The sequence below is a fragment of the Scyliorhinus torazame genome, chromosome 14 (genome assembly GCF_047496885.1).
Source record: "Scyliorhinus torazame isolate Kashiwa2021f chromosome 14, sScyTor2.1, whole genome shotgun sequence".
In the NCBI taxonomy this organism is placed as follows: Eukaryota; Metazoa; Chordata; class Chondrichthyes; order Carcharhiniformes; family Scyliorhinidae; genus Scyliorhinus; species Scyliorhinus torazame.
The window spans coordinates 169,409,025-169,690,275 of record NC_092720.1 but is presented as its reverse complement, the minus strand read 5'-3'; the positions used below and the strand labels follow the sequence as shown (position 1 = coordinate 169,690,275).

At 44.7% G+C, this 281,251-nt stretch overlaps 1 protein-coding gene across 1 annotated transcript; it reads right to left on the bottom strand.

Moving 5' to 3' along the window:
* Positions 1 to 41,041: 41,041 nt before the first annotated feature.
* On the bottom strand, positions 41,042 to 279,708 carry LOC140390208 (uncharacterized). Its single transcript, XM_072475174.1, has 5 exons — positions 279,551 to 279,708; positions 278,235 to 278,335; positions 253,919 to 254,027; positions 237,118 to 237,233; positions 41,042 to 47,577 (listed from the first exon to the last, which is right to left on the bottom strand). The coding sequence occupies exons 4-5, from the start codon at positions 237,215 to 237,217 to the stop codon at positions 43,799 to 43,801; spliced, it is 3,879 nt and encodes a 1,292-aa protein (XP_072331275.1). The 5' UTR covers positions 237,218 to 237,233; positions 253,919 to 254,027; positions 278,235 to 278,335; positions 279,551 to 279,708; the 3' UTR covers positions 41,042 to 43,798.
* Between the last annotated feature and the right edge of the window lie 1,543 nt (positions 279,709 to 281,251).

The following is a 281,251-nucleotide window of genomic DNA, read 5'->3' as shown; positions in this document are numbered from 1 at the left end:
AGTTGATGTAACAGGTCTGGAAGCAGTCTTGCCGTCGAAGTCTGAGCATGTGTTGTTTTTATCTTTTCTTAGATTCTACCTAATTTTAGCTAAGTTACTTCAGTAATTACCTGGTACCATGTGATGTTCCTTGTATCGTTCTTCAAGATAGCTAAAAGTTGTAGTGTTTACAACGAACATCAAGCAATGTATTTCAAACAAAGCTAGTTTATCTGACACTACTTTAAATGGTTTGCACACTCTACTAATTACAGCTAACAAAATTATAGTATTGAATCTATTTTACAGTAATCTATTGTGTCTCTCTAATACAATCAACACTCTATCTCAACCTCTCATAATCCTTCTCCTTAACCTTCTCCCAGAATGCTCAGAGACGCAGCCTTTTATAAGACTACTCAGTAATGCCATCTAGTGTTGAGGAACATCATCTTGTTAACCCTTTACACTCCTTAGATTATACATATCATTACAATGTGTACCACGACTACTGGCTGTTCACTCTCCTCCTCCAGAATGTCCTGTAACCGCTCCAAGACAGCCTTGACCCGAGCACAAGGGAAGCAACATATCATCTTGGAGTCTCGTTTATGGCCACAGAAACGCATATCTAGTTCCTTTACAATTGAATACCCTTTATCTATTGTATTCCCAAACTTTTAACTCCTCCCCTCTGCAGCAGAACCAAGTACAGTGCAATGAATTTGGCAGTTGCTGCTTTCCTGTGACAGGCCATTCCCCTCAGCAGTATCCAAAGCAGTATATCTGTTCTGAAGGGGAATGGCCACAGCAGATTAGAGCGCTGCCTGCCTTTCCCTCTTACTCTGCCTGGTGGTCACCCATTTCCTTCCTGCCTATGGAATCTGAGCCTGAGCTGTGACCACCTCTCTATATGTGCTATCCACAACACTTTCCAGCTCGTGGATGCTCCACAGTGTCCACAGCCACCACTCCAGCTGCAAAACCCAGGCTTCTAGGAGCTCAATCTGGAGGCACTTCCTGCACACATTGGAAATATTCTCGGCTTCCCACATGCAGCACACAGAGCAAACCACGACAGCTTTGAACTCTCCTGCCATGACTTAGCACTTTAAATTAAATTTTTTAAAAATGCTTGATATCAGATTATATCCAATTCTCTTGGGCCCTTCTTTCCTGGTCTTCATTGCTACCGAATATGGCCCTTACAAACTAAAAACCACAGAAAGACTTCTCAAACTACTAGTAATAAAAATAGTCAATACTTACCCAATCTTACCCACTACTTACCTTGTAGCCTCTATTGCTGCAGCAGGGTAAGACCATTCTCTGAAGATTTAAGAAGTTATAAAACGAGGAGAAAAAGCAAAAAGCACCTCTTTCCCCTCTGCACCAAATTCCCATTCAGCTCCAAATTCCCAATACCTACACTCATTCTGGCTGTGTCTCACTCCAGATGTGTTTTCTCCCACTGCTCAGAAGTCAGGGAGGTTCAGGATTCCTCAGAAAGGACAGATCAGTACACGACCATGAAGGTCAGGAAGAAAGCCCAAAGGTTTACTGGCAGAGATCTACCTACCTGTAATTGAGTGAGACAGAGCAGGAGAAGCCTCAGGCTTGCAGTTGACGCTGTGATATTGCTCTGTTAGATGCTCTCAAGGGGGATCATCCTGATCCCCCCTGGAATCAATTGGGGGTCACCTGATGCTTGTCACTTTGAAAGTCACTGTTACACTAAACCTCTTTACAGCAGGCTCATTTCAGGGAGCCTGTGGAGACCTCCGTGGGAGAACACAACCTGCTGTACACATTTGCATCAAGGTGTTCACAGATGTTCCCTCATTCTGATAGCACAGACGTCTATGCATGGAAATATGTAATAAATGTAGTCTACATGGTCTTCAGTAAGACCTTTGGCACGGTCTCATATGGGAGACTGATCAAGTAGGTAAGAGCCCATGGGATCCAGGGCAATTTGGCAAATTGGATCCAAAATTGGCTTAGTAGCAGGAGGCAGAGGTCAAAGATTGTTTTTTTGACTGAAATTCTGTGTCCAGTGGTGTTCCGCAGTGATCGGTGCTCAGTTTCTTGCTGTTTGTAGTGTACATTAATGATCTAATGAGAGTGTGGGAGGAATTTGCAGATTACACAAAAATTAGTGGTGTAAATAGTGTGGAGGAAAGCCTTAAGTTACAGGACAATATAGACGGCTGTTTAGCTGGTCAGAACAATGACAAATGGAATTTAACCCTGGAAAGTATGAAGCAATGCATTTTGGGAGTACTAACAAGCCCTCCAGGTGCAGCAAAACAGAGAACAACACATGGTACCAGGATTGGTTCCTGAAGAAGACTAATAAGATTTAGGGAGAAAAAAAAAACCTGGGTTGGAAGAAAGAAGAAAAAGCTTGTGAAAAAAGAAATCTCCACCAGTCTCCGATTGCAACAGCCAGTAGCGTTGAAAGAAAAAAGAAATGCCCAGTCAAAACTTTATGCAGGGTCTGCAGACTCCAAAGGCATTCAGGATAACGGGTAAAGTAGATGTGAACTGGAAAATTTTCAAACAACAGTTTGAACTTTACCTCCCAGCCTCAGACCTCGAAGCGGCCAGTGATCAACGAAACCTATGCCCTCTAGTTTTAGACTCCCCTACCTTTGGGAAAAGATGTTGACTATCTACCTTATCTATGCCCCTCATTATTTTATAGGCCTCTATAAAATCACCCCTAAGCCTCCTACGCTCCAAGGAAAAAAGTCCCAGTCTATCCAGCCTCTCCTTATAACTCAAACCATCAAGTCCCGGCAACATCCTAGTAAATCTTTTCTGCACTCTTTCCAGTTTAATAATATCCTTCCTATAATAGGGTGACCAGAACTGCACACAGTATTCCAAGTGTGGCCGTACCAATGTCTTGTACAACTTCAACAAGACGTCCCAACTCCTGTATTCAATGTTCTGACCAATGAAACCAAGCATGCCGAATGCCTTCTTCACCACCCTGTCCACCTGCGACTCCACCTTCAAGGAGCTATGAACCTGTACTCCTAGATCTCTTTGTTCTATAACTCTCCCCAACGCCATACCATTAACTGAGTAGGTCCTGGCCTGATTCGATCTGCCAAAATGCATCACCTCACATTTATCTAAATTAAACTCCATCTGCCATTCGTCGGCCCACTGGCCTAATTGATCAAGATCCCGTTGCAATCCTAGATAACCTTCTTCACTATCCACTGTGCCACCAATCTTGGTGTCATCTGCAAACTTACTAATCATGCCTCCTAAATTCTCATCCAAATCATTAATATAAATCACAAATAACAGTGGACCCAGCACCGATCCCTGAGGCACACCACTGGTCACAGGCCTCCAGTTTGAAAAACAACCCTCTACAACCACCCTCTGCCTTCTGTCGTCCAGCCAATTTTGAATCCAATTGGCAACCTCACCCTGGATCCCGTGAGCTTTAACCTTCTGCAACAACCTACCATGCGGTACCTTGTCAAAGGCTTTGCTAAAGTCCATGTAGACAACATCTACTGCACTGCCCTCATCTACCTTCTTGGTCACCCCCTCAAAAACAATGGCTGGACCACTGGCTATAGAATTGTATAACTCATTCCACTTTGAGAATGGTATTGAGAAAAAGGTACATGACAAAGTCATAGAAAAGTTTGATAGCCATTGTTAGCTTAAAAGAAATGAAAAGTTGCATGAATGCTTGCAAACTAAATCTAAAAGATGCTATTAATAGATGCCGTGCAAGCGAACTCGCTAAAAACCGATATTCCAAGATATTGTATCAGAAATATGGCGAGGAAGTGATTGTATCGGGAATATGATGCCATTGAAGCTGTGGCGCAGCTAAAAAAAAATCAAAGCGCTATGCAAGGCGGCTGTTTTGCTCAGGCGCGCTTGAAATATAGCACGAACCACATGTCGACCGTTCTACGAATGCGCATAACACGTTTGCACATGACGTCACAAGCATCATGACATGCTCGTGTTGTGGCCACGCCCACCCAAGAAGAAAATGCCCAGCCTTCGGAAAAAAATGTGTGAAGTGCAGCAAGTGAGATCATTTTACCTCACAGTGCAGAACAGGGATGAAATCTCAACAAAGAGCTGTAGAGAAAAGTTAATTTAACCAAATCTAAAAATAAAGCGGATAAACCTACATTGTAGAAGATTAAATAGATTTGGAAGATATATTCGGATTAGATCATTCATTCTGAATTGACACAATTGAAAGTGTAGACAAAGGTGCACAGGAAATTTCCAAAGCTAAAAAAATAAAACCAATCACAATTGTTCGAAATCAGAATGGCACAATTCCAAAAGCGATTGGCAGAACTGATAAGCAGATGGAATTGCATACTGGTGCAACATCATATATCAGTGAAGAACCAGATGATGAGCCAGAACAGGAAGATTATGAAGGTCTATTTGCTTTATTTGACAGTAGTGACAAGGTGATCACATGTAGCATACAAGCTTTGCAGGACGACGGCGAGACTGACAGTTCTCAGCTAGACTGTGCAGAGGCTGACAATGTGAGTGCAACGGTGAACAAATCAGTTGAGAGCATATCAATTGTGAACAACCAACAGGAAACTGAAGACATCTTGGAGAAGTTGACTCCAGATGAGAAGCACAAAGAGTTCAAAGATACGTCAGATAATCCAAAGAGAACTGATATTTTAAAAACTCAAAGATACATCCAATCATCCAAAGGGAACTGATATTAAAAACCTCAAAGAGGAATCAGATAAGCCAAAGGGAACTGATCTTAAGAACACAAAGAATAACTACAGAGCAACAGAATTTGCATATAGGTACGACTTTGAAACTGAAGAACAACTAACCAACGCATTGCAATTCAATGACGACACAGTGTTGGGACTTGCAGAAACCATGCAGTATGGAAAGCAATCCAGATAGCAAACACGCAAGGGACTGCAGGACATTGCGTGAAGAAACTCTACCATTCGTAATAGCACAGTGTGTGTAAACTAGGCATTTTCAAAGTGGGGATTGTGATCCGCGGGTGGGTCACGGAGCCAGCCATCGCGGCGTTCCTGATCGCGGGAATCATGCGCAGCAGCCGGCTTTTAACAATGCCGGGCGCACTGCACATGAGTGTCCGCTCATCAGTGCACATGCGGCCCAGGAGTGTTGGGACCTGAACCTGGGGTCAAAGTACGATCGCGGCATGGCGGTGGCTGACTTTGTGGTGATCACCGATGATGAACAAGGCTATGACCTTGATCTGTTTTGCATCCCTAAACATTACTGTAATGATCTGGAGAGAGTATATATTCCTCATGGTTTAATCATGGACCAAACTGAATGTTTGGCAAAGGATATAGTGAAAGCCATGGGAAATCATCACATTGTCACCCTCTGTGTACTGAAGGGTGGCTATAAGGTTATTCCTGCTGACCTTTTAGACTACATTAAAGCGCTGAATCGAAACAGTGACCAGTCAATCCCAATGACAGTGGACTTTATTCACTTGAAGAGTTAATGTAATGATCAGTCGACAGGGGAGCTACTCAGAGTTTATTAACTGAGGTACGAAATCCACGCTTTCCAGCTCAAGAAATTGTCCTCTCTGGCTGATTTGTTTGCTGATGAAACTTGCATGCTAACTATGTCTTACCTTGCAGACAGCTTTTCAATTCTACGTGCACTGAACCTCAAATTGCAAGGGAAGGATGATGATTGCTTTTGGCACTATGATGCAATCACAGCTTTCCAAAATTAATTGAAAGTTTGTCAATTGTGAGTGCAAAGCCAAAATTACTACATGTTCCCCACACTGCTACGACACATCGAAGAAAACAGCACTAGTAAGAACATTTTTAATGGACTGGCAAGCCTGATTCCAAATGAAGCAGAATGAACTTCTGTGCCTCAGCTTTGACAGCACATTAAAAACACGGCACAAGTCAATGAAATTGTCAGCATTCTGGAGTAGTGTCTCTGAGGAGTATCCGGAGCTGAGTAAAACAAGCATTTTGTTGCTTTTGTCCTTCACAATGACCTACATGTGTGAGATTGGATTTTCCATCCTCACAAAGATTAAGACAGCACAAAGGAACCGGCTGAATCCTGAACCCGATATGTGCATAGCCCTGTCCTCCTGTGAACCTGATTGGAGTGCGATCATGAGGACCAAGCAGGCTCACCTCTCGAATTAATCATAAGAGAAAATTGTGAGTCGTGAATGTCGGCTGGTGTAGGTCACGAAGTTCGGCTGGTGTAGGTGACAAAGGTCGACCGGCATTGGTCCCGAAGGTTATCTGGTGGGTAAAAACGGGTCTCTGGAAAAAAAGTTTGAAAAACACTGATGCAAACCATACCAAGTTCACGCTAATGCCAGAAAGAAAAGGAGGGAGAAAAAGCATCATTCCAACATATTGGAAAAGTTGGTACTTGCTCAAGGACCAGAAACCAAACCGGATTTTCGGGCAAAGGAGTCAAGAAATCAACACTACAATCACAATTTAAAAAATCACGTCAAGCAACAAAGGTGGTTCAAGAGCGGCATCAATCAAAAACCTGATCGATTGAACTGATGACTTATTGGGTATGTACCACGTTACCACAGTGAATACTGAGTTCAGACTCAATCTATGAACTGTAAAAAGTTAAAACATTTGTTCACATATAACAATATGCATTTACATGTACAGAACATATATTGCTTACCATGTATAAATGTTTGTAATGATGTACAAACATCCTCGATAAAAAAGGAGATGTAACAACATGCATATTGTAAGGAATACAAAGGGTTAACAATATGATGTTAATACTTCTCACCACCAGATGGAGATAAGGAGCAGTTATATAAATATCATGTGATGCCTGGGATTCTGGGAGAAGGTGTTCAGGTGTGAGATATATTATTTGTATAGTGTAGAGTTCTGCATTTAGAGATAACATAGTTTAAATTAGTAGTCGTATACTTTAGGAATATGTCCAAATCTTATTTAGTAGTGTTAGTAAATAAGTTTTGTTGGTTAACATAGCTTGTTGGTCTTCATTCAACACTACACATCCAAGCCATCCAGGTAAAGCAATGCAGAGAACACATACCTTTTTGTATACTGTTGGGGGAATGACCTGTCAGGGGATAACAGCAACAGCAGCCAGAGAAGTGGCACCATAGTTGGTTCTGTTGTTAAGCAGAGAGGGGCAAAGAGCACGAGAGCAATAATTATAGGGGACTCTATAGTTAGGGATGCAGATAGGCCCTTCTGTAAACGTGAAAGAGACTCCAGGATTGTATGTTGCCCTCCTGGTGCCAGGGTCTACGATGTCTCTGAATTGGCAGAAAGCATTCTGAAGGAGGAGGGTGGGCAGTCAGAGGTTGTGGTGTATACTGGTACTTAGGACATAGTTAGGAAGAGTGACGAGGTTCTTCAGCAGGAGTTCAGGGAGTTAGGCAGAAAGTTAAAAAGCAGGACTTCTAGGGTTGTAATCTCAGAATTACTCCCTATGCCATTTGCCAGTGAGGCCATAAATAGGAAGATAGTACAGCTCAACAGCTGGTGTAGGAGGGAGGGTTTCAGATATCTGAACCATTGGGATCTCTTTCGGGGCAGGTGGGACCTGTACAAGAAGGATGGATTGCATCTAAACTGGAGGGGCATAGATATTCTGGCCGGGAGGTTTGCCAGTGTCATACGGGTGGATTTAAACTAGTTTGGCAGGGGGGTGGGAACCAAAGCAAAGGTGAATTAACTGAAGGGGAACAAGAGAGTAGGACCAGCAAGACTCAGAGGAAGACCAAGCAGGTTGTGGTTGCTGATCAAAGAGGGTCTGGTGGACTGAAGTGCATTTATTTCAATGTAAGAAGTGTAACAGGTAAGGCAGATTAATTTAGAGCTTGGATTAGTACTTAGAATATGATGTTGTTGCCATTTCAGAGAATTGTTTAAGGGAAGGACAGGATTGGCAGCTAAACGTTCCAGGATACAGATGTTTCAGATGGGATAGAGGGAGATGTAAAAGGAGCGGGGGAGCTACACTACAGGTTAAGGAGAATATCACAGCTGTCACAGGGAGGACACCTCGGAGGGCTCATACAGCGAGGCAATATGAATAGAGCTCAGGAATAGGAAGGGTGTAGTCACAATGTTGGGGGTTAACTATAGGCCTCCCAACAGCCAGTGGGAGATAGAGGAGCAGATAGGTAGACAGATTTTGGCAAGGTGTAAAAGTAACAGGGTTGTTTTTAACTTCCCCTATATTGACTGGGACTGACTTAGTGCTAGGGACGTGGATGGAGCAGAGTTTGTCAGGGGCATCCAGGAGGGCTTCTTGAAACAGTATGTAGATAGTTCACTAGGGAAGGGGCGTATTGGATCTGGTATTGGGGAATGTACCCGACCAGGTGGTCGACGTTTCAGTAGGGGAACAGCTCGTGAACAGTGAGCACAATTCAGTAAGCTTTAATGTCCTGATGGATAAAGATCAGGAAAGCAGACAGCATTGTCAGAGACACCTCACACCCAGGCTTTGCCCTCTTCCAGACCCTTTCATCAGGCAGAAGATACAGAAGTCTGAACACCCGCAAATCCAGACATAGGAACAGCTTCTTCCCCATAGCTACTGGACTCCTCAACGACTCTCCCTCGGACTGATCTGTTCCCTGTAAGAACATTATATATGACTCCCTATGCTGCTCTTGTTTGGCCCTTGTTCCGCACTGTAACTAATCACTATTTGTTGATGTATCATTTGTCAATGTACTCTGTTGATTATTCTTTTGTCTACTATGTACGTACTGTGTACGTTACCTTGGCCGCAGAAAAATACTTTTCACTGTACTTCGGTACATGTGACAATAAATGTCAATCAATCAATCAAATTGGGGGAAGGTTAATTACAACAATATTTGGCAAGAACTGAAGAATGTAGATTGGGCCAGATGTTTGAGGGAAAATCAACATGTGAGAGGCTTTCATGTGTAAGTTGATAGGAATTCAGGACCAGCATGTTGCTGTAAGGATAAAGGATAGGTATGGCACATTTTGGGAGCGTTGAATAACGAGAGATTTTGTGAGCCTAGTCAAAAAGAAAAAGGAAGTAGGAAGTATTTGTCAAGGCTCTGAAGCTGGGAACATGGGAAGCAAGTGTGGAATACAAGAAAAATAGAAAGAAACTTAAGGAAGGAGTCAAGAGGGCTAAAAGGGTAGGGCAGCACGGTCGCACAGTGGTTAGCATTGCTGCCTCACATCGCCGAGGTCCAAGGTTCGATCCCGGCTCTGGGTCACTGATGTGGAGTTTGCACATTCTCCGCGTGCTTGTGTAGGTTTCACCCCCACAGGGAAGGTCAATTGATCATGCTAAATTGCGCCTTAATTGGAAAAAATTAATTGGGTACTCTAAATTTATTTTTAAAAAGGAGGGCTAAAAGGGGTCATACAAAGCCAGCAGGATGATCTCCCAAGGCTTTTTATACATATATAAAGTGTAAGAGGGTAACCAGGGGGAGGGATGGCCCAAGAATAGGGGAGGGAATCTATACTTGGAGCTAGAAGCAATGGGTGAGGTATTAAATGAATACTTTGCGTCAGTATTCACCAAAGAGGAGCACTTGGTGGGTGATGATTCTGGGGAAGGGTGTGTAGATAGTAGGGTCATGTTGAGGTCAAAAAGGAGTTTTTGAAGGTCTTGAAAAACATTAAGGTAAACAAGTCCCCATGGCCTGATGGGATATACCCCAGAATGCTGAGCGAGGCAAGGGAGGAAATTGTTGGGGCCTTGGCTACAGGGGAGATCCCAGAGGATTGGAGAATAGACAATGTTGTTCCTTTGTTTAAGAAGGGTCGGAAGGATAATCCAGGTATTTACAGGCTGGTGAGCCTTACATCAGTGGTATGGAGTGTAGCGCACAAAGACTCCGAGAGACGAATAGAGTGATGTCGATGAGGCTTTATTAAGCGTGTCTGTTCCCCCGCAGCTCGATAGTAGAATGGCCTGCGGGGGAGGACTCCGGCTTCTTATACTCCGCCTTCAGGGCGGAGCTAGAGGTCAATGGCCAACCAGTACCCGGGATCTGTCAGCCAATGACATTAGGGCTTCCAGTCCCACATGACCCCTAATACATACTACCACATTCACCCCTTGTCAAAAATGAACCCGGCGGGGTGATGCTTCGCATGGTGGTAAGGGTTTACAGGGCTGGGCCCGGGAGGAAAACATTCATATGGCAATACAGTATGAACAATTTTGTCCTGTTTCAACTATTTACAGAAGGTATCGGGAGAAAAGCAAAATGTTCTTGTGAAAAGTCCATATATTGATTTAGATCGACGCCACGAGTCAGTCGGGCGGTCTGGTCGTCCGTGTCGATCGCCTCGGCCCCGGTGGTGGTGGTGGTGCTTGTTCCGGTGTTGTCGTCTCCGGGAGCCTTACGGTTTCAGCTCGGGCTTGATTCTTGGTCGGGCCTGAGGGGAGGGGAACCGATCCTCCTGGGAAGGGGGCGGTCGCGGGGTGCAGCGGTGGCAGGAAGGGTGAATGGTGTCGGGGGGGTGTGTGTGTTGCCGGCGGGCGCCAGAACCCGCAGGGAGACCGTGTCCTGTCGGCCGTCGGGGTACTCCACGTAAGCGTACTGCGGGTTCGCGTGGAGGAGGTGAACCCTTTCGACCAACAGGTCTGCCTTGTGTGCCCGCACATGCTTTCGGAGCAAGATGGGTCCTGGGGCCGCCAGCCAGGTCGGCAGCGACGTTCCAGAGGAGGACTTCCTAGGGAAGACAAGGAGACGCTCATGAGGCGTTTGATTAGTGCTCGTACATAATAGCGGCCGGATGGAGTGGAGAGCGTCCGGGAGGACCTCCTGCCACCGTGAAACTGGGAGGTCCCTGGACCGTAGGGCCAGTAGGACGGTCTTCCAGACCGTGCCGTTCTCCCTCTCTACTTGCCCGTTCCCCCGGGGGTTGAAGCTGGTCGTCCTGCTTGAGGCTATGCCCTTGCTGAGCAGGAACTGGTGCAGCTCGTCACTCATGAAAGAGGACCCCCTGTCGCTGTGGACGTATGCGGGGCAACCAAACAGTGTGAAGATGGTGTTCAGGGCTTTAATGACTGTGGCCGCGGTCATGTCAGAGCAGGGGATGGCGAATGGGAAGCGGGAGTACTCGTCCACCACATTAAGGAAGTATGTGTTGCGGTCGGTGGAGGGGAGGGGCCCTTTGAAATCCAGACTAAGGCGTTCAAAGGGGCGGGAAGCCTTAATCAGGTGCGCACCATCCGGCCTGAAAAAATGCGGTTTGCATTCTGCGCAGATGTGGCAGTCCCTTGTGACTGTACGGACCTCCTCTAAAGAGTATGGGAGGTTGCGGGACTTGATAAAGTGGAAAAACCGAGTGACCCCCGGGTGGCAGAGATCCTCGTGGAGGGTTTGGAGGCGGTTAATTTGTGCGTTGGCACATGTGCCGCGGGATAGGGCATCGGACGGCTCGTTCAGCTTTCCGGGACGAGACAAGATCTCGTAGTTGAAGGTGGAGAGCTCGATCCTCCACCTTAAGATCTTGTCGTTTTTGATTTTGCCCCGCAGTGCATTATCGAACATGAAGGCTACCGACCGTTGGTCGGTGAGGTGCGTGAATCTCCTGCCGGCCAGGTAATGCCTCCAATGTCGCACAGCTTCCACTATGGCTTGGGCTTCCTTTTCCACTCAGGAGTGGCGGATTTCTGAAGCGTGGAGGGTTCGGGAGAAAAAGGCCACAGGTCTGCCCGCTTGGTTAAGGGTGGCCGCTAGAGCTACGTCGGAGGCGTCGCTCTCGACCTGGAAGGGGAGGGACTCATCGATGGCGCGCATCGTGGCCTTTGCGATATCTGCTTTGATGCGGCTGAAGGCCTGGCAAGCCTCTGTCGACAGAGGGAAGGTCGTGGTCTGTATTAGGGGGCGGGCCTTGTCTGCGTACTGGGGGACCCACTGGGCGTAGTATGAAAAAAAACCCAGGCAGCGTTTCAGGGCTTTTGAGCAGTGCGGGAGGGGAAATTCCATGAGGGCGCGCATACGTTCGGGGTCGGGGCCTATTATCCCATTGCGCACTACGTAGCCCAGAATGGCTAGCCGGTTGGTGCTAAAAACGCACTTGTCCTCGTTGTACGTGAGGTTCAAGGCTTTGGCGGTCTGGAGGAATTTTTGGAGGTTGGCGTCGTGGTCCTGCTGGTCGTGGCCGCAGATGGTTACATTGTCGAGATACGGGAACGTGGCCCGCAACCCATGTTGATCAACCATTCGGTCCATCTCCCGTTGGAAGACCGAGACCCCGTTTGTGACGCCAAATGGGACCCTTAGGAAATGGTATAATCGCCCGTCTGCCTCGAAGGCTGTGTACTTGCGGTCACTTGGGCGGATGGGGAGCTGATGGTAGGCGGACTTGAGGTCCACGGTGGAGAAGACTTTGTATTGGGCAATCCGATTGACCATTTCGGATATGCGGGGGAGAGGGTACGCGTCTAGTTGTGTGTACCTGTTGATGGTCTGGCTATAGTCTATGACCATCCTTTGTTTCTCCCCTGTCTTCACTACTACCACCTGTGCTCTCCAGGGACTATTGCTGGCCTGGATTATGCCTTCCTTTAGTAGCCGCTGGACTTCGGACCGAATGAAGGTCCGGTTCTGGGCGCTGTACCGTCTGCTCCTAGTGGCGACGGGTTTGCAATCCGGGGTGAGGTTCGCAAACAAGGACGGGGGTTGCACCTTGAGGGTTGCGAGGCCGCAGATAGTGAGTGGGGGTATTGGGCCGCCGAATTTGAACGTAAGGCTCTGTAGATTGCACTGGAAATCTAATCCCAGTAATGTGGGGGCGTAGAGTTGGGGAAGGACTTGTAGTTTGTAGTTTTTGAACTCCCTACCCTGCACCGTTAGGGTAACTATGCAGAAACCTTTGATCTGTACGGAGTGGGATCCTGCAGCTAGGGAAATCTTTTGTGCGCTGGGATAGGTGGTCAAGGAACAGCGTCTTACCGTGTCGGGGTGGATAAAGCTCTCCGTGCTCCCGGAGTCGACTAGGCATGGTGTCTCGTGCCCGTTTATTAGCACCGTTGTCGTCGTCGTCTGGAGTGTCCGGGGCCGAGCTTGATCGAGCGTTATTGAAGCGAGACGTGGTTGTAGTAGAGGAGCGTCTTCCTCGAACCCCGTGGAGCCGTCGACACTGTGGTCCGTTGTTGCCGTCCAAGATGGCGTCGGGGATGAACAAAATGGCTGCCCCCATACATCGCACATGGCTGGGGGGTCACAAGATGGCGGCGGGGGTGGCAAAATGGCCACCCCCATGCGTCGTACAGATCTGGGGTGGTCCAAGATGGCGGCGCCCTTCCTCCCCTCGTGGTGGCCGGGACCCAAAATGGCGGCGTCTGCGGATCGCACATGGGGCGCTGGGGGGGTTGGGGAGCGTTAGGACCGCGCGGGGCTCCCTCATCTCTGGGGACAGCGGTGGTCGGGACCTAAATTGGTAGCGCCGGCGGGTCATACGTGCGGATGGGGGGGCGGGGTTGGGGAGCGTAAGCGGCGTGCAGGGCTCCCTGTTCCCCCGGGACAGCGGCGACCTCGCGGGACCGGCACACAACCGCGAAATAGCCCTTTTTCCCGCAGCTCTTGCAGATTGCTGCGCGGGCCGGGCAGCGCTGCCGGGGGTGTTTCGCCTGGCCGCAGAAATAGCAGCGGGCGCCCCCGGTGCGACTTGGCGTTTGGACCGCGCAAGCCTGTGGGGTGTCCGGGGGGGGGTGGGTTTGTCGCGACGGGTACGTACGGAGCCCAATGGGCTGCCGCGCGGTCGGGGCCGTAGGCGCCGGTATTCCGCGCGGCCACGTCTAGGGAGGCTGCTAGGGCCCGTGCCTCTGAGAGTCCTAGCGACTCTTTTTCTAGAAGTCTTTGGCGGATTTGGAAGGAATTCATACCTGCCACAAAAGCATCGCGCATTAACATGTCCGTGCGTTCATTTGCGTTCACCGAAGGGCAGCTGCAGGCTCGTCCCAAAATCAGCAGCGCGTCGTAGAATTCGTCAATCGATTCTCCGGGGCTTTGCCGTCTCGTCGCGAGCTGGTAGCGAGCGTAGATTTGGTTAACTGGGCGGACATAGAGACTTTTCAGTGCTGCGAACGCCGTCTGGAAATCCTCCGCGTCTTCGATGAGGGAGAAAATCTCCGTGCTTAACCTTGAGTGCAGGACCTGTAGTTTTTGGTCTTCTGTGACCCGGCCGGTGGCCGTTCTGAGGTAGGCCTCGAAACAAGTCTGCCAGTGCTTGAAGGCTGCTGCCGCGTTCACTGCGTGGGGGCTGATCCTCAGGCATTCCGGGATGATCCTGAGCTCCATAGTACTTTTTAGGCACGCTTAATAAATTGTAGCGCACAAAGACTCCGAGAGACGAATAGAGTGAAGTCGATGAGGCTTTATTAAGCGTGTCTGTTCCCCCGCAGCTCGATAGTAGAATGGCCTGCGGGGGAGGACTCCGGCTTCTTATACTCCGCCTTCAGGGCTGAGCTAGAGGTCAATGGCCAACCAGGACCCGGGATCTGTCAGCCAATGACATTAGGGCTTCCAGTCCCACATGACCCCTAATACATACTACCACATGCAGATTATTGGAGAAGATTCTTCGAGACAGGATTTACTTCCACTTGGAAATAAGTGGATGTATTAGCTAGAGACAACATGGTTTTGTGAAGGGGTGGTCGTGTCTCACTAACTTGATTGAGTTTTTCGAGGAAGTGGTGAAGATGATTGATGAAGGTAGTGCAGTGGATGTTGTCTGCATGGATTTCAGTCAGGCCTTTGACAAGGTCCCTCATGGCAGACTGGTACAAAAGGTGAAGTTGTAAGGAATCAGAGGTGAGCTGGGGTGTCCGGGGGGGGGGGGATGGGTTTGTCGCGATGGGTACGTACGGAGCCCAATGGGCTGCCGCGCGGTCGGGGCCGTAGGCGCGGGTATTCCGCGCGGCCACGTCTAGGGAGGCTGCTAGGGCCTCTGAGAGTCCTAGCGACTCTTTTTCTAGAAGTCTTTGGCGGATTTGGGAGGAATTCATACCTGCCACAAAAGCATCGCGCATTAACATGTCCGTGCGTTCATTTGCGTTCACCGAAGGGCAGCTGCAGGCTCGTCCCAAAATCAGCAGCGCGGCGTAGAATTCGTCAATCGATTCTCCGGGACTTTGCCGTCTCGTCGCGAGCTGGTAGCGAGCGTAGATTTGGTTAACTGGGCGGACATAGAGACTTTTCAGTGCTGCGAACGCCGTCTGGAAATCCTCCGCGTCTTCGATGAGGGAGAAAATCTCCGTGCTTAACCACGAGTGCAGGACCTGTAGTTTTTGGTCTTCTGTGACCCGGCCGGTGGCCGTTCTGAGGTAGGCCTCGAAACAAGTCTGCCAGTGCTTGAAGGCTGCTGCCGCGTTCACTGCGTGGGGGCTGATCCTCAGGCATTCCGGGATGATCCTGAGCTCCATAGTACTTTTTAGGCACGCTTAATAAATTGTAGCGCACAAAGACTCCGAGAGACGAATAGAGTGAAGTCGATGAGGCTTTATTAAGCGTGTCTGTTCCCCCGCAGCTCGATAGTAGAATGGCCTGCGGGGGAGGACTCCGGCTTCTTATACTCCGCCTTCAGGGCTGAGCTAGAGGTCAATGGCCAACCAGGACCCGGGATCTGTCAGCCAATGACATTAGGGCTTCCAGTCCCACATGACCCCTAATACATACTACCACATGCAGATTATTGGAGAAGATTCTTCGAGACAGGATTTACTTCCACTTGGAAATAAGTGGATGTATTAGCTAGAGACAACATGGTTTTGTGAAGGGGTGGTCGTGTCTCACTAACTTGATCGAGTTTTTCGAGGAAGTGGTGAAGATGATTGATGAAGGTAGTGCAGTGGATGTTGTCTGCATGGATTTCAGTAAGGCCTTTGACAAGGTCCCTCATGGCAGACTGGTACAAAAGGTGAAGTTGTAAGGAATCAGAGGTGAGCTGGCAAAATGGATACAGAACTGGCTAGGTCATCGAAGACAGAGGATAGTAGTGGAAGGGTGCTTTTCAGAAGGGCGGCTGTGACGAGTGGTGTTGCTCAGGGATCAGTGCTGAGACCTTTGCTAATTGTAATATATATAAATGGTTTGGAGGTAAGTGTAACCGGTTTGATTTGTATGTTTGCGGACAACATAAACCTTGGTGCAATTGTGGATAGCAGTGAGGATCGTCAGAGGATACAGCAGGACATAGATCAGTTGGAGACTTGGGCGGAGAGATGGCAGATGGAGTTTAATCTGGACAAACGTGAGGTAATGCATTTTGGAAGGTCTAATACAGATGGGAAATATACAGTAAATGGCAGAACCTTTAAGAGCATTGATAGGCAGAGGGATCTGGGTGTACATATACACAGGTCATTGAAAGTGGCAACGCAGGTAGAGAAGGTAGTTAATAAGAAATATGACATGCTTGCCTTCATCAGCCAGGCATTGAGTTTAAAATTGGCAAGTCATGTTGAATGTCATAGAACCTTAGTTGGGCCGCACTTTGAATGTAGTATTCAATTCTGGTCACCACACTACCAAAAGGATGTGGAGGCTTTGGAGAGGGTATAGAAAAGATTTACCAGGATGTTGCCTGGTATGGAATGCATTAGCTATGAGGAGCGGTTAGAGAAAATTGGTTTGTTCTCACTGGAATAACAGAGGTTGAGGGGCAACCGGAAAGAAGTCTACAAAATTATGAGGGGCATGGACAGAGTGAATAGTCAGAAGCTTTTTCCCAGGCTAGAAGAGTCAATTTCTAGGGGACATAGGTTTAAGGTGCAAGGGGCAAGGTTTAAAGGAGAAGTATGAGTTAAGTGTTTTGCACAGAGGGTGGTGGGAGCCTGGAATTTGCTGCTGGGGGAGATAGTGAAGGCAGATCCGGTGGGGACTTTTAAGGTGCATCTTGACAAATAGATGAATAGGATGGGAATAGAGGGATATGGTCCCCGGAAGGGTAGAGGGTTTTGGTTCAGACGGGAAGCATGGTTGGCACAGGCTTTGAAGGACGAAGGGCATATTCATGTGCTGAAATTCTCTTTGTTCTTTGGAGAGAGTGCACAGGAGATTTACCAGGATGTTGCCTGGGCTGGAGCATTTCAGCTATCAAGAGAGACTGGTTAGACAGTGGTTGCTTTCCTTGGTGCAGAGAAGGCTGAGGGGGGGGCCTGATTTGGGTCTATAAAATTACAAGTGGCATAGAAAGGGTGGATAGGAAGGAGCTTTTCCCTCAGTCATGGAGTCACTCCATGATTCCATGAGTCAATGACTCTGTGAGTGTATGATTCCGTGAGTCAATAATCAGTGGACATAGATTTAAGGAGATGGGCAAAAGGTTTAAAGGAGATGTGAGGAAAAGCTTTGTTCACCCAAAGGGTGGTGGGAATTTGGAACTCGCTCCCTGAAAGGGCGGTGGAGGCGGGAAGCCTCACAATATATAAGAATAATTTAAATGAGCACTTGAAATGCCAGAGCAGACAAGGCTATGGACCAAATGCTAGAAAATGGGATGAGAGTCGATAGGTGCTTGATGGCCGGTGCGGACACGAGGGGCCAAAGGGACTCTTTCCGCATTTTAAAGCTCTATGAATCTATGACATATCTGAGGGACCACACAGGATCATGGTTGTAATCTCAGGATTACTCCCTGTGCCAAGTGCCAGTGAGGTTAGAAATAGGAGGATAGTGCAGCTAAATACGCGGCTAAACTGGTGGGAGGGTTTCAGATTTCTGCATCATTGGGATCTCTTCCAGAGCAGGTGGGCCCTGTACAAGAAGGGTGGGTTGCATTTAAACTGGAGGAGCACCAATATCCTGGCGGGGAGATTTTCTACAGTCACTTGGGAGATTTAAACTAGTATGGCAGGGGAGGGGAACCAGAGCTTTAGCTTAGAAGGTGTAATAATTGAAGGGGAAATAGAGAACAATAATAAGAGAACATCACCCTCAGGCAGAGCAAAAAAAGGTGACAAGTCTGAGAAGGGAGATGATCAATGCAGGACTGAAGTGTTGTACCTAAATGCGTGCAGTATACAGAACAAGGTAAGTTAGCTTGGCCTGCACGATGTTGTGGGCATCACAGAGACGTGGCTGCAAGGGGATCAGGGCCGGGATCAAAATATCCAAGGATATATGTCCTATCGAAAGGACAGGCAAAGGGGGTGGGGTTAATTGTTCATAAGGAAAGAAGTTAAATCGATAGATGGAGCGATCTGAATGTGGCGACTAGGGACTTTTCACAGTAACTTCATTGAAGCCTACTTGTGACAATAATTTTAGTCTCCTTATTGATGGAAGGATATATTTGCCACAGGAGGAGTGCAATGGAGCTTCACCAGACTAATCCCTGGGATGATCCAATTGTCTCATGAGGAGAGATTGAGCAAACTGGGCCTGTGTTCACTAGTTGTAGTTTTGAAGAATAAGGGGTGAACATATTGAAACTTGAAATTTCTTACAGGACGTGACAGGGTGGATGTGGATAGGCTGTCTCCCCTGGCTGGTGAGTCTAGAACCAGGGGGTAGTAATAGTAATAATCTTTATTGTCACAAGTAGGCTTATATTAACACTGCAATGACGTTAGTGTGAAAAGCCCTTAGTCGCCACACTCCAGCACCTGTTCGGATACACAGAGGGAGAATTCAGAATTCCAAATGACCTAACAGCACGTCTTTCGGGACATGTGGGAGGAAATCGGAGCACCCGGAGGAAACCCACGCAGACACAGAGAGAACGTGCAGACTCCACACAAACAGTGACCCAAGGGAATCGAACCTGGGACCCTGTAGCTGTGAAGCAACAGTAATAACCACTGTGCTACGTGCCGCTGTAAGGTTTTCGGGCAATTCGGCCCTTTTTGGACTGCCCAAGCATAAAACCCAGAGACTGTAAACTGGACACTTTTCAGCCAAGGGAACGTAACCAAATTTCCCAGCAGGCTTGGTCCGCTGAGCTGAGTAGGGGCATAGGTATTTACAAACCCCCCCAGGAGCTACAAGGAAGAAGGAGCCAGACAACTAGATGAGATTAAAACACAGACAAAGGGGCATGGTAATGCTGTAAGGGGCCTGCCTGCAAGCAGGACAATGGGATGGTCATAGCCCCATGCAGATGTAAATGACTTGGCCTCCACCAGAGCAGAATCCAATTAACACCCCATCAACATAGCAAGGTGAGAATAGCAGCCATCTCCGGAGCAGCTGGAAGACTTTGAAAATCTTCACAAGAGAGCTTAACCTTGTTATCCCAAAAAGCAGACTGTCTGGGCTCAGTATATTGCGCTGGAAAAGCCCCTTGAAGATAAACGGTAGAAAAAACCAAGTTGGAGGCGGACCTGGGGGAGGTACTCCAATCCTGACAGAAGCCACCGGCAGGAACTCACTGGGTGGAGGGGGCGGAGTGGGCGCCAAATTCAAATCGCGGCAGGTCTGCCTGGCTGGAAGGAGCGGACCTGCGAGGAGAACCCGGAAGCGAACAGCTCTGACCGGCTCAAAGGGGGCGGGACCAGCGGGAACTTTAAACTTGGACCGATACAACGCAAAGGGGGAGGAAAACCCGGAAGTCGACAGCTCTGACCGGCTCAAAGGGGGTGGGACCAGCGGGAACTTTAAACCTTATGGATACAATGCAAAAGGGGCTGGCCGAACACAGGAAAAGGCCAGGTAAAACGGATATAAAAGGGGCTGTGTTTCGATTGAGGGTCTCTTGGCTTGACCTCTCCACCTTTGACTTGACCTCCTGCAGCCTGTGACTGTAAGTACCCTGCAGCAGCTTGCGAAACTCCCTTGACCTTGATAGTGGTTGAGGCTTTGGGGAAGGGGACTTGATTTGTGTTCTGTGTCATTGCTAAAACTGTGTAACAATAAGATTTTACGTTGTGTCCGTTATAGTACTTTCTGAATAGACTTAGTTTGTGTTAGAGTTTAAGATTTTATTATAATTTCTTCTGTTTGATGATTTTGACCTGGGTTTTGCAATAAACCTTGATTTGCTGATAATTGGAGTCGTTTCAATTCTTCAATCTCTCACCAGCGATCTCTGACCAAGTCATTGTTAAGATATTCCTCACCTTAATTCCGGGTTCGAGAATCTAGGGTCATCTTGAACAATTCACTCAGGACAGGCTGCTGGTTAGGTAATAAACAGCAGTGTCCTATTCTCTCTCTTGGGAAAGCTACTCCAGCGAAGTAGGAACCGGGTGGGTGTTGCACCACCGGCAAGAGAGAGAATCACCTGGGCATTGGTGGGGGTCTGGATATCTGTGTGATATAAGCCTCAGGCTTCCGGTTAGGGATAAACGGCAGGCTTGATTCAGTGCTCTCTCCCGCGGAGCTGTCCCAGTGCGGCATCCCCTGGCCTCTGAAGTTTCAGTGCCAGCTGGAGAGAGACACACACAGATACTCAAACCCCAGATATCGGCCCAGTAGTGGAGTAGCAGAGATGGCACCCTCTACAATGGCGACCGGGGCAGGAGCCCGGTGGTTTGGAGTATGTGACTTGGCAGAGGGGGTGAGGGAACGAAGTAAAATGGAGGAGAGAATCTCCTCGTATATGTGGCAAAAGGTCAACCTCCCCAAACCTTGGGTCTCAGAACTAATCAATGCGGAGCGACCCGTAATGGCGGCGGCCGCATGGACAGAAAGTAAGGCACACAAAAGGCACTTGGAGAAGGCAGTTTGGCTGGTCTGCTTGTCCCAGCAGGTAGCCAAAACAGAGCGAAGGGTCGAAGAATTAGAGCAGGAGTTGGGAGAAGTTAGGGCCAGCGCAGGGGACAGCGCTAGCGCAGCGGAACGACTGCGGGAGGAATTGGCAGAAATGAAACAGGACAGCCTACAGGAAAGCGAGTCTAACCGGTGCGAGAAGGAATATCTCCACTGCCAGATAGTGGAGGGTAAGACAAAGGAATGGAGGCTCCAGGAACTCTATGTTCGGAGTACAGAGCAGTGTAGGAAGCTGGAGGGGAAGTTCCGGGACATCCAGGCAGCGTACCGAGTGGCTCGCGAGGAAGTAGGGGACTGTGCTCACGGGCCGTGCCAGGCACGGATAACAGAGTTGGAGGAGACCTTGTCCAAGGTCAGGGGACAGGTACACCTGGTAGGTCCAGGGGGGTTCCCAAGGGGCAAGGGGCTCCTCGCAGCGGATGATTCCCCAAAGGCTAAGGGGAATAGACCGCCTCCTGAGGCGCCGGGATTGTGTCCGGGTCGGCAGGGGGGGATCGGACTGCACGTTCAGGGGCAAGTCCAAGGGGGGTCGGCAGGGTACCCCCAGCTGGCGGCGTGTCCGCCTGGTTTCGTATGTGGGTCCCCATGGGATGGGGACAGACCGCTGCCTGGGATGCCGGTGATGGGGCCGGGTCAGCAGGTAGGGTTCGGACAGCCCGGTCAGGGGCAGGTCCAAGGGGGGTCAGTGGTGTATCCCCAGATAGCGGCGTCTCCTATATGGGTAGTTAGCCCGGGGACAGGGGGGCTACCCAACGGGGCAGGAGAGCTGGACGCCGGGGAGGCGGAGGAGCAGGAACCCCAGGTAGGGCAGATGTGCCCTGTCAGGCAGAGAAGGTATGGTCCCCCGGCGGGGCTGGCGAATAGGGGACCGGTTGAGGGCGACATTATCATTCCTCATGGGGCATCCGCGCTCAGGGGGATGGTGGCCCACGTTCCCAGGCTAACTCCAAAAGGGGATCCGTCGCTTCATTTTATGGAGGTGGAGCAGGCAGCCAGCATTAATGACTGCGACGAGGGGGAGCAAGTAAGGATGCTCCTGATGACCCTAGATGCACAGCTATGCAGGGCAGTGACCTCCGGGAATGGGGGACAACCTGACACATGGGCGGCAGCACAGACTGCTGTGCTGGAGGCAATGGGTTTGAATCTGGGGAGCCCTTTCATGAGGGTGGGGGAAACCAAGCAGCAACCAGGGGAATCCCCCACTATGTTCGCAGACAGGCTGTGGATTGTCTATGTGGAGGCGTGCGGGGTCCCCGCGGATAGACAGAATTTAGGGGAGAGAACAGCCCACTGGCTAAAGACCCTAGTAGCCAACTGTCTCCCTAACGTTAGGGCAAAAGCCGAACACTGGTTCGACCCGCAGACCCCGGCCCTTAATGAGGCAGAGGTCCTGAGGAAACTCACCCTCGCATATCGCAATGGGGAGAGGAGTGAGGAAAAGCCCCTTAAGGGTAAGGTGCATGAAATCGCGCCAGCACCCCCTAAGAGAGAGTGGAAGCATGAGGGCACCCGGACCTCCGACAAGAGACCGGTATGCTACGGGTGTGGTAAGGCCGGGCATTTCAAGAGGGAGTGTGAGAACCCTAGCAAGGAGGAGAGGGCTCCCGCAGTAGAGAGTCAGACCCCGGCGGCAGGAGCAGCTGCCCCGGAAACCATCGAATTAAAAAAACTTTTAGCCTTTTTGCAGAGCCTAGCAGCTGGGTCGGGACATGTGGCAATGGCAACGGGCCAGGGCCTGCCCGCACCCACACCACAAGAACTCGTATGACTACCCAGGGAGCAGCCTCAGGAAAAAGGGAGCGCAGGGGTAGTTCTAGCCCCAGACCCTGGTCCGGTCCAGGTGCAGGGTTCCATTCTGGAGGCTGCCTCAGCGGCTATTTGCAGTTTAAATCCCTTAAGGTGGGACCCATGCGAACGCCACATCAGTCAATTTAAATTGTTCCACCCCATAAGGGCAAGAAAGAGCAAGGTGGGGGGAAGACTGGGGGTGGTAGTGGAGAAACCCCCCGTAGAATTAACGACGGTGGGGGAGGTCCCTGACTCCACGGTCACACAACCGGTGACAAGGTGCTGTCCCGAAGGGGCAGTCCCAAAGAAACCGACAGTGCTGCAAGCACCCAGCCCAGGGACAGTAACAATTCCCAAGCCCTTACCTGTGGGTCAGGTGGCCTGCCTTAGTGTAGAGGCTAGGGAGGCGGAGGAAGTGGAGGTATCACCTTGGGCTTGGGAACCATTCAGGGGACGAAGGAGCAATCGGGTCTCCAAGCCCCCAGTAAGATGGTCCCCATCACACCTCCCTAGAACCCGGTCCCGCAGTAAGGGGGCCCGAGTAGAAGGGAGCGCTGAGGGATCCCCGAACCCTGTTGGGGAAGGAGAGGCAAGGGGCAGCCCGAACTCCCGGGAGGGGACGGTCTGGCCCGAGCCGTTGGTCCAAACAGATGAACAGCCCCAGTTTAGCGGGGTCCAGTTTTAATTTGGCCACCCGGAGACGGGTGGCATTGTATATAGCATTCCCCCCCTGTTAGTTCTAATTAGTGTTTAGTAGTGTGTGGGTTATTTAGGATCGTGGGATCACAGAAGCGCATAGTGCAGTGATATGATGATTGAGCAGCAGGCACTAGGACCCTGATGGAGCTGGGCTGTGGACACAGAACCACAGACAGGCTGCGGCAATTTCATGTCAATTTCCCAACTTAAAAGCGGGAGCTGCTGCTGCCGCTGGATAGAAGCCATGCACTTTAAGGTAGGTAGTTCTGTAGAGGCAAGGATGTGTTTTGTCTGTTACAGATGGGGCACCCGACGATGTGGAGCTTGCTGATGATCCTGGCGATGGTGGGACCGGGAGAACTCCGCAGAGGCGATACAGAAGAGTCCTTCGTCTACGGGTGCTCTGGCGGCAGAGCCCCTCTTGTCACTACCGGACAGGGAGACCAGGTGGCCACAGAGCAGACCCGCTACTCCCACCTGGGGAGGTGGCCTGGGTGGCTGGGGTCGAACTCGACCAGGTACTCCAGCCACCAGAGCTTCACCTATGGAGAGGCCTCTGTACTCTGCGAGGAGATACAGGTGGCGACTGACCGGGTTAGGGTGACTGAGGGCAGGCGGGTGTGTTTAACCTGTAAGGGGGACGTTCCTTTGGGGAGATGGTGGTGGCTCAGGAAGCTGAGCCTGGACATGAGGGATCGGTCCTCGGACTGGGAACGCCTGGACAACAACACCTACCGGACCATCACGGGGTCACCGGGTAGGATCACCGTTTGCTGGGATAAGTGGTGGGCTTCTGACCAGGGCATTTATTTGTGTTTATGGGGGTCTACCAAGGCATGTCCACAAGGGGCATCGATCACTTTTGTAAGGTGATGGCAGAACCCAGGGAACGGGATGAATTGACCGCACTGGGGAGGGATGTGTAACGCCCAGGGAAGGGATGACTGTAAAAGCTACCGAACTGCTGGTTCAGGTAAAGCGACCCCTGCCCACAGCCCAACCAATCGACCCTCACAACTGTCCGATCACCACCAGGGGGGCCTGAGAATGGTTTAGTGTTTGTCCCCACAAAGAAAATGTTGTACCAGGGGGTACATTATGCTGTCGCCTCAGTTGTACTGAACCTCTCAGCTGCAGGTATCGACGACGGAGGAAAAATGAAGAGCCTTCAACGGGAAGAAGCGAAGTGCAGCCCAGAAAAGAGGATCCTTAGTGAAATAAAGAGATTCAAATGTAAATAGTTGTATGGATTCGCGGGTTTCAGTTACTTGATTGTGATATATGTACAGGGACCCTTACGTTTGGGGTTCCGGTGAAATGTGTGTATGTTACTGTGTGTTTGAATTAAGTATGGTCTTGTCTTTCCCTTTCAATGAAATCAGGGGTAGCCTAGATTAAGGGAACTGTCTTGGGACTTGTAGTTTCGCATGTTGTTGAGGGGGGGCCTACGGTCCACACAAAAGGAAATGATTGCCCTTCACCTGTGTCGATACGGTCCAAGCAGGTAGGGACGTATCGAAGGGGCATCTGTAAGGTTTTCGGGCAATTCGGCCCTTTTTGGACTGCCCAAGGATAAAACCCAGAGACTGTAAACTGGACACTTTTCAGCCAAGGGAACGTAACCAAATTTCCCAGCAGGCTTGGTCCGCTGAGCTGAGTAGGGGCATAGGTATTTACAAACCCCCCCAGGAGCTACAAGGAAGAAGGAGCCAGACAACTAGATGAGATTAAAACACAGACAAAGGGGCATGGTAATGCTGTAAGGGGCCTGCCTGCAAGCAGGACAATGGGATGGTCATAGCCCCATGCAGATGTAAATGACTTGGCCTCCACCAGAGCAGAATCCAATTAACACCCCATCAACATAGCAAGGTGAGAATAGCAGCCATCTCCGGAGCAGCTGGAAGACTTTGAAAATCTTCACAAGAGAGCTTAACCTTGTTATCCCAAAAAGCAGACTGTCTGGGCTCAGTATATTGCGCTGGAAAAGCCCCTTGAAGATAAACGGTAGAAAAAACCAAGTTGGAGGCGGACCTGGGGGAGGTACTCCAATCCTGACAGAAGCCACCGGCAGGAACTCACTGGGTGGAGGGGGCGGAGTGGGCGCCAAATTCAAATCGCGGCAGGTCTGCCTGGCTGGAAGGAGCGGACCTGCGAGGAGAACCCGGAAGCGAACAGCTCTGACCGGCTCAAAGGGGGCGGGACCAGCGGGAACTTTAAACCTTATGGATTCAATGCAAAAGGGGCTGGCCGAACACAGGAAAAAGCCAGGTAAAACGGATATAAAAGGGGCTGTGTTTCGATTGAGGGTCTCTTGGCTTGACCTCTCCACCTTTGACTTGACCTCCTGCAGCCTGTGACCGTAAGTACCCTGCAGCAGCTTGCGAAACTCCCTTGACCTTGATAGTGGTTGAGGCTTTGGGGAAGGGGACTTGATTTGTGTTCTGTGTCATTGCTAAAACTGTGTAACAATAAGATTTTACGTTGTGTCCGTTATAGTACTTTCTGAATAGACTTAGTTTGTGTTAGAGTTTAAGATTTTATTATAATTTCTTCTGTTTGATGATTTTGACCTGGGTTTTGCAATAAACCTTGATTTGCTGATAATTGGAGTCGTTTCAATTCTTCAATCTCTCACCAGCGATCTCTGACCAAGTCATTGTTAAGATATTCCTCACCTTAATTCCGGGGTCGAGAATCTAGGGTCATCTTGAACGATTCACTCAGGACAGGCTGCTGGTTAGGTAATAAACAGCAGTGTCCTATTCTCTCTCTTGGGAAAGCTACTCCAGCGAAGTAGGAACCGGGTGGGTGTTGCACCACCGGCAAGAGAGAGAATCACCTGGGCATTGGTGGGGGTCTGGATATCTGTGTGATATAAGCCTCAGGCTTCCGGTTAGGGATAAACGGCAGGCTTGATTCAGTGCTCTCTCCCGTGGAGGTGTCCCAGTGCGGCATCCCCTGGCCTCTGAAGTTTCAGTGCCAGCTGGAGAGAGACACACACAGATACTCAAACCCCAGATATCGGCCCAGTAGTGGAGTAGCAGAGATGGAACCCTCTACACCGCCCATGGAATCTCAGAATAAAGGGGTCAGCATTAAGACTAAGATCAGAAGAAATTTCTTTGCTCAGTGGGTGGTGAATCTTTGGAATTTTCCTCCCCCAGAGAGATGTGGAAGCTCAATCATTGAGCATGTTCAAGACAGAAATTAATAGATTTCCCATTGAAGCCACTCCACGCCGCCAGGAAACCCACGGGTGACGTGGGGTGCCAATAGGGACAGTGGATCTAAAGGGCCGGATTTTTTCTGAAGGATATGTATTATTTTTATTTTCCTCTACATTTCAGGAAATAACATCATCACTAAAGACACCAAGGGATATGGAGATTGCGCAGGAAAGTGGCATTGAGGTAGATGATCAGATATGTTCTAATTGAATGGTCAAACCAGCTCGATGGATAGAATAATCTACTGGTCAACCTGATTCTAAAGGAATATTATAGCGCTCACAGCATATTATGACAGTCAAAACAGTCATTAGTGACCTTAAATACACTATAAATTGACAATTTCTATCCCCCGTGTGGTTCCAATGTTAAGGCCATTTACCTGTTATTGTACAACACTGACATGATGACATCAGGAATGTCGCTGGACATGAACATATTTTATAATACGTTACCAGATGCAGGAAATTTTGCTCAATGACAGGATTAAACTGGATGCTGTAAGGGGTCAGTTTCAGTTCAAAGCCCAGTGGTCTTCATGATGCTGTTGGTTGATAGGTCAGTGTACTACACAACAGTTCACTTATCCAATTAAAGAACACATTTACATGTGAACCACAATTGTAGGTGGCAACATGCAGTGTGTGTCCAAACAATTTCGAGTTGTCAGGGAGAGGAGTCCCAGAGACTCCAGTATTTGATTCAATTCACTATATATGTAAGTATGCCTGGGCAGCTTTATATAGAAATCTGGCTTCATTCAGTTACAAAGTCAATGGCCTGAATGGGCTGGATTCTTTGGGCCCCCAGCCATGTGTTTCACGGCGACACGCTATTTGTTGGCGGCGCGATTCCATGCTCCCACCGGTTGTCAATGGGAATTCCCATTGAAGCCACTCCACGCCGCCAGGAAACCCACGGGTGACGTGGGGTGCCAATAGGGACAGTGGATCTAAAGGGCCTGATTTTTTCTGAAGGATATGTATTATTTTTATTTTCCCCGACATTTCAGGAAATAACATCATTACCATGTGTAGCCTTGAGTGGGGTCAAACACAGAGACTGATACTAAAAGTATGAAGCATTTTTATTCAATTATCAAACAACAATAAGCAATAAACTCTAAAATCTGTTCACAACAGTGGAATATTGTTCAAAATGTGATTGACCCAATCATCTTGTTCTGAAGGTGAGAAGGTCTTCGACCATCTGCCTAAATGATCCACCTTGTCTTCATCTCCTGCTCCTCTTCATTGTCACGCCTCGTTTCCTGGTGTATTCCATTGATTCTCCTGTGAATAATCAGTTCATTCTCCTTTGTACACACTTATGACATAATCTTCTTTTTCATCGCCTTTTAACCTCTGAATATTATAAAAATTGAGTCATCTTCTCCTGTCACCTTACTGAGGTGCTGCTCAAATTTGTCTATTTCTGTTTGTTGGGTTTTTATTCACAGACAGAAGTCTGTGGCTTGCAGCTGCCTGAAGAGCTGCTGCTCAATAATTTCCAAGCTGTCTTTAACTTTCCACTAATAACATCTCAACATTTAGAAGTGATCAAGTTAACAATTGCCACATTAACCCAACCGTCCCTCCTCTTGTAGCTATGAATCTAAAGATGTTCCTGCAGATGATCGGTAGAGGTTTACAGCATGGAAACAGGCTCTTCGGCCCAATTTGTCCATGCCTCCCAGTTTTTACCATTAAGCTCGTCCTAATTGCCCACATTTGGTCCATACCCCTCTATATCCATCTTACCCATATAACTGTCTAAATGCTTTATAAAGGCAAAATTTTAACCGCCTCTACGACTGCCTCTGGCAGCTCGCTCCAGTCAAAACAGCAAACTCAAATACATTGGATTGGATTAGATTTGTTTATTGTCATGTGTACCGAGGTACAGTGAAAAGTATTTCCTGCGAGCAACTCAACAGATCATTAAGTACATGGGAAGAAAAGGGAAGAAAAGAAAATACATAATAGGGCAACACACGGTATACAATGTAACTACATAAGCACCGGCATCGGATGAAGCATACAGGGGTGTAGTGTTAATGAGGTCAATCCATAAGAGGGTCATTTAGGAGTCTGGTAACAGCGGGGAAGAAGCTGTTTTTGAGTCTGTTTGTGCATGTTCTCAGACTTCTGTATCTCCTGTCCGATGGAAGAAGTTGGAAGAATGAGTAAGCCGGGTGGGAGGGATCTTTGATTATGCTGCTCGCTTTCCCTAGGCAGCGGGAGGTGTAGATGGAGTCAATGGATGGGAGGCAGGTTCGTGTGATGGACTGGGCGGTGTTCATGACTCTCTGAAGTTTCTTGCGGTCCTGAACCGAGCAGTTGCCATACCAGGCTGTGATGCAGCCAGATAGGATGCTTTCTATGGTGCATCTGTAAAAGTTGGTAAGAGTTAATGTGGACATGCCAAATCTCCTTAGTTTCCTGAGGAAGTATAGGCGCTGTTGTGCTTTCTTGGTGGTAGCGTCGACGTGGGTGGACCAGGACAGAATTTTGGAGATGTGCACCCCTAGGAATTTGAAACTGCTAACCATCTCCATCTCGGCCTCGTTGATGCTGACAGAAGTGTGGACAGTACTTTGCTTCCTGAAGTTAATGACCAGCTCTTTAGTTTTGCTGGCATTGAGGGAGGGATTGTTGTCGCTACACCACTCCACTAGGTTCTCTATCTCCCTGACTCGTCGTTATTCGAGATCCGGCCCACTATGGTCGTATAGTCAGCAAACTTGTAGATGGAGTTGGAACCAAATTTTGCCATGCCGCCGTGTGTGTACAGGGAGTAGAGTAGGGGGCTAAGTATGCAGCCTTGCGGGGCCCTGGTGTTGAGGACTATTGTGGAGGAGGTGTTGTTCATTCTTACTGATTGTGGTCTGTTGGTCAGAAAATCGAGGATCCAGTTGCAGAGTGGGGAGCCAAGTACTAGGTTTTGGAGCATTGATATGAGCTTGGCTGGGATTATGGTGTTGAAGGCGGAGCTGTAGTCAATAAATAGGAATCTAAAGATGTTCCTGCAGATGATCGGTAGAGGTTTACAGCATGGAAACAGGCTCTTCGGCCCAATTTGTCCATGCCTCCCAGTTTTTACCATTAAGCTCGTCCTAATTGCCCACATTTGGTCCATACCCCTCTATATCCATCTTACCCATATAACTGTCTAAATGCTTTATAAAGGCAAAATTTTAACCGCCTCTACGACTGCCTCTGGCAGCTCGCTCCAGTCAAAACAGCAAACTCAAATACATTGGATTGGATTAGATTTGTTTATTGTCATGTGTACCGAGGTACAGTGAAAAGTATTTCCTGCGAGCAACTCAACAGATCATTAAGTACATGGGAAGAAAAGGGAAGAAAAGAAAATACATAATAGGGCAACACACGGTATACAATGTAACTACATAAGCACCGGCATCGGATGAAGCATACAGGGGTGTAGTGTTAATGAGGTCAATCCATAAGAGGGTCATTTAGGAGTCTGGTAACAGCGGGGAAGAAGCTGTTTTTGAGTCTGTTTGTGCATGTTCTCAGACTTCTGTATCTCCTGTCCGATGGAAGAAGTTGGAAGAATGAGTAAGCCGGGTGGGAGGGATCTTTGATTATGCTGCTCGCTTTCCCTAGGCAGCAGGAGGTGTAGATGGAGTCAATGGATGGGAGGCAGGTTCGTGTGATGGACTGGGCGGTGTTCATGACTCTCTGAAGTTTCTTGCGGTCCTGAACCGAGCAGTTGCCATACCAGGCTGTGATGCAGCCAGATAGGATGCTTTCTATGGTGCATCTGTAAAAGTTGGTAAGAGTTAATGTGGACATGCCAAATCTCCTTAGTTTCCTGAGGAAGTATAGGCGCTGTTGTGCTTTCTTGGTGGTAGCGTCGACGTGGGTGGACCAGGACAGAATTTTGGAGATGTGCACCCCTAGGAATTTGAAACTGCTAACCATCTCCATCTCGGCCTCGTTGATGCTGACAGAAGTGTGGACAGTACTTTGCTTCCTGAAGTTAATGACCAGCTCTTTAGTTTTGCTGGCATTGAGGGAGGGATTGTTGTCGCTACACCACTCCACTAGGTTCTCTATCTCCCTGACTCGTCGTTATTCGAGATCCGGCCCACTATGGTCGTATAGTCAGCAAACTTGTAGATGGAGTTGGAACCAAATTTTGCCATGCCGCCGTGTGTGTACAGGGAGTAGAGTAGGGGGCTAAGTATGCAGCCTTGCGGGGCCCTGGTGTTGAGGACTATTGTGGAGGAGGTGTTGTTCATTCTTACTGATTGTGGTCTGTTGGTCAGAAAATCGAGGATCCAGTTGCAGAGTGGGGAGCCAAGTACTAGGTTTTGGAGCATTGATATGAGCTTGGCTGGGATTATGGTGTTGAAGGCGGAGCTGTAGTCAATAAATAGGAATCTAAAGATGTTCCTGCAGATGATCGGTAGAGGTTTACAGCATGGAAACAGGCTCTTCGGCCCAATTTGTCCATGCCTCCCAGTTTTTACCATTAAGCTCGTCCTAATTGCCCACATTTGGTCCATACCCCTCTATATCCATCTTACCCATATAACTGTCTAAATGCTTTATAAAGGCAAAATTTTAACCGCCTCTACGACTGCCTCTGGCAGCTCGCTCCAGTCAAAACAGCAAACTCAAATACATTGGATTGGATTAGATTTGTTTATTGTCATGTGTACCGAGGTACAGTGAAAAGTATTTCCTGCGAGCAACTCAACAGATCATTAAGTACATGGGAAGAAAAGGGAAGAAAAGAAAATACATAATAGGGCAACACACGGTATACAATGTAACTACATAAGCACCGGCATCGGATGAAGCATACAGGGGTGTAGTGTTAATGAGGTCAATCCATAAGAGGGTCATTTAGGAGTCTGGTAACAGCGGGGAAGAAGCTGTTTTTGAGTCTGTTTGTGCATGTTCTCAGACTTCTGTATCTCCTGTCCGATGGAAGAAGTTGGAAGAATGAGTAAGCCGGGTGGGAGGGATCTTTGATTATGCTGCTCGCTTTCCCTAGGCAGCAGGAGGTGTAGATGGAGTCAATGGATGGGAGGCAGGTTCGTGTGATGGACTGGGCGGTGTTCATGACTCTCTGAAGTTTCTTGCGGTCCTGAACCGAGCAGTTGCCATACCAGGCTGTGATGCAGCCAGATAGGATGCTTTCTATGGTGCATCTGTAAAAGTTGGTAAGAGTTAATGTGGACATGCCAAATCTCCTTAGTTTCCTGAGGAAGTATAGGCGCTGTTGTGCTTTCTTGGTGGTAGCGTCGACGTGGGTGGACCAGGACAGAATTTTGGAGATGTGCACCCCTAGGAATTTGAAACTGCTAACCATCTCCATCTCGGCCTCGTTGATGCTGACAGAAGTGTGGACAGTACTTTGCTTCCTGAAGTTAATGACCAGCTCTTTAGTTTTGCTGGCATTGAGGGAGGGATTGTTGTCGCTACACCACTCCACTAGGTTCTCTATCTCCCTGACTCATCGTTATTCGAGATCCGGCCCACTATGGTCGTATAGTCAGCAAACTTGTAGATGGAGTTGGAACCAAATTTTGCCATGCCGCCGTGTGTGTACAGGGAGTAGAGTAGGGGGCTAAGTATGCAGCCTTGCGGGGCCCTGGTGTTGAGGACTATTGTGGAGGAGGTGTTGTTCATTCTTACTGATTGTGGTCTGTTGGTCAGAAAATCGAGGATCCAGTTGCAGAGTGGGGAGCCAAGTACTAGGTTTTGGAGCATTGATATGAGCTTGGCTGGGATTATGGTGTTGAAAGCGGAGCTGTAGTCAATAAATAGGAGTCTGATGTAGGAGTCCTTGTTGTCGAGATGCTCTTGTGATGAGTGTAGGGCCAGGGAAATGGCATCTGCTGTGGACCGGTTGCGACGGTATGCGAATTGCAGTGGATCAAGGCGTTCTGGGAGTATGGAGGTGATGAGCTTCATGACCAACCTCTCGAAGCAGTTCATTATGACTGAAGTCAGGGCCACCTGACGGTAGTCATTGAGGCACGTTGCTTGGTTCTTCTTTGGCACCGGTATAATGGTGGTCTTCTTGAAGCAGGTGGGGACCTTGGAGTGGAGTAGGGACAGGTTAAAGATGTCCGCGAACACATCTGCCAGCTGGTCCGCGCAGGCTCTGAGTGCACGACTAGGGATCCCGTCTAGGCCCGTCGCCTTCCGAGGGTTCACTTTCAGGAAGGCTGATCTAACTTCGGAAGCTGTGATGGTGGGTATGGGTGAGTTATGGGCTGCTGGGGCACTCGACAGTGGATTGTTGGTTACCTGCTCGAACCGAGCATAGAATGCATTGAGTTCATCGGGGAGGGGTGCGCTGCTTGGCTTTGCTTTGTAGCCCGTTATGTTGTTTAGTCCTTGCCACAACCGCCGAGAGTCTGTCTGTGACTCTGGCTTGGTTTGATATTCTCTCTTGGCATCTCGGAAGGCTTTGCGGAGGTCGTACCTGGATTTCTTGTATAGGTCAGGGTCGTTTGACTTGAACGCCTCAGATCTGTCCTTCAGTAGGGAGTCAATCTCGTGATTGAGCCATGGTTTCCGGTTGGGGAACGTACGTACTGCTTTCTTTGGCACGCAGTCGTCCACACATTTGCTGATGAAGTCTGTGACGGTGGTGGCATACTCATTTAAGTTGGTCGCTGAGTTCTTAAATATGGACCAGTCCACTGTCTCTAAGCAGTCACGTAAGAGTTCTTCTGTTTCCTCGGACCAGCACTGCACGACCTTCTTAGCATGGATCTTTACAACAATCTTGATGGCATCATTGTCAGCATTACTGAGACTTGCTTTCAGTTCTAGATTTATTTACTGAATGTAAATTCCACCAGTTGACATGGTGGGTTCCGAACGTATGTCCCCCAGAGAGTTAACCGGGGTCTATGGATTACTAGTCCAGTGACATGACCACTACACCAACCATCTCCCCATACAAAGTTCCCCACTGGGAATTGAACCCCGGTCTCTCACATAACAGGCAGGGGTACTAACCATTATACTAAAGAGGAACTTTCTTCCTGGTAGACAGACACACTCCCAGCACAAGATTCCATTCTTGGAAAATAAATGTGTGAACCTGCTTACATATTTATTCAAACAATCGTCTACAAGCATTTGATTACCAAATGATCTTCTGATATGAATTAAGACAAACATGCATAATGATATTCCATTATATATTGAATCTACCAAATTTCTGATTTAAATGTTTAACTGATAACAGCAAATAGCAAAATATAATCAAAACAATAATAACAATGATCCCTTGAACTATCACCAAATATTGAAGAAATGCTTAATAATTAGCGGTTAATAACCACCACTCCCAAACATACTGTTTGCTTTTTTACTTCTCCCCAATAATATCCCACAATAAATGGTTCTGACAATATTGGAAATATTGTGATGTAATTTCCCTGGTGGGTAAGGGTAGAGTAAATAGCAGATATAATTTGTTTTGTAAAGAACAAGTTTTATTCTTATGCTGAACTTGACCCATTAGATGAAAAACAGTGAGCCCCGGATTGTGATTTACTGATACTGGTGGAACTTTGATCTTTATATTTATTCCACCACTTTCTTTAGCATATGTCACATAAGGCCAAAGTCACTTCCTATATCTGGGATTTTCTCTTCTATCAAAAACCAAGTGTGGAATTTTATCTTTCTTATACAAGGTGTGGCAGCAGGTGGGAAAAACAGTGTAGCAGCCATCTCTGCCAGACTGTGAGGAGCTTGAAGAAAAGAACATGAACGGTGGGCCCCACAACATTACGCATGCGGGACAGACTCTGAATGAACCTACTCCACCAACAAATTAGTTTTTTAAAGATAAGGGCACCCTTTTTAAAGGTTGCCCCAGTTCTCAAAAGTTAAAATGGGATCCACACTCTCCGCACTGCACACTGGCATTGCCAGAGTACTGCCCCCATGCATGACCCTCCCCCAACCTTGCAAGTAATGCAGTCACCTGACCTCCTCAGGTGAACCGTAGAATCCAGCCCAATGTCTAAATATGATGACTGTGATTCTCTGGCTGTGTTGCGCTCAAGCAAGAACACAACACGGGCGGAGAATCGCGGGAGAATCCCACGGGCCTCCCAGCAGCCTCCACGACTCATGGGATTCGCCCGCCCAAAAGGGGCAGGACCAAACTCACGGAAGTAGGTCTGAAAACCTACTTTCCCGGGATACACTGGTCTCCCTCGATTCTCTGGCCTCCCCAGGGAGGCTGCAGCCAGGAGCCGATCAGTGCTGGTCCACACAAATGTGGGCCAGGCGGAGCGGCACCTGTGGGGATCGGAACCGGAGGCCATCTCCCGGGCCATCGGAAACCCCTGGGTGATCAGGGTCAGTGCAGGGTGGCCCCCTGGCCCTCCCTCAGAACGCAGGCACCTTGGCACTGCCCAGTTGGCACTTTGACACTGCCACTCTAGCGTGCCAAGGTGCCCGGGTAGCATTGCCAAGCTGGCTGGAACACTGCCAGGGTGCTAGTGGATTGGTATGGAGGAGCAGGACCTTCTCGATGAAGGGGTCTGATTTATGGCTCCTCGCATGCTTCCGGAGGGGGACGGGTCCTGGGACTGTCAGCCAGGACGGGAGTGAGACCCCGGAGGTGGACTTCCTGGGGAAGGCAAACATACGCTCGTGAGGAGTCTCGTTGTTGGCAGTGCACAGAGCGACCGGATGGAGTGGAGCGCATCGGAGAGGACCTCCCGCCAGCGGGAGACTGGGAGACTTCTACGCCGTAGGGCCAGGAGGACGGCCTTCCAGACCGTCGCGTTCTCCCTCTCCACCTGTCCGTTTCGCCGGGGGTTATAGCTGGTCGTCCTGCTGGAGGCGATGCCCTTGCTGAGGAGGAACTGACGCAACTCATCGCTCATGAAGGAGGAACCCCGATCGTTATGGATATAGGTGGGAAACACGAACAAGGTGAAAAGACTGTGCAGGGCCTTGATGATGGTGGCAGAGGTCATGTCAGGGCATGGGATGGCAAAGGGGAATCTTGAGTACTCGTCAACAATGTTGAGGAAGTACACGTTACGGACTGTGGAGGGGAGGGGCCCTTAGAAATTGATGCTGAGGCGCTCAAAGGGGCGGGAGGCCTTTACCAGGTGCGCCCTCTCTGGCTGATAGAAGTGCGGTTTACACTCCACGCAGACCTGGCAGTCCCTGGTCACGGTCCTGACCTCCTCGATGGTATAAGGCAGGTTGCGAGCCTTGATAAAGTGAAAGAAACGGGGGCCCCCCAGGTGACAGAGGTTATTGTGGAGGGTCCGGAGTCGGTCTACTTGTGCGCTGGCACATGTAGCGCTGGATAGGGCATCTGGGGGCTCATTGAGCTTCCCAGGTCGATACAAGATATCGTAGTTGTAGGTGGAGAGCTCAATCCTCCACCTCAGAATCTCGTCGTTCCTGATTTTGCCCCGCTGTGTATTATTAAACATGAAGGGAACCGACCATTGGTCAGTGAGGAGAGTGAATCGCCTGCCGGCCAGGTAATGCCTCCAATGTCGCACAGCTTCCACAATGGCTTGGACTGCATCGCGGCTTTGGCAATATCTGCCTTGATGCGGTTGAAGGCCTGGCGGGCCTCAGCCGTCAGGGGAAAAACGGTGGATTTAATAAGTGGACGGGCCTTGTCCGCATAATTGGGGACCCACTGGGCATAATAAGGGAAGAACCCCAGGCATCTCTTCAGGGCCTTGGGGCAGTGGGGGAGGGGAAGTTCCAGGAGGTGGCACATGCAGTCGGGGTCGGGCCCTAGGACTCCGTGTTCCATGACGTAGCTGAGGATGGCTAGGCGGGTTGTGCGGAACACGCATTTTTCCTTATTATAATGTGGAGATGCCGGCGTTGGACTGGGGTGAGCACAGTATGAAGTCTTACAACACCAGGTTAAAGTCCAACAGGTTTGTTTCGATGTCACTAGCTTTCGGAGCGCTGCTCCTTCCTCAGGTGAATGCAGAGGTCTGTTCCAGAAACAAATATATAGACAAATTCAAAGATGCCAAACAATGCTTGGAATGCGACCATTAGCAGGTGATTAAATCTTTACAGATCCAGAGATGGGGAGATCATCTTCCTTATTATAGGTGAGGTTCAGGATTTTAGCGGTGTGGAGGAAGTGCTGGAGGTTTTCGTCATGGTCCTGCTGGTCATGGCCGCAGATGGTGACATTGTCCAATTACGGGAACGTGGCCCGCAGCCTGTACTGGTCAACCATTCGGTCTAGTTCTCTTTGGAAGACCGAGACCCCATTGGTGACGCTGAAGGGGACCCTGAGGAAGTGGTAGAGGCGGCCATCTGCCTCGAAGGCGGTGTATTGGCGGTCCTCCGGGCGGATAGGGAGCTGGTTGTACGCAGACGTCAAGTCAACTGTGGAGAAGACTTGATACTGTGCAATCTGGTTGACCATGTCAGATATGTGGGGGAGGGGTTATGCATCGAGCTGCGTGCACCGGTTGATGGTCTGACTGTAATCGATGACCATCCGGTGCTTCTCCCCAGTCTTGACGACCACCACTTGGGCTCTCCAGGGGCTGGTACTAGCCTCAATGATTCTCTCTCGCAGGAGTCGCTGGACCTCCGACCTGATAAAGACCCTGTCCCGGGCACTGTATCGTCTGCTCCTAGTAGCAACGGGCTTACAGTCTGAGATTTGCGAAGAGCGAGGGTGGGGGCTACTTTAAGGGTCGCGAGGCTACAGATGGTGAGGGGGGGCAGGGGTCCACCGAACTTTAAAGTAAGGCTTTGGAGGTGGCACTGGAAGTCGAGCCCCAGTAATAGGGCAACGCAGAGGTGGGAAAGGACATAGAGTTTGAAGTTAACGTACTCTACGCCTTGTACAGTAAGGGTTGCGACATAGTACCCGCGGGTTTCTACTGCATGGGATCCGGAAGCCAGGGACATTTTCTGGGTTGCGGGTAAAATTGGGAGGGAGCAGTGCCTTCCTGTATCTGGGTGTATGAAGCAGTCTGTGCTCCCGGAGTCGAAAAGGCAGGCCGTCTCATGCTCGTTGATCCGGATGGTCATCGGAGACTTCGTGAGGTGATGGGGCCGGGACTGATCGAGTGTGATGGAGGTGAGCTTCAGAAGGCGGTTGGTAGGCCGGTCGGAGGTAGCGGCGGCCTGTGTACGGTCGGGTGAGTCGGGCTCCTGATAGGCTGCGGAGTGGTCCCAAGATGGCGACCCCCATGGGTCGTGCGTGGCGGTTGGAGAACAAAATTGCGTTAAAGATGGCGGCCCCCATGGGTCGCATGTGGCGGCCAGAATTGAAGATGGCGGCGAAGATGGCGGTGCCCACGGGTTGCACATGGCAGGTGGCGCGGCAGCTGGGTGCGGCCCCGACAGGCAGCAGGCAGCGCTGCTGGGCCAAGAAATTTTAGGGAGAGATCGGGCCTAGCAGGCTTTTGCAAAGTGGCCCTTCTTCCCACACCCATTGCAAGTCGCGTTCCGTGCAGGGCAGCGTTGTCTGGGGTGATTACCCTGACCGAATAAGTAGCACCTCGAGCTTCCGGTGTTGGCGGACCGCTGCGCGGCACGGGCTTGCCTCGCACCCGGGTCAGATGATGGCGGCGCCCACGAGGTCCACGAGGGTGCCGCGCGGTCGGAGATGTAGGCCTCTATGTTCTGGGAGGCCACCTCCAGCGAGTTTGAGAGCTGTACTGTCTCTGGGAGGCCGAGTGTACCCCCTTCCAGCAATCGCTGGTGGATATAGTTTGATTTCATGCCTGCGACATAAGCATCCCTGATCAGCAGATCCGCGTGCTGGGTAGCTGATATCGCCTGCCAATCACAGTTCCGGCAGAGTACCCGCAAAGCACGCAGGAATTCTGCAAGTGATTCCCCAGGGCGTTGTCGCCTCGTGGCAAGGAGGTGCCTAGCATACACCTCGTTAATGGACTTCACATATTGTCCCTTCAGCAGCATTATCACCTCCGCGTACGAGGGGGCGTCCCTGATGAGAAGAAAGACTTGTGGGCTCACCCGTGCGTGAAGGATCTGCTTCTTTTGGAGGTCTGTGAAGTCTTTGGTGAAGGATCCGAGGTACACCTCGAAGCAGCTTAGCCAGTGCTCGAATGTTGCTGTGGCATTGGCTGCTTGTGGGTCCAGCTCCAGGCGATCAGGTTTGAGTGATGAGTTCATTTTAGGAGTTTAGTGTATTAAATCTTATGCCAACAATAAACACACGAGTGATGAACGTAACTGAGGCTTTAATACACTAAACAGCAAGCCTCCTGGCCCCTGATCCCGAACTGGATCAGAGGCAGAGACTAGCCGCCTTTATACATAAGGGGAGGAGTCACAGGCGGAGCCAGCCGGGACAAGCCCAGGCATGTAACAATACAATACAATGCAATACAGTGGTTTACCACAGTATCCGAGGTGAGTAGCCATCTTTGCTCACAGGCAAAGAACCCGGAGGCACTGGGCTTGCCGCCCCAGTGCTTGGCGGAGTAGGTGGGGGACCCTCGACTGGAGGTCGGGGACACTCCGCAGGGGTGGGACGCCATGGGAAGATGGGGGGGAAGGCACTGGGAGGGGGGGGGTGGCAACTGCTCGCGGCACCACCCTGCCAATCCCTAATCATGTGTACCCGTTCCAGGGGCAACCCTAGCCCCTGCCCGTCTGCCCCATCGACCACCCATAACTGCCGAAGCCTCTGACTGTGCGGCTGAAGGTTGTTGCTAATAAGGAAGTGGCAATCGTGGTTAAGTGTGCACTTTTATTAACACAACCCAAGTGGGCCATGTAGTATGTGGGAGTCATTGCCTCGCATCCCAATCAAACCGTGATGCCTGGACACTGCGAGAGGCAACACCACGAACGCAGCAGGGAATGGGACACAGCTCTGGGGACATGTCCAAGGCTGGAGGGTGGGGCAGTGGCACAGGGAGGGGACCAGCACCCGGTCCAGGTGACTTTATGAGCGGGTGTTCGGGATACAGGGTCTGGGGTCCAGTGAGGGGAGTACTCTGGCCGGTGGTGAATGGGCAGGGCATTTCTGGTGAGGGGGAGGATCAATGAGGGATTGGAGGGTCACGGGATGTCTGTCTAACACCATCTCCCAATGCCTTCCAGATATTTTGGACCCAGAACTTGCCCTAGTGGTGCTGCTGGTTGCCCGGGGAGCCAGATGCCAGAGACAGCAGCAGCAACATCAGCAGATACTCAAGGCGAGGAACCATGTGCCGGACCTGCCCCATACCATGAGGACCCAGCAGCCCATCAGGCAAGGGAGGGACCCAGAGGGGGAGTCCCACGATGGCCCAGTGTATACAGGCTTCACTGGTCACTAACAGACTCACGGACTTGGCACCACATGGAGGAGGAGACACCTGCTCCCGGTGGCCATCAAGGTCACGGCAACCCTGAACCTTTACGCCTCGGGATCATTCCAGTGCTCTCGCGGGGGCCTGTGTGGTATCTTACAGGCCACAGCCCACATGTGCGTCCGACAGGTCACAGATATCCTCTATGCCCAGGCGGCAAACTACTTTGACATGGACCAAGGCCAATAGGATGCACGGGGTGGAGTTTTCTCCGCCATCGCAGTGCCCACAACAGATACATCCTGGGGCAGTCGGCCATCCCCGGCCTCTTTGAGGAGCACCCCAGGATGGACGGCTGGCTCTTGGGGATAAGGGGTACCCAGTGGGGACATGGCTAGTGACGCTAGTAAAAAGGCCGTAGATGGAAGTGGAGACCCGATACAACAAGGCCCATGTGGCCACCCGGGCTGTGATTGAACTGTGACTCAGACTCCTCGAGATGCGGTTCCGATGCCTTGACCACTCCAGTGGTGCCCTACAGTACACCACCAGGAGGACTGCCCGCTTTGTGGCAGTCTGCTGTGCCCTCCACAATATCGCACAGCACTGGGGCGACGGGCTGGAGGTTGGTAATGAAGAACATGTGGCCACCTCCGAGGAGGAGAAGGAGGAGGAGATCAAGGATGAGGACGAGGACGATGAGGCGGCATCGGGCCAGCAGGGGCTGGAGAACGAGGTCAGGGAGCAACCGGAGGACCAGCCGGAAGCTGCAGGACAGGGGAAGCAGCGAAAGTCTGGCAAGCCCAGAGATCCAGGGTGGCCCTCATACTAACCTACTTTACATAGGACATGGCCTTATCCGTCACCACCCCCCCCCCCCCCCCCCCCACTCCCATTTCCCATTCTCCCAGGGTCTGTGTAACTCCACTCCAGGGTGCTGGGACTGCGTCGGCACCATCAGCAGGTCACTGTCGAGGACATGGGGGTGATGATAACCCACAGGGAGCTGAGCACTGGTGCTCCTCAATCTATGCCATAGTTAAACCCCTGCCTGTCTGCTGAGTGCTCGCTCACACCCATCACCTGCACTTGGTGTGCCCGGGAACGGGGAGGGGAATGCCGAAAGAGATGGGCGATAGGTTCAGAGGTCTGCCCGTGTTGTGGACGAAAGTGACAGAGGTGGCATACTTGTCGTGCTCAAGGGTCTTTATTGTGTTTTACAATTCCCAATTTTCCCCCCCCCACCCTCCTCCTTACCCCCTACCTACCCCCCTCCCCATCCCCCTTCTCCCAGTGCCCTCAATGATCCTTGATGTGCTTAACCTACCTAGCTCTACCATTACATCGAAGTGTGTCCCCAGGACGCAGTCTGAGGTGAAGGAAGCCAGCTGCTTACCATGTCCCATGGCCTTTGATGCCCCTGGCGGGCATCATGGGGGGACCTGAGGCCAGAGGGCCCCGGATCACTTGTCAGCGGTACATGCACAGCCGCGCCGCCCTGTCCCGTATGCTGACTGTGAGACGCGGCCTCATCAGAGGGGTGGAACTCCATGGGATGGCTCCGGGTTGGCACCTGGCGCTCCCTCCTCCTGCTCTGTGCCCAAAGGGCCCTGGGGTTCACCTTAGGACGGAGTGGCAGCCGGTTCGAGCCCCGACTGTCCCTGCATCATCTGGCTATGCCAGGCCTGGCGGCTCCCCAATGTCTGAACCATCGTTTTGACACCCTTGGCAAATGCTCCTCAGTGACTGGGCCATGCTCTGCAGCGCTTTGGCAAAGCCCACCTGCGACTGGGCAAACGCCGCCGTGTCTCATCCATGCCCATATGGGAGCTGTACATGTCCCGCAGAACCTCATCAAGGTCAGCTCGGTATTGCGTTACATCCCCCAGCGAGGCAGACATTCTGTCGAGACCCTCCGCCATCACCGACTGCTTGTCGCCTTGGACACCTTCACTAATGGAGCCAAAATCGTGCACCAGACTCTCCACTGTGGTCACCACCCTAGCAGTGTTGGCCTCTGGGAGTCTTCCAAGTGGCAATGGACCTGCTGGAGTGTTGCTGGCATCACCCTCTGAAAGTCATGGCCATCTCCATCAGGTCTGAGATGACCTCTTCCACAGGCTCAGCATCAGGCTGGGACCCAGCTGGGTCCTGGGATCCAGCAGCCCTCCTCGGGAGCCATCTCCACGGCACGCTCCTCGAAGGAGGCGAGGATTCTTAAGTCCGGCACACCACCGCCAGTCTGGGCCCTCTCCTGGCGATTGTGGGAAAGCTTTTCCTGAGGAAACACAGAGAGGGTATCATTAGCCACACGCATGGTGCACAGTGGTGGGGAGATGGGGGGATGTGATGGAAGGGCTGCGGGAGGGTTGAAGGAAGGGGGTGGTGGGGGGACGGTTGGGGGTTCGCATGGAGAGTTGGGAGTGGATGCTCATGAGGGGGTGGAGATGTCTCAGAAGACCGGGGGTGGTGTCTACTCACTCATGCTGCCCGGTGTAGGTCATTGAGCTTTCGAGGCCAGTCCTCATGGTCAACACATGGAGCTCGTAGTTGCCTCTACCTCGTCCCAGGCAGCACTGGCTGCCCTGGGCTGACCCTCCGAGACCCTCAGGGGAACAGGACATCCCTCCTGGCCTCCACTGCCCAGATCTGCATCTCCAAATCTTGGGCCAGTCTCCTGGTGCGAGCTGGCTGGGGTTGGCTGAGGAAGTGCAGCTTAAGTGCTGTTCGACCTTCTTGGCAACGGGATAGCGATCACGGTGCTGGCGAATTGGCTAGCGGGCCTTCATTTGCAGCGAGAAGCCCTTGGGGCTTCATTAAGTGGACCAGTTAACGTTGAATAGCGTTGTCGGCCTCACCAGGTCAAGTGCCGGAAAGCTCACAGCAGGTCCCACTTGCTGCCACACTTAGAAATCTTTGTGGGAGAATCGCACCCTAAGTGTGGGCTAACCAAGTGAGAAGCTCCCAGGGTCCAAAAAAAGTGACGGTGTCATTGAATAGCGGGGGGAACTCCCTGAAAAACCCGCCACAAATGAATTTTTTTGGGAGAATCGCGCCCGATGTAACTGATGATTGCTGTTTGTTTAGAATATCATTGAATAAGTCAAAATTCAGCAGTTTGTAAACATCCTTACATAATGGTTGCTTGATGGAACCAGGGATATTGGGCCTTTCCTTTGGGATAAAACTACACGTAGACTGGAACAGATGGACATCGCTGAAGCAAGTAGATTGAAGAGGAGATTGGTCAAACTTGGGACCTTCCTATGATGTTGGGCAGGAGGGGGGTGAAAATAAGCCAATCGTGGACTGTTGTCATCAGAAAGGAGCCATCAAAGGTCTGTGGTATGAGATCACCTGAAGACAAACATCTATTTGACAATTTACAAGGTGGGTTTATCAATTTAACCAACAAATCCAAAGAATAATTTTATTTTGTGAATAAAAAGCTTTGAGGAATAGGAAATTGTAAAGTAGTCAAACTAAAATTCAATCGTTACAGGGCCTTGTAATGTTAATGATAAATCATAAACATAAACATGACTACTTGCTGACCCATTCAAACTCTTAATTTTCAGCTCCCTTCCCCTGCATTAAGTTCAAAATGATTATCGCAGCATCATGAAGAGAGGCAAGAATTATCATTCCTTCAAATTAGCCACCCTAAAGTTCACCAAAATTCAGAATTAAACTATCAACTTGGAAACCTCTTGATAGAGTTAGTTCAATCAGTGAAATAGAATGAGGCATTAGTTTATCAGTGGAGAGAAGCGTGTTTCTCCATATAGGAAACAGCTGGATAGAGATCGCCAAAACCGTAAAGTAAAAGCTTAAATGATCAACCAAGATCAGATTTCTAATCAGTAAATGAATCAAGGGTTATGGGGATAAGGCAGGAAAATGGAGTTGAGGATTATATCAGATCAGCCATGATCTCAATTGATGGTGCAGCAGACTCGATGGGCCAAGTGGCCTACTTCTGTTCTACATCTTTAGGTCTTATAAATAGGTGGAACAGCTGCTTCACATATTTAAAACTGCTGGATGATATTACTTTGGATAAACATTGCCTTGACGATTGCCTTGACGATTGATCCAATGGAGTGCTTTACACATCTTTCCTTTAACGCCTGTTCTGCCCTTTTTCCTTTTCTTTCCAGCTTGATATTCCTTCAATTCATCTGGTAACAGCTCCTCTTTCCCAGCTACTTTTGCCATTATCTCAGCCTGTTTCTTGACTTGATTCAGCAACTGGACTCTCTCCATGAACCCAGGTTTAGCCTTCTCTTCCTCAGTTTGAATCAGCAGCTCGATGCAAGCTGGGGTTGATAATGGGTTTGGTCGGAGAGCAATTTCGTCAAGTCTTGCAAAGCTCTGCGATGCTTGTTCAATCAGCTCAAGGACTTCATCCTGAACATCATCCAATTCCTGCTGAAGTTCCCCCATTATTTTCAGCTGGTTCATCTTTTCACCAGACATCTTTTCATACTTTTCCTTCAGCTCAATATATGATCTCTTCACCTTTCTGATTTCATATTCAAATTTGTACTTTTGGTGACAGTGATCGGCAGATTTACATTTATTGGGACAGACTGTGCAGTATCCACTCCAGGTCATTACATCACAAAGTCTTTTAACATATTGAGCAAACCTACAGGGATAGTGACAGGTGAAGTGACATTTCTGACAGTTGTTTGCGTAGTTACTGCTCCCACTGATATCTATCTCTTTCGCAATTATGACATCAACTTCATATTCAAAATCTTTATTTGCATCCAGATCATCCTCACATTGGTTCAAAGCTTGTTCTGTCTTCCTGATCTCCTGAAGTTTTGTCAGACCTGCTGTGATCTGAGGCTGTAATCCCGCGATCGCAGCCTCCAGCTGCTGACGCTCCCTCAGGACCTCCTTTGTTAAGAGTAAACTCTTTGTTTCCATATTTCTCAGACCAGCAAATAACTTATTCATGCTTTTTGATCCCATCTCCCAGAACATTTCAGCAAAGTTATCATCATAATTCTCCTCTTCCTCCTCATCGCTACCATCAGGACTCCTCTTGTTGGCAGAGTTTCCAGAAGCTGAACTTTGAGCAAATACGGCTGAATTGTTGAATTTGAAGTGAACTGGAAAACCTTTCTTATCTTTGGGACACGGTACCTCAGCAACATTGATGGCCTCCAGAACAGGGGGAACGTTCCCATCTGCAAATGTCACCAGGATTTGGATATTCTCAGCAATATCTTTACCAAAAATGGAAAGAATTGAATCAAAGACATATTTCTGAGTATGAGTCAGACGAGCCAATGAGGCTTGAGCAACAAAACACACGGCATCGATCTGATCAACACCTTCTGGGGAAGTAAAGAACTCTCGGATCTGGTCAGTGATCAGTTTATCTCGGGTTATCCCCCTGGTATCTCCGAATCCCGGTGTGTCAATGATAGTGAGAGAGTAATCAATCTGGAATCCTTCTCGATGGTGGAGTTCATAGGCAGTGATTGAGGATGTCTGACTTTCAGCCTGGGATCTTCCTGTCCCTTCATCTATTAATTTATATCTGAAATTGTCCTCCCATTTCACACCCAGGATGTAGTTGATCATTCTGTTGATGAGGGTTGTTTTTCCTGCTCCTGTTGCTCCAAGAACCAGAATTGTCCTGACACTGTTGGTTGTGATCGGTTTTCCGAAGGAGCATTTTACACGGTGTCCATCCTTGTCAAGTATCTTCTTCTCTAAGGGGAGGGTGTAAATGGAAGGGTTCCCATTGGCTGTTAATGTACTTTCTCTGCAAAGTTTCTCATCCAGTCTCTTTGGTTTATTTTCTGTTTCTATTAAAACCTCATCACTTGGTTCACTAGAACCTCTTTCTCCACAGACAGCAGACACTCGAACTCTGTAGGATGTCTTGGGTTTCAATCTCTCTGAAGTATAACGACATTCGCTGTCTATTGTCTTTAATTCATCCCTTATTTCATTCATTTTGCTGAATTTTTCTTCTCCAAATGACTTCCTGTTCTGAACACCAGCTCCAATCTCAATTTGTTTGGACGTGTTGGGTGTTGCAGCAAACATGTTTATGTCATCCTTTATACCAGCAGATGGACTTGTAGGAAATGTGGTGACACTGTAACTCTCACTGACCGTGCTGACCCCGGCCTTGGTCACTGCTCTGTGTTTGAACTGATACTCCCGGTGTGGCTGTAACCCGAATATTGTGAAGGATTTATTGGATGTACCAACAGCTGTCCATTCCTCCTGTTGAGTAGCTCGGTACTCCACCCTGTACCCAACAATCTCACCGGCACCGTATCTCGGTGGCTGGAATTGGAGGGTCACACTGTCATGTGTTGTTCCACTAACCACAGGTCTCTCCGGCTGTGACGGGGGTTCGAAGCAGTGACTGACCACAATCCCTCTCTCATACAGGTAAATCGATGCTCCCACATTACTGTCATCCTGCACAGAAGCAACAATGAACTTTGTTTTCCCTCGTGTTCTGTTGGCTGTGGAAAAATCCAGGAATAAGCGGGAGCGCTCCCACATCTTCTGGGATACAGACACTGAGTTAAACCACTGCTGGGTGTGATGTTCTGCACTAACCCGGTTAGCAGGATTTGGTATCTGCATTTTCTCAGCTGTGTGAGATTGTAGGTAACTGTCTGCTTCTGACAGATAGAAATCCTCTTGATGCAGTGATGTGAATGAGAAGCAGACCACATACTCTGTCTGTGAATCCAACACTTCTCTATCCAACTCACTCCTTGATTTCACGACGTGTATATCTGTCAATATCGAGAGATAAGATCTCACCACATTCATTTCCTGCTCCTGGTCATCCAGCCATTTGATCAGTGACTGGTGTTTGAATGGTGACTGTTCCTTGTTCTTCAGAATATCCACCAGTGACCCCTCCTCCTCCCCACCTCCACGGATAGATGGTAACAATCTGGCTAAAGTCTTCTGGAAAACCAGTTTGTACTCCAGACACAGCTCTCGGAATTTCATTATCCTGTTCCCAATCTCTGGAAATTGAGCAGTGACACTGTCTCTCATCATATCATTGCATCTCATCACTGCCTCATTGAGCTGCTCCAGCACAGACTGGCAGCGATTGACCAGTCCGACACTGATGTCTCGTACCAGCTGAGCAGCTTTGGAGTCCAGTTTGTTGAGTGGGTAGAGCCAGACTCTCATGGGCACTGCGTGCTCTCCATCCCGTCCCAGTAACTTTGGGAGGGCTCGGTAGATGTTAATGGCATCTTGGAATGTGGTGGGATTGTTTTCCAGGGAGAAATCCCCATAAAAGGTGCAGCTAAATTTATGGGCAATTGGTTTCCCTTTATCTGTCATTTTTAGGGAGGCCTGACCCTCGATTGCAATCTTAGGAATTTCTTCAATCATCTCTTCCAGGTTATCCTGAATATCCTGCAGGTTCTGTGTTGCAGAGACCTCTTGATCAAACACAAAGAAAGCCTGAGCTCCGTACAGCACTGCTGTCACCACGTGAGTTGCTGTTCCCTGATCAAACACATCTGGGTGGGTTACATTCTGCCTCCCTAAGTGGCTCATTGTCAGCTGCTCAAACCTGGTTGTTGTTCGGTATTGAAGGGTCACTCGGGCCTGTCGCTTCGATCTCTTTGTGTCATTGAGATATTTCGCTGATCCTTTCACCTCTACTAATCCACACAAGAAACTTGCTTTCAGTGATGCATTCAAATTGAGTGCAAAGGTTTTCATCTCAATAGAGTCAGATGCAATGATGTGAGTCTCAGTATTAGGCTGAAATTGTCCCTGGGATTGTTGTCTCTCTACATCATACAACGTAACTCCTGCAGCAGAAAAATAACAATAAAAGCTTAATATTGATAGTAGAGAATTAAACATAACCATTCAACTGCAGGACTTAATGGAGAAACTGATAGTCAGGATCAGATGGCTGTTACAGATACTAGCAGTTGGCTGGTACTCCAGGCCACCAACTGTGTTTTGCTCAAAGACGTGCCGTTCGCGGGTAGCAGGACTCCTTACTCCTGGCGTTCTTTAAAACAATTTCCCATTAAAGCCACCCCATGCATTAGGGGAATCCAAGGGTGGGTGTGTGCCACTGGGGGAGAATCAGAAGCACAAAAGCCAGAGAATTCCAGCCATTAATATAGAATCTACGGAGAGGATCACACGGCTTTTACAGAAATTAATATAGAATCTGACAGAGATGATCACACGGCTCTGACTGAGATTAATATAGAATCTGACAGAGAGGATCACACGGCTCTGACTGAGATTAATATAGAATCTGACAGAGAGGATCACACGGCTCTTACTGAGATTAATATAGAATCTGACAGAGAGGATCACACGGCTCTTACTGAGATTAATATAGAATCTGACAGAGAGGATCACACGGCTCTTACTGAGATTAATATAGAATCTGACAGTGAGGATCACACGGTTCTTACAGAGATTAATATAGAATCTGAAAGAGAGGATCACACGGCTCTTACTGAGAATAATATAGAATCTGACAGAGAGGATCACACGGCTCTTACTGAGATTAATATAGAATCTGACAGAGAGGATCACACGGCTCTTACTGACATTAATATAGAATCTGACAGAGAGGATCACACGGCTCTTACTGAGACTAATATAGAATCTGACAGAGAGGATCACACGGCTCTTACTGAGATTAATATAGAATCTGACAGAGAGGATCACACGGCTCTCACTGAGATTAATATAGAATCTGACAGAGAGGATCGTACGGCTCTCACTGACATTTATATAGAATCTGACAGAGAGGATCACACGGCTCTTACTGAGATTAGTATAGAATCTGACAGAGAGGATCACACGGCTCTTACTGAGATTAATATAGAATCTGACAGAGAGGATCACACGGCTCTCACTGAGATTTATATGGAATCTGACAGAGGGGGTCACACGGCTCTGACTGAGATTAATATAGAATCTGACAGAGAGGATCACACGGCTCTTACTGAGATTAAGATAGAATCTGACAGAGAGGATCACACGGCTCTTACTGAGATTAATATAGAATCTGACAGAGAGGTTCACACGGCTCTGACTGAGATTAATATAGAATCTGACAGAGAGGATCACACGGCTCTTAATGAGATTAATATAGAATCTGACAGAGTGGATCACACGGCTCTCACTGAGATTTATATAGAATCTGACAGAGAGGAACACACGGCTCTTAATGAGACTAATATAGAATCTGACATAGTGGACCACACGGCTCTCACTGAGGTTTATATAGAATCTGACAGAGGGGGTCACACGGCTCTTACTGACATTAATATAGAATCTGACAGAGAGGATCACAGGGCTCTTACTGAGATTAATATAGAATCTGACAGAGAGGATCACACGGCTCTTACTGAGATTAATATAGAATCTGACAGAGAGGTTCACACGGCTCTTACTGAGATTAATATAGAATCTGACAGAGAGGATCACAGGGCTCTTACTGAGATTAATATAGAATCTGACAGAGAGGATCACACGGCTCTTACTGAGATTAATATAGAATCTGACAGAGAGGATCACACGGCTCTTACTGAGATTAATATAGAATCTGACAGAGAGGATCACACGGCTCTTACTGAGATTAATATAGAATCTGACAGAGAGGTTCACACGGCTCTTACTGAGATTAATATAGAATCAAACAGAGAGGATCACACGGCTCTTATTGAGATTAATATAGAATCTGACAGAGCGAATCACAGGGCTCTTACAGAGATTAATATAGAATCTGACTGTGAGGATCACACGGCTCTTACTGAGATTAATATAGAATCTGACAGTGAGGATCACACGGCTCTCACTGAGATTTATATAGAATCTGACAGAGTGGATCACACGGCTCTCACTGAGGTTTATATAGAATCTGACAGAGGGGGTCACACGGCTCTTACTGACATTAATATAGAATCTGACAGAGAGGATCACACGGCTCTTACTGAGATTAATATAGAATCTGACAGAGAGGATCACACGGCTCTTACTGAGATTAATATAGAATCTGACAGAGAGGATCACAGGGCTCTTACTGAGATTAATATAGAATCTGACAGAGAGGATCACACGGCTCTTACTGAGATTAATATAGAATCTGACAGAGAGGATCACACGGCTCTTACTGAGATTAATATAGAATCTGACAGAGAGGATCACACGGCTCTTACTGAGATTAATATAGAATCTGACAGAGAGGATCACACGGCTCTTACTGAGATTAATATAGAATCAAACAGAGAGGATCACACGGCTCTTATTGAGATTAATATAGAATCTGACAGAGCGAATCACAGGGCTCTTACAGAGATTAATATAGAATCTGACTGTGAGGATCACACGGCTCTTACTGAGATTAATATAGAATCTGACAGTGAGGATCACACGGCTCTCACTGAGATTTATATAGAATCTGACAGAGTGGATCACACGGCTCTCACTGAGGTTTATATAGAATCTGACAGAGGGGGTCACACGGCTCTTACTGACATTAATATAGAATCAGACAGAGAGGATCACACGGCTCTTACTGAGATTAATATAGAATCTGACAGAGAGGATCACACGGCTCTTACTGAGATTAATATAGAATCTGACAGAGAGGTTCACACGGCTCTTACTGAGATTGATATAGAATCTGACAGAGAGGATCACACGGCTCTTACTGAGATTAATATAGAATCTGACAGAGAGGATCACACGGCTCTTACTGAGATTAATATAGAATCAAACAGAGAGGATCACACGGCTCTTATTGAGATTAATATAGAATCTGACAGAGCGAATCACAGGGCTCTTACAGAGATTAATATAGAATCTGACTGTGAGGATCACACGGCTCTTACTGAGATTAATATACAATCTGACAGTGAGGATCACACGGCTCTTACTGAGATTAATATAGAATCTGACAGAGAGGATCACACGGCTCTCACGGAGATTAATATAGAATCTGACAGAGAGGATCACACTGCTCTTACTGTGATTAATATAGAATCTGACAGAGAGGATCACACGGCTCTTACTGAGATTAATATAGAACCTGACAGAGAGGATCACATGGCTCTTAATGAGATTAATATAGAATCTGACAGAGAGGATCACACGGCTCTTACTGAGATTAATATAGAATCCAACAGAGATGATCACACGGCTCTTAATGAGATTAATATAGAATCTGACAGAGAGGATCACACGGCTCTTACTGAGGTTAATATAGAATCCGACAGAGAGGAACACACGGATCTTAATGACATTAATATAGAATCTGAAAGAGAGAATCACAGGGCTCTTACAGAGATTAATATAGAATCTGACAGTGAGGGTCACACGGCTCTTACTGAGATTAATATAGAATCTGACAGTGAGGAACACACGGCTCTTACTGAGATTAATATAGAATCTGACAGAGATGATCACACGGCTCTTACTGAGATTAATATAGAACCCGACAGAGAGGATCACACGGCTCTTACTGTGATTAATATAGAATATGACAGAGTGGATCACACGGCTCTTACAGAGATTAATATAGAATCTGGCAGACAGGATCACACGGCTCTTACTGAGATTATGATAGAATCTGACAGAGAGGATCACACGGCTCTCACGGAGATTAATATAGAATCTGACAGAGAGGATCACACGGCTCTTACTGTGATTAATATAGAATCTGACAGAGAGGATCACACGGCTCTTACTGAGATTAATATAGAATCTGACAGAGAGGATCACACGGCTCTTAATGAGATTAATATAGAATCTGACAGAGAGGATCACACGGCTCTTACTGAGATTAATATAGAATCAGACAGAGTGGATCACACGGCTCTTAATGAGATTAATATAGAATCTGACAGAGAGGATCACACGGCTCTTCGTGAGATTAATGTAGAATCTGACAGAGAGGATCACACAGCTCTTACTGAGATTAATATAGAATCTGACAGAGAGGATCACACGGCTCTTACTGAGATTAGTATAGAATCTGACAGAGAGGATCACACGGCTCTTACTGAGATTAATATAGAATCTGACAGAGAGGATCACACGGCTCTTACTGAAATTACTATAGAATCTGAGAGAGAGGAACACACGGCTCTGACTAAGATTAATATAGAATCTGACAGAGAGGATGACACGGCTCTTAATGAGATTAATATAGAATCTGACAGAGTGGATCACACGGTTCTCACTGAGATTTATATAGAATCTGACAGAGAGGAACACACGGCTCTTAATGAGATTAATATAGAATCTGACAGAGTGGATCACACGGCTCTCACTGAGGTTTATATAGAATCTGACAGAGGGGGTCACACGGCTCTTACTGAGATTAATATAGAATCTGACAGAGAGGATCACACGGCTCTTACTGAGATTAAGATAGAATCTGACAGAGAGGATCACACAGCTCTTACTGAGATTAATATAGAATCTGACAGAGAGGTTCACACGGCTCTGACTGAGATTAATATAGAATCTGACAGAGAGGATCACACGGCTCTTAATGAGATTAATATAGAATCTGACAGAGTGGATCACACGGCTCTCACTGAGATTTATATAGAATCTGACAGAGAGGAACACACGGCTCTGAATGAGATTAATATAGAATCTGACAGAGTGGATCACACGGCTCTCACTGAGGTTTATATAGAATCTGACAGAGGGGGTCACACGGCTCTTACTGAGATTAATATAGAATCTGACAGAGAGGATCACACGGCTCTTACCTAGATTAATATAGAATCTAACAGAGAGGATCACACGGCTCTTACTGAGATTAATATAGAATCTGACAGAGAGTTTAACACGGCTCTTACTGAGATTAATATAGAATCTGACAGAGAGGATCACACGGCTCTTACTGAGATTAATATAGAATCTGACAGAGAGGATCACACGGCTCTTCCTGAGATTAATATAGAATCTGACAGAGAGGATCACACGGATCTTATTGAGATTAATATAGAATCTGACAGAGAGAATCACAGGGCTCTTACAGAGATTAATATAGAATCTGACAGTGAGGATCACACGGCTCTTACTGAGATTAATATAGAATCTGACAGTGAGGATCACACGGCTCTTACTGAGATTAATATAGAATCTGACAGAGAGGATCACACGGCTCTCACGGAGATTAATATAGAATCTGACAGAGAGGATCACACTGCTCTTACTGTGATTAATATAGAATCTCACAGAGAGGATCACACGGCTCTTACTGAGATTAAAAGAGAATCTGACAGAGAGGATCACACGGCTCTTAATGAGATTAATATAGAATCTGACAGAGAGGATCACACGGCTCTTACTGAGATTAATATAGAATCCGACAGAGATGATCACACGGCTCTTAATGAGATTAATATAGAATCTGACAGAGAGGATCACACGGCTCTTACTGAGGTTAATATAGAATCCGACAGAGCGGAACACACGGCTCTTAATGAGATTAATATAGAACCTGACAGAGAGAATCACACGGCTCTTACTGAGATTAATATAGAATCTGACAGAGAGGATCACACGGCTCTTACTGAGATTAATATAGAATCTGACGGAGAGGATCACACGGCTCTTACTGTGATTAATATAGAATCTGACAGAGAGGATCACACGGCTCTTACAGAGATTAATATAGAATCTGACAGAGAGGATCACACGGCTCTTACTGAGATTAATATAGAATCTGACGGAGAGGATCACACGGCTCTTACTGAGATTAATATAGAATCTGACAGAGAGGATCACACGGCTCTTACTGAGATTAATATAGAATCTGACGGAGAGGATCACACGGCTCTTACTGTGATTAATATAGAATCTGACAGAGAGGATCACACGGCTCTTACTGAGATTAATATAGAATCTGACAGAGAGGATCACACGGCTCTCACTGAGATTAATATAGAATCTGACAGAGAGGATCACACGGCTCTTACAGAGATTAATATAGAATTTGACAGAGAGGATCACATGGCTCTTACTGAGATTAATATAGAATCTGACAGAGAGGATCACACGGCTCTTACAGAGATTAATATAGAATCTGACAGAGAGGATCACACGGCTCTTACTGAGATTAATATAGAATCTGACAGAGAGGATCACACGGCTCTTACTGAGATTAATATAGAATATGACAGAGAGGATCACACGGCTCTTACTGAGTTTAATATAGAATCTGACAGTGAGGATCACACGGCTGTTACTGAGATTAATATAGAATCTGACAGAGAGGATCACACGGCTCTTCCTGGGATTAATATAGAATCTGACAGAGAGGATCACACGGCTCTTACTGAGATTAATATAGAATCTGACAGAGAGAATCACAGGGCTCTTACTGAGATTAATATAGAATCTGACATAGAGGATCACACGGCTCTTACAGAGATTAATATATAATCTGACAGTGAGGATCACACGGCTCTTACTGAGATTAATATAGAATCTGACAGTGAGGATCACACGGCTCTTCCTGGGATTAATATAGAATCTGACAGAGAGGATCACACGGCTCTTACTGAGATTAATATAGAATCTGACAGAGAGGATCACACGGCTCTTCCTGGGATTAATATAGAATCTGACAGAGAGGATCACACGGCTCTTACTGAGATTAATATAGAATCTGACAGAGGATCACACGGCTCTTACTGAGATTAATATAGAATCTGACATAGAGGATCACACGGCTCTTACAGAGATTAATATAGAATCTGACAGTGAGGATCACACGGCTCTTACTGAGATTAATATAGAATCTGACAGAGAGGATGACACGGCTCTTACTGAGATTAATATTGAATCTGACAGAGAGGATCACACGGCTCTTCCTGGGATTAATATAGAATCTGACAGAGAGGATCACACGGCTCTTACTGAGATTAATATAGAATCTGACAGAGAGAATCACACGGCTCTTACTGAGATTAATATAGAATCTGACAGAGGATCACACGGCTCTTACTGAGATTAATATAGAATCTGACATAGAGGATCACACGGCTCTTACAGAGATTAATATAGAATCTGACAGTGAGGATCACACGGCTCTTACTGAGATTAATATAGAATCTGACAGAGGATCACACGGCTCTTACTGAGATTAATATAGAATCTGACATAGAGGATCACAGGGCTCTTACTGAGATTAATATAGAATCTGACATAGAGGATCACACGACTCTTACAGAGATTAATATAGAATCTGACAGTGAGGATCACACGGCTCTTACTGAGATTAATATTGAATCTGACAGAGAGGATCACACGGCTCTTCCTGGGATTAATATAGAATCTGACAGAGAGGATCACACGGCTCTTACTGAGATTAATATAGAATCTGACATAGAGGATCACACGGCTCTTACAGAGATTAATATAGAATCTGACAGTGAGGATCACACGGCTCTTAATGAGATTAATATAGACTCTGACAGAGAGGATCACACGGCTCTTAATGAGATTAATATAGAATCTGACAGTGAGGATCACACGGCTCTTACTGAGATTAATATAGAATCTGACAGAGAGGATCACACGGCTCTTACTGAGATTAATATAGACTCTGACAGAGAGGATCACACGGCTCTTAATGAGATTAATATAGAATCTGACAGTGAGGATCACACGGCTCTTACTGAGATTAATATAGAATCTGACAGAGAGGATCACACGGCTCTTACTGAGATTAATATAGAATCTGACAGAGAGGATCACACGGCTCTAACTGAGATTAATATAGAATCTGACAGAGAGGATCACACGGCTCTTACTGAGATTAATATAGAATCTGACAGAGAGAATCACACTGCTCTTACTGAGATTAATATAGAATCTGACAGAGAGGATCACACGGCTCTCACTGAGATTAATATAGAATCTGACAGAGAGGATCACACGGCTGTTACTGAGATTAATATAGAATCTGACAGAGAGGATCACACGGCTCTTACTGAGATTAATATAGAATCTGACAGAGAGGATCACACGGCTCTTACTGTGATTAATATAAAATCTGACAGAGTGGATCACACGGCTCTTACTGAGATTAATATAGAATCTGACAGAGAGAATCACACGGCTCTTACTGAGATTAATATAGAATCTGACAGAGAGGATCACACGGCTCTCACTGAGATTAATATAGAATCTGACAGAGAGGATCACACGGCTCTTACTGAGATTAATATAGAATCTGACAGAGAGGATCACACGGCTCTTAATGAGATTAATATAGAATCTGACAGAGAGGATCACACGGCTCTTACTGAGATTAATATAGAATCTGACAGAGAGGATCACACGGCTCTCACTGAGATTAATATAGAATCTGACAGAGAGGATCACACGGCTCTTACTGAGATTAATATAGAATCTGACAGAGAGGATCACACGGCTCTTACTGAGATTAATATAGAATCTGACAGAGAGGATCACACGGCTCTCAGTGAAATTATTATAGAATCTGACAGAGAGGATCACACGGCTCTTACTGAGATTAATATAGAATCTGACAGAGAGGATCACACGGCTCTAACTGAGATTAATATAGAATCTGACAGAGAGGATCACACGGCTCTTACTGAGATTAATATAGAATCTGACAGAGAGGATCACACGGCTCTTACAGAGATTAATATAGAATCTGACAGTGAGGATCACACGGCTCTTACTGAGATTAATATAGAATCTGACAGAGTGGATCACACGGCTCTGACTGAGATTAATATAGAATCTGACAGAGAGGATCACACGGCTCTTACTGAGATTAATATAGAATTTGACAGAGAGGATCACACGGCTCTTACTGAGATTAATATAGAATCTGACAGAGAGGATCACACGGCTCTTACTGAGATTAATATAGAATCTGACAGAGAGGATCACACGGCTCTTACTGAGATTAATATAGAATCTGACAGAGAGGATCACACGGCTCTCACTGAGATTAATATAGAATCTGACAGAGAGGATCACACGGCTCTCACTGAGATTAATATAGAATCTGACAGAGAGGATCACACGGCTCTAACTGAGATTAATATAGAATCTGACAGAGAGGATCACACGGCTCTCACTGAGATTAATATAGAATCTAACAGAGAGGATCACACGGCTCTTACTGAGATTAATATAGAATCTGACAGAGAGGATCACACGGCTCTCACTGAGATTAATATAGAATCTAACAGAGAGGATCACACGGCTCTTACAGAGATTAATATAGAATCTGACAGAGAGAATCACACGGCTCTTACTGAGATTAATATAGAATCTGACAGAGAGGATCACACGGCTCTCACTGAGATTAATATAGAATCTGACAGAGAGGATCACACGGCTCTTACTGAGATTAATATAGAATCTGACAGAGAGGATCACACGGCTCTTACTGAGATTAATATAGAATCTGACAGAGAGGATCACACGGCTCTTACTGAGATTAATATAGAATCTGACAGAGAGGATCACACGGCTCTAACTGAGATTAATATAGAATCTGACAGAGAGGATCACACGGCTCTTACTGAGATTAATATAGAATCTGACAGAGAGGATCACACGGCTCTTACTGAGATTAATATAGAATCTGACAGAGAGGATCACACGGCTCTTACTGAGATTAATATAGAATCTGACAGAGAGGATCACACGGCTCTTACTGAGATTAATATAGAATCTGACAGAGAGGATCACACGGCTCTTACTGAGATTAATATAGAATCTGACAGAGAGGATCACACGGCTCTAACTGAGATTAATATAGAATCTGACAGAGAGGAACACACGGCTCTTACTGAGATTAATATAGAATCTGACAGAGAGAATCACACGGCTCTTACTGAGATTAATATAGAATCTGACAGAGAGAATCACACGGCTCTTACTGAGATTAATATAGAATCTGACAGAGAGGAACACACGGCTCTTACTGAGATTAATATAGAATCTGACAGAGAGGATCCCACGGCTCTTACTGAGATTAATATAGAATCTGACAGAGAGGATCACACGGCTCTTACTGAGATTAATATAGAATCTGACAGAGAGGATCACACGGCTCTTACAGAGATTAATATAGAATCTGACAGAGAGGATCACAATGCTCTTACTGAGATTAATATAGAATCTGACAGAGAGGATCACACGGCTCTTACTGAGATTAATATAGAATCTGACAGAGAGGAACACACGGCTCTTACTGAGATTAATATAGAATCTGACAGAGAGGATCACACGGCTCTTACTGAGATTAATATAGAATCTGACAGAGTGGATCACACGGCTCTCACTGAAATTTATATAGAATCTGACAGAGAGGAACACACGGCTCTTACTGAGATTAATATAGAATCTGACAGAGAGGATCACACGGCTCTTACTGAGATTAATATAGAATCTGACAGAGAGGATCACACGGCTCTTACTGAGATTAATATAGAATCTGACAGAGAGGACCACACGACTCTTACTGAGATTAATATAGATTCTGACAGAGAGGATCACACGGCTCTTACTGAGATTAATATAGAATCTGACAGAGAGGATCACACGACTCTTACTGAGATTAATATAGAATCTGACAGAGAGGATCACACGGCTCTTACTGAGATTAATATAGAATCTGACAGAGAGGATCACACGGCTCTTATTGAGATTAATATAGATTCTGACAGAGAGGATCACACGGCTCTTACTGAGATTAATATAGAATCTGACAGAGAGGATCACACGGCTCTTATTGAGATTAATATAGAGTCTGACAGAGAGGATCACACGGCTCTCACTGAGATTAATATAGAATCTGACAGAGAGGATCACACGGCTCTTACTGAGATTAATATAGAATCTGACAGAGAGGATCACACGGCTCTTATTGAGATTAATATAGAATCTGACAGAGAGGATCACACGGCTCTTACTGAGATTAATATAGAATCTGACAGAGAGGATCACACGGCTCTCACTGAGATTAATATAGAATCTGACAGAGAGGATCACACGGCTCTTACTGAGATTAATATAGAATCTGACAGAGAGGATCACACGGCTCTCACTGAGATTAATATAGAATCTGACAGAGAGGATCACACGGCTCTTATTGAGATTAATATAGAATCTGACAGAGAGGATCACACGGCTCTCACGGAGATTAATATAGAATCTGACAGAGAGGATCACACGGCTCTCACTGAGATTAATATAGAATCTGACAGAGAGGATCACACGGCTCTTACTGAGATTAATATAGAATCTGACAGAGAGGATCACACGGCTCTTACTGAGATTAATATAGAATCTGACAGAGAGGATCACACGGCTCTTATTGAGATTAATATAGAATCTGACAGAGAGGATCACACGGCTCTTACTGAGATTAATATAGAATCTGACAGAGAGGATCACACGGCTCTTACTGAGATTAATATAGAATCTGACAGAGAGGATCACACGGCTCTTACTGAGATTAATATAGAATCTGACAGAGAGGATCACACGGCTCTCACTGAGATTAATATAGAATCTGACAGTGAGGATCACACGGCTCTTATTGAGATTAATATAGAATCTGACAGAGAGAATCACATGGCTCTTTTTGAGATTAAAATAAATCTTACAGAGAGGATCACACGGCTCTCACTGAGATTAATATAGAATCTGACAGAGAGGATCACACGGCTCTTACAGAGATTAATATAGAATCTGACAGAGAGGATCACACGGCTCTTACTGAGATTAATATAGAATCTGACAGAGGATCACACGGCTCTTACAGAGATTAATATAGAATCTGACAGAGAGGATCACACGGCTCTTATTGAGATTAATATAGAATCTGACAGAGAGGATCACACGGCTCTCACGGAGATTAATATAGAATCTGACAGAGAGGATCACACGGCTCTTACTGAGATTAATATAGAATCTGACAGAGAGGATCACACGGCTCTTATTGAGATTAATATAGAATCTGACAGAGAGGATCACACGGCTCTTACTGAGATTAATATAGAATCTGACAGAGAGGATCACACGGCTCTTACTGAGTTTAATATAGAATCTGACAGAGAGGATCACACGGCTCTTACTGAGATTAATATAGAATCTGACAGAGAGGATCACACGGCTCTTACTGAGATTAATATAGAATCTGACAGAGAGAATCACACGGCTCTTACTGAGATTAATATAGAATCTGACAGAGAGGATCACACGGCTCTTATTGAGATTGATATAGAATCTGACAGAGAGGATCACACGGCTCTTACTGAGATTAATATAGAATCTGACAGAGAGGATCACACGGCTCTCACTGAGATTAATATAGAATCTGACAGAGAGGATCACACGGCTCTTACTGAGATTAATATAGAATCTGACAGAGAGGATCACACGGCTCTTATTGAGATTAATATAGAATCTGACAGAGAGAATCACATGGCTCTTTTTGAGATTAAAATAAATCTTACAGAGAGGATCACACGGCTCTTAATTAGATTAATGTAGAATCTGACAGAGAGGATCACACGGCTCTTACAGAGATTAATATAGAATCTGACAGAGAGGATCACACGGCTCTTACTGAGATTAATATAGAATCTGACAGAGGATCACACGGCTCTTACTGAGATTAACATAGAATCTGACAGAGAGGATCACACGGCTCTTACTGAGATTAATATAGAATCTGACAGAGAGGATCACACGGCTCTTTCTGAGATTAACATAGAATCTGACAGAGAGGATCACATGGCTCTTACAGAGATTAATATAGAATCTGACAGTGAGGATCACACGGCTCTTACAGAGATTAATATAGAATCTGACAGAGAGGATCACACGGCTCTTAAAGAGATTAATATAGAATCTGACAGAGGGGATCACACGGCTCTTACAGAGATTAATATAGAATCTGACAGAGAGGATCACAAGGCTCTTACGGAGATTAATATAGAATCTGACAGAGACGATCACACGGCTCTTACTGAGATTAATATAGAATCTGACAGAGAGGATCACACGGCTCTTACTGAGATTAATATAGAATCTGACAGAGAGGATCACACGGCTCTTACAGAGAATAATATTGAATCTGACAGAGAGGATGACACGGCTCTTACTGAGATTAATATAGAATCTGACAGAGAGGATCACACGGCTCTTACTGAGATTAATATAGAATCTGACAGAGTGGATCACACGGCTCTTACCGAGATTAATATAGAATCTGACAGAGAGGGTCACACGGCTCTTACTGAGATTAATATAGAATCTGACAGAGAGGGTCACACGGCTCTTAATGAGGTTAATATAGAATCTGACAGAGAGGATCACATGGCTCTCACAGAGATTAATATAGAATCTGACAGAGAGGATCACACTGCTCTTACTGTGATTAATATAGAATCTGACAGAGAGGATCACACGGCTCTTACTGAGATTAATATAGAACCTGACAGAGAGGATCACACAGCTCTTACTGAGATAAATATAGAATCTGACAGAGAGGATCACACGGCTCTTACTGAGATTAATATAGAATCTGACAGAGAGGATCACACGGCTCTCACTGAGATTAATATAGAATCTGACAGAGAGGATCACATGGCTCTTAATGAGATTAATATAGAATCTGACAGAGAGGATCACACGGCTCTTACTGAGATTAATATAGAATCCGACAGAGATGATTACACGGCTCTTAATGAGATTAATATAGAATCTGACAGAGAGGATCACACGGCTCTTACTGAGGTTAATATAGAATCCGACAGAGAGGAACACACGGATCTTAATGACATTAATATAGAATCTGAAAGAGAGAATCACAGGGCTCTTCCAGAGATTAATATAGAATCTGACAGTGAGGGTCACACGGCTCTTACTGAGATTAATATAGAATCTGACAGTGAGGAACACACGGCTCTTACTGAGATTAATATAGAATCTGACAGAGATGATCACACGGCTCTTACTGAGATTAATATAGAACCCGACAGAGAGGATCACACGGCTCTTACTGTGATTAATATAGAATATGACAGAGTGGATCACACGGCTCTTACAGAGATTAATATAGAATCTGGCAGACAGGATCACACGGCTCTTACTGAGATTATGATAGAATCTGACAGAGAGGCTCACACGGCTCTTACTGAGATTAATATAGAATCTGACAGAGAGGATCACACGGCTCTTACTGAGTGTAATATAGAATCTGACAGAGAGGATCACACGGCTCTTAATGAGATTAATATAGAATCTGACAGAGAGGATCACACGGCTCTCACTGAGATTAATATAGAATCAGACAGAGTGGATCACACGGCTCTTAATGAGATTAATATAGAATCTGACAGAGAGGATCACACGGCTCTTACTGAGATTAATATAGAATCTGACAGAGAGGATCACACGGCTCTTAATGAGATTAATATAGAATCTGACAGAGAGGATCACACGGCTCTTACTGAGATTAATATAGAATCTGACTGAGAGGATCACACGGCTCTTACTGTGATTAATATAGAATCTGACAGAGAGGATCACACGGCTCTTACTGAGTTTAATATAGAATCTGACAGAGAGGATCACACGGCTCTTAATGAGATTAATATAGAATCTGACAGAGTGGATCACACGGTTCTCACTGAGATTTACATAGAATCTGACAGAGAGGAACACACGGCTCTTAATGAGATTAATATAGAATCTGACAGAGTGGATCACACGACTCTCACTGAGGTTTATATAGAATCTGACAGAGGGGGTCACACGGCTCTTACTGAGATTAATATAGAATCTGACAGAGAGGATCACACGGCTCTTACTGAGATTAAGATAGAATCTGTCAGAGAGGATCACACGGCTCTTACTGAGATTAATATAGAATCTGACAGAGAGGTTCACACGGCTCTGACAGAGATTAATATAGAATCTGACAGAGAGGATCACACGGCTCTTAATGAGATTAATATAGAATCTGACAGAGAGGAACACACGGCTCTGAATGAGATTAATACAGAATCTGACAGAGTGGATCACACGGCTCTCACTGAGGTTTATAGAGAATCTGACAGAGGGGGTCACACGGCTCTTACTGAGATTAATATAGAATCTGACAGAGAGGATCACACGGCTCTTACCTAGATTAATATAGAATCTGACAGAGAGGATCACACGGCTCTTACTGAGATTAATATAGAATCTGACAGAGAGTTTAACACGGCTCTTACTGAGATTAATATAGAATCTGACAGAGAGGATCACACGGCTCTTACTGAGATTAATATAGAATCTGACAGAGAGGATCACACGGCTCTTCCTGAGATTAATATAGAATCTGACAGAGAGGATCACACGGCTCTTATTGAGATTAATATAGAATCTGACAGAGAGAATCACAGGGCTCTTACAGAGATTAATATAGAATCTGACAGTGAGGATCACACGGCTCTTACTGAGATTAATATAGAATCTGACAGTGAGGATCACACGGCTCTTACTGAGATTAATATAGAATCTGACAGAGAGGATCACACGGCTCTCACGGAGATTAATATAGAATCTGACAGAGAGGATCACACTGCTCTTACTGTGATTAATATAGAATCTCACAGAGAGGATCACACGGCTCTTACTGAGATTAATATAGAATCTGACAGAGAGGATCACACGGCTCTTACTGAGATTAATATAGAATCTGACAGAGAGGATCACACGGCTCTTACTGAGGTTAATATAGAATCCGACAGAGCGGAACACACGGCTCTTAATGAGATTAATATAGAATCTGACAGAGAGAATCACAGGGCTCTTACAGAGATTAATATAGAATCTGACAGAGAGGATCACACGGCTCTTACTGAGATTAATATAGAATCTGACAGAGATGATCACACGGCTCTTACTGAGATTAATATAGAATCTGACAGAGATGATCACACGGCTCTTACTGAGATTAATATAGAATCTGACAGAGAGGATCACACGGCTCTTACTGAGATTAATATAGAATCTGACAGAGAGGATCACACGGCTCTTACTGAGATTAATATAGAATCTGACTGAGAGGATCACACGGCTCTTACTGAGATTAATATAGAACCCGACAGAGAGGATCACACGGCTCTTACTGTGATTAATATAGAATATGACAGAGTGGATCACACGGCTCTTACAGAGATTAATATAGAATCTGGCAGACAGGATCACACGGCTCTTACTGAGATTATGATAGAATCTGACAGAGAGGCTCACACGGCTCTTACTGAGATTAATATAGAATCTGACAGAGAGGATCACACGGCTCTTACTGAGTGTAATATAGAATCTGACAGAGAGGATCACACGGCTCTTAATGAGATTAATATAGAATCTGACAGAGAGGATCACACGGCTCTTACTGAGATTAATATAGAATCAGACAGAGTGGATCACACGGCTCTTAATGAGATTAATATAGAATCTGACAGAGAGGATCACACGGCTCTTACTGAGATTAATATAGAATCTGACAGAGAGGATCACACGGCTCTTAATGAGATTAATATAGAATCTGACAGAGAGGATCACACGGCTCTTACTGAGATTAATATAGAATCTGACTGAGAGGATCACACGGCTCTTACTGTGATTAATATAGAATCTGACAGAGAGGATCACACGGCTCTTACTGAGTTTAATATAGAATCTGACAGAGAGGATCACACGGCTCTTAATGAGATTAATATAGAATCTGACAGAGAGGATCACACGGCTCTTACTGAGATTAATATAGAATCAGACAGAGTGGATCACACGGCTCTTAATGAGATTAATATAGAATCTGACAGAGAGGATCACACGGCTCTTACTGAGATTAATATAGAATCTAACAGAGAGGATCACACAGCTCTTACTGAGATTAATATAGAATCTGACAGAGAGGATCACACGGCTCTGACTGAGATTAATATAGAATCTGACAGAGAGGATGACACGGCTCTTAATGAGATTAATATAGAATCTGACAGAGTGGATCACACGGTTCTCACTGAGATTTACATAGAATCTGACAGAGAGGAACACACGGCTCTTAATGAGATTAATATAGAATCTGACAGAGTGGATCACACGGCTCTCACTGAGGTTTATATAGAATCTGACAGAGGGGGTCACACGGCTCTTACTGAGATTAATATAGAATCTGACAGAGAGGATCACACGGCTCTTACTGAGATTAAGATAGAATCTGTCAGAGAGGATCACACGGCTCTTACTGAGATTAATATAGAATCTGACAGAGAGGTTCACACGGCTCTGACAGAGATTAATATAGAATCTGACAGAGTGGATCACACGGCTCTCACTGAGGTTTATAGAGAATCTGACAGAGGGGGTCACACGGCTCTTACTGAGATTAATATAGAATCTGACAGAGAGGATCACACGGCTCTTACCTAGATTAATATAGAATCTGACAGAGAGGATCACACGGCTCTTACTGAGATTAATATAGAATCTGACAGAGAGTTTAACACGGCTCTTACTGAGATTAATATAGAATCTGACAGAGAGGATCACACGGCTCTTACTGAGATTAATATAGAATCTGACAGAGAGGATCACACGGCTCTTCCTGAGATTAATATAGAATCTGACAGAGAGGATCACACGGCTCTTATTGAGATTAATATAGAATCTGACAGAGAGAATCACAGGGCTCTTACAGAGATTAATATAGAATCTGACAGTGAGGATCACACGGCTCTTACTGAGATTAATATAGAATCTGACAGTGAGGATCACACGGCTCTTACTGAGATTAATATAGAATCTGACAGAGAGGATCACACGGCTCTCACGGAGATTAATATAGAATCTGACAGAGAGGATCACACTGCTCTTACTGTGATTAATATAGAATCTCACAGAGAGGATCACACGGCTCTTACTGAGATTAATATAGAATCTGACAGAGAGGATCACACGGCTCTTACTGAGATTAATATAGAATCTGACAGAGAGGATCACACGGCTCTTACTGAGGTTAATATAGAATCCGACGGAGCGGAACACACGGCTCTTAATGAGATTAATATAGAATCTGACAGAGAGAATCACAGGGCTCTTACAGAGATTAATATAGAATCTGACAGAGAGGATCACACGGCTCTTACTGAGGTTAATATAGAATCCGACGGAGCGGAACACACGGCTCTTAATGAGATTAATATAGAATCTGACAGAGAGAATCACACGGCTCTTACAGAGATTAATATAGAATCTGACAGAGGATCACACGGCTCTTACTGAGATTAATATAGAATCTGACAGAGGATCACACGGCTCTTACTGAGATTAATATAGAATCTGACAGAGAGGATCACACGGCTCTTACAGAGATTAATATAGAATCTGACAGAGAGGATCACACGTCTCTTACTGAGATTAATATAGAGTCTGACAGAGAGGATCACACGTCTCTTACTGAGATTAATATAGAATCTGACAGAGGATCACACGGCTCTTACTGAGATTAATATAGAATCTGACAGAGAGGATCACACGGCTCTTACAGAGATTAATATAGAATCTGACAGAGGATCACACGGCTCTTACTGAGATTAATATAGAATCTGACAGAGAGGATCACACGTCTCTTACTGAGATTAATATAGAATCTGACAGAGGATCACACGGCTCTTACTGAGATTAATATAGAATCTGACAGAGAGAATCACACGGCTCTTACAGAGATTAATATAGAATCTGACAGAGGATCACACGGCTCTTACTGAGATTAATATAGAATCTGACAGAGAGGATCACACGGCTCTTACTGAGATTAATATAGAATCTGATAGAGAGGATCACATGGTTCTTACTGAGATTAATATAGAATCTGACAGAGAGAATCACAGGGCTCTTACTGAGATTAATATAGAATCTGACAGAGAGAATCACACGGCTCTTACTGAGACTAATATAGAATCTGACAGTGAGGATCACACGGCTCTTACTGAGATTAATATAGAATCTGACAGACAGGATCACACGGCTCTTACTGAGGTTAATATAGAATCTGACAGAGAGGATCACACGGCTCTTAATGAGGTTAATATAGAATCTGACAGAGAGGATCACACGGCTCTTAATGAGATTAATATAGACTCTGACAGAGAGGATCACACGGCTCTTAATGAGGTTAATATAGAATCTGACAGAGAGGATCACACGGCTCTTAAAGAGATTAATATAGAATCTGACAGAGAGGATCACACGGCTCTTACTGAGATTAATATAGAATCTGACAGAGAGGATCACACGGCTCTTAATGAGATTAATATAGAATCTAACAGAGAGAATCACACGGCTCTTAATGAGGTTAATATAGAATCTGACAGTGAGGATCACACGGCTCTTACAGAGATTAATATATAATCTGACAGAGAGGATCACACGGCTCTTAATGAGATTAATCTCGAATCTGACAGAGAGGATCACACGGCTCTTACAGAGATTAATATAGAATCTGGCAGACAGGATCACACGGCTCTTACTGAGATTATGATAGAATCTGACAGAGAGGATCACACGGCTCTCACGGAGATTAATATAGAATCTGACAGAGAGGATCACACGGCTCTTACTGTGATTAATATAGAATCTGACAGAGAGGATCACACGGCTCTTAATGAGGTTAATATAGAATCTAACAGAGAGAATCACACGGCTCTTAATGAGGTTAATATAGAATCTGACAGTGAGGATCACACGGCTCTTACAGAGATTAATATATAATCTGACAGAGAGGATCACACGGCTCTTAATGAGATTAATATAGAATCTGACAGAGAGGATCACACGGCTCTTACAGAGATTAATATAGAATCTGGCAGACAGGATCACAAGACTCTTACTGAGATTATGATAGAATCTGACAGAGAGGATCACACGGCTCTCACGGAGATTAATATAGAATCTGACAGAGAGGATCACACGGCTCTTACTGTGATTAATATAGAATCTGACAGAGAGGATCACACGGCTCTTACTGAGATTAATATAGAATCTGACAGAGAGGATCACACGGCTCTTAATGAGATTAATATAGAATCTGACAGAGAGGATCACACGGCTGTTACTGAGATTAATATAGAATCAGACAGAGTGGATCACACGGCTCTTAATGAGATTAATATAGAATCTGACAGAGAGGATCACACGGCGCTTACTGAGATTAATATAGAATCTGACAGAGAGGATCACACAGCTCTTACTGAGATTAATATAGAATCTGACAGAGAGGATCACACGGCTCTCACTGAGATTAGTATAGAATCTGACAGAGAGGATCACACGGCTCTTACTGAGATTAATATAGAATCTGACAGAGAGGATCACACGGCTCTTACTGAAATTAATATAGAATCTGACAGAGAGGAACACACGGCTCTGACTCAGATTAATATAGAATCTGACAGAGAGGATGACACGGCTCTTAATGAGATTAATATAGAATCTGACAGAGTGGATCACACGGTTCTCACTGAGATTTATATAGAATCTGACAGAGAGGAACACACGGCTCTTAATGAGATTAATATAGAATCTGACAGAGTGGATCACACGGCTCTCACTGAGGTTTATATAGAATCTGACAGAGGGGGTCACACGGCTCTTACTGAGATTAATATAGAATCTGACAGAGAGGATCACACGGCTCTTACTGAGATTAAGATAGAATCTGACAGAGAGGATCACACGGCTCTTACTGAGATTAATATAGAATCTGACAGAGAGGTTCACACGGCTCTGACTGAGATTAATATAGAATCTGACAGAGAGGATCACACGGCTCTTAATGAGATTAATATAGAATCTGACAGAGTGGATCACACGGCTCTCACTGAGATTTATATAGAATCTGACAGAGAGGAACACGCGGCTCTGAATGAGATTAATATAGAATCTGACAGAGTGGATGACACGGCTCTCACTGAGGTTTATATAGAATCTGACAGAGGGGGTCACACGGCTCTTACTGAGATTAATATAGAATCTGACAGAGAGGATCACACGGCTCTTACCTAGATTAATATAGAATCTGACAGAGAGGATCACACGGCTCTTACTGAGATTAATATAGAATCTGACAGAGAGTTTAACACGGCTCTTACTGAGATTAATATAGAATCTGACAGAGAGGATCACACGGCTCTTACTGAGATTAATATAGAATCTGACAGAGAGGATCACACGGCTCTTCCTGAGATTAATATAGAATCTGACAGAGAGGATCACACGGCTCTTATTGAGATTAATATAGAATCTGACAGAGAGAATCACAGGGCTCTTACAGAGATTAATATAGAATCTGACAGTGAGGATCACACGGCTCTTACTGAGATTAATATAGAATCTGACAGTGAGGATCACACGGCTCTTACTGAGATTAATATAGAATCTGACAGAGAGGATCACACGGCTCTCACGGAGATTAATATAGAATCTGACAGAGAGGATCACACTGCTCTTACTGTGATTAATATAGAATCTCACAGAGAGGATCACACGGCTCTTACTGAGATTAATATAGAATCTGACAGAGAGGATCACACGGCTCTTAATGAGAATAATATAGAATCTGACAGAGAGGATCACACGGCTCTTACTGAGATTAATATAGAATCCGACAGAGATGATCACACGGCTCTTAATGAGATTAATATAGAATCTGACAGAGAGGATCACACGGCTCTTACTGAGGTTAATATAGAATCCGACAGAGCGGAACACACGGCTCTTAATGAGATTAATATAGAATGTGACAGAGAGGATCACACGGCTCTTACAGAGATTAATATAGAATCTGACAGTGAGGATCACACGGCTGTTACTGAGATTAATATAGAATCTGACAGAGAGGATCACACGGCTCTTCCTGGGATTAATATAGAATCTGACAGAGAGGATCACAATGCTCTTACTGAGATTAATATAGAATCTGACAGAGAGGATCACACGGCTCTTACTGAGATTAATATAGAATCTGACAGAGAGGATCACACGGCTCTCACTGAGATTAATTTAGAATCTGACAGAGAGGATCACACGGCTCTTAAAGAGATTAATATAGAATCTGACAGAGAGGATCACACGGCTCTTAATGAGATTAATATAGACTCTGACAGAGAGGATCACGCGGCTCTTAATGAGATTAATATAGAATCTAACAGAGAGAATCACACGGCTCTTAATGAGGTTAATATAGAATCTGACAGAGAGGATCACACGGCTCTTACTGAGATTAATATAGAATCTGACAGAGAGGATCACACGGCTCTTTCTGAGATTAACATAGAATCTGACAGAGAGGATCACACGGCTCTTACTGAGATTAATATAGAATCTGACAGAGAGGATCATGCGGCCCTTAATGAGATTAATATCGAATCTGACAGCGAGAATCACACGGCTCTTACAGAGATTAATTTAGAATCTGACAGAGAGGATCACACGGCTCTTAAAGAGATTATTATAGAATCTGACAGAGAGGATCACACGGCTCTTAATGAGATTAATATAGAATCTGACAGAGAGGATCACACGGCTCTTACAGAGATTAATATAGAATCTGACAGAGAGGATCACAAGGCTCTTACGGAGATTAATATAGAATCTGACAGAGACGATCACACGGCTCTTACTGAGATTAATATAGAATCTGACAGAGAGGATCACACGGCTCTTACTGAGATTAATATAGAATCTGACAGAGAGGATCACACGGCTCTTACAGAGATTAATATTGAATCTGACAGAGAGGATGACACGGCTCTGACAGAGATTAATGTAGAATCTGACAGAGAGGATCACACGGCTCTGACAGAGATTAATATAGAATCTGACAGAGAGGATCACAAGGCTCTTACTGAGATTAATATAGAATCTGACAGAGTGGATCACACGGCTCTTACCGAGATTAATATAGAATCTGACAGAGAGGATCACACGGCTCTTAATGAGGTTAATATAGAATCTGACAGAGAGGATCACAAGGCTCTTACTGAGATTAATGTAGAATCTGACAGAGAGGATCACACGGCTCTGACAGAGATTAATATAGAATCTGACAGAGAGGATCACAAGGCTCTTACTGAGATTAATATAGAATCTGACAGAGTGGATCACACGGCTCTTACCGAGATTAATATAGAATCTGACAGAGTGGATCACACGGCTCTTACCGAGATTAATATAGAATCTGACAGAGAGGGTCACACGGCTCTTAATGAGGTTAATATAGAATCTGACAGAGAGGATCACATGGCTCTCACAGAGATTAATATAGAATCTGACAGAGAGGATCACACGGCTCTCACGGAGATTAATATAGAATCTGACAGAGAGGAGCACACTGCTCTTACTGTGATTAATATAGAATCTGACAGAGAGGATCACACGGCTCTTACTGAGATTAATATAGAACCTGACAGAGAGGATCACATGGCTCTTAATGAGATTAATATAGAATCTGACAGAGAGGATCACACGGCTCTTACTGAGATTAATATAGAATCCGACAGAGATGATCACACGGCTCTTAATGAGATTAATATAGAATCTGACAGAGAGGATCACACGGCTCTTACTGAGGTTAATATAGAATCCGACAGAGAGGAACACACGGATCTTAATGACATTAATATAGAATCTGAAAGAGAGAATCACAGGGCTCTTACAGAGATTAATATAGAATCTGACAGAGAGGATCACACGGCTCTTACTGAGATTAATATAGAATCTGACAGTGAGGGTCACACGGCTCTTACTGAGATTAATATAGAATCTGACAGTGAGGAACACACGGCTCTTACTGAGATTAATATAGAATCTGACAGAGATGATCACACGGCTCTTACTGAGATTAATATAGAACCCGACAGAGAGGATCACACGGCTCTTACTGTGATTAATATAGAATATGACAGAGTGGATCACACGGCTCTTACAGAGATTAATATAGAATCTGGCAGACAGGATCACACGGCTCTTACTGAGATTATGATAGAATCTGACAGAGAGGATCACACGGCTCTCACGGAGATTAATATACAATCTGACAGAGAGGATCACACGGCTCTTACTGAGATTAATATAGAATCTGACAGAGAGGATCACACGGCTCTTAATGAGATTAATATAGAATCTGACAGAGAGGATCACACGGCTCTTACTGAGATTAATATAGAACCCGACAGAGAGGATCACACGGCTCTTACTGTGATTAATATAGAATCTGACAGAGAGGATCACACGGCTCTTACTGAGATTAATATAGAATCTGACAGTGAGGATCACACGGCTCTTAATGAGATTAATATAGAATCTGACAGAGAGGATCACACGGCTCTTACTGAGATTAATATAGAACCCGACAGAGAGGATCACACGGCTCTTACTGTGATTAATATAGAATATGACAGAGTGGATCACACGGCTCTTACTGTGATTAATATAGAATCTGACAGAGAGGATCACACGGCTCTTAATGAGATTAATATAGAATCTGACAGAGAGGATCACACGGCTCTTAATGAGATTAATATAGAATCTGACAGAGAGGATCACACGGCTCTTACTGAGATTAATATAGAACCCGACAGAGAGGATCACACGGCTCTTACTGTGATTAATATAGAATATGACAGAGTGGATCACACGGCTCTTACAGAGATTAATATAGAATCTGGCAGACAGGATCACACGGCTCTTACTGAGATTATGATAGAATCTGACAGAGAGGATCACACGGCTCTCACGGAGATTAATATAGAATCTGACAGAGAGGATCACACGGCTCTTACTGAGATTAATATAGAATCTGACAGTGAGGATCACACGGCTCTTACTGAGATTAATATAGAATCTGACAGAGAGGATCACACGGCTCTTACTGAGATTAATATAGAATCTGACAGAGAGGATCACACGGCTCTTATTGAGATTAATATAGAATCTGACAGAGAGGATCACACGGCTCTTACTGAGATTAATATAGAATCTGACAGAGAGGACCACACGGCTCTTACAGAGATTAATATAGAATCTGACAGTGAGGATCACACGGCTCTTACTGAGATTAATATAGAATCTGACAGTGAGGATCACACGGCTCTTACTGAGATTAATATAGAATCTGACAGGGAGGATCACACGGCTCTCACGGAGATTAATATAGAATCTGACAGAGAGGATCACACTGCTCTTACTGTGATTAATATAGAATCTCACAGAGAGGATCACACGGCTCTTACTGAGATTAATATAGAATCTGACAGAGAGGATCACACGGCTCTTAATGAGATTAATATAGAATCTGACAGAGAGGAACACACGGATCTTAATGACATTAATATAGAATCTGAAAGAGAGAATCACAGGGCTCTTACAGAGATTAATATAGAATCTGACAGTGAGGGTCACACGGCTCTTACTGAGATTAATATAGAATCTGACAGTGAGGAACACACGGCTCTTACTGAGATTAATATAGAATCTGACAGAGATGATCACACGGCTCTTACTGAGATTAATATAGAACCCGACAGAGAGGATCACACGGCTCTTACTGTGATTAATATAGAATATGACAGAGTGGATCACACGGCTCTTACAGAGATTAATATAGAATCTGGCAGACAGGATCAAATGGCTCTTACTGAGATTATGATAGAATCTGACAGAGAGGATCACACGGCTCTTACTGTGATTAATATAGAATCTGACAGAGTGGATCACACGGCTCTTACTGAGATTAATATAGAATCTGACAGAGAGGATCACACGGCTCTTACAGAGATTAATATAGAATCTGACAGAGAGGATCACACGGCTCTTACTGAGATTAATATACAATCTGACAGAGAGGATCACACGGCTCTTATTGAGATTAATATAGAATCTGACAGAGAGGATCACACGGCTCTTACTGAGATTAATATAGAATCTGACAGAGAGGACCACACGGCTCTTACAGAGATTAATATAGAATCTGACAGTGAGGATCACACGGCTCTTACTGAGATTAATATAGAATCTGACAGTGAGGATCACACGGCTCTTACTGAGATTAATATAGAATCTGACAGGGAGGATCACACGGCTCTCACGGAGATTAATATAGAATCTGACAGAGAGGATCACACTGCTCTTACTGTGATTAATATAGAATCTCACAGAGAGGATCACACGGCTCTTACTGAGATTAATATAGAATCTGACAGAGAGGATCACACGGCTCTTAATGAGATTAATATAGAATCTGACAGAGAGGATCACACGGCTCTTACTGAGATTAATATAGAATCCGACAGAGATGATCACACGGCTCTTAATGAGATTAATATAGAATCTGACAGAGAGGATCACACGGCTCTTACTGAGGTTAATATAGAATCCGACAGAGCGGAACACACGGCTCTTAATGAGATTAATATAGAATCTGACAGAGAGGATCACACGGCTCTTACAGAGATTAATATAGAATCTGACAGTGAGGATCACACGGCTGTTACTGAGATTAATATAGAATCTGACAGAGAGGATCACACGGCTCTTCCTGGGATTAATATAGAATCTGACAGAGAGGATCACACGGCTCTTACTGAGATTAATATAGAATCTGACAGAGAGGATCACACGGCTCTTACTGAGATTAATATAGAATCTGACAGAGAGGATCACACGGCTCTTACTGAGATTAATATAGAATCTGACAGAGAGGATCACACGGCTCTTACTGAGATTAATATAGAATCTGACAGAGAGGATCACACGGCTCTCACTGAGATTAATTTAGAATCTGACAGAGAGGATCACACGGCTCTTAAAGAGATTAATATAGAATCTGACAGAGAGGATCACACGGCTCTTAATGAGGTTAATATCGAATCTGACAGAGAGGATCACACGGCTCTTACTGAGATTAATATAGAATCTGACAGAGAGAATCACACGGCTCTTACTGAGATTAATATAGAATCTGACGGAGAGGATCACACGGCTCTTACTGAGATTAACATAGAATCTGACAGAGAGGATCACACGGCTCTTACTGAGATTAATATAGAATCTAACAGAGAGAATCACACGGCTCTTAATGAGGTTAATATAGAATCTGACAGAGAGGATCACACGGCTCTTTCTGAGATTAACATAGAATCTGACAGAGAGGATCACACGGCTCTTACTGAGATTAATATAGAATCTGACAGAGAGGATCATGCGGCCCTTAATGAGATTAATATCGAATCTGACAGCGAGAATCACACGGCTCTTACAGAGATTAATATAGAATCTGACAGAGAGGATCACACGGCTCTTACAGAGATTAATATAGAATCTGACAGAGAGGATCACAAGGCTCTTACGGAGATTAATATAGAATCTGACAGAGACGATCACACGGCTCTTACTGAGATTAATATAGAATCTGACAGAGAGGATCACACGGCTCTTACTGAGATTAATATAGAATCTGACAGAGAGGATCACACGGCTCTTACTGAGATTAATATAGAATCTGACAGAGAGGATCACACGGCTCTTACTGAGATTAATATAGAATCTGACAGAGAGGATCACACGGCTCTTACAGAGATTAATATTGAATCTGACAGAGAGGATCACACGGCTCTTACTGAGAATAATATTGAAGCTGACAGAGAGGATGACACGGCTCTGACAGAGATTAATATAGAATCTGACAGAGAGGATCACACGGCTCTGACAGAGATTAATATAGAATCTGACAGAGAGGATCACACGGCTCTTACTGAGATTAATATAGAATCTGACAGAGTGGATCACACGGCTCTTACCGAGATTAATATAGAATCTGACAGAGAGGGTCACACGGCTCTTAATGAGGTTAATATAGAATCTGACAGAGAGGATCACATGGCTCTCACAGAGATTATAATAGAATCTGACAGAGAGGATCACACGGCTCTCACGGAGATTAATATAGAATCTGACAGAGAGGATAACACGGCTCTTACTGAGATTAATATAGAATCTGACAGTGAGGATCACACGGCTCTTACTGAGATTAATATAGAACCTGACAGAGAGGATCACACGGCTCTTACTGTGATTAATATAGAATCTGACAGAGAGGATCACACGGCTCTTACTGAGATTAATATAGAACCTGACAGAGAGGATCACATGGCTCTTAATGAGATTAATATAGAATCTGACAGAGAGGATCACACGGCTCTTACTGAGATTAATATAGAATCCGACAGAGATGATCACACGGCTCTTAATGAGATTAATATAGAATCTGACAGAGAGGATCACACGGCTCTTACTGAGGTTAATATAGAATCCGACAGAGAGGAACACACGGATCTTAATGACATTAATATAGAATCTGAAAGAGAGAATCACAGGGCTCTTACAGAGATTAATATAGAATCTGACAGTGAGGGTCACACGGCTCTTACTGAGATTAATATAGAATCTGACAGTGAGGAACACACGGCTCTTACTGAGATTAATATAGAATCTGACAGAGATGATCACACGGCTCTTACTGAGATTAATATAGAACCCGACAGAGAGGATCACACGGCTCTTACTGTGATTAATATAGAATATGACAGAGTGGATCACACGGCTCTTACAGAGATTAATATAGAATCTGGCAGACAGGATCACACGGCTCTTACTGAGATTATGATAGAATCTGACAGAGAGGATCACAGGGCTCTCACGGAGATTAATATAGAATCTGACAGAGAGGATCACACGGCTCTTACTGTGATTAATATAGAATCTGACAGAGAGGATCACACGGCTCTTACTGAGATTAATATAGAATCTGACAGAGAGGATCACACGGCTCTTAATGAGATTAATATAGAATCTGACAGAGAGGATCACACGGCTCTTACTGAGATTAATATAGAATCAGACAGAGTGGATCACACGGCTCTTAATGAGATTAATATAGAATCTGACAGAGAGGATCACACGGCTCTTACAGAGATTAATATTGAATCTGACAGAGAGGATCACACGGCTCTCACTGAGATTCATATAGAATCTGACAGAGTGGATCACACGGCTCTTACTGAGATTAATATAGAATCTGACAGAGAGGATCACACGGCTCTCACTGAGATTCATATAGACTCTGACAGAGTGGATCACACGGCTCTTACTGAGATTAATATAGAATCTGACAGAGAGGATCACACGGCTCTTACTGAGATTTATATAGAATCTGACAGAAAGGAACACACGGCTCTTACTGTGATTTATATAGAATCTGACAGAGAGGAACACACGGCTCTTAAAGAGATTAATATAGAATCTGACAGAGACGATCACACGGCTCTTACTGAGATTAATATAGAATCTGACAGAGAGGATCACACGGCTCTTACTGAGATTAATATAGAATCTGACAGAGAGGATCACACGGCTCTTACAGAGATTAATATTGAATCTGACAGAGAGGATCACACGGCTCTTACTGAGAATAATATTGAATCTGACAGAGAGGATGACACGGCTCTGACAGAGATTAATATAGAATCTGACAGAGAGGATCACACGGCTCTGACAGAGATTAATATAGAATCTGACAGAGAGGATCACAAGGCTCTTACTGAGATTAATATAGAATCTGACAGAGAGGATCACAAGGCTCTTACTGAGATTAATATAGAATCTGACAGAGTGGATCACACGGCTCTTACCGAGATTAATATAGAATGTGACAGAGAGGGTCACACGGCTCTTAAGGAGGTTAATATAGAATCTGACAGAGAGGATCACATGGCTCTCACAGAGATTAATATAGAATCTGACAGAGAGGATCAGACGGCTCTTTCTGAGATTAATATAGAATCTGACAGAGAGGATCACACGGCTCTTACTGAGATTAATATAGAATCTGACAGAGAGGATCACACGGCTCTCACTGAGATTCATATAGACTCTGACAGAGTGGATCACACGGCTCTTACTGAGATTAATATAGAATCTGACAGAGAGGATCACACGGCTCTTACTGAGATTTATATAGAATCTGACAGAAAGGAACACACGGCTCTTACTGTGATTTATATAGAATCTGACAGAGAGGAACACACGGCTCTTACTGAGATTAATATAGAATCTGACAGAGTGGATCACACGGCTCTTACTGAGATTAACATAGAATCTGACAGAGAGGATCACACGGCTCTTACTGAGATTAATGTAGAATCTGACAGAGAGGATCACACGGCTCTTAGTGAGATTAACATAGAATCTGACAGAGAGGACACACGGCTCTTACTGAGATTAATATAGAATCTGACAGAGAGGATCACACGGCTCTTACTGAGATTAATATAGAATCTGACAGAGAGGATCACACGGCTTTTACAGAGATTAATATTGAATCTGACAGAGAGGATCACACGGCTCGTACTGAGATTAATATAGAATCTGACAGAGAGGATCACACGCCTCTTACTGAAATTAATATAGAATCTGACAGAGAGGATCACACGGCTCTTACAGAGATTAATATTGAATCTGGCAGAGAGGATCACACGGCTCTTACTGTGAATAATATGGAATCTGACAGAGACGATCACACGGCTCTTACAGAGATTAATATTGAATCTAACAGAGAGGATCACACGCCTCTTACTGAGAATAATATTGAATCTGACAGAGAGGATGACACGGCTCTGACAGAGATTAATATAGAATCTGACAGAGAGGATCACAAGGCTCTTACTGAGATTAATATAGAATCTGACAGAGTGGATCACACGGCTCTTACCGAGATTAATATAGAATCTGACAGAGAGGGTCACACGGCTCTTAATGAGGTTAATATAGAATCTGACAGAGAGAATCACACGGCTCTTACTGAGATTTATATAGAATCTGACAGAGAGGAACACACGGCTCTTACTGTGATTTATATAGAATCTGACAGAGAGGAACACACGGCTCTTACTGAGATTAATATAGAATCTGACAGAGTGGATCACACGGCTCTCACTGAGATTCATATAGACTCTGACAGAGTGGATCACACGGCTCTTACTGAGATTAATATAGAATCTGACAGAGAGGATCACACGGCTCTTACTGAGATTGATATAGAATCTGACAGAGAGGAACACACGGCTCTTACTGTGATTTATATAGAATCTGACAGAGAGGAACACACGGCTCTTACCGAGATTAATATAGAATCTGACAGAGAGGGTCACACGGCTCTGAATGAGGTTAATATAGAATCTGACAGAGAGGATCACATGGCTCTTACAGAAATTAATATAGAATCTGACAGAGAGGATCACACGGCTCTTTCTGAGATTAATATAGAATCTGACAGAGAGGATCACACGGCTCTTACTGAGATTAATATAGAATCTGACAGAGAGGATCACAAGGCTCTCACTGAGATTCATATAGACTCTGACAGAGTGGATCACACGGCTCTTACTGAGATTAATATAGAATCTGACAGAGAGGATCACACGGCTCTTACTGAGATTTATATAGAATCTGACAGAGAGGAACACACGGCTCTTACTGTGATTTATATAGAATCTGACAGAGAGGAACACACGGCTCTTACTGAGATTAATATAGAATCTGACAGAGTGGATCACACGGCTCTTACTGAGATTAATATAGAATCTGACAGAGAGGATCACACGGCTCTTACTGAGATTAATGTAGAATCTGACAGAGAGGATCACACGGCTCTTAGTGAGATTAACATAGAATCTGACAGAGAGGACACACGGCTCTTACTGAGATTAATATAGAATCTGACAGAGATGATCACACGGCTCTTACTGAGATTAATATAGAATCTGACAGAGAGGATCACACGGCTCTTACAGAGATTAATATTGAATCTGACAGAGAGGATCACACGGCTCGTACTGAGATTAATATAGAATCTGACAGAGAGGATCACACGGCTCTTACTGAAATTAATATAGAATCTGACAGAGAGGATCACACGGCTCTTACAGAGATTAATATTGAATCTGGCAGAGAGGATCACACGGCTCTTACTGTGAATAATATGGAATCTGACAGAGACGATCACACGGCTCTTACAGAGATTAATATTGAATCTAACAGAGAGGATCACACGCCTCTTCCTGAGAATAATATTGAATCTGACAGAGAGGATGACACGGCTCTGACAGAGATTAATATAGAATCTGACAGAGAGGATCACACGGCTCTTACTGAAATTAATATAGAATCTGACAGAGAGGATCACACGGCTCTTACATAGATTAATATTGAATCTGGCAGAGAGGATCACACGGCTCTTACTGTGAATAATATAGAATCTGACAGAGACGATCACACGGCTCTTACAGAGATTAATATAGAATCTGACAGAGAGGATCACACGGCTCTTACTGAGAATAATATTGAATCTGACAGACAGGATCACACGGCTCTGACAGAGATTAATATAGAATCTGACAGAGAGGATCACAAGGCTCTTACTGAGATTAATATAGAATCTGACAGAGTGGATCACACGGCTCTTACCGAGATTAATATAGAATCTGACAGAGAGGATCACACGGCTCTTACTGTGATTAATATAGAATCTGACAGAGAGGGTCACACGGCTCTTAATGAGGTTAATATAGAATCTGACAGAGAGGATCACATGGCTCTCACAGAGATTAATATAGAATCTGACAGAGAGGATCACACGGCTCTCACTGAGATTCATATAGACTCTGACAGAGTGGATCACACGGCTCTTACTGAGATTAATATAGAATCTGACAGAGAGGATCACACGGCTCTTACTGAGATTTATATAGAATCTGACAGAAAGGAACACACGGCTCTTACTGTGATTTATATAGAATCTGACAGAGAGGAACACACGGCTCTTAAAGAGATTAATATAGAATCTGACAGAGAGGATCACACGGCTCTTACTGAGATTAATATAGAATCTGACAGAGAGGATCACACGGCTCTTACAGAGATTAATATTGAATCTGACAGAGAGGATCACACGGCTCTTACTGAGATTAATATAGAATCTGACAGAGAGGATCACAAGGCTCTGACAGAGATTAATATAGAATCTGACAGAGAGGATCACAAGGCTCTTACTGAGATTAATATAGAATCTGACAGAGTGGATCACACGGCTCTGACAGAGATTAATATAGAATCTGACAGAGAGGATCACACGGCTCTGACAGAGATTAATATAGAATCTGACAGAGAGGATCACAAGGCTCTTACTGAGATTAATATAGAATCTGACAGAGTGGATCACACGGCTCTTACCGAGATTAATATAGAATCTGACAGAGAGGGTCACACGGCTCTTAATGAGGTTAATATAGAATCTGACAGAGAGGATCACATGGCTCTCACAGAGATTAATATAGAATCTGACAGAGAGGATCACACGGCTCTTTCTGAGATTAATATAGAATCTGACAGAGAGGATCACACGGCTCTTACTGAGATTAATATAGAATCTGACAGAGAGGATCACACGGCTCTCACTGAGATTCATATAGACTCTGACAGAGTGGATCACACGGCTCTTACTGAGATTAATATAGAATCTGACAGAGAGGATCACACGGCTCTTACTGTGATTTATATAGAATCTGACAGAGAGGAACACACGGCTCTTACTGAGATTAATATAGAATCTGACAGAGTGGATCACACGGCTCTTACTGAGATTAACATAGAATCTGACAGAGAGGATCACACGGCTCTTACTGAGATTAATGTAGAATCTGACAGAGAGGATCACACGGCTCTTACTGAGATTAATATAGAATCTGACAGAGAGGATCATACGGCTCTTACTGAGATTAATATAGAATCTGACAGAGAGGATCACACGGCTCTTACAGAGATTAATATTGAATCTGACAGAGAGGATCACACGGCTCGTACTGAGATTAATATAGAATCTGACAGAGAGGATCACACGCCTCTTACTGAAATTAATATAGAATCTGACAGAGAGGATCACACGGCTCTTACTGAGATTAATATAGAATCTGACAGAGAGGATCACACGGCTCTGACAGAGATTAATATAGAATCTGACAGAGAGGATCACAAGGCTCTTACTGAGATTAATATAGAATCTGACAGAGTGGATCACACGGCTCTTACCGAGATTAATATAGAATCTGACAGAGAGGGTCACACGGATCTTACTGAGATTAATATAGAATCTGACAGAGTGGATCACACGGCTCTGACAGAGATTAATATAGAATCTGACGGAGAGAATCACACGGCTCTTAATGAGGTTAATATAGAATCTGACAGAGAGGATCACATGGCTCTTACAGAGATTAATAGAGAATCTGACAGAGAGGATCACACGGCTCTTACTGAGATTAATATAGAATCTGACAGAGAGGATCACACGGTTCTTAGTGAGATTAACATAGAATCTGACAGAGAGGACACACGGCTCTTACTGAGATTAATATAGAATCTGACAGAGAGGATCACACGGCTCTTACTGAGATTAATATAGAATCTGACAGAGAGGATCACACGGCTCTCACTGAGATTAATATAGAATCCGACAGAGAGGATCACACGGCTCTTACTGAGATTAATATAGAATCTGACAGAGAGGATCACACGGCTCTTACTGAGATTAATATAGAATCTGACAGAGAGGATCACACGGCTCTTACTGAGATTAATATAGAATCTGACAGAGAGGATCACACGGCTCTTACAGAGATTAATATAGAATCTGACAGAGAGGATCACACGGCTCTTACAGAGATTAATATAGAATCTGACAGAGAGGATCACACGGCTCTTACAGAGATTAATATTGAATCTGACAGAGAGGATCACACGGCTCTTACTGAGATTAATATAGAATCTGACAGAGAGGATCACACGGCTCTTACTGAGATTAATATTGAATCTGACAGAGAGGATCACACGGCTCTCACTGTGATTAATATAGAATCTGACAGAGAGGATCACACGGCTCTTTCTGAGATTAATATAGAATCTGACAGAGAGCATCACACGGCTCTTACAGAGATTAATATTGAATCTGACAGTGAGGATCACACGGCTCTTACTGAGATTAATATAGAATCTGACAGAGAGGATCACACGGCTCGTACTGAGATTAATATAGAATCTGACAGAGAGGATCACACGCCTCTTACTGAAATTAATATAGAATCTGACAGAGAGGATCACACGGCTCTTACAGAGATTAATATTGAATCTGGCAGAGAGGATCACACGGCTCTTACTGTGAATAATATGGAATCTGACAGAGACGATCACACGGCTCTTACAGAGATTAATATAGAATCTGACAGAGAGGATCACACGACTCTTACTGAGATTAATATAGAATCTGACAGTGAGGATCACACGGCTCTTACTGAGATTAATATAGAATCTGACAGAGAGGATCACACGGCTCGTACTGAGATTAATATAGAATCTGACAGAGAGGATCACACGCCTCTTACTGAAATTAATATAGAATCTGACAGAGAGGATCACACGGCTCTTACAGAGATTAATATTGAATCTGGCAGAGAGGATCACACGGCTCTTACTGTGAATAATATGGAATCTGACAGAGACGATCACACGGCTCTTACAGAGATTAATATTGAATCTAACAGAGAGGATCACACGCCTCTTACTGAGAATAATATTGAATCTGACAGAGAGGATGACACGGCTCTGACAGAGATTAATATAGAATCTGACAGAGAGGATCACACGGCTCTTACAGAGATTAATATAGAATCTGACAGAGAGGATCACAAGGCTCTTACTGAGATTAATATAGAATCTGACAGAGTGGATCACACGGCTCTTACCGAGATTAATATAGAATCTGACAGAGAGGGTCACACGGCTCTTACTGAGATTAATATAGAATCTGACAGGGAGGATCACATGGCTCTTACTGAGATTAATATAGAATCTGACAGAGAGGGTCACACGGCTCTTACTGAGATTAATATAGAATCTGACAGAGTGGATCACACGGCTCTTACCGAGATTAATATAGAATCTGACAGAGATGATCACACGGCTCTTACTGAGATTAATATAGAATCTGACAGAGAGGGTCACACGGCTCTTACTGAGATTAATATAGAATCTGACAGAGAGGATCACACGGCTCTTACTGAGATTAATATAGAATCTGACAGAGAGGATCACACGGCTCTTACTGAGATTAATATAGAATCTGACAGAGAGGGTCACACGGCTCTTACCGAGATTAATATAGAATCTGACAGAGAGGGTCACACGGCTCTTACTGAGATTAATATAGAATCTGACAGAGTGGATCACACGGCTCTTACCGAGATTAATATAGAATCTGACAGAGATGATCACATGGCTCTTACTGAGATTAATATAGAATCTGACAGAGAGGGTCACACGGCTCTTACTGAGATTAATATAGAATCTGACAGAGAGGATCACACGGCTCTTACTGAGATTAATATAGAATCTGACAGAGAGGATCACACTGCTCTTACTGAGATTAATATAGAATCTGACAGAGAGGATCACACGGCTCTTACAGAGATTTATATAGAATCTGACAGAGTGGATCACACGGCTCTTACTGAGATTAATATAGAATCTGACAGAGAGGATCACACGGCTCTTACTGAGATTAATATAGAATCTGACAGAGAGGAACACACGGCTCTTACTGTGATTTATATAGAATCTGACAGAGAGGAACACACGGCTCTTACTGAGATTAATATAGAATCTGACAGAGTGGATCACACGGCTCTCACTGAGATTCATATAGACTCTGACAGAGTGGATCACACGGCTCTTACTGAGATTAATATAGAATCTGACAGAGAGGATCACACGGCTCTTACTGAGATTGATATAGAATCTGACAGAGAGGAACACACGGCTCTTACTGTGATTTATATAGAATCTGACAGAGAGGAACACACGGCTCTTACCGAGATTAATATAGAATCTGACAGAGAGGGTCACACGGCTCTGAATGAGGTTAATATAGAATCTGACAGAGAGGATCACATGGCTCTTACAGAAATTAATATAGAATCTGACAGAGAGGATCACACGGCTCTTTCTGAGATTAATATAGAATCTGACAGAGAGGATCACACGGCTCTTACTGAGATTAATATAGAATCTGACAGAGAGGATCACAAGGCTCTCACTGAGATTCATATAGACTCTGACAGAGTGGATCACACGGCTCTTACTGAGATTAATATAGAATCTGACAGAGAGGATCACACGGCTCTTACTGAGATTTATATAGAATCTGACAGAGAGGAACACACGGCTCTTACTGTGATTTATATAGAATCTGACAGAGAGGAACACACGGCTCTTACTGAGATTAATATAGAATCTGACAGAGTGGATCACACGGCTCTTACTGAGATTAATATAGAATCTGACAGAGAGGATCACACGGCTCTTACTGAGATTAATGTAGAATCTGACAGAGAGGATCACACGGCTCTTAGTGAGATTAACATAGAATCTGACAGAGAGGACACACGGCTCTTACTGAGATTAATATAGAATCTGACAGAGATGATCACACGGCTCTTACTGAGATTAATATAGAATCTGACAGAGAGGATCACACGGCTCTTACAGAGATTAATATTGAATCTGACAGAGAGGATCACACGGCTCGTACTGAGATTAATATAGAATCTGACAGAGAGGATCACACGGCTCTTACTGAAATTAATATAGAATCTGACAGAGAGGATCACACGGCTCTTACAGAGATTAATATTGAATCTGGCAGAGAGGATCACACGGCTCTTACTGTGAATAATATGGAATCTGACAGAGACGATCACACGGCTCTTACAGAGATTAATATTGAATCTAACAGAGAGGATCACACGCCTCTTCCTGAGAATAATATTGAACCTGACAGAGAGGATGACACGGCTCTGACAGAGATTAATATAGAATCTGACAGAGAGGATCACACGGCTCTTACTGAAATTAATATAGAATCTGACAGAGAGGATCACACGGCTCTTACATAGATTAATATTGAATCTGGCAGAGAGGATCACACGGCTCTTACTGTGAATAATATGGAATCTGACAGAGACGATCACACGGCTCTTACTGAGATTAATATAGAATCTGACAGAGAGGATCACACGGCTCTTACTGAGATTAATATAGAATCTGACAGAAGGATCACACGGCTCTTACTGAGAATAATATTGAATCTGACAGAGAGGATGACACGGCTCTTACTGAGATTAATATAGAATCTGACAGAGAGGATCACACGGCTCTTACTGAGATTAATATAGAATCTGACAGAGAGGATCACAAGGCTCTCACTGAGATTCATATAGACTCTGACAGAGTGGATCACACGGCTCTTACTGAGATTAATATAGAATCTGACAGAGAGGATCACACGGCTCTTACTGAGATTTATATAGAATCTGACAGAGAGGAACACACGGCTCTTACTGTGATTTATATAGAATCTGACAGAGAGGAACACACGGCTCTCACTGAGATTAATATAGAATCTGACAGAGTGGATCACACGGCTCTGACTGAGATTAATATAGAATCTGACAGAGTGGATCACACGGCTCTGACAGAGATTAATATAGAATCTGACAGAGAGGATCACACGGCTCTGACAGAGATTAATATAGAATCTGACAGAGAGGATCACAAGGCTCTTACTGAGATTAATATAGAATCTGACAGAGTGGATCACACGGCTCTTACCGAGATTAATATAGAATCTGACAGAGAGGGTCACACGGCTCTTAATGAGGTTAATATAGAATCTGACAGAGAGGATCACATGGCTCTTACAGAGATTAATATAGAATCTGACAGAGAGTATCACACGGCTCTTACTGAGATTAATATAGAATCTGACAGAGAGGATCACACGGCTCTTACTGTGAATTATATAGAATCTGACAGAGAGGAACACACGGCTCTTACTGAGATTAATATAGAATCTGACAGAGAGTATCACACGGCTCTTACTGAGATTAATATAGAATCTGACAGAGAGGATCACACGGCTCTTACTGTGATTTATATAGAATCTGACAGAGAGGAACACACGGCTCTTACTGAGATTAATATAGAATCTGACAGAGTGGATCACACGGCTCTTACTGAGATTAATATAGAATCTGACAGAGAGGAACACACGGCTCTTACTGTGATTTATATAGAATCTGACAGAGAGGAACACACGGCTCTTACTGAGATTAATATAGAATCTGACAGAGTGGATCACACGGCTCTTACTGAGATTAATATAGAATCTGACAGAGACGATCACACGGCTCTTACTGAGATTAATGTAGAATCTGACAGAGAGGATCACACGGCTCTTAGTGAGATTAACATAGAATCTGACAGAGAGGACACACGGCTCTTACTGAGATTAATATAGAATCTGACAGAGAGGATCACACGGCTCTTACTGAGATTAATATAGAATCTGACAGAGAGGATCACACGGCTCTTACAGTGATTAATATTGAATCTGACAGAGAGGATCACACGGCTCGTACTGAGATTCATATAGAATCTGACAGAGAGGATCACACGGCTCTTACTGAAATTAATATAGAATCTGACAGAGAGGATCACACGGCTCTTACAGAGATTAATATTGAATCTGGCAGAGAGGATCACACGGCTCTTACTGTGAATAATATGGAATCTGACAGAGACGATCACACGGCTCTTACAGAGATTAATATTGAATCTAACAGAGAGGATCACACGCCTCTTCCTGAGAATAATATTGAATCTGACAGAGAGGATGACACGGCTCTGACAGAGATTAATATAGAATCTGACAGAGAGGATCACACGGCTCTTACAGAGATTAATATAGAATCTGACAGAGACGATCACAAGGCTCTTACGGAGATTAATATAGAATCTGACAGAGACGATCACACGGCTCTTACTGAGATTAATATAGAATCTGACAGAGAGGATCACACGGCTCTTACTGAGATTTATATAGAATCTGACAGAGAGGAACACACGGCTCTTACTGTGATTTATGTAGAATCTGACAGAGAGGAACACACGGCTCTGACAGAGATTAATATAGAATCTGACAGAGAGGATCACACGGCTCTTACTGAAATTAATATAGAATCTGACAGAGAGGATCACACGGCTCTTACAGAGATTAATATTGAATCTGGCAGAGAGGATCACACGGCTCTTACTGTGAATAATATGGAATCTGACAGAGACGATCACACGGCTCTTACAGAGATTAATATTGAATCTAACAGAGAGGATCACACGGCTCTTACTGAGATTAATATAGAATCTGACAGAGACGATCACACGGCTCTTACTGAGATTAATATAGAATCTGACAGAGAGGATCACACGGCTCTTACTGAGATTTATATAGAATCTGACAGAGAGGAACACACGGCTCTTACTGTGATTTATGTAGAATCTGACAGAGAGGAACACACGGCTCTTACAGAGATTAATATTGAATCTGGCAGAGAGGATCACACGGCTCTCACTGAGATTCATATAGACTCTGACAGAGTGGATCACACGGCTCTTACTGAGATTAATATAGAATCTGACAGAGAGGATCACACGGTTCTTACTGAGATTAATATAGAATCTGACAGAGAGGATCACACGGCTCTTACTGAGATTTATATAGAATCTGACAGAGAGGAACACACGGCTCTTACTGAGATTTATATAGAATCTGACAGAGAGGAACACACGGCTCTTACTGTGATTTATATAGAATCTGCCAGAGAGGATCACACGGCTCTTACTGAGATTAATATAGAACCTGACAGAGAGGATCACACGGCTCTCACTGAAATTAATATAGAATCTGACAGAGAGGATCACACGGCTCTTACTGAGATTAATATAGAATCTGACAGAGAGGATCACACGGCTCTTAGTGAGATTAATATAGAATCTGACAGAGAGGATCACACGGCTCTTACTGAGATTAATATAGAATCTGACAGAGAGGATCACACGGCTCTTACTGAGATTAATATAGAATCTGACAGAGAGGATCACACGGCTCGAACAGAGATTAATATTGAATCTGACAGAGAGGATCACACGGCTCTTACTGAGAATAATATTGAATCTGATAGAGTGGATCACACGGCTCTTACCGAGATTAATATAGAATCTGACAGAGAGGGTCACACGACTCTGAATGAGGTTAATATAGAATCTGACAGAGAGGATCACATGGCTCTTACAGAAATTAATATAGAATTTGACAGAGAGGATCACACGGCTCTTTCTGAGATTAATATAGAATCTGACAGAGAGGATCACACGGCTCTTACTGAGATTAATATAGAATCTGACAGAGAGGATCACAAGGCTCTCACTGAGATTCATATAGACTCTGACAGAGTGGATCACATGGCTCTTACTGAGATTAATATAGAATCTGACAGAGAGGATCACACGGTTCTTACTGAGATTTATATAGAATCTGACAGAGAGGAACACACGGCTCTTACTGTGATTTATATAGAATCTGACAGAGAGGAACACACGGCTCTTACTGAGATTAACATAGAATCTGACAGAATGGATCACACGGCTCTTACTGAGATTAATATAGAATCTGACAGAGAGGATCACACGGCTCTTACTGAGATTGATATAGAATCTGACAGAGAGGAACACACGGCTCTTACTGTGATTTATATAGAATCTGACAGAGAGGAACACACGGCTCTTACCGAGATTAATATAGAATCTGACAGAGAGGGTCACACGGCTCTGAATGAGGTTAATATAGAATCTGACAGAGAGGATCACATGGCTCTTACAGAAATTAATATAGAATCTGACAGAGAGGATCACACGGCTCTTTCTGAGATTAATATAGAATCTGACAGAGAGGATCACACGGCTCTTACTGAGATTAATATAGAATCTGACAGAGAGGATCACACGGCTCTGACAGAGATTAATATAGAATCTGACAGAGAGGATCACAAGGCTCTTACTGAGATTAATATAGAATCTGACAGAGTGGATCACACGGCTCTTACCGAGATTAATATAGAATCTGACAGAGAGGGTCACACGGCTCTTAATGAGGTTAATATAGAATCTGACAGAGAGGATCACATGGCTCTTACAGAGATTAATATAGAATCTGACAGAGAGGATCACACGGCTCTTAGTGAGATTAACATAGAATCTGACAGAGAGGACACACGGCTCTTACTGAGATTAATATAGAATCTGACAGAGAGGATCACACGGCTCTTACTGAGATTAATATAGAATCTGACAGAGAGGATCACACGGCTCTTACAGAGATTAACATTGAATCTGACAGAGAGGATCACACGGCTCGCACTGAGATTAATATAGAATCTGACAGAGAGGAACACACGGCTCTTACTGTGATTTATATAGAATCTGACAGAGAGGAACACACGGCTCTTACTGAGATTAATATAGAATCTGACAGAGTGGATCACACGGCTCTTACTGAGATTAATATAGAATCTGACAGAGACGATCACACGGCTCTTACTGAGATTAATGTAGAATCTGACAGAGAGGATCACACGGCTCTTAGTGAGATTAACATAGAATCTGACAGAGAGGACACACGGCTCTTACTGAGATTAATATAGAATCTGACAGAGAGGATCACACGGCTCTTACTGAGATTAATATAGAATCTGACAGAGAGGATCACACGGCTCTTACAGAGATTAATATTGAATCTGACAGAGAGGATCACACGGCTCTTACTGAGATTAATATAGAATCTGACAGAGAGGATCACACGGCTCTCACTGAGATTAATATTGAATCTGACAGAGAGGATCACACAGCTCTTACTGATATTAATATAGAATCTGACAGAGAGGATCACACGGCTCGTACTGAGATTCATATAGAATCTGACAGAGAGGATCACACGGCTCTTACTGAAATTAATATAGAATCTGACAGAGAGGATCACACGGCTCTTACAGAGATTAATATTGAATCTGGCAGAGAGGATCACACGGCTCTTACTGTGAATAATATGGAATCTGACAGAGACGATCACACGGCTCTTACAGAGATTAATATTGAATCTAACAGAGAGGATCACACGCCTCTTCCTGAGAATAATATTGAATCTGACAGAGAGGATGACACGGCTCTGACAGAGATTAATATAGAATCTGACAGAGAGGATCACACGGCTCTTACAGAGATTAATATAGAATCTGACAGAGACGATCACAAGGCTCTTACGGAGATTAATATAGAATCTGACAGAGACGATCACACGGCTCTTACTGAGATTAATATAGAATCTGACAGAGAGGATCACACGGCTCTTACTGAGATTTATATAGAATCTGACAGAGAGGAACACACGGCTCTTACTGTGATTTATGTAGAATCTGACAGAGAGGAACACACGGCTCTGACAGAGATTAATATAGAATCTGACAGAGAGGATCACACGGCTCTTACTGAAATTAATATAGAATCTGACAGAGAGGAACACACGGCTCTTACTGAGATTAATATAGAATCTGACAGAGAGGATCACACGGCTCTTACAGAGATTAATATTGAATCTGGCAGAGAGGATCACACGGCTCTTACTGTGAATAATATGGAATCTGACAGAGACGATCACACGGCTCTTACAGAGATTAATATATAATCTAACAGAGAGGATCACACGCCTCTTCCTGAGAATAATATTGAATCTGACAGAGAGGATGACACGGCTCTGACAGAGATTAATATAGAATCTGACAGAGAGGATCACACGGCTCTTACAGAGATTAATATAGAATCTGACAGAGACGATCACAAGGCTCTTACGGAGATTAATATAGAATCTGACAGAGACGATCACACGGCTCTTACTGAGATTAATATAGAATCTGACAGAGAGGATCACACGGCTCTTACTGAGATTTATATAGAATCTGACAGAGAGGAACACACGGCTCTTACTGTGATTTATGTAGAATCTGACAGAGAGGAACACACGGCTCTTACAGAGATTAATATTGAATCTGGCAGAGAGGATCACACGGCTCTCACTGAGATTCATATAGACTCTGACAGAGTGGATCACACGGCTCTTACTGAGATTAATATAGAATCTGACAGAGAGGATCACACGGCTCTTACTGAGATTTATATAGAATCTGACAGAGAGGAACACACGGCTCTTACTGTGATTTATATAGAATCTGCCAGAGAGGATCACACGGCTCTTACTGAGATTAATATAGAATCTGACAGAGAGGATCACACGGCTCTCACTGAGATTAATATAGAATCCGACAGAGAGGTTCACACGGCTCTTACTGAGATTAATATAGAATCTGACAGAGAGGATCACACGGCTCTTACTGAGATTTATATAGAATCTGACAGAGAGGAACACACGGCTCTTACTGAGATTTATATAGAATCTGACAGAGAGGAACACACGGCTCTTACTGTGATTTATATAGAATCTGCCAGAGAGGATCACACGGCTCTTACTGAGATTAATATAGAACCTGACAGAGAGGATCACACGGCTCTCACTGAAATTAATATAGAATCTGACAGAGAGGATCACACGGCTCTTACTGAGATTAATATAGAATCTGACAGAGAGGATCACACGGCTCTTAGTGAGATTAATATAGAATCTGACAGAGAGGATCACACGGCTCTTACTGAGATTAATATAGAATCTGACAGAGAGGATCACACGGCTCTTACTGAGATTAATATAGAATCTGACAGAGAGGATCACACGGCTCGAACAGAGATTAATATTGAATCTGACAGAGAGGATCACACGGCTCTTACTGAGAATAATATTGAATCTGATAGAGTGGATCACACGGCTCTTACCGAGATTAATATAGAATCTGACAGAGAGGGTCACACGACTCTGAATGAGGTTAATATAGAATCTGACAGAGAGGATCACATGGCTCTCACTGAGATTCATATAGACTCTGACAGAGTGGATCACAAGGCTCTTACTGAGATTAATATAGAATCTGACAGAGAGGATCACAAGGCTCTCACTGAGATTCATATAGACTCTGACAGAGTGGATCACACGGCTCTTACTGAGATTAATATAGAATCTGACAGAGAGGATCACACGGCTCTTACTGTGATTTATATAGAATCTGACAGAGAGGAACACACGGCTCTTACTGAGATTAACATAGAATCTGACAGAGTGGATCACACGGCTCTTACTGAGATTAATATAGAATCTGACAGAGAGGATCACACGGCTCTTACTGAGATTGATATAGAATCTGACAGAGAGGAACACACGGCTCTTACCGAGATTAATATAGAATCTGACAGAGAGGGTCACACGGCTCTGAATGAGGTTAATATAGAATCTGACAGAGAGGATCACATGGCTCTTACAGAAATTAATATAGAATCTGACAGAGAGGATCACACGGCTCTTTCTGAGATTAATATAGAATCTGACAGAGAGGATCACACGGCTCTTACTGAGATTAATATAGAATCTGACAGAGAGGATCACAAGGCTCTCACTGAGATTCATATAGACTCTGACAGAGTGGATCACACGGCTCTTACTGAGATTAATATAGAATCTGACAGAGAGGATCACACGGTGTAAGGTTTCGGGCAATTCGGCCCTTTTGGAGAAACTCAGAGACTGTAAACCGACTTTCCAGCCAAGGGAACAGAACCAGTTTTCCCAGCAGGCTTGGCCCGCTGAGCTGAGTAGGGACATAAATACATAAATATTTCCAAACCACCCCCCTAGGAGCTACAAGGAAGAAGGAGCCAGACAACATGATAACATCAAAACACAGACAAAGGGGCACGGGAATACACAGGAGGCTTGCATGCAAGCAGGACAATGGGATGGTCATAGCCCCATGCAAATGTAAATGACCTGGCCTCCACCAGAGCAGAATCCAATTAACACCCCATCAACATAGCGAGGTGAGAATAGCAGCCATCTCCGGAGCAACTGGAAGACACTGAAATTCTCCACAGAAGAGCCTAACCTCATTAAAACTAGAAATCAGACTGTCTGAGTCCAGCATATTGCGCTGGAAAAGCCCCTGTAAAATCAGCGGTAGAGAAAAGCCAAGTTGGAGGCGGACCTGGGGGAGGTACTCCAATCTTGACAGGAGCTACCGGCAGAAACTCACTGGGAGAAGGGGGGCGGAGCCAGCGCCAAATTCAAATCGCGCAGGTCTGAAAAAAACCAAGTTGGAGGCGGACCTGGGGGAGGTACTCCAAGCTTGACAGAAGCTGCCGGCAGGAAACTCACTGAAAGAAGGGGGCGGAGCCAGCGCCAAATTCAAATCGCGCAGGTCTGCCTAGCTGGAAGAAGCGGACCTGCAAGGAATACCCCAGAAACATACAGCTCTGACCGGCTCAAAGGGGGCGGGACCAGCGGGAACTTTGAAAACCTACCTTTTCAATGCAAAAGGGGCTGGCCGATCACAGAACAAAGCCAGGTATAACTATATAAAAGGGGCTGTGTTTTCGAGTAGGGGTCTCTTCGTTCTTGGCTCGACCTCTGCACCCCTGACTTGACCTCTGCAGCCTGTGACCGTAAGTAACCCGCAGCAGCTTGCGAAACTCCCTTGATTTTAATAGTGGTTGAGGCTTTGGGGAAGGGAACTTGTTTTGTGCCTTGTGATTTTGCTAAAACCTGTGTAACTGTAAGAATTTTCGTTGTGTCCGCTATATTACCTTTTGAATAGACTTAGTTGTATTAGAGCATAAGATTTTACTGTGTTTCTTCTGTTGATGATTTTGACCTGGGTTTTACAATAAATCTTGATTTGATGCTAATTGGAGTCGTTTAAATTCTTCAATCCTTCACCAGCGATCTCTGACCAAGTCATTGTTAAAATACTCCTCACCTTAATTCCGGGTTCAGGAATCGAGGGTCATCTTGAGCGATTCACTCAGGACAGACTGCTGGTTAGGAAATAAACAGCAGTGTCCTATTCTCTCTCTTGGGAAAGCTACTCTAGTGGAGTAGGAACCGGGTGGCTGTTGCACCACCGGCAAGAGAGAGAATCACCTGGGTATTGGTAGGGGTCTGGAGATCTGTGTGATATAAGTCTCAGGCTGTCGGTTAGGAATAAACGGCAGGCTTGAATCAGTGCTCTCTTCAGTGGAAGTGTCCCAGTGCGACATCCCCTGGCCTCTGAAGTTTCAGTGCCAGCTGGAGAGAGACACACACAGATATTCGAACCCCAGATATCGGCCCAGTAGTGGAGTAGCGGAGATGGCACCCTCTACAATGGCGACCGCGGCAGGAGCCCGGTGGTTTGGAGTATGTGACTTGGCAGAGGGGGTGAGGGAACGAAGCAAAATGGAGGAGAGAATATCCTCATATTTGTGGCAAAAGGTCAACCTCACCAAACCTTGGGTCTCAGAATTGATCAATGCAGAGCAACCGGTAATGGCAGCGGCTGCATGGACAGAAAGCAAGGCGCACAAAAGGCACTTGGAGAAGGCAGTTTGGCTGGTTTGCCTGTCTCAGCAGGTAGTCAACGCAGAGCAAAGGATCGAAGAGTTAGAGCAGGAGGCTAGCGCAGCGGAACGACTGCGGGGGGAAGTGGCAGAAATGAAACAGGAAAGCGAGTCTAACAGATGTGAGAAGGACTATCTCCACTGCCAGATAGTGGAGGGTAAAGAAAAGGAACGGAGGCTCCAGGGACTCTATGCTCGGAGTACAGAGCAGTGTAGGAAGCTGGAGGGGAAGTTCCGGGACATCCAGGCAGCATACCGAGTGGCTCGCGAGGAAGTAGGGGACTGTGCCCATGGGCCGTGCCAGGCACGAATAACAGAGTTGGAGGAGGCCTTGTCCAGGTTCAGGGGACAGATACACCTGGTAGGTCCAGGGGGGTTCCCTAGGGGCAAGGTGCTCCTCGCAGCGGATGATTCCCCAAAGGCCAAGGGGAATAGACCGCCTCCTGAGGCACCGGGATTGTGTCCGGGCCGGCAGGGGGGGATCGGACTGCACGTTCAGGGGCAAGTCCAAGGGGGGTCGGCAGGGTACCCCCAGCTGGCGGCGTGTCCGCCTGGTTTCGTATGTGGGTCCCCATGGGATGGGGACAGACCGCTGCCTGGGATGCCGGTGATGGGGCCGGGTCAGCAGGTAGGGTTTGGACCGCCCGGTCAGGGGCAGGTCCAAGGGGGGCCAGTGGTGTATCCCCAGATAGCGGCGTCTCCTATATGGGTAGTTAGCCCGGGGACAGGGGGGCTACCCAACGAGGCAGGAGAGCTGGACAGTGGGGAAGAGGAGCAGGAACCCCAGGTAGGGCAGATGTGCCCTGTCAGGCAAAGAAGGTATGGTCCCCCGGCGGGGATGGCAAACAGGGGACCGGTTGAGGGCGACATTATCGTTCCTCATGGGGCATCCGCGCTCAGGGGGATGGTGGCCCACGTTCCCAGACTAACTCCAAAGGGGGATCCGTCGCTGCATTTTATGGAGGTGGAACAGGCTGCCAACATCAATGACTGCGACGAAGGGGAGCAAATAAAGATGCTCCTGATAACCCTAGATGCCCAGCTATGCAGGACAGTGACCTCTGGGAATGGGGGAAGACCTGACACCTGGGCGGCAGCACAGACTGCTGTTCTGGAGGCAATGGGCTTGAATCTGGGGAGCCCTTTCATGAGGGTGGGGGAAACCAAGCAGCAACCAGGGGAATCTCCCACCATGTTCGCAGACAGACTGTGGACTGTCTATGTGGAGGCGTGCGGGGTTCCCGCGGATAGACGGAATTTAGATGAGAGAACAGCCCACTGGCTGAAGACCCTCGTAGCTAACTGTCTCCCCCACGTTAAGGCAAAGGCCGAACACTGGTTCGACCCGCAGAGTCCGGACCTTAATGAGGCAGAGGTCCTTAGGAAACTTACCCTCGCATATCGTAACGGGGAGAGGGGTGAGGACAAGCCCCTTAAGGGTAGGGTGCATGAAATCGCGCCAGCAGCCCCTAAGAGAGAGTGGAAGCATGAGAGCACCCGGACCTCCGACGAGAAACCGGTATGCTACGGGTGTGGGAAGGCCGGGCATTTCAAGAGGGAATGTAGAAACCCTAGCAAGCAGGAGAGGGCTCCCGCAGTAGAGAGTCAGACCCCGGCGGTAGGAGCAGCTGCCCCGGGAACAATCGAGATAAGTAAAATTTTAGCCCTTTTGCAAGGCTCAGGACAGGTGGCAATGGCAACGGGCCAGGGCCTGCCCGCACCCACACCACAAGAACCCGTATGACTACCCAGGGAGCAGCCTCAGGAAAAAGGGAGCGCAGGGGTAGTTCTAACCCCAGACCCTGGTCCGGTCCAGGTGCAGGGTCCCATTCTGGAGGCTGCCTCAGGGGCTATTTGCAGTTTAAATCCCTTAAGGTGGGACCCATGCGAACGCCACATCAGTCAATTTAAATTGTTCCACCCCATAAGGACAAAAAAGAGCAAGGTGGGGGGAAAACGGGGGGTGGTAGTGGAGAAACCCCCCGTAGAATTAACGACGGTGGGGGAGGTCCCTGACTCCACGGTCACACAACCGGTGACAAGGTGCTGTCCCGAAGGGGCAGTCCCAAAGAGACCGACAGTGCTGCAAGCACCCAGCCCAGGGACAGGAACGATTCCCAAGCCCTTACCTGTGGGTCAGGTGGCCTGCCTTAGTATAGAGGCTAAGGAGGCGGAGGAAGTGGAGGTATCACCTTGGGTTTGGGAACCAGTCAGGGGACGAAGGAGCAATCGGGTCTCCAAGCCCCCGGTAAGATGGTCCCCATCACACCTCCCTGTCACCCGGTCCCGCAGTAAGGGGGCCCGAGTAGAAGGGAGCGATGAGGGATCACCGAACCCTGTTGGGAAAGGAGAGGCAAGGGGCAGCCCGAACCCCCGGGAGGGGACGGTCTGGCCCGAGCCGTTCGACCAAACAGGTGGACTGCCCCAGTTTAGCGGGGCACAGTTTTAATTTGGCCACCCGGAGACGGGTGGCATTGTATATATCATATTCCTTTTTCTTTCCCCCTGTTAGTTCTAATTAGTGTGTAGTTGTGTGTGAAGTATTTAGGATCGTGGGAACACAGAAGCGCCTGGTGCAAGAGTAAAATGATGAAGCACCAGGCACTAGGACCCTGGGGAGCCGGGCTGTGGACACAGAACCACAGACAGGCTGCGGCAACTTCAAAGCGGGAGCTGCTGCTGCCGCTGGATAGAACCCATGCACTTTAAGGTAGGTAGGGCTGTAGAGGCAAGAATGTGTTTTGTTTTTTACAGATGGGGCACCCGACGATGTGGAGTTTGAGGATCTTGGCGATGGTGGGACCGGGAGAACTCCGCAGAGGCGAGACAGAAGAGTCCTTCGACTGACCGGGTTAGGGTGACTGAGGGCAGGCGGGTGTGTTCAACCTGTGAGGGGGACGTTCCTTTGGGGAGATGGTGGTGGCCCAGGAAGCTGAGGCTGGACATGAGGGATCGGTCCTCGGACTGGGAACGGACTGGACAACACCTAACGGACCATCACGGGGTCACCGGGTAGGATCACCGTTTGCGGGGATAAGGGGTGGGCTTCTGACCAGGGCATTTATTTGTGTTCATGGGGATCTACCGAGGCATGTCCACAAGGGGCACTAATCACTTTTTGTAAGGTGGGGGCAGAACCCAGGGAACGGGATAAATTGACCGCAGTGGGGAGGGATGTGTAACGCCCTGGGAAGGGATGACTGTAGAAGATACCGAACTGCTGGTTCAGGTAAAGCGACCCCTGCCCACAGCCCAACCGATCGACCCTCACAACTGTCCGATCACCACCAGGGGGGAGCCCAAGAATGGTTTAGTGTTTGCCCCACAAAGGAAATGTTGTACAAGGGGTACATTGTGCTGTCGCCTCAGTTGGACTAAACCTCTCAGCTGCAGGTATCGACGGTGGAGAGTAAATGAAGAGCCCTCATCGGGAAGAAGCGAAGTGCAGCCAAGAAAGGAGGATCCTTGGTGAAACAAACAGATGCAATTGTAAATAGTTGTATAGATTCGCGGGTTACAGGGACCCTTACGTTTGGGGTTCCGGTGAAATGTGTACTTGGAGTGTGATATATGTACAGGGACCCTTACGTTTTGGGTTCCGGTGAAATGTGTATATGTTACTGTCTGCTTGAATTAAGTATGGTCTTGTCTTTCCCTTTTATTGAAATCAGGGGTAGCCTAGATTAAGGGAACTGTCTTGGGACTTGTAGTTTCGCATGTTGTTGAGGGGGGGCCTACGGTCCACACAAAAGGAAATAATTGCCCTTCACCTGTGTCGATACGGTCCAAGCATGTAGGGACGTATCGAAGGGGCATCTGTAAGGTTTCGGGCAATTCGGCCCTTTTGGAGAAACTCAGAGACTGTAAACCGACTTTCCAGCCAAGGGAACAGAACCAGTTTTCCCAGCAGGCTTGGCCCGCTGAGCTGAGTAGGGACATAAATACATAAATATTTCCAAACCACCCCCCTAGGAGCTACAAGGAAGAAGGAGCCAGACAACATGATAACATCAAAACACAGACAAAGGGGCACGGGAATACACAGGAGGCTTGCATGCAAGCAGGACAATGGGATGGTCATAGCCCCATGCAAATGTAAATGACCTGGCCTCCACCAGAGCAGAATCCAATTAACACCCCATCAACATAGCGAGGTGAGAATAGCAGCCATCTCCGGAGCAACTGGAAGACACTGAAATTCTCCACAGAAGAGCCTAACCTCATTAAAACTAGAAATCAGACTGTCTGAGTCCAGCATATTGCGCTGGAAAAGCCCCTGTAAAATCAGCGGTAGAGAAAAGCCAAGTTGGAGGCGGACCTGGGGGAGGTACTCCAATCTTGACAGGAGCTACCGGCAGAAACTCACTGGGAGAAGGGGGGCGGAGCCAGCGCCAAATTCAAATCGCGCAGGTCTGAAAAAAACCAAGTTGGAGGCGGACCTGGGGGAGGTACTCCAAGCTTGACAGAAGCTGCCGGCAGGAAACTCACTGAAAGAAGGGGGCGGAGCCAGCGCCAAATTCAAATCGCGCAGGTCTGCCGAGCTGGAAGAAGCGGACCTGCAAGGAATACCCCAGAAACATACAGCTCTGACCGGCTCAAAGGGGGCGGGACCAGCGGGAACTTTGAAAACCTACCTTTTCAATGCAAAAGGGGCTGGCCGATCACAGAACAAAGCCAGGTATAACTATATAAAAGGGGCTGTGTTTTCGAGTAGGGGTCTCTTCGTTCTTGGCTCGACCTCTGCACCCCTGACTTGACCTCTGCAGCCTGTGACCGTAAGTAACCCGCAGCAGCTTGCGAAACTCCCTTGATTTTAATAGTGGTTGAGGCTTTGGGGAAGGGAACTTGTTTTGTGCCTTGTGATTTTGCTAAAACCTGTGTAACTGTAAGAATTTTCGTTGTGTCCGCTATATTACCTTTTGAATAGACTTAGTTGTATTAGAGCATAAGATTTTACTGTGTTTCTTCTGTTGATGATTTTGACCTGGGTTTTACAATAAATCTTGATTTGATGCTAATTGGAGTCGTTTAAATTCTTCAATCCTTCACCAGCGATCTCTGACCAAGTCATTGTTAAAATACTCCTCACCTTAATTCCGGGTTCAGGAATCGAGGGTCATCTTGAGCGATTCACTCAGGACAGACTGCTGGTTAGGGAATAAACAGCAGTGTCCTATTCTCTCTCTTGGGAAAGCTACTCTAGTGGAGTAGGAACCGGGTGGCTGTTGCACCACCGGCAAGAGAGAGAATCACCTGGGTATTGGTAGGGGTCTGGAGATCTGTGTGATATAAGTCTCAGGCTGTCGGTTAGGAATAAACGGCAGGCTTGAATCAGTGCTCTCTTCAGTGGAAGTGTCCCAGTGCGACATCCCCTGGCCTCTGAAGTTTCAGTGCCAGCTGGAGAGAGACACACACAGATATTCGAACCCCAGATATCGGCCCAGTAGTGGAGTAGCGGAGATGGCACCCTCTACAACGGCTCTTACTGAGATTTATATAGAATCTGACAGAGAGGAACACACGGCTCTTACTGTGATTTATATAGAATCTGACAGAGAGGAACACACGGCTCTTACTGAGATTAATATAGAATCTGACAGAGTGGATCACACGGCTCTTACTGAGATTAATATAGAATCTGACAGAGAGTATCACACGGCTCTTACTGAGATTAATGTAGAATCTGACAGAGAGGATCACACGGCTCTTAGTGAGATTAACATAGAATCTGACAGAGAGGACACACGGCTCTTACTGAGATTAATATAGAATCTGACAGAGATGATCACACGGCTCTTACTGAGATTAATATAGAATCTGACAGAGAGGATCACACGGCTCTTACAGAGATTAATATTGAATCTGACAGAGAGGATCACACGGCTCGTACTGAGATTAATATAGAATCTGACAGAGAGGATCACACGGCTCTTACTGAAATTAATATAGAATCTGACAGAGAGGATCACACGGCTCTTACAGAGATTAATATTGAATCTGGCAGAGAGGATCACACGGCTCTTACTGTGAATAATATGGAATCTGACAGAGAGGATCACACGGCTCTGACAGAGATTAATATAGAATCTGACAGAGAGGATGACACGGCTCTGACAGAGATTAATATAGAATCTGACAGAGAGGATCACACGGCTCTGACAGAGATTAATATAGAATCTGACAGAGAGGATCACACGGCTCTTACTGAGATTAATATAGAATCTGACAGAGAGGATCACACGGCTCTTACTGAGATTAATATAGAATCTGACAGAGTGGATCACACGGCTCTTACCGAGATTAATATAGAATCTGACAGAGAGGGTCACACGGCTCTTAATGAGGTTAATATAGAATCTGACAGAGAGGATCACATGGCTCTTACAGAGATTAATATAGAATCTGACAGAGAGGATCACACGGCTCTTACTGAGATTAATATAGAATCTGACAGAGAGGATCACACGGCTCTTAGTGAGATTAACATAGAATCTGACAGAGAGGACACACGGCTCTTACTGAGATTAATATAGAATCTGACAGAGAGGATCACACGGCTCTTACTGAGATTAATATAGAATCTGACAGAGAGGATCACACGGCTCTTACAGAGATTAATATAGAATCTGACAGAGAGGATCACACGGCTCTTACAGAGATTTATATAGAATCTGACAGAGAGGATCACACGGCTCGCACTGAGATTAATATAGAATCTGACAGAGAGGAACACACGGCTCTTACTGTGATTTATATAGAATCTGACAGAGAGGAACACACGGCTCTTACTGAGATTAATATAGAATCTGACAGAGTGGATCACACGGCTCTTACTGAGATTAATATAGAATCTGACAGAGAGGATCACACGGCTCTTACTGAGATTAATGTAGAATCTGACAGAGAGGATCACACGGCTCTTAGTGAGATTAACATAGAATCTGACAGAGAGGACACACGGCTCGTACTGAGATTCATATAGAATCTGACAGAGAGGAACACACGGCTCTGACAGAGATTAATATAGAATCTGACAGAGAGGATCACACGGCTCTTACTGAAATTAATATAGAATCTGACAGAGAGGATCACACGGCTCTTACAGAGATTAATATTGAATCTGGCAGAGAGGATCACACGGCTCTTACTGTGAATAATATGGAATCTGACAGAGACGATCACACGGCTCTTACAGAGATTAATATTGAATCTGACAGAGAGGATGACACGGCTCTGACAGAGATTAATATAGAATCTGACAGAGAGGATCACACGCCTCTTCCTGAGAATAATATTGAATCTGACAGAGAGGATGACACGGCTCTGACAGAGATTAATATAGAATCTGACAGAGAGGATCACACGGCTCTTACAGAGATTAATATAGAATCTGACAGAGACGATCACAAGGCTCTTACGGAGATTAATATAGAATCTGACAGAGACGATCACACGGCTCTTAATGAGATTAATATAGAATCTGACAGAGAGGATCACACGGCTCTTACTGAGATTTATATAGAATCTGACAGAGAGGAACACACGGCTCTTACTGTGATTTATGTAGAATCTGACAGAGAGGAACACACGGCTCTTACTGAGATTAATATAGAATCTGACAGAGAGGATCACACGGCTCTTACAGAGATTAATATTGAATCTGGCAGAGAGGATCACACGGCTCTTACTGTGAATAATATGGAATCTGACAGAGACGATCACACGGCTCTTACAGAGATTAATATTGAATCTAACAGAGGATCACACGCCTCTTACTGAGAATAATATTGAATCTGACAGAGAGGATGACACGGCTCTGACAAAGATTAATATAGAATCTGACAGAGAGGATCACACGGCTCTTACAGAGATTAATATAGAATCTGACAGAGAGGATCGCAAGGCTCTTACTGAGATTAATATAGAATCTGACAGAGTGGATCACACGCCTCTTACTGAGAATAATATTGAATCTGACAGAGAGGATGACACGGCTCTGACAAAGATTAATATAGAATCTGACAGAGAGGATGACACGGCTCTGACAAAGATTAATATAGAATCTGACAGAGTGGATCACACGGCTCTTACAGAGATTAATATAGAATCTGACAGAGATGATCGCAAGGCTCTTACCGAGATTAATATAGAATCTGACAGAGTGGATCACACGGCTCTTACCGAGATTAATATAGAATCTGACAGTGAGGATCACACGGCTCTTAATGAGGTTAATATAGAATCTGACAGAGAGAATCACACGGCTCTTACTGAGATTTATATAGAATCTGACAGAGAGGAACACACGGCTCTTACTGTGATTTATATAGAATCTGACAGAGAGGAACACACGGCTCTTACTGAGATTAATATAGAATCTGACAGAGTGGATCACACGGCTCTCACTGAGATTCATATAGACTCTGACAGAGTGGATCACACGGCTATTACTGAGATTAATATAGAATCTGACAGAGAGGATCACACGGCTCTTACTGAGATTTATATAGAATCTGACAGAGAGGAACACACGGCTCTTACTGTGATTTATATAGAATCTGACAGAGAGGATCACACGGCTCTTACTGAGATTAATATAGAACCTGACAGAGAGGATCACACGGCTCTCACTGAAATTAATATAGAATCTGACAGAGAGGATCACACGGCTCTTACTGAGATTAATATAGAATCTGACAGAGAGGATCACACGGCTCTTAGTGAGATTAATATAGAATCTGACAGAGAGGATCACACGGCTCTTACTGAGATTAATATAGAATCTGACAGAGAGGATCCCACGTCTCTTACTGAGATTAATATAGAATCTGACAGAGAGGATCACACGGCTCTTACTGAGATTAATATAGAATCTGACAGAGAGGATCACACGGCTCTTACTGAGATTAATATAGAATCTGACAGAGAGGATCACACGGCTCTTACTGAGATTAATATAGAATCTGACAGAGAGGATCACACGGCTCGAACAGAGATTAATATAGAATCTGACAGAGAGGATCACACGGCTCTTACTGAGAATAATATTGAATCTGATAGAGTGGATCACACGGCTCTTACCGAGATTAATATAGAATCTGACAGAGAGGGTCACACGACTCTGAATGAGGTTAATATAGAATCTGACAGAGAGGATCACACGGCTCTTACTGTGATTTATATAGAATCTGACAGAGAGGAACACACGGCTCTTACTGAGATTTATATAGAATCTGACAGAGAGGAACACACGGCTCTTACTGTGATTTATATAGAATCTGACAGAGAGGAACACACGGCTCTTACTGAGATTAACATAGAATCTGACAGAGTGGATCACACGGCTCTTACTGAGATTAATATAGAATCTGACAGAGAGGATCACACGGCTCTTACTGAGATTAATATAGAATCTGACAGAGAGGACCACACGGCTCTTACTGAGATTAATGTAGAATCTGACAGAGATGACACACGGCTCTTACAGAGATTAATATAGAATCTGACAGAGAGGATCACACGGCTCTTACTGAGATTAATGTAGAATCTGACAGAGAGGATCACACGGCTCTTAGTGAGATTAACATAGAATCTGACAGAGATGACACACGGCTCTTACTGAGATTAATATAGAATCTGACAGAGATGATCACACGGCTCTTACTGAGATTAATATAGAATCTGACAGAGAGGATCACACGGCTCTTACAGAGATTAATATTGAATCTGACAGAGAGGATCACATGGCTCGTACTGAGATTAATATAGAATCTGACAGAGAGGATCACACGGCTCTTACTGAGATTAATATAGAATCTGACAGAGAGGATCACACGGCTCTTACAGAGATTAATATTGAATCTGGCAGAGAGGATCACACGGCTCTTACTGTGAATAATATGGAATCTGACAGAGACGATCACACGGCTCTTACAGAGATTAATATTGAATCTAACAGAGAGGATCACACGGCTCTTCCTGAGAATAAGATTGAATCTGACAGAGAGGATGACACGGCTCTTACAGAGATTAATATAGAATCTGACAGAGAGGATCACACGGCTCTGACAGAGATTAATATAGAATCTGACAGAGAGGATCACAAGGCTCTTACTGAGATTAATATAGAATCTGACAGAGTGGATCACACGGCTCTTACCGAGATTAATATAGAATCTGACAGAGAGGGTCACACGGCTCTTAATGAGGTTAATATAGAATCTGACAGAGAGGATCACATGGCTCTTACAGAGATTAATATAGATTCTGACAGAGAGGATCACACGGCTCTTACTGAGATTAATATAGAATCTGACAGAGAGGATCACACGGCTCTTAGTGAGATTAACATAGAATCTGACAGAGAGGTCACACGGCTCTTACTGAGATTAATATAGAATCTGACAGAGAGGATCACACGGCTCTTACTGAGATTAATATAGAATCTGACAGAGAGGATCACACGGCTCTTACTGAGATTAATATAGAATCTGACAGAGTGGATCACACGGCTCTTACTGAGATTAATATAGAATCTGACAGAGAGGATCACACGGCTCTTACAGAAATTAATATTGAATCTGGCAGAGAGGATCACACGGCTCTTACTGTGAATAATATGGAATCTGACAGAGACGATCACACGGCTCTTACAGAGATTAATATTGAATCTAACAGAGAGGATCACACGCCTCTTCCTGAGAATAATATTGAATCTGACAGAGAGGATGACACGGCTCTGACAGAGATTAATATAGAATCTGACAGAGAGGATCACACGGCTCTTACTGAAATTAATATAGAATCTGACAGAGAGGATCACACGGCTCTTACAGAGATTAATATAGAATCTGACAGAGAGGATCACACGGCTCTTACTGAGATTAATATAGAATCTGACAGAGAGGATCACACGGCTCTTACTGAGATTAATATTGAATCTGGCAGAGAGGATCACACGGCTCTTACTGTGAATAATATGGAATCTGACAGAGACGATCACACGGCTCTTACTGAGATTAATATTGAATCTAACAGAGAGGATCACACGGCTCTTACTGAGATTAATATAGAATCTGACAGAGAGGATCACACGGCTCTTACAGAGATTAATATAGAATCTGACAGAGAGGATCACACGGCTCTTACAGAGATTAATATAGAATCTGACAGAGAGGATCACACGGCTCTTACTGAAATTAATATAGAATCTGACAGAGAGGATCACACGGCTCTTACAGAGATTAATATTGAATCTGGCAGAGAGGATCACACGGCTCTTACTGTGAATAATATGGAATCTGACAGAGACGATCACACGGCTCTTACTGAGATTAATATTGAATCTAACAGAGAGGATCACACGGCTCTTACTGAGATTAATATAGAATCTGACAGAGAGGATCACACGGCTCTTACAGAGATTAATATAGAATCTGACAGAGAGGATCACACGGCTCTTACAGAGATTAATATAGAATCTGACAGAGAGGATCACACGCCTCTTCCTGAGAATAATATTGAATCTGACAGAGAGGATGACACGGCTCTTACAGAGATTAATATAGAATCTGACAGAGAGGATCACACGGCTCTTACAGAGATTAATATAGAATCTGACAGAGACGATCACAAGGCTCTTACGGAGATTAATATAGAATCTGACAGAGACGATCACACGGCTCTTACTGAGATTAATATAGAATCTGACAGAGAGGATCACACGGCTCTTACTGAGATTTAGATAGAATCTGACAGAGAGGAACACACGGCTCTTACTGTGATTTATGTAGAATCTGACAGAGAGGAACACACGGCTCTTACAGAGATTAATATTGAATCTGGCAGAGAGGATCACACGGCTCTTACTGTGAATAATATGGAATCTGACAGAGACGATCACACGGCTCTTACAGAGATTAATATTGAATCTAACAGAGAGGATCACACGCCTCTTACTGAGAATAATATTGAATCTGACAGAGAGGATGACACGGCTCTGACAGAGATTAATATAGAATCTGACAGAGAGGATCACACGGCTCTTACAGAGATTAATATAGAATCTGACAGAGTGGATCACACGGCTCTTACCGAGATTAATATAGAATCTGACAGAGAGGGTCACACGGCTCTTAATGAGGTTAATATAGAATCTGACAGAGAGGAACACACGACTCTTACTGTGATTTATATAGAATCTGACAGAGAGGAACACACGGCTCTTACTGAGATTAATATAGAATCTGACAGAGTGGATCACACGGCTCTCACTGAGATTCATATAGACTCTGACAGAGTGGATCACACGGCTATTACTGAGATTAATATAGAATCTGACAGAGAGGATCACACGGCTCTTACTGAGATTTACATAGAATCTGACAGAGAGGAACACACGGCTCTTACTGTGATTTATATAGAATCTGACAGAGAGGAACACACGGCTCTTACTGAGATTAATATAGAATCTGACAGAGAGGATCACACGGCTCTCACTGAAATTATTATAGAATCTGACAGAGAGGATCACACGGCTCTTACAGAGATTAATATAGAATCTGACAGAGAGGATCACACGGCTCTTAGTGAGATTAATATAGAATCTGACAGAGAGGATCACACGGCTCTTACTGAGATTAATATAGAATCTGACAGAGAGGATCACACGGCTCTTACAGAGATTAATATAGAATCTGACAGAGAGGATCACACGGCTCGAACAGAGATTAATATTGAATCTGACAGAGAGGATCACACGGCTCTTACTGAGAATAATATTGAATCTGATAGAGTGGATCACACGGCTCTTACGGAGATTAATATAGAATCTGACAGAGAGGGTCACACGGCTCTGAATGAGGTTAATATAGAATCTGACAGAGAGGATCACACGGCTCTTACTGAGAATAATATTGAATCTGACAGAGAGGATGACACGGCTCTGACAGAGATTAATATAGAATCTGACAGAGAGGATCACACGGCTCTGACAGAGATTAATATAGAATCTGACAGAGAGGATCACAAGGCTCTTACTGAGATTAATATAGAATCTGACAGAGTGGATCACACGGCTCTTACCGAGATTAATATAGAATCTGACAGAGAGGGTCACACGGCTCTTAATGAGGTTAATATAGAATCTGACAGAGAGGATCACATGGCTCTTACAGAGATTAATATAGAATCTGACAGAGAGGAACACACGGCTCTTACTGTGATTTATGTAGAATCTGACAGAGAGGAACACACGGCTCTTACAGAGATTAATATTGAATCTGGCAGAGAGGATCACACGGCTCTTACTGTGAATAATATGGAATCTGACAGAGACGATCACACGGCTCTTACAGAGATTAATATTGAATCTAACAGAGAGGATCACACGCCTCTTACTGAGAATAATATTGAATCTGACAGAGAGGATGACACGGCTCTGACAGAGATTAATATAGAATCTGACAGAGAGGATCACACGCCTCTTACTGAGAATAATATTGAATCTGACAGAGAGGATGACACGGCTCTGACAGAGATTAATATAGAATCTGACAGAGAGGATCACACGGCTCTGACAGAGATTAATATAGAATCTGACAGAGAGGATCACACGGCTCTTACAGAGATTAATATAGAATCTGACAGAGAGGATCACAAGGCTCTTACTGAGATTAATATAGAATCTGACAGAGTGGATCACACGGCTCTTACCGAGATTAATATAGAATCTGACAGAGAGGGTCACACGGCTCTTAATGAGGTTAATATAGAATCTGACAGAGAGGATCACACGGCTCTTACTGAGATTTATATAGAATCTGACAGAGAGGAACACACGGCTCTTACTGAGATTAATATAGAATCTGACAGAGTGGATCACACGGCTCTCACTGAGATTCATATAGACTCTGACAGAGTGGATCACACGGCTATTACTGAGATTAATATAGAATCTGACAGAGAGGATCACACGGCTCTTACTGTGATTAATATAGAATCTGACAGAGAGGATCACACGGCTCTCACTGAAATTAATATAGAATCTGACAGAGAGGATCACACGGCTCTTACTGACATTAATATAGAATCTGACAGAGAGGATCACACGGCTCTTACTGAGATTAATATAGAATCTGACAGAGAGGATCACACGGCTCTTACAGAGATTAATATAGAATCTGACAGAGAGGATCACACGGCTCTTAGTGAGATTAATATAGAATCTGACAGAGAGGAACACACGGCTCTTTCTGAGATTAATATAGAATCTGACAGAGAGGATCACACGGCTCTTACTGAGATTAATATAGAATCTGACAGAGAGGAACACACGGCTCTTACTGAGATTAATATAGAATCTGACAGAGAGGATCACACGGCTCTCACTGAAATTAATATAGAATCTGACAGTGAGGATCACACGGCTCTTACTGAGATTAATATAGAATCTGACAGAGAGGATCACACGGCTCTTACTGAGATTAATATAGAATCTGACAGAGAGGATCACACGGCTAGAACAGAGATTAATATTGAATCTGACAGAGAGGATCACACGGCTCTTACTGAGAATAATATTGAATCTGATAGAGTGGATCACACGGCTCTTACGGAGATTAATATAGAATCTGACAGAGAGGGTCACACGGCTCTGAATGAGGTTAATATAGAATCTGACAGAGAGGATCACATGGCTCTTACAGAGATTAATATAGAATCTGACAGAGAGGATCACACGGCTCTTACTGAGATTAATATAGAATCTGACATAGAGGATCACACGGCTCTCACTGAGATTCATATAGACTCTGACAGAGTGGATCACACGGCTCTTACTGAGATTAATATAGAATCTGACAGAGAGGATCACACGGCTCTTACTGAGATTTATATAGAATCTGACAGAGAGGAACACACGGCTCTTACTGAGATTAATATAGAATCTGACAGAGTGGATCACACGGCTCTTACTGAGATTAATATAGAATCTGACAGAGTGGATCACACGGCTCTTACTGAGATTAATGTAGAATCTGACAGAGAGGATCACACGGCTCTTAGTGAGATTAACATAGAATCTGACAGAGAGGACACACGGCTCTTACTGAGATTAATATAGAATCTGACAGAGAGGATCACACGGCTCTTACTGAGATTAATATAGAATCTGACAGAGAGGATCACACGGCTCTTACAGAGATTAATATTGAATCTGACAGAGAGGATCACACGGCTCGTACTGAGATTAATATAGAATCTGACAGAGAGGATCACACGGCTCTTACTGAAATTAATATAGAATCTGACAGAGAGGATCACACGGCTCTTACTGAAATTAATATAGAATGTGACAGAGAGGATCACACGGCTCTTACAGAGATTAATATTGAATCTGGCAGAGAGGATCACACGGCTCTTACTGTGAATAATATGGAATCTGACAGAGAGGATCACACGGCTCTTACAGAGATTAATATTGAATCTAACAGAGAGGATCACACGCCTCTTCCTGAGAATAATATTGAATCTGGCAGAGAGGATTTCACGGCTCTTACTGTGAATAATATGGAATCTGACAGAGACGATCACACGGCTCTTACAGAGATTAATATTGAATCTAACAGAGAGGATCACACGCCTCTTCCTGAGAATAATATTGAATCTGACAGAGAGGATGACACGGCTCTGACAGAGATTAATATAGAATCTGACAGAGAGGATCACACGGCTCTTACTGAAATTAATATAGAATGTGACAGAGAGGATCACACGGCTCTTACAGAGATTAATATTGAATCTGGCAGAGAGGATCACACGGCTCTTACTGTGAATAATATGGAATCTGACAGAGACGATCACACGGCTCTTACAGAGATTAATATTGAATCTAACAGAGAGGATCACACGCCTCTTCCTGAGAATAATATTGAATCTGACAGAGAGGATGACACGGCTCTGACAGAGATTAATATAGAATCTGACAGAGAGGATCACACGGCTCTTACAGAGATTAATATAGAATCTGACAGAGAGGATCACACGGCTCTTACGGAGATTAATATAGAATCTGACAGAGACGATCACACGGCTCTTACTGAGATTATAATAGAATCTGACAGAGAGGATTACACGGCTCTTACTGAGATTAATATAGAATCTGACAGTTAGGATCACACGGCTCTTACTGAGATTAATATTGAATCTGACAGAGACGATCACACGGCTCTTACTGAGATTATAATAGAATCTGACAGAGAGGATCACAAGGCTCTTACTGAGAATAATATTGAATCTGACAGAGAGGATGACACGGCTCTGACAGAGATTAATATAGAATCTGACAGAGAGGATCACACGGCTCTGACAGAGATTAATATAGAATCTGACAGAGAGGATCACAAGGCTCTTACTGAGATTAATATAGAATCTGACAGAGTGGATCACACGGCTCTTACTGAGATTAATATAGAATCTGACAGAGAGGGTCACACGGCTCTTAATGAGGTTAATATAGAATCTGACAGAGAGGATCACATGGCTCTTACAGAGATTAATATAGAATCTGACAGAGAGGATCACACGGCTCTTTCTGAGATTAATATAGAATCTGACAGAGAGGATCACACGGCTCTTACTGAGATTAATATAGAATCTGACAGAGAGGATCACACGGCTCTCACTGAGATTCATATAGACTCTGACAGAGTGGATCACACGGCTCTTACTGAGATTAATATAGAATCTGACTGAGAGGATCACACGGCTCTTACTGAGATTAATATAGAATCTGACAGAGAGGATCACACGGCTCTCACTGAGATTCATATAGACTCTGACAGAGAGGATCACACGGCTCTTACTGAGATTAATATAGAATCTGACAGAGAGGATCACACGGCTCTTACAGAGATTAATATTGAATCTGACAGAGAGGATCACACGGCTCTTACTGAGATTAATATAGAATCTGACAGAGAGGATCACACGGCTCTTACTGAAATTAATATAGAATCTGACAGAGAGGATCACACGGCTCTTACTGAGATTAATATTGAATCTGACAGAGAGGATCACACGGCTCTTACAGAGATTAATATTGAATCTGGCAGAGAGGATCACACGGCTCTTACTGTGAATAATATGGAATCTGACAGAGACGATCACACGGCTCTTACAGAGATTAATATTGAATCTAACAGAGAGGATCACACGCCTCTTCCTGAGAATAATATTGAATCTGACAGAGAGGATGACACGGCTCTTACTGAGATTAATATAGAATCTGACAGAGAGGATCACAAGGCTCTTACGGAGATTAATATAGAATCTGACAGAGACGATCACACGGCTCTTACTGAGATTAATATAGAATCTGACAGAGAGGATCACACGGCTCTTACAGAGATTAATATAGAATCTGACAGAGAGGATCACAAGGCTCTTACGGAGATTAATATAGAATCTGACAGAGACGATCACACGGCTCTTACTGAGATTAATATAGAATCTGACAGAGAGGATCACACGGCTCTTACTGAGATTAATATAGAATCTGACAGAGAGGATCACACGGCTCTTACAGAGATTAATATTGAATCTGACAGAGAGGATCACACGGCTCTTACTGAGAATAATATTGAATCTGACAGAGAGGATGACACGGCTCTGACAGAGATTAATATAGAATCTGACAGAGAGGATCACACGGCTCTTACTGAGATTAATATAGAATCTGACAGAGTGGATCACACGGCTCTTACCGAGATTAATATAGAATCTGACAGAGAGGGTCACACGGCTCTTAATGAGGTTAATATAGAATCTGACAGAGAGGATCACATGGCTCTTACAGAGATTAATATAGAATCTGACAGAGAGGATCACACGGCTCTTACTGATATTAATATAGAATCTGACAGAGTGGATCACACGGCTCTTACCGAGATTAATATAGAATCTGACAGAGAGGGTCACACGGCTCTTAATGAGGTTAATATAGAATCTGACAGAGAGGATCACATGGCTCTTACAGAGATTAATATAGAATCTGACAGTGAGGATCACACGGCTCTTACTGAGATTAATATAGAATCTGACAGACAGGATCACACGGCTCTTTCTGAGATTAATATAGAATCTGACAGAGAGGATCACACGGCTCTTACTGAGATTAATATAGAATCTGACAGAGAGGATCACACGGCTCTCACTGAGATTCATATAGACTCTGACAGAGTGGATCACACGGCTCTTACTGAGATTAATATAGAATCTGACAGAGAGGATCACACGGCTCTTACTGAGATTTATATAGAATCTGACAGAGAGGAACACACGGCTCTTACTGTGATTTATATAGAATCTGACAGAGAGGAACACACGGCTCTTACTGAGATTAATATAGAATCTGACAGAGTGGATCACATGGCTCTTACTGAGATTAATATAGAATCTGACAGAGAGGATCACACGGCTCTTACTGAGATTAATGTAGAATCTGACAGAGAGGATCACACGGCTCTTAGTGAGATTAACATAGAATCTGACAGAGAGGACACACGGCTCTTACTGAGATTAATATAGGATCTGACAGAGAGGATCACACGGCTCTTACTGAGATTAATATAGAATCTGACAGAGAGGATCACACGGCTCTTACAGAGATTAATATTGAATCTGACAGAGAGGATCACACGGCTCGTACTGAGATTAATATAGAATCTGACAGAGAGGATCACACGGCTCTTACTGAAATTAATATAGAATCTGACAGAGAGGATCACACGGCTCTTACAGAGATTAATATAGAATCTGACAGAGAGGATCACACGGCTCTTACAGAGATTAATATTGAATCTGACAGAGAGGATCACACGGCTCGTACTGAGATTAATATAGAATCTGACAGAGAGGATCACACGGCTCTTACTGAGATTAATATAGAATCTGACTGAGAGGATCACACGGCTCTTACTGTGAATAATATGGAATCTGACAGAGACGATCACACGGCTCTTACAGAGATTAATATTGAATCTAACAGAGAGGATCACACGCCTCTGTGGTGTTGGGTGCTCTGGTGCACAGATGAGCCAACACAGTTGTATGTGGTACAACTCTATTTTATTATAACTCTTATATTACAGTTCGTTCTGGATACTCTGCACGTGCTGTCTCCCTGAGTGTCCCCGGCTATAGCTGTGTCCTGGTTCTCCTCTGCCGCTCTTCCTGACCACCAGGGGTTGTGTCTGTGCTTTTATATCTTTCTGTCATTGGTTGTGGTGTTGTGTGTTCTGATTTGTCTGTTGGTGTGTCTAGCATGATGTGTGTGTTTGAATATCATGACATCCCCCTTTTTTACAAAGACAAGTGCCTACGTGGTTATAAATACAATTGTGTCGTGAGTGCATCTAAGAGTGTGCGTTTGTGTTGTGTACAGCGTGTGTTTATGACGTAACTATTTACATGGGGCGATGTCGGGTGCGTCACACTAACAAGGTTGTACCATAACAAAACTTGGATGCGAGAGAAAAAAAAACTTGAACATTGGTCCGGTCAGACGATATCTGGAACAATAAACAACAACAGGTTATAATACAGAAGTGTTTGACTTTTTGAACGTATGAACAGCGTTATAAGTCCAGTCTAATGGGTGACCGCCTCAAGAATGGGCTGGTCCTCAAGCCGGTTCAGCTGTGGAGATTTGTGGTCACACTGGTTCACCTTGGACTGTTGGAGGTGATGCTGTTGCCGAAGTCTCTACTTTACCATTTGTTGTACTTCCTGCAGTGCTTGGTCTTTTTCATTCTTGCAAATATGACATTCAACATCTTTGTTAGTGGTGCCCTGGCTGTGGTTTGGTTCTGGTGGCGATGGAAGGGGCATGATCCGTGGCATCTCCACGAAGTCATCCTTGGGAACCAGTGGAGGATCCGGCGTGTGCGTACGGTGCAGTTGCGAGCGTGGAAGGCGGCACAGAGCCCGCTGATTGCGCCTACGCACCAATCCATCCGCCCTGCATGCCAGGAACAAGGTGGAGTCTGTTTTCTTTTTATGTTTGTGGTGGACGGCATCTTGTAGCCGATGGGTCGTTGCCATCGAAGTAGCACCATCACTAATATCATGCAAGGCGATGACTGTGCCAGATGTGGAAGTTGGCCAAGACCGTGTACGCTGGTTCCGGCCACCTGCTGTGCCGGAAGGGCGACTCCGCAGAGAAACGTCGAAGCATGTCGCCTTGGATAGAGAATTGTTGCTCGCATCAACGTCTGGCGATGGCGCGAGTTGGTGTGTCCATCTTGGACCGCCGGTGCTGGTTGCCACTGCCGACCCAGTGGGACTGCCACGCGATCCATTCCCTGTCGCCGTGGCATCTGCCGTCACCCTGAGCGTGCCATCACCGAGGCCGCGACACCGCCCGTCCGGAGCAAGGTCTGGCGTGCGCAGATCAGAGTCGGCGCTTGGCTGCTCCCCATCTGGAGTCCGGTCTACCTTCCGTCGATGCCCCCCGTCCGGAGTCCCAACAGGTTCACTGGAGGCAGCCGAGATTCCCTGAAGCTGCACTTCTGGAGTCGGAACATGCAGGAATGCACCAACCAGTGGAGAGGCTCGAGCCATCGAGGGTGGAAGCGGTGCGCCGCCACCGCAGTCGTCAGTGGTCCCACCGTGATCGTTGAGTGCCTTGGTACGCACTAGGCGAGGTCTGTCACCTTGCACCTTTTGCATGGGAAGTGGGATGCTGTCGTCACTCGTCTCACATCCCGTGGATAGATCGTCATTAGCAGCTTGCTGTTCACTAGGGTTGGGTAAATTGTCAGAGTTTTCATCTGGTGGTGCACACCATGTCGGTGGACTGTCATTGTCTTGCCATTGTCCTTCATTTGGGCTTTTCTTCTTTGGAACTTTAAATCTTCCCCCAGACATTGCAGAACCTTGTTTATTACCCCCAAATTCTCCCATATGTATGGTCTCGAATATAGTATCCACTGTTTCTATCGACATTGTACCATTTTCCAAAGAACATTCCGTTTCACTTTTCTTCTCAGGTACCTCATATGTAACTTTGTTTGATGTACATGCCTTCATGGTCTCTGGGTCTGATTTTGCTGGGACTGGCATGGTCACAGTCTCTTTTTTACTGTTCTCAATTGCCCACATTATACTCCCCATACATAACTGCTTGAGCACTGGGGTTAGTGTGGTACAATGGATAATCGGTTCGACCTTATCTGCATCTTCATCATTAGTGGAAAGCACACTTGGTTCACTTGAAACTGCTGTGGGTGTTAAATTCGTTATCTGGCTACTCGATGTCGGTGTCCTCAGGATTCTTGCTCCAATGTTCTGCTCAATAATCAGTGGAGTGTGTATAGGTTCAATGCAATTAATGTTCCCTTCCAGGTTTGAAGAGTCATTACTGACTAACTGCTGGTCTCCGAAGTTGGGATTTTGCGGCATTGTGTTGAAGGGAGACATTTGTCCCTGCTGTGGATATGAGTCAGGTTGTGTTATTTCCATTACCTGAGGATCAATGTCTTGTCCATTTTTTCGATCCGTACTAAAACATTGGCAATTCTCAGTCTGCTCCTTGCAAGTTAAACATACAATTAATTTCGTTAGGAAATCCTCAGCATCCTTCTGTGGCCGTGCTGCATTATTAATCTCTGTTCGGCTACAATGATCCTGAAGGTCAGCGCATAAACCTTTTTTCTTCGGGCTTGGACGAGGCGATTCCTTTGGCTTGTCTTCAGTTGGGCTTGAACAGTCTTCAGCGCTGTGCCCTTTATTGTAGCATGAGAGACCGTCATGGTCATGCTGCTGTGTAGTGGAGCATGGTAGGCTGTTATAGCCTTCTTGCTGTTCACGGGAGCATGGCAGACTTGCATCGTCTGCCACCGGTTGGTCAGGAGAGGTTGCTAGACCCTCATGGTCTTGTTCCTGCAAGGACTGCGCTCTGGAGTCTTGCGTTCCTTCCATCGTGGAGTCCGTCCACGAGCTCTCTGTGGAGGCTTGTGACACTGGAGTCACTTCTTGTTCGTGCAAGGACTGCGCTCTGGAGTCTTGCGTTGCTTCTATCGTGGAGGCTGTCCACGAGCTCTCTGTGGAGACTTGTGACACTGGAGTCACTTCTTGTTCGTGCAAGGACTGCGCTCTGGAGTCTTGCGTTACTTCTATCGTGGAGGCTGTCCACGAGCTTGCTGTGGAAGCTTGTGACACTGGAGTCACTTCTGGTTCATGCGAGGACTGCACTCTGGAGTCTTGCATGTCTTCTTTCATAGAGTCGGGAACGTTGAGCGGGACGTGGACCACGCTCTGTGTGGCAGCAGGGCACTCTCCGTGTGCTTGCACCGCTCCCTGTCTGGTAATGTCAGGCTGCAGCATCATCCGGTACTGATAAGTTGGAACGTCATATCTGCTGGGTTGAAGATCCTCAAATCCGAAAAATGAATCCGCATCTGCGTCGGATTCAGTATGGGGGCCGCCAATGTGCAACACGAAAGGTTCGTCCGAGTCATAGTCATATAGGACCACGGAGCTATCATTGGGCTCGCGAGGTCCGGAAACACTGTAAAAATCGTCATCGAAGTATTCAAGGTCGGAATCATCGGCTTGTGCGTAGGTAACTGCTTGTCGGAGGGTTCTTCGGAGGTAAAATTCATCTCCTGGGTCAATTTGCGGCACTGCGCTGTCATTCCAGGTGAGGGAAGGTTGTTTTACAGCTTTAACAGATTTTTGTTTTTTTGATTTGGGACGTTTCCCTTTTAAATTGGATTTGGGACATTTCCCTTTTAAATTGGTGCAGTCTGGGGCCTCTGACATCCTGACGCTCGGTATGTAGCACGTAGGAAGCGACTGCGCATGCTCAGATCGCTGTTCCTTTACCGATGGCCATTTTCTTAACTGCGGATGCGCACCATATTGCACATGCGCATACGAAACTTCCGGTTCTGCGCACTTCTCGCGCAACTGTGCTAGCGTTATACCTTTAGCAAGATGGCCGTCGACCTCGACCCAGCCTTTTCTCAGGCCCGGGATTTCGGGCTCCGGGATCCCAGCCACGAGGTGAGTACTGCAGCTTTTCTTACCTTTAAGTCCCCATTGGATTGCGTATTCTTCACAGTACTTGGCGAATTTGCCCATGACTGCCTGGTAATCGTGCCTTTGCTGCCTCCTGAAGAACCTGAACCTTCTGAACATTGCTCTTGCTCTTGCACCGGCGACGATGAGGAGAAATTCAATTTTTTCCTTATCATCCAGGTCTTGGAGTTGAGCTGCCGCCAGGAACATCTCGAACATTTGCCGGAATCGCCGCCGGGTTTCGTGGAGGTCGCCGTCGCACTGGAGCGCCTGCGGAACCGGGAGCTCGTACATCATGTCTGGGCACTGCTGGTTGTCTCTGTACACTGGATGTATGCCGGCAGGTATCGATCCACTCCTGTACCATGTGGTGTTGGGTGCTCTGGTGCACAGATGAGCCAACACAGTTGTATGTGGTACAACTCTATTTTATTATAACTCTTATATTACAGTTCGTTCTGGATACTCTGCACGTGCTGTCTCCCTGAGTGTCCCCGGCTATAGCTGTGTCCTGGTTCTCCTCTGCCGCTCTTCCTGACCACCAGGGGTTGTGTCTGTGCTTTTATATCTTTCTGTCATTGGTTGTGGTGTTGTGTGTTCTGATTTGTCTGTTGGTGTGTCTATCATGATGTGTGTGTTTGAATATCATGACAGCCTCTTCCTGAGAATAATATTGAATCTGACAGAGAGGATCACACGGCTCTTACTGAGAATAATATTGAATCTGATAGAGTGGATCACACGGCTCTTACGGAGATTAATATAGAATCTGACAGAGAGGGTCACACGGCTCTGAATGAGGTTAATATAGAATCTGACAGAGAGGATCACATGGCTCTTACAGAGATTAATATAGAATCTGACAGAGAGGATCACACGGCTCTTTCTGAGAATAATATAGAATCTGACAGAGAGGATCACACGGCTCTTACTGAGATTAATATAGAATCTGACAGAGAGGATCACACGGCTCTTACTGAGATTAATATAGAATCTGACAGAGAGGATCACACGGCTCTCACTGAGATTCATATAGACTCTGACAGAGTGGATCACACGGCTCTTACTGAGATTAATATAGAATCTGACAGAGGATCACACGGCTCTTAGTGAGATTAATATAGAATCTGACAGAGAGGATCACACGGCTCTTACTGAGATTAATATAGAATCTGACAGAGAGGAACTGACGGCTCTTACTGTGATTTATATAGAATCTGACAGAGAGGATCACACGGCTCTTACTGAGATTAATATAGAATCTGACAGAGTGGATCACACGGCTCTTACTGAGATTAATATAGAATCTGACAGAGAGGATCACACGGCTCTTACTGAGATTAATATAGAATCTGACAGAGAGGATCACACGGCTCTTACTGAGATTAATATAGAATCTGACAGAGAGGATCACACGGCTCTTACTGAGATTAATATAGAATCTGACAGAGAGGGTCACACGGCTCTTACTGAGATTAATATGGAATCTGACAGAGAGAATCACACGGCTCTTACTGAGATTAATATAGAATCTGACAGAGTGGATCACACGGCTCTTACTGAGATTAATATGGAATCTGACAGAGAGAATCACACGGCTCTTACTGAGATTAATATAGAATCTGACAGAGAGGATCACACGGCTCTTACTGAGATTAATGTAGAATCTGACAGAGAGGATCACACGGCTCTTAGTGAGATTAACATAGAATCTGACAGAGAGGACACACGGCTCTTACTGAGATTAATATAGAATCTGACAGAGAGGATCACACGGCTCTTACTGAGATTAATATAGAATCTGACAGAGAGGATCACACGGCTCTTACTCAGATTAATGTAGAATCTGACAGAGAGGATCACACGGCTCTTAGTGAGATTAACATAGAATCTGACAGAGAGGACACACGGCTCTTACTGCGATTAATATAGAATCTGACAGAGAGGATCACACGGCTCTTCCTGGGATTAATATAGAATCTGACAGAGAGGATCACATGGCTCTTACTGATATTAATATAGAATCTGACAGAGAGGATCACACGGCTCTTACTGAGATTAATATAGAATCTGACAGAGACGATCACACGGCTCTTACTGAGATTAATATAGAATCTGACAGAGTGGATCACACGCCTCTTCCTGAGAATAATATTGAATCTGACAGAGAGGATGACACGGCTCTGACAGAGATTAATATAGAATCTGACAGAGAGGATCACACGGCTCTTACAGAGATTAATATAGAATCTGACAGAGAGGATCACAAGGCTCTTACTGAGATTAATATTGAATCTGACAGAGAGGATCACACGGCTCTTACTGAGAATAATATTGAATCTGACAGAGAGGATCACACGGCTCTTACTGAGATTAATATAGAATCTGACAGAGAGGATCACACGGCCCTTACTGAGATTAATATAGAATCTGACAGAGAGGATCACACGGCTCTTACTGAGATTAATATAGAATCTGACAGAGAGGATGACACGGCTCTGACAGAGATTAATATAGAATCTGACAGAGAGGATCACAAGGCTCTTACTGAGATTAATATAGAATCTGACAGAGTGGATCACACGGCTCTTACCGAGATTAATATAGAATCTGACAGAGAGGATCACACGGCTCTTACTGAGATTAATATAGAATCTGACAGAGAGGATCACATGGCTCTCACAGAGATTAATATAGAATCTGACAGAGTGGATCACACGGCTCTTAATGAGATTAATATAGAATCTAACAGAGAGGATCACACGGCTTTTACAGAGATTAATATAGAATCTGACAGAGAGGATCACACGGCTCTTTCTGAGATTAATATAGAATCTGACAGAGAGGATCACACGGCTCTTACTGAGATTAATATAGAATCTGACAGAGAGGATCACACGGCTCTCACTGAGATTCATATAGACTCTGACAGAGTGGATCACACGGCTCTTACTGAGATTAATATAGAATCTGACAGAGAGGATCACACGGCTCTTACTGAGATTTATATAGAATCTGACAGAGAGGAACACACGGCTCTTACAGAGATTAATATAGAATCTGACAGAGTGGATCACATGGCTCTTACAGAGATTAATATAGAATCTGACAGAGAGGATCACACGGCTCTTACTGAGATTAATATAGAATCTGACAGAGTGGATCACATGGCTCTTACTGAGATTAATATAGAGTCTGACAGTGGGGATCACACGGCTCTTACTGAGATTAATATAGAATCTGACAGAGAGGATCACACGGCTCTTACTGAGATTAATGTAGAATCTGACAGAGAGGATCACACGGCTCTTAGTGAGATTAACATAGAATCTGACAGAGAGGACACACGGCTCTTACTGAGATTAATATAGGATCTGACAGAGAGGATCACACGGCTCTTAGTGAGATTAATATTGAATCTGACAGAGAGGATCACACGGCTCTTACTGAGATTAATGTAGAATCTGACAGAGAGGATCACACGGCTCTTAGTGAGATTAACATAGAATCTGACAGAGAGGACACACGGCTCTTACTGAGATTAATATAGGATCTGACAGAGAGGATCACACGGCTCTTAGTGAGATTAATATTGAATCTGACAGAGAGGATCACACGGCTCTTACAGAGATTAATATAGAATCTGACAGAGAATCACACGGCTCTTAGTGAGATTAATATAGAATCTGACAGAGAGGACACACGGCTCTTACTGAGATTAATATAGGATCTGACAGAGAGGATCACACGGCTCTTACTGAGATTAATATAGAATCTGACAGAGAGGATCACACGGCGCTTACAGAGATTAATATTGAATCTGACAGAGAGGATCACACGGCTCGTACTGAGATTAATATAGAATCTGGCAGAGAGGATCACACGGCTCTTACTGTGAATAATATGGAATCTGACAGAGAGGATCACACGGCTCTTACTGAGATTAATATAGAATCTGACAGAGAGGATCACACGCCTCTTCCTGAGAATAATATTGAATCTGACAGAGAGGATGACACGGCTCTGACAGAGATTAATATAGAATCTGACAGAGAGGATCACACGGCTCTTACAGAGATTAATATTGAATCTGACAGAGAGGATCACAAGGCTCTAACAGAGATTAATATAGAATCTGACAGAGAGGATCACACGGCTCTTACGGAGATTAATATAGAATCTGACAGAGAGGATCACACGGCTCTTACAGAGATTAATATAGAATCTGACAGAGTGGATCACACGGCTCTTACTGAGATTAATATAGAATCTGACAGAGAGGATCACACGGCTCTTACAGAGATTAATATTGAATCTGACAGAGAGGATCACACGGCTCTGACAGAGATTAATATAGAATCTGACAGAGAGGATCACACGGCTCTTACGGAGATTAATATAGAATCTGACAGAGAGGATCACACGGCTCTTACTGAGATTAATATAGAATCTGACAGAGAGGATCACACGGCTCTTACTGAGATTAATATAGAATCTGACAGAGAGGATCACACGGCTCTTACTGAGATTAATATAGAATCTGACAGAGAGGATCACACGGCTCTTACTGAGATTAATATAGAATCTGACAGAGAGGGTCACACGGCTCTTACTGAGATTAATATGGAATCTGACAGAGAGAATCACACGGCTCTTACTGAGATTAATATAGAATCTGACAGAGTGGATCACACGGCTCTTACTGAGATTAATATGGAATCTGACAGAGAGAATCACACGGCTCTTACTGAGATTAATATAGAATCTGACAGAGAGGATCACACGGCTCTTACTGAGATTAATGTAGAATCTGACAGAGAGGATCACACGGCTCTTAGTGAGATTAACATAGAATCTGACAGAGAGGACACACGGCTCTTACTGAGATTAATATAGAATCTGACAGAGAGGATCACACGGCTCTTACTGAGATTAATATAGAATCTGACAGAGAGGATCACACGGCTCTTACTCAGATTAATGTAGAATCTGACAGAGAGGATCACACGGCTCTTAGTGAGATTAACATAGAATCTGACAGAGAGGACACACGGCTCTTACTGCGATTAATATAGAATCTGACAGAGAGGATCACACGGCTCTTCCTGGGATTAATATAGAATCTGACAGAGAGGATCACATGGCTCTTACTGATATTAATATAGAATCTGACAGAGAGGATCACACGGCTCTTACTGAGATTAATATAGAATCTGACAGAGACGATCACACGGCTCTTACTGAGATTAATATAGAATCTGACAGAGTGGATCACACGCCTCTTCCTGAGAATAATATTGAATCTGACAGAGAGGATGACACGGCTCTGACAGAGATTAATATAGAATCTGACAGAGAGGATCACACGGCTCTTACAGAGATTAATATAGAATCTGACAGAGAGGATCACAAGGCTCTTACTGAGATTAATATTGAATCTGACAGAGAGGATCACACGGCTCTTACTGAGAATAATATTGAATCTGACAGAGAGGATCACACGGCTCTTACTGAGATTAATATAGAATCTGACAGAGAGGATCACACGGCCCTTACTGAGATTAATATAGAATCTGACAGAGAGGATCACACGGCTCTTACTGAGATTAATATAGAATCTGACAGAGAGGATGACACGGCTCTGACAGAGATTAATATAGAATCTGACAGAGAGGATCACAAGGCTCTTACTGAGATTAATATAGAATCTGACAGAGTGGATCACACGGCTCTTACCGAGATTAATATAGAATCTGACAGAGAGGATCACACGGCTCTTACTGAGATTAATATAGAATCTGACAGAGAGGATCACATGGCTCTCACAGAGATTAATATAGAATCTGACAGAGTGGATCACACGGCTCTTAATGAGATTAATATAGAATCTAACAGAGAGGATCACACGGCTTTTACAGAGATTAATATAGAATCTGACAGAGAGGATCACACGGCTCTTTCTGAGATTAATATAGAATCTGACAGAGAGGATCACACGGCTCTTACTGAGATTAATATAGAATCTGACAGAGAGGATCACACGGCTCTCACTGAGATTCATATAGACTCTGACAGAGTGGATCACACGGCTCTTACTGAGATTAATATAGAATCTGACAGAGAGGATCACACGGCTCTTACTGAGATTTATATAGAATCTGACAGAGAGGAACACACGGCTCTTACAGAGATTAATATAGAATCTGACAGAGTGGATCACATGGCTCTTACAGAGATTAATATAGAATCTGACAGAGAGGATCACACGGCTCTTACTGAGATTAATATAGAATCTGACAGAGTGGATCACATGGCTCTTACTGAGATTAATATAGAGTCTGACAGTGGGGATCACACGGCTCTTACTGAGATTAATATAGAATCTGACAGAGAGGATCACACGGCTCTTACTGAGATTAATGTAGAATCTGACAGAGAGGATCACACGGCTCTTAGTGAGATTAACATAGAATCTGACAGAGAGGACACACGGCTCTTACTGAGATTAATATAGGATCTGACAGAGAGGATCACACGGCTCTTAGTGAGATTAATATTGAATCTGACAGAGAGGATCACACGGCTCTTACTGAGATTAATGTAGAATCTGACAGAGAGGATCACACGGCTCTTAGTGAGATTAACATAGAATCTGACAGAGAGGACACACGGCTCTTACTGAGATTAATATAGGATCTGACAGAGAGGATCACACGGCTCTTAGTGAGATTAATATTGAATCTGACAGAGAGGATCACACGGCTCTTACAGAGATTAATATAGAATCTGACAGAGAATCACACGGCTCTTAGTGAGATTAATATAGAATCTGACAGAGAGGACACACGGCTCTTACTGAGATTAATATAGGATCTGACAGAGAGGATCACACGGCTCTTACTGAGATTAATATAGAATCTGACAGAGAGGATCACACGGCGCTTACAGAGATTAATATTGAATCTGACAGAGAGGATCACACGGCTCGTACTGAGATTAATATAGAATCTGGCAGAGAGGATCACACGGCTCTTACTGTGAATAATATGGAATCTGACAGAGAGGATCACACGGCTCTTACTGAGATTAATATAGAATCTGACAGAGAGGATCACACGCCTCTTCCTGAGAATAATATTGAATCTGACAGAGAGGATGACACGGCTCTGACAGAGATTAATATAGAATCTGACAGAGAGGATCACACGGCTCTTACAGAGATTAATATTGAATCTGACAGAGAGGATCACAAGGCTCTAACAGAGATTAATATAGAATCTGACAGAGAGGATCACACGGCTCTTACGGAGATTAATATAGAATCTGACAGAGAGGATCACACGGCTCTTACAGAGATTAATATAGAATCTGACAGAGTGGATCACACGGCTCTTACTGAGATTAATATAGAATCTGACAGAGAGGATCACACGGCTCTTACAGAGATTAATATTGAATCTGACAGAGAGGATCACACGGCTCTGACAGAGATTAATATAGAATCTGACAGAGAGGATCACACGGCTCTTACGGAGATTAATATAGAATCTGACAGAGAGGATCACACGGCTCTTACAGAGATTAATATAGAATCTGACAGAGTGGATCACACGGCTCTTACTGAGATTAATATAGAATCTGACAGAGAGGATCACACGGCTCTTACTGAGAATAATATTGAATCTGACAGAGAGGATGACACGGCTCGCACTGAGATTAATATAGAATCTGACAGAGAGGATCACACGGCTCTTACTGAGATTAATATAGAATCTGACAGAGAGGATCAAACGGCTCTTACAGAGATTAATATAGAATCTGACAGAGAGGATCACACGGCTCTTACAGAGATTAATATAGAATCTGACAGAGAGGATCACACGGCTCTAACTGAGATTAATATAGAATCTGACAGAGAGGATCACATGGCTCTTACTGAGATTAATATAGAATCTGACAGAGAGGATCACACGGCTCTTACAGAGATTAATATAGAATCTGACAGAGTGGATCACACGGCTCTTACTGAGATTAATATAGAATCTGACAGAGAGGATCACAAGGCACTTACGGAGATTAATATAGAATCTGACAGAGACGATCACACGGCTCTTACTGAGATTAATATAGAATCTGACAGAGAGGATCACATGGCTCTTACTGAGATTAATATAGAATCTGACAGAGTGGATCACACGGCTCTTACTGAGATTAATATAGAATCTGACAGAGAGGATCACACGGCTCTTACTGAGATTAATATAGAATCTGACAGAGTGGATCACACGGCTCTTACTGAGATTAATATAGAATCTGACAGAGAGGATCACACGGCTCTTACTGAGATTAATATAGAATCTGACAGAGAGGATCACAGGGCTCTTACTGAGATTAATATAGAATCTGACAGAGAGAATCACACGGCTCTTACTGAGATTAATATAGAATCTGACAGAGAGGATCGCACGGCTCTTACTGAGATTAATATAGAATCTGACAGAGAGGATCACACGGCTCTTACTGAGATTAATATAGAATCTGACAGAGAGGAACTGACGGCTCTTACTGTGATTTATATAGAATCTGACAGAGAGGATCACACGGCTCTTACTGAGATTAATATAGAATCTGACAGAGTGGATCACACGGCTCTTACTGAGATTAATATAGAATCTGACAGAGAGGATCACACGGCTCTTACTGAGATTAATATAGAATCTGACAGAGAGGATCACACGGCTCTTACTGAGATTAATATAGAATCTGACAGAGAGGATCACACGGCTCTTACTGAGATTAATATAGAATCTGACAGAGAGGGTCACACGGCTCTTACTGAGATTAATATGGAATCTGACAGAGAGAATCACACGGCTCTTACTGAGATTAATATAGAATCTGACAGAGTGGATCACACGGCTCTTACTGAGATTAATATGGAATCTGACAGAGAGAATCACACGGCTCTTACTGAGATTAATATAGAATCTGACAGAGAGGATCACACGGCTCTTACTGAGATTAATGTAGAATCTGACAGAGAGGATCACACGGCTCTTAGTGAGATTAACATAGAATCTGACAGAGAGGACACACGGCTCTTACTGAGATTAATATAGAATCTGACAGAGAGGATCACACGGCTCTTACTGAGATTAATATAGAATCTGACAGAGAGGATCACACGGCTCTTACTCAGATTAATGTAGAATCTGACAGAGAGGATCACACGGCTCTTAGTGAGATTAACATAGAATCTGACAGAGAGGACACACGGCTCTTACTGCGATTAATATAGAATCTGACAGAGAGGATCACACGGCTCTTCCTGGGATTAATATAGAATCTGACAGAGAGGATCACATGGCTCTTACTGATATTAATATAGAATCTGACAGAGAGGATCACACGGCTCTTACTGAGATTAATATAGAATCTGACAGAGACGATCACACGGCTCTTACTGAGATTAATATAGAATCTGACAGAGTGGATCACACGCCTCTTCCTGAGAATAATATTGAATCTGACAGAGAGGATGACACGGCTCTGACAGAGATTAATATAGAATCTGACAGAGAGGATCACACGGCTCTTACAGAGATTAATATAGAATCTGACAGAGAGGATCACAAGGCTCTTACTGAGATTAATATTGAATCTGACAGAGAGGATCACACGGCTCTTACTGAGAATAATATTGAATCTGACAGAGAGGATCACACGGCTCTTACTGAGATTAATATAGAATCTGACAGAGAGGATCACACGGCCCTTACTGAGATTAATATAGAATCTGACAGAGAGGATCACACGGCTCTTACTGAGATTAATATAGAATCTGACAGAGAGGATGACACGGCTCTGACAGAGATTAATATAGAATCTGACAGAGAGGATCACAAGGCTCTTACTGAGATTAATATAGAATCTGACAGAGTGGATCACACGGCTCTTACCGAGATTAATATAGAATCTGACAGAGAGGATCACACGGCTCTTACTGAGATTAATATAGAATCTGACAGAGAGGATCACATGGCTCTCACAGAGATTAATATAGAATCTGACAGAGTGGATCACACGGCTCTTAATGAGATTAATATAGAATCTAACAGAGAGGATCACACGGCTTTTACAGAGATTAATATAGAATCTGACAGAGAGGATCACACGGCTCTTTCTGAGATTAATATAGAATCTGACAGAGAGGATCACACGGCTCTTACTGAGATTAATATAGAATCTGACAGAGAGGATCACACGGCTCTCACTGAGATTCATATAGACTCTGACAGAGTGGATCACACGGCTCTTACTGAGATTAATATAGAATCTGACAGAGAGGATCACACGGCTCTTACTGAGATTTATATAGAATCTGACAGAGAGGAACACACGGCTCTTACAGAGATTAATATAGAATCTGACAGAGTGGATCACATGGCTCTTACAGAGATTAATATAGAATCTGACAGAGAGGATCACACGGCTCTTACTGAGATTAATATAGAATCTGACAGAGTGGATCACATGGCTCTTACTGAGATTAATATAGAGTCTGACAGTGGGGATCACACGGCTCTTACTGAGATTAATATAGAATCTGACAGAGAGGATCACACGGCTCTTACTGAGATTAATGTAGAATCTGACAGAGAGGATCACACGGCTCTTAGTGAGATTAACATAGAATCTGACAGAGAGGACACACGGCTCTTACTGAGATTAATATAGGATCTGACAGAGAGGATCACACGGCTCTTAGTGAGATTAATATTGAATCTGACAGAGAGGATCACACGGCTCTTACTGAGATTAATGTAGAATCTGACAGAGAGGATCACACGGCTCTTAGTGAGATTAACATAGAATCTGACAGAGAGGACACACGGCTCTTACTGAGATTAATATAGGATCTGACAGAGAGGATCACACGGCTCTTAGTGAGATTAATATTGAATCTGACAGAGAGGATCACACGGCTCTTACAGAGATTAATATAGAATCTGACAGAGAATCACACGGCTCTTAGTGAGATTAATATAGAATCTGACAGAGAGGACACACGGCTCTTACTGAGATTAATATAGGATCTGACAGAGAGGATCACACGGCTCTTACTGAGATTAATATAGAATCTGACAGAGAGGATCACACGGCGCTTACAGAGATTAATATTGAATCTGACAGAGAGGATCACACGGCTCGTACTGAGATTAATATAGAATCTGGCAGAGAGGATCACACGGCTCTTACTGTGAATAATATGGAATCTGACAGAGAGGATCACACGGCTCTTACTGAGATTAATATAGAATCTGACAGAGAGGATCACACGCCTCTTCCTGAGAATAATATTGAATCTGACAGAGAGGATGACACGGCTCTGACAGAGATTAATATAGAATCTGACAGAGAGGATCACACGGCTCTTACAGAGATTAATATTGAATCTGACAGAGAGGATCACAAGGCTCTAACAGAGATTAATATAGAATCTGACAGAGAGGATCACACGGCTCTTACGGAGATTAATATAGAATCTGACAGAGAGGATCACACGGCTCTTACAGAGATTAATATAGAATCTGACAGAGTGGATCACACGGCTCTTACTGAGATTAATATAGAATCTGACAGAGAGGATCACACGGCTCTTACAGAGATTAATATTGAATCTGACAGAGAGGATCACACGGCTCTGACAGAGATTAATATAGAATCTGACAGAGAGGATCACACGGCTCTTACGGAGATTAATATAGAATCTGACAGAGAGGATCACACGGCTCTTACAGAGATTAATATAGAATCTGACAGAGTGGATCACACGGCTCTTACTGAGATTAATATAGAATCTGACAGAGAGGATCACACGGCTCTTACTGAGAATAATATTGAATCTGACAGAGAGGATGACACGGCTCGCACTGAGATTAATATAGAATCTGACAGAGAGGATCACACGGCTCTTACTGAGATTAATATAGAATCTGACAGAGAGGATCAAACGGCTCTTACAGAGATTAATATAGAATCTGACAGAGAGGATCACACGGCTCTTACAGAGATTAATATAGAATCTGACAGAGAGGATCACACGGCTCTAACTGAGATTAATATAGAATCTGACAGAGAGGATCACATGGCTCTTACTGAGATTAATATAGAATCTGACAGAGAGGATCACACGGCTCTTACAGAGATTAATATAGAATCTGACAGAGTGGATCACACGGCTCTTACTGAGATTAATATAGAATCTGACAGAGAGGATCACAAGGCACTTACGGAGATTAATATAGAATCTGACAGAGACGATCACACGGCTCTTACTGAGATTAATATAGAATCTGACAGAGAGGATCACATGGCTCTTACTGAGATTAATATAGAATCTGACAGAGTGGATCACACGGCTCTTACTGAGATTAATATAGAATCTGACAGAGAGGATCACACGGCTCTTACTGAGATTAATATAGAATCTGACAGAGTGGATCACACGGCTCTTACTGAGATTAATATAGAATCTGACAGAGAGGATCACACGGCTCTTACTGAGATTAATATAGAATCTGACAGAGAGGATCACAGGGCTCTTACTGAGATTAATATAGAATCTGACAGAGAGAATCACACGGCTCTTACTGAGATTAATATAGAATCTGACAGAGAGGATCGCACGGCTCTTACTGAGATTAATATAGAATCTGACAGAGAGGATCACACGGCTCTTACTGAGATTAATATAGAATCTGACAGAGTGGATCACAAGGCACTTACGGAGATTAATATAGAATCTGACAGAGTGGATCACAAGGCACTTACGGAGATTAATATAGAATCTGACAGAGAGGATCACAAGGCTCTTACTGAGATTAATATAGAATCTGACAGAGAGGATCAGAAGGCACTTACGGAGATTAATATAGAATCTGACAGAGACGATCACACGGCTCTTACTGAGATTAATATAGAATCTGACAGAGAGGATCACACGGCTCTTACTGAGATTAATATAGAATCTGACAGAGAGGATCACACGGCTCTTACTGAGATTAATATAGAATCTGACAGAGAGGATCACAAGGCTCTTACTGAGATTAATATAGAATCTGACAGAGTGGATCACACGGCTCTTACCGAGATTAATATAGAATCTGACAGAGAGGGTCACACGGCTCTTAATGAGGTTAATATAGAATCTGACAGAGAGGATCACATGGCTCTTACAGAGATTAATATAGAATCTGACAGAGAGGATCACACGGCTCTTACTGAGATTAATATAGAATCTGACAGAGAGGATCACACGGCTCTTACTGAGATTAATATAGAATCTGACAGAGAGGATCACACGGCTCTCACTGAGATTCATATAGACTCTGACAGAGTGGATCACACGGCTCTTACTGAGATTAATATAGAATCTGACAGAGAGGATCACACGGCTCTTACTGAGATTTATATAGAATCTGACAGAGAGGAACACACGGCTCTTACTGTGATTTATATAGAATCTGACAGAGAGGAACACACGGCTCTTACTGAGATTAATATAGAATCTGACAGAGTGGATCACACGGCTCTTACTGAGATTAATATAGAATCTGACAGAGAGGATCACACGGCTCTTACTGAGATTAATGTAGAATCTGACAGAGAGGATCACACGGCTCTTAGTGAGATTAACATAGAATCTGACAGAGAGGACACACGGCTCTTACTGAGATTAATATAGAATCTGACAGAGAGGATCACACGGCTCTTACTGAGATTAATATAGAATCTGACAGAGAGGATCACACGGCTCTTACAGAGATTAATATTGAATCTGACAGAGAGGATCACACGGCTCGTACTGAGATTAATATAGAATCTGACAGAGAGGATCACACGGCTCTTACTGAAATTAATATAGAATCTGACAGAGAGGATCACACGGCTCTTACAGAGATTAATATTGAATCTGGCAGAGAGGATCACACGGCTCTTACTGTGAATAATATGGAATCTGACAGAGACGATCACACGGCTCTTACAGAGGTTAATATAGAATCTGACAGAGAGGATCACACGGCTCTTAGTGAGATAAATATAGAATCTGACAGAGAGGATCACACGGCTCTTACTGAGATTAATATAGAATCTGACAGAGAGGATCACACGGCTCTTACTCAGATTAATATAGAATCTGACAGAGAGGATCACACGGCTCTTACAGAGATTAATATTGAATCTGACAGAGAGGATCACACGGCTCTTACTGAGAATAATATTGAATCTGACAGAGAGGATGACACGGCTCTGACAGAGATTAATATAGAATCTGACAGAGAGGATCACACGGCTCTGACAGAGATTAATATAGAATCTGACAGAGAGGATCACAAGGCTCTTACTGAGATTAATATAGAATCTGACAGAGAGGATCTGTAGAGGGTGCCATCTCTGCCAGTCCACTACTGGGCCGATATCTGGGGTTTGAGTATCTGTGTGTGTCTCTCTCCAGCTGGCACTGAAACTTCAGAGGCCAGGGGATGCCGCACTGGGACACCTCCACGGAAGAGAGCACTGAATCAAGCCTGCCGTTTATCCCTAACCGGATGCCTGAGGCTTATATCACACAGATATCCAGACCCCCACCAATGCCCAGGTGATTCTCTCTCTTGCCGGTGGTGCAACACCCACCCGGTTCCTACTTCGCTGGAGTAGCTTTCCCAAGAGAGAGAATAGGACACTGCTGTTTATTACCTAACCAGCAGCCTGTCCTGAGTGAATCGTTCAAGATGACCCTAGATTCTCGAACCCGGAATTAAGGTGAGGAATATCTTAACAATGACTTGGTCAGAGATCGCTGGTGAGAGATTGAAGAATTTAAACGACTCCAATTATCAGCAAATCAAGGTTTATTGCAAAACCCAGGTCAAAATCATCAAACAGAAGAAATTATAATAAAATCTTAAACTCTAACACAAACTCAGTCTCTTCAGAAAGTACTATAACGGACACAACGTAAAATCTTATTGTTACACAATTTTAGCAAGGGCACAAAACACAAATCAAGCCCCCTTCCCCAAAGCCTCAACTACTATCAAGGTCAAGGGAGTTTCGCAAGCTGCTGCAGGGTACTTACAGTCACAGGCTGCAGGAGGTCAAGTCAAAGGTGGAGAGGTCAAGCCAAGAGACCCTCAATCGAAACACAGCCCCTTTTATATCCGTTTTACCTGGCTTTTTCCTGTGTTCGGCCAGCCCCTTTTGCATTGAATCCATAAGGTTTAAAGTTCCCGCTGGTCCTGCCCCCTTTGAGCCTGTCAGACCTGTCAAGATAGGAGTACCTCCCCTAGGTCCGCCTCCAGTCTGCTTTTTGAGATAACGAGGTTGAGCTCCCTTGTGAAGATTTTCAAAGTCTTCCATCTGCTCTGGAGATCGCTGCTATGTTGATGGGGTGTTGATTGGATTCTACTCTGGTGGAGGCAAAGTCATTTACATCTGCAGGGGGCTATGACCATCCCATTGTCCTGCTTGCAGGCAGGCCCCTTACAGCATTACCATGCCCCTTTGTCTCTGTGTTTAATCTTATCTAGTTGTCTGGCTCCTTCTTCCTTGTAGCTCCTGGGGGGGGTTTGTAAATACCTATGCCCCTACTCAGCTCAGCGGACCAAGCCTGCTGGGAAATCTGGTTACGTTCTTTTGGCTGACAAATGTCCAGTTTACAGTCTCTGGGTTTTATCCTTGGGCAGTCCAAAAAGGGCCGAATTGCCCGAAAACCTTACAGATGCCCCTTCGATACGTCCCTACCTGCTTGGACCGTATCGACACAGGTGAAGGGCAATCATTTCCTTTTGTGTGGACCGTAGGCCCCCCCTCAACAACATGCGAAACTACAAGTCCCAAGACAGTTCCCTTAATCTAGGCTACCCCTAATTTCATTGAAAGGGAAAGACAAGACCATACTTAATTCAAACACACAGTAACATACACACATTTCACCGGAACCCCAAACGTAAGGGTCCCTGTACATATATCACAATCAAGTAACTGATCCCACGATCCTAAATAACCCACACACCACTACACACTAATTAGAACTAGCAGGGGGAAAATGATATATACAATGCCACCCGTCTCCGGGTGGCCAAATTAAAACTGGACCCCGCTATACTGGGGCTGTTCACCTGTTTGGACCAACGTCTCGGGCCAGACCTCCCCCTCCCGGGGGTCCGGACTGCCCCTTGCCTCTCCTTCCCCAAAGGGGTTCGGGGATCCTTTTCTGCTCCCTCCGGAGACTGGGCTACCTGTGGCAGCACTGGATAATGTCCTACATCCCTCACCGTTCCCTTCTACTGGGGACCATCTTACCGGGGGCTTGGAGACCCGATTGCTCCTTCGTCCCCTGGATGGTTCCCACGCCCAAGGTGATACCTCCCTCTCCCCTGCCTCCCTAGCCTCTATACTAAGACAGGCCACCTGACCCACAGGTAAGGGCTTGGGAATCGTTACTGTCCCTGGGCTGGGTGCTTGCAGCACTGTCGTTTTCTTTGGGACTGCCCCTTCGGGACAGCACCTTGTCACCGGTTGTGTGACCGTGGAGACAGGGACCTCCCCCACCGTCGTTAATTCTACGGGGGGTTTCTCCACTACCACCCCCAGTCTTCCCCCCACCTTGCTCTTTCTTGCCCTTATGGGGTGGAACAATTTAAATTGACTGATGTGGCGTTCGCATGGGTCCCACCTTAAGGTATTTAAACTGCAAATAGCCGCTGAGGCAGCCTCCAGAATGGGACCCTGCACCTGGACCGGACCAGGATCTGGGGCTAGAACTACCCCTGCGCTCCCTTTTTCCTGAGGCTGCTCCCTGGGTAGTCATACGGGTTCTTGTGGTGTGGGTGCGGGCAGGTCCTGGCTCGTTGCCATTGCCACCCGTCCCGACCCAGCTGCTAGGCTCTGCAAAAAGGCTAAAAGTTTTTTTAAATCGATGGTTTCCGGGGCAGCTACTCCTGCCGCCGGGGTCTGACTCTCTACTGCGGGAGCCCTCTCCTCCTTGCTAGGGTTCTCACACTCCCTCTTGAAATGCCCGGTCTTTCCACACCCGTAGCATACCGGTCTCTTGTCGGAGGTCCGGGAGCCCTCATGCTTCCACTCGCTCTTAGGGGGTGCTGGTGTGATTCCATGCACCTGACCCTTATGGGGCTTTTCCTCTCTCCTCTCCCCGTTGCGATATGCAAGGGTGAGTTTTCTAAGGACCTCTGCCTCATTAAGGTCCGGACTCTGCGGGTCGAACCAGTGTTCGGCCTTTGCCCTAACGTGAGGGAGACAGTTAGCTACGAGGGTCTTCAGCCAGTGCGCTGTTCTCTCATCTAAATTCTGCCTATCCGCGGGAGTCCCGCACGCCTCCACATAGAGAGTCCACAGCCTGTCTGCGAACATATTTGGCGATTCCCCTAGCTGCTGCTTGGTTTCCCCCACCCTCATGAAAGGGCTACCCAGATTCAAGCCCATTGCCTCCAGAACAGCAGTCCGTGCTGCCACCCATGTGTCAGGTCGTCCCCCATTCCCGGAGGTCACTGCCCTGCATAGTTGGGGATCTAGGGTCATCAGGAGCATCCTTATTTGCTCCCCCTCGTCGCAGTCATTAATGCTGGCAGCCTGCTCCACCTCCATAAAATGAAGCGACGGATCCCCTTTTGGAGTTAGCCTGGGAACGTGGGCCACCATCCCCCTGAGCGCGGATGCCCCATGAGGAATGATAATGTCGCCCTCAACCGGTCCCCTATTCGCCAGCCCCGCCGGGGGACCATACCTTCTCTGCCTGACAGGGCACATCTGCCCTACCTGGGGTTCCTGCTCCTCCGCCTCCCCGGCGTCCAGCTCTCCTGCCCCGTTGGGTAGCCCCCCTGTCCCCGGGCTAACTACCCATATAGGAGACGCCGCTATCTGGGGATACACCACTGACCCCCCTTGGACCTGCCCCTGACCGGGCGGTCCGAACCCTACCTGCTGACCCGGCCCCATCACCGGCATCCCAGGCAGCGGTCTGTCCCCATCCCATGGGGACCCACATACGAAACCAGGCGGGCACGCCGCCAGCTGGGGGTACCCTGCCGACCCCCCTTGGACCTGTCCCTGACCGGGTGGACCGAACCCTACCTGCTGACCCGGCATCCCAGGCAGCGGTCTGTCCCCATCCCATGGGGACCCACATACGAAACCAGGCGGGCACGCCGCCAGCTGGGGGTACCCTGCTGACCCCCCCTGGACTTGCCCCTGAACGTGCAGTCCGATCCCCCCCTGCCGACCCGGACACAATCCCGGCGCCTCAGGAGGCGGTCTATTCCCCTTGGCCTTTGGGGAATCATCCGCTGCGAGGAGCCCCTTGCCCCTTGGGAACCCCCCTGGACCTACCAGGTGTACCTGTCCCCTGACCTTGGACAAGGTCTCCTCCAACTCCGTTATCCGTGCCTGGCACGGCCCGTGAGCACAGTCCCCTACTTCCTTGCGAGCCACTCGGTACGCTGCCTGGATGTCCCGGTACTTCCCCTCCAGCTTCCTACACTGCTCTGTACTCCGAGCATAGAGTTCCTGGAGCCTCCATTCCTTTGTCTTACCCTCCACTATCTGGCAGTGGAGATATTCCTTCTCGCACCGGTTAGACTCGCTTTCCTGTAGGCTGTCCTGTTTCATTTCTGCCAATTCCTCCCGCAGTCGTTCCGCTGCGCTAGCGCTGTCCCCTGCGCTGGCCCTAACTTCTCCCAACTCCTGCTCTAATTCTTCGACCCTTCGCTCTGTTTTGGCTACCTGCTGGGACAAGCAGACCAGCCAAACTGCCTTCTCCAAGTGCCTTTTGTGTGCCTTACTTTCTGTCCATGCGGCCGCCGCCATTACGGGTCGCTCCGCATTGATTAGTTCTGAGACCCAAGGTTTGGTGAGGTTGACCATTTGCCACATATACGAGGAGATTCTCTCCTCCATTTTACTTCGTTCCCTCACCCCCCTCTGCCAAGTCACATACTCCAAACCACCGGGCTCCTGCCGCGGTCGCCATTGTAGAGGGTGCCATCTCTGCTACTCCACTACTGGGCCGATATCTGGGGTTTGAGTATCTGTGTGTGTCTCTCTCCAGCTGGCACTGAAACTTCAGAGGCCAGGGGATGCCGCACTGGGACACCTCCACGGAAGAGAGCACTGAATCAAGCCTGCCGTTTATCCCTAACCGGATGCCTGAGGCTTATATCACACAGATATCCAGACCCCCACCAATGCCCAGGTGATTCTCTCTCTTGCCGGTGGTGCAACACCCACCCGGTTCCTACTTCGCTGGAGTAGCTTTCCCAAGAGAGAGAATAGGACACTGCTGTTTATTACCTAACCAGCAGCCTGTCCTGAGTGAATCGTTCAAGATGACCCTAGATTCTCGAACCCGGAATTAAGGTGAGGAATATCTTAACAATGACTTGGTCAGAGATCGCTGGTGAGAGATTGAAGAATTTAAACGACTCCAATTATCAGCAAATCAAGGTTTATTGCAAAACCCAGGTCAAAATCATCAAACAGAAGAAATTATAATAAAATCTTAAACTCTAACACAAACTAAGTCTATTCAGAAAGTACTATAACGGACACAACGTAAAATCTTATTGTTACACAATTTTAGCAAGGGCACAAAACACAAATCAAGCCCCCTTCCCCAAAGCCTCAACTACTATCAAGGTCAAGGGAGTTTCGCTAGCTGCTGCAGGGTACTTACAGTCACAGGCTGCAGGAGGTCAAGTCAAAGGTGGAGAGGTCAAGCCAAGAGACCCTCAATCGAAACACAGCCCCTTTTATATCCGTTTTACCTGGCTTTTTCCTGTGTTCGGCCAGCCCCTTTTGCATTGAATCCATAAGGTTTAAAGTTCCCGCTGGTCCTGCCCCCTTTGAGCCTGTCAGACCTGTCAAGATAGGAGTACCTCCCCTAGGTCCGCCTCCAGTCTGCTTTTTGAGATAACGAGGTTGAGCTCCCTTGTGAAGATTTTCAAAGTCTTCCATCTGCTCTGGAGATCGCTGCTATGTTGATGGGGTGTTGATTGGATTCTACTCTGGTGGAGGCAAAGTCATTTACATCTGCATGGGGCTATGACCATCCCATTGTCCTGCTTGCAGGCAGGCCCCTTACAGCATTACCATGCCCCTTTGTCTCTGTGTTTAATCTTATCTAGTTGTCTGGCTCCTTCTTCCTTGTAGCTCCTGGGGGGGGTTTGTAAATACCTATGCCCCTACTCAGCTCAGCGGACCAAGCCTGCTGGGAAATCTGGTTACGTTCTTTTGGCTGACAAATGTCCAGTTTACAGTCTCTGGGTTTTATCCTTGGGCAGTCCAAAAAGGGCCGAATTGCCCGAAAACCTTACAATCACATGGCTCTTACAGAGATTAATATAGAATCTGACAGAGAGGATCACACGGCTCTTTCTGAGATTAATATAGAATCTGACAGAGAGGATCACACGGCTCTTACTGAGATTAATATAGAATCTGGCAGAGAGGATCACACGGCTCTCACTGAGATTCATATAGACTCTGACAGAGTGGATCACACGGCTCTTACTGAGATTAATATAGAACCTGACAGAGAGGATCACACGGCTCTTACTGAGATTAATGTAGAATCTGACAGAGAGGATCACACGGCTCTTACTGAGATTAACATAGAATCTGACAGAGAGGATCACACGGCTCTTACAGAGATTAATATTGAATCTGGCAGAGAGGATCACACGGCTCTAACTGTGAATAATATGGAATCTGACAGAGAGGATCACACGGCTCTTACAGAGATTAATATTGAATCTAACAGAGAGGATCACACGCCTCTTACTGAGATTAATATAGAATCTGACAGAGAGGATCACACGGCTCTTACTGAGATTAATATAGAATCTGACAGAGAGGATCACACGGCTCTCACTGAGATTAATATAGAATATGACAGAGAGGATCACACGGCTCTTACTGAGATTAATATAGAATCTGACAGAGAGAATCACACGGCTCTTACTGAGATTAATATAGAATCTGACAGAGAGGATCACACGGCTCTTACTGAGATTAATATAGAATATGACAGAGAGGATCACACGGCTCTTACTGAGATTAATATAGAATCTGACAGAGAAGATCACACGGCTCTTACTGAGATTAATATAGAATCTGACAGAGAGAATCACACGGCTCTTACTGAGATTAATATAGAATCTGACAGAGTGGATCACACGGCTCTTACTGAGATTAATATAGAATCTGACAGAGAGGATCACACGGCTCTTACTGAGATTAATATAGAATCTGACAGAGAGGATCACACAGCTCTTACAGAGATTAATATAGAATCTGACAGAGAGGATCACACGGCTCTTACTGAGATTAATATAGAATCTGACAGTGAGGATCACACGGTTCTTACTGAGATTAATATAGAATCTGACAGAGAGGATCACACGGCTCTTACTGAGATTAATATAGAATCTGACAGAGAGGATCACACAGCTCTTACAGAGATTAATATAGAATCTGACAGAGAGGATCACACGGCTCTTACTGAGATTAATGTAGAATCTGACAGAGAGGATCACACGGCTCTTACTGAGATTAATATAGAATCTGACAGAGAGAATCACACGGCTCTTACTGAGATTAATATAGAATCTGACAGAGTGGATCACACGGCTCTTACTGAGATTAATATAGAATCTGACAGTGAGGATCACACGGTTCTTACTGAGATTAATATAGAATCTGACAGAGAGGATCACACGGCTCTTACTGAGATTAATATAGAATCTGACAGAGAGAATCACACGGCTCTTACTGAGATTAATATAGAATCTGACAGAGTGGATCACACGGCTCTTACTGAGATTAATATAGAATCTGACAGAGAGAATCACACGGCTCTTACTGAGATTAATATAGAATCTGACAGAGAGGATCACATGGCTCTTACTGAGATTAATATAGAATCTGACAGAGAGGATCACACGGCTCTGACTGAGATTAATATAGAATCTGACAGAGTGGATCACACGGTTCTTACTGAGATTAATATAGAATCTGACAGAGTGGATCACACGGCTTTTACTGAGATTAATATAGAATCTGACAGTGAGGATCACACGGTTCTTACTGAGATTAATATAGAATCTGACAGAGAGGATCACACGGCTCTTACTGAGATTAATATAGAATCTGACAGAGAGGATCACACGGCTCTTACTGAGATTAATATAGAATCTGACAGAGAGGATCACACGGCTCTTACTGATATTAATATAGAATCTGACAGAGAGGATCACACGGCTCTTACTGAGATTAATATAGAATCTGACAGAGAGGATCACACGGCTCTTACTGAGATTAATATAGAATCTGACAGTGAGGATCACACGGTTCTTACTGAGATTAATATAGAATCTGACAGAGAGGATCACACGGCTCTTACTGAGATTAATATAGAATCTGACAGAGAGGATCACACGGCTCTTACTGAGATTAATATAGAATCTGACAGAGTGGATCACACGGCTCTTACTGAGATTAATATAGAATCTGACAGTGAGGATCACACGGTTCTTACTGAGATTAATATAGAATCTGACAGAGAGGATCACACGGCTCTTACTGAGATTAATATAGAATCTGACAGAGAGGATCACACAGCTCTTACAGAGATTAATATAGAATCTGACAGAGAGGATCACACGGCTCTTACTGAGATTAATATAGAATCTGACAGAGAGGATCACACGGCTCTTACTGAGATTAATATAGAATCTGACAGAGAGGATCACACGGCTCTTACTGAGATTAATGTAGAATCTGACAGAGAGGATCACACGGCTCTTACTGAGATTAATGTAGAATCTGACAGAGAGGATCACACGGCTCTTACTGAGATTAATGTAGAATCTGACAGAGAGGATCACACGGCTCTTACTGAGATTAATATAGAATCTGACAGAGTGGATCACACGGCTCTTACTGAGATTAATATAGAATCTGACAGAGAGGATCACACGGCTCTTACTGTGATTAATATAGAATCTGACAGAGAGGATCACACGGCTCTTACTGAGATTAATATAGAATCTGACAGAGAGGATCAGACGGCTGTTACTGAGATTAATATAGAATCTGACAGAGAGGATCACACGGCTCTTACTGAGATTAATATAGAATCTGACAGAGAGGATCAGACGGCTGTTACTGAGATTAATATAGAATCTGACAGAGAGGATCACACGGCTCTTACTGAGATTAATATAGAATCTGACAGAGAGGATCACACGGCTCTTACTGAGATTAATATAGAATCTGACAGAGAGGATCACACGGCTCTTACTGAGATTAATATAGAATCTGACAGAGAGGATCACACAGCTCTTACTGAGATTAATATAGAATCTGACAGAGAGGATCACACGGCTCTTACTGAGATTAATGTAGAATCTGACAGAGAGGATCACACGGCTCTTACTGAGATTAATATAGAATCTGACAGAGTGGATCACACGGCTCTTACTGAGATTAATATAGAATCTGACAGAGAGGATCACACGGCTCTTACTGATATAAATATTGAATCTGACAGAGAGGATCACACGGCTCTTACTGAGTTTAATATAGAATCTGACAGAGAGGATCAAACGGCTCTTACAGAGATTAATATAGAATCTGACAGAGAGGATCACACGGCTCTTATTGAGATTAATATAGAATGTGACAGAGAGGATCACACGGCTCTTACTGAAATTAATATAGAATGTGACAGAGAGGATCACACGGCTCTGACAGAGATTAATATAGAATCTGACAGAGAGGATCACACGGCTCTTACTGAGATTAATATAGAATCTGACAGAGAGGATCACACGGCTCTTACTGAGATTAATATAGAATCTGACAGAGAGGATCACACGGCTCTTACTGAGATTAATATAGAATCTGACAGAGGATCACACGGCTCTTACTGAGATTAATATAGAATCTGACAGAGGATCACACGGCTCTTACTGAGATTAATATAGAATCTGACAGAGAGGATCACACGGCTCTTACTGAGATTAATATAGAATCTGACAGAGAGGATCACACGGCTCTTACTGAGATTAATATAGAATCTGACAGAGAGGATCACACGGCTCGTACTGAAATTAATATAGAATCTGACAGAGAGGATCACACGGCTCTGACAGAGATTAATATAGAATCTGACAGAGAGGATCACACGGCTCTTACTGAGATTAATATAGAATATGACAGAGAGGATCACATGGCTCTTACTGAGATTAATATAGAATCTGACAGAGAGGATCACACGGCTCTTACTGAGATTGTTATATAATCTGACAGAGAGGATCACACGGCTCTGACAGAGATTAATATAGAATCTGACAGAGAGGATCACACGGCTCTTCCTGAGATTAATATAGAATCTGACAGAGAGGATCACACGGCTCTTACTGAGATTAATATAGAATCTGACAGAGAGGATCACACGGCTCTTACAGAGATTAATATAGAATCTGACAGAGAGGATCACACGGCTCTTACTGAGATTAATATAGAATCTGACAGAGAGGATCACATGGCTCTCACTGAGATTAATATAGAATCTGACAGAGAGGATCACATGGCTCTCACTGAGATTAATATAGAATCTGACAGTGAGGATCACACGGCGCTTACTGAGATTAATATCGAATCTGACAGAGAGGATCACATGGCTCTCACTGAGATTAATATAGAATCTGACAGAGAGGATCACACGGCTCTTACTGAGATTAATATAGAATCTGACCGAGAGGATCAAACGGCTCTCACTGAGATTAATATAGAATCTGACAGAGAGGATCACACGGCTCTTACTGAGATTAATATAGAATCGGACAGTGAGGATCACACGGCTCTTACTGAGATTTATATAGAATTTGACAGAGAGGATCACACGGCTCTTACTGAGTTTAATATAGAATCTGACCGAGAGGATCAAACGGCTCTTACAGAGATTAATATTGAATCTGACAGAGAGGATCACACGGCTCTTACTGATATTAATATAGAATCTGACAGTGAGGATCACACGGCTCTAACTGAGATTAATATAGAATCTGACAGAGAGGATCACACGGCTCTTACTGAAATTAATATAGAATCTGACAGAGAGGATCACACGGCTCTGACAGAGATAAATATTGAATCTGACAGAGAGGATCACACGGCTCTTACTGAGATTAATATAGAATCTGACAGAGAGGATCACACGGCTCTTACTGACATTGTTATATAATCTGACAGAGAGGATCACACGGCTCTGACAGAGATTAATATAGAATCTGACAGAGAGGATCACAAGGCTCTGACAGAGATAAACTTTGAATCTGACAGACAGGATCACACGGCTCTTCCTGAGATTAATATAGAATCTGACAGAGAGGATCACACGGCTCTTACTGAGATTAATATAGAATCTGACAGAGAGGATCACACGGCTCTTACTGAGATTAATATAGAATCTGACAGAGAGGATCACACGGCTCTTACTGAGATTAATATAGAATCTGACAGAGAGGATCACAGGGCTCTTACTGAGATTAATATAGAAACTGACAGAGAGGATCACACGGCTCTTACTGAGATTAATATAGAATCTGACAGAGAGGATCACACGGCTCTAACTGAGATTAATATAGAATCTGACAGAGAGGATCACACGGCTCTTACTGAGATTAATATAGAATCTGACAGAGAGGATCACACGGCTCTTACTGAGATTAATATAGAATCTGACAGAGAGGATCACACGGCTCTTACTGAGATTAATATAGAATCTGACAGAGAGGATCACACGGCTCTTAATGAGATTAATATAGAATCTGACAGAGAGGAACACACGGCTCGTAGTGAGATTAATATAGAATCTGACAGAGAGGATCACACGGCTCTTACTGAGATTAATATAGAATCTGACAGAGAGGATCACACGGCTCTTAATGAGATTAATATAGAATCTGACAGAGAGGAACACACGGCTCTTACTGAGATTAATATAGAATCTGACAGAGAGGAACACACGGCTCGTAGTGAGATTAATATAGAACCTGACAGAGTGGATCACACGGCTCTCACTGAGGCTAATATAGAATCTGACAGAGAGGATCACACGGTTCTTACTGAGATTAATATAGAATCTGACAGAGAGGATCACACGGCTCTTACTGAGATTAATATAGAATCTGACAGAGAGGATCACATGGCTCTTACTGAGATTAATATAGAATCTGACAGAGAGGATCACACGGCTCTTACTAAGATTAATATAGAATCTGACAGAGAGGATCACACGGCTCTTACTGAGATTAATATAGAATCTGACAGAGAGGATCACACGGCTCTTACTGAGATTAATATAGAATCTGACAGAGAGGATCACACGGCTCTTACTGAGATTAATATAGAATCTGACAGAGAGGATCACACTGCTCTTACTGAGATTAATATAGAATCTGACAGAGAGGATCACACGGCTCCTACTGAGATTAATATAGAATCTGACAGAGAGGATCACACGGCTCTTACTGAGATTAATATAGAATCTGACAGAGAGGATCACACGGCTCTTACTGAGATTAATATAGAATCTGACAGAGAGGATCACACGGCTCTAACTGAGATTAATATAGAATCTGACAGAGAGGAACACACGGCTCTTAATGTGATTTATATAGAATCTGACAGAGAAGAACACACGGCTCTTACTGAGATTAATATAGAATCTGACAGAGAGGATCACACGGCTCTTACTGAGATAAATATTGAATCTGACAGAGAGGATCACACGGCTCTTACTGAGTTTAATATAGAATCTGACAGAGAGGATCAAACGGCTCTTACAGAGATTAATATAGAATCTGACAGAGAGGATCACACGGCTCTTACTGAAATTAATATAGAATCTGACAGAGAGGATCACACGGCTCTGACAGAGATAAATATTGAATCTGACAGAGAGGATCACACGGCTCTTACTGAGATAAATATAGAATCTGACAGAGAGGATCACACGGCTCTTACTGAGTTTAATATAGAATCTGACAGAGAGGATCAAACGGCTCTTACAGAGATTAATATAGAATCTGACAGAGAGGATCACACGGCTCTTACTGAGATTAATATAGAATCTGACAGAGAGGATCACACGGCTCTGACAGAGATAAACTTTGAATCTGACAGACAGGATCACACGGCTCTTCCTGAGATTAATATAGAATCTGACAGAGAGGATCACACGGCTCTTACAGAGATTACTATAGAATCTGACAGAGAGGATCACACGGCTCTCACTGAGATTAATATAGAATCTGACAGAGAGGATCACACGGCTCTTACTGAGTTTAATATAGAATCTGACCGAGAGGATCAAACGGCTCTTACAGAGATTAATATTGAATCTGACAGAGAGGATCACACGGCTCTTACTGAGATTAATATAGAATCTGACAGAGAGGATCACATGGCTCTTACTGAGATTAATATAGAATCTGACAGAGAGGATCACACGGCTCTTACTGAGATTAATATAGAATCTGACAGAGAGGATCACACGGCTCTTACTGAGATTAATATAGAATCTGACAGAGAGGATCACACGGCTCTTACTGAGATTAATATAGAATCTGACAGAGAGGATCACACGGCTCTTACAGAGATTAATATAGAATCTGACAGAGAGGATCACACGGCTCTTACTGAGATTAATATAGAATCTGACAGAGAGGATCACATGGCTCTCACTGAGATTAATATAGAATCTGACAGAGAGGATCACATGGCTCTCACTGAGATTAATATAGAATCTGACAGTGAGGATCACACGGCGCTTACTGAGATTAATATCGAATCTGACAGAGAGGATCACATGGCTCTCACTGAGATTAATATAGAATCTGACAGAGAGGATCACACGGCTCTTACTGAGATTAATATAGAATCTGACCGAGAGGATCAAACGGCTCTCACTGAGATTAATATAGAATCTGACAGAGAGGATCACACGGCTCTTACTGAGATTAATATAGAATCGGACAGTGAGGATCACACGGCTCTTACTGAGATTTATATAGAATTTGACAGAGAGGATCACACGGCTCTCACTGAGATTAATATAGAATCTGACAGAGAGGATCACACGGCTCTTACTGAGTTTAATATAGAATCTGACCGAGAGGATCAAACGGCTCTTACAGAGATTAATATTGAATCTGACAGAGAGGATCACACGGCTCTTACTGATATTAATATAGAATCTGACAGTGAGGATCACACGGCTCTAACTGAGATTAATATAGAATCTGACAGAGAGGATCACACGGCTCTTACTGAAATTAATATAGAATCTGACAGAGAGGATCACACGGCTCTGACAGAGATAAATATTGAATCTGACAGAGAGGATCACACGGCTCTTACTGAGATTAATATAGAATCTGACAGAGAGGATCACACGGCTCTTACTGACATTGTTATATAATCTGACAGAGAGGATCACACGGCTCTGACAGAGATTAATATAGAATCTGACAGAGAGGATCACAAGGCTCTGACAGAGATAAACTTTGAATCTGACAGACAGGATCACACGGCTCTTCCTGAGATTAATATAGAATCTGACAGAGAGGATCACACGGCTCTTACTGAGATTAATATAGAATCTGACAGAGAGGATCACACGGCTCTTACTGAGATTAATATAGAATCTGACAGAGAGGATCACACGGCTCTTACTGAGATTAATATAGAATCTGACAGAGAGGATCACAGGGCTCTTACTGAGATTAATATAGAAACTGACAGAGAGGATCACACGGCTCTTACTGAGATTAATATAGAATCTGACAGAGAGGATCACACGGCTCTAACTGAGATTAATATAGAATCTGACAGAGAGGATCACACGGCTCTTACTGAGATTAATATAGAATCTGACAGAGAGGATCACACGGCTCTTACTGAGATTAATATAGAATCTGACAGAGAGGATCACACGGCTCTTACTGAGATTAATATAGAATCTGACAGAGAGGATCACACGGCTCTTAATGAGATTAATATAGAATCTGACAGAGAGGAACACACGGCTCGTAGTGAGATTAATATAGAATCTGACAGAGAGGATCACACGGCTCTTACTGAGATTAATATAGAATCTGACAGAGAGGATCACACGGCTCTTAATGAGATTAATATAGAATCTGACAGAGAGGAACACACGGCTCTTACTGAGATTAATATAGAATCTGACAGAGAGGAACACACGGCTCGTAGTGAGATTAATATAGAACCTGACAGAGTGGATCACACGGCTCTCACTGAGGCTAATATAGAATCTGACAGAGAGGATCACACGGTTCTTACTGAGATTAATATAGAATCTGACAGAGAGGATCACACGGCTCTTACTGAGATTAATATAGAATCTGACAGAGAGGATCACATGGCTCTTACTGAGATTAATATAGAATCTGACAGAGAGGATCACACGGCTCTTACTGAGATAAATATTGAATCTGACAGAGAGGATCAAACGGCTCTTACAGAGATTAACATAGAATCTGACAGAGAGGATCACACGGCTCTTACTGAGATTAATATAGAATCTGACAGTGAGGATCACACGGCTCTTACTGAGATTAATATAGAATCTGACAGAGAGGATCAAACGGCTCTTACAGAGATTAATATAGAATCTGACAGAGAGGATCACACGGCTCTTACTGAAATTAATATAGAATCTGACAGAGAGGATCAAACGGCTCTTACAGAGATTAATATAGAATCTGACAGAGAGGATCACACGGCTCTTACTGAAATTAATATAGAATCTGACAGAGAGGATCACACGGCTCTGACAGAGATAAATATTGAATCTGACAGAGAGGATCACACGGCTCTTACTGAGATAAATATTGAATCTGACAGAGAGGATCACACGGCTCTTACTGAGTTTAATATAGAATCTGACAGAGAGGATCAAACGGCTCTTACAGAGATTAATATAGAATCTGACAGAGAGGATCACACGGCTCTTACTGAGATTAATATAGAATCTGACAGAGAGGATCACACGGCTCTGACAGAGATAAACTTTGAATCTGACAGACAGGATCACACGGCTCTTCCTGAGATTAATATAGAATCTGACAGAGAGGATCACACGGCTCTTACTGAGATTAATATAGAATCTGACAGAGAGAATCACACGGCTCTCACTGAGATTAATATAGAATCTGACAGAGAGGATCACACGGCTCTTACTGAGTTTAATATAGAATCTGACCGAGAGGATCAAACGGCTCTTACAGAGATTAATATTGAATCTGACAGAGAGGATCACACGGCTCTTACTGAGATTAATATAGAATCTGACAGAGAGGATCACACGGCTCTTACTGAGATTGTTATATAATCTGACAGAGAGGATCACACGGCTCTTACTGAGATTAATATAGAATCTGACAGAGAGGATCACACGGCTCTGACAGAGATTAATATAGAATCTGACAGAGAGGATCACACGGCTCTTCCTGAGATTAATATAGAATCTGACAGAGAGGATCACACGGCTCTTACTGAGATTAATATAGAATCTGACAGAGAGGATCACACGGCTCTTACTGAGATTAATATAGAATCTGACAGAGAGGATCACACGGCTCTGACAGAGATTAATATAGAATCTGACAGAGAGGATCACACGGCTCTTCCTGAGATTAATATAGAATCTGACAGAGAGGATCACACGGCTCTTACTGAGATTAATATAGAATCTGACAGACAGGATCACACGGCTCTGACAGAGATTAATATAGAATCTGACAGAGAGGATCACACGGCTCTTCCTGAGATTAATATAGAATCTGACAGAGAGGATCACACGGCTCTGACAGAGATTAATATAGAATCTGACAGAGAGGATCACACGGCTCTTCCTGAGATTAATATATAATCTGACAGAGAGGATCACACGGCTCTTACTGAGATTAATATAGAATCTGACAGAGAGGATCACACGGCTCTGACAGAGATTAATATAGAATCTGACAGAGAGGATCACACGGCTCTTCCTGAGATTAATATAGAATCTGACAGAGAGGATCACACGGCTCTTACTGAGATTAATATAGAATCTGACAGACAGGATCACACGGCTCTTACTGAGATTAATTTAGAATCTGACAGACAGGATCACACGGCTCTTCCTGAGATTAATATAGAATCTGACAGAGAGGATCACACGGCTCTTACTGAGATTAATATAGAATCTGACAGAGAGGATCACACGGCTCTTACTGATATTAATATAGAATCTGACAGAGAGGATCACACGGCTCTTACTGAGATTAATATAGAATCTGACAGAGAGGATCACACGGCTCTTACTGAGATTAATATAGAATCTGACAGAGAGGATCACACGGCTCTTACTGAGATTAATATAGAATCTGACAGAGAGGATCACACGGCTCTAACTGAGATTAATATAGAATCTGACAGAGAGGATCGCACGGCTCTTAATGAGATTAATATAGAATCTGACAGAGAGGAACACACGGCTCGTAGTGAGATTAATATAGAACCTGACAGAGTGGATCACACGGCTCTCACTGAGGTTAATATAGAATCTGACAGAGAGGATCACACGGTTCTTACTGAGATTAATATAGAATCTGACAGAGAGGATCACACGGCTCTTACTGAGATTAATATAGAATCTGACAGAGAGGATCACACGGCGCTTACTGAGATTAATATAGAATCTGACAGAGAGGATCACACGGCTCTAACTGAGATTAATATAGAATCTGACAGAGAGGAACACACGGCTCTTAATGTGATTTATATAGAATCTGACAGAGAAGAACACACGGCTATTACTGAGATTAATATAGAATCTGACAGAGAGGATCACACGGCTCTTACTGAGATTAATATAGAATCTGACAGAGAGGATCACACGGCTCTTACTGAGATAAATATTGAATCTGACAGAGAGGATCACACGGCTCTTACTGAGATTAATATAGAATCTGACAGAGAGGATCACACGGCTCTTACTGAGATTGTTATATAATCTGACAGAGAGGATCACACGGCTCTGACAGAGATAAACTTTGAATCTGACAGACAGGATCACACGGCTCTTACTGAGATTAATATGGAATCTGACAGTGAGGATCACACGGCTCTTACTGAGATTAATATAGAATCTGACAGAGAGGATCACACGGCTCTTACTGAGATTAATATAGAATCTGACAGAGAGGATCACACGGCTCTGACAGAGATAAACTTTGAATCTGACAGACAGGATCACACGGCTCTTACTGAGATTAATATGGAATCTGACAGTGAGGATCACACGGCTCTTACAGAGATTAATATAGAATCTGACAGAGTGGATCACACGGCTCTTACTGAGATTAATATAGAATCTGACAGAGAGGATCACACGGCTCTTACTGAGATTAATATAGAATCTGACAGAGAGGATCACAAGGCTCTTACTGAGATTGATACAGAATCTGACAGAGAGGATCACACGGCTCTTACTGAGATTAATATAGAATCTGACAGAGAGGATCACACGGCGCTTACTGAGATTAATATAGAATCTGACAGAGAGGATCACACGGCTCTTACTGAGATTAATATAGAATCTGACAGAGAGGATCACACGGCGCTTACTGAGATTAATATAGAATCTGACAGAGAGGATCACACGGCTCTTACTGAGATTAATATAGAATCTGACAGAGAGGATCACACGGCTCTTACTGAGATTAATATAGAATCTGACAGAGAGGATCACACGGCTCTCACTGAGATTAATATGGAATCTGACAGAAGGATTACACGGCTCTGACAGAGATTAATATAGAATCTGACAGAGAGGATCACACTGCTCTTACAGAGATAAATATGGAATCTGACAGAGAGGATCACACGGCTCTTACAGAGATAAATATGGAATCTGACAGAGAGGATCACACGGCTCTTACTGAGATTAATATAGAATCTGACAGAGAGGATCACACGGCTCTTACTGAGATTAATATAGAATCTGACAGAGAGAATCACACGGCTCTTACTGAGATTAATATAGAATCTGACAGAGAGGATCACACGGCTCTTACAGAGATTAATATAGAATCTGACAGAGAGGATCACACGGCTCTTACAGAGATTAACATAGAATCTGACAGAGAGGTTCACAAGGCTCTTACTGAGATTAATATAGAATCTGACAGAGAGGATCACACGGCTCTTACTGAGATTAATATGGAATCTGACAGAGAGGATCACACGGCTCGAACAGAGATTAATATAGAATCTGACAGAGAGGATCACACGGCTCGAACAGAGATTAATATAGAATCTGACAGAGAGGATCACACGGCTCTTACTGAGATTAATATAGAATCTGACAGAGAGGATCACACGGCTCGAACAGAGATTAATATAGAATCTGACAGAGAGGATCACACGGCTCTTACTGAGATTAATATAGAATCTGACAGAGAGGATCACACGGCTCGAACAGAGATTAATATAGAATCTGACAGAGAGGATCACACGGCTCGAACAGAGATTAATATAGAATCTGACAGAGAGGATCACACGGCTCTTACTGAGATTAATATAGAATCTGACAGAGAGGGTCACACGGGTCTTACTGAGATTAATATAGAATCTGACAGAGAGGATCACACGGCTCTTACTGAGATTAATATAGAATCTGACAGTGAGGATCACACGGCTCTTACTGAGATTAATATAGAATCTGACAGAGAGGATCACACGGCTCTTACTGAGATTAATATAGAATCTGACAGAGAGGATCACACGGCTCTTACTGAGATTAATATAGAATCTGACAGTGAGGATCACACGGCTCTTACTGAGATTAATATAGAATCTGACAGAGAGGATCACACGGCTCTTACTGAGATTAATATAGAATCTGACAGTGAGGATCACACGGCTCTTACTGAGATTAATATAGAATCTGACAGAGAGAATCACACGGCTCTAACTGAGATTAATATAGAATCTGACAGAGAGGATCACACGGCTCTTACTGAGAATAATATGGAATCTGACAGAAGGATTACACGGCTCTGACAGAGATTAATATAGAATCTGACAGAGAGGATCACACGGCTCTTAATGAGATTAATATAGAATCTGACAGAGAGGATCACACGGCTCTAACTGAGATTAATATAGAATCTGACAGAGAGGATCACACGGCTCTTACTGAGAATAATATGGAATCTGACAGAAGGATTACACGGCTCTGACAGAGATTAATATAGAATCTGACAGAGAGGATCACACGGCTCTTAATGAGATTAATATAGAATCTGACAGAGAGGATCACACGGCTCTTACAGAGATAAATATGGAATCTGACAGAGAGGATCACACGGCTTACTGAGAGTAATATAGAATCTGACAGAGAGGATCACACGGCTCTTACAGAGATTAATATAGAATCTGACAGAGAGGATCACACGGCTCTTACTGAGATTAATATAGAATCTGACAGAGAGGATCACACAGCTCTTACTGAGATTGTTATAGAATCTGACAGAGAGGATCACACGGCTCTGACAGAGATTAATATAGAATCTGACAGAGAGGATCACACGGCTCTGACAGAGATAAATATTGAATCTGACAGAGAGGATCACACGGCTCTTACTGAGATTAATATAGAATCTGACAGAGAGGATCACACGGCTCTTACTGAGATTAATACAGAATCTGACAGAGAGGATCACACGGCACTTACTGAGATTAATACAGAATCTGACAGAGAGGATCACACGGCTCTTACTGAGATTAATATAGAATCTGACAGAGAGGATCACACGGCTCTTACAGAGATTAATATAGAATCTGACAGAGGATCACACGGCTCTTACTGAGATTAATATAGAATCTGACAGAGTGGATCACACGGCTCTTACTGAGATTAATATAGAATCTGACAGAGAGGATCACACGGCTCTTACTGAGATTAATATAGAATCTGACAGAGAGGATCACACGGCTCTTACTGAGATTAATATAGAATCTGACAGAGAGGATCACACGGCTCTTACTGAGATTAATATAGAATCTGACAGAGAGGATCACACGGCTCTTACTGAGATTAATATAGAATCTGACAGAGAGGATCACACGGCTCTTACTGAGATTAATATAGAATCTGACAGAGAGGATCACACAGCTCTTACTGAGATTAATATAGAATCTGACAGAGAGGATCACACGGCTCGAACAGAGATTAATATAGAATCTGACAGTGAGGATCACACGGCTCTCACTGAGATTAATATAGAATCTGACGGAGAGGATCACACGGCTCTGACAGAGATAAATATTGAATCTGACAGAGAGGATCACACGGCTCTTACTGAGATTAATATAGAATCTGACAGAGAGGATCACACGGCTCTTACTGAGATTAATATAGAATCTGACAGTGAGGATCACACGGCTCCTACTGAGATTAATATAGAATCTGACAGAGAGGATCACACGGCTCTGACTGAGATTAATATAGAATCTGACAGAGAGGGTCACACGGCTCTTACTGAGATTAATATAGAATCTGACAGTGAGGATCACACGGCTCTTACTGAGATTAATATAGAATCTGACAGAGAGGATCACACGGCTCTTACTGAGATTAATATAGAATCTGACAGAGAGGATCACACGGCTCTTACTGAGATTAATATAGAATCTGACAGAGAGGATCACACGGCTCTTACTGAGATTAATATAGAATCTGACAGAGAGGGTCACACGGGTCTTACTGAGATTAATATAGAATCTGACAGAGAGGATCACACGGCTCTTACTGAGATTAATATAGAATCTGACAGAGAGGGTCACACGGCTCTTACTGAGATTAATATAGAATCTGACAGAGAGGGTCACACGGGTCTTACTGAGATTAATATAGAATCTGACAGAGAGGATCACACGGCTCTTACTGAGATTAATATAGAATCTGACAGAGAGGGTCACACGGGTCTTACTGAGATTAATATAGAATCTGACAGAGAGGATCACACGGCTCTTACTGAGATTAATATAGAATCTGACAGTGAGGATCACACGGCTCCTACTGAGATTAATATAGAATCTGACAGAGAGGATCACACGGCTCTTACTGAGATTAATATAGAATCTGACAGAGAGGATCACACGGCTCTTACTGAGATTAATATAGAATCTGACAGAGAGGATCACACGGCTCTAACTGAGATTAATATAGAATCTGACAGAGAGGATCACACGGCTCTTACTGAGAATAATATGGAATCTGACAGAAGGATTACACGGCTCTGACAGAGATTAATATAGAATCTGACAGAGAGGATCACACGGCTCTTACTGAGAATAATATGGAATCTGACAGAAGGATTACACGGCTCTGACAGAGATTAATATAGAATCTGACAGAGAGGATCACACGGCTCTTACAGAGATAAATATGGAATCTGACAGAGAGGATCACAGGGCTCTTACTGAGAGTAATATAGAATCTGACAGAGAGGATCACACGGCTCTTACAGAGATATATATTGAATCTGACATAGAGGATCACACGGCTCTGACAGAGATAAATATTGAATCTGACAGAGAGGATCACACGGCTCTTACTGAGATTAATATAGATTCTGACAGAGAGGATCACACAGCTCTTACTGAGATTGTTATAGAATCTGACAGTGAGGATCACACGGCTCTGACAGAGATTAATATAGAATCTGACAGAGAGGATCACACGGCTCTTACTGAGATTAATATAGAATCTGACAGAGAGGATCACACGGCTCTTACTGAGATTAATATTGAATCTGACAGAGAGGATCACACGGCTCTTACTGAGATTAAAATAGAATCTGACAGTGAGGATCACACGGCTCTGACAGAGATTAATATAGAATCTGACAGAGAGGATCACACGGCTCTTACTGAAATTAATATAGAATCTGACAGAGAGGTTCACACGGCTCTTACTGAGATTAATATAGAATCTGACAGAGAGGATCACACGGCTCTTACTGAAATTAATATAGAATCTGACAGAGAGGTTCACACGGCTCTTACTGAGATTAATATTGAATCTGACAGAGAGGATCACACGGCTCTTACTGTGATTAATATAGAATCTGACAGGGAGGATCACACGGCTCTTACTGAGATTAATATAGAATCTGACAGAGAGGATCACACGGCTCTTACTGAGATTTATATAGACTCTGACAGAGAGGATCACACGGCTCTTACAGAGATTAATATAGAATATGAGAGAGAGGATCACACGGCTCTTACTGAAATTAATATAGAATCTGACAGAGAGGTTCACACGGCTCTTACTGAGATTAATATAGAATCTGACAGAGTGGATCACACGGCTCTTACTGTGATTAATATAGAATCTGACAGGGAGGATCACACGGCTCTTACTGAGATTAATATAGAATCTGACAGAGGGGATCACACGGCTCTTACTGAGATTAATATAGAATCTGACAGAGAGGATCACACGGCTCTTACTGAGATTAATATAGAATCTGACAGAGAGGATCACACGGCTCTAACTGAGATTAATATAGAATCTGACAGAGAGGATCACACGGCTCTTACTGAGATTAATATAGAATCTGACAGAGAGGATCACACGGCTCTGACAGAGATAAATAGAATCTGACAGAGAGGATCAACACGGCTCGTACTGAGATTAATATAGAATCTGACAGAGAGCATCACACGGCTCTTACTGAGATTAATATAGAATCTGACAGAGAGGATCACACGGCTCTTACTGAGATTAATATAGAATCTGACAGAGAGGATCACACGGCTCTTACTGAGATTAATTTAGAATCTGACAGAGAGGATCACACGGCCTCTTACTGAGATTAATTTAGAATCTGACAGAGAGGATCACACGGCTCTTACTGAGATTAATATAAATCTGACAGAGAGGATCACACGGCTCTTACTGAGATTAATATAGAATCTGACAGAGAGGAATCACACGGCTCTTACTGAGATTAATATAGAATCTGACAGAGAGGATCACACGGCTCTTACTGAGATTAATATAGAATCTGACAGAGAGGATCACACGGCTCTTACAGAGATTAATATAGAATCTGACAGAGAGGATCACACGGCTCTCACTGGGATTTATATAGAATCTGACAGAGTGGATCACACGGCTCTTACTGAGATTAATATAGGGCGAAATTCTCCGTTATCGGCGGAAAGTCCGCCGATCGGCGCAAAAAAACGGCGCAAATCCGACTTGCGTCACGTCGGAAAAATGGGTCGATAGTCTCCGGCCCGAAATGGGCTAGCAGCGACGTAACGGGATCCGCGCTTGCGCAGTGGTTCACGCCGTGCAGCGTCATACGCGCTGCACGGCGTGACGCCTCACAAGGCCGCGCTGCTGCCCCCCACCCGGCCGGAACACCCGACCCGCAACACCCGACTGGATGGCTGGCCGCCGCTCATCCCCCGGGGTTCGAGTCACGCGATGTGGAGGCGCTCCTGGACGCGGTGGAGCAGAGGAGGGAGGCCCTGTATCCCGGGCACGGCAGCAGAGTTGCCCCACGCCACAGCCGGCGTCTGAGGAGGGTAGTGGCAGAGGCCGTCACTGCTGTGGCCCTGACACTACGGACAGGCACCCAGTGCCACAAGAAGGTGAACGACCTCGTCAGAGCAGGCATGGTGAGCCTCCCCCTTATCCCCCCCTCCCCCATATCCCCCCTCCCCCATATCCCCCATATCCCCCCTCCCCCATATCCCCCCCTCCCCCATATCCCCCATATCCCCCTCCCCATATCACCCCTTCCCCATATCCCCCATATCCCCCCTCCCCATATCCCCCCTCCCCCATATCCCCCCTCCCCCATATCCCCCCTCCCCATATCCCCCACTCCCCCATATCCCCCCTCCCCATATCCCCCCTCCCCATATCCCCCCTCCCCATATCCCCCCTCCCCCATATTCCCCATATCCCCCCTCCCCCATATCCCCCTCCCCCATATCCCCCCCTCCCCCATATCCCCCCTCCCCCATATCCCCCCCTCCCCCATATCCCCCCCTCCCCATATCCCCCCTCCCCCATATCCCCCATATCCCCCCCTCCCCCATATCCCCCCCTCCCCCATATTCCCCTCCCCCTCCCCATATCCCCCCTCCCCCATATCCCCCCTCCCCCATATCCTCCATATCCCGCTCCCCCATATCCCCCCCTCCCCCCATATCCCCCCCTCCCCATATCCCCCCCTCCCCCATATCCCACCTTCCCCCATATCCCCCATATCCCCCCCTCCCCCATATCCCCCCCTCCCCCATATCCCCCTTCCCCCATATCCCCCCTCCCCCATATCCCCCATATGCCCGCCTCCCCATATCCCCCCCATATCCCCCCTCCCCCATATCCCCCTCCCCCCATATCCCCCATATCTCCCCTCCCCCATATCCCCCTCCCCCATATCCCCCCCTCCCCCATATCCCCCCCTCCCCATATCCCCCTCCCCCATATCCCCCCTCCCCATATCCCCATATCCCCCCTCCCCCATATCCCCCATATCCCCCCTCCCCCATATCCCCCCTCCCCCATATCCCCCCTCCCCCATATCCCCCAAATTCCCAAGTGAATCCAGCCCCTAACCTTAACCTCTGCAATGCACGCGCAAACCGATGGCGTGCATTCATATACCTGCCTAACAGTGTTGCTTTTACCCCTGCCACCACCCCACCCACCCCCCACCCCCCGCCACAGGAGAAGCGTGCACACAACAATAGGGAGCATGTGAGGACTGGAGGAGGGCCCGCTGATGAGAGGCCACTGACCGGAACACCAGGAAAGGGCCCTGAACTGGCTGGCGGACCTGAGGACCGGGAGGTTGCTGATGCAGAGGTCGGGGGCGTACTAGCAAGTGAGCCACCGACAGCCCGTCCCCATAATCCCCCCTCCCCTATATTCCCCTACCCCGTATCACCTGATCACTGCCTGATGTCTAACCATGCATGCTTCATTGTGTATCGCAGGACCAAACGTCCAGGCACCCATCCCCGCAGATGCAGACCGCACCGCAGGATGCCCCTTGGAGACCACAGGAGACGGAGAGACCCGCACCCTCCAGCATGCGACGCCCGCAGGATGCCCCTCGGAGACCACAGGAGACGGAGAGACCCGGACCCTCAGCATGCGACGCCCGCAGGATGCCCCTCGGAGACCACGGGAGACGGAGAGACCCGGACCCTCCAGCATGCGACGCCCGCAGGATGCCCCTCGGAGACCACGGGAGTCGGAGAGAACCGGACCCTCCAGCATGCGACACCCGCAGGATGCCCCTCGCACACCACAGGAGACGGAGAGACCTGGAGCAACAGGGAGACGACACCCCCGTCACGTGCGGGAGCGACCACCCAGCGACGAGGGGGGCAGCCACAGGCCCCCGTCATATCCGAGCCAGGACACCACTACCCAGGACACCACTACCCAGGACACCACTACCCAGGACACCACTACCCGGGACACCAACTACCCAGGACACCACTACCCGGGACACCACTACCCGGGACACCACGACCCGGGACCCCACTACCTAGGACACCCCTACCCCGGGACAGCACTACCCAGGAAGACGAAATACCGGACAGTGACTCAGAGTGGATGGGTGGAGACGAACCCCCACCCCAAAGTGCCTTGGACACAGAGTGGGACGAAGAGCACGACACAACGCCACTGCTGTCACCAACACCCCTCCACCATCGCAGAAACACTCACCACGGTTGGGCACTTTAGTGATGAGGCGTCTGGTACACTCACTGGTGCGCACAACACAGACGTCCCGGTACAGCAGGTGAAGGTAGGAGCAGCAGAGGGGCCGGGCGGTCGGAGGGGCAGCCCAGCCCAAGCGAACATCTGCTGCCCAAGATGGATCCCGGGTTCCTGCAGTTACCACACCCACACATAGATCCGATGCAACCATCGACCCGGAGACGAGCGGAGAGGGGTGACGGGCGGCTTGCGGCGGCTGCGGTCGCAGGTGGAGGAGTCCACCCGCGTCCAGGAGCTGGGAGTGGTGCCGGTCATGCGTGCCACCCAGGCCGACACCGCACGGGTGGCGCCCGCGGTGGAGGCAATGGTGTGCGACGGTGTCAGACATGGGGAACGGTTTGCGAGGCCTGGGGCCTTCCGTGCAGGCGGCGTCTGTGGCCCAGGAAATGGCTGCCCTCTCACAGGAGGCATGAGCCAGTGCCAGCGCCAGATGGCAGAGGCGCTCAACGCCATAGCCCAGTCTCAGCAGACCATGGCCCAGTCTCAGCAGGCCATGGCCCAGTCTCAGCAGGCCATGGCCCAGTCTCTGCAGGCCATCGCTGAGGGCATACGGCGCCAGTGGCCATGTGCGAGCCGGTGTCGCACTGTCACAGGCAGGGTTTGCCAATCCCCTGGGCTCCATGGCTGCAAACCTGCAGACCCCTGTCGATACCAGCACGGGCCTCCAGGACTGGCAGCGCCAGATGTCGGGGGGGCGTCGGATGGCCAGTCCGTTCGCATCCCCCACCCATGTAGAGGCCTGGGGGCCATCGGGCACCCTGAGGGAGGAGGAGGTGGTGTGGTCCGTCCCGGCTCCCTCTGTAGGGGAGGTCCCGGTCCACCGCGACACCTCGGACTCCCCCCCCTTCCGTCCCAGGTGCATCGGGTGGGCAACGGGCAGGACAGGCTGGCAGCTCGCCATCCCAGTCGCCCGGGCCGCAGCCTGGCCCATCTAGGCCAGGACGCCCCAGGAAACGGCCGCCAAAGGGATCCAGTGTCAGAGGGCATGGAATCACAGGAGTCCACCTCCAGTTCTGCTGTACCGTCTGGGGAACCACGTAGACGTAGTCAAAGGGCCCGTAAGGCCAAACAATTTAGACACTGAGTAAGTTGGCACGGTTGCAGGGCACAGATGAGTTTTAGGGGCTAGGGCACGTGCATGAACTCCTTTGGTTATTAAAGTCAATGTTACACCTACAGAAGCTGCCTTTGTGCTCTGTCCAAAGTGTGCGGGGGTGTCATGTACGTTGAGCGCAAGTGTGTGTGTGAGGGGTGGTCTTACCTCAGCCTCAGGTGAGTCTGCCCCCCTTCCCCCTGGGCCGCCATCAACATCCCCCGGGCAGAGGACGGGACCGTGCGCTGCAGTGTCACAGCCGCATGCAGGGGATGGTCCGGGGTGGATGGTGGTACTGTGGCCATGGGTCAGACATAGTCCAACGATGTAGAGCCAGGAGCTCACCGCAGGGCAGGTTGTCATCATCCTCCATGGCCTGCGATAGACACGCGTCCACCCGCAACTGTGTGAGCCCGGCCCGTTGTGCCGCAGGTGGATCGGCAATGGGGGGGGGGTGGTGTGCATGCGGGTGGGGTGGGTGGGGTTGGGGAGGGGGGTGAGGGTGCTGGGTGGGTGGATGGGTGGGGGGTGTGGGTGGTCGGGTGTTGCCATGGTGTGGCCATACTACCCCGATTCCCACGCCCATCTAGTCAGTGAAGCGGGCATCTATCAGTCTGTCCCATGCCCGTTTGGGCCAGCCGGTAACGGTGGACAGCCACCCGCCTGTGTCTACCCCATCTGCCCTGACCATTACCCCCATTCCCTCATCTGGGGAGGACTGCGCCTCTTCCTGCTGCTCCTCCACTCCGCCCTCCTCTGCCTGCGGCACATCGCCCCTCTGCTGGGCTATGTTGTGCAGGATGCAGCACACCACAATGATGCGGCCGACCCTATCTGACCGATACTGGAGGGCGCCCCCAGAGAGGTACAGGCACCTGAAACGCATCTTCAGCACGCCAAAGCACCTCTCTATCACTCCCCTTGTCGCTACATTGGGCATCATTGTAGCGGTTCTCCACCTCATTGCGTGGCCTCCGTATAGGCGTCATCAGCCACGATCGCAATGGGTAGCCCCTGTCGCCCAGCAACCAGCCCCTCAGCCGGGGATGGCGTCCCTCGTACATGCCGGGGATGGATGACCGCGACAACACGAATGAGTCGTGTACACTGCCTGGGTAACGGGCGCAGATGTGCAGGATCATCATGCGGTGGTCGCAGACCACTTGTACGTTCATCGAATAGGTCCCCTTCCTATTGGTGAACACGGCCCTGTTATCTGCAGGTGGACGCACGGCGACGTGCATCCCATCGATCGCGCCCTGGACCATGGGGAACCCGGCCACGGCAGAGAAGCCCACGGCCCCGGGCATCTTGGCTGGCGAGGTCCACGGGGAAGCGGATGTAGCGGTGTGCCATGGCATATAGGGCATCTGTCACTGCCCGGATGCACCGGTGCACCGATATCTGCGATATGCCGGACAGGTCCCCACTCGGTGCCTGGAATGACCCCGTTGCATAAACGTTCAGGGCCACCGTAACCTTGACGGACACGGGGAGAGTGTGTCCCCCGCCAGTGCCACGTGGTGACAGGGTGTGCCAGCAGGTGGCAGATGTGTGCCACGGTATCCCGGCTCATCCGGAGTCTCCTCCTGCATTCCCGGTCCGTGAGGTCCTGGTATGACTGCCTGGGCCGGTACACACGGGGCGCCCTCGGGTGCCTCCGTTGCCGTGGGGCCGCGACGTCCTCCTCGTCCTGTCGGTCAGGTGTCCCTCCAGCCTGGGCGACTGCCCGCCTGCCCCTCTGCGTCAGCCTGCGCCGCCTCTCTGGCACACTCCTCCTCCTCCTCCTCCTCATCCACGGCAACATAGACATGAGCGGCTGCCGCCACGGCGACCAACATCGCTGGATGATCTGAAAACATGACGGCCTGGTGGGGGGGAGGGGAACGACGACATGTCATCATTGCCCATATCCCCTCCTCCCCCCAGCCAGGTGGCATAGACCGCATGGGTCCAACTGTTGGAGGCTGGCACCTGGCCAGGTGGACCAACTCACTTGCCCTCCCATCCCCCCTCCCGGCACGACCCCCCCCCCCCCCCAACCTCCACACCGGCACGGACCCCCCATCCCCCTCCCCGGCACGGACATCCCCCAACCTCCACCCCGGCACGGCCCCCCCCATCCCCCTCCCTGGCACGGACCCCCCCCCAACCTCCACCACGGCACGGACACCCCCCCAACCTCCACCCCCCCCCCCAACCTCCACACCGGCACGGACCCTCCATCCCCCTCCCCGGCACGGACCCCCCCCCAACCTCCACCCCGGCACGGACCCCCCCATCCCCCTCCCCGGCACGACCCCCCCCCCACCTCCACCCCGGCATGGACCACCCCCATCCCCCTCCCCGGCACGGACCCCCCCCAACCTCCACCCCGGCACGGACCCCCCCCATTCCCCTCCACGGCACGGACCTCCCCCCAACCTCCTGCCCCTCTGCGTCAGCCTGCGCCGCCTCTCTGGCACGCTCCTCCTCCTCCTCCTCCTCCTCATCCAGGGCAACATAGACATGAGCGGCTGCCGCCACGGCGGCCAACATCGCTGGATGATCTGAAAACATGACGGCCTGGTGGGGGGGAGGGGAACGACGACATGTCATCATTGCCCATATCCCCTCCTCCCCCCAGCCAGGTGGCATGGACCGCATGGGTCCAACCGTTGGAGGCTGGCACCTGGCCAGGTGGACCAACTCACTTGCCCTCCCATCCCCCTCCCCGGCACGGGCCCCCCACCCAACCTCCACCCCGGCACGGAACCCCCATCCACCTCCACGGCACGGACACCCCCCAACCTCCACCCCGGCACGGACCCCCCCCAACCTCCACCCCGGCACGGACCCCCCTCATCCCCCTCCCCGGCACGGACCCCCCCCAACCTCCACCCCGGCACGGACCACCCCCATCCCCCTCCCCGGCACGGACCCCCCCCCCCCCCCCAGCCTCCACCCCGGCATGGACCCCCACCCCAACCTCCACCCCAGCACGGACACCCCCCCCACCACAACCTCCACCCCGGCACGGACCCTCCATCCCCCTCCCCGGCACGGACCCCCCCCCAACCGCCACCCCGGCACGGAGCCCCCCCAACCCCCTCCCCGGCACGACCACCCCCCCCAACCAACACCCCGGCACGGACCCCACCCATCCCCCTCCCCGGCACGGACCCCCCCCCAACCTCCATCTCGGCACGGACTCCCCCCATCCCCCTCCCCGGCACGGACCCCCCCCCAACCTCCACCCCGGCACGGACCCCCCCCCACCCCCCTCCCCGGCACGGACCCCCCCCCCAACCTCCACCCCGGCACGGACCCCCCCCCAACCTCCACCCCAGCACGGACACCCCCCCCCCCCCCCCAACCTCCACCCCGGCACGGACCCCCCATCCCCCTCCCCGGCATGGACCTCGCCCCCAACCTCCACCCCGGCACAGACCCCCCCCCATCCCCCTCCCCAGCACGGACCCCCCTCCAACCTCCACCCCGGCACGGACCCCCCCGCATCCCCCTCCCCGGCACGGACCCCCCCCAACCTCCACCCCGGCACGGACCCCCCCATCCCCCTCCCCGGCACGGACCCCCCCCAACCTCCACCCCGGCACGGACCCCCCCATCCCCCTCCCCGGCACGGACCCCCCCAACCTCCACCCTGGCACGGACCCCCCCCCAACCTCCACCCCAGCACAGACACACCCCTCCCCCAACCTCCACCACGGCACGGACCCCCCATCCCCCTCCCCGGCAAGGACCCCCCCCCAACCTCCACCCCGGCACGGACCCCCCCCCATCCCCCTCCACGGCACGGACCCCCCAACCTCCACCCCGGCACGGAACCCCCCATCCCCCTCCCCGGCATGTACCCCCCCCCCCAACCTCCACCCCGGCACGGACCCCCCCATCCCCCTCCCCGGCACGGATCCCCCCCCAACCTCCACCCCAGCACGGACCCCCCCCCCCAACCTCCACCCCGGCACGGACCCCCCATCCCCCATCCCCCACCCCGGCACGGACCCCCTCCCGGCACTCCCCCGGAGCCCAGCCCAATCTAACCACCGCCCCCCCCCCACCCCCCACCGCACACACACACACACAACCCGAGACACACCTCTCCTCACGCATTCAGACTGCGGCCACGCCATTGCCTGCCCAGAGTCAACCCCCCAGGCCATCACTCACCTCCACGCTGGTCGGCGTGAGCCTGGAGCACCGGGTCACGCCGATGAAAAGGAGGTTTAATTTACGTCGACGTGAACGGTCATCACGTTGACGGGACTTCGGCCCATCCGGAAGGGAGAATATCGGCAGGCCGAAAATCGGCTGCCTTGCGCAGACCCGTGACATTCTCCGCGGCAGCGGCGACATTAACGCCCCGCCGACTTTTCTCCCTTCGGAGACTTCAGCAACCGGCGGGGGCGGGATCACGGCGGCCAACGGCCATTCTCCGACCCTCTTGGGGGTCGGAGAATGACGCCCATAGAATCTGACAGAGAGGATCACACGGCTCTTACTGAGATTAATATAGAATCTGACAGAGAGGATCACAAGGCTCTTACTGAGATTAATATAGAATCTGACAGAGAGGATCACATGGCTCTTACTGAGATTAATATAGAATCTGACAGAGAGGATCACACGGCTCTTACTGAGATTAATATAGAATCTGACAGAGGATCACACGGCTCTTACTGAGATTAATATAGAATCTGACAGAGAGGATCACACGGCTCTTACTGAGATTAATATAGAATCTGACAGAGAGGATCACACGGCTCTTACTGAGATTAATATAGAATCTGACAGAGAGGATCACAAGGCTCTTACTGAGATTAATATAGAATCTGACAGAGAGGATCACATGGCTCTTACTGATATTAATATAGAATCTGACAGAGAGGATCACACGGCTCTTACTGAGATTAATATAGAATCTGACAGAGGATCACACGGCTCTTACTGAGATTCATATAGAATCTGACAGAGAGGATCACACGGCTCTTACTGAGATTAATATAGAATCTGACAGAGAGGATCACACGGCTCTTACTGAGATTAATATAGAATCTGACGGAGAGGATCACACGGCTCTTACTGAGATTAATATAGAATCTGACAGAGGATCACACGGCTCTTACTGAGATTAATATAGAATCTGACAGAGAGGATCACACGACTCTTACTGAGATTAATATAGAATCTGACGGAGAGGATCACACGGCTCTTACAGAGATTAATATAGAATCTGACAGAGAGGATCACACGGCTCTTACTGAGATTAATATAGAATCTGACAGAGAGGATCACACGGCTCTTACTGTGATTAATATAGAATCTGACAGAGAGGATCACACGGCTCTTACAGAGATTAATATAGAATCTGACAGAGAGGATCACACGGCTCTTACTGAGATTAATATAGAATCTGACAGAGAGGATCACACGGCTCTTACTGAGATTAATATAGAATCTGACGGAGAGGTTCACACGGCTCTTACAGAGATTAATATAGAATCTGACAGAGAGGATCACACGGCTCTTACTGAGATTAATATAGAATCTGACAGAGAGGATCACACGGCTCTTACTGAGATTAATATAGAATCTGACAGAGAGGATCACACGGCTCTTACTGAGATTAATATAGAATCTGACAGGGAGGTTCACACGGCTCTTACTGAGATTAATATAGAAAATGACAGAGAGGATCACACGGCTGTTACAGAGATTAATATAGAATCTGACAGAGAGGATCACACGGCTCTTACTGAGATTAATATAGAATCTGACAGAGAGGATCAATCGGCTCTTACTGAGATTAATATGGAATCTAACAGAGAGGATCACACGGCTCTCACTGAGATTAATATAGAATCTGACAGAGAGGATCACACGGCTCTTACTGAGATTAATATAGAATCTGACAGAGAGGATCAATCGGCTCTTACTGAGATTAATATGGAATCTAACAGAGAGAATCACACGGCTCTTACTGAGATTAATATAGAATCTGACAGAGAGGATCACACGGCTCTCACTGAGATTAATATAGAATCTGAAGGAGAGGATCACACAGCTCTTACTGAGATTAATATAGAATGTGACAGAGAGGATCACACGGCTCTTACAGAGATTAATATAGAATCTGACAGAGAGGATCACACGGCTCTTACTGAGATTAATATAGAATCTGACAGAGAGGATCACACGGCTCTTACTGAGATTAATATAGAATCTGACAGAGAGGATCACACGGTTCTTACTGAGATTAATATAGAATCTGACAGAGAGGATCACACGGTTCTTACAGAGATTAATATAGAATCTGAAGGAGAGGATCACACGGCTCTTACAGAGATTAATATAGAATCTGACAGAGAGGATCACACGGTTCTTACTGAGATTAATATAGAATCTGACAGAGAGGATCACACGGTTCTTACTGAGATTAATATAGAATCTGACAGAGAGGATCACACGGCTCTTACTGAGATTAATATAGAATCTGACAGAGAGGATCACACGGCTCTTACTGAGATTAATATAGAATCTGACAGAGAGGATCACACGGCTCTTACTGAGATTAATATAGAATCTGACAGAGAGAATCACACGGCTCTTACTGAGATTAATATAGAATCTGACAGAGAGGATCACATGGCTCTTATTGAGATTAATATAGAATCTGACAGAGAGGATCACACGGCTCTTACAGAGATTAATATAGAATCTGACAGAGAGGATCACACGGCTCTGAATGAGATTAATATAGAATCTGACAGAGAGGATCACACGGCTCTGAATGAGATTAATATAGAATCTGACAGAGAGGATCACACGGCTCTTACTGAGATTAATATAGAATCTGACAGAGTGGATCACACGGCTCTTACTGAGATTAATATAGAACCCGACAGAGAGGATCACACGGCTCTTACAGAGATTAATATAGAATCTGACAGAGAGGATCACACGGCTCTTACTGAGATTAATATAGAATCTGACAGAGAGGATCACATGGCTCTTACTGAGATTAATATAGAACCTGACAGAGAGGATCACACGGCTCTTACTGAGATTAATATAGAATCTGACAGAGAGGATCACACGGCTCTTACTGAGATTAATATAGAACCTGACAGAGAGGATCACACGGCTCTTACTGAGATTAATATAGAATCTGACAGAGAGGATCACACGGCTCTTACTGAGATTAATATAGAATCTGACAGAGAGGAACACACGGCTCTGAATGAGATTAATATAGAATCTGACAGAGAGGATCACACGGCTCTTACTGAGATTAATATAGAATCTGACAGAGAGGATCACACGGCTCTTACTGAGATTAATATAGAATCTGACAGAGTGGATCACACGGCTCTTACTGAGATTAATATAGAACCTGACAGAGTGGATCACACGGCTCTTACTGAGATTAATATAGAATCTGACAGAGAGGATCACACGGCTCTTACTGAGATTAATATAGAATCTGACAGAGAGGATCACATGGCTCTTACAGAGATTAATATAGAATCTGACAGAGTGGATCACACGGCTCTTACTGAGATTAATATAGAACCTGACAGAGTGGATCACACGGCTCTTACTGAGATTAATATAGAACCTGACAGAGAGGATCACACGGCTCTTACTGAGATTAATATAGAATCTGACAGAGAGGATCACACGGCTCTTATTGAGATTAATATAGAATCTGACAGAGAGGATCACACGGCTCTTACAGAGATTAATATAGAATCTGACAGAGAGGATCACATGGCTCTTATTGAGATTAATATAGAATCTGACAGAGAGGATCACACGGCTCTTACAGAGATTAATATAGAATCTGACAGAGAGGATCACACGGCTCTCACTGAGATTAATATAGAATCTGACAGAGAGGATCACACGGCTCTTACTGAGATTAATATAGAATCTGACAGAGAGGATCACACGGCTCTTACTGAGATTAATATAGAATCTGACAGAGAGGATCACACGGCTCTTACTGAGATTAATATAGAATCTGACAGAGAGGATCACACGGCTCTTATTGAGATTAATATAGAATCTGACAGAGAGAATCACACGGCTCTTACTGAGATTAATATAGAATCTGACAGAGAGGATCACACGGCTCTTACTCAGATTAATATAGAATCTGACAGAGAGGATCAAACGGCTCTTACTGAGATTAATATAGAATCTGACAGAGAATCACACGGCTCTTACTGAGATTAATATAGAATCTGACAGAGAGGATTACACGGCTCTTACTGAGATTAATATAGAATCTGACAGAGAGGATCACACGGCTCTTACTGAGATTAATATAGAATCTGACAGAGAGGATCACACGGCTCTTACTGAGATTAATATAGAATCTGACAGAGAGGGTCACACGGCTCTTACTGAGATTAATATAGAATCTGACAGAGAGGATCACACGGCTCTTACTGAGATTAATATTGAATCTGACAGAGAGGATCACACGGTTCTTACTGAGATTAATATAGAATCTGACGGAGAGGATCACACGGCTCATACAGAGATTAATATAGAATCTGACAGAGAGGATCACACGGCTCTTACTGAGATTAATATAGAATCTGACAGAGAGGATCACACGGCTCTTACTGAGATTAATATAGAATCTGACAGGGAGGTTCACACGGCTCTTACTGAGATTAATATAGAATCTGACAGAGAGGATCACACGGCTCTTACTGAGATTAATATAGAATCTGACAGAGAGGATCACACGGCTCTTACTGAGATTAATATAGAATCTGAAAGTGAGGATCACACGGCTCTTACTGACATTAATATAGAATCTGACAGAGAGGCTCACACGGCTCTTACTGAGATTAATATAGAATCTGACAGAGAGGTTCACACGGCTCTTACTGAGATTAATATAGAATATGACAGAGAGGATCACACGGCTCTTACTGAGATTAATATAGAATCTGACAGAGAGGATCACACGGCTCTTGCTGAGATTAATATAGAATCTGACAGAGAGGATCACACGGCTCTTACTGAGATTAATATAGAATCTGACGGAGAGGATCACACGGCTCTTACTGAGATTATTATAGAATCTGACAGAGAGGATCAATCGGCTCTTACTGAGATTAATATGGAATCTGACAGAGAGGATCACACGGCTCTCACTGAGATTAATATAGAATCTGACAGAGAGGATCACACGGCTCTTACTGAGATTAATATAGAATCTGACAGAGAGGATCACACGGCTCTTACAGAGATTAATATAGAATCTGACAGAGAGGATCACACGGCTCTTACTGAGATTAATATAGAATCTGACAGAGAGGATCACACGGCTCTTACTGAGATTAATATAGAATCTGACAGAGAGGATCACACGGCTCTTACTGAGATTAATATAGAATCTGACAGAGAGGATCACACGGCTCTTACTGAGATTAATATAGAATCTGACAGAGAGGATCACACGGCTCTTACAGAGATTAATATAGAATCTGACAGAGAGGATCACACGGCTCTTACTGAGATTAATATAGAATCAGACAGAGAGGATCACACGGCTCTTACTGAGATTAATATAGAATCTGACAGAGAGGATCACACGGCTCTTACTGAGATTAATATAGAATCTGACAGAGAGGATCACACGGCTCTTACAGAGATTAATATAGAATCTGACAGAGAGGATCACACGGCTCTTACTGAGATTAATATAGAATCTGACAGAGAGGATCACACGGCTCTTAAAGAGATTAATATGGAATCTGACAGAGAGGATGACACGGTTCTTACTGAGATTAATATAGAATCTGACAGAGGGGATCACATGGCTCTTATTGAGATTAATATAGAATCTGACAGAGAGGATCACACGGCTCTTACTGAGATTAATATAGAATCTGACAGAGAGGATCACACGGCTCTTCCTGAGATTAATATAGAATCTGACAGGGAGGTTCACACGGCTCTTACTGAGATTAATATAGAATCTGACAGAGAGGTTCACACGGCTCTTACTGAGATTAATATAGAATATGACAGAGAGGATCACACGGCTCTTACTGAGATTAATATAGAATCTGACAGAGAGGATCACACGGCTCTTACTGAGATTAATATAGAATCTGACGGAGAGAATCACACGGCTCTTACTGAGATTAATATAGAATCTGACAGAGAGGATCAATCGGCTCTTACTGAGATTAATATGGAATCTGACAGAGAGGATCACACGGCTCTCACTGAGATTAATATAGAATCTGAAGGAGAGGATCACACAGCTCTTACTGAGATTAATATAGAATCTGACAGAGAGGATCACACGGCTCTTACTGAGATTAATATAGAATCTGACAGAGAGGATCACACGGCTCTTACAGAGATTAATATAGAATCTGACAGAGAGGATCACGCGGCTCTTACTGAGATTAATATAGAATCTGACAGAGAGGATCACACGGCTCTTAAAGAGATTAATATGGAATCTGACAGAGAGGACGACACGGTTCTTTCTGAGATTAATATAGAATCTGACAGAGAGGATCACATGGCTCTTATTGAGACTAATATAGAATCTGACAGAGAGGATCACACGGCTCTTACAGAGATTAATATAGAATCTGACAGAGAGGATCACACGGCTCTTGCTGAGATTAATATAGAATCTGACAGAGACGATCACACGGCTCTTACTGAGATTAATATAGAATCTGACAGAGAGGATCACACGGCTCTTACTGAGATTAATATAGAATCTGACAGAGAGGATCACACGGCTCTTGCTGAGATTAATATAGAATCTGACAGAGAGGATCACACGGCTCTTACTGAGATTAATATAGAATCTGGCGGAGATTTTCACACGGCTCTTACTGAGATTAATATAGAATCTGACAGAGAGGATCAATCGGCTCTTACTGAGATTAATATGGAATCTGACAGAGAGGATCACACGGCTCTCACTGAGATTAATATGGAATCTGACAGAGAGGATCACACGGCTCTTACTGAGATTAATATAGAATCTGGCGGAGATTTTCACACGGCTCTTACTGAGATTAATATAGAATCTGACAGAGAGGATCAATCGGCTCTTACTGAGATTAATATGGAATCTGACAGAGAGGATCACACGGCTCTTACTGAGATTAATATAGAATCTGACAGAGAGGATCACACGGCTCTTACTGAGATTAATATAGAATCTGACAGAGAGGATCACACGGCTCTTACAGAGATTAATATAGAATCTGACAGAGAGGATCACGCGGCTCTTACTGAGATTAATATAGAATCTGACAGAGAGGATCACACGGCTCTTAAAGAGATTAATATGGAATCTGACAGAGAGGATGACACGGTTCTTTCTGAGATTAATATAGAATCTGACAGAGAGGATCACATGGCTCTTATTGAGATTAATATAGAATCTGACAGAGAGGATCACACGGCTCTTACAGAGATTAATATAGAATCTGACAGAGAGGATCACACGGCTCTTACAGAGATTAATATAGAATCTGACAGAGAGAATCACACGGCTCTTACTGAGATTAATATAGAATATGACAGAGAGGATCACACGGCTCCTACAGAGATTAATATAGAATCTGACAGAGAGGATCACACGGCTCTTACTGAGATTAATATAGAATCTGACAGAGAGGATCACACGGCTCTTACTGTGATTAATATAGAATCTGACAGAGAGGATCAATCGGCTCTTACTGAGATTAATATGGAATCTGACAGAGAGGATCACACGGCTCTCACTGAGATTAATATAGAATCTGACAGAGAGGATCAATCGGCTCTTACTGAGATTAATGTAGAATCTGACAGTGAGGATCACACGGCTCTTACTGAGATTAATATAGAATCTGACAGAGAGGATCACACGGCACTTACTGAGATTAATATAGAATCTGACAGAGAGGATCACACGGCTCTTACTGAGATTAATATAGAATCTGAAGGAGAGGATCACACAGCTCTTACTGAGATTAATATAGAATCTGACAGAGAGGATCACACGGCTCTTACTGAGATTAATATAGAATCTGACAGAGAGGATCACACGGCTCTTACTGAGATTTATATAGAATCTGACAGAGAGGATCACACGGCTCTTACAGAGATTAATATAGAATCTGACAGAGAGGATCACACGGCTCTTACTGAGATTAATATAGAATCTGACAGAGAGGATCACACGGCTCTTACAGAGATTAATATAGAATCTGACAGAGTGGATCACACGGCTCTTACTGACATTAATATAGAATCTGACAGAGAGGATCACACGGCTCTTACAGAGATTAATATAGAATCTGACAGAGAGGATCAATCGGCTCTAACTGAGATTAATATGGAATCTGACAGAGAGGATCACACGGCTCTCACTGAGATTAATATAGAATCTGAAGGAGAGGATCACACGGCTCTTACTGAGATTAATATGGAATCTGACAGAGAGGATCACACGGCTCTCACTGAGATTAATATAGAATCTGACAGAGAGGATCACACGGCTCTCACTGAGATTAATATAGAATCTGAAGGAGAGGATCACACGGCTCTTACTGAGATTAATATAGAATCTGACAGAGAGGATCACACGGCTCTCACTGAGATTAATATAGAATCTGAAGGAGAGGATCACACGGCTCTTACTCAGATTAATATAGAATCTGACAGAGAGGATCACACGGCTCTTACTGAGATTAATATAGAATCTGACAGAGAGGATCACACGGCTCTTACTGAGATTAATATAGAATCTGACAGAGAGGATCAATCGGCTCTAACTGAGATTAATATGGAATCTGACAGAGTGGATCACATGGCTCTTACTGAGATCAATATAGAATCTGACAGAGAGGATCACACGGCTCTTACTGAGATCAATATAGAATCTGACAGAGAGGATCACACGGCTCTCACTGAGATTAATATAGAATCTGAAGGAGAGGATCACACGGCTCTTACTGAGATTAATATAGAATCTGACAGAGAGGATCACACGGCTCTTACAGAGATTAATATAGAATCTGACAGAGAGGATCACGCGGCTCTTACTGAGATTAATATAGAATCTGACAGAGAGGATCACACGGCTCTTAAAGAGATTAATATGGAATCTGACAGAGAGGATGACACGGTTCTTTCTGAGATTAATATAGAATCTGACAGAGAGGATCACACGACTCTTATTGAGATTAATATAGAATCTGACAGAGAGGATCACACGGCTCTTGCTGACATTAATATAGAATCTGACAGAGACGATCACACGGCTCTTACTGAGATTAATATTGAATCTGACAGAGAGGATCACACGGCTCTTACTGAGATTAATATAGAATCTGACAGAGAGGATCACACGGCTCTTGCTGAGATTAATATAGAATCTGACAGAGAGGATCACACGGCTCTTACTGAGATTAATATAGAATCTGGCGGAGATTTTCACACGGCTCTTACTGAGATTAATATAGAATCTGACAGAGAGGATCAATCGGCTCTTACTGAGATTAATATGGAATCTGACAGAGAGGATCACACGGCTCTCACTGAGATTAATATAGAATCTGAAGGAGAGGATCACACGGCTCTTACTGAGATTAATATAGAATCTGGCGGAGATTTTCACACGGCTCTTACAGAGATTAATATAGAATCTGACAGAGAGGATCACGCGGCTCTTACTGAGATTAATATAGAATCTGACAGAGAGGATCACACGGCTCTTACTGAGATTAATATAGAATCTGACAGAGAGGATCACACGGCTCTTACTGAGATTAATATAGAATCTGACAGAGTGGATCACACGGCTCTTACTGAGATTAATATAGAATCTGACAGAGAGGATCACACGGCTCTTAAAGAGATTAATATGGAATCTGACAGAGAGGATGACACGGTTCTTTCTGAGATTAATATAGAATCTGACAGAGAGGATCACATGGCTCTTATTGAGATTAATATAGAATCTGACAGAGAGGATCACACGGCTCTTACAGAGATTAATATAGAATCTGACAGAGAGGATCATACGGCTCTTACAGAGATTAATATAGAATCTGACAGAGAGAATCACACGGCTCTTACTGAGATTAATATAGAATATGACAGAGAGGATCACACGGCTCCTACAGAGATTAATATAGAATCTGACAGAGAGGATCACACGGCTCTTACTGAGATTAATATAGAATCTGACAGAGAGGATCACACGGCTCTTACTGTGATTAATATAGAATCTGACAGAGAGGATCAATCGGCTCTTACTGAGATTAATATGGAATCTGACAGAGAGGATCACACGGCTCTCACTGAGATTAATATAGAATCTGAAGGAGAGGATCACACAGCTCTTACTGAGATTAATATAGAATCTGGCAGAGAGGATCACACGGCTCATACTGAGATTAATATAGAATCTGGCAGAGAGGATCACACGGCTCTTACTGAGATTAATATAGAATCTGACAGAGAGGATCACACGGCTCTTACTGAGATTAATATAGAATCTGACAGAGAGGATCACACGGCTCTTACTGAGATTAATATAGAATCTGACAGAGAGGATCACACGGCTCTTACTGAGATTAATATAGAATCTGACAGTGAGGATCACACGGCTCTTACTGAGATTAATATAGAATCTGGCAGAGAGGATCACACGGCTCTTACTGAGATTAATATAGAATCTGACAGAGAGGATCACACGGCTCTTACTGAGATTAATATAGAATCTGACAGAGAGGATCACACGGCTCTTACTGAGATTAATATAGAATCTGACAGAGAGGATCACACGGCTCTTACAGAGATTAATATAGAATCTGACAGAGAGGATCACACGGCTCTTACTGACATTAATATAGAATCTGACAGAGAGGATCACATGGCTCTTACTGAGATTAATATAGAATCTGACAGAGAGGATAACACGGCTCTTACTGAGATTAATATAGAATCTGACAGAGAGGATCACACGGCTCTTACTGAGATTAATATAGAATCTGACAGAGAGGATCACACGGCTCTTACTGAGATTAATATAGAATCTGACGGAGAGGATCACACGGCTCTTACAGAGATTAATATAGAATCTGACAGAGAGGATCACACGGCTCTTACTGAGATTAATATAGAATCTGACAGAGAGGATCACACGGCTCTTACTGAGATTAATATAGAATCTGACAGAGAGGTTCACACGGCTCTTACTGAGATTAATGTAGAATATGACAGAGAGGATCACACGGCTCTTACTGAGATTAATATAGAATCTGACAGAGAGGATCACACGGCTCTTGCTGAGATTAATATAGAATCTGACAGAGAGGATCACACGGCTCTTACTGAGATTAATATAGAATCTGACGGAGAGGATCACACGGCTCTTACTGAGATTAATATAGAATCTGACAGAGAGGATCAATCGGCTCTTACTGAGATTAATATAGAATCTGACAGAGAGGATCACATGGCTCTTACTGAGATTAATATAGAATCTGACAGAGAGGATCACACGGCTCTCACTGAGATTAATATAGAATCTGACAGAGAGGATCACACGGCTCTCACTGAGATTAATATAGAATCTGACAGAGAGGATCACACGGCTCTTACTGAGATTAATATGGAATCTGACAGAGAGGATCACACGGCTCTCACTGAGATTAATATAGAATCTGACAGAGAGGATCACACGGCTCTTACTGAGATTAATATAGAATCTGACAGAGAGGAACACACGGCTCTCACTGAGATTAATATAGAATCTGAAGGAGAGGATCACACAGCTCTTACTGAGATTAATATAGAATCTGACAGAGAGGATCACACGGCTCTTACTGAGATTAATATAGAATCTGACAGAGAGGATCACACGGCTCTTACTGAGATTAATATAGAATCTGACAGAGAGGATCACACGGCTCTTACAGAGATTAATATAGAATCTGACAGAGAGGTTCACACGGCTCTTACTGAGATTAATATAGAATATGACAGAGAGGATCACACGGCTCTTACTGAGATTAATATAGAATCTGACAGAGAGGATCACACGGCTCTTGCTGAGATTAATATAGAATCTGACAGAGAGGATCACACGGCTCTTACTGAGATTAATATAGAATCTGACGGAGAGGATCACACGGCTCTTACTGAGATTAATATAGAATCTGACAGAGAGGATCAATCGGCTCTTACTGAGAATAATATGGAATCTGACAGAGAGGATAACACGGCTCTTACTGAGATTAATATAGAATCTGACAGAGAGGATCACACGGCTCTTACTGAGATTAATATAGAATCTGACAGAGAGGATCACACGGCTCTCACTGAGATTAATATAGAATCTGAAGGAGAGGATCACACAGCTCTTACTGAGATTAATATAGAATCTGACAGAGAGGATCACACGGCTCTTACTGAGATTAATATAGAATCTGACAGAGAGGATCACACGGCTCTTACTGAGATTAATATAGAATCTGACAGAGAGGATCACACGGCTCTTACAGAGATTAATATAGAATCTGACAGAGAGGATCACACGGCTCTTACTGAGATTAATATAGAATCTGACAGAGAGGATCACACGGCTCTTAAAGAGATTAATATGGAATCTGACAGAGAGGATGACACGGTTCTTACTGAGATTAATATAGAATCTGACAGAGAGGATCACATGGCTCTTATTGAGATTAAAATAGAATCTGACAGAGAGGATCACACGGCTCTTAAAGAGATTAATATGGAATCTGACAGAGAGGATGACACGGTTCTTACTGAGATTAATATAGAATCTGACAGAGAGGATCACACGGCTCTTACAGAGATTAATCGAGAATCTGACAGAGAGGATCACACGGCTCTTGCTGAGATTAATATAGAATCTGACAGAGAGGATCACACGGCTCTTATAGAGATTAATATAGAATCTGACAGAGAGGATCACACGGCTCTTACAGAGATTAATATAGAATCTGACAGAGAGGGTCACACGGCTCTTACTGAGATTAATATAGAATCTGACAGAGAGGATCACACGGCTCTTACAGAGATTAATATAGAATCTGACAGAGAGAATCACACGGCTCTTACTGAGATTAATATAGAATCTGACAGAGAGGATCACACGGCTCTTACAGAGATTAATATAGAATCTGACAGAGAGGATCACACGGCTCTTACTGAGATTAATATAGAATCTGACAGAGAGGATCACACGGCTCTTACTGTGATTACTATAGAATCTGACAGAGAGGATCAATCGGCTCTTACTGAGATTAATATGGAATCTGACAGAGAGGATCACACGGCTCTCACTGAGATTAATATAGAATCTGAAGGAGAGGATCACACAGCTCTTACAGAGATTAATATAGAATCTGACAGAGAGGATCACACGGCTCTTACAGAGATTAATATAGAATCTGACAGAGAGGATCACACGGCTCTTACTGAGATTAATATAGAATCTGACAGAGAGGATCACACGGCTCTTACTGTGATTACTATAGAATCTGACAGAGAGGATCAATCGGCTCTTACTGAGATTAATATGGAATCTGACAGAGAGGATCACACGGCTCTCACTGAGATTAATATAGAATCTGAAGGAGAGGATCACACGGCTCTTACTGAGATTAATATAGAATCTGACAGAGAGGATCACACGGCTCTTAAAGAGATTAATATGGAATCTGACAGAGAGGATGACACGGTTCTGACTGAGATTAATATAGAATCTGACAGAGAGGATCACAAGGCTCTTATTGAGATTAATATAGAATCTGACAGAGAGGATCACACGGCTCTTACAGAGATTAATATAGAATCTGACAGAGAGGATCACACGGCTCTTACTGAGATTAATATAGAATCTGACAGAGAGGATCACACGGCTCTTACTGAGATTAATATAGAATCTGACAGAGAGGATCACACGGCTCTTACTGACATTAATATAGAATCTGACAGAGAATCACACGGCTCTTACTGAGATTAATATAGAATCTGACAGAGAGGGTCACACGGCTCTTACTGAGATTAATATAGAATCTGACAGAGAGGATCACACGGCTCTTACTGAGATTAATATGGAATCTGACAGAGAGGATCACACGGCTCTTACAGAGATTAATATAGAATCTGACAGAGAGGATCACACGGCTCTTACAGAGATTAATATAGAATCTGACAGAGAGGATCACACGGCTCTTAAAGAGATTAATATGGAATCTGACAGAGAGGATGACACGGTTCTGACTGAGATTAATATAGAATCTGACAGAGAGGATCACAAGGCTCTTATTGAGATTAATATAGAATCTGACAGAGAGGATCACACGGCTCTTACAGAGATTAATATAGAATCTGACAGAGAGGATCACACGGCTCTTACTGAGATTAATATAGAATCTGACAGAGAGGATCACACGGCTCTTACTGAGATTAATATAGAATCTGACAGAGAGGATCACACGGCTCTTACTGACATTAATATAGAATCTGACAGAGAATCACACGGCTCTTACTGAGATTAATATAGAATCTGACAGAGAGGGTCACACGGCTCTTACTGAGATTAATATAGAATCTGACAGAGAGAATCACACTGCTCTTACTGAGATTAATATAGAATCTGACAGAGAGGATCACATTGCTCTTACTGAGATTAATATAGAATCTGACAGAGAGGATCACACGGCTCTTACTGAGATTAATATAGAATCTGACAGAGAGGATCACACGGCTCTTACTGAGATTAATATAGAATCTGACAGAGAGGATCACACGGCTCTTACTGACATTAATATAGAATCTGACAGAGAATCACACGGCTCTTACTGAGATTAATATAGAATCTGACAGAGAGGGTCACACGGCTCTTACTGAGATTAATATAGAATCTGACAGAGAGAATCACACTGCTCTTACTGAGATTAATATAGAATCTGACAGAGAGGATCACATTGCTCTTACTGAGATTAATATAGAATCTGACAGAGAGGATCACATTGCTCTTACTGAGATTAATATAGAATCTGACAGAGAGAATCACACTGCTCTTACTGAGATTAATATAGAATCTGACAGAGAGGATCACATTGCTCTTACTGAGATTAATATAGAATCTGACAGAGAGGATCACATTGCTCTTACTGAGATTAATATAGAATCTGACAGAGAGGATCACACGGCTCTCACTGAGATTAATATAGAATCTGACAGAGAGGCTCACACGGCTCTTACTGAGATTAATATAGAATCTGACAGAGAGGATCACACGGCTCTTACTGAGATTAATATAGAATCTGACAGAGAGGATCACACGGCTCTTACCGAGATTAATATAGAATCTGACAGAGAGGATCACACGGCTCTTACTGAGATTAATATAGAATCTGACAGAGAGGATCACACGGCTCTTACTGAGATTAATATAGAATCTGACAGAGAGGATCACACGGCTCTCACTGAGATTAATATAGAATCTGACAGAGAGGATCACACGGCGCTTACTGAGATTAATATAGAATCTGACAGAGAGGATCACATTGCTCTTACTGAGATTAATATAGAATCTCACAGAGAGGATCACACGGCTCTTACTGAGATTAATATAGAATCTGACAGAGAGAATCACACTGCTCTTACTGAGATTAATATAGAATCTGACAGAGAGGATCACACGGCTCTTACTGAGATTAATATAGAATCTGACAGAGAGGATCACACGGCTCTTACTGAGATTAATATAGAATCTGACAGACAGGATCACACGGCTCTTACTGAGATTAATATAGAATGTGACAGAGAGGATCACACGGCTCTTACTGAGATTAATATAGAATCTGACAGACAGGATCACACGGCTCTTACTGAGATTAATATAGAATCTGACAGAGAGGATCACACTGCTCTTACTGAGATTAATATAGAATCTGACAGAGAGGATCACACGGCTCTTACTGAGATTAATATAGAATCTGACAGAGAGGATCACACGGCTCTTACTGAGATTAATATAGAATCTGACAGAGAGGATCACACGGCTCTTACTGAGATTAATATAGAATCTGACAGAGAGGATCACACGGCTCTTACTGAGATTAATATAGAATCTGACAGAGGATCACACGGCTCTTACAGAGATTAATATAGAATCTGACAGAGAGAATCACACTGCTCTTACTGAGATTAATATAGAATCTGACAGAGAGGATCACATTGCTCTTACTGAGATTAATATAGAATCTGACAGAGAGGATCACACGGCTCTTACAGAGATTAATATAGAATCTGACAGAGAGAATCACACGGCTCTTACTGAGATTAATATAGAATCTGACAGAGAGGATCACACGGCTCTTACTGAGATTAATATAGAATCTGACAGAGAGGGTCACACGGCTCTTACAGAGATTAATATAGAATCTGACAGAGAGAATCACACTGCTCTTACTGAGATTAATATAGAATCTGACAGAGAGGATCACACGGCTCTTACTGAGATTAATATAGAATCTGACAGAGAGGATCACACGGCTCTTATTGAGATTAATATAGAATCTGACAGAGAGGATCACACGGCTCTTACTGAGATTAATATAGAATCTGACAGAGAGGATCACAAGGCTCTTACTGAGATTAATATAGAATCTGACAGAGAGGATCACACGGCTCTTACTGAGATTAATATAGAATCTGACAGAGGATCACACGGCTCTTACTGAGATTAATATAGAATCTGACAGAGAGAATCACACGGCTCTTACTGAGATTAATATAGAATCTGACAGAGGATCACACGGCTCTTACTGAGATTAATATACAATCTGACAGAGAGGATCACACGGCTCTTACTGAGATTAATATAGAATCTGACAGAGAGGATCACACGGCTCTTACTGAGATTAATATAGAATCTGACAGAGGGGGTCACACGGCTCTTACTGAGATTAATATAGAATCTGACAGAGAGGATCACACGGCTCTTATTGAGATTAATATAGAATCTGACAGAGAGGATCACACGGCTCTTACAGAGATTAATATAGAATCTGACAGAGAGGATCACACGGCTCTTACTGAGATTAATATAGAATCTGACAGAGAGGATCACACGGCTCTTACTGAGATTAATATAGAATCTGACAGAGAGGATCACACGGCTCTCACTGAGATTAATATAGAATCTGACAGAGAGGATCACACGGCGCTTACTGAGATTAATATAGAATCTGACAGAGAGGATCACATTGCTCTTACTGAGATTAATATAGAATCTCACAGAGAGGATCACACGGCTCTTACTGAGATTAATATAGAATCTGACAGAGAGAATCACACTGCTCTTACTGAGATTAATATAGAATCTGACAGAGAGGATCACACGGCTCTTACTGAGATTAATATAGAATCTGACAGAGAGGATCACACGGCTCTTACTGAGATTAATATAGAATCTGACAGACAGGATCACACGGCTCTTACTGAGATTAATATAGAATGTGACAGAGAGGATCACACGGCTCTTACTGAGATTAATATAGAATCTGACAGACAGGATCACACGGCTCTTACTGAGATTAATATAGAATCTGACAGAGAGGATCACACTGCTCTTACTGAGATTAATATAGAATCTGACAGAGAGGATCACACGGCTCTTACTGAGATTAATATAGAATCTGACAGAGAGGATCACACGGCTCTTACTGAGATTAATATAGAATCTGACAGAGAGGATCACACGGCTCTTACTGAGATTAATATAGAATCTGACAGAGAGGATCACACGGCTCTTACTGAGATTAATATAGAATCTGACAGAGGATCACACGGCTCTTACAGAGATTAATATAGAATCTGACAGAGAGAATCACACTGCTCTTACTGAGATTAATATAGAATCTGACAGAGAGGATCACATTGCTCTTACTGAGATTAATATAGAATCTGACAGAGAGGATCACACGGCTCTTACAGAGATTAATATAGAATCTGACAGAGAGAATCACACGGCTCTTACTGAGATTAATATAGAATCTGACAGAGAGGATCACACGGCTCTTACTGAGATTAATATAGAATCTGACAGAGAGGGTCACACGGCTCTTACAGAGATTAATATAGAATCTGACAGAGAGAATCACACTGCTCTTACTGAGATTAATATAGAATCTGACAGAGAGGATCACACGGCTCTTACTGAGATTAATATAGAATCTGACAGAGAGGATCACACGGCTCTTATTGAGATTAATATAGAATCTGACAGAGAGGATCACACGGCTCTTACTGAGATTAATATAGAATCTGACAGAGAGGATCACAAGGCTCTTACTGAGATTAATATAGAATCTGACAGAGAGGATCACACGGCTCTTACTGAGATTAATATAGAATCTGACAGAGGATCACACGGCTCTTACTGAGATTAATATAGAATCTGACAGAGAGAATCACACGGCTCTTACTGAGATTAATATAGAATCTGACAGAGGATCACACGGCTCTTACTGAGATTAATATACAATCTGACAGAGAGGATCACACGGCTCTTACTGAGATTAATATAGAATCTGACAGAGAGGATCACACGGCTCTTACTGAGATTAATATAGAATCTGACAGAGGGGGTCACACGGCTCTTACTGAGATTAATATAGAATCTGACAGAGAGGATCACACGGCTCTTATTGAGATTAATATAGAATCTGACAGAGAGGATCACACGGCTCTTACAGAGATTAATATAGAATCTGACAGAGAGGATCACACGGCTCTTACTGAGATTAATATAGAATCTGACAGAGAGGATCACACGGCTCTTACTGAGATTAATATAGAATCTGACAGTTAGGATCACACGGCTCTTACTGAGATTAATATAGAATCTGACAGAGAGGATCACACGGATCTTACAGAGATTAATATAGAATCTGACAGAGAGGATCACACGGCTCTTACAGAGATTAATATAGAATCTGACAGAGAGGATCACACGGCTCTTACAGAGATTAATATAGAATCTGACAGTGAGGATCACACGGCTCTTACTGAGATTAATATAGAATCTGACAGAGAGGATCGCACGGCTCTTACAGAGATTAATATAGAATCTGACAGAGAGGATCACACGGCTCTTACAGAGATTAATATAGAATCTGACAGAGAGGATCACACGGCTCTTACTGAGATCAATATAGAATCTGACAGTGAGGATCACACGGCTCTTACAGAGATTAATATAGAATCTGACAGAGAGGATCACACGGCTCTTACTGAGTTTAATATAGAATCTGACAGAGAGGATCACACGGCTCTTACTGAGATTAATATAGAATCTGAAGGAGAGGATCACACAGCTCTTACTGAGATTAATATAGAATCTGACAGAGAGGATCACACGGCTCTTACTGAGATTTATATAGAATCTGACAGAGAGGATCACACGGCTCTTACAGAGATTAATATAGAATCTGACAGAGAGGATCACACGGTTCTTACTGACATTAATATAGAATCTGACAGAGAGGATCACATGGCTCTTACTGAGATTAATATAGAATCTGACAGAGAGGATCACACGGCTCTTGCTGAGATTAATATAGAATCTGACAGAGAGGATCACACGGCTCTTACTGAGATTAATATAGAATCTGACAGAGAGGATCACACGGCTCTTACTGAGATTAATATAGAATCTGACGGAGAGAATCACACGGCTCTTACTGAGATTAATATAGAATCTGACGGAGAGAATCACACGGCTCTTACTGAGATTAATATAGAATCTGACAGAGAGGATCACACGGCTCTTACTGAGATTAATATAGAATCTGACGGAGAGAATCACACGGCTCTTACTGAGATTAATATAGAATCTGACAGAGAGGATCAATCGGCTCTAACTGAGATTAATATGGAATCTGACAGAGAGGATCACACGGCTCTCACTGAGATTAATATAGAATCTGAAGGAGAGGATCACACAGCTCTTACTGATATTAATATAGAAACTGACAGAGGATCACACGGCTCTTACTGAGATTAATATAGAATCTGACAGAGAGGATCACACGGCTCTTACTGAGATTAATATAGAAACTGACAGAGGATCACACGGCTCTTACTGAGATTAATATAGAATCTGACAGAGAGGATCACACGGCTCTTACTGAGATGAATATAGAATCTGACAGAGAGGATCACACGGCTCTTACAGAGATTAATATAGAATCTGACAGAGAGGATCACGCGGCTCTTACTGAGATTAATATAGAATCTGACAGAGAGGATCACACGGCTCTTAAAGAGATTAATATGGAATCTGACAGAGAGGATGACACGGTTCTTTCTGAGATTAATATAGAATCTGACAGAGAGGATCACACGACTCTTATTGAGATTAATATAGAATCTGACAGAGAGGATCACACGGCTCTTGCTGAGATTAATATAGAATCTGACAGAGACGATCACACGGCTCTTACTGAGATTAATATTGAATCTGACAGAGAGGATCACACGGCTCTTACTGAGATTAATATAGAATCTGACAGAGAGGATCACACGGCTCTTGCTGAGATTAATATAGAATCTGACAGAGAGGATCACACGGCTCTTACTGAGATTAATATAGAATCTGGCGGAGATTTTCACACGGCTCTTACTGAGATTAATATAGAATCTGACAGAGAGGATCAATCGGCTCTTACTGAGATTAATATGGAATCTGACAGAGAGGATCACACGGCTCTCACTGAGATTAATATAGAATCTGAAGGAGAGGATCACACGGCTCTTACTGAGATTAATATAGAATCTGGCGGAGATTTTCACACGGCTCTTACAGAGATTAATATAGAATCTGACAGAGAGGATCACGCGGCTCTTACTGAGATTAATATAGAATCTGACAGAGAGGATCACACGGCTCTTACTGAGATTAATATAGAATCTGACAGAGAGGATCACACGGCTCTTACTGAGATTAATATAGAATCTGACAGAGTGGATCACACGGCTCTTACTGAGATTAATATAGAATCTGACAGAGAGGATCACACGGCTCTTAAAGAGATTAATATGGAATCTGACAGAGAGGATGACACGGTTCTTTCTGAGATTAATATAGAATCTGACAGAGAGGATCACATGGCTCTTATTGAGATTAATATAGAATCTGACAGAGAGGATCACACGGCTCTTACAGAGATTAATATAGAATCTGACAGAGAGGATCATACGGCTCTTACAGAGATTAATATAGAATCTGACAGAGAGAATCACACGGCTCTTACTGAGATTAATATAGAATATGACAGAGAGGATCACACGGCTCCTACAGAGATTAATATAGAATCTGACAGAGAGGATCACACGGCTCTTACTGAGATTAATATAGAATCTGACAGAGAGGATCACACGGCTCTTACTGTGATTAATATAGAATCTGACAGAGAGGATCAATCGGCTCTTACTGAGATTAATATGGAATCTGACAGAGAGGATCACACGGCTCTCACTGAGATTAATATAGAATCTGAAGGAGAGGATCACACAGCTCTTACTGAGATTAATATAGAATCTGACAGAGAGGATCACACGGCTCTTACTGAGATTAATATAGAATCTGACAGAGAGGATCACACGGCTCTTACTGAGATTAATATAGAATCTGACAGAGAGGATCACACGGCTCTTACAGAGATTAATATAGAATCTGACAGAGAGGATCACACGGCTCTTACTGACATTAATATAGAATCTGACAGAGAGGATCACATGGCTCTTACTGAGATTAATATAGAATCTGACAGAGAGGATAACACGGCTCTTACTGAGATTAATATAGAATCTGACAGAGGATCACACGGCTCTTACTGAGATTAATATAGAATCTGACAGAGAGGATCACACGGCTCTTACTGAGATTAATATAGAATCTGACAGAGAGGATCACACGGCTCTTACTGAGATTAATATAGAATCTGACGGAGAGGATCACACGGCTCTTACAGAGATTAATATAGAATCTGACAGAGAGGATCACACGGCTCTTACTGAGATTAATATAGAATCTGACAGAGAGGATCACACGGCTCTTACTGAGATTAATATAGAATCTGACAGAGAGGTTCACACGGCTCTTACTGAGATTAATGTAGAATATGACAGAGAGGATCACACGGCTCTTACTGAGATTAATATAGAATCTGACAGAGAGGATCACACGGCTCTTGCTGAGATTAATATAGAATCTGACAGAGAGGATCACACGGCTCTTACTGAGATTAATATAGAATCTGACGGAGAGGATCACACGGCTCTTACTGAGATTAATATAGAATCTGACAGAGAGGATCAATCGGCTCTTACTGAGATTAATATAGAATCTGACAGAGAGGATCACATGGCTCTTACTGAGATTAATATAGAATCTGACAGAGAGGATCACACGGCTCTCACTGAGATTAATATAGAATCTGACAGAGAGGATCACACGGCTCTCACTGAGATTAATATAGAATCTGACAGAGAGGATCACACGGCTCTTACTGAGATTAATATGGAATCTGACAGAGAGGATCACACGGCTCTCACTGAGATTAATATAGAATCTGACAGAGAGGATCACACGGCTCTTACTGAGATTAATATAGAATCTGACAGAGAGGATCACACGGCTCTTACAGAGATTAATATAGAATCTGACAGAGAGGTTCACACGGCTCTTACTGAGATTAATATAGAATATGACAGAGAGGATCACACGGCTCTTACTGAGATTAATATAGAATCTGACAGAGAGGATCACACGGCTCTTGCTGAGATTAATATAGAATCTGACAGAGAGGATCACACGGCTCTTACTGAGATTAATATAGAATCTGACGGAGAGGATCACACGGCTCTTACAGAGATTAATATAGAATCTGACAGAGAGGATCACACGGCTCTTACTGAGATTAATATAGAATCTGACAGAGAGGATCACACGGCTCTTGCTGAGATTAATATAGAATCTGACAGAGAGGATCACACGGCTCTTACTGAGATTAATATAGAATCTGACGGAGAGGATCACACGGCTCTTACTGAGATTAATATAGAATCTGACAGAGAGGATCAATCGGCTCTTACTGAGATTAATATAGAATCTGACAGAGAGGATCACATGGCTCTTACTGAGATTAATATAGAATCTGACAGAGAGGATCACACGGCTCTCACTGAGATTAATATAGAATCTGACAGAGAGGATCACACGGCTCTCACTGAGATTAATATAGAATCTGACAGAGAGGATCACACGGCTCTTACTGAGATTAATATGGAATCTGACAGAGAGGATCACACGGCTCTCACTGAGATTAATATAGAATCTGAAGGAGAGGTTCACACGGCTCTTACTGAGATTAATATAGAATCTGACAGAGAGGATCACACAGCTCTTACTGAGATTAATATAGAATCTGACAGAGAGGATCACACGGCTCTTACTGAGATTAATATAGAATCTGACAGAGAGGATCACACGGCTCTTACTGAGATTAATATAGAATCTGACAGAGAGGATCACACGGCTCTTACAGAGATTAATATAGAATCTGACAGAGAGGTTCACACGGCTCTTACTGAGATTAATATAGAATATGACAGAGAGGATCACACGGCTCTTACTGAGATTAATATAGAATCTGACAGAGAGGATCACACGGCTCTTGCTGAGATTAATATAGAATCTGACAGAGAGGATCACACGGCTCTTACTGAGATTAATATAGAATCTGACGGAGAGGATCACACGGCTCTTACAGAGATTAATATAGAATCTGACAGAGAGGATCACACGGCTCTTACTGAGATTAATATAGAATCTGACAGAGAGGATCAATCGGCTCTTACTGAGATTAATATGGAATCTGACAGAGAGGATAACACGGCTCTCACTGAGATTAATATAGAATCTGAAGGAGAGGATCACACAGCTCTTACTGAGATTAATATAGAATCTGACAGAGAGGATCACACGGCTCTTACTGAGATTAATATAGAATCTGACAGAGAGGATCACACGGCTCTTACTGAGATTAATATAGAATCTGACAGAGAGGATCACACGGCTCTTACAGAGATTAATATAGAATCTGACAGAGGATCACACGGCTCTTACTGAGATTAATATAGAATCTGACAGAGAGGATCACACGGCTCTTAAAGAGATTAATATGGAATCTGACAGAGAGGATGACACGGTTCTTACTGAGATTAATATAGAATCTGACAGAGAGGATCACATGGCTCTTATTGAGATTAATATAGAATCTGACAGAGAGGATCACACGGCTCTTAAAGAGATTAATATGGAATCTGACAGAGAGGATGACACGGTTCTTACTGAGATTAATATAGAATCTGACAGAGAGGATCACACGGCTCTTACAGAGATTAATCGAGAATCTGACAGAGAGGATCACACGGCTCTTGCTGAGATTAATATAGAATCTGACAGAGAGGATCACACGGCTCTTACAGAGATTAATATAGAATCTGACAGAGAGGGTCACACGGCTCTTACTGAGATTAATATAGAATCTGACAGAGAGGATCACACGGGTCTTACAGAGATTAATATAGAATCTGACAGAGAGAATCACACGGCTCTTACTGAGATTAATATAGAATCTGACAGAGAGGATCACACGGCTCTTACAGAGATTAATATAGAATCTGACAGAGAGGATCACACGGCTCTTACTGAGATTAATATAGAATCTGACAGAGAGGATCACACGGCTCTTACTGTGATTACTATAGAATCTGACAGAGAGGATCAATCGGCTCTTACTGAGATTAATATGGAATCTGACAGAGAAGATCACACGGCTCTCACTGAGATTAATATAGAATCTGAAGGAGAGGATCACACAGCTCTTACTGAGATTAATATAGAATCTGACAGAGAGGATCACACGGCTCTTAAAGAGATTAATATGGAATCTGACAGAGAGGATGACACGGTTCTGACTGAGATTAATATAGAATCTGACAGAGAGGATCACAAGGCTCTTATTGAGATTAATATAGAATCTGACAGAGAGGATCACACGGCTCTTACAGAGATTAATATAGAATCTGACAGAGAGGATCACACGGCTCTTACTGAGATTAATATAGAATCTGACAGAGAGGATCACACGGCTCTTACTGAGATTAATATAGAATCTGACAGAGAGGATCACACGGCTCTTACTGACATTAATATAGAATCTGACAGAGAATCACACGGCTCTTACTGAGATTAATATAGAATCTGACAGAGAGGGTCACACGGCTCTTACTGAGATTAATATAGAATCTGACAGAGAGGATCACACGGCTCTTACTGAGATTAATATGGAATCTGACAGAGAGGATCACACGGCTCTTACAGAGATTAATATAGAATCTGACAGAGAGGATCACACGGCTCTTACAGAGATTAATATAGAATCTGACAGAGAGGATCACACGGCTCTTAAAGAGATTAATATGGAATCTGACAGAGAGGATGACACGGTTCTGACTGAGATTAATATAGAATCTGACAGAGAGGATCACAAGGCTCTTATTGAGATTAATATAGAATCTGACAGAGAGGATCACACGGCTCTTACAGAGATTAATATAGAATCTGACAGAGAGGATCACACGGCTCTTACTGAGATTAATATAGAATCTGACAGAGAGGATCACACGGCTCTTACTGAGATTAATATAGAATCTGACAGAGAGGATCACACGGCTCTTACTGACATTAATATAGAATCTGACAGAGAATCACACGGCTCTTACTGAGATTAATATAGAATCTGACAGAGAGGGTCACACGGCTCTTACTGAGATTAATATAGAATCTGACAGAGAGAATCACACTGCTCTTACTGAGATTAATATAGAATCTGACAGAGAGGATCACATTGCTCTTACTGAGATTAATATAGAATCTGACAGAGAGGATCACACGGCTCTTACTGAGATTAATATAGAATCTGACAGAGAGGATCACACGGCTCTTACTGAGATTAATATAGAATCTGACAGAGAGGATCACACGGCTCTTACTGACATTAATATAGAATCTGACAGAGAATCACACGGCTCTTACTGAGATTAATATAGAATCTGACAGAGAGGGTCACACGGCTCTTACTGAGATTAATATAGAATCTGACAGAGAGAATCACACTGCTCTTACTGAGATTAATATAGAATCTGACAGAGAGGATCACATTGCTCTTACTGAGATTAATATAGAATCTGACAGAGAGGATCACACGGCTCTTACTGAGATTAATATAGAATCTGACAGAGAGGATCACACGGCTCTCACTGAGATTAATATAGAATCTGACAGAGAGGCTCACACGGCTCTTACTGAGATTAATATAGAATCTGACAGAGAGGATCACACGGCTCTTACTGAGATTAATATAGAATCTGACAGAGAGGATCACACGGCTCTTACCGAGATTAATATAGAATCTGACAGAGAGGATCACACGGCTCTTACTGAGATTAATATAGAATCTGACAGAGAGGATCACACGGCTCTTACTGAGATTAATATAGAATCTGACAGAGAGGATCACACGGCTCTCACTGAGATTAATATAGAATCTGACAGAGAGGATCACACGGCGCTTACTGAGATTAATATAGAATCTGACAGAGAGGATCACATTGCTCTTACTGAGATTAATATAGAATCTGACAGAGAGGATCACACGGCTCTTACTGAGATTAATATAGAATCTGACAGAGAGAATCACACTGCTCTTACTGAGATTAATATAGAATCTGACAGAGAGGATCACACGGCTCTTACTGAGATTAATATAGAATCTGACAGAGAGGATCACACGGCTCTTACTGAGATTAATATAGAATCTGACAGACAGGATCACACGGCTCTTACTGAGATTAATATAGAATGTGACAGAGAGGATCACACGGCTCTTACTGAGATTAATATAGAATCTGACAGACAGGATCACACGGCTCTTACTGAGATTAATATAGAATCTGACAGAGAGGATCACACTGCTCTTACTGAGATTAATATAGAATCTGACAGAGAGGATCACACGGCTCTTACTGAGATTAATATAGAATCTGACAGAGAGGATCACACGGCTCTTACTGAGATTAATATAGAATCTGACAGAGAGGATCACACGGCTCTTACTGAGATTAATATAGAATCTGACAGAGAGGATCACACGGCTCTTACTGAGATTAATATAGAATCTGACAGAGGATCACACGGCTCTTACAGAGATTAATATAGAATCTGACAGAGAGAATCACACTGCTCTTACTGAGATTAATATAGAATCTGACAGAGAGGATCACATTGCTCTTACTGAGATTAATATAGAATCTGACAGAGAGGATCACACGGCTCTTACAGAGATTAATATAGAATCTGACAGAGAGAATCACACGGCTCTTACTGAGATTAATATAGAATCTGACAGAGAGGATCACACGGCTCTTACTGAGATTAATATAGAATCTGACAGAGAGGGTCACACGGCTCTTACAGAGATTAATATAGAATCTGACAGAGAGAATCACACTGCTCTTACTGAGATTAATATAGAATCTGACAGAGAGGATCACACGGCTCTTATTGAGATTAATATAGAATCTGACAGAGAGGATCACACGGCTCTTACTGAGATTAATATAGAATCTGACAGAGAGGATCACATTGCTCTTACTGAGATTAATATAGAATCTGACAGAGAGGATCACACGGCTCTTACTGAGATTAATATAGAATCTGACAGAGAGGATCACACGGCTCTCACTGAGATTAATATAGAATCTGACAGAGAGGCTCACACGGCTCTTACTGAGATTAATATAGAATCTGACAGAGAGGATCACACGGCTCTTACTGAGATTAATATAGAATCTGACAGAGAGGATCACACGGCTCTTACCGAGATTAATATAGAATCTGACAGAGAGGATCACACGGCTCTTACTGAGATTAATATAGAATCTGACAGAGAGGATCACACGGCTCTTACTGAGATTAATATAGAATCTGACAGAGAGGATCACACGGCTCTCACTGAGATTAATATAGAATCTGACAGAGAGGATCACACGGCGCTTACTGAGATTAATATAGAATCTGACAGAGAGGATCACATTGCTCTTACTGAGATTAATATAGAATCTGACAGAGAGGATCACACGGCTCTTACTGAGATTAATATAGAATCTGACAGAGAGAATCACACTGCTCTTACTGAGATTAATATAGAATCTGACAGAGAGGATCACACGGCTCTTACTGAGATTAATATAGAATCTGACAGAGAGGATCACACGGCTCTTACTGAGATTAATATAGAATCTGACAGACAGGATCACACGGCTCTTACTGAGATTAATATAGAATGTGACAGAGAGGATCACACGGCTCTTACTGAGATTAATATAGAATCTGACAGACAGGATCACACGGCTCTTACTGAGATTAATATAGAATCTGACAGAGAGGATCACACTGCTCTTACTGAGATTAATATAGAATCTGACAGAGAGGATCACACGGCTCTTACTGAGATTAATATAGAATCTGACAGAGAGGATCACACGGCTCTTACTGAGATTAATATAGAATCTGACAGAGAGGATCACACGGCTCTTACTGAGATTAATATAGAATCTGACAGAGAGGATCACACGGCTCTTACTGAGATTAATATAGAATCTGACAGAGGATCACACGGCTCTTACAGAGATTAATATAGAATCTGACAGAGAGAATCACACTGCTCTTACTGAGATTAATATAGAATCTGACAGAGAGGATCACATTGCTCTTACTGAGATTAATATAGAATCTGACAGAGAGGATCACACGGCTCTTACAGAGATTAATATAGAATCTGACAGAGAGAATCACACGGCTCTTACTGAGATTAATATAGAATCTGACAGAGAGGATCACACGGCTCTTACTGAGATTAATATAGAATCTGACAGAGAGGGTCACACGGCTCTTACAGAGATTAATATAGAATCTGACAGAGAGAATCACACTGCTCTTACTGAGATTAATATAGAATCTGACAGAGAGGATCACACGGCTCTTATTGAGATTAATATAGAATCTGACAGAGAGGATCACACGGCTCTTACTGAGATTAATATAGAATCTGACAGAGAGGATCACACGGCTCTTACTGAGATTTATATAGAATCTGACAGACAGGATCACACGGCTCTTACTGAGATTAATATAGAATCTGACAGAGAGGATCACACGGCTCTTACTGAGATTAATATAGAATCTGACAGAGGATCACACGGCTCTTACTGAGATTAATATAGAATCTGACAGAGAGAATCACACGGCTCTTACTGAGATTAATATAGAATCTGACAGAGAGGATCACACGGCTCTTACTGAGATTAATATAGAATCTGACAGAGAGGATCACACGGCTCTTACTGAGATTAATATAGAATCTGACAGAGGGGGTCACACGGCTCTTACTGAGATTAATATAGAATCTGACAGAGAGGATCACACGGCACTTATTGAGATTAATATAGAATCTGACAGAGAGGATCACACGGCTCTTACAGAGATTAATATAGAATCTGACAGAGAGGATCACACGGCTCTTACTGAGATTAATATAGAATCTGACAGAGAGGATCACACGGCTCTTACTGAGATTAATATAGAATCTGACAGTTAGGATCACACGGCTCTTACTGAGATTAATATAGAATCTGACAGAGAGGATCACACGGATCTTACAGAGATTAATATAGAATCTGACAGAGAGGATCACACGGCTCTTACAGAGATTAATATAGAATCTGACAGAGAGGATCACACGGCTCTTACAGAGATTAATATAGAATCTGACAGTGAGGATCACACGGCTCTTACAGAGATTAATATAGAATCTGACAGAGAGGATCACACGGCTCTTACAGAGATTAATATAGAATCTGACAGAGAGGATCACACGGCTCTTACAGAGATTAATATAGAATCTGACAGAGAGGATCACACGGCTCTTACTGAGATCAATATAGAATCTGACAGTGAGGATCACACGGCTCTTACAGAGATTAATATAGAATCTGACAGAGAGGATCACACGGCTCTTACTGAGTTTAATATAGAATCTGACAGAGAGGATCACACGGCTCTTACTGAGATTAATATAGAATCTGACAGAGAGGATCACACGGCTCTTACTGAGTTTAATATAGAATCTGACAGAGAGGATCACACGGCTCTTACTGAGATTAATATAGAATCTGACAGAGAGGATCACACGGCTCTTACTGAGATTAATATAGAATCTGACAGAGGATCACACGGCTCTTACTGAGATTAATATAGAATCTGACAGAGAGGATCACACGGCTCTTACTGAGATTAATATAGAATCTGACAGAGAGGATCACACGGCTCTTACTGAGATTAATATAGAATATGACAGAGAGGATCACACGGCTCTTACTGAGATTAATATAGAATCTGACAGAGAGGATCACACGGCTCTTGCTGAGATTAATATAGAATCTGACAGAGAGGATCACACGGCTCTTACTGAGATTAATATAGAATCTGACGGAGAGGATCACACGGCTCTTACTGAGATTAATATAGAATCTGACAGAGAGGATCAATCGGCTCTTACTGAGATTAATATGGAATCTGACAGAGAGGATAACACGGCTCTCACTGAGATTAATATAGAATCTGAAGGAGAGGATCACACAGCTCTTACTGAGATTAATATAGAATCTGACAGAGAGGATCACACGGCTCTTACTGAGATTAATATAGAATCTGACAGAGAGGATCACACGGCTCTTACTGAGATTAATATAGAATCTGACAGAGAGGATCACACGGCTCTTACTGAGATTAATATAGAATCTGACAGAGAGGATCACACGGCTCTTAAAGAGATTAATATGGAATCTGACAGAGAGGATGACACGGTTCTTACTGAGATTAATATAGAATCTGACAGAGAGGATCACATGGCTCTTATTGAGATTAATATAGAATCTGACAGAGAGGATCACACGGCTCTTACAGAGATTAATATAGAATCTGACAGAGAGGATCACACGGCTCTTGCTGAGATTAATATAGAATCTGACAGAGAGGATCACACCTCTCTTACTGACATTTATATAGAATCTGACAGAGAGAATCACACGGCTCTTACTGAGATTAATATAGATTCTGACAGAGAGGGTCACACGGCTCTTACTGAGATTAATATAGAATCTGACAGAGAGGATCACACGGCTCTTACAGAGATTAATATAGAATCTGACAGAGAGAATCACACGGCTCTTACTGAGATTAATATAGAATCTGACAGAGAGGATCACACGGCTCTTACAGAGATTAATATAGAATCTGACAGAGAGGATCACACGGCTCTTACTGAGATTAATATAGAATCTGACAGAGAGGATCACACGGCTCTTACTGAGATTAATATAGAATCTGACAGAGAGGATCACACGGCTCTTACTGACATTAATATAGAATCTGACAGAGAATCACACGGCTCTTACTGAGATTAATATAGAATCTGACAGAGAGGGTCACACGGCTCTTACTGAGATTAATATAGAATCTGACAGAGAGGATCACACGGCTCTTACAGAGATTAATATAGAATCTGACAGAGAGAATCACACGGCTCTTACTGAGATTAATATAGAATCTGACAGAGTGGATCACACTGCTCTTACTGAGATTAATATAGAATCTGACAGAGAGGATCACACGGCTCTTACAGAGATTAATATAGAATCTGACAGAGAGGATCACACGGCTCTTACTGAGATTAATATAGAATCTGACAGAGAGGATCACACTGCTCTTACTGAGATTAATATAGAATCTGACAGAGAGGATCACACGGCTCTTACAGAGATTAATATAGAATCTGACAGAGAGGATCACACGGCTCTTACTGAGATTAATATAGAATCTGACAGAGAGGATCACACGGCTCTTACTGAGATTAATATAGAATCTGACAGAGAGGATCACACGGCTCTTACTGACATTAATATAGAATCTGACAGAGAATCACACGGCTCTTACTGAGATTAATATAGAATCTGACAGAGAGGGTCACACGGCTCTTACTGAGATTAATATAGAATCTGACAGAGAGGATCACACGGCTCTTACTGAGATTAATATAGAATCTGACAGAGAGGATCACACGGCTCTTACTGACATTAATATAGAATCTGACAGAGAATCACACGGCTCTTACTGAGATTAATATAGAATCTGACAGAGAGGGTCACACGGCTCTTACTGAGATTAATATAGAATCTGACAGAGAGGATCACACGGCTCTTACTGAGATTAATATAGAATCTGACAGAGAGGATCACACGGCTCTTACTGAGATTAATATAGAATCTGACAGAGAGGATCACATTGCTCTTACTGAGATTAATATAGAATCTGACATAGAGGATCACATTGCTCTTACTGAGATTAATATAGAATCTGACAGAGAGGATCACATTGCTCTTACTGAGATTAATATAGAATCTGACAGAGAGGATCACATTGCTCTTACAGAGATTAATATAGAATCTGACAGAGAGAATCACACTGCTCTTACTGAGATTAATATAGAATCTGACAGAGAGAATCACACGGCTCTTACTGAGATTAATATAGAATCTGACAGAGAGGATCACATTGCTCTTACTGAGATTAATATAGAATCTGACAGAGAGGATCACACGGCTCTTATTGAGATTAATATAGAATCTGACAGAGAGGATCACACGGCTCTTACAGAGATTAATATAGAATCTGACAGAGAGGATCACAAGGCTCTTACTGAGATTAATATAGAATCTGACAGAGAGGATCACACGGCTCTTACTGAGATTAATATAGAATCTGACAGTTAGGATCACACGGCTCTTACTGAGATTAATATAGAATCTGACAGAGAGGATCACACGGATCTTACAGAGATTAATATAGAATCTGACAGAGAGGATCACACGGCTCTTACTGAGATTAATATAGAATCTGACAGTTAGGATCACACGGCTCTTACTGAGATTAATATAGAATCTGACAGAGAGGATCACACGGCTCTTACAGAGATTAATATAGAATCTGACAGAGAGGATCACACGGCTCTTACAGAGATTAATATAGAATCTGACAGAGAGCATCACACGGCTCTTACTGAGTTTAATATAGAATCTGACAGAGAGGATCACACGGCTCTTACTGAGATTAATATAGAATCTGACAGAGAGGATCACACGGCTCTTACTGAGTTTAATATAGAATCTGACAGAGAGGATCACACGGCTCTTACTGAGATTAATATAGAATCTGACAGAGAGGATCACACGGCTCTTACTGAGATTAATATAGAATCTGACAGAGGATCACACGGCTCTTACTGAGATTAATATAGAATCTGACAGAGAGGATCACACGGCTCTTACAGAGATTAATATAGAATCTGACAGAGAGGATCACACGGCTCTTACTGAGATTAATATAGAATATGACAGAGAGGATCACACGGCTCTTACTGAGATTAATATAGAATCTGACAGAGAGGATCACACGGCTCTTACTGAGATTAATATAGAATCTGACAGAGAGGATCACACGGCTCTTACTGAGATTAATATAGAATCTGACAGAGAGGATCACACGGCTCTTACTGAGATTAATATAGAATCTGACGGAGAGGATCACACGGCTCTTACTGAGATTAATATAGAATCTGACAGAGAGGATCAATCGGCTCTTACTGAGATTAATATGGAATCTGACAGAGAGGATAACACGGCTCTTACTGAGATTAATATAGAATCTGACAGAGAGGATCACACGGCTCTTACTGAGTTTAATATAGAATCTGACAGAGAGGATCACACGGCTCTTACTGAGATTAATATAGAATCTGACGGAGAGGATCACACGGCTCTTACTGAGATTAATATAGAATCTGACAGAGAGGATCAATCGGCTCTTACTGAGATTAATATGGAATCTGACAGAGAGGATCACACGGCTCTCACTGAGATTAATATAGAATCTGAAGGAGAGGATCACACAGCTCTTACTGAGATTAATATAGAATCTGACAGAGAGGATCAATCGGCTCTTACTGAGATTAATATAGAATCTGACAGAGAGGATCACACGGCTCTTACTGAGATTAATATAGAATCTGACAGAGAGGATCAATCGGCTCTTACTGAGATTAATATAGAATCTGACAGAGAGGATCACACGGCTCTTACTGAGATTAATATAGAATCTGACAGAGAGGATCACACGGCTCTTACTGAGATTAATATAGAATCTGACAGAGAGGATCACACGGCTCTTACAGAGATTAATATAGAATCTGACAGAGAGGATCACACGGCTCTTACTGAGATTAATATAGAATCTGACAGAGAGGATCACACGGCTCTTAAAGAGATTAATATGGAATCTGACAGAGAGGATGACACGGTTCTTACTGAGATTAATATAGAATCTGACAGAGAGGATCACATGGCTCTTATTGAGATTAATATAGAATCTGACAGAGAGGATCACACGGCTCTTACAGAGATTAATATAGAATCTGACAGAGAGGATCACACGGCTCTTGCTGAGATTAATATAGAATCTGACAGAGAGGATCACACCTCTCTTACTGACATTTATATAGAATCTGACAGAGAGAATCACACGGCTCTTACTGAGATTAATATAGATTCTGACAGAGAGGGTCACACGGCTCTTACTGAGATTAATATAGAATCTGACAGAGAGGATCACACGGCTCTTACAGAGATTAATATAGAATCTGACAGAGAGAATCACACGGCTCTTACTGAGATTAATATAGAATCTGACAGAGAGGATCACACGGCTCTTACTGAGATTAATATAGAATCTGACAGAGAGGATCACACGGCTCTTACTGAGATTAATATAGAATCTGACAGAGAGGATCACACGGCTCTTACTGAGATTAATATAGAATCTGACAGAGAGGATCACACGGCTCTTACTGACATTAATATAGAATCTGACAGAGAATCACACGGCTCTTACTGAGATTAATATAGAATCTGACAGAGAGGGTCACACGGCTCTTACTGAGATTAATATAGAATCTGACAGAGAGGATCACACGGCTCTTACAGAGATTAATATAGAATCTGACAGAGAGAATCACACGGCTCTTACTGAGATTAATATAGAATCTGACAGAGAGGATCACACGGCTCTTACTGAGATTAATATAGAATCTGACTGTGAGGATCACACGGCTCTTACTGAGATTAATATAGAATCTGACAGAGAGAATCACACGGCTCTTACTGAGATTAATATAGAATCTGACAGAGAGGATCACACGGCTCTTACTGAGATTAATATGGAATCTGACAGAGAGAATCACACGGCTCTTACTGAGATTAATATAGAATCTGACAGAGAGGATCACACGGCTCTTACTGAGATTAATATAGAATCTGACAGAGAGGATCACATTGCTCTTACTGAGATTAATATAGAATCTGACAGAGAGGATCACACGGCTCTTATTGAGATTAATATAGAATCTGACAGTGAGGATCACATTGCTCTTACTGAGATTAATATAGAATCTGACAGAGAGGATCACATTGCTCTTACTGAGATTAATATAGAATCTGACAGAGAGGATCACACGGCTCTTATTGAGATTAATATAGAATCTGACAGAGAGGATCACACGGCTCTTACAGAGATTAATATAGAATCTGACAGAGAGGATCACAAGGCTCTTACTGAGATTAATATAGAATCTGACAGAGAGGATCACACGGCTCTTACTGAGATTAATATAGAATCTGACAGTTAGGATCACACGGCTCTTACTGAGATTAATATAGAATCTGACAGAGAGGATCACACGGATCTTACTGAGATTAATATAGAATCTGACAGTTAGGATCACACGGCTCTTACTGAGATTAATATAGAATCTGACAGAGAGGATCACACGGCTCTTACAGAGATTAATATAGAATCTGACAGAGAGGATCACACGGCTCTTACAGAGATTAATATAGAATCTGACAGAGAGGATCACACGGCTCTTACTGAGTTTAATATAGAATCTGACAGAGAGGATCACACGGCTCTTACTGAGATTAATATAGAATCTGACAGAGAGGATCACACGGCTCTTACTGAGTTTAATATAGAATCTGACAGAGAGGATCACACGGCTCTTACTGAGATTAATATAGAATCTGACAGAGAGGATCACACGGCTCTTACTGAGATTAATATAGAATCTGACAGAGGATCACACGGCTCTTACTGAGATTAATATAGAATCTGACAGAGAGGATCACACGGCTCTTACTGAGATTAATATAGAATCTGACAGAGAGGATCACACGGCTCTTACTGAGATTAATATAGAATCTGACGGAGAGGACCACACGGCTCTTACAGAGATTAATATAGAATCTGACAGAGAGGTTCACACGGCTCTTACTGAGATTAATATAGAATCTGACAGAGAGGACACACGGCTCTTACAGAGATTAATATAGAATCTGACAGAGAGGATCACACGGCTCTTACTGAGATTAATATAGAATCTGACAGAGAGGATCACACGGCTCTTACTGAGATTAATATAGAATCTGACAGAGGATCACACGGCTCTTACTGAGATTAATATAGAATCTGACAGAGAGGATCACACGGCTCTTACTGAGATTAATATAGAATCTGACAGAGAGGATCACACGGCTCTTACAGAGATTAATATAGAATCTGACAGAGAGGTTCACACGGCTCTTACTGAGATTAATATAGAATATGACAGAGAGGATCACACGGCTCTTACTGAGATTAATATAGAATCTGACAGAGGATCACACGGCTCTCACTGAGATTAATATAGAATCTGAAGGAGAGGATCACACAGCTCTTACTGAGATTAATATAGAATCTGACAGAGAGGATCACACGGCTCTTACTGAGATTAATATAGAATCCTCTCTAATATAGAGAGGATCACACGGCTCTTACAGAGATTAATATAGAATCTGACAGAGAGGATCACACGGCTCTTACTGAGATTAATATAGAATCTGACAGAGAGGATCACACGGCTCTTAAAGAGATTAATATGGAATCTGACAGAGAGGATGACACGGTTCTTACTGAGATTAATATAGAATCTGACAGAGAGGATCACATGGCTCTTATTGAGATTAATATAGAATCTGACAGAGAGGATCACACGGCTCTTACAGAGATTAATATAGAATCTGACAGAGAGGATCACACGGCTCTTACTGAGATTAATATAGAATCTGACAGAGAGGATCACAAGGCTCTTACTGAGATTAATATAGAATCTGACAGAGAGGATCACACGGCTCTTACTGAGATTAATATAGAATCTGACAGTTAGGATCACACGGCTCTTACTGAGATTAATATAGAATCTGACAGAGAGGATCACACGGATCTTACAGAGATTAATATAGAATCTGACAGAGAGGATCACACGGCTCTTACGGAGATTAATATAGAATCTGACAGTTAGGATCACACGGCTCTTACTGAGATTAATATTGAATCTGATAGAGTGGATCACACGGCTCTTACTGAGATTAATATAGAATCTGACAGAGAGGATCACACGGCTCTTACTGAGATTAATATAGAATCTGACAGAGAGGATCACACGGCTCTTACAGAGATTAATATAGAATCTGACAGAGAGGATCACACGGCTCTTACTGAGTTTAATATAGAATCTGACAGAGAGGATCACACGGCTCTTACTGAGATTAATATAGAATCTGACAGAGAGGATCACACGGCTCTTACTGAGTTTAATATAGAATCTGACAGAGAGGATCACACGGCTCTTACTGAGATTAATATAGAATCTGACAGAGAGGATCACACGGCTCTTACTGAGATTAATATAGAATCTGACAGAGGATCACACGGCTCTGACTGAGATTAATATAGAATCTGACAGAGAGGATCACACGGCTCTTACTGAGATTAATATAGAATCTGACAGAGAGGATCACACGGCTCTTACTGAGATTAATATAGAATCTGACGGAGAGGATCACACGGCTCTTACAGAGATTAATATAGAATCTGACAGAGAGGTTCACACGGCTCTTACTGAGATTAATATAGAATCTGACAGAGAGGACACACGGCTCTTACTGAGATTAATATAGAATCTGACATAGAGGAACACACGGCTCTTACTGAGATTAATATAGAATCTGACAGAGAGGATCACACGGCTCTTACAGAGATTAATATAGAATCTGACAGAGAGGATCACACGGCTCTTACTGAGATTAATATAGAATCTGACAGAGAGGATCACACGGCTCTTACTGAGATTAATATAGTTTCTGACAGAGGATCACACGGCTCTTACTGAGATTAATATAGAATCTGACAGAGAGGATCACACGGCTCTTACTGAGATTAATATAGAATCTGACAGAGAGGATCACACGGCTCTTACTGAGATTAATATAGAATCTGACGGAGAGGATCACACGGCTCTTACAGAGATTAATATAGAATCTGACAGAGAGGTTCACACGGCTCTTACTGAGATTAATATAGAATATGACAGAGAGGATCACACGGCTCTTACTGAGATTAATATAGAATCTGACAGAGGATCACACGGCTCTCACTGAGATTAATATAGAATCTGAAGGAGAGGATCACACAGCTCTTACTGAGATTAATATAGAATCTGACAGAGAGGATCACACGGCTCTTACTGAGATTAATATAGAATCCTCTCTAATATAGAGAGGATCACACGGCTCTTACAGAGATTAATACAGAATCTGACAGAGAGGATCACACGGCTCTTACTGAGATTAATATAGAATCTGACAGAGAGGATCACACGGCTCTTAAAGAGATTAATATGGAATCTGATAGAGAGGATGACACGGTTCTTACTGAGATTAATATAGAATCTGACAGAGAGGATCACATGGCTCTTATTGAGATTAATATAGAATCTGACAGAGAGGATCACACGGCTCTGACAGAGATTAATATAGAATCTGACAGAGAGGATCACACGGCTCTTACTGAGATTAATATAGAATCTGACAGAGAGGATCACACGGCTCTTACTGACATTTATATAGAATCTGACAGAGAGAATCACACGGCTCTTACTGAGATTAATATAGAATCTGACAGAGAGGGTCACACGGCTCTTACTGAGATTAATATAGAATCTGACAGAGAGGATCACACGGCTCTTACAGAGATTAATATAGAATCTGACAGAGAGGATCACACGGCTCTTACTGAGATTAATATAGAATCTGACAGAGAGAATCACACGGATCTTACTGAGATTAATATGGAATCTGACAGAGAGGGTCACACGGCTCTTACTGAGATTAATATAGAATCTGACAGAGTGGATCACACGGCTCTCACTGAGATTAATATAGAATCTGACAGAGTGGATCACACGGCTCTCACTGAGATTAATATAGAATCTGACAGAGTGGATCACACGGCTCTCACTGAGATTAATATAGAATCTGACAGAGAGGATCACACGGCTCTTACTGAGATTAATATAGAATCTGACAGAGAGGATCACACGGCTCTTACTGAGATTAATATATAATCTGACAGAGTGGATCACACGGCTCTCACTGAGATTAATATAGAATCTGACAGAGAGGATCACACGGCTCTTACTGAGATTAATATAGAATCTGACAGAGAGGATCACACGGCTCTTACTGAGATTAATATAGAATCTGACAGAGAGGATCATACGGCTCTTACTGTGATTAATATAGAATCTGACAGAGAGGATCAATCGGCTCTTACTGAGATTAATATGGAATCTGACAGAGAGGATCACACGGCTCTCACTGAGATTAATATAGAATCTGACAGAGAGGATCACACGGCTCTTACTGAGATTAATATAGAATCTGACAGAGAGGATCACACGGCTCTTACTGAGATTAATATAGAATCTGACAGAGGATCACACGGCTCTTACTGAGATTAATATAGAATCTGACAGAGAGGATCACACGGCTCTTACTGAGATTAATATAGAATCTGACAGAGAGGATCACACGGCTCTTACTGAGATTAATATAGAATATGACAGAGAGGATCACACGGCTCTTACTGAGATTAATATAGAATCTGACAGAGAGGATCACACGGCTCTTGCTGAGATTAATATAGAATCTGACAGAGAGGATCACACGGCTCTTACTGAGATTAATATAGAATCTGACGGAGAGGATCACACGGCTCTTACTGAGATTAATATAGAATCTGACAGAGAGGATCAATCGGCTCTTACTGAGATTAATATGGAATCTGACAGAGAGGATAACACGGCTCTCACTGAGATTAATATAGAATCTGAAGGAGAGGATCACACGGCTCTTACTGAGATTAATATAGAATCTGACAGAGAGGATCACACGGCTCTTACTTAGATTAATATAGAATCTGACAGAGAGGATCACACGGCTCTTACAGAGATTAATATAGAATCTGACAGAGAGGATCACACGGCTCTTACTGAGATTAATATAGAATCTGACAGAGAGGATCACACGGCTCTTAAAGAGATTAATATGGAATCTGACAGAGAGGATCACAAGACTCTTACTGTGATTAATATAGAATCTGACAGAGGATCACACGGCTCTTACTGAGATTAATATAGAATCTGACAGAGAGGATCACATGGCTCTTATTGAGATTAATATAGAATCTGACAGAGAGGATCACACGGCTCTTACAGAGATTAATATAGAATCTGACAGAGAGGATCACACGGCTCTTACTGAGATTAATATCGAATCTGACAGAGAGGATCACACGGCTCTTACTGAGATTAATATAGAATCTGACAGAGAGGATCACACGGCTCTTACTGAGATTAATATAGAATCTGACAGAGAGGGTCACACGGCTCTTACTGAGATTAATATAGAATCTGACAGAGAGGATCACACGGCTCTAACAGAGATTAATATAGAATCTGATAGAGCGGAACACACGGCTCTTACAGAGATTAATATAGAATCTGACAGAGAGAATCACACGGCTCTTACTGAGATTAATATAGAATCTGACAGAGAGGATCACACGGCACTTACAGAGATTAATATAGAATCTGACAGAGAGGATCACACGGCTCTTACTGAGATTAATATAGAATCTGACAGAGAGGATCACACGGCTCTTACTGAGATTAATATAGAATCTGACAGAGAGGATCACACGGCTCTTACTGAGATTAATATAGAATCTGACAGAGAGGATCACACGGCTCTCACTGAGATTAATATAGAATCTGACAGAGAGGATCACACGGCTCTTACAGAGATTAATATAGAATCTGACAGAGAGGATCACACGGCTCTCACTGAGATTAATATAGAATCTGACAGAGAGGATCACACGGCTCTTACTGACATTAATATAGAATCTGACAGAGAATCACACGGCTCTTACTGAGATTAATATAGAATCTGACAGAGAGGATCACACTGCTCTTACTGAGATTAATATAGAATCTGACAGAGAGGATCACACTGCTCTTACTGAGATTAATATAGAATCTGACAGAGAGGATCACATTGCTCTTACTGAGATTAATATAGAATCTGACAGAGAGGATCACACGGCTCTTACAGAGATTAATATAGAATCTGACAGAGAGGATCACATTGCTCTTACTGAGATTAATATAGAATCTGACAGAGAGGATCACACGGCTCTTACTGAGATTAATATAGAATCTGACAGAGAGGATCACACGGCTCTTACAGAGATTAATATAGAATCTGACAGAGAGGATCACACGGCTCTTACTGAGATTAATATAGAATCTGACAGAGAGGATCACACGGCTCTTACTGAGATTAATATAGAATCTGACAGAGAGGATCACACGGCTCTCACTGAGATTAATATAGAATCTGACAGAGAGGATCACACGGCTCTTACTGACATTAATATAGAATCTGACAGAGAATCACACGGCTCTTACTGAGATTAATATAGAATCTGACAGAGAGGATCACACTGCTCTTACTGAGATTAATATAGAATCTGACAGAGAGGATCACACTGCTCTTACTGAGATTAATATAGAATCTGACAGAGAGGATCACATTGCTCTCACTGAGATTAATATAGAATCTGACAGTGAGGATCACACGGCTCTTACTGAGATTAATATAGAATCTGACAGAGAGGATCACACTGCTCTTACTGAGATTAATATAGAATCTGACAGAGAGGATCACATTGCTCTTACTGAGATTAATATAGAATCTGACAGAGAGGATCACACGGCTCTTACAGAGATTAATATAGAATCTGACAGAGAGAATCACACGGCTCTCACTGAGATTAATATAGAATCTGACAGAGAGGATCACACGGCTCTTACTGAGATTAATATAGAATCTGACAGAGAGGATCACACGGCTCTTACAGAGATTAATATAAAATCTGACAGAGAGGATCACACGGCTCTTACTGACATTAATATAGAATCTGACAGAGAATCACACGGCTCTTACTGAGATTAATATAGAATCTGACAGAGAGGATCACACTGCTCTTACTGAGATTAATATAGAATCTGACAGAGAGGATCACACTGCTCTTACTGAGATTAATATAGAATCTGACAGAGAGGATCACACGGCTCTCACTGAGATTAATATAGAATCTGACAGTGAGGATCACACGGCTCTCACTGAAATTAATATAGAATCTGACAGAGAGGATCACACTGCTCTTACTGAGATTAATATAGAATCTGACAGAGAGGATCACACGGCTCTCACTGAGATTAATATAGAATCTGACAGAGAGGATCACACGGCTCTCACTGAGATTAATATAGAATCTGACAGAGAGGATCACACGGCTCTTACTGAGATTAATATAGAATCTGACAGAGAGGATCACACGGCTCTCACTGAGATTAATATAGAATCTGACAGTGAGGATCACACGGCTCTTACTGAGATTAATATAGAATCTGACAGAGAGGATCACACTGCTCTTACTGAGATTAATATAGAATCTGACAGAGAGGATCACACGGCTCTCACTGAGATTAATATAGAATCTGACAGAGAGGATCACACGGCTCTCACTGAGATTAATATAGAATCTGACAGAGAGGATCACACGGCTCTTACTGAGATTAATATAGAATCTGACAGAGAGGATCACACGGCTCTCACTGAGATTAATATAGAATCTGACAGTGAGGATCACACGGCTCTTACTGAGATTAATATAGAATCTGACAGAGAGGATCACACTGCTCTTACTGAGATTAATATAGAATCTGACAGAGAGGATCACACTGCTCTTACTGAGATTAATATAGAATCTGACAGAGAGGATCACATTGCTCTTACTGAGATTAATATAGAATCTGACAGAGAGGATCACACGGCTCTTATTGAGATTAATATAGAATCTGACAGAGAGGATCACACTGCTCTTACAGAGATTAATATAGAATCTGACAGAGAGGATCACACGGATCTTACAGAGATTAATGTAGAATCTGACAGAGAGGATCACACGGCTCTTACTGAGATTAATATAGAATCTGACAGTTAGGATCACACGGCTCTTACTGAGATTAATATAGAATCTGACAGAGAGGATCACACGGATCTTACAGAGATTAATATAGAATCTGACAGAGAGGATCACACGGCTCTTACTGAGATTAATATAGAATCTGACAGTTAGGATCACACGGCTCTTACTGAGATTAATATAGAATCTGACAGAGAGGATCACACGGCTCTTACAGAGATTAATATAGAATCTGACAGAGAGGATCACACGGCTCTTACAGAGATTAATATAGAATCTGACAGAGAGGATCACACAGCTCTTACTGAGATTAATATAGAATCTGACAGAGAGGATCACACGGCTCTTACTGAGATTAATATAGAATCTGACAGTTAGGATCACACGGCTCTTACTGAGATTAATATAGAATCTGACAGAGAGGATCACACGGCTCTTACAGAGATTAATATAGAATCTGACAGAGAGGATCACACGGCTCTTACAGAGATTAATATAGAATCTGACAGAGAGGATCACACGGCTCTTACTGAGTTTAATATAGAATCTGACAGAGAGGATCACACGGCTCTTACTGAGATTAATATAGAATCTGACAGAGAGGATCACACGGCTCTTACTGAGTTTAATATAGAATCTGACAGAGAGGATCACACGGCTCTTACTGAGATTAATATAGAATCTGACAGAGAGGATCACACGGCTCTTACTGAGATTAATATAGAATCTGACAGAGGATCACACGGCTCTTACTGAGATTAATATAGAATCTGACAGAGAGGATTACACGGCTCTTACTGAGATTAATATAGAATCTGACAGAGAGGATCACACGGCTCTTACTGAGATTAATATAGAATCTGACGGAGAGGACCACACGGCTCTAACAGAGATTAATATAGAATCTGACAGAGAGGTTCACACGGCTCTTACTGAGATTAATATAGAATCTGACAGAGAGGACACACGGCTCTTACAGAGATTAATATAGAATCTGACAGAGAGGATCACACGGCTCTTACTGAGATTAATATAGAATCTGACAGAGAGGATCACACGGCTCTTACTGAGATTAATATAGAATCTGACAGAGGATCACACGGCTCTTACTGAGATTAATATAGAATCTGACAGAGAGGATCACACGGCTCTTACTGAGATTAATATAGAATCTGACAGAGAGGATCACACGGCTCTTACTGAGATTAATATAGAATCTGACAGAGAGGATCACACGGCTCTTACTGAGATTAATATAGAATCTGACAGAGAGGATCACACGGCTCTTACAGAGATTAATATAGAATCTGACAGAGAGGTTCACACGGCTCTTACTGAGATTAATATAGAATATGACAGAGAGGATCACACGGCTCTTACTGAGATTAATATAGAATCTGACAGAGGATCACACGGCTCTCACTGAGATTAATATAGAATCTGAAGGAGAGGATCACACAGCTCTTACTGAGATTAATATAGAATCTGACAGAGAGGATCACACGGCTCTTACTGAGATTAATATAGAATCCTCTCTAATATAGAGAGGATCACACGGCTCTTACAGAGATTAATATAGAATCTGACAGAGAGGATCACACGGCTCTTACTGAGATTAATATAGAATCTGACAGAGAGGATCACACGGCTCTTACTGAGATTAATATAGAATCTGACAGAGAGGATCACACGGCTCTTAAAGAGATTAATATGGAATCTGACAGAGAGGATGACACGGTTCTTACTGAGATTAATATAGAATCTGACAGAGAGGATCACATGGCTCTTATTGAGATTAATATAGAATCTGACAGAGAGGATCACACGGCTCTTACTGAGATTAATATAGAATCTGACAGAGAGGATCACAAGGCTCTTACTGAGATTAATATAGAATCTGACAGAGAGGATCACACGGCTCTTACTGAGATTAATATAGAATCTGACAGTTAGGATCACACGGCTCTTACTGAGATTAATATAGAATCTGACAGAGAGGATCACACGGATCTTACAGAGATTAATATAGAATCTGACAGAGAGGATCACACGGCTCTTACTGAGATTAATATAGAATCTGACAGTTAGGATCACACGGCTCTTACTGAGATTAATATAGAATCTGACAGAGAGGATCACACGGCTCTTACAGAGATTAATATAGAATCTGACAGAGAGGATCACACGGCTCTTACAGAGATTAATATAGAATCTGACAGAGAGGATCACACGGCTCTTACTGAGTTTAATATAGAATCTGACAGAGAGGATCACACGGCTCTTACTGAGATTAATATAGAATCTGACAGAGAGGATCACACGGCTCTTACTGAGTTTAATATAGAATCTGACAGAGAGGATCACACGGCTCTTACTGAGATTAATATAGAATCTGACAGAGAGGATCACACGGCTCTTACTGAGATTAATATAGAATCTGACAGAGGATCACACGGCTCTGACTGAGATTAATATAGAATCTGACAGAGAGGATCACACGGCTCTTACTGAGATTAATATAGAATCTGACAGAGAGGATCACACGGCTCTTACTGAGATTAATATAGAATCTGACGGAGAGGATCACACGGCTCTTACAGAGATTAATATAGAATCTGACAGAGAGGTTCACACGGCTCTTACTGAGATTAATATAGAATCTGACAGAGAGGACACACGGCTCTTACTGAGATTAATATAGAATCTGACATAGAGGAACACACGGCTCTTACTGAGATTAATATAGAATCTGACAGAGAGGATCACACGGCTCTTACAGAGATTAATATAGAATCTGACAGAGAGGATCACACGGCTCTTACTGAGATTAATATAGAATCTGACAGAGAGGATCACACGGCTCTTACTGAGATTAATATAGAATCTGACAGAGGATCACACGGCTCTTACTGAGATTAATATAGAATCTGACAGAGAGGATCACACGGCTCTTACTGAGATTAATATAGAATCTGACAGAGAGGATCACACGGCTCTTACAGAGATTAATATAGAATCTGACAGAGAGGTTCACACGGCTCTTACTGAGATTAATATAGAATATGACAGAGAGGATCACACGGCTCTTACTGAGATTAATATAGAATCTGACAGAGGATCACACGGCTCTCACTGAGATTAATATAGAATCTGAAGGAGAGGATCACACAGCTCTTACTGAGATTAATATAGAATCTGACAGAGAGGATCACACGGCTCTCACTGAGATTAATATAGAATCTGACAGAGAGGAACACACGGCTCTTACTGAGATTAATATAGAATCTGACAGAGAGGATCACACGGCTCTTACTGAGATTAATATAGAATCCTCTCTAATATAGAGAGGATCACACGGCTCTTACAGAGATTAATATAGAATCTGACAGAGAGGATCACACGGCTCTTACTGAGATTAATATAGAATCTGACAGAGAGGATCACACGGCTCTTACTGAGATTAATATAGAATCTGACAGAGAGGATCACACGGCTCTTAAAGAGATTAATATGGAATCTGACAGAGAGGATGACACGGTTCTTACTGAGATTAATATAGAATCTGACAGAGAGGATCACATGGCTCTTATTGAGATTAATATAGAATCTGACAGAGAGGATCACACGGCTCTTACTGAGATTAATATAGAATCTGACAGAGAGGATCACAAGGCTCTTACTGAGATTAATATAGAATCTGACAGAGAGGATCACACGGCTCTTACTGAGATTAATATAGAATCTGACAGTTAGGATCACACGGCTCTTACTGAGATTAATATAGAATCTGACAGAGAGGATCACACGGATCTTACAGAGATTAATATAGAATCTGACAGAGAGGATCACACGGCTCTTACTGAGATTAATATAGAATCTGACAGTTAGGATCACACGGCTCTTACTGAGATTAATATAGAATCTGACAGAGAGGATCACACGGCTCTTACAGAGATTAATATAGAATCTGACAGAGAGGATCACACGGCTCTTACAGAGATTAATATAGAATCTGACAGAGAGGATCACACGGCTCTTACTGAGTTTAATATAGAATCTGACAGAGAGGATCACACGGCTCTGACTGAGATTAATATAGAATCTGACAGAGAGGATCACACGGCTCTTACTGAGTTTAATATAGAATCTGACAGAGAGGATCACACGGCTCTTACTGAGATTAATATAGAATCTGACAGAGAGGATCACACGGCTCTTACTGAGATTAATATAGAATCTGACAGAGGATCACACGGCTCTGACTGAGATTAATATAGAATCTGACAGAGAGGATCACACGGCTCTTACTGAGATTAATATAGAATCTGACAGAGAGGATCACACGGCTCTTACTGAGATTAATATAGAATCTGACGGAGAGGATCACACGGCTCTTACAGAGATTAATATAGAATCTGACAGAGAGGTTCACACGGCTCTTACTGAGATTAATATAGAATCTGACAGAGAGGACACACGGCTCTTACTGAGATTAATATAGAATCTGACATAGAGGAACACACGGCTCTTACTGAGATTAATATAGAATCTGACAGAGAGGATCACACGGCTCTTACAGAGATTAATATAGAATCTGACAGAGAGGATCACACGGCTCTTACTGAGATTAATATAGAATCTGACAGAGAGGATCACACGGCTCTTACTGAGATTAATATAGTTTCTGACAGAGGATCACACGGCTCTTACTGAGATTAATATAGAATCTGACAGAGAGGATCACACGGCTCTTACTGAGATTAATATAGAATCTGACAGAGAGGATCACACGGCTCTTACTGAGATTAATATAGAATCTGACGGAGAGGATCACACGGCTCTTACAGAGATTAATATAGAATCTGACAGAGAGGTTCACACGGCTCTTACTGAGATTAATATAGAATATGACAGAGAGGATCACACGGCTCTTACTGAGATTAATATAGAATCTGACAGAGGATCACACGGCTCTCACTGAGATTAATATAGAATCTGAAGGAGAGGATCACACAGCTCTTACTGAGATTAATATAGAATCTGACAGAGAGGATCACACGGCTCTTACTGAGATTAACATAGAATCCTCTCTAATATAGAGAGGATCACACGGCTCTTACAGAGATTAATATAGAATCTGACAGAGAGGATCACACGGCTCTTACTGAGATTAATATAGAATCTGACAGAGAGGATCACACGGCTCTTAAAGAGATTAATATGGAATCTGACAGAGAGGATGACACGGTTCTTACTGAGATTAATATAGAATCTGACAGAGAGGATCACATGGCTCTTATTGAGATTAATATAGAATCTGACAGAGAGGATCACACGGCTCTTACAGAGATTAATATAGAATCTGACAGAGAGGATCACACGGCTCTTACTGAGATTAATATAGAATCTGACAGAGAGGATCACACGGCTCTTACTGACATTTATATAGAATCTGACAGAGAGAATCACACGGCTCTTACTGAGATTAATATAGAATCTGACAGAGAGGGTCACACGGCTCTTACTGAGATTAATATAGAATCTGACAGAGAGGATCACACGGCTCTTACTGAGATTAATATAGAATCTGACAGAGAGGATCACACGGCTCTCACTGAGATTAATATAGAATCTGACAGAGTGGATCACACGGATCTTACTGAGATTAATATGGAATCTGACAGAGAGGATCACACGGCTCTTACTGAGATTAATATAGAATCTGACAGAGAGGATCACACGGCTCTCACTGAGATTAATATAGAATCTGACAGAGAGGATCACACGGCTCTTACTGAGATTAATATAGAATCTGACAGAGAGGATCACACGGCTCTTACTGAGATTAATATAGAATCTGACAGAGAGGATCACACGGCTCTTACTGAGATTAATATAGAATCTGACAGAGGATCACACGGCTGTTACAGAGATTAATATAGAATCTGACAGAGAGGATCACACGGCTCTTACTGAGATTACTATAGAATCTGACAGAGAGGATCACATTGCTCTTACTGAGATTAATATAGAATCTGACAGAGGATCACACGGCTGTTACAGAGATTAATATAGAATCTGACAGAGAGGATCACACGGCTCTTACAGAGATTACTATAGAATCTGACAGAGAGGATCACATTGCTCTTACTGAGATTAATATAGAATCTGACAGAGAGGATCACACGGCTCTTACTGAGATTAATATAGAATCTGACAGAGAGGATCACACGGCTCTTACTGAGATTAATATAGAATCTGACAGAGAGGGTCACACGGCTCTTACAGAGATTAATATAGAATCTGACAGACAGGATCACACGGCTCTTACTGAGATTAATATAGAATCTGACAGAGAGGATCACACGGCTCTTACAGAGATTAATATAGAATCTGACAGACAGGATCACACGGCTCTTACTGAGATTAATATAGAATCTGACAGAGAGGATCACATGGCTCTTACTGAGATTAATATAGAATCTGACAGAGAGAATCACACGGCTCTCACTGAGATTAATATAGAATCTGACAGAGAGGATCACACGGCTCTTAATGCGATTAATATAGAATCTGACAGAGAGGATCACACGGCTCATACTGAGATTAATATAGAATCTGACAGAGAGGATCACACGGCTCTTACTGAGATTAATATAGAATCTGACAGAGAGGATCACACGACTCTTACTGAGATTAATATAGAATCTGACAGAGAGGATCACACGGCTCTTAATGCGATTAATATAGAATCTGACAGAGAGGATCACACGGCTCATACTGAGATTAATATAGAATCTGACAGAGAGGATCACACGGCTCTTACTGAGATTAATATAGAATCTGACAGAGAGGATCACACGGCTCTTACTGAGATTAATATAGAATCTGACAGAGAGGATCACACGGCTCTTACTGAGATTAATATAGAATCTGACAGAGAGGATCACACGGCTCTCACTGAGATTAATATAGAATCTGACAGAGAGGATCACACGGCTCTTTCTGAGATTAATATAGAATCTGACAGAGAGGATCACACGGCTCTTACTGAGATTAATATAGTATCTGACAGAGAGGATCACACGGCTCTTACTGAGATTAATATAGAATCTGACAGAGAGGATCACACGGCTCTTTCTGAGATTAATATAGAATCTGACAGAGAGGATCACACGGCTCTTACTGAGATTAATATAGAATGTGCCAGAGAGGATCACACGGCTCTTACTGAGATTAATATAGAATCTGACAGAGAGGATCACACGGCTCTTACTGAGATTAATATAGAATCTGACAGAGGATCACACGGCTCTTACTGAGATTAATATAGAATCTGACAGAGAGGATCACACGGCTCTTACAGAGATTAATATAGAATCTGACAGAGAGGATCACACGGCTCTTACTGAGATTAATATAGAATCTGACAGAGAGGATCACACGGCTCTTACAGAGATTAATATAGAATCTGACAGAGAGGATCATACGGCTCTTACTGAGATTAATATAGAATCTGACAGAGAGGATCACACGGCTCTCACTGAGATTAATATAGAATCTGACAGAGAGGATCACACGGCTCTTACAGAGATTAATATAGAATCTGACAGAGAGGATCACACGGCTCTTACTGAGATTAATATAGAATCTGACAGAGAGGATCACACGGCTCATACTGAGATTAATATAGAATCTGACAGAGAGGATCACACGACTCTTACTGAGATTAATATAGAATCTGACAGAGAGGATCACACGGCTCTTACTGAGATTAATATAGAATCTGACAGAGAGGATCACACGGCTCTTACTGAGATTAATATAGAATCTGACAGAGAGGATCACACGGCTCTCACTGAGATTAATATAGAATCTGACAGAGAGGATCACACGGCTCTTTCTGAGATTAATATAGAATCTGACAGAGAGGATCACACGGCTCTTACTGAGATTAATATAGTATCTGACAGAGAGGATCACACGGCTCTTACTGAGATTAATATAGAATCTGACAGAGAGGATCACACGGCTCTTTCTGAGATTAATATAGAATCTGACAGAGAGGATCACACGGCTCTTACTGAGATTAATATAGAATGTGCCAGAGAGGATCACACGGCTCTTACTGAGATTAATATAGAATCTGACAGAGAGGATCACACGGCTCTTACTGAGATTAATATAGAATCTGACAGAGGATCACACGGCTCTTACTGAGATTAATATAGAATCTGACAGAGAGGATCACACGGCTCTTACAGAGATTAATATAGAATCTGACAGAGAGGATCACACGGCTCTTACTGAGATTAATATAGAATCTGACAGAGAGGATCACACGGCTCTTACTGAGATTAATATAGTTTCTGACAGAGGATCACACGGCTCTTACTGAGATTAATATAGAATCTGACAGAGAGGATCACACGGCTCTTACTGAGATTAATATAGAATCTGACAGAGAGGATCACACGGCTCTTACTGAGATTAATATAGAATCTGACGGAGAGGATCACACGGCTCTTACAGAGATTAATATAGAATCTGACAGAGAGGTTCACACGGCTCTTACTGAGATTAATATAGAATATGACAGAGAGGATCACACGGCTCTTACTGAGATTAATATAGAATCTGACAGAGGATCACACGGCTCTCACTGAGATTAATATAGAATCTGAAGGAGAGGATCACACAGCTCTTACTGAGATTAATATAGAATCTGACAGAGAGGATCACACGGCTCTTACTGAGATTAATATAGAATCCTCTCTAATATAGAGAGGATCACACGGCTCTTACAGAGATTAATATAGAATCTGACAGAGAGGATCACACGGCTCTTACTGAGATTAATATAGAATCTGACAGAGAGGATCACACGGCTCTTAAAGAGATTAATATGGAATCTGACAGAGAGGATGACACGGTTCTTACTGAGATTAATATAGAATCTGACAGAGAGGATCACATGGCTCTTATTGAGATTAATATAGAATCTGACAGAGAGGATCACACGGCTCTTACAGAGATTAATATAGAATCTGACAGAGAGGATCACACGGCTCTTACTGAGATTAATATAGAATCTGACAGAGAGGATCACATGGCTCTTACTGAGATTAATATAGAATCTGACAGAGAGGATCACACGGCTCTTACTGAGATTAATATAGAATCTGACAGAGAGGATCACACGGCTCTTACTGAGATTAATATAGAATCTGACAGAGAGGATCACATGGCTCTTACTGAGATTAATATAGAATCTGACAGAGAGGATCACACGGCTCTTACTGAGATTAATATAGAATCTGACAGAGAGGATCACACGGCTCTTACTGAGATTAATATAGAATCTGACAGAGAGGATCACACGGCTCTTACTGAGATTAATATAGATTCTGACAGAGAGGATCACACGGCTCTTACTGTGATTAATATAGAATCTGACAGAGAGAATCACACGGCTCTTACTGAGATTAATATAGAATCTGACAGAGAGGATCACACGGCTCTTACTGAGATTAATATAGAATCTGACAGAGAGGATCCCACGGCTCTTACTGAGATTAATATAGAATCTGACAGAGAGGGTCACACGGCTCTTACTGAGATTAATATAGAATCTGACAGAGAGGGTCACACGGCTCTTACTGAGATTAATATAGAATCTGACAGAGAGGATCACACGGCTCTTACTGAGATTAATATAGAATCTGACAGAGAGGATCACACGGCTCTCACTGAGATTAATATAGAATCTGACAGAGTGGATCACACGGATCTTACTGAGATTAATATGGAATCTGACAGAGAGGATCACACGGCTCTTACTGAGATTAATATAGAATCTGACAGAGAGGATCAATCGGCTCTTACTGAGATTAATATAGAATCTGACAGAGTGGATCACACGGCTCTTACTGAGATTAATATAGAATCTGACAGAGAGGATCACACGGCTCTTACTGAGATTAATATAGAATCTGACAGAGAGGATCACACGGCTCTTACTGAGATTAATATAGAATCTGACAGAGAGGATCACACGGCTCTTTCTGAGATTAATATAGAATCTGACAGAGGATCACACGGCTCTTTCTGAGATTAATATAGAATCTGACAGAGTGGATCACACAGCTCTTACTGAGATTAATATAGAATCTGACAGAGAGGATCACACGGCTCTTACTGAGATTAATATAGAATCTGACAGAGAGGATCACACGGCTCTTACTGAGATTAATATAGAATCTGACAGAGAGGATCACACGGCTCTTTCTGAGATTAATATAGAATCTGACAGAGGATCACACGGCTGTTACAGAGATTAATATAGAATCTGACAGAGAGGATCACACGGCTCTTACAGAGATTACTATAGAATCTGACAGAGAGGATCACATTGCTCTTACTGAGATTAATATAGAATCTGACAGAGAGGATCACACGGCTCTTACTGAGATTAATATAGAATCTGACAGAGAGGATCACACGGCTCTTACTGACATTAATATAGAATCTGACAGAGAGGATCACACGGCACTCACAGAGATTAATATAGAATCTGACAGACAGGATCACACGGCTCTTACTGAGATTAATATAGAATCTGACAGAGAGGATCACACGGCTCTTACTGAGATTAATATAGAATCTGACAGAGAGGGTCACACGGCACTCACAGAGATTAATATAGAATCTGACAGACAGGATCACACGGCTCTTACTGAGATTAATATAGAATCTGACAGAGAGGATCACATGGCTCTTACAGAGATTAATATAGAATCTGACAGAGAGAATCACACGGCTCTTACTGAGATTGATATAGAATCTGACAGAGAGGATCACACGGCTCTTAATGCGATTAATATAGAATCTGACAGAGAGGATCACACGGCTCTTACTGAGATTAATATAGAATCTGACAGAGAGGATCACACGGCTCTTACTGACATTAATATAGAATCTGACAGGGAGGATCACACGGCACTCACAGAGATTAATATAGAATCTGACAGACAGGATCACACGGCTCTTACTGAGATTAATATAGAATCTGACAGAGAGGATCACACGGCTCTTACTGAGATTAATATAGAATCTGACAGAGAGGGTCACACGGCACTCACAGAGATTAATATAGAATCTGACAGACAGGATCACACGGCTCTTACTGAGATTAATATAGAATCTGACAGAGAGGATCACATGGCTCTTACAGAGATTAATATAGAATCTGACAGAGAGAATCACACGGCTCTTACAGAGATTGATATAGAATCTGACAGAGAGGATCACACGGCTCTCACTGAGATTAATATAGAATCTGACAGAGAGGATCACACGGCTCATACTGAGATTAATATAGAATCTGACAGGGAGGATCACACGGCTCTTACTGAGATTAATATAGAATCTGACAGAGAGGATCACACGACTCTTACTGAGATTAATATAGAATCTGACAGAGAGGATCACACGGCTCTTACTGAGATTAATATAGAATCTGACAGAGAGGATCACACGACTCTTACTGAGATTAATATAGAATCTGACAGAGAGGATCACACGACTCTTACTGAGATTAATATAGAATCTGACAGAGAGGATCACACGGCTCGAACAGAGATTAATATAGAATCTGACAGAGAGGTTCACACGGCTCTTACTGAGATTAATATAGAATATGACAGAGAGGATCACACGGCTCTTACTGAGATTAATATAGAATCTGACAGAGAGGTTCACACGGCTCTTACTGAGATAATATAGAATGTGACAGAGAGCATCACACGGCTCTTACTGAGATTAATATAGAATCTGACAGAGAGGATCACACGGCTCTTACTGAGATTAATATAGAATCTGACAGAGAGGATCAATCGGCTCTTACTGAGATTAATATAGAATCTGACAGAGAGGATCAATCGGCTCTTACTGAGATTAATATGGAATCTGACAGAGAGGATCACACGGCTCTCACTGAGATTAATATAGCATCTGAAGGAGAGGATCACACAGCTCTTACTGAGATTAATATAGAATCTGACAGAGAGGATCACACGGCTCTTACTGAGATTAATATAGAATCTGACAGAGAGGATCACACGGCTCTTACTGAGATTAATATAGAATCTGACAGAGAGGGTCACACGGCTCTTACTGAGATTAATATAGAATCTGACAGAGAGGATCACACGGCTCTTACTGAGATTAATATAGAATCTGACAGAGAGGATCACACGGCTCTTACTGAGATTAATATTGAATCTGACAGTGAGGATCACACGGCTCTTACTGAGATTAATATAGAATCTGACAGAGAGGATCACACGGCTCTTACTGAGATTAATATAGAATCTGACAGAGAGGATCACACGGCTCTTACTGAGATTAATATAGAATCTGACAGAGAGGATCACACGGCTCTTACTGAGATTAATATAGAATCTGACAGAGAGGTTCACACGGCTCTTACTGAGATTAATATAGAATCTGACAGAGAGGATCACACGGCTCTTACTGAGATTAATATAGAATCTGACAGAGAGGATCACACGGCTCTCACTGAGATTAATATAGAATCTGACAGAGAGGATCACACGGCTCTTACTGACATTAATATAGAATCTGACAGAGAATCACACGGCTCTTACTGAGATTAATATAGAATCTGACAGAGAGGATCACACTGCTCTTACTGAGATTAATATAGAATCTGACAGAGAGGATCACACTGCTCTTACTGAGATTAATATAGAATCTGACAGAGAGGATCACATTGCTCTCACTGAGATTAATATAGAATCTGACAGTGAGGATCACACGGCTCTTACTGAGATTAATATAGAATCTGACAGAGAGGATCACATTGCTCTTACTGAGATTAATATAGAATCTGACAGAGAGGATCACATTGCTCTTACTGAGATTAATATAGAATCTGACAGAGAGGATCACACGGCTCTTACAGAGATTAATATAGAATCTGACAGAGAGAATCACACGGCTCTCACTGAGATTAATATAGAATCTGACAGAGAGGATCACACGGCTCTTACTGAGATTAATATAGAATCTGACAGAGAGGATCACACGGCTCTTACAGAGATTAATATAAAATCTGACAGAGAGGATCACACGGCTCTTACTGACATTAATATAGAATCTGACAGAGAATCACACGGCTCTTACTGAGATTAATATAGAATCTGACAGAGAGGATCACACTGCTCTTACTGAGATTAATATAGAATCTGACAGAGAGGATCACACTGCTCTTACTGAGATTAATATAGAATCTGACAGAGAGGATCACACGGCTCTCACTGAGATTAATATAGAATCTGACAGTGAGGATCACACGGCTCTCACTGAAATTAATATAGAATCTGACAGAGAGGATCACACTGCTCTTACTGAGATTAATATAGAATCTGACAGAGAGGATCACACGGCTCTCACTGAGATTAATATAGAATCTGACAGAGAGGATCACACGGCTCTCACTGAGATTAATATAGAATCTGACAGAGAGGATCACACGGCTCTTACTGAGATTAATATAGAATCTGACAGAGAGGATCACACGGCTCTCACTGAGATTAATATAGAATCTGACAGTGAGGATCACACGGCTCTTACTGAGATTAATATAGAATCTGACAGAGAGGATCACACTGCTCTTACTGAGATTAATATAGAATCTGACAGAGAGGATCACACGGCTCTCACTGAGATTAATATAGAATCTGACAGAGAGGATCACACGGCTCTCACTGAGATTAATATAGAATCTGACAGAGAGGATCACACGGCTCTTACTGAGATTAATATAGAATCTGACAGAGAGGATCACACGGCTCTCACTGAGATTAATATAGAATCTGACAGTGAGGATCACACGGCTCTTACTGAGATTAATATAGAATCTGACAGAGAGGATCACACTGCTCTTACTGAGATTAATATAGAATCTGACAGAGAGGATCACACTGCTCTTACTGAGATTAATATAGAATCTGACAGAGAGGATCACATTGCTCTTACTGAGATTAATATAGAATCTGACAGAGAGGATCACACGGCTCTTATTGAGATTAATATAGAATCTGACAGAGAGGATCACACGGCTCTTACAGAGATTAATCTCGAATCTGACAGAGAGGATCACACGGATCTTACAGAGATTAATGTAGAATCTGACAGAGAGGATCACACGGCTCTTACTGAGATTAATATAGAATCTGACAGTTAGGATCACACGGCTCTTACTGAGATTAATATAGAATCTGACAGAGAGGATCAATCGGCTCTTACTGAGATTAATATAGAATCTGACAGAGAGGATCACACGGCTCTTACAGAGATTAATATAGAATCTGACAGAGAGGATCACACGGCTCTTACAGAGATTAATATAGAATCTGACAGAGAGGATCACACAGCTCTTACTGAGATTAATATAGAATCTGACAGAGAGGATCACACGGCTCTTACTGAGATTAATATAGAATCTGACAGTTAGGATCACACGGCTCTTACTGAGATTAATATAGAATCTGACAGAGAGGATCACACGGCTCTTACAGAGATTAATATAGAATCTGACAGAGAGGATCACACGGCTCTTACAGAGATTAATATAGAATCTGACAGAGAGGATCACACGGCTCTTACTGAGTTTAATATAGAATCTGACAGAGAGGATCACACGGCTCTTACTGAGATTAATATAGAATCTGACAGAGAGGATCACACGGCTCTTACTGAGTTTAATATAGAATCTGACAGAGAGGATCACACGGCTCTTACTGAGATTAATATAGAATCTGACAGAGAGGATCACACGGCTCTTACTGAGATTAATATAGAATCTGACAGAGGATCACACGGCTCTTACTGAGATTAATATAGAATCTGACAGAGAGGATTACACGGCTCTTACTGAGATTAATATAGAATCTGACAGAGAGGATCACACGGCTCTTACTGAGATTAATATAGAATCTGACGGAGAGGACCACACGGCTCTTACAGAGATTAATATAGAATCTGACAGAGAGGTTCACACGGCTCTTACTGAGATTAATATAGAATCTGACAGAGAGGACACACGGCTCTTACAGAGATTAATATAGAATCTGACAGAGAGGATCACACGGCTCTTACTGAGATTAATATAGAATCTGACAGTTAGGATCACACGGCTCTTACTGAGATTAATATAGAATCTGACAGAGAGGATCACACGGCTCTTACAGAGATTAATATAGAATCTGACAGAGAGGATCACACGGCTCTTACAGAGATTAATATAGAATCTGACAGAGAGGATCACACGGCTCTTACTGAGTTTAATATAGAATCTGACAGAGAGGATCACACGGCTCTTACTGAGATTAATATAGAATCTGACAGAGAGGATCACACGGCTCTTACTGAGTTTAATATAGAATCTGACAGAGAGGATCACACGGCTCTTACTGAGATTAATATAGAATCTGACAGAGAGGATCACACGGCTCTTACTGAGATTAATATAGAATCTGACAGAGGATCACACGGCTCTTACTGAGATTAATATAGAATCTGACAGAGAGGATTACACGGCTCTTACTGAGATTAATATAGAATCTGACAGAGAGGATCACACGGCTCTTACTGAGATTAATATAGAATCTGACGGAGAGGACCACACGGCTCTTACAGAGATTAATATAGAATCTGACAGAGAGGTTCACACGGCTCTTACTGAGATTAATATAGAATCTGACAGAGAGGACACACGGCTCTTACAGAGATTAATATAGAATCTGACAGAGAGGATCACACGGCTCTTACTGAGATTAATATAGAATCTGACAGAGAGGATCACACGGCTCTTACTGAGATTAATATAGAATCTGACAGAGGATCACACGGCTCTTACTGAGATTAATATAGAATCTGACAGAGAGGATCACACGGCTCTTACTGAGATTAATATAGAATCTGACAGAGAGGATCACACGGCTCTTACTGAGATTAATATAGAATCTGACAGAGAGGATCACACGGCTCTTACTGAGATTAATATAGAATCTGACAGAGAGGATCACACGGCTCTTACAGAGATTAATATAGAATCTGACAGAGAGGTTCACACGGCTCTTACTGAGATTAATATAGAATATGACAGAGAGGATCACACGGCTCTTACTGAGATTAATATAGAATCTGACAGAGGATCACACGGCTCTCACTGAGATTAATATAGAATCTGAAGGAGAGGATCACACAGCTCTTACTGAGATTAATATAGAATCTGACAGAGAGGATCACACGGCTCTTACTGAGATTAATATAGAATCCTCTCTAATATAGAGAGGATCACACGGCTCTTACAGAGATTAATATAGAATCTGACAGAGAGGATCACACGGCTCTTACTGAGATTAATATAGAATCTGACAGAGAGGATCACACGGCTCTTACTGAGATTAATATAGAATCTGACAGAGAGGATCACACGGCTCTTAAAGAGATTAATATGGAATCTGACAGAGAGGATGACACGGTTCTTACTGAGATTAATATAGAATCTGACAGAGAGGATCACATGGCTCTTATTGAGATTAATATAGAATCTGACAGAGAGGATCACACGGCTCTTACTGAGATTAATATAGAATCTGACAGAGAGGATCACAAGGCTCTTACTGAGATTAATATAGAATCTGACAGAGAGGATCACACGGCTCTTACTGAGATTAATATAGAATCTGACAGTTAGGATCACACGGCTCTTACTGAGATTAATATAGAATCTGACAGAGAGGATCACACGGATCTTACAGAGATTAATATAGAATCTGACAGAGAGGATCACACGGCTCTTACTGAGATTAATATAGAATCTGACAGTTAGGATCACACGGCTCTTACTGAGATTAATATAGAATCTGACAGAGAGGATCACACGGCTCTTACAGAGATTAATATAGAATCTGACAGAGAGGATCACACGGCTCTTACAGAGATTAATATAGAATCTGACAGAGAGGATCACACGGCTCTTACTGAGTTTAATATAGAATCTGACAGAGAGGATCACACGGCTCTTACTGAGATTAATATAGAATCTGACAGAGAGGATCACACGGCTCTTACTGAGTTTAATATAGAATCTGACAGAGAGGATCACACGGCTCTTACTGAGATTAATATAGAATCTGAGAGAGAGGATCACACGGCTCTTACTGAGATTAATATAGAATCTGACAGAGGATCACACGGCTCTGACTGAGATTAATATAGAATCTGACAGAGAGGATCACACGGCTCTTACTGAGATTAATATAAAATCTGACAGAGAGGATCACACGGCTCTTACTGAGATTAATATAGAATCTGACGGAGAGGATCACACGGCTCTTACAGAGATTAATATAGAATCTGACAGAGAGGTTCACACGGCTCTTACTGAGATTAATATAGAATCTGACAGAGAGGACACACGGCTCTTACTGAGATTAATATAGAATCTGACATAGAGGAACACACGGCTCTTACTGAGATTAATATAGAATCTGACAGAGAGGATCACACGGCTCTTACAGAGATTAATATAGAATCTGACAGAGAGGATCACACGGCTCTTACTGAGATTAATATAGAATCTGACAGAGAGGATCACACGGCTCTTACTGAGATTAATATAGAATCTGACAGAGGATCACACGGCTCTTACTGAGATTAATATAGAATCTGACAGAGAGGATCACACGGCTCTTACTGAGATTAATATAGAATCTGACAGAGAGGATCACACGGCTCTTACAGAGATTAATATAGAATCTGACAGAGAGGTTCACACGGCTCTTACTGAGATTAATATAGAATATGACAGAGAGGATCACACGGCTCTTACTGAGATTAATATAGAATCTGACAGAGGATCACACGGCTCTCACTGAGATTAATATAGAATCTGAAGGAGAGGATCACACAGCTCTTACTGAGATTAATATAGAATCTGACAGAGAGGATCACACGGCTCTTACTGAGATTAATATAGAATCCTCTCTAATATAGAGAGGATCACACGGCTCTTACAGAGATTAATATAGAATCTGACAGAGAGGATCACACGGCTCTTACTGAGATTAATATAGAATCTGACAGAGAGGATCACACGGCTCTTACTGAGATTAATATAGAATCTGACAGAGAGGATCACACGGCTCTTAAAGAGATTAATATGGAATCTGACAGAGAGGATGACACGGTTCTTACTGAGATTAATATAGAATCTGACAGAGAGGATCACATGGCTCTTATTGAGATTAATATAGAATCTGACAGAGAGGATCACACGGCTCTTACTGAGATTAATATAGAATCTGACAGAGAGGATCACAAGGCTCTTACTGAGATTAATATAGAATCTGACAGAGAGGATCACACGGCTCTTACTGAGATTAATATAGAATCTGACAGTTAGGATCACACGGCTCTTACTGAGATTAATATAGAATCTGACAGAGAGGATCACACGGATCTTACAGAGATTAATATAGAATCTGACAGAGAGGATCACACGGCTCTTACTGAGATTAATATAGAATCTGACAGTTAGGATCACACGGCTCTTACTGAGATTAATATAGAATCTGACAGAGAGGATCACACGGCTCTTACAGAGATTAATATAGAATCTGACAGAGAGGATCACACGGCTCTTACAGAGATTAATATAGAATCTGACAGAGAGGATCACACGGCTCTTACTGAGTTTAATATAGAATCTGACAGAGAGGATCACACGGCTCTTACTGAGATTAATATAGAATCTGACAGAGAGGATCACACGGCTCTTACTGAGTTTAATATAGAATCTGACAGAGAGGATCACACGGCTCTTACTGAGATTAATATAGAATCTGACAGAGAGGATCACACGGCTCTTACTGAGATTAATATAGAATCTGACAGAGGATCACACGGCTCTGACTGAGATTAATATAGAATCTGACAGAGAGGATCACACGGCTCTTACTGAGATTAATATAGAATCTGACAGAGAGGATCACACGGCTCTTACTGAGATTAATATAGAATCTGACGGAGAGGATCACACGGCTCTTACAGAGATTAATATAGAATCTGACAGAGAGGTTCACACGGCTCTTACTGAGATTAATATAGAATCTGACAGAGAGGACACACGGCTCTTACTGAGATTAATATAGAATCTGACATAGAGGAACACACGGCTCTTACTGAGATTAATATAGAATCTGACAGAGAGGATCACACGGCTCTTACAGAGATTAATATAGAATCTGACAGAGAGGATCACACGGCTCTTACTGAGATTAATATAGAATCTGACAGAGAGGATCACACGGCTCTTACTGAGATTAATATAGTTTCTGACAGAGGATCACACGGCTCTTACTGAGATTAATATAGAATCTGACAGAGAGGATCACACGGCTCTTACTGAGATTAATATAGAATCTGACAGAGAGGATCACACGGCTCTTACTGAGATTAATATAGAATCTGACGGAGAGGATCACACGGCTCTTACAGAGATTAATATAGAATCTGACAGAGAGGTTCACACGGCTCTTACTGAGATTAATATAGAATATGACAGAGAGGATCACACGGCTCTTACTGAGATTAATATAGAATCTGACAGAGGATCACACGGCTCTCACTGAGATTAATATAGAATCTGAAGGAGAGGATCACACAGCTCTTACTGAGATTAATATAGAATCTGACAGAGAGGATCACACGGCTCTTACTGAGATTAATATAGAATCCTCTCTAATATAGAGAGGATCACACGGCTCTTACAGAGATTAATATAGAATCTGACAGAGAGGATCACACGGCTCTTACTGAGATTAATATAGAATCTGACAGAGAGGATCACACGGCTCTTAAAGAGATTAATATGGAATCTGACAGAGAGGATGACACGGTTCTTACTGAGATTAATATAGAATCTGACAGAGAGGATCACATGGCTCTTATTGAGATTAATATAGAATCTGACAGAGAGGATCACACGGCTCTTACAGAGATTAATATAGAATCTGACAGAGAGGATCACACGGCTCTTACTGAGATTAATATAGAATCTGACAGAGAGGATCACACGGCTCTTACTGACATTTATATAGAATCTGACAGAGAGAATCACACGGCTCTTACTGAGATTAATATAGAATCTGACAGAGAGGGTCACACGGCTCTTACTGAGATTAATATAGAATCTGACAGAGAGGATCACACGGCTCTTACTGAGATTAATATAGAATCTGACAGAGAGGATCACACGGCTCTCACTGAGATTAATATAGAATCTGACAGAGTGGATCACACGGATCTTACTGAGATTAATATGGAATCTGACAGAGAGGATCACACGGCTCTTACTGAGATTAATATAGAATCTGACAGAGAGGATCACACGGCTCTCACTGAGATTAATATAGAATCTGACAGAGAGGATCACACGGCTCTTACTGAGATTAATATAGAATCTGACAGAGAGGATCACACGGCTCTTACTGAGATTAATATAGAATCTGACAGAGAGGATCACACGGCTCTTACTGTGATTAATATAGAATCTGACAGAGAGGATCAATCGGCTCTTACTGAGATTAATATGGAATCTGACAGAGAGGATCACACGGCTCTCACTGAGATTAATATAGAATCTGAAGGAGAGGATCACACGGCTCTCACTGAGATTAATATAGAATCTGACAGAGAGGATCACACGGCTCTTACTGAGATTAATATAGAATCTGACAGAGAGGATCACACGGCTCTTACTGAGATTAATATAGAATCTGACAGAGAGGATCACACGGCTCTTACTGAGATTAATATAGAATCTGACAGAGAGGATCACACGGCTCTTACTGAGATTAATATAGAATCTGACAGAGAGGATCACACGGCTCTTACTGAGATTAATATAGAATCTGACAGAGGATCACACGGCTGTTACAGAGATTAATATAGAATCTGACAGAGAGGATCACACGGCTCTTACTGAGATTACTATAGAATCTGACAGAGAGGATCACATTGCTCTTACTGAGATTAATATAGAATCTGACAGAGGATCACACGGCTGTTACAGAGATTAATATAGAATCTGACAGAGAGGATCACACGGCTCTTACAGAGATTACTATAGAATCTGACAGAGAGGATCACATTGCTCTTACTGAGATTAATATAGAATCTGACAGAGAGGATCACACGGCTCTTACTGAGATTAATATAGAATCTGACAGAGAGGATCACACGGCTCTTACTGAGATTAATATAGAATCTGACAGAGAGGGTCACACGGCTCTTACAGAGATTAATATAGAATCTGACATACAGGATCACACGGCTCTTACTGAGATTAATATAGAATCTGACAGAGAGGATCACACGGCTCTTACAGAGATTAATATAGAATCTGACAGACAGGATCACACGGCTCTTACTGAGATTAATATAGAATCTGACAGAGAGGATCACATGGCTCTTACTGAGATTAATATAGAATCTGACAGAGAGAATCACACGGCTCTCACTGAGATTAATATAGAATCTGACAGAGAGGATCACACGGCTCTTAATGCGATTAATATAGAATCTGACAGAGAGGATCACACGGCTCATACTGAGATTAATATAGAATCTGACAGAGAGGATCACACGGCTCTTACTGAGATTAATATAGAATCTGACAGAGAGGATCACACGACTCTTACTGAGATTAATATAGAATCTGACAGAGAGGATCACACGGCTCTTAATGCGATTAATATAGAATCTGACAGAGAGGATCACACGGCTCATACTGAGATTAATATAGAATCTGACAGAGAGGATCACACGGCTCTTACTGAGATTAATATAGAATCTGACAGAGAGGATCACACGGCTCTTACTGAGATTAATATAGAATCTGACAGAGAGGATCACACGGCTCTTACTGAGATTAATATAGAATCTGACAGAGAGGATCACACGGCTCTCACTGAGATTAATATAGAATCTGACAGAGAGGATCACACGGCTCTTTCTGAGATTAATATAGAATCTGACAGAGAGGATCACACGGCTCTTACTGAGATTAATATAGTATCTGACAGAGAGGATCACACGGCTCTTACTGAGATTAATATAGAATCTGACAGAGAGGATCACACGGCTCTTTCTGAGATTAATATAGAATCTGACAGAGAGGATCACACGGCTCTTACTGAGATTAATATAGAATGTGCCAGAGAGGATCACACGGCTCTTACTGAGATTAATATAGAATCTGACAGAGAGGATCACACGGCTCTTACTGAGATTAATATAGAATCTGACAGAGGATCACACGGCTCTTACTGAGATTAATATAGAATCTGACAGAGAGGATCACACGGCTCTTACAGAGATTAATATAGAATCTGACAGAGAGGATCACACGGCTCTTACTGAGATTAATATAGAATCTGACAGAGAGGATCACACGGCTCTTACAGAGATTAATATAGAATCTGACAGAGAGGATCACACGGCTCTTACTGAGATTAATATAGAATCTGACAGAGAGGATCACACGGCTCTCACTGAGATTAATATAGAATCTGACAGAGAGGATCACACGGCTCTTACAGAGATTAATATAGAATCTGACAGAGAGGATCACACGGCTCTTACTGAGATTAATATAGAATCTGCCAGAGAGGATCACACGGCTCATACTGAGATTAATATAGAATCTGACAGAGAGGATCACACGACTCTTACTGAGATTAATATAGAATCTGACAGAGAGGATCACACGGCTCTTACTGAGATTAATATAGAATCTGACAGAGAGGATCACACGGCTCTTACTGAGATTAATATAGAATCTGACAGAGAGGATCACACGGCTCTCACTGAGATTAATATAGAATCTGACAGAGAGGATCACACGGCTCTTTCTGAGATTAATATAGAATCTGACAGAGAGGATCACACGGCTCTTACTGAGATTAATATAGTATCTGACAGAGAGGATCACACGGCTCTTACTGAGATTAATATAGAATCTGACAGAGAGGATCACACGGCTCTTTCTGAGATTAATATAGAATCTGACAGAGAGGATCACACGGCTCTTACTGAGATTAATATAGAATGTGCCAGAGAGGATCACACGGCTCTTACTGAGATTAATATAGAATCTGACAGAGAGGATCACACGGCTCTTACTGAGATTAATATAGAACCTGACAGAGGATCACACGGCTCTTACTGAGATTAATATAGAATCTGACAGAGAGGATCACACGGCTCTTACAGAGATTAATATAGAATCTGACAGAGAGGATCACACGGCTCTTACTGAGATTAATATAGAATCTGACAGAGAGGATCACACGGCTCTTACTGAGATTAATATAGTTTCTGACAGAGGATCACACGGCTCTTACTGAGATTAATATAGAATCTGACAGAGAGGATCACACGGCTCTTACTGAGATTAATATAGAATCTGACAGAGAGGATCACACGGCTCTTACTGAGATTAATATAGAATCTGACGGAGAGGATCACACGGCTCTTACAGAGATTAATATAGAATCTGACAGAGAGGTTCACACGGCTCTTACTGAGATTAATATAGAATATGACAGAGAGGATCACACGGCTCTTACTGAGATTAATATAGAATCTGACAGAGGATCACACGGCTCTCACTGAGATTAATATAGAATCTGAAGGAGAGGATCACACAGCTCTTACTGAGATTAATATAGAATCTGACAGAGAGGATCACACGGCTCTTACTGAGATTAATATAGAATCCTCTCTAATATAGAGAGGATCACACGGCTCTTACAGAGATTAATATAGAATCTGACAGAGAGGATCACACGGCTCTTACTGAGATTAATATAGAATCTGACAGAGAGGATCACACGGCTCTTAAAGAGATTAATATGGAATCTGACAGAGAGGATGACACGGTTCTTACTGAGATTAATATAGAATCTGACAGAGAGGATCACATGGCTCTTATTGAGATTAATATAGAATCTGACAGAGAGGATCACACGGCTCTTACAGAGATTAATATAGAATCTGACAGAGAGGATCACACAGCTCTTACTGAGATTAATATAGAATCTGACAGAGAGGATCACATGGCTCTTACTGAGATTAATATAGAATCTGACAGAGAGGATCACACGGCTCTTACTGAGATTAATATAGAATCTGACAGAGAGGATCACACGGCTCTTACTGAGATTAATATAGAATCTGACAGAGAGGATCACATGGCTCTTACTGAGATTAATATAGAATCTGACAGAGAGGATCACACGGCTCTTACTGAGATTAATATAGAATCTGACAGAGAGGATCACACGGCTCTTACTGAGATTAATATAGAATCTGACAGAGAGGATCACACGGCTCTTACTGAGATTAATATAGATTCTGACAGAGAGGATCACACGGCTCTTACTGTGATTAATATAGAATCTGACAGAGAGAATCACACGGCTCTTACTGAGATTAATATAGAATCTGACAGAGAGGATCACACGGCTCTTACTGAGATTAATATAGAATCTGACAGAGAGGATCCCACGGCTCTTACTGAGATTAATATAGAATCTGACAGAGAGGGTCACACGGCTCTTACTGAGATTAATATAGAATCTGACAGAGAGGGTCACACGGCTCTTACTGAGATTAATATAGAATCTGACAGAGAGGATCACACGGCTCTTACTGAGATTAATATAGAATCTGACAGAGAGGATCACACGGCTCTCACTGAGATTAATATAGAATCTGACAGAGTGGATCACACGGATCTTACTGAGATTAATATGGAATCTGACAGAGAGGATCACACGGCTCTTACTGAGATTAATATAGAATCTGACAGAGAGGATCAATCGGCTCTTACTGAGATTAATATAGAATCTGACAGAGTGGATCACACGGCTCTTACTGAGATTAATATAGAATCTGAAGGAGAGGATCACACAGCTCTTACTGAGATTAATATAGAATCTGACAGAGAGGATCACACGGCTCTTACTGAGATTAATATAGAATCTGACAGAGAGGATCACACGGCTCTTACTGAGATTAATATAGAATCTGACAGAGAGGATCACACGGCTCTTTCTGAGATTAATATAGAATCTGACAGAGGATCACACGGCTGTTACAGAGATTAATATAGAATCTGACAGAGAGGATCACACGGCTCTTACAGAGATTACTATAGAATCTGACAGAGAGGATCACATTGCTCTTACTGAGATTAATATAGAATCTGACAGAGAGGATCACACGGCTCTTACTGAGATTAATATAGAATCTGACAGAGAGGATCACACGGCTCTTACTGACATTAATATAGAATCTGACAGAGAGGATCACACGGCACTCACAGAGATTAATATAGAATCTGACAGACAGGATCACACGGCTCTTACTGAGATTAATATAGAATCTGACAGAGAGGATCACACGGCTCTTACTGAGATTAATATAGAATCTGACAGAGAGGGTCACACGGCACTCACAGAGATTAATATAGAATCTGACAGACAGGATCACACGGCTCTTACTGAGATTAATATAGAATCTGACAGAGAGGATCACACGGCTCTTACTGAGATTAATATAGAATCTGACAGAGAGGGTCACACGGCACTCACAGAGATTAATATAGAATCTGACAGACAGGATCACACGGCTCTTACTGAGATTAATATAGAATCTGACAGAGAGGATCACATGGCTCTTACAGAGATTAATATAGAATCTGACAGAGAGAATCACACGGCTCTTACTGAGATTGATATAGAATCTGACAGAGAGGATCACACGGCTCTTAATGCGATTAATATAGAATCTGACAGAGAGGATCACACGGCTCATACTGAGATTAATATAGAATCTGACAGGGAGGATCACACGGCTCTTACTGAGATTAATATAGAATCTGACAGAGAGGATCACACGACTCTTACTGAGATTAATATAGAATCTGACAGAGAGGATCACACGGCTCTTACTGAGATTAATATAGAATCTGACAGAGAGGATCACACGACTCTTACTGAGATTAATATAGAATCTGACAGAGAGGATCACACGACTCTTACTGAGATTAATATAGAATCTGACAGAGAGGATCACACGGCTCGAACAGAGATTAATATAGAATCTGACAGAGAGGTTCACACGGCTCTTACTGAGATTAATATAGAATATGACAGAGAGGATCACACGGCTCTTACTGAGATTAATATAGAATCTGACAGAGAGGTTCACACGGCTCTTACTGAGATAATATAGAATGTGACAGAGAGGATCACACGGCTCTTACTGAGATTAATATAGAATCTGACAGAGAGGATCACACGGCTCTTACTGAGATTAATATAGAATCTGACAGAGAGGATCAATCGGCTCTTACTGAGATTAATATAGAATCTGACAGAGAGGATCAATCGGCTCTTACTGAGATTAATATGGAATCTGACAGAGAGGATCACACGGCTCTCACTGAGATTAATATAGAATCTGACAGAGAGGATCACACGGCTCTTACTGAGATTAATATAGAATCTGACAGAGAGGATCACACGGCTCTTACAGAGATTAATATAGAATCTGACAGAGAGGATCACACGGCTCTTACTGAGATTAATATAGAATCTGACAGAGAGAATCACACGGCTCTTACTGAGATTAATATAGAATCTGACAGAGAGGGTCACACGGCTCTTACTGAGATTAATATAGAATCTGACAGAGAGGATCACACGGCTCTTACTGAGATTAATATAGAATCTGACAGAGAGGATCACACGGCTCTTACTGAGATTAATATTGAATCTGACAGAGAGGATCACACGGCTCTTACTGAGATTAATATTGAATCTGACAGTGAGGATCACACGGCTCTTACTGAGATTAATATAGAATCTGACAGAGAGGATCACACGGCTCTTACTGAGATTAATATAGAATCTGACAGAGAGGATCACACGGCTCTTACTGAGATTAATATAGAATCTGACAGAGAGGATCACACGGCTCTTACTGAGATTAATATAGAATCTGACAGAGAGGGTCACACGGCTCTTACTGAGATTAATATAGAATCTGACAGAGAGGATCACACGGCTCTTACTGAGATTAATATAGAATCTGACAGAGAGGATCACACGGCTCTTACTGAGATTAATATTGAATCTGACAGTGAGGATCACACGGCTCTTACTGAGATTAATATAGAATCTGACAGAGAGGATCACACGGCTCTTACTGAGATTAATATAGAATCTGACAGAGAAGATCACACGGCTCTTACTGAGATTAATATAGAATCTGACAGAGAGGATCACACGGCTCTTACTGAGATTAATATAGAATCTGACAGAGAGGTTCACACGGCTCTTACTGAGATTAATATAGAATCTGACAGAGAGGATCACACGGCTCTTACTGAGATTAATATAGAATCTGACAGAGAGGATCACACGGCTCTTACTGAGATTAATATAGAATCTGACAGAGAGGTTCACACGGCTCTTACTGAGATTAATATAGAATCTGACAGAGAGGATCACACGGCTCTTACTGAGATTAATATAGAATCTGACAGAGAGGTTCACATGGCTCTTACAGAGATTAATATAGAATCTGACAGTGAGGATCACACGGCTCTTCCTGAGATTAATATAGAATCTGACAGAGGATCACACGGCTCTTACTGAGATTAATATAGAATCTGACAGAGAGGAGCACACGGCTCTTAATGAGATTAATATAGAATCTGACAGAGAGGATCACACGGCTCTTACTGAGATTAATATAGAATCTGACAGAGAGGTTCACACGGCTCTTACTGAGATTAATATAGAATCTGACAGAGAGGATCACACGGCTCTTACTGAGATTAATATAGAATCTGACAGAGAGGATCACACGGCTCTTACTGAGATTAATATAGAATCTGACAGAGAGGTTCACACGGCTCTTACTGAGATTAATATAGAATCTGACAGAGAGGATCACACGGCTCTTACTGAGATTAATATAGAATCTGACAGAGAGGTTCACATGGCTCTTACAGAGATTAATATAGAATCTGACAGTGAGGATCACACGGCTCTTACTGAGATTAATATAGAATCTGACAGAGGATCACACGGCTCTTACTGAGATTAATATAGAATCTGACAGAGAGGAGCACACGGCTCTTAATGAGATTAATATAGAATCTGACAGAGAGGATCACACGGCTCTTACTGTGATTAATATAGAATCTGAAGGAGAGGATCACACGGCTATTGAAGATTAGCATGGGCTGGAATCTCCGGTCCCCAAGTCACATGTTTCTCGACGTTATGACATAGAGCGTGATTCATAGTCGGCAGGATTATCTGTTCCCTCCGCTGTCACTGGGATTTCCAATTGAGGACACACCATACTGCTGGGAAACCACCGGACAACTGTGATCTTGACAATCTGGGACTAGACAATCCTGCTGTCTGCCAACTGTTTGAGAATTCCAGCTTATAAAATCTAAGGCCAATAATGTCCATTGTCCCATAGTTGCATCACTTTATTACCTGATTTAAGGTTGTCAGATCGACAGTCGTAGAGCATTCCCAGCTGGAATGGACGGCCCAGAGTTGCCAGTTCCATTGTACCTGATTCTTTGTCAGTCATTGCTGCATAGAATTACCTGGGAATTAAGCTTTGAGATTTAATATCTGCTGCACATCATCAGATACTCCAACATGTGGTTAGATAGTAACAGTCAGAAATAGAACCCAATACGTTAATGTCTTACAATTTTACTATCAACATATTAAAACAGAACAAAACACTGAAAATGTTGGAAATCTGAAAACAAAACAGAAAATGTAGGAAACACTGAAGATCGGTTGAGAGAAACAGTTAATTTTCTTAAGTCGATGACCTTTGAACAGAATGGTGCTCTGCGAGTGCTGCACTGTCAGAGGTATTGACCGTTCAATGAGATGACGGACTGGAGTAGGGTCTGCCCTGTCAGCTGGAAGAAAATGATTTTCAGAAACTATTTGAAGAAGAGTAGGGAAGCTATACCTAATGTCCTAGTTGATGCTTATCAATCAAACAAAATCATTTAAGATCAGTTTATCAGTGTTATATGTGGGTTCTTGCTCTACTATGGAAGCAACTTTTGCCACCATTACAACTGTGACTGTACAACAACAAGTACTTAATTGACTGAGAAGCACCCTATTTGTGTAAAGTGCGATAGAAATTAGTCTTTCTGTCTTTCACACAATGTTTTCTTTTGGGTCAACATAAAGTATGCCATGCCCTAGATGGTCAGCACTGTGTCCCTGATGGTCGGCACAATGTCCCTCATGGTCAGCATTATTCTCCTCAATGGTCAGCAATGTGCCCCTGAAGGCCCGCATTGTGCCCCACGATGGTCGGCATTGTGCTCCACGATGGTCGGCACTGTGATCCTCGGTTGTCGGCATTGTGCTCCACGATGGTCGGCATTGTGCCACTGATGGTCAGCAATGTCCCACTGATGGTCGGCATTGTGCCCCTCGATGGTCAGCAATGTGCCACTGATGGTCGGCACTGTGCTCCTCGATGGTCGGCATTGTGCCACTGATGGTCGGCATTGTGCCCCTCGATGGTCAGCAATGTGCCACTGATGGTCGGCACTGTGCTCCTCGATGGTCGGCATTGTGCTCCTCGATGGTCAGCAATGTGCCACTGATGGTCGGCACTGTGCTCCTCGATGGTCGGCATTGTGCCACTGATGGTCGGCACTGTGCTCCTCGATGGTCGGCACTGTGATCCTCGATGGTCGGCACTGTGCTCCTCGATGGTCGGCATTGTGCCACTGATGGTCGGCATTGTGCCCCTCGATGGTCAGCAATGTGCCACTGATGGTCGGCACTGTGCTCCTCGATGGTCGGCATTGTGCTCCTCGATGGTCAACACCGTGCCCCTGAAGGCCCGCATTGTGCCCCTCGATGGTCGGCACTGTGCTCCTCGATGGTCGGCATTGTGCTCCTCGATGGTCAACACCGTGCCCCTGAAGGCCCGCATTGTGCCCCTCGATGGTCAGCATTGTGATCCTCGATGGTCGGCATTGTGATCCTCGATGGTCGGCACTGTGCTCCTCGATGGTCGGCATTGTGCTCCACGATGGTCAGCATTGTGCTCCTCGATGGTCAGCATTGTGATCCTCGATGGTCGGCATTGTGCTCCACGATGGTCAGCATTGTGCTCCTCGATGGTCAGCATTGTGATCCTCGATGGTCAGCAATGTGCCACTGATGGTCGGCATTGTGCTCCTCGATGGTCGGCACTGTGCTCCTCGATGGTCCCCATTGTGATCCTCGATGGTCAGCACTGTGCCACTGATGGTCGGCACTGTGCTCCTCGATAGTCCCCATTGTGATCCTCGATGGTCAGCATTGTGCTTCTCGATGGTCAGCATTGTGCTCCTCGATGGTCGGTATTGTGCCCCTCGATGGTCGGCACTGTGCTCCTCGATGGTCGGCATTGTGCCCCTCGATGGTCAGCAATGTGCCACTGATGGTCGGCACTGTGCTCCTCGATGGTCGGCACTGTGCTCCTCGATGGTCGGCATTGTGCTCCTCGATGGTCGGCATTGTGCCCCTCGATGGTCGGCACTGTGCTCCTCGATGGTCGGTATTGTGCCACTGATGGTCGGCACTGTGCTCCTCGATGGTCGGCACTGTGCTCCTCGATGGTCGGCATTGTGCTCCTCGATGGACGGCATTGTGCTCCTCGATGGTCAGCATTGTGCTCCTCGATGGTCGGCATTGTGCTCCTCGATGGTTGGCATTGTGCCCCTCGATGGTCAGCAATGTGCCACTGATGGTCGGCACTGTGCTCCTCGATGGTCGGCACTGCGCTCCTCGATGGTCGGCATTGTGCCCCTCGATGGTCGGCACTGTGCTCCTCGATGGTCGGCATTGTGCTCCTCGATGGTCGGCATTGTGCTCCTCGATGGTCAGCATTGTGCTCCTCGATGGTCGGTATTGTGCTCCTCGATGGTCGGCATTGTGCCCCTCGATGGTCAGCAATGTGCCACTGATGGTCGGCACTGTGCTCCTCGATGGTCGGCACTGTGCTCCTCGATGGTCGGCATTGTGCTCCTCGATGGTCCCCATTGTGATCCTCGATGGTCGGCACTGTGCTCCTCGATGGTCGGTATTGTGCCACTGATGGTCGGCACTGTGATCCTCGATGGTCGGCATTGTGCTCCTCGATGGTCAGCAATGTGCCACTGATGGTCGGCATTGTGCTCCTCGATGGTCGGCACTGTGCCCCTCGATGGTCGGCATTGTGCTCCTCGATGGTCGGCATTGTGCTCCACGATGGTCGGCATTGTGCTCCTCGATGGTCGGCATTGTGCCGGCATTGTGCTCCTCGATGGTCGGCATTGTGCTCCTCGATGGTCAGCAATGTGCCACTGATGGTCAGCACTGTGCTCCTCGATGGTCGGCATTGTGCTCCTCGATGGTCGGCATTGTGCTCCTCGATGGTCAGCATTGTGCCCCTCGATGGTCGGCATTGTGCCGGCATTGTGCTCCTCGATGGTCAGCATTGTGCTCCTCGATGGTCGGCATTGTGCTCCTCGATGGTCGGCATTGTGATCCTCGATGGTCGGCATTGTGCTCCTCGATGGTCAGCATTGTGCTCCTCGATGGTCGGCATTGTGCTCCTCGATGGTCGGCATTGTGCTCCTCGATGGTCGGTATTGTGCCCCTCGATGGTCGGCATTGTGCTCCTCGATGGTCAGCATTGTGCTCCTCGATGGTCAGCATTGTTGTCCTCGATGGTCGGCACTGTGCTCCACGATGGTCGGTATTGTGCTCCTCGATGGTCAGCATTGTGCTCCTCGATGGTCGGCATTGTCCTCCTCGATGGTCGGCATTGTGCTCCTCGATGGTCAGCATTGTGCTCCACGATGGTCAGCATTGTGCTCCTCGATGGTCGGCATTGTCCTCCTCGATGGTCAGCATTGTGCTCCTCGATGGTCGGCATTGTCCTCCTCGATGGTCGGCATTGTGCTCCTCGATGGTCAGCATTGTGCTCCACGATGGTCAGCATTGTGATCCTCGATGGTCAGCATTGTGATCCTCGATGGTCAGCATTGTGATCCTCGATGGTCGGTATTGTGATCCTCGATGGTCGGCATTGTCCTCCTCGATGGTCGGCATTGTGCTCCTCGATGGTCAGCATTGTGCTCCACGATGGTCAGCATTGTGATCCTCGATGGTCAGCATTGTGATCCTCGATGGTCAGCATTGTGATCCTCGATGGCCGGCACTGTGCTCCTCGATGGTCGGCATTGTGCTCCTCGATGGGCGGCACTGTGATCCTCGATGGTCGGCATTGTGTTCCTCGATGGTCGGCATTGTGCTCCTCGATGGTCGGCACTGTGCTCCTCGATGGTCGGCATTGTGCCCCTCGATGGTCGGCATTGTGCTCCTCGATGGTCGGCATTGTGCTCCTCGATGGTCAGCATTGTGCCCCTCGATGGCCGGCATTGTGATCCTCGATGGTCGGCATTGTGCTCCTCGATGGTCAGCATTGTGCCCCTCGATGGTTGGCATTGTGCTCCTCGATGGTCAGCATTGTGCTCCTCGATGGTCAGCATTGTGCTCCTCGATGGTCGGCATTGTGCTCCTCGATGGTCAGCATTGTGCCCCTCGATGGTCGGCATTGTGCTCCTCGATGGTCAGCATTGTGCTCCTCGATGGTCGGCATTGTGCTCCTCGATGGTCGACACTGTGCTCCACGATGGTCAGCATTGTCCTCCTCGATGGTCGGCATTGTGATCCTCGATGGTCGGTATTGTGCTCCTCGATGGTCAGCATTGTTATCCTCGATGGGCGGCACTGTGCTCCTCGATGGGCGGCATTGTGCTCCTCGATGGTTGGCATTGTGCTCCTCGATGGTCGGCATTGTTGTCCTCGATGGTCGGCATTGTTGTCCTCGATGGTCGGCATTGTTGTCCTCGATGGTCGGCATTGTGCTCCTCGATGGTCGGCATTGTGATCCTCGATGGTCGGCATTGTGCCCCTCGATGGTCGGCACTGTGCCCCTCGATGGTCGGCACTGTGCTCCACGATGGTCGGCATTGTGCTCCTCGATGGTCGGCATTGTGCCCCTCGATGGTCGGCATTGTGCCCCTCGATGGTCGGCATTGTGCTCCTCGATGGTCGGCATTGTGCTCCTCGATGGTCGGCATTGTGCTCCTCGATGGTCCCCATTGTGATCCTCGATGGTCGGCACTGTGCTCCTCGATGGTCGGTATTGTGCCACCGATGGTCGGCATTGTGCCCCACGATGGTCGGCATTGTGCCCCTCGATGGTCGGCATTGTGCCCCTCGATGGTCGGCATTGTGCTCCTCGATGGTCGGCATTGTGCTCCTCGATGGTCGGCATTGTGCTCCTCGATGGTCGGCATTGTGCTCCTCGATGGTCGGCATTGTGCCCCTCGATGGTCGGCATTGTGCTCCTCGATGGTCGGCATTGTGCTCCTCGATGGTCGGCATTGTGCTCCTCGATGGTCGGCATTGTGCTCCTCGATGGTCGGTATTGTGCTCCTCGATGGTCGGCATTGTGCCCCTCGATGGTCGGCATTGTGCCCCTCGATGGTCGGCATTGTGCTCCTCGATGGTCGGCATTGTGCTCCTCGATGGTCGGCATTGTGCTCCTCGATGGTCGGCATTGTGCTCCTCGATGGTCGGCATTGTGCCCCTCGATGGTCGGCATTGTGCTCCTCGATGGTCGGCATTGTGCTCCTCGATGGTCGGCATTGTGCTCCTCGATGGTCGGCATTGTGCTCCTCGATGGTCGGCATTGTGCTCCTCGATGGTCGGCATTGTGCCCCTCGATGGTCGGCATTGTGCCCCTCGATGGTCGGCATTGTGCTCCTCGATGGTCAGCATTGTGCTCCTCGATGGTCGGCATTGTGCTCCTCGATGGTCAGCATTGTGCCACTGATGGTCGGGATTGTGCTCCACGATGGTCGGCACTGTGCTCCTCGATGGTCGGCATTGTGCTCCTCGATGGTCGGCATTGTGCTCCACGATGGTCAGCATTGTGCCACTGATGGTCGGCACTGTGCTCCTCGATGGTCGGCATTGTGTTCCTCGATGGTCAGCAATGTGCCACTGATGGTCGGCACTGTGCTCCTCGATGGTCGGCATTGTGCTCCTCGATGGTCGGCATTGTGCTCCTCGATGGTCGGCATTGTGCTCCTCGATGGTCGGCATTGTGCTCCTCGATGGTCGGCATTGTCCTCCTCAATGGTCGGCATTGTGCTCCTCGATGGTCAGCATTGTGCAACTCGATGGTCAGCATTGTGTTCCTCGATGGTCGGCACTGTGCTCCTAGATGGTCAGCATTGTGCCCCTCGATGGTCGGCATTGTGCTCCTCGATGGTCGGCATTGTGCTCCTCGATGGTCGGCATTGTGCTCCTCGATGGTCAGCACTGTGCTCCTCGATGGTCGGCATTGTGCTCCTCGATGGTCGGCATTGTGCCCCTCGATGGTCGGCACTGTGCTCCTCGATGGTCGCCATTGTGCTCCTCGATGGTCGGCATTGTGCTCCTCGATGGTCGGCATTGTGCTCCTCGATGGTCGGCATTGTGCTCCTCGATGGTCAGCATTGTGCTCCACGATGGTCGGCACTGTGCTCCTCGATGGTCAGCATTGTGCTCCTCGATGGTCGGCATTGTGCCCCTCGATGGTCGGCATTGTGCTCCTCGATGGTCGGCATTGTGCTCCTCGATGGTCAGCATTGTTGTCCTCGATGGTCGGCATTGTGCTCCTCGATGGTCGGCATTGTGCTCCTCGATGGTCGGCATTGTGCTCCTCGATGGTCGGCATTGTGCTCCTCGATGGTCGGCATTGTGCTCCTCGATGGTCGGCATTGTGCTCCTCGATGGTCGGCATTGTGCTCCTCGATGGTCGGCATTGTGCTCCTCGATGGTCGGCATTGTGCTCCTCGATGGTCGGCATTGTTGTCCTCGATGGTCGGCATTGTGCTCCTCGATGGTCGGCATTGTGCTCCACGATGGTCGGCATTGTGCTCCTCGATGGTCCCCATTGTGATCCTCGATGGTCGGCACTGTGCTCCTCGATGGTCGGCATTGTGCTCCTCGATGGTCGGCATTGTGCCACTCGATGGTCAGCAATGTGCCACTGATGGTCGGCACTGTGCTCCTCGATGGTCGGCACTGTGCTCCTCGATGGTCGGCATTGTGCTCCTCGATGGTCCCCATTGTGATCCTCGATGGTCGGCACTGTGCTCCTCGATGGTCGGCATTGTGCTCCTCGATGGTCAGCAATGTGCCACTGATGGTCGGTATTGTGCTCCTCGATGGTCGGTATTGTGCTCCACGATGGTCGGCATTGTGCTCCTCGATGGTCGGCATTGTGCCGGCATTGTGCTCCTCGATGGTCGGCATTGTGCTCCTCGATGGTCAGCAATGTGCCACTGATGGTCGGCACTGTGCTCCTCGATGGTCGGCATTGTGCCCCTCGATGGTCGGCATTGTGCTCCTCGATGGTCGGCATTGTGCTCCTCGATGGTCGGCATTGTGCTCCTCGATGGTCAGCATTGTGCCCCTCGATGGTCGGCATTGTGCCGGCATTGTGCTCCTCGATGGTCAGCATTGTGCTCCTCGATGGTCGGCATTGTGCTCCTCGATGGTCGGCATTGTGATCCTCGATGGTCGGCATTGTGCTCCTCGATGGTCAGCATTGTGCTCCTCGATGGTCGGCATTGTGCTCCTCGATGGTCGGCATTGTGCTCCTCGCTGGTCGGTATTGTGCCCCTCGATGGTCGGCATTGTGCTCCTCGATGGTCAGCATTGTGCTCCTCGATGGTCAGCATTGTTGTCCTCGATGGTCGGCACTGTGCTCCACGATGGTCGGTATTGTGCCACTGATGGTCAGCACTGTGCCCCTCGATGGTCGGCATTGTGCTCCTCGATGGTCAGCATTGTGCTCCTCGATGGTCGGCATTGTCCTCCTCGATGGTCGGCATTGTGCTCCTCGATGGTCAGCATTGTGCTCCACGATGGTCAGCATTGTGATCCTCGATGGTCAGCATTGTGATCCTCGATGGTCAGCATTGTGATCCTCGATGGTCGGTATTGTGCTCCTCGATGGTCGGCACTGTGCTCCTCGATGTTCGGCATTGTGCTCCTCGATGGGCGGCACTGTGATCCTCGATGGTCGGCATTGTGCTCCTCGATGGTCGGCATTGTGCCGGCATTGTGCTCCTCGATGGTCGGCATTGTGCTCCTCGATGGTCAGCATTGTGCTCCTCGATGGTCGGCATTGTGCTCCTCGATGGTCGGCACTGTGCTCCTCGATGGTCGGCATTGTGCCCCTCGATGGTCGGCATTGTGCTCCTCGATGGTCGGCATTGTGCTCCTCGATGGTCAGCATTGTGCCCCTCGATGGCCGGCATTGTGATCCTCGATGGTCGGCATTGTGCTCCTCGATGGTCAGCATTGTGCCCCTCGATGGTTGGCATTGTGCTCCTCGATGGTCAGCATTGTGCTCCTCGATGGTCAGCATTGTGCTCCTCGATGGTCGGCATTGTGCTCCTCGATGGTCAGCATTGTGCCCCTCGATGGTCGGCATTGTGCTCCTCGATGGTCAGCATTGTGCCCCTCGATGGTCGGCATTGTGCTCCTCGATGGTCGGCATTGTGCTCCTCGATGGTCAGCATTGTCCTCCTCGATGGTCGGCATTGTGATCCTCGATGGTCGGTATTGTGCTCCTCGATGGTCAGCACTGTGATCCTCGATGGTCGGCATTGTGATCCTCGATGGGCGGCACTGTGCTCCTCGATGGTCAGCATTGTTGTCCTCGATGGTCGGCATTGTTGTCCTCAATGGTCGGCATTGTTGTCCTCGATGGTCGGCACTGTGCTCCTCGATGGTCGGCATTGTGATCCTCGATGGTCGGCATTGTGCCCCTCGATGGTCGGCACTGTGCCCCTCGATGGTCGGCACTGTGCTCCACGATGGTCGGCATTGTGCTCCTCGATGGTCGGCATTGTGCCCCTCGATGGTCGGCACTGTGCTCCTCGATGGTCGGCATTGTGCCCCTCGATGGTCGGCACTGTGCTCCTCGATGGTCGGCACTGTGCTCCTCGATGGTCTCCATTGTGATCCTCGATGGTCGGCACTGTGCTCCTCGATGGTCGGTATTGTGCCACTGATGGTCGGCACTGTGCTCCTCGATGGTCGGCATTGTGCTCCTCGATGGTCGGCATTGTGCTCCTCGATGGTCGGCATTGTGCTCCTCGATGGTCGGCATTGTGCCCCTCGATGGTCGGCATTGTGCTCCTCGATGGTCAGCATTGTGCCACTGATGGTCGGGATTGTGCTCCACGATGGTCGGCACTGTGCTCCTCGATGGTCGGCATTGTGCTCCACGATGGTCAGCATTGTGCCACTGATGGTCGGCACTGTGCTCCTCGATGGTTGGCATTGTGTTCCTCGATGGTCAGCAATGTGCCACTGATGGTCGGCACTGTGCTCCTCGATGGTCAGCATTGTGCTCCTCGATGGTCAGCATTGTTGTCCTCGATGGTCGGCATTGTGCTCCACGATGGTCGGTATTGTGCCACTGATGGTCAGCACTGTGCCCCTCGATGGTCGGCATTGTGCTCCTCGATGGTCAGCATTGTGCTCCTCGATGGTCGGCATTGTGCTCCTCGATGGTCAGCATTGTGCTCCACGATGGTCAGCATTGTGATCCTCGATGGTCAGCATTGTGATCCTCGATGGTCAGCATTGTGATCCTCGATGGTCGGTATTGTGCTCCTCGATGGTCGGCACTGTGCTCCTCGATGGTCGGCATTGTGCTCCTCGATGGGCGGCACTGTGATCCTCGATGGTTGGCATTGTGCTCCTCGATGGTCGGCATTGTGTTCCTCGATGGTCGGCATTGTGCTCCTCGATGGTCGGCACTGTGCTCCTCGATGGTCGGCATTGTGCCCCTCGATGGTCGGCATTGTGCTCCTCGATGGTCGGCATTGTGCTCCTCGATGGTCAGCATTGTGCCCCTCGATGGTCGGCATTGTGCTCCTCGATGGTCAGCATTGTGCTCCTCGATGGTCAGCATTGTGCTCCTCGATGGTCAGCATTGTGCTCCTCGATGGTCGGCATTGTGCTCCTCGATGGTCAGCATTGTGCCCCTCGATGGTCGGCATTGTGCTCCTCGATGGTCAGCATTGTGCTCCTCGATGGTCGGCATTGTGCTCCTCGATGGTCGACACTGTGCTCCACGATGGTCAGCATTGTCCTCCTCGATGGTCGGCATTGTGATCCTCGATGGTCGGTATTGTGCCCCTCGATGGTCGGCATTGTGCTCCTCGATGGTCGGCATTGTGCTCCTCGATGGTCAGCATTGTGCTCCTCGATGGTCGGCATTGTCCTCCTCGATGGTCGGCATTGTGCTCCTCGATGGTCAGCATTGTGCTCCACGATGGTCAGCATTGTGATCCTCGATGGTCAGCATTGTGATCCTCGATGGTCAGCATTGTGATCCTCGATGGTCGGTATTGTGCTCCTCGATGGTCGGCACTGTGCTCCTCGATGGTCGGCATTGTGCTCCTCGATGATCGGCACTGTGATCCTCGATGGTCGGCATTGTGCTCCTCGATGGTCGGCATTGTCCTCCTCAATGGTCGGCATTGTGCTCCTCGATGGTCAGCATTGTGCAACTCGATGGTCAGCATTGTGCTCCTCGATGGTCAGCATTGTGCTCCTCGATGGTCAGCATTGTGCTCCTAGATGGTCAGCATTGTGCCCCTCGATGGTCGGCATTGTGCTCCTCGATGGTCGGCATTGTGCTCCTCGATGGTCGGCATTGTGCTCCTCGATGGTCGGCATTGTGCTCCTCGATGGTCGGCATTGTGCTCCTCGATGGTCAGCATTGTGCTCCACGATGGTCGGCACTGTGCTCCTCGATGGTCAGCATTGTGCTCCTCGATGGTCGGCATTGTGCCCCTCGATGGTCGGCATTGTGCTCCTCGATGGTCGGCATTGTGCCCCTCGATGGTCGGCATTGTGCTCCTCGATGGTCGGCATTGTGCTCCTCGATGGTCGGCATTGTGCTCCTCGATGGTCGGCATTGTGCTCCTCGATGGTCGGCATTGTGCTCCTCGATGGTCGGCATTGTAGTCCTCGATGGGCGGCATTGTCCTCCTCGATGGTCGGCATTGTCCTCCTCGATGGGCGGCATTGTGCTCCACGATGGTCGGCATTGTGCTCCTCGATGGTCAGCATTGTGCTCCTCGATGGTCGGTATTGTGATCCTCGATGGTCGGCATTGTGCTCCTCGATGGTCGGCACTGTGCCCCTCGATGGTCGGCATTGTGCTCCTCGATGGTCGGCATTGTGCTCCTCGATGGTCGGCATTGTGCCCCACGATGGTCGGCATTGTGCTCCTCGATGGTCAGCATTGTGATCCTCGATGGTCGGCATTGTGCTCCTCGATGGGCGGCATTGTGTTCCTCGATGGTCGGCATTGTGATCCTCGATGGTCAGCATTGTTGTCCTCGATGGTCGGCATTGTGCTCCTCGATGGTCAGCATTGTGATCCTCAATGGTCAGCATTGTGCTCCTCGATGGTCGGCAATGTAGGCTCGGGCGTCTGTGACTCCGGGAGCGTGGCTTCGATCTCCATGGCAGCTTCGGCACCCCTAGACGGCGCTGGTGGGGAAAACGTTTGACCTGGGAAGGGAGCGCCTGCAGGGAGCGTCGGTGGGTGGGGGGGGCCTAGACGGGGCCGGCGGAAGGACCGATCCTCCTGTAAGGTGCCGTGGTGGAGGGGAGGGTGGGACTGGTGGCTGGGGTGTGCGTGGGGCTCCGGCGGGCGCCAGGTCTCGTAGGGAGACCGCGTAGGCGTACTGGGGGTTAGCGTGGAGCAGATGGACTCTCTCGACCAACGGGTCTGACTTGTGCGCCCGCACGTGTTTTCAGAGCAGGATGGGTCTGGCAGCTGCCAGCCAGGTCGGTAGCAAGGTCCCAGAGGAGGACTTCCTGGGGAAGACAAGGAGACGTTCGTGAGATGTCTGGTTGGTGGTCGTACAAAGCAGTGACCGGATGGAGTGGAGGGCATCCGGGAGGACTTCCTGCCAGCGGGAGACTGGGAGGTTCCTGGACCATAGGGCCAGTAGGACGGTCTTCCAGACCGTTCTGTTCTCCCTCTCTACCTGTCCGTTACCCCGAGGGTTGTAACTGGTCATCCTGCTCGAGGCGATGCTCTTGCTGAGCAGGAATTGACGCAGTTTGTCGCTCATAAAGGAGGACCCCCTATCACTGTGTATGTAAGCGGGGAACCCAAACAGTGCAAAGATGCTATGGAGGGCCTTGATGACGGTGGTTGCGGTCATGTCGGGGCAGGGGATGGCGAATGGGATCCGGGAGCACTCATCAATCACGTTCAGGAAGTACGTGTTGCGGTCGGTGGAGGGGAGGGGGCCTTTGAAGTCCATGTTGAGGCGTTCAAAGGGACGGGAAGCCTTTATCAGGTGCACTTTCTCTGGTCGGTAGAAATGCGGTTTGCACTCCGCTCAGATTTGGCAGTCCCTGGTGGTTGTCCTGACCTCCTCGATGGAGTAGGGCAGTTTGCGGGTCTTGACAAAATGGAAAACGCGAGTGACCCCGGGGTGGCAGAGGTCCTCGTGGAGGGCTCGGAGGCGGTCCACTTGTGCGGTGGCACATGTGCCGCTGGACAGTGCGTCAGGAGGCTCATTTAGCTTCCCGGGACAATACAAGATCTGGTAGTTGTAGGTGGAGAATTCGATCCTCCACCGCAAGATCTTGTCGTTTTCTATCTTGCCCCGCTGTGCATTATCGAACATGAAAGGAACCGACCATTGGTCAGTGAGGAGAGTGAATCTCCTGCCGGCCAGGTAATACCTCCAATGTCGCACAGCTTCTACTATGGCCTGGGCCTTTTCGACTGAGGAGTGGCGGATTTCGGAAGTATGGAGGGTACGAGAGAAGAAGGCCACGGTCTGCCCGCTTGGTTGAGGGTGACCGCCAGAGCGTCGCTCTTGACCTGGAAGGGAGGGACTCGTCGATGGCGTGCATCGTGACCTTTGCAATGTCTGCTTTGATCCGGCTGAAGGCCTGACGGGCCTCTATCGACAGGGGAAAAACTGTGGATTGGATCAGGGGCCTTGTCTTGTCCGCATAGTTTGGGACCCACTGGGCGTAGTAGCTGAAAAATCCTTCAGGGCCTTGGAGCAGTGAGGGAGGGGGAAATCCATAAGGGGGCGCAGGCATTCAGGGTCGGGGCCTATAACTCCATTTCGCACTACGTAGCCGAGGATGACTAGGCGGTCGGTGCTAAACACGCATTTATCCTTGTTGTATGTAAGGTTAAGGATCTTTGCGGTCTGGAGGAATTTTCAGAGGTTGGTGTCGTGGTCCTGCTGGTCATGGCTGCAGATGGTGACATTATCGAGATACTGGAACGTTGCCAGTAAACCGTACCGGTCAACCATTCGGTCCATCTCGCGCTGGAAGACCGAGACCCCGTTGGTGATACCGAAGGGAACCCTTAAGAAGTGATAGAGCCACCCGCCTGCCTCGAAGGCAGTGTATTTGCGGTCACTAGTGCGGATGGGGAGCTGGTGGTAGGCGGACTTGAGATCCACCGTGGAGAAGACCTTATAATGCGCGATCCTGTTGACCAGGTCGGATATGCGGGGGAGAGGGTACGCGTCCAGCTGCGTAAACTTGTTGATGGTCTGACTGTAGTCGATGACCATCCTATGCTTCTCCCCGGTCTTTACCACCACTACTTGAGCTCTCCAGGGGCTGTTACTGGCTTCAATGACCCTTTCCCTCAGTAGCCTTTGGACCTCTGACCTGATAAAGATCCGGTCCTGGGCACTGTACCGTCTGCTCCTGGTGGCGACGGGTTTGCAATCGGGGGCGAGGTTCGCAAACAGGGAAGGCGGGTCGACCTTAAGGGTCGCGAGGCCGCAAACAGTAAGGGGGGTATTGGGCCGCCGAATTTGAAGGTTAGACTTTGCAGGTTACACTGTAAGTCTAAACCTAGGAGTGTGGCCGCACAGAGGTGGGGAAGGACGTAGAGACGGAAATTTTTGAACTCCCATGCCTGGACTGTGAGGTTTGCTACGCAGAACCCCTTTATCCCCACTGAGTGTGAACCGGAGGCCAGGGAGATTTTTTGATTAACGGGGTGGATGAGGAGAGAACGGCGCCTTACGGTGTCGGGGTGTATGAAGCTCTCCGTGCTCCCAGAGTCGATTAGGCAGGACGTCTCGTGCCCGTTGATGATGGATTGGGTTTGTTTATTGTCACGTGTACCGAGGTACAGTGAAAAGTATTTTTCTGCGAGCAGCTCAACAGATGATTAAATACATGAAAAGGAAATAAAAGAAAATGCATAATAGGGCAACACAACATATACAATGTAACTACATAAGCACTGGCATCGGATGAAGCATACAGGGTGTAGTGTTAATGAGGTCAGTCCATAAGAGGGTCATTTAGGAGTCTGGTAACAGCGGGGAAGAAGCTGTTTTTGAGTCTGTTTGTGCATGTTCTCAGACTTCTGTATCTCCTGTCCGATGGAAGAAGTTGGAAGAATGAGTAAGCCGGGTGGGAGGGATCTTTGATTATGCTGCCCGCCTTCCCCAGGCAGCAGGAGGTGTAGATGGAGTCAATGGATGGGAGGCAGGTTCGTGTGATGGACTGGGCGGTGTTCACGACTCTCTGAAGTTTCTTGCGGTCCTGGGCCGAGCAGTTGCCATACTAGGCTGTGATGCAGCCAGATAGGATGCTTTCTATGGTGCATCTGTAAAAGTTGATAAGGGTTCATGTGGACATGCTGAATTTCCTTAGTTTCCTGAGGAAGTATAGGCGCTGTTGTGCTTTCTTGATGGTAGCGTCGACGTGGGCGGACCAGGACAGATTTTTGGAGATGTGCACCCCTAGGAATTTGAAACTGCTAACCATCTCCACCTCGGCCCTGTTGATGCTGACAGGGGTGTGTACAGTACTTTGCGTCCTGAAGTCAATGACCAACTCTTTAGTTTTGCTGGCATTGAGGGAGAGATTGTTATCGCTACACCACTCCACTAGATTCTCTATCTCCCTCCTGTATTCGGACTCATCGTTATTCGAGATCTGGCCCACTATGGTCGTATCATCAGCAAACTTGTAGATGGAGTTGGAACCAAGTTTTGCCACGCAGTCGTGTGTGTACAGGGAGCAGAGTAGAGGGCTAAGTACGCAGCCTTGCAGGGCCCCGGTGTTGAGGACTATTGTGGAGGAGGTGTTGTTGTTCATTCTTACTGATTGTGGTCTGTTGGTCAGAAAATCGAGGATCCAGCTGCAGAGTGGGGAGCCAAGTCCTAGGTTTTGGAGCTTTGATATGAGCTTGGCTGGGATTGTGGTGTTGAAGGCGGAGCTGTAGTCAATAAATAGGAGTCTGATGTAGGAGTCCTTGTTTTCGAGATGCTCTAGGGATGAGTGTAGGGCCAGGGAAATGGCGACTGATGTGGACTGGTTGCAGCGGTATGCGAATTGTAGTGGATCAAGGCGTTCTGGGAGTATGGAGGTGATGCGCTTCATGATCAACCTCTCGAAGCACTTCATTACGACTGAAGTCAGGGCCACTGGACGGTAGTCATTGAGGTACGTTGCCGCCTGGTTCTTCTTTAGTACCGGTATGATGGTGATGAATACGGTCGTTGTAGCAGTTGAGAGTGTTCGAGGCCGGGCCTGATCCAGGGTCACCGAGGCTCATCGCAGCAGTTGAGAGTTCTCTTCAGGCAGTGCGTGGTCAGCCGGGCTGGGGTCCCGGGGGTTCATCCAAGATGGCGGCTCCCATTGGTCGCACATGGCTGGGGGTGCACAAAATGGCGGCGCACATCCCTCCAACATGGCGCCCATGGAAGAAAATGGTGGCGCCCGGGATCCGCACGTGACCCTGGGTTAGGAAGATGGCGGCGACCACTGGTTGCACGGGGATTGTGCAGACGTTTGTGGTTGCGGTCCGCATTCGCCGCCAGAGACCGCGGCCACAGCACGGGCCTGACATACCCCCACGAAATGGCCCTTTTTGCCGCATCCCTTGCAGGTGGATGCGCGGGCCGTGCAGCGCTGGCGGGGGTGCTTGGCCTGCCCGCCAAAGTAGCAGCGGGCCCCCCCAGGGTTGCCAGGCCGCCTTGGGGGGATGGGGGAAGTCTCGGGGTCGGCTGCGGAGGGGTTCCACGCTGCCCAGGGGACTGCCGCCTGGTTGGGAATGTAAGCACGGGCGTTCCTGGAGGCCACGTCCAGGGAGCCTGCAAGGGCCCGTGCCTCCCTGAGACCCAGAGTGTCTTTTTCCAACAGTCGCTGGCGGATTTGTGAGGATAGCATACCTGCCACAAAAGCGTCCCGGACTAAGAGTTCAGTGTGGTCGCTCGCCGAAACTTGCGGGCAGCTGCAGTTTCTCCCCAACACCAGGAGTGTACGGTAGAATTCTTCCAGCAATTCCCCAGGGCTTTGTCGCCTTGTTGCAAGCCGGTGCCGGGCGTAGACCTGGTTTACCAGGCGAATATAGTGTCCTTTTAGCAGCTCTATTGTTGCATCGAAGTCTTCCGCTTCCTCAATGAGGGTGTAAATCTCCGGGCTCAACCTTGAGTGAAGGACTTGGAGTTTCTGCCCTCCCGTGGGTGTGTTTTCGGCCATCCCGAGATACCCTTTAAAGCACGCCAGCCAGACACTCCGGCTTGATTCGGAGCTTCATCCTTTCTTCTTAAAAAAAAACTAGCTTATTAAATTGATGCACGATCAATGACCACTAAAGCGAGGTTGTAGTCCAACTGAAGGCTTTAATAAGCTAGATGTTTCCCCCAGCAGCTCAGGTACAGAATGAAGGCTGCTGGGGCGGCACGGGCTCTTATACCCTGCCTAGCAGGGCGGAGCTACCATACACCCTAACCAATAGAAAGCATACAATTTCCACCAATGGTGCTCCAGCCTAACAGGTACCGTAATACCTATAATACCACACACTGGACAGCTGTTTTTAACTATTTGTACAGCTGCACTGCTAATGATTGCCCCCCCCCCTCCCTCTCCCCGGATCACCCCCCCCCCCCCCCCCCCACTCCCCGCCACCGTCATTGGCGGAGCTCATATTCCCCAAGGAACATGGGGTAATCAATTGTTCCTAACCAATAGGATCCGGGCAGGTTAAAACAGTGAGTGAACGACTATCATATTGCTAAGTCCCACTCCCAGTAAAATCCCAGAGAATTTCCTGAGCTGCGAACTAACAGTGACAGAGTGAGAATAGAAAGCTGAATTCTGTACTTACCAAGAGAGGCCCAGGAAGAACACAGGGTGATGATGAAAAATATCAGAAATAAATTCTAGGAATTCACTGTTCGTCCCTATTCCAACCAGTGACTGGGAAAAAAAACACCCTGAGGAGAAAATAAAAACACTTATAGACATGGAAAAATAAAATAACCAACAAGTCTATGGAGATTCCATTTTATCCAGAGATTCCATTTTAGTTTCACTGCAAATCTGATTATCTCCTGAACTCAACCTGCAGAACCAGAGGATGAATGATTGACCCTCGGAGGAACAGGACATTCCTTCTAGCCTTGGCCGCATCTAGGAGTCTCCCCAGGTCTGCATCCCTGAATCGCAGTCCTGGTGAATCGGTTAGCGAGCCCTCATTTGCGGCGTGAAACCTGTCGGGCCTCATTAAGTGGACCAATTAACTTTGTATTGTGTATGCCAGCCTCGCTGGGCCGAGCCCTGGGAAGCTCGCGGCAGTTCTGACTCGCTACCACACTTAGAAATCTTTCCGGAGAATCGCGCCCAACAATTAGTAGTGAAATTAATGGTGAGAGGAGTAGTATGCCAATATGCAAGGTAAGATTAGAGAGTCTGGTGAAAAGTCGAGAAGTTGTGGTAGGAGTAATAGAAATATTACTGTTTTTAGGGGTACAATTTATCCTGCGTAATGATATAGCTGGATCACAGGTGGGGGTGATGCCTACTGCAGTTGAAAAGCCAGTGGAAAGTCAAATAACTGAGGTGTTTCAAGAAATATCTCCTGGAGTGTATATCCCCACTACCAAAGTGGAGAAGCAATTAAACAGCACTTGCACAGCCAACTCAACTCAGCTTGCAGTCATGGCGCAAAGATAGCTGGCCCTACGATTCAGGGATGCATACCTGGGAGGCTCCTAGATGTGGCCAAGGCCAGGAATAGAACATAGAACATAGAACAATACAGCGCAGTACAGGCCCTTCGGCCCACGATGTTGCACCGAAACAAAAGCCATCTAACCTACACTATACCATTAGCATCCATATGTTTATCCAATAAACTTTTAAATGCCCTCAATGTTGGCGAGTTCACTACTGTAGCAGGTAGGGCATTCCACGGCCTCACTACTCTTTGCGTAAAGAACCTACCCCTGACCTCTGTCCTATATCTATTACCCCTCAGTTTAAGGCTATGTCCTCTCGTGCTAGCCATTTCCATCCGCGGGAGAAGGCTCTCACTGTCCACCCTATCTAACCCTCTGATCATTTTGTATGCCTCTATTAAGTCTCCTCTTAACCTTCTTCTCTCTAACGAAAACAACCTCAAGTCCACCAGCCTTTCCTCATAAGATTTTCCCTCCATACCAGGCAACATCCTGGTAAATCTCCTCTGCACCCGTTCCAAAGCCTCCACGTCCTTCCTATAATGCGGTGACCAGAACTGTACGCAATACTCCAAATGCGGCCGTACCAGAGTTCTGTACAGCTGCAACATGACCTCCTGACTCCGGAACTCAATCCCTCTACCAATAAAGGCCAACACTCCATAGGCCTTCTTCACCACCCTATCAACCTGGGTGGCAACTTTCAGGGATCTATGTACATGGACACCTAGATCCCTCTGCTCATCCACACTTTCAAGAACTTTTCCATTAGCCAAATATTCCACATTCCTGTTTTTCCTTCCAAAGTGAATCACCTCACACTTCTCTACATTAAACTCCATTTGCCACCTCTCAGCCCAGCACTGCAGCTTATCTATATCCCTCTGTAACCTGCTACTTCCTTCCACACTATCGACAACACCACCGACTTTAGTATCGTCTGCAAATTTACTCACCCACCCTTCTGCGCCTTCCTCTAGGTCATTGATAAAAATGACAAACAGCAACGGCCCCAGAACAGATCCTTGTGGTACTCCACTTGTGACAGAACTCCATTCTGAACATTTCCCATCAACCACCACCCTCTGTCTTCTTTCAGCTAGCCAATTTCTGATCCACATCTCTAAATCACCCTCAATCCCCAGCCTCCGTATTTTCTGCAATAGCCTACCGTGGGGAACCTTATCAAACGCTTTGCTGAAATCCATATACACCACATCAACTGCTCTACCCTCGTCTACCTGTTCAGTCACCTTCTCAAAGAACTCGATAAGGTTTGTGAGGCATGACCTACCCTTCACAAAGCCATGCTGACTATCCCTGATCATATTATTCCTATCTAGATGATTATAAATCTTGTCTCTTATAATCCCCTCCAAGACTTTACCCACTACAGACGTGAGGCTCACCGGTCTATAGTTGCCGGGGTTGTCTCTGCTCCCCTTTTTGAACAAAGGGACCACATTTGCTATCCTCCAGTCCTCTGGCACTATTCCTGTATCCAATGATGCCATAAAAATCAAAGCCAATGGTCCAGCAATCTCTTCCCTGACCTCCCAGAGAATCCTAGGATAAATCCCATCAGGTCCCGGGGACTTATCTATTTTCAGCCTGTCCAGAATTGCCAACACCTCTTCCCTACGTACCTCAATGCCATCTAATCTATTTACCTGGAGCTCAGCATTCTCCTCCACAACATTATCTTTTTCCTGAGTGAATACTGACGAAAAATATTCATTTAGTATCTCGCCTATCTCTTCAGACTCTACACACAACTTCCCATCCCTGTCCTTGACTGGTCCTACTCTTTCCCTAGTCATTCGCTTATTCCTGACATACCTATAGAAAGCTTTTGGGTTTTCCTTGATCCTTCCTGCCAAATACTTCTCATGTCCCCTCCTTGCTCGTCTTAGCTCTCTCTTTAGATCCTTCCTCGCTACCTTGTAACTATCCATCGCCCCAACTGAAACTTCACACCAGGACACTGGATGTCCTGTTTCCCGGAGGGTCCTGCAGGTTGAGCCACAGGGCAGCCAGTGCTGCTTGGGATGAAGTGGCATTGGCCGTCAGCTCGGGGAGTGTGACCAAGAGGACTGGTCTCCAGTGCTGCAAGAAGGTCAACGACCTACACCGGGTGAGTTGACACCTCCCCCACCTGAGATTTTCCCACACCCATGCGAATAGCCTTACCCAACACTCCATTTGCACCTCCAACCCATCCTTCACCCCCCTTCAACTCCCCCACCCATGCTTCACACCGTCCCCCCCATCACCGTATGTGCGGTTAACGATGCTCTGTCTGTGTCTCCGCAGGAGAAGCTCTCCCACAATCGCCGGGAGCGGATCCAGGCTGGCGGAGGGGTGCCAGACATACGAATCTTCATGACCTTCGAGGAACGGGCCCTGGAAGTTACAGGGGTGGCCGAGGACAAGACGAGCACCATTGCAGATGTCAGTGCACACGTGAGAGGTGAGGTACCACCGGGCCCCACCCGGTCGACCTGTCACATGTGAGATGTCAATGCCATACAGACTGACCCAGCTCTCCCACTGACCACATGTTCGTTCTCCCGCAGATCCTCCAGTCGATGGCGCTGGCCCATCTGGTGTGGCCCCCTTCCCTGCCTCCCACGAGACCACCTCAGAGGAGAGCTCCGAGGATGCCACCATGGACTCACCACAACTGTCATCCCCACCCTCCACCAGTACAGAGATGTCGGTGAGCAATGTTGGTTATCAGGCTTCTGGGTCACATTCTGGGGAGCACTGTGGTGTTCTTTGTGATTCTGTTATCAGGATGGATGTTGTAATGTTCACAAAGACCTCAGAGGTTAAGTTCATTAACAATGCTAACTTTTATTTACACTACTTATTAAAGTTCGACTACTTACTCCTATAGTAAGCAATAATCTAGTAATCTACACTCTTGCAGCACGTGCTTCCACATTGAGTACTACTTCCGAGGCTTTCTCATCATTGTAACTCATAGCTCTTGACAATGCATCTGCTACAACTAGTTCTTTGCCCGGACTTCAGACTAACGTGAAGTTGTATCTCCGTAGTTTCATCATCATACGCTGAAGTCTCGGCGACATGTCATTGAGATCTTCCTTTATTATGTTGACCAGAGGACGATGATCTGTTTTGACAATGAAATTCTGTAGGCCATAAACATAATAATGAAGCTTGCTTATGCATAGGCATTCTTTCTCTATCTGTGCATATCTCTGCTCCTTCGGAGTCATAGCACGAGATGCATACGTAACTGGTTTTCATAGATTAGTTTCTGCTTTCTGTAACAAAACGGCACCAATGCTATTCTGACTGGCATCCGTTGATATATTTCTTTCCCTCGTGGAATCAAAAATTGCTAAGACTGGAGCAGTAGTCAGTGATGATTTCATGTCTTGCCACTCAGCTGCATGCTGGGGTGTCCACAGAAAGTCAACCTGCTTTTTTATCAGATTTCTGAAAGCTGTTGTTCTGCTGGACTGATTGGGAACAAACTTTCCCATAAAATTAACTACACCCAGCATCCGTAGAATTGCCTTCTTATCTGTCGTTATTGGCATCTGACCAATGGCATGAATCTTAGCTTGATTTGGTTGTACACATTCTTTTGGTATGGGATCTCCAAGAAATTTCAATTTCTGAATGCCAAATTGACACATTTATCTGTTCAGCTGTAATCCACAGGAATAAACAGTCCGGACTTTCAGAAGCCTTTCACAGTGTTCTTCCGGAGTGTTGGAGCATATTATCACATCATCTACATACACACCAACATCTGGTATTCCTTCAATTATAGTCTCCATCGCACGGTGGAAGACCTCTGAAGCTGATATTATGCCGAAAGTTAGTTGGTTAAAACAATATCGGCCAAAGGGATTGTTAAAGTTACACAGTTTTCTTGCTTCGACTATCCAGGAATACAGAATGCCTTCGAAGGGTCCAATTTCGTGAAATACTTGACATGTACCATTTCTGCTGTTATTAGTTCTCTTTTGGGGATGGGATACTGTTCTCTTCTTATGTTATTATTTAAATCTTTGGATCGATACATACTCTTAATCCCCATTTGGTTTACGCACACGCACCATGGAGATTACCCAGTCTGTCGGCTCAGTCACCTTCGCGATGTTATCGCATTGTTGCATGCTTTCTAACCCGCCCTTGAGATGGTCTCTTAGAGGTACTGGCACTCTTCTGGGTGCATGTATCATTGGCTGAGCATCATTTTTGAGTTTAATGCTGTCCGTGAATGGTAAGGTGTTCATTGCACTAAAGACATGCTTGAAGTTGCTCAATATTTTCTCAATTCTATCATTGAGTGATCCATTTAAATTTCTGGCTGTGTGTATTCTTTGTACCAAATTCAGTTTGATGCATGAATCTACCCCAATTAGTGATGACTTTGTATCATCCACAATTTCAAATTTCAATGGCATCTAATGTCACTGTTCTGTACCATGAGGCAGCAGGGACCTTTTGTCACTATTGCGTTCCCGTTGTAGTCCTAGTTAATGGCATTAACTCTGTGGTGCAGTTCATAAGACAGCACGCCACTGATGGTGGCCATTTTGAAAGTGACGCATTTTGAAGTGTGATGACATGCTCACGCTGTGGCCACGCCAACTATAGAACAAATTGCCCTACGAAAGGAAAAAAAGGAAAACGATGCAGCAAGTTCAATCATTTTGCCTCACAATGCCTTTTTACTTCAGTGATACCGGCAAAGAACGCTAAAAAAAGATTCCATAGACATATAAAGGTACAGAGTATACAAAATGAAGGACATGAAGAAAAAATGTTAACTTCAAATAATGATTCCTCTAAGTTTACCCTGCAGGATTACTTCATGGTAGAAGCGATAACCAAAGTTAATGCACTGGACACTAATGATAGAGTAATATTTCAACTCTCCGATTTAATTAAAGATTGGACTGTAGCACTTAATAATAATAATATAATAATAATCTTAATTGTTACAAGTAGACTTACATTAACACTGCAATGAAATTACTGTAAAAAGCCCCTCGTCGCCAAATTCCGCCGTCTGTTCGGGGACGCTGAGGGACAATTCAGAATGTCCAAATTACCTAACAACACGTCTTTTGGGACTTGTGGGAGGAAACTGGAGCACCCGGAGGAAACTCACGTAGTCACAGAGTTAATGGCATTTCCTGAGTTGGCGCCTTTTTCTTTATCCCTGAACTGTGCATATTCGTTTGTGGCTTGCTCACTGGCCTTGCAAAGGTATATGGCTTCTTCAATGGCTAAATCGGTCTTCATGGTAATCTTTCTCGCAATCACTTATCAAATATACCAACCACTATTTGATGTCGCAACATTGAATCCGCAACGGAGGAAAAATTACAGGCCTGCTCTCTCAGTCTTAAATCAGTTATATCTATCGATTCGCCTTTTACCTGCAGCTTTTTTCAAACCATATAAAGCGCTCAGATGTTTCCTTCACTTGCGCTTTGCAATGAACATCAAATTTGTCTGTGACCCGTTCAAATTTTTTCTTTTCCTCACTGTCTGCGAATTCAAAGGAATTAAATAATCTGGGTGGCACGATAGCACAGTGGCTAGCACAGGGTCCCAGGTAGACACAGGGAGAACATGCAGACTCCGCACAGACAGTGACCAAAGCTGGGAATCGAACCTCCCCGTGTCTGTGTGGGTTTCCTCTGTGTGCTCCGGTTTCCTCCCACAAGTCTCAAAAGACGTGCTGTTAGGTGAATTGGACATACTGAATTCTCCCTCAGTGGACCCAAACAGGCGCTGGAAATGAAAACCGCTTATTGTCACAAGTAGGCTTCAAATGAAGTTACTGTGAAAAGCCCCTAGTCGCCACATTCCGGCACCTGTTCGGGGTGGTTGGTACAGGAATTGAACCATGCTGCTGGCCTGCCTTGGTCTGCTTTCAAAGCCAGCGATTTAGCCCTGTGCTAAACCAGCTCCTGATAATGTGGCGACTCAGGGATTTTCACAGTAATTTCATTGCAGTGTTAATGTAAGCCTACTTGAGACAATAATAAAGATTATTATTATAATTCAAATGCCTGTGGTCTAGCCAAATTGAGGAGGAGCATGATTTTTCAATGATCAGTGTCATGTGAGAGTACCTTTAAGAAATGGGTGTTTAAGAAATGTACCTTTAAGAAATGGAGCTGCTCATGTTACTGGAGTGATGTCAGAGTGTGGGTGGAGTTGAGTTAAAACAAAGGGCTGTACTGTTGATCTCTGTCATCCAAAGACTATCTCTGGAACATTTGGTGAATTCTGAAGAATTATAAATGTTTTCAGTAGTGACTGTAAACTCTGATGTGCTTATGTTTAAAGATTTGTTAAGTCTTTTGGGCGAAAAAGGACAGAATACAGGTTACTTAGTATTCTTTGGGGGGTGTATTTGATTTACTGGTTGCTAAGATGTTCACTGTTTGTTTTAGAAATGTTAACTTGAGTTCATAGAATGAATATTGTTTTGCTTGGTTTTTAAAAAATACTTTTCATTTCTGCTGTACGACACTTGTAGAGTGGGCCCTGTGCTCCCCATACCACAATCTATTAAAAGTTGTGGGTCAGGTGAACTCCATGATACACTTTGGGTTTCTCTAATTCCAGAGCCCATAACATCTGGGAGCTCGAGGGGGACAAAAGTCTATCTATTGGATTGGCTTAGTGAACTTAAAGACAGTGAGGGGTGAGCATATTGTGGTTGCTATTCAGGTGTGGCATTCTAGTTTAAGTAGGGAGTGTGTTGTGGACAATGGCTCTTTCAGAGGCTCAGAAGTTTTTGGGGGTGGAGACGGTCACATGCAGTACCTTACGGACAGAGACAAAAAGCAGACTGTTAGATTTGGCAAAAACATTGCAGTTAACATTACCTGACAAAATGTGAAAAGATGAGGTAATTATGGCAGTGGCTAAGCATTTACAGTTGCCTGAGATACAGTTTGACTCATTGGAAATGGCAAAAATTCAGTTGCAAATTAAACAAATGGAACATGAGAAAGGATTAAAGCAGCTTGAATACGAAAGAGAGAGAGCGGAAAAAGAGAGAGCGGAAAGAGAAAGAGAGAGGAAAAAGAAAAGGAGAGAGAAGAATGGAGAAAAGAAAGAATAGTCCTAGCAGAACAAAAAGAAAGAGAAAGGGAGATACAGATCAGGGGAAAAGATAAAGAGAGAGAGTTTGAACTTCAGAAAATGGCCATGAAACATGACAGTCAGTTAAAATTGGCAGATGTAAAGGGAAACGTGAAGTTGGATAATAGCGATGAGGATAGTGAGAAAGAGCGTCAAAGTCAAAGACTTGGTGGGAATCTATTTAAATATGTCCAAGCATTGCCAAGGTTTGATGAGAAGTTCAGAAGGTAGCTAAACAAATGAAATGGCCACACATGTGGGTATTACTGATTCAAACAAAGCTGGTAGGTAGAGCGAGTGAAGTGTTTGCATCACTACCGGAGGAAGTATCTGGGGTATATGAGGAGGTGAAAAAATCCATCTTGGGTGCATATGAACTAGTGCCTGAAGCTTACAGACAAAGGTTTAGAAATTTAAGGAAAGAATTTGGTCAAACACACATGGAGTTTGAAAGGCTCAAACAGAGTAATTTTAATAGGTGGATAAGGGCTTTGAAAATAGACTAACAATATGAAGCTCTCAGAGAAATTATACCTTTGGAGGAGTTTAAAAATTCAATTCCTGATGTAGTGAGAACTCATGTGGAAGAACAGAGGATTAAAACTGTGAGATTAGCAGCAGAAATGGCAGATGATTATGAATTAGTTCATAAATCAAAGTTTGGTTTCCGACATCAGTTTCAGCTTGAGGGATAGAAACTGGGGACATGAGAAATACTCAAGTGGTAGAGGTAAAGGTGATCTGATGGGAGATAATAAGGAGAGTGTACCTCAGACTAAAAAAGAAATCCAGGAGGGTGGAAGAGACATGGAAAGTTTAAAATGTTTTCACTTTAATAAACTAGGCCATGTAAAGTCACAGTGTTGGTGGTTGAAGAAAAGCACTGGGAAGGCTGATGTGGTAAAACAGGATAAGACAGTGGGGTTTCTTAGAGTGGTAAAGGAAAGCCCAAGGGAAGCGAAGGAGGTGCAAAAGATTGTACAGACTGTTCAAGAGAGATTGATAAGAAGGTGCCAGATGTCTTTAAAGAATTTACTTGCATGTGTATCAGGGTGAGCAGGTAAAGAAGTCACAATTTTAAGAGATATGGGAGCTAGGTAATCTTTAATGATAAGAGATGAGGAGTTATGTAGTTTGGGAAGAATGTTACCAGAAAACGTGGTAATATGTGGAATTCAGGGTGAGAGGAGTAGCGTTCCATTATATAAGGTAAGGTTGGAAAGTCCAGTGAAGAGTGGTGAAGTGGTAATAGGAGTAATAGAGAAACTATCTTGTCCAGGAATACAGTTTATCTTGGGAAATGATATAGCTGGATCGCAGGTGGGAGTGATGCCTCCTGTGGTTGATAAGCCAGTGGAAAATCAGACAACTGAAGTGTTGAAGGACGAATATCCTGGGATTTTTCCGGATTGTGTAGTAACAAAATCGCAAAGCCACAGGTTAAGACAAGAGGAGAAATCAAAGAGTGAAGATGAAGTTGAAGTGCAATTATCAGAAACGATTTTTGATCAGATCGTTGAAAAGGAACAAGAACAGGTGGAGGATGAGGCGGATATTTTCAGTTCAGGAAAATTGGCGGAGTTACAACAAAAATATATAGAAATAAAACGGATGTATCAGAAAGCATACACGGAAGAGAAACCTGCGTGTATATCAGAGTGTTATTACCGTAAAAGTGATGTCTTGATGAGAAAATGGAGACCTTTACATATGCAGGCGGATGAAAAGTGGGCAGAATTTCATCAAGTAGTATTGCCGGTAGGGTATAGAAAGGAGGTGTTGCGAGTTGCACATGAAGTACCAGTGGGAGGTCATTTGGGAATAAGGAAAACTCAAGCTAAAATCCAGAAACATTTTTATTGGCCTGGACTACATACAGATGTAGTTAAATTCTGTCAATCATGTCACACATGTCAAGTGATCTCAAGCAGTGGCAAAACCAGCACCCTTAATATGCATTCCAGCATTTGAGGAACCTTTTACAAGGGTCCTAATTGAATGCGTAGGACCTCTTCCTAAAACGAAAAGTGGGAATCAATATCTTTTGACTATAATGGACGTGTCTACTAGGTTTCCAGAGGCCATTCCAGTACGTAATATTTCAGCTAAAATGATTGTGGAGGAGTTACCTAAATTCTTTACGCGATATGGACTACCCACAGAAATACAATCGGATTAAGGATCAAATTTTACCTCGAGGTTATTCAAGAAGTAATGGATAGCTTAGGAAAAAAACAATTTAAATCAACTGCGTGCCATCCAGAATCGCAGGGAGCGTTAGAAAGGTGGCATCAGACATTGAAAACAATGTTGAGGGCTTATTGTCAAGATTATCCAGAAGCTTGGGATAAAGGAATTCCATTCGTACTGTTTGCAATTAGGGATGCACCTAATGAGTCAACCAAATTTAGTCCTTTTGAACTAATTTTTGGTCATGCTGTAAGAGGACCACTTAAAATGATTAAGGAAAAATTGGTGGGTGAGAAATCGGAAATTACATTCTTGGATTACGTGTCAAATTTTAGGGAATGATTAAATAGAACAGGTGAATTGGCTAGACAACATTTGAAAGTTGCACAAAATGTGATGAAACGGGTCGTGGACAAGAAATCCAAAGTTCGTAGTTTTGCCAGTGGAGATAAAGTTTTAGAGTTGTTACCAGTGGTAGGTGAACTTTTAAAAGCTAGGTTTTGTGGATCTTATCAGATTGAAAGGAAATTGAGTGAGGTGAGTTATGTGGTTAAAAATACCAGATAGAAGAAAGACTCACCGAGTGTGTCATGTGAATATGCTTAAAAGGTACTTTGAAAGGGAAGGAGAAAAAAAGGAGGAGGTTTTAATGATTCTAACTCAAAGTGACGAACCAAATTCAGATGACTGTGAATTTGACATACCTCAAATTAAATTGGAAAATGAGGATGTTCTTAAAAATTGGGATAAATTGTTGAGTTATCTTCCAGAGGAAAAATGAACTGACCTGAAAGAGTTATTGTTATCACATTGGCAAGTTTGTGGAGATAAATTGGGAAGTACTAAAATGGCTATACATGATGTAGATGTGGGAAATGCTGTTCCAATCAAACAACATCCATATAGACTTAACCCTTTAAAATTGGCACAGGTCAACAAAGAGATTGAGAGTATTCTTAAAAATGGCATAATTGAAGTGGGTTGCAGCCAATGGAGCTCACTCATAGTGATGGCACCAAAACCTGACGGTACCCAACGGTTGTGTGTGGACTATGGAAAGGTTAATGCAGTTTCAAGAACGGACTCTTTTATCCTATCCCACATTTGGAGGATTGCATTGAGAAAGTGGGACAATCAGCTTTTATTTCCAAATTGGATTTACTTAAAGGTTACTGGCAGGTACCTTTATCCGAAAGGGCGAAGGAGATTTCAGCTTTTGTAACTCCAGATGATATATACCAATTCAAAGTTATGCCATTTGGCATGAAAAACGCCCCAGCCACATTTCAACAGTTAACGAACAAAGTCGTTTCAGGATTACCCAATTGTGCGGTATACATCGACGATCTGGTAATTTTCAGTCAGACACGGAAAGACCATTTTAAACATCTGATGGAGTTATTCAATCAACTTCAGGAGGCGGGTTTGGTGATAAACCTAGCCAAAAGTGAATTTGGAAAAGCCCAAGTCACTTTCCTTGGCCATACAATCGGACATGGTTGAATGGTCCCACGGGATGTGAAAACAAAAGTTATTGGGGAGTTTCCGATACCCTCGACACGACAGGAAATAATGCGATTTCTTGGTATGAGTGGATTTTACCGGGAATTTCTACCAAATTTTAGCAGTGTGGTCGCTCCACTGATGGACTTGCTCAAGAAACGTAACAAATTCCAGTGGACAGCGGAGTGTCAATGGGCATTTGACGGCCTGAAGGCTGTGTTAACCACTGCTCCTGTGTTAGCCATCCCAAATTATACCAAACCATTCAAAGTGGCTGTTGATGCGAGTGATGTGGGTGTAGGTGCTGTGCTTCTACAAGACGACGACGAAGGGCTAGAGCTGCCTGTTGGTTATTTTTCAAAGAAATGTAATTCTCACCAGAAAAAGTATTCGACGATTGAGAAGGAGACTTTGGGTTTGGTGCTGGCTTTGCAACATTTTCACATATATGTGACCAGCAATCCGTCTGACACCGTTATATATACTGATCATAATTCATTGACGTTTTTGGAGCGATTCCGGAATAACAATGCAAGGCTGTTTCGCTGGAGTTTATTGTTACAGCCATTTCATTTTAAAATAGTACATGTGACAGGATAGGAAAATGTGATAGCCAATGCTTTGTCAAGAATGTGATGAATGGAAGGATTTCGGTTGGAGGAAGAAGAACGGGAAAAATGGACTTTATTATTATGCCCGTTTGTGTGTGTTGTCTTTTGAAACGATAAAGTATATTTGCTGTGTGCATTTCTTAAAGGATGGTGAAAAGGTGAAAAATGAAACCATCTTGAAGTTGATGGGTTTTTTTTCTTGGGGGGAAGATGTCATGTGAGAGAACCTTTAAGAAATGGGTGTTTAAGAAATGTACCTTTAGAAAATGGAGCTGCTCATGTTACTAGAGTGATGTCAGAGTGTGGATGGAACTGAGCTCTACTTCTGCTTTTCAGTTTCAGTTTGAGAAAAAGCTTGCGTGTGTCTGAGTTTTTCAATGAGCTGCATCTGGAGTTAAAACAAAGGACTGTACTGTTGATCTCTGCCATCCAAAGACTAACTCTGGATCATTTGGTGAATTCAGAAGACTTACAAATGTTTTCAGTAGTGACTGTAAACTCTGATGTGCTTATGTTTAAAGGCTTGTTAAGTCTTTTGGGTGAAAAAGGACAGGTTACTTAGTGTTGTATTCTTTGGGGGGTGTATTTGATTTGCTGGTTGCTAAGATGATCACTGTTTGTTTTAGAAAGGTTAACTTGAGTTCATAGAATAAACATTGTTTTGTTTTGTTTTTTAAAAATACTTTTCATTTCTGCTGTACGACACTTGTAGAGTGGGCCCTGTGCTCCCCATACCACAATCTATTAAAAGTTGTGGGTCAGGTGAACTCCATGATACACTTTGGGATTCTCTAATTCCTGACCCATAACATCAGGAACTGATTCTAATGCGGAGGCAGATAAAAACTCCAAATTTCAGTTTGAAATTTTTCCAGTTTAGGCTTAGTTTATCGGTCGTCCTGAAGTGTTTTTTCAGACCTTCCATCTTACGTTCAGTAGCTTGATGTTGTCTCTGAGACCTGTGTAGTGGCGTGATTGTTCTTCTTTTCTTCTTAAAAGCTAAACTCACTTTCTAAACTCAATGGTTACTTTTAGGAACATACTCCTAAAAGTTACATAATTTTTTTTAGATTTCCACTCCTGGTAGCATGTGGTGTACTTTGTGATTCTGTTATCAGGATGGATATTGAAGTGTTCACAAAGATAACAGAAGTTAATTTCATGAACGGAGTTAACTTTTATTTACACTACCTATTAAAGCTCGACCACTTACTCCTATAGTAAGTAATAATCTAGTAATCTGCAATCTACACTCTACTGACACTAGTCCCTACACTCTATAACTGTACTCTACACTCTCTAGACCTCCTCTCTGAACTCTCTACAGCCATCTCCCAGAAGCCTGTGAGTCAGAATTTTATATAATTCTGCATCTAGCTCCATGCAGTGGTTAATTATATGATATTAATCCTTTGTATTCTGAACATTTCACATAATGTCACAAGCACCACACAGTCGCTGATGCACATCAGGAGGCAATGATGCCAGGCAAGACAGCAGTCGGAGGGCTGCTGGATCCCAGGTCTCAGCTGGGTCCCAGCCAGATGTTGAGCCTATGGACCAGGCTATCCCAGAGCTGATGGAGAAATTAGGGAGTGGCTGAAACATTCAGAGGGAGAAGTGAGCGACACTCCAGCAGGTCCATAGACAATTGGAGGAGTCCCAGAGGCTACGGGAGGAGATGTCATCGGCAATGCATGGCACCAAGGCCTACACTGCTAGGGTGGTAATTGCAGTGGAGAGCCTGGTGCCCAACGGCAGCAGCATTAGTGGAGGTATCCAAGGCGTGGTGAAGTTTGTGATGGCCATGTCTGAGGGTCTTGGCAGAATGTCTGAATTACTGGGGGACGTGATCCAGTAATAGGTTGATGAGGTGCCATGGGAACATGTCCTGGTCTCAGATGGGAACTACAAAGCTTTTTCCACTCACAAGCAGGCATTGTTGAGGCACTGCAGAGTGCGGCCCAATTAGTGAGGAGCATTGCCGAGGGCGTTGACACCATGGTGCAGACTCTGATGACACAGGGGCAGCCAGGACTTGAACCAGCTACCCTCTGTCCTGAGGTGAGCCCCAGGGCCCCATGGGAACCGACCGGGAGGACGGGGTGCGAGGTGCCAACCCTGACCCATCCCATGGAGTGGGGATGGTAGTCACCAGCTCCCCCGAGTTCCACCCCTCTGACGATGCCGAATCTCACAGCTGGTACACAGGAAGGCACAGCTGTGCATGTGCCGTCGACAAGTGAGCCGGGGCCCTCCCACCCCAGAGCCCCATGAGGACGTTTGCCAGGAGCATCGAATACCATGGGATGTGATAAGCAGCTGTCTACCTCCACCTCTGATGTGCATCCTGGGGACATACCTAGACATCGCTTAGAGCTAGGAAGACTAAGTACATTGAGGATCACTGAGAGCACTTGGGGAAAGAGGGGGAAGGGGGTAGGTAGTGGGTTAGGGGGGGTGGTGGGAAGAATACGGTGGCACCATCGAGACAATGGGGCACTGATGGACACTTGTGAAACCTTAAAAACCCTTCAAAGCATCCAGTATGACACCTCTGTCACTTTCTTCCACAATGTGGCCCTACCTCCGAACGCTTGGCCCATCTCTCCAGGCATGGCCATTAACCCCCCCCCCCCTTCCACACCCCCCCCCTCCTCCCCCCTCCCCCCCCCCCCTTACCCCCACCGAGCTCTCACATGATGGGTGTGAGCAAGCACTCAGCAGACTGGTAGAGGTCAGACTTTGGCATAGATTGAGGAGCATTGACGCTCAGCTCTCTGCTGGTTATCATCACTCCCTTGCCCTCAACAGTGACCCGCTGACAGGGCTGATACAGTCCCTGCACCGTGGATTGATGTAACACGGATCCAAGGAGGGTGGCAAATGGGGGTGGTGGGGTGAGAGGGTAGCAATGATGGACCAGACCACATCCTCTGTGAAGTGGCCAATTATGAGGGCCACCCTGGCCCTCTGGGCTTGCCAGACCCTCGCCGCTGTTGCCTGTGCTGCTGCCTCTGATTGGTCCTCCAGTTTCTCCCCGGGATCATCCTCCTTCCGGTCCGGCGCCTCCTCATCATTCTCATCCTCATCCTCCTTGGAGGTGGCTACATGTTCCTCATCCCCCACCTCCGCATGTCACCACACTGCTGTGCCAGGCTATGGAGGATACAGTAGACTATCATAAAGCAGGCGACCATCCGGGCAGTGTACTGGAGTGCACCACTGAAGTGGTCGAGGCGTCGGAACCGCATCTTGAGCAGTCTGATGCACCGCTCAACGGCAGCTGGTATCGCCACATGGTCCTCATTGTATTGGGTCTCCGCAACCGTGTCCGGCCTCTGTACTGGCTTCATTAGCCAGGACCTCAGCTAGTACCACTTATCCCTCAGCAGCCAACTGGCCATCCTAGGGTGGGCCTCGAAGAAGCTGAGGATGTCTGTCTGCCCCAGGATGTAGCTATTCTGCACACTCCTTGGGAAGTGTACACACACGGGCATGATCTTCATGTGGTGATCGCACACAAGCTGGATATTCAGAGAATAGAACCCCTTCCTTTTAGTGCAGGGCACTCACAGCTGGCCACATGTGTGCAGCCTATCAGCCCTTGAACCTGGGACATCCTGGGGATGGTGGAGAATCCTTCTGCCCAGGCATCCTGTTAGGATTGATCCTTGTAAAAGTTCATATAGTTTTCTGCCTGGGCAAACAGACATCCATGACCTGTCAAATGCACCTGGGGGCTGTGGCCTGCGAGATGCCATAAATGTCCCCCCTCGAGCCCTGTAAAGAGCCCGAGACGTAAAAGGTCAGGACTACAGTGACTTTGCCGGCCACCGAGAGTCCTCCTTCTCCATGTGGTGCCAGGTCCGCGAGGGTATGCCACAGATGCCGCTCCATCTCCTTGTTGAGATGAAGCCTCCTGTGGCAGGTGCTGTCCGTCATCTACTCTAACGACCAGCGACACTTGTACACCCTGGGCCCTTGCAGGCCTCCCCCTCTGGATCTCACCCTGGCCTGCTGAGCAGCCGGGTCCTCAGGGTCCTGGCAAATGTCCTCATGGGGCTCTGGGGTGGGAGGGCCCAGGCTCACTTGTCGCCACCTTGAGCCTCTGTAGGCCCTGCTGCTGCCGCCGTCTCCGGCATCTGGCCACTCTGCTTTCCAGAAGCACCACTAGGGCTTGTTCTGTGGGGTCCGAAATACCATCTATACCGTTCAATATCTGTAAGGCATTGGGTGAAGGTGTTAGACTGACAAACAGGGGTCGTTCCCACCTCGGACACTCTATTACCACATTGATCCCCCACTCCCGCTCTCCCCCACACCCGGAATGCTCTGCCCATGCATTCCTGGCCACCGAGCTCCCCCACCGCTCACCAGGCCCTAGACCCTGTACCCCGGACACCCGCTCACAACATCACCAGACCGGGTGCTGGCCCCCTCCCCATTGCACTCACCCACCCCCAGGCCGTGGACATGTTCCTAGTGCTGGGCCCCATCCCTTGGGTGTTCGGATCTCGGCTGTTGCATGTGTGGTGTCGCCTCTCGCAGTTCAGGCACAGTGTCCAGGCATCACAGTTTGATTGAGATGCGAGGCAATGGCTCCCTCATGCTACATGGCCCACGGGAATCCACTTGGGTTGTGTGAAGTGCTCACTTAATCACAATAGCCAATTCAGCAATAGCCTTCAGCCACATGGCCAGAGGCCTCTGTGGACGGTGAGGCACATGGGAAGGGACAAGGGTTGCCCCCAGAATTGGTCCGTACAATCCAGGGGTTGGCATGGAGGAGCCGGGCGCAGATGTCCCCCAGCGGACCACTCCCTCCCCCCCCCACCAATTCTGACCCCTCCTCCCATGGCAGCCCACTCCAACCGAGGGTGCCGCCCCCACCCCCCTCCCATCCCCCGGTTGCCCCCCCAGCCCCATCTGGCACAGAGGCAGCAAGCCCAGTGCCCTTGGGCTCATTGCCATGCAAAGATGGCTACTCACCTCCTTGGCTCCCCGCAGAAGCCCTTCCATCAGGTTCATGCTTTCAAAAGGAGTACTAATCGGCGCCAGCTTGTTCACTTGCTGGGGAGACGGCTGCATCATGGGACACCGTTGGATATCGGGTGGCTCCCATTAATTGTATGGAAATAGGGCTTTTGCGGAGATTATTGGTTTCTCGCCACAGTATGGCGGGATCCCGATTTTGCCAAAGGGAGCGGGCCGGTTGCATAGCAAACCATTTGTTGCCTTGTGCAGTTCTTGTTTTTGGCCTCTCCCGCTATTCACCGGCCTCATCGTGCTCTCACGCGAGCGAAACAAGGCCAGAGAATCACACCCACTATCTTTTTTGCAATACTTCTTCCAAACTACATATCTCCTTATCTCACCATTAAAGATTGACTTGCTCCTGTATCCCTTAAGATCTTCATCTCCTTACCTACTCGACCTTGTACATATGAGTAAACATTACCATCACAAATAAAAGCTTTAAAATGTTCTGGTCCCTGTTTATCCACCAATCCCTGAGCAAGTTGTTTGACAATGGTATTTCCTCCCACTTTAATAAAGGATTATCCTTACCGAGTCTGTCTTCCCAGTACTTTCCTGAAGCTACCAACACTTTGACTTCACATGTCCAACTTTATTGCAATGGAAACACTTAACTTTTCTTATTTCTCTTCCACTATCATATTTTAATCTGAGGCAAACTCTACCTAATATCACTAATTAAACCTTCTTTGCATTTACCAGCTGTAAATTTATAATTTCCCCAGTTTCTATCCTGCACAAGTTGAAATTTAAGTTGAAAACCAAACTTTGGTTTATGAACCAATTCAAAATCATCCGCTCTTTCTGCTGCCAGTCTCGCAGTTTTAACCCTTTGCTCTTCCACATGAGTTCTCACTACTGAGGACAGTGAATCTTTAAATTTCTCCAAAATAATTGTTTCCCTCAGAGTGTCATATGTTTGGTCTATTTTGAATGTTCTTATCCACCTATTAAAATTATTTTCTTTAATTCTTTTGAATTCCATATATGTCTGACCTGGTTCTTTCCTTGGATTTCTAAATTTCTATCTGTAGGCTTCCGCCACTCGTTCATATGCACTTAATAGGCTAGATTCTCTGCTGTCGGGATTCTCCGTTGCGCTGGCAGCGCACCCACGCCCGCGGATTTCCAGACGGCATGGGCTGCCCACAATGGGAAACCCCATTGGATGGCTGGCGAGACGTAGAATCCCGCCATCGGCGGGGGTGGGCCCCACCAAGGACAATCCCACCAAATATGTTTTTTCTCACCTCATCATAATCCCTAGATACCTCCTCTGAGAGTGATGCAAACACTTCACTTGCTCTATCTACCAACTTTGTTTGAACTAACACTAACTGCATGGTCTTTGGTCAATTCAATTGTTTAGCCACTTTCTCAAATGAGATGAAAATGACTTCCATATTTTTCTCTTCAAATCTTGGCAATGCTTGAATATATTTAAACATATCCCGACTAAGCTTTTTACTATAAAGTGTTTCTTCTTCGTCTAGACTTTCCTCAGCTTCTGTCTTTAACTTCAACTTTTTAAGATGATGTTCTCCTTGCAGTTCTAGATGTTCATATTCTCTCTCTCTTTCAACAAACAAAGATCAAAGAAAAGTACAGTACAGGAACAGGCCCTTGGGCCCTCCAAGCCTGTGCCGACAATGCTGCCTGTCTAAACTAAAATCTTCTGCACTTCTGGGGTCCGTATCCCTCTATTCCCATCCTATAGATGTATTTGTCAAGATGCCCCTTAAACGTCACTATCGCCTCTGCTTCCGCCACCTCCAACAGCAGCGAGTTCCAGGCACCCACTACCCTCTGTGTAAAAGACTTGCCTCATACATCTCCTCTAAACCTTGCCCCTCGCACCTTAAACCAATGGCCCCTAGTAATTGACCCCTCTACCCTGGAAAAAAGCCTCTGACTATCCACTCTGTCTATGCCGCTCATAATTTTGTAGACCTCTATCAGGTCACCCCTCAACCTCCGTCGTTCCAGAGAGAACAAATTGAGTTTATTCAACCTCTCCTCATAGCTAATGCCTCCATACCAGGCAACATCCTAGTAAATCTCTTATGCACCCTCTCTGAAGCCTCCACATCCTTCTGGTAGTGTGGCGACCAGAATTGAACACCATACTCCAAGTGTGGTCTAACTAAGGTTCTATACAGCTGCACCATGACTTGCCAATTTTTATACTCAATGCCCCAGCCAATGAAGGCAAGCATGCCATATGCCTTCTTGACTACCTTCTCCACCTGTGTTGCCCCTTTCAGTGACCTGTGGACCTGTACTCCTAGATCTCTCTGACTGTCAATACTCTTGAGGGTTCTACCATTCACTGTATATTCCCTACCTGCATTAGACCTTAGAAAATGCATTACCTCACATTTGTCTGCATTAAACTCCATCTGCCATCTCTCCGCCCAAGTCTCCAAACAATCTAAATCCTGCTGTGCCCTCTGACAGTCCTCATCGCTATCCGAAATTCCACCAACCTGTGTGTCGTCTGCAAACTTACTAATCAGACCAGTTACATTTTCCTCCAAATCATTTATATATACTACGGACAGCAAAGGTCCCAGCACTGATCCCTGAAGAGCAAAGGTCCCAGCACTGATCCCTGAAGAGCAAAGGTCCCAGCACTGATCCCTGCGGAACACCACTTTCTTATCCCTTTCTTCCTTTGCTGATCTTTCCATTTCTACCTCAATCTCCCTCCTTACCATTTCCTTTTGAAAGCCCTGTCTTTTTCCTTCTCCTCGCTCTTTTTCTTTTTCCTCTCTCTCTTTCTGATTACAATTTTTTCAGTTCTATTTCTTTCTGTTTATCTTTTTCCTGCATTTCTAATGGTTTCATTCATAATTAAATTCTAGCTAATTCTAGTGATTCAGTTTGTGTCTGTGGCAAGTTTAACTATTGAGCTGTGGCTTGTATTATTCTCTACCTTTCTCACCACTTCTGGGGCGTCATTCTCCGACCCCCCGCCGGGTCGGAGAATGGCCGTTGGCCGCCGTGAATCCCGCCCCCGCCCCCGCCGAAGTCTCCGGTACCAGAGATTGGGCGGGGGCGGGAATCGGGCCGCGCCGGTTGGCGGGACCCCCCGCTCAATTCTCCGGCCCGGATGGCCCGAAGTCCTGCCAAGAAATTGCCTGTCCCGCCGGCGTAAATCAAAACTGGTATTTACCGGTGGGACCAGGCGGCGTGGGCGGGCTCCCGGGTCCTGGGGCGATCTGACCCCGGGGGGTGCCCCCACGGTGGCCTGGCCCGCGATCGCAGCCCACCGATCCGCGGGCGGGCCTGTGCCGTGGGGGCACTCTTTCCCTTCCGCCTCCGCCACGGCCTCCACCATGGCAGAGGAGGAAGTGACTCTCCCCACTGCGCATGTGCGGGAAACTGTCGGCGGCCGCTGACGCTCCCGCGCATGCGCCGCATTTCCGCGCCAGCTGGCGGGGCAACAAACGGCATTTCCGCCAGCTGGCGGAAAGAATGATTTGCTCCAGGAATGATTACATGAAGAAATAGGGCTTTGGTATTTTTAAAACAAAACTTTATTTTGAATACAACATTAACTTTTTTTAAGCTTACACCTGAAATGAACAGCTTACAATTACAAATTAAACACTACTACTCAATTTTCCATTAAACAACAACAAAAGAAACATACAGCCTCAATCTATCTTATTGTGGGGGAGTTGTGGACTCAGGGTCGGGCAGATCAGAATTCAACTCCTCTCTCCAAAGTTTCTCCACATACTGCCTCTCTAAAGCCTTTAAAAATGTCTCTCTACATTCTTTGGCCCCACCCAGCAATAGCCTCATCTCCCCAAGCTGAAAAACAGGTTATCTCTGCATGCTGCAAAACACATTAACACCCCACAGGGACTTTGTCCGCCAAACCACAGTACATTAGCCTTGACCAAAAAACACATTCCCTTGTCAATTTCACTTTCTGGCTGCGAAAAGCACCCAGGCCCTGCAAAACAGAATTATTTTCAAACAAACATGACCACTGCAGCCAAACATACTCTAACCCCAGGCTTTTAACCCTATATTGCCCAATACTTAGAATCCAATATTTCTAAAGTCATCACAAGGGTCAGACGATCTCAGCCTAAGTGTGAAATTTTAAAACTGGCTTCAGGATCCGGACATTCTGATTATATAGGAATATTTTTCTTTATCCAATTACTGGCTATGACAGCATTTATTGCTTATGGATGAATGGGTGAAATGGTGAGTGCTGGGTAAGTGGGTGACTGGGTGAGTGGATGAGAGGGTCTGGAGATGAGAGCTTGAGTGGGTGAGAGGGTGAATGAGCGAGAGGGTGAATAGAAGAGAGGGTGTGTGGATGATTGAACAAGTAGATAGGTGAGGTGGGTGTGACAGGTATGAGGAGCGGTGGCAATTGAATAATGGAGTAGATCAGCCTGGTCTAGAATTGTGGGGTCAGTTTGAATGGGGTAGTCCAGTATTTGGGTTCAATTGTAGGTAGACATTGTGATATTATCATAACTATCAGCATTACAAGAGTTAATGTAGTATCATGAATAGCCACTAGAGGGAGCTGTAGATACTACTATATAAAGCAGTGATGCTAGACCTTAGGGGAGGAGTGCATGCAGGAGACAGCTAGTAAAGGTCATAAGAGCAGTTAGTGTGAGAAGGTTAGATTATAGTTTATACCAATAGTGAGATTAGCAGTAGATGAGTGTAGTTAGATGTTATTGATCAATTCTGTATTCTAAAAGGACTAAGTGTCGAAACCCAGTTTAGTAGCGTAAATAAAATCATTGCTTTGTTTAAGTAAAATCTATACTGTGGTCTTTGTGGATCACTACGCCTACCATCCTAAATAAGCAACACAATGAACACCACATGGTTCCAGGAGTATATTCCTTGAAAGAAACAGTAATTAGATTAGAACTATATAGCTTTTACTTAAACAAAGCAATGATTTTATTTATGCTACTAAACTGGGTTTCGACACTTAGTCCTTTTAGAATACAGAATTGATCAATAACATCTAACTACACTCATCTACTGCTAATCTCACTATTGGTATAAACTATAATCTAACCTTCGTACAAACAGAACAGGGATCGCTGTTCAGAAGATACAGACGAGCATTACTACATGTTAAGCACAAGGTTCAATCTCAATATGAAAACGTTGTTCCACGTGACGACATATTCAAGGACATTGCCTTTCCAGATCCATGTTTAGCAGACACAGCTCGAAAATGTGACAGAGCAATCCAACGCCTTGAACATTTCACTGAGGCATTATACCAGACGAAGACGACCTCCAGAGAGACTGAACTTGTGATTGTGAATTTAACCTATACTCATCTAAGTGATGTAACTGTCAATACAAAAATAGTGTATGATAATAATATAGTCATAGTTACTATTTATTTAAACTGCAAAACACCTATAGGTTAGGGTTAAAGAAAATATCACAAGCACTGTAATAATATTTTCTTTTACAAAGAAGGGGGGGATGTGATATTATCATAACTATCAGCATTACAAGGGTTAATGAAGTGTCACGAATAGCCACTAGAGGGAGCTGCAGATACAACTATATAAAGCAGTGATGCTAGACCTTAGGGGAGGAGTGTATGCAGGAGACAGCTAGTGAAGGTCATAAGAGCAGTTAGTGTGAGGTTAGATTATAGTTTATACCAGTAGTGAGATTAGAAGTAGATAAGTGTGGTTAGATGTTATTGATCAATTCTGTATTCTAAAAGTACTAAGTTCAAAACCCCTTGTGTAAACAAATTCATAGCTTTGTTTAAGTAAAATGTACAGGCAGCACGGTAGCACAATGGTGAACACTGTTGCTTCACAGCGCCAGGGTCCCAGGTTCGATTCCCTACTTGGGTCATTGTCTGTGCGGAGTCTGCTCATTCTCCCCGTGTCTGCGTGGGTTTCCTCCGGGTGCTCCAGTTTCCTCCCACAGGTCCCGAAAGATGTGCTGTTAGGTAATTTGGACATTCTAAATTCTCCCTCTGTGTACCTGAATGTGGAAACTAGGGGATTTTCACAGTAACTTCATTGCAGTGTTAATGTATGCCTACTTGTGACAATAAAGATTATTCTTATTATTAAAAGCTAAACTGTGGTCTTTGTCAAACACTATGCGAACCATCCTAAATAAGCAACACAAAGAACACCACAGATATGTGGATTTGGGGTACAGTTTAGCATGTAGTGATCTGTGGCTTGTCGTCAGGTCGGTTGGCGGAGTAATCATGTAGTCAGCAGTGTGGTATTGTGGTCGATAGGTTATCAGGTTAGTTCGGGAGCTTGGTCAGCTTCAGTGGGTGTAAATGTGTGGTTTGTGGCAAATTGGACCAGACTGGGGCATTGTCGGGTCGGAGGGGTAGTCGGGTCGGGTGGCTGAGGTAGGTGGGAGACTGGTTATGCATTGTAATGCTTTGTTGAGATACCGAGCTATTGGACCAGATATTAATCTGCCCAGTATTTCGCAAGTAATCACATGTCACCGAGAGTTTTACAGCACAGGAAGAGAGGCCCTTCGACCCATCATGTCTGTACCGGCCATAATATTGCTGAGTCCCATATACCAGGATCAAGACTCCACCCTGAGCTCAGAGTCAAAGCCATTCCGACAACAGTTGAATAAACTCATCGAAAATTGAAAATTCCCTGGAAATACGAACATGACTTCTGCAGGGTCCTGACGCTCATTTCCCTGACTGCATCCCATCTCCGACAATCTGGAGACGGGAAAATTTCAGTCAGAAATCTTTCCAGTCAGTGACGATTACCCAATATCCCCACTGACCCAGAGACCTGGGACAATATGTTCTCTCTCCCCTGTCAATGTAATATTGTAACACACATTCCCACAAACACTGACAATCCCACTCCCAGTAAAATCCCAGAGAATTTCCCGATCTGCAGAATTGACAGCGACAGAGTGAATATAGAAAGCTAAATTCTGTACTTACGGCGAGAGACCAACGAAAAACAGAGGGAGATGAGGAAACGATCAGGAAAAAATTATGGGAATCCACTGTCCCTATTCCAATCAGTGACTGGGAATAAAACACTGAGGAAAACAAAAAACACCGTTTATAGGCTGAGAAAAACAAAATAAACGTGTCCAATGAGATTCCATTTTAGTTTCACTGCAAATCTGATTATTTCCTGAACTCAACCTGCTGAACCAGTTTATGAATGATTGACATGTCTCATTTGTCACCAGTTACTGAGAAGATTTAACTCAAACAAAGTGATTTCAGGCTGTGAAGCAACACCGAGGGGATTTTCCACCAACACAACATTGGGATGGTCCTGTCCTGTCGGAAGTCCATAGAATTTTAGTTGGCATCTCCTGCGGTCTTCCCTCAGACAGCGGGGCCAGAAAGTCCCAGTGTAAGTGCGACATTGTAAGACTGGTTTAAAACGATCCAGACTGGGATTATATAGGAATCTTTTTCCTTAAACACTAACAGGGTGTGAGTGTCGCTGACTAGGACAGCATTTATTGCCCATGGATGAATGGATGAGTGACTGCATGCGTTAGTGGGTGATAGGTTGAGTGGGTGAATGTGTGAATGGTGAGCGGGTGAATGGGTGAGTGAATGAGAGTGCGAGAGGCTGAATGGGTGAGTGGGTAAGTAAGTGTGTGGATGAACGGGTGAGTGAATGAGAGTGAAAGAGGATGAATGGGTGATAGGATAAATGGGTAAGAGGATGCATGGAGGAGAGGGTGAATAGATGCATAGGCGAGTGGGCGAGTGGTTGAGTAAGTGTGTAATAGTGATGTGGTTAGCTGAACAGAAAAGGTAGGTAGGTGTGATGGGTACGAGGATGGCGGGAATTGATGCCGGCCATTATATTGCTAAGTCCCACGTATCAAGGCCAAGCCTCCACCCTGAGCTCAGAGTCAGAGACATTCAAACAGCAGTTGAATAAACCCATCAAAAAATTGGAACTTCCCTGGAAATACGGGCATGTATATTTGTGTGTCCGGACTTCAGCATTGTCCTGATGCTCATTTCCCTGACTGCATCCCATCTCCGACAATCTAGGTTTGGGAAAATTTCAGTCAGAAATCTTTCCAGTCAGTGACGATTACCCAACATCCCCACTGACCCAGAGACCTGGGACAATATGTTCTCTCTCCCCTGTCAATGTAATATTGTAACACACATTCCCACAAACACTGACAATCCCACTCCCAGTAAAATCCCAGAGAATTTCCCGATCTGCAGAATTGACAGCGACAGAGTGAATATAGAAAGCTAAATTCTGTACTTACGGCGAGAGACCAACAAAAAACAGAGGGAGATGAGGAAACGATCAGGAAAAAATTATGGGAATCCACTGTCCCTATTCCAATCAGTGACTGGGAATAAAACACTGAGGAAAACAAAAAACACCGTTTATAGGCTGAGAAAAACAAAATAAACAACGTGTCCAAGGAGATTCCATTTTAGTTTCACTGCAAATCTGATTATTTCCTGAACTTAACCTGCTGAACCAGTTTATGAATGATTGACATGTCTCATGAAAATATCCAATTGAAAGGCCAAACTGTCATTTGTCACCAGTTACTGAGAAGATTTAACTCAAACAAGGGGATTTTCCACCAACACAACACTCGGATGGTCCTGTCCTGCCGGAAGTCCATAGCATTTTAGTTGGCATCTCCTGCGGTTTTCTCCCCATACAGAGGGGCCAGAAAATCCCAGTCTAAGGGAGGAATTTCAAGATTGGCATTAGGCTCCAGACATTGGGATTATTGGGAAACAGGACAGCCCCTACTCTATCTGGTGATGCATCGCAAATTAAGAGGATTGTTTAACCCGGGTCAAACTCGATGACTGTAAGGACTGCTTGACATGATAGAAAGCCTGTTCCTGTGGCCCCCCTTCCAATGCCAGCGAAATTTTTCAAACAAAAATGTTTCCGTTTTTACAACTCAACAAGGGATACTTTAAACATTATTTAAATAATATAGTGAACTTACAACAAAAACTAGAAGAGAAAAACAAATAGCAAAAACACAAAATAGTGCTCCCCCCCCCCCCCCCCCCCGCCCCCCCTGGGTTGCTGCTGCTGTCATTTCTATCTTTTCATTATCGTTCCGCGAGATAGTCAAGGAACGGTTGCCACCGCCTGGAGAACCCCTGAGCCGATCCTCTCAACGCAAATTTTATTTGTTCCAATCTTATGAACCCTGCCATGTCGTTTATCCAGGCCTCCACACCCGGGGGCTTCGCTTCCTTCCACATGAGTAGAATCCTACGCCGGGCTACTAGGGACGCAAAGGCCAAAATGTCGGCCTCTTTCGCCTCCTGCACTCCCGGTTCTTCCGCAACCCCAAATATAGCTAACCCCCAGCCTGGCTTGACCCGGACCTTCACCACCTTTGAAATTACCCTTGCCACACACCCCCAGAACTCGTGCAGTGCCGGACACGACCAGAACATGTGTGCGTGGTTCGCCGAGCTTCCTGAGCACCTCCCACACCTGTCCTCGACCCCGAAAAACCTGCTCAGTTTTGCTCCCGTCATATGTGCTCTATGTAGAACCTTAAATTGAATCAGGCTAAGCCTGCCACATGAGGACGAGGAATTTAACCTACTTAGGGCATCCGCCCATAGCCCCGCCTCGATCTCTTCCCCCAGCTCTTCTTCCCATTTTCCCTTCAGCTCCTCTATCGTCGCCTCCCCCTCGTCCCTCAACTCCCGGTATATTTCGGACCCATGCCCCCGAAATCACTCTATCTTGGATCCCCTGCGTCGGGAACTGCGGAAATTCCCTCACCTGTTGCCTCGTAAATGCCCTCACTTGCATATATCGGAAGGCGTTCCCTGGGGGCAACTTATATTTTTCTTCTAGCACTCCCAGACTTGCAAACGTCCCATCTATAAACAGGTCCCTCAGCTTCCTAATTCCTGCTCACTGCCAACACTGGAACCCCCCATCCATCCTGCCTGGGACAAACCTGTGGTTA

What these genes read in the sequence shown, in the direction of transcription:
- LOC140390208 (XM_072475174.1), bottom strand. Translation starts at nt 237,217, where the DNA reads ATGACTGACAAAGAATCAGGTACAATGGAACTGGCAACTCTGGGCCGT. An exon ending in ATCTGACAACCTTAAATCAG is followed by an intron (nt 47,578 to 237,117) that starts GTAATAAAGTGA and finishes TTTCTGCTGCAG; the next exon opens with GAGTTACGTTGTATGATGTA.